This window comes from Dermacentor albipictus, unplaced genomic scaffold (genome assembly GCF_038994185.2).
Source record: "Dermacentor albipictus isolate Rhodes 1998 colony unplaced genomic scaffold, USDA_Dalb.pri_finalv2 scaffold_44, whole genome shotgun sequence".
In the NCBI taxonomy this organism is placed as follows: Eukaryota; Metazoa; Arthropoda; class Arachnida; order Ixodida; family Ixodidae; genus Dermacentor; species Dermacentor albipictus.
In genome coordinates, this window is record NW_027225598.1 from 44,372 (window position 1) to 311,154 (window position 266,783).

Consider the following 266,783-nt stretch of genomic DNA (forward strand, 5'->3'; position numbering starts at 1 on the left):
GGCCCTTAGATCCTCTGTCACCCCCCCTCCCCCCGGGTGTAGTCGAGGAAGGCGGGGATATCGACAATTTTCGGGCGTCTTCAGACGTATATGACACCCCCCCCCCCCCCCCGCCCCCTACTGGCCCCGTGCACCTGGGGCCCACGGCCCCCCGGCCCCCCCTGTTGCTACGCCAGTGCCGATACATAACTTATTTTCGACGACGGCAATACGTTGTGTCGCTATATTGATTCAATTGTAACGCATATTACCGTCGACGGTCATCTTAAGATGGGTCCTGCTACACCCGCCGTGGTTGCTCAGTGGCTATGGTGTTGGGCTGCTGAGCACGAGGTCGCGGGATCGAATCCCGGCCACGGCGGCCGCATTTCGATGGGGGCGAAATGCGAAAACACCCGTGTACTTAGATTTAGGTGCACGTTAAAGATCCCCAGGTGGTCGAAATTTCCGGAGTCCTCCACTACGGCGTGCCTCATAATCAGAAAGTGGTTTTGGCACGTAAAACCCCAAATATTATTATTATTATTATGGGTCCTGCTACAATTTTTTTTTTAATCTAATTGACTGACAAGCGAGGAGCGCGCACAACTCGAAAGGGCTTCGGTGGGTCCGACCTAGCGTAGTGAAAGTAGATAACCGTACGGGAACAGTGGTGCCCGCGTCCGCGATTGGTTCTCTTACCCTTGCTTAGCTTGCGGTGGCTGGTCGAAAATCCCGACGGCCTGCAATTGCAAGGCTAACAATTAGCGCGAAAACGCATCCGCAGCGAAGAAAAGTTGGCAGAACGATTTAGTATGCGTGTCGAAAGGGATCGACAACGTTATGGTGTCACCCATACATGTTTATTATACGTAGAAAAAATCATTCTCCCTGGCAGCTCCGAGTAGCCAGTGCCAGAGCGATCGGTGAGCAGTCCTCTCTCATTCCTTTCGGAACAGGGACGGTCTCCGGCTATACCGAAAGAAATTGTTTTATTTTTGCGTATTGAGGCATCTTTAGTGCTTACACGTCACATTGATGTGATCTTTCGTGGTTTGGTGACGTCGCGTGACAGGCAAAGCGGGCGGAGCCCAAAATGTTTTTTACCATTAGCGTAGCGCTCATGGCGAAAAGGCATAGAATCGTAAAGAATTGTTTTGTACAAGTCATATCAGATGTGTTTCCGCGGCTTTGGGGACGTTGCGTGACAGGCAGGTAACATGGGGAAGGCCTGGGAAATGTTTCACCAATCGTGGAGGGCTAGCGGTGAAAACGGAATACAAACATATTGGAATATTTTCACGTTATGGCGCCACAGAGCCAGTCACTCTTCTGTACACGGTATTTCACTTTAACTTGTAGCTGCTCGACAACGCCGGTATTCCTTTTCTGTCCCTCGTTCGTTTCTACTGGCGCAATAATACCCACGTTTAGTCTTTGCTGCATTTGCTGCATGTTACCATGGCGTTAAATCTGTACATCCTGTCAATGTTGATTTGTTTTCGCTCTCATAGGGGTGATTGTAAATCCAGCGGATGTAATGTCTTCTAGCAGTTGACTTATGAACACAGCGTTGTGTGTGCTGGTAACTCCCTCGGCGTTATGCGGGTTTTTGTTCGTTTAAGGAATACTATTTTGCACAAGTCGATATGCTGCTCATTTCACGGCTTTATCGTATAACACGAGCAAAGGCCGCGGTTGGCAAAGCTCGGCTGCATGTTTGAGAAGGTGCTGTGCAACGAGTTATAACGTTCAAAATAATCCCACTACGGAAACACTTCCAAAGCTGTACCTGTGCAAACTTATTTCCTCCTTGGATTGGAAGCCATGCAATACACAGTTTAATGCACGTCTACCCATCGTTCCGGCTCGCATCTGTGTGTGTACTTCCAAGTCCCGCCACTGGGTGCAGCTATTTATAGTCCTCTGCCAGTGGCGTAGCTAGGTGGTCTTGCACCCGGGGCCCATAGGTCTTCTGTCACCCCCCGGGTGTAGTCGAGGAAGGCGAGGATGTCGACAATTTCCGGGTTTCAGCACCACTACAGCCACCTTGGATACCGCGCACGTCCCCCGGGTCCCCCTCTCCTTCGCTTTCTTTCCCAGAGATCGCGAATGCAGCAGGTATACACGCTGTTTTTTCTGCGCCAAATAACACAGGGTGCTGCACTGATAACTTGCGATAAGCGCATGTGCACATCTTCTGTCAGACTGTAAGCCTTGGCAGTCAATACAAATGTGGCTCACGTCACAGGTAACAAAAATATATTCATAAAGTTTTAATTACCAATTTTAGCGGCAATATTGCATTTGCAAAATTGAAGCCCGACATTCATATCCTGCCCTACAACAACTTCACAAAAAACGTCGTAGTTACTATGGCGCGCAGTATTTTGGCTGTGGGCAGCCCTGAACGAAAACGAAAATTAAATTGTGTGTCAGTGACGCTAATCTCCCCACCCTATTAGAAACTGCCACCTGCCTCCCTGCGGCGCGGGCGCCAATGCTATGACAATTGCGAGTTCTCTTTATTCTGATCAATAAAGCCTTGTTTTTATTTGCTGCTATACGGACAAACGTCATTATCCGAGCTTCAGTACCACCACAAGATCGGGAACAGAATAGAGCACGCTTCGCGTCGATTTTTGGCCTCACAAAAAAAAAAAGCCGCGATGAAGTCCGTGCCAGCGAAACCTGTTGGTCTGCACTCGCAATGGAGATGATTGAGGGATCAACGTCACTGGTACACTATTTCATATTTCTGTCGCTGCTGCCTACTGGGCGCCGCCCGCAGTGCCAAAGTACTGTAGGCTGTAGCACCCAAAACAATTTTGTTTAAGAAGTTTTTCTTGAGTTAATAATATGAATTTTAGTTCTCGATTCTCGAATTGAAGTGCTTCCTCTATAAGTACTAATTAAAGGATTATTCGGGATATGGTTATAACTTATCTGCCATATTTTTCACGCTACCGAGTTCCTAGTAATCACAAAGACACATAACGTCATAGAATATCGGGAAATATTATTACAAAATTAATATTTTTGTACAAAATTCCGTGTAGCTGACACAGACACTGTACTTGTGACATGAAGTCACACAACAAAATGATAAAGAAACGGTTAGCTAGGACTAGGAGAAATATCTTTTATTGAACACTGCGAAACTGATAAAGAACGAATACAACGATTGAAAATTGATAAATAGAACATAGTATACATATTGCCGATGCACAAACCATGGTGGGACATCGAGCCTTTTGCACTAAAGTAATGACCGGTAAGGACACATTTCCTTCAGAAGTTCTTTTTCCGACACTTCGCTTCTGCAAACTCATTACAGTAGTAAAGATTATATATTTTTTACGTGTTCTTTTTCTATGGTCAGTATCGCCAAGTTTGACAGCATTTCATCACTCATGGTGGAGCGCAGAGACGTCTTGATCAGCTTTAACTTGGAAAAGTTCCTTTTGCATGATGCAACTGACACGCAGATTGTGAGGAACAAGCGAAAGATAACAGTACGTACTACTACTACTGGCACAGTTACGATTGTATATCGCTGGATACACTGCCACAAAAGCACACAAATTCACCAATTGTGGGAACTGCTTGAAAACCTTTGTATCCACTCATCTTTTTGTACCAGTAGCCACTCTTACTGAAATGGGTTCATTTGCACCAGTTACCTTCAAAATTTATCGAAAACTGCTTTCTAGTATGCCTTAGAACCGCTGAATGTGTTATTGAGAATAAGACAAGGGACAACAATGTGTCTGGAGACCTGCTTTTGGGCATCATTGAAGAACTATGATATAATTGTCTCATCCAGTTTGGCTGCAGTGATCCCTCTGATGCCTACTTCTACACAAAGTTCTTCCACTGGTACCCCAACTCTAATGTGGTAGTATGAAGGCAGCAAGAAGCCATATTAATTTAGTGTAGGGGTATGGTGCAGCAGCCAAGGTGTGCAAAAACTGCATCTTTTGTGCAACAAAATGAGGTGGCCCTTTTGCCAATTTTGTATGGTAAATTTTCAAAGATATGAGCTTTTCTATTAAACAAACTTTTCTATCAAACCTTACCCAAAAGAATTAATGAATTAGAAGCCTCAGTGCAGCTTATCTCAGATAAGTTTGACGAATTTCAAAACCGGCTGACTGATCAAGAAAAAAACACCAAAGAACTTTGCCAGCGTGTAGACAAACTTGAGAAGGCGGACTCGGCAAATGAAATTGCTCACCTAAAGCGTGAAGTCGAAAGCTTAGAGTGGCGAAGTCGCCGCTTAAATCTTGAAATACATGGCGTCTCTGAGTCCGTCGATGAGGACCTACTAGAAAAGATAAACGAAGTGGCTACCAAATTGAATGTACCGCATGTAACAAGGAAGGATATAGCTGCCGTGCATAGGCTGCCAGCGAAGGCCGACAAAACGCCAGCTATTATCACTCGCTTTTTGAGGCAAGAGGACCGTGACACTTGGCTGGCAAACAGACATTTGCTGCAAAAAGAGAAAAGCTTGTTTATCTGCGAAAATATCACGCGGCTCTCCCGCACATTGCTAACCTCGACAAAAGAATGGGCAAAAAAGAATGGCTACGCATACGTTTGGCATGCTAACGGAAAAGTTCTGCTGCGGAAGCAGACCGGCGACCCCGCTTTCGTCATTCGCAGTGAGCAAGATTTTATCAACTTGCAGTAACGTGCTCTTGTAGCACCCACGATGTGGGCGTTCTTTGTGTTCTTTAGTGCAAGATGATGCACTCATGTTTTGACCTTCCTTGTGAACCTGCTTTCTTAAAAAAAGACACACTTTCTTTGTTTCATCTTAACGCTAGGAGCTTAAAAACTAAACTTGATGAGGTAGACTTATTCCTAAATGACCTTAACTATTCTTTTGACATTCTTTGTTTCACTGAAACGTGGTTTTCCTCTGATGATGAGTGTGCTTTTCTTGATGGTTACGACTGCATATCCGTATGTCGCGCTTTCAAACGTGGTGGTGGTAGTGCGATGTATATTCGCTCACACTTCAAGTACAATGCACTCACAGAATATAATATTATAAATGAAAACATTGAATGTGTCGTTGTACAACTTTATGACATCCTGCTAGGAGTGTTTTATCGCCCGCCATCTGGATCCTTGAACCATTTCTTGAACTGTATGGAAGAACTGTTTGAACTAAGTCTTGAGCTAAAACTACAGTGTGCTTTTGTTGGCGATTTTAATCTCAATGTTTCATCAGATACCTCCGGCTATTCGCGCCTACAAGAGCTGTTTGTGTCATACGCGTGCTGTAACTTAATAGATATGCCAACTAGGATTACTCCTACCTCTCAAAGTATTTTAGACCTTTGCATTACAAGCTTTCCGCCTGACGTTGTCAAATCGGGTGTATTGAAGTGCGATTTAAGTGACCATTTGCTAATCTACTGCATTTTACCTCACAAAAGGCCTAATTCAAATAAGCAACCAGTTTTTATCCGCCATTACTCTGAAAAAAATATCAGCAAATTCAAATATCTTCTCTCAAATCAAAGGTGGGACTCCATTTTAATGGAAACAGATGCAAATAAAGCGTACGAGGCTTTTCTTTCCTGCTTTATGGCTGCATACGAGAAGTGTTTTCCCCTCGAGCCATGGGTAAAACGAAAAAAGATAAGGAAGCCTTGGATTACTCATGAACTGCATATGAGAATCAAACAAAAAAACAGGCTGTTTGAAAAATTCCTGAATACCAAGCATGAAAATGACTTTACACTGTTTAAAAAAGTTCGAAACAAATTAAATGCAGATATTAGAAAATCAAGATTTGAATACTACATAACAAAGTTTGCAGACATTACGGGTAACTCACGGCTAATGTGGCAAACCGTGAGGGAGGTACTCTCGAAAAATTTCCAGCACAAAAAGGTTCCGTATCAAAACGACGCTATGACTGACAACGAAGTCGCAAATTTATTTAATGACCATTTCATTGCAGTCGGATCATGCGATGGAAATTCAGTTGATTCACCGTGCGAGCAGTTCATTGCATCAAACGCCGCAAACACACTGTTTTTAGCACCCACTGACGAACGTGAAGTGCTAGATATTATTCTGACACTAAAAAATGGCTGTGCTCCAGGAGCAGATGAAATTAAACCGAAACCTCTAAAGGCTGTAGGTGAAATAATCAGTTGTCCGCTCTCTCACATTTGCAACATTATTTTATCTACAGGCGTTTTTCCGCAGAAAATGAAACTGGCCAAAGTGACTGTTGTGCACAAGGGTGGCCCAGCGAACGAACTAACAAATTATAGGCCTATATCAGTACTACCAGTATTTGCAAAGGTAGCCGAACAGGTTATAAACAAAAGATTCGTCCGTTTTCTCACCGCGCAAAATATTATAGCCAATGAGCAATTTGGCTTTAGGAAAGATAGATCAGCCGAAACCGCACTCCTCGGGATAAAGGAAAAAATTCTAAACAACATTGAAGAAAAGGCACACACCCTGGGAATTTTCCTCGACTTCAGAAAGGCATTCGACTGTGTTCAGCACGATGTTCTAATAAGAAAGCTTCCACTTTACGGATTCCGTGGCGTGTCGTTGACCTTAATTGAGAGCTATTTAACGTCAAGAGAGCAATTTACTGTCATAAATGCTGCAGCCTCACACGTAAAAACAATAAAATATGGTGTGCCTCAGGGATCTATTCTCGGACCTGTACTCTTTATTTTATACCTGAATGATATTGTGAATATACCAGGCAGCGAAAACCTAGTGTTGTACGCTGATGACACTAATGTCTTTTTCTCAGGTATTGACCCCTACGCGCTCGAAAGAAAGGCTAACTATTGGTTGACCGGCTTGAGTACATGGTTAAAACTAAACAAGATGCAATTAAATGCTAGTAAGACCAAATACATTCTCTTCAGAGCAAAAGGTGTAAAAGCTCCTGACAACCTAAACTTAAACTTTGAAAACACTCAGCTGAAACAGTGCTCGCAAATTCGTTTTCTAGGTGTTCTGTTTCAAGAAAATCTCTCTTGGAATTCGCATGTTGATCAGCTTCGAAGTGATCTTTGTCGGGCGGTTGGCATTTTAAACAAATTGAGATATCTCCCGGCGTCCATAAAGCGGCAAATATACTATTCATTAATACATTCCCGTTTAAGCTACTGTTCCCTTGTATGGTTAACGACGACACAAACAAATCGAGATTCCCTCCTTGCAATTCAAAAGCGGGCGTTACGAGCTATTGGGAAAATACAGTTATTGCGCAGCTGCTGGCCCTTGTTTAGGTCTTATGGAATACTAGAAATAAGTAAACTGCACACATACAAATTATGTCTGGAAATATTACGCCAGTACAAACTAGACAAAATAACCTTCGAAACCACCTATCACACTAAACTTAGCACATACGAACTTAGGAAACAATGTATGGAAACACCTCGTGTACGCACTAATTACGGTTTTCAGAGGTTAGGATGGCAAATTCCTGACTTAATTAATCAATACCCTATTATTTTGGATACTGTACGCAGCACTCCCTCTATACGTAAATACAAAATGTTAATTAAAGCAATGCTCATAAATGAACCTTAAAGGTGAAAACTGAACGTATACCTATCACTAGTGTGTTTTGTAAATACTGCTATGGTCGAATTGTGCTTTGAAGTATGCTGTTTTGTTTTTCCGCCGAAAGCCTGTGTTTTTGTAAGGATGTCTTATGCATTGTGTAAAAAATATTGAATGTGTGTTCTATTATGTAATGCTCTTTCTTGATTTTTGTAGCCTGTGGTGCCGCCTGTCACCCGGGTGGCGTGGCCTCGTCAGGCAAAGTATGCCTTTTGCCACGTCACCCTGGACAACCTTTTCGTTGTCTTAAATAAAATTCTGAATGAAAAAGATGGTTTGACTACCAGCCAACGTCTAAAGTGCTGTTCCATTTGCCACTCATTCGTATGCTACCCTAGCTGGCTTGGCACTTCTGAAATGTGAAACTATCAACTACTTGCAGAGAGTAAATGAAAACCAAGTGAGGGTTGAACCAGCCTTATGAACAAGCATTTAGAGAGTATGATTTCATAAGAAAAGCAGGTAATTCACAACCTCCCAGAATTACTAAAGTGCTGTGACATGCACAGAACTTTTGAGTCCAATCACTCCTGCTCAGAATGTTCTTATACATTACTCTGAGCAATTTCTCTTTCAAATTTTAAGATCCCATATTTATTGTGCACTAGGCAAGTATACGATACACTTGTGTGAATGATTAACACCTAGTACACAAACTTCTATTACTTATTAGCAATTTGCAATACTCAAAAGAAAAGTGCACTGTTTTGCAAGAGTGTGTGACTGTGCGCTATTTTCCACCGGGGTTTAAGTTTGAACTTCACTGGAGCTCAACGTGTGGCAAATGAGTGCTTGGTGAGAGTTTTGCTTATACATCTTCTATTTACAGATAGAAAGTATGTTCAGCCTATTGTAAATGCATTTGTGCCTCTGGAGATAAATGTCTAAATAATGCTGCCGCCTCCACAGACACAAACGCACAACTGCCCCGAGAAGGTGACACAAGGCAGTTGGGAGTTTGGTGTGATGTGCTTGCCACCCGATGACAAGGAAGAAAATTGAGCCACCTGCATTGCATGGGCAGAGTGGGGAGCTCGACAACTGAACCCAGTCTAGTAACACTGTAACAAACTTCACGAGACAACAGTCCAAATCGGATGTCAACACCAGCAGGCTCAGCCAGGACTACAAACAAAAGAAAATGGGAATGTCTGCTGTCCTAAGAGACAAACAAGTTGTTACGCTGCCCTGTCCCATTGCTCCTATGGAAAGCTCAAAATTAAATGGCTGCAGGAATTAGTGCAGCTGTATGTTGTACACAGCAGTGAACAAAAATATAACAATATATATTTTGCATTTTGGGTCCTTGGGACTAACACTGCTCAGAAATTTGGTGTTGCATAATGCCAGACCAACAGCAATATTTTCAACAGCTTCTTGAACACTCACTGCCTACTTGTAATATTTGCACCGCGTAGCCTATCCATCATGCAAACAACTTGCGTATTCCAGGAATGTGTCAAAAAAAAAATCATATACATAAACCAGTACGTAAAAATATGTATGTGCTGGTGAGGAATGTTTTAATGATAACTGGTGAGGTTAGCTCAGAGAAAAGCTCGTGATGTTATTGCTGGTTTAATGTATCACAAAAGATCAAAGCAAAGAGAAGAAAAAAATGTACACATAACTGCTTGCACACAAACTCAGAAATGTAGGCAACATCATGATAAGGAAAGTGGAGCATTATGGCACCATTAATAAACATGTTATCGTTCTCCAGCCCTTTGACTGCAGCAGTACCTGCTTCACATTACCCCCCCCCCCCCCCCCTAAAGAGAAAGGATACAGGAACGAATAGTGTAGAAACGTAGGTAATACATTTTTCATAGAAGACAACAACATCCTATCTTTTATTTCACTGCTGCTTTCCAACAAGAAGGCACCAAAATATTTTCGGAACTGTACGCCTCCTACTGGGCTTTATTAAAGCTCCTGTCAAATCGTCTGCTATTGCTTGCTTGGCAAATTCAATACGCCACTAACTTGGGAAAACAACCAACAAAGGCCTCCGGAGAACTTGAATGCTGCTTGCCACTATCAGGATTTCATAGGCACTTTGATGAAGACACTGACAACACTGTTCCTATCAATACAGCCAATCTTCACCTCACACCAAGCTGGTCCAAAGTAGAATTAAAATAGACACCCATTAAAATAGACCCAAAGAACCGTGAAAATCTGCTCAGTTTATGAAAATTTCTCTAAACAGACGTACTAATATACTTAATACAACTCAAAATTTATTTTATCCCCTAGTGAGCCCAATTATCTACGACACAAATCTATAAATTAAACAGCTTTAATACAAAAAGGTAGATGCCAAGAGAGACATATTTATTGAATTTGCCTGATGCAAACCACTGCTTTGTGCACTCTCAAGCTAGTGAGGGTTATTTCTTGCTGCACTATGCAAACCTGTTTGCCGTCACAAAGGCTGACATTTAACCTAGCTTGCTCAATATCTTCAGTGCCTTTGGTATAAAAAAAATGCACCAAATGATTCAAGGCATTATCAGCTGCACCATAGGTGAAAACTGCTGGGCAGGGTCCTCACAATAATTACCATGCTGCAGACACACCTCGAGGACCACATAAGTCACAGTTCTTGGTATCAACCCTGCTGTTTCACACATACGTTATCATCGATGCTGCTACAGTTGTTCACGACCACAGAAACATCATTTCCTTCTTATGTAGCTAGCAAATTCGCCTCCTTGAAGGTTCCCAATACAAGCTATTTGCTAAGGCTAATAGCAAGCAGATGTCATTAGCTGCATTTACATGAATGCAACAGAAACCTATTGCATCAGCTTTTAAGCAGATCGCATCTCATAAAAACGAATTAATACGCTAGGAAGCTGTATCAGATAACATGTGCCAAGCAGGGGTAGGTCGAGATGGTGAATGTGCATGTAAACAGAAGTGTGTCGGAGCAGGAATTATGGGAAAGCATTCACTGCGAGATGACAACTGGCCAACCAACCAGCGGTGGCCACTGCCGTACTGCACGACAACAAAGTGAAAATGGCGGCTTACAAAGCATGCCGCACGGGATTTGTTTTCACAGGCGAGTACATTACATGTACTAACATCAGTGAATTACATGCTAACATCAGTGAATTACTTAATTTGTGACGTTAAAGTAGCGATGTTTGCTCTGAGGAGATGGAAACCGAGACAGCCGCACTTTGCTTCCACTGAACATTGATATCCTGAAACAGTACGGCACATTTCTGCAACATATATGTCATGTAAATTTGTCCGTGCTGACAAATGGGGGAGAACTTGACAGAATGTAGCTGGCACCTTGCAAGTACTTTCGGTGCATTTCACAAAGTGACGGCAAAAGCCGGCTTATCAGAAGAGCCTAACTTTCAGATATGGCACTAGGTGGTGTTCGTTTGCTGGATAGAAACGTTGGCATTCATGCGGTCCTGCCCCCTCCTCCCCTTCTTGTTACAATAATGTTGCTGCCACCACCACCATCGTATTCATGCAAATGGTGGCATACGAGTATATGTGATATAAACTAATATGATATGTTTCTACTGCATCCATGTAAACATGACTAGTGGCAGCCACAGAAGTTCAGCTTAACCGAGATAGCGGTTTATGCTAAGCGATTTCTTTTGCAGTGGGCATATGGGAAAACATCCAAATAGTCACATAGTGTTTTTCATAAGTGAAAATTTTGTGTAACTATCAAAATCCCAAGTTATCTTGTGATGAACGTGTACAAAACTTTCCAACTTTTTTTCCCCTAGCCAATTCTTCTATATTATATCTGGATCAGAAAATATATGTGGTTTACTTCTTATATTCAGCCAAAATATTAATGAAAGATACCTGCTAAAGAAGTGAAGTTCCCTCAGCACTCATGTGAGACTTTACTAATTCTCTGAACAGATGATAGCGAAAAGAATTAAAAGCATCAAAAAGTGTGTTGGTGTAGCAAAAGTCAAATGCATGCAGAGAACAGAGTTGATGAGTGCAGTTCGTCTCCAGTAAGCAAAAGAGAAACAGCTGTGGTCTGAACGAGTACAGCTTGTATTTGGACATGGTGGTACGAACAGCGAGGATGAGTATTGCTAGGGGTTGGTAGTTATAGGATTAACTGCGTTCGTATTAACAGGAGTACACAGTATTTCCATAGGATCATCCCTCTATGCAGGTTGCACTTTCTGCGGTGTGGAGGTTATTTGAGAAAGAAGTGCCTGGACACACTGCAGCTTTCTGCAAAACACTTGCCCTTACATAATGGCAAGACATCCGAAATGGCCAATTAGCCATACAGTATGTTTGCTCACAAACACAAGCGTGTCACTACAAGTGCACACAAATTGGCCAATTATATAGCTAAGGACACGTAGGTGCTCACTGTCTTTCGTGGGTGTTTCTGTTGATCCACGGCCACACAGTTAGCAAAGCATCTTGCTATAACGGATTGGTAACAGAACTTTTGTGCAGTAACAATGACAGAACTTGAGCCATGAAGCTTTACCTAATATCAGAAGGGTAAGGTGGCTGCACCACGAGAGTGCCACTGCAGCCGAAAATATATTGAAAGAAATATACAGTGAATTCAACTCTTCTAAATTTGTCAAAGACAGTTAAAAGTTTAGTAAAGACATGCATAAATATGCAATGCACAAACAAGTACAGACAAATCAGGACGTACTGTTCAAAATAAATTTTGCCACAAGCAGCACGACCCAAGAAAGGTGACAGAACAAAGTGCTACTCTCAACCGACACCTTTATTACGTCACATCCCTACTTATACAAAAACACTACTTGTGGGCACAGAAGTAACCAATTTTCAGTTGAATACAAAGTCCAAGATATGAGCCTTAAAGGGACCAACAACCGATATTCAAGCATTCCCCTTTTCTTGGAGTGATGGAGAGCCCACTATCTGAAGTATTGTGACGTAGCAGTCGTCACTACGTTTATTCCGACTCGAAGATACGGCGAAGCGATCACGCCCACAGCACGGATCACACTCGAGAGCCAGCCCCACAAGCGATGATGAAGAAGAACCCCATATGAGCCCCACATGATGATGATCATGTACAGATGACAAAGAATAGCTTATATCTCGCTACACTAATGTCCCCTCGCGCGAGAGCGGCCATCCTGGCTGCAATTCAAAGGGGCGGCGAACGCCGCGTGAAAGGCTTCATACGGGACACGTGGACAACCTCAGCAGCGCGGCAGCGGCGGTCACTTGGAACAATAACTGGTACCACGCGATAGTTAACCGGGGAAGTCTGCTCCAAGACTTTGTAGGGGCCGATGAACCGAAGTTGAAACTTGTCACACAAGCCAGGAGTACGAACTGGTGTCCGGAGTAGCACTTCGTCGCCAGGGCGGAAGCACACGACGCGATGAGAGGCGTCGTAATGCTGCTTGCGGTCCTGTTGCTGTGCTTCGGTGTTGATGCGAGCTGGCGACAACGCAGAATGCGGGACACATATTCTTCACAGGAGGATGGGCATTGATTGACATTGATTGATTGATTGATTCCTGTAGACGAAGGATCCACCGACCAAGCCGTCCAGACAAGTTTTTCAGCGTCGAAAGCCAGCACAATGCATGATGGTCTGTAACGATGGTGAAATGGCGGCCGTGAAGATAAGGTCGAAACTTCTGTACAGACCAAACGATAGCTAGGCATTCCTGCTCTGTGATGGTGTAATTCCTTTCGGCGTTTGTCAGAACGCGACTTGCGTATGCGACGACCCTCTCCCCTAAAGCGTCGTCTCGCTGTAGGAGAATGCCACCAATGCCATGACCACTAGCATCCGTATGCAGGAGGGTAGGAGCAGCTTCATCAAAATGGCGTAGTACTGGTTCCGATGTGAGAGCGCGCTTCAGATGGGCGAACGCAGATTCACATTCGGGAGACCACACAAAGGGAACATTAGAACCCAGTAATTTGTGCAGAGGTGACGCTATTGAGGCGAAGCCTCGTATGAATCGGCGAAAATAGGAGGCGAGGCCTAGGAAACTGCGCAAATCTTTGGTCTTTTCGGGACGAGGGAAGTGCCGAACTGCCGAAACCTTGTCAGGATCAGGACGAATGCCATCTTTGCTCACAATGTGACCGAGTACCTTAATCGTCTTGCTCGCAAAATGGCATTTCTTGGTGTTTAGCTGAAGTCCAGCGTTGGCAAGGCATGTGAGAACTTCATCCAGACGTTGCAGGTGCTGAGAGAAAGTTGACGAGAAAACAACAATATCATCCAGATAGCACAGGCACGTCTTCCACTTCAGGCCACGAAGAACGGTGTCAATCATGCGCTCGAACGTTGCGGGTGCATTGCAGAGGCCGAATGGCATGACATTAAATTCGTAGAGCCCATCTGGTGTTGAAAACGCTGTTTTCTCTTTGTCGTCCTCATGCATAGGTATCTGCCAGTAGCCGGAACGTAGATCGATGCTGGAGAAGTACTCGGCACCTTGCAGGGAATCCAAGGCATCGTCTATTCGCGGCATAGGGTATACATCCTTGCGCGTGATCTTGTTAAGTGCTCGGTAGTCGACACAAAATCGAACAGAGCCGTCTTTCTTCCGAACCAAAACAACGGGGGAAGACCAAGGGCTAGCAGAAGGGCGTATTATATTCCGTTGGAGCATGTCCGCGACGTTCTCGTCAATGACTTTCCTCTCGGCTAGCGATACGCGATATGGTCTACGGCGCACGATGGATGTACCATCTGTCTGTATCCGATGCGTCGTAATCGAAGTCTTTCCCAACGAAGCTGAATGCACGTCAAACGAAGCTTCATGTTTCTGGAGCAAAGCAAGCAATTGTTGTGACTGTGAAGGTGTCAGGTCGGAACTGATGGCATCTGCAAGAGCTGAAGGAGATGCGGTCCGTCCGGTACAAGGAACTTCAGAGGAAGCTGGTTTAAATGAAACAACAGATATAGACTCCGATTCGGTGGCGGAAGCCAATGTAGTGCCTTTAGGGATGAGAATTTTTTCGGATGTCGGGTTTGTAGCGTAGAGAAGCGCAGAGCCATGATCAAACCTAACCAGCCCTGATGCAAAGGTAATCCCTCTTGCGAGACAGCGTGCAGATGGTAATACAAGCACGTCGCCGCAGTCAATCACATCAGACGTGATAGTCACAATGCTTTGATGGCGAGGAGGTAGCGCGGTATCTTCTGCAGCAAGAAAGTGAAGTCGTGCGTCATCTGCATGAAGTGAATATGTCGTGTCGGTCATGTGGAGAACGCCTTGCCCACAGCAGATGGAGGCGGAGGCCGTAGAAAGAAAATCCCATCCCAATATGAGCTGTTGCGCACACGAACTTAGCACTGCAAATTGTACGTAATGCAGAAGTCCATCGATAGAAATACGAGCTGTGCACATGGCGATAGGTCGAATGGCAGCCCCTTGAGCAGCGAGTAGCGTAGGTCCATCATAGGGGGTCGTAACTTTCCGAAGTCGCGAACACAATTCACAGTGAATGACTGAAACACTAGCACCAGTGTCTATTAAAGCTTCTACTTGGACACCTTCTATTACAACCAATATCACATTGCACGGACGCGATGGAGGAATTTCTGTCCTGTCGTTCGATGCAGCTTTTCCTCCAAAAGCTGCATACTTTAGTTTTCCGGACGACGATCGGCGAATTGAGAAGCAGGTCTTAGTGGGGACGTAGAGCGGCGAAGGGGGGACGGCGAGCGGCGTCTCGCAGGACGGTACGGCTGAGCCGTCTCGGATGCTACAGTAGGCGATGGAGAGCGTCCGCGCGGTGGACCATAAGGACGGCGTTGGTCGTGGAAGCTCCCTAAACGTTGAAAAGTAGCTCCGGGCGAAAAGTCATCCCGTTCGTATACATCATATCCGCGACGCTCGTCTTGCTGGCGCTTGCGGCAAAAACGTGCTATGTGGCCACGATAGCCGCAGTAGTAGCAGATGGGACGAGGAGGACGCCACTGCGGATAGCTGGTTTGGGTAGGTGCGCTGGTAGTCATGGACGCGATGGGGGCCGGTGTTGGTTTTGGAGGCATCGGTGGAACGATGACTGGAGTAGCTGCGGCTACTTGTGCGTACGTGGATGGGGCCCTAGGGGTTAGAGGGTCCGTGTACGCTGCACCAGCCATGGACGCCAATTCCTCCTTGATAACGTCTCGCAGATTGGTATCGGAGGCATGACAAGGCATAGGCCCTGCGGCTAAGCCAAGATACTGGAGCTCTTCTCGGATTATTGCGCGTATCATTGCTCGTAAAGTAGGGTCGTCGGCAGTAGTGTTCGGAGTGGTGTCTGGCTGCAACCGTACTGATTCGAGTTCGTCAAGGCGCTGGCAAGTAGCGACGATATCAGCAACGGTAGCGGGGTTCTGGATGGCTAAAGCATGGAAAGCAATAGCTCCGATGCCTTTGAGGGTGTGGCGAACTCTGTCCGATTCTGTCATAGCCGGGTTCACCCGTCGACAAAGAGCAAGCACATCCTCGATGTACGACGTATAAGATTCACCGGTTTGTTGCTTGCGAGTGTCGAGCGTCTTTTTGGCGAGGGCGGAACGAACAGCCGGTGTGCCGAAGATTTGGCGGAGCTGCTGTTTAAAAGCGCCCCAGTTCGTGAAATCAACCTCATGGTTGAAAAACCAAGTCTTGGCCACTCCGGTCAGATAAAAGGCGACGTGACGTAGCTTGGACGCATCGTCCCAACGGTTAGCCGAACTCACTCGGTCGTAGTCGTCCAGCCAATCTTCGACGTCTTCCCCACGAAGTCCAGCAAACAGATGGGGATCACGCTGGTGTCCACTGACAACCCAATACGGGGAGGCCGGGGTAGCCGAGGCCGAGATGGTGGAAGTAGAAGTGCCTGTTGGCTCGTCCTGCGACATGGTGGCGGACAGCTGGCACAATCGGCGACCCGATCGAAGCTCCAGGAGGTTGAGCGGGGAGTCAGAGGACGGAGGACCGAAAAGCACACTCCACCACTTGTGACGTAGCAGTCGTCACTACGTTTATTCCGACTCGAAGATACGGCGAAGCGATCACGCCCACAGCACGGATCACACTCGAGAGCCAGCCCCACAAGCGATGATGAAGAAGAACCCCATATGAGCCCCACATGATGATGATCATGTACAGATGACAAAGAATAGCTTATATCTCGCTACAGTATTTATACTTGCAACAGTTCATCCAGGAAATGTCTGGATAATTTTTTGATATGTGAAGATTGTTCTACTTACTGTGTACAGACACCAACAATGATAAATGGAAGTCACAGGCCTGCATGGTGCATGTAGCACAGTCGCAGCATAAGCCAGAGGAGCAGCTCCGTAGGATCTCCATTTTTGGCAGCACACACTGCGGTGAAGTCTCATCATGTAAGTTTCATGAGAACGATCTGAACTGTCCACCCAGTATTGACGGTAAGCTGTGTCTTGTGCTGCTCTCTGCAAAGCGGTTTGCTGAGCCAAACATTGCCTGATTGCAGATGCATGCGTAGCTCTATGGTTTGTACCTCGCCAGGAGGCACGATAGCATGTACCAAAGAGTAAACACAGCTACTCCGACCATGTGGCACACAAGTCACATGCCTTGACCCGTGGCATGGTATGTTGCTGCTGCTGTTGATGATGACGATAATAATGGTTTGCTCGCATCCCCTTCGAAACGGGGTGGTAACAAATAGTCACATAGCCTGCTTGAGTTTACGAGGTCCAGCTAAATGGAGCATGCGACTGCTATCTGCAACTGCTACATGTCGGGACACCTGGGGGGCTATTCTGTAAGAGTCCATCTAGTGGACTGTCCATTTCGGCCACTGAGCAGCGAAGAAGAGACGAGCGAGGAGGAGACGAGCGGCCCCAGCCAATCAGCAGTGGCCGAAATGGACAGTCCACTAGGTGGACTCCTACAGAATACCTCCCCTGAGGGAATATAACAGAACTGCAATGCAAGGTTTGTATGCATTGAAGCTAGGCGACACGCATGTCATACGGCATGATACGGCGGTAATGATGATGGTGATGATTTAATGACATTCCTTAAGATTTACATCTCTATAATCTTCCTTTTCTTCGTCAAACCTTCTTTAACTGATTTGTACCGCTACCTGTGCATGTGCTACATGGCGTTCTACATGGTGTAACAATACTATATGGTGGTAATGATGATGATGATTTAATGACATTCCATAAGATTTATACATCTCTGTAACTTCCTTTTCTTCCTCAAACCTTCTGTAACTGCTTTGTACTGCTACCTGTGCATGTGCTACATGGCATTCTAAGTGGTGTAATAATATGCAACTGCAATGTAAAACATGCACGTATCAATGCTAGGCGGCACTCACGTCGCATCGCGTGTCTCTTCGTATGCTAGGATGTGTTTATAGGACATTTTTCCACTGCATGCTAGCAAATGCAGCCGTGGCTCAGTGGTAGAGCAGCCGATTCCCACGCCGTGGGACTGAGTTTGGCCCCGGCGGGAATTGGGCATTTATTTTCCCATTCCCGGTGATAGCTGCTACGGACACCGGACACCAGCAGCTGCGGCGGACACTATCACCATCCTAAATGGCTGTTGGAATGAGCGTATAACAGCTTACACTATCATATTGTTGCAGGAAAGAGAATACTGAAGGTGTCTCGAGAGAAGAAGGATGGTGGCTGCTGCTTAGATGTCACTTTGTTTCTCTATCTCTCTCCTATAAATGCACACCTGCTCGCATCGGTGTGCCTGCCTCTTTCCTGTATCATTTTGATGGAGGGCATCAAGGGCGACAGAAACTTAGCAATTCGAAACATATGCAGATTAGGCAGTGGAATAGCTATTGTACCCAACGCTGAGATTGCGGACTACAAACAGCTGCAACGACTTTTTATTACTCTAGAGATGTCGTGGACGCTTTTCTACGTTGCAAAATTTTCTGCCAGCACCAAACTAAAACATGGCAGCCTTGACATCGGTTCCTGTTACTCAGAGGCATCTCAGAGGCAACCGTCACTACCTGTGTGTCTGACCAATTGACAAATGGAGACCCACGAAACTGTGACGTCAGTGCAGAGGCACAGACAGCCCCTCACCAGTCGGACTGCCAGTGGGCGTTACCACCTGTGAAAAGACGAACCACAGTTATAACGTAACTTGTTTCTTGTAAAAGATAATTGCAGCTGGAATAAGGTGAAGTCTAAAGTGGATATTTTGTGACAAGCGAAAACCACTCAACCAATTTAGCATCAACACAAGCTGCTAATACATGACATGTTCAATTCAAAGCCAGCGTCTAACCGCACATTGCAAGACGACCAAGAGAGCTTGCCACCTATAACGTGGCGGACATGAGCGCATGTTCCTTTACTAAGTAAAATTCTGAAGAGGAGAAAGTTGGGTGATCTCATAAGCATGTGTTTTGTGACCGTCAGTAGTTCTTTTTGATGTGCCACTTGCGAATGTTGGATAGGCGGGTGCCGTTGACACCAAGTTGATTGAGTCACCTGAGGTGAGTGGTGCTGCATGTTGCACAGCCAGTGAGGTCATTCCAAAGCCTCACTGTCGGTTGGTGTGCAGACACCTGCATGCTGTTGTGGTACAGTACAGTAGCTGGTTTTGTATTTGTGGGAAGCCTGTAAGATGATGGTGCTCTGTAAATTATTGGCTCTGTTTTCTTGCACATAGGAAGCGCAACTCCTTTATAAGACTATTTGCAGATTACAAATACATACATAGACAGAGACAATTTGCAATATTAGGAAATAAACATTTTTGTGACTTTATAGTATAGACATAGCATTTGAAACCAAACTGAGGCCTGTACATTTATGTGGAAATGAACGCAGTCTTCAAGGGCTTACCAACACGTTTCACCACGGAGTGTCGCTTACCCCCTTACTGTCATTCCTGTGCAAGTTTCAGTGCTGATTTAAAAACTTAATTCCTTATTTAATTTTTTCAGTGTCAGGTTTCTTCGGAGCCGGTGCGCCTCCAGCATGGGGTGTTTTTGTTGGATATTATAAAACGAACACAATGGTTCATTTTTGGTTAGGCGAAAGGGAGAAAATGACATGGATAATTGCCAATGCTCTTTTGGTATAGTCCTTACATTTCTATTTGGTGTCAGTGACATGGCGGGACAGAAATGCGAAAATGTTCGGCTACGTCATCGACACTGAGCGGTCTAAGGAATAAATTTATGCTTGCGCCTATCATTGTGAGTTGCAATCTTTTCATCCGCACTATAATCTCAAGACACATTCCCGACAGTTGTCCTTCCCTTCAATAAAGGAACTCTTACTTACAAGTCACAACAACTTGAAAGGGATGCTGACCACGGCAATAGTCTGCAAGACACCACACTATACAAGAATTCAAAGGTCATTCAACTGTGCCAAAAGGAGGTGCTGTAACCTGCATAAACAAGAGGGTAAAATATATAGATATGAATTCTTAGAAACATGTTTCCTAAGCTACAACAATCTGCATAAACTATGAACTTATATGAACATCTTGCCTGAGCTACGACAATCTCATGTTCTTTGGTTACAATGTTTTTTGTTTGCTACTGCAGGATATTGGCATTAACATGCATTAACGTTTTCACAGTGTGCACACACAGTACTGAATAGCTATTACACCTTGAGTCTGCACTCATGATGTAATAGCATCTGGTGATGAGCCTATTGTTATTGTGATGGGCCCATTGTTATAACATCTACACTGTGCAAAACGAGAAGAAAGGGGGTAAATTGAGGGCCTCGATTTTTATTAGTCATATCATATGAAGCCAACAAACACCGACACCAACAACAACATAAGGGAAATTACTTGTGCTTAATAAATGAAGTAAACAAGCGATGAATTAATGGCAATGAAAGTGGATGAAAAAACAACTTGCCGTATGTGGAGAACGAACCCACAACCTTCGCATTTCACGTGCGATGCTCTACCAATTGAGCGACCACGGCGCCATTCCCCATCTATTTCCTTGGGTATTTATGTGTCCTAGTAGAACCCTGGTAGTGTTCGCCAGCGCCACCACTAACGAAATGCGAAGATTGTGGGTTTGTTCCCGACCTAGGGCAAGTTGTTTTTTCATCCACTTTCATTTCCATTAATTCATGGCTTGTTTATTTCATTTATTAAGCACAAGTAATTTCCCCTATGTTGTCCTTGGTGTGAGTATTTGTTGGCTTCAGATGATATGACTAACAAAAATCGGGCCCCTCAGTTTACCACCTTTCTTCTCGTTTATTACATAACAAGGGTCTCGAATCCAGCAACATTGATGCCTTCAGGTAGCATGTGTGGGTTTATTGACCGGTTGCTTTCATCCTAAAAAGATCACGCTCTCATGACGCCTGCGGCAGAAAGGATGTTTCAAATCCGCCACCAAGGTCTGTGAGTGGTGGCGCTGGCTAAACTCCCAGGGTTCTACTAGGAAACATAAATACCCAATAAAGTGGATGGGCAAACGGCACCGCGTTAGCTCACTTAGCTCAATTGGTAGAGCATCGCATGCGAAATGCGGAGGTTGTGGATTCGTTTCCCACCTATGGCAAGTTGTTTTTTCATCCGCTTTCATTTCCATTAATTCATCGTTTGTTTGTTTCATTTATTAAGCACAAGTATTTTCCCTTATGTTGTCCTTGGCGTCAGTGTTTGTTGGCTTCATATGATACTACACAGTGCAGTAACACATTATTGGATTATCACGTGACCACCACTTGTTCGAAAACACACTATGACGTCCTGTAAATGTGTAAATAATATCTGATTAATAAAGCACATCTCCCTTTTGAATACCTAGTGCCTGACAATGACTAACTTATCTCAGCCAGTAACAGCTACATAATAAAATTTGCAATTTCAATGATACAATGTGCCAGTAATCAAATTATTGCAATGCACAAATAAATGCAGCAAAATCTAATTGGCAAACGCATCACTATTAGAAAAACACATAAACATTAAAAAAGTCATAGAGAAAAAAAAACAATGAAAAAGAGCATATTATTACACTGAATTTCAATTTATCATCATGCAGAAATAACTACAAATATTTTGGCTTCCTTGTTGGTCAGTGTGTGTAGCACTGTTATTTCTTTATGGACCCTTAGGTTTTATTTATTTGTTTAATTATTGGTTACTGTAGGCCTAAACTTCATGCAGAAGTGGAAATGTCAGGTTGCACGAGTGAGGGAGAATGCAGACAAAGCGCAGGGAGAAGTCGCATTAGAAGTGATGGAGGCATAATAAGGTAGTCTTCTGCCTCAATGAGAAGTGCCCGCTACAGTACATTGAAAAAGATGAAACAAACAACCACAAGCAAAGCAGTAAACAAACACTGATGTGAGCACAAATCTGAGAATACCCGAAACAATGCACACAAGAATGGCCATCAAAAACAGACATTTGCAGTGTACACGGTGGTCCTTTATAAAAGGGAATACGCGATCGCATGGCCTGTACTCTGCGGAGGTTGCTTAGAGCACCAGCAAGGAGAAGCACGTCCACTTCTGGTGCCATCTATTGGCAGCCAGAATAACCAGGCACGGCCAATAGGCAAGCTACTGGTTTTTTTCACGATAGGCAAGCTACCTTTTCCTGACTGTTGCGCAAAAAGCACGGCCTGCAGCGCAGCATCTGCTGTTAGCAAACTGCGCTGGGTACGCAAGTGCACTGGAAACGTGCAAGTGCCAACATACGCCCAGTAGTTAATAGGTACTCCCAGAGTATATTATTGCGTAAGCATCCTATGGCTACATCTGTCTCTCCATCTGTCTGTCTGTAATGTCTGACAAAATGCACTGCATGCATAGTTATACACGAGTTTTTATGGAGGTATATGTGACAATGTTTTGTGATCAGTGGCATAGCCGGGGTGGCTACCGGGCTTTAGATCCCCCCCCTAAATTTTTATGGCCGGCGGTCTGCTCGCTTTCATGCTTGGCACGTCGCCTATGAACGAAGGCGCATATCCTTTGAACACTCACCCTCGACATGTACAGGATGGTACACGCCTTTAGGCAGACCAAGGGTAATAGTTGCATTATGCACTAAGCATGGGAAACTTAAACAGGAAATAATGAAACCTTAGCCCACTCCTAGAAAGAAAAAAAAAATCATGGCTACGAGCCTGCTAATGATTATGTAAGACTACTGAGGTTTATGATGACTACATATATTGAGTACTGAAAAGGTAAGAGTAATTAAGGTTAATGACTAATAAAATTAATTAGGTAAGATCTGTTAAACATAATGAAGATTAATTGAGGGTAATAAAATAGTGATGTTGATTAAAATCATTAATACTACATTATTAGACTAAAGCAGAGTAACTAAGGTTAAATAAATGGAGCCTTAGTAAGAATAATTACGGGTACTTGAGATTGACCTAATTAGGTAATCTTAATGATTAATTAAATCTACAAATATCTCCTTCATACCTTTGATTATGCATATCTAATCAATTAAAGAAATGTCCTTATAAAAATAATCCTAGTAATTCACAAACTAATTAATTTGGTTTATTTACCTGGGCCAAAGTTTGACCTGGGTGCATTGCTCTCTCCTAAACAGCTTCGAATAAGGTGAGGTTTAGTTACGCTATGCGGGGAAGTGGAGAGTGGGGGGAAGTGGGGAACTGGAGTTGTCCAAGTCCAAATTTCACTTTGCCCATCCACAAATTTCAAGTTGGCCTACACTTACTATAGGCTCCCCCTTCCATTTCCTATGGAGCCCTATGTATTCCTATTGGTACTGGGGGCGAGGATTTACAGAGTTGCCATCTGTAGGAAATTCCTCGCTTGCATAGGATGAGGGATAATGTAGCACGCTGCTCATAGGTTTGGCTGGCGGTGCTCAATAAAAATACTGCGTGGGAGCCTGCCTGCACATTTCTGTAAGTACTCTAGAAACGAGGCAAGTTTTTACCGTCAAAAATGATGCAGATCCTACGCACTGTGGGAATCAATATAAGCGAAGCTTCCTGTGCTGTTTGCTTTGATTGACGATAATTGGCCGTAATGTTAACGGCAAACGTTCAACTTCTTCAATGCTTTATCGAACATAAGAGTGGTGAGTTGATGTTTAATATTACCTTGCGTGCACCACTGCTGTTTCTCTACATAGTACACAAAACACAAAGGGAGAGGTGTTTGCTTGAGGCCATGTTGTGCACGATATTTCATAACCTCTGAGAGGGTTGAGCGTTGTCATTGCCTCACATGGCACATCACATCGTGGCAGAAGCACTAAACTTGAATTGGATTATGGGGCTGTATGTGCCAAAACCACAATTGGATTACGAGGCAGGCCGTAGGGGTGCACTCCAGAATAATTTTGGTAACATGGTTTTCTTTAACGTGTCCTCAAATCAAAATGCACATGCATTTTTATTTTGCCACCGTCGAAATGCGGCTGCCTCGGTCAAATCTGTGACCTCAAGCAATGCCATAGCCGCAAAGCTATCGCAGCGGGCACAGAAGTGCTGATTTGACACGCGACCGCTTCCGTTGCGTCGCCTAGGCCCTGCGGTGCACTTCAATTAATGCGGCTCTGCTTCAGCACGCCTTGCGTAAGTTATTTGCATGGTTTTATTTTTCAGAAATAGCAGAAACACACCGTACTGTACCTTGAACTTAAGTTTATTTAGCGTTTCCTTGCCTTCTCATGTCACCTTTTCCCTATCCTCCCCACCCTTCGTATTTGTATGGAAACTGAGTGAAGAGTGGCAAGGCTGTTATTCACTCGTTTCGAGACTGCGTTGGTTCGACCAATTCTCTGCCTCCTCTCCCCCCTTCTCTCTTCCATTCTATCTAGCTTCCCTCTGGACTTGGACATTGATAGTAAGGTAAGCACTTGAGGGGGGCTCACGGATAATTACAGCTGTCAAGAGGCTAATATGGCGACGACCCAGAGCTCCAAGGGGCATTGTGCACATTTGACGCGGTGTGGTCCAAACGAGTTCGTAGTGTCTCTTTTTTTTCTCTGCCATGCTCCTTCCATGTATGTACATGCTCTGAACCACCCCCCTACGCAGTGCGTTGGACAGCAACAGCCACAGCAACCACAGCAGCAGCCGTAGGAAATTGAAAGCAAAAGGCAAAGAAAGCTTTGCTTTAAGATAATAATCTTGGGCAAACAAAAAGCACAGAATGATTTACAGACGCTATCTTTTTATCGAAAACACAGTGCATACCAACTGCGCATGGTCACCACGACGGAGTCGCCCGAACCGGCTTTTTGCGACAAAGGTAGGCAATCGCTGAGAGAAAGCTATGTGAAATATGTTCTTCTAGTGGGCTCTCTGGATACCCAAATGGAGTGTGACAGAATAATGCAGCAATCGCACGTGTTCGCAGCGACGCACCAACAGCATGTCTGCATGCATGTCCACGCACGATGTTTCCCTTTCGCTGTGAGCACATTTTCGCACCGTGCTGTAAGCTTTAGGCCGCAGCATATGAGCTTTGAAAGTACACAAGCAACTATTGTTGCATGGATGCTATAAAAGCTGTTCAAAAATAATTTCGTGATGAACCGTCATGACACTTTAATCTTTCTTTTTTCCTTTTCTTTTAAATTCTTGTATGTTTCACTCTCATTATTTCTCATGTTGTGCCACACTGTATGTTTGTCGGTGTTCTCAGCAAGCAATTTCCCGCTGCTTCTTTTTCTTATCAAGTACATTCATTCTTTGGTGCTAACACAAATATGAGCATATGCAATGCCTTTTTTAAATGTGCTTCTTACCGTTCCCTTTTCAGTCCAGTGAACTTGCAAATATATAGCATAAACAAGTTCATAGACCAAAGCTCCATGACATTAGGCGGGCAACTTGCGTAGGCGGGCGTCACAGTGTGCTTTCGGCTATTTACCGAACATCGCAGCCCTGATGCCACACCAGAAATCTTCCTCGCAAAAGTGCTTGCTGCACACATAAGTTGTATCCGATGGCTGTTTGCTGGTTCCAAGTTTCAGGATCCAAGCTTCACGCATCGTGTCCTTCGGGTACGTCTGAAGGCTGACACTGAGCTCTGTTGCGTACATCCGGCACTACGGCGCCGAGCAGTAGCCTACTGTGTTGGACACCTTAAAAGCCAGCTATTACCTATTAAAGTGCTTTCAAGTGTTGTTATTCCGACACCCGAAGCAGTACATCCACTCCACTCCACTCCACTCCACTCCACTAAATCAAAACTGCAGTGCAGGTGGGACTTAAACTTTCATTTTCAGTTCCCTTCGGTGCTTCCGAAGCAGCCGATACAGCCGCTGTGTCCACGTGATCCCTCATACCATGTCATGCTGACGGCGGCGCCAGCTTTTCCAGTGGTGGAGCTTGTCCCCAATTTTTCTGCAAATTTCTTTTTGTTTCACTTGTTCACTATTGCTTATAAGGCTACCAGTCATCTACATTTGCACTATTATAAGGATTATGTGTCACAACTTTGCAAATTATGCATTTTTGCGGCGGATGCTGGGCTGTAGGCCCACCCCTTGTGCATTCATATGGCATAGGAGGGAGTCCAGCAGGTGCTTGACTATTAGCTGTGTCTGGTGATTTTGGCTGCCAATAGATGACGCCACAAGTGGGTGTGCTTCCCCTTGCTGCCACTTGCTGGCGCTCTAAGCCGCCTCTGCAGAACACAGACCATGTGCTCATGTGTTCCCTTTCATAAAGGAATAGACATAGCTGAAAATAAGAAATGGAAGATTTGTGTGTAAATAGGGAATGCATTAGAAGGACTTTGTGAGATATATCAAGGGAAATACAGCAGGAGATCGCATCAGCAGAAATTTCAAATAGGACACCAGATTGGTTAAGGCCTTACCAAAATTAAGGGAGAAATGATGCCACCTCAGTTGCTGTGTCTGTCGAAGACTGTTGCAAGGTTATGAATGGCTACAATTAGCTTTGGCACTCACTCTGGAGCTAGAGTGCATCTCTTACCTTCTTTTGCCACAACCAGATATGTCTACTTATTTCATTGCGATCGTCTTTCTTTTCATCTTCCCTTCTCAAGTGCATAGAGAAGTTGGATGAAAATCAGTACAGCAGGCAGTGAGGCTGACTGCATTCCAGTTATGGATCTTTGAATGCTGACCTTTGAAGAGACCTTTCTTATCAATAAACTTTCCCTTTGTGTTCAGGTTTCATTCTGGCATTACAGTACATAACTACTTACAAGCTAGTCAAGTGATAACAGTAGCACTTATAAATTGAGGAAGAGCATTTATATTAAAAAAGAAAACTTTTTAATGGATGGAAGGTCGATGCACCAGTCTAGGCAGACTTATGACTTTACATATATGTCCCTTCAACATATTCAACACTGCCAAGCAGTGTGATAATGTTACCCACTTTGCCAGAACTCACCTTGACAGTATTACAAAGAGGGATCAGGTGCAGCTCTTGAAGGTAGGTAGTGAGCAAGAGAAGGGATCAACACCATATACTTGTAAATTGTGGTGATATCTGCTAGATGTCATCCAGTAGCCCCTTGATTCTGACAATCGCACCTCCCTTGCGAAGCTGTCATATGCGGCGAATGCTGGACCATTCAAAAGAAAACAAACATCACATTTAGCATGACTTCCAACAGTGATCACTGGTAGCAGAAGTAGGATGACTCACCAAATAGGACTTTGCATGGCTGGACCTCGATATAATGAGGTCATGGTTTCACCAAGTCTTTGATGAACCTAGAAAAAGGTAAAACAAACAAAAAAGGAAGCCCTGTCACATGCTAAAACACACCTGGTAGATTAAACCTTGCAGTAAAAGCTTTATGAGCAATATCTCATGGGATACTCGAGCAACAAATTGATGATCAACGCCAGTGGACATCATATTGTATGTAATGACCCATAACGCACTACAGCAAACAGAGCTGTCTGCAATAAAGCAAACTTGCAATGCAGGTCATGCCTAGTACTCGAAACTGTCACTGGATGGTGCCATGAGCACAATCAGCAGCAGCCGATGCAGGACTTCTAATGTTTAGTTTAGTACAGTAGACTCAAGTATAGCAACACACAGGGCCACAACACTTGTCACAGTTACCACCAGTGAAAAAACACCAAAGAAAATGCTTCTCCGCCCCAAGAAAACAATTAGTCCTCCTTGCCAATACCATACGCACTGCAAAAGAAAAGTACCCCTTTCCTCCCCCCCCCCCCCCGAACCAGGCCTCTTGAGAGTGCAGTGTGAAAACTGCTCTCCATATATGTTTCATGCTGAGATAAGTGGCACAGCACTGTGTCTTGCTCTAATTTCACATGGCAATCACTATAACGTAAACTTGCCAGCAGTGCTTGCACCCATAAAGATGTCTGCAAATAACAGCTTGCATCATCTTCTGTTTATTCCTCGCTTTTTATGAAACTTCCGAAGCAAGCATTTGTGTTACATGTGGACTTCATTAGGGAAGCATTATTAAGTGCAAAATTACTTCACTAGGTTACAGTTCAGGGGTATTGTGTCCAATGAAGTCGAGATCCAAAAGTAACAAAACATATATAAATAATGAATTTCATTAAATTGAGATTCATTGTATTAAACGTACCATCAATCAATACTAAAGACCTCCTTTTCCGTGACATGATACAAAGCCTGCCATCTGAACTATCAATACCCACAACAGTTAAAGAAACACCTGAAAACTTCTTGAACTAATTTTTTTTTTCTATCTGCGAATGCTCTCTAATTATTGCGCATGGAGGACGGTAACAGTGATTACTGATATCAATGGCAATAGCATGGAAAAAAAAAGTCAGCAACCTTAAACACACGCAGATTTGATAGAATCACTTCTTTATCAAACGCTTTGATTCTGGCCCCAGAAACAACCTTAAATGGTGTTGCTGCAACCTCTTTATACAGGGTGAACATTTTTCTTTCATGGAATTCTTAAAGATCGCCTGTGGCAGATAGCATAATTCTCGTCTTTGAGCTCAATTATTTCGATGAAGTAGACATTACTATCACGAGAAATCAAAACACATATAGCACAATTAATTAAGGAAAGTCTACTAATGAACTTCTTAATTACCTAAGCTAGGACAAATATTGCAATTTACAAATTGTTGCCGGTGAGCTTGCAAGATGTATCCAATTTAAATGAATTCCACTCGACGTAGCTACTTAAAATGGCTTGCTGATCTACGTGGGCAACGAGGCAGGCAGACTGTTATGCTGGTTTTCGGAACTAACTTCTTGTTGTAACCAGTCGTCACTTTCCAATCGCCCTAAAAATTTGTGCGTCTTTTCTCCTCCGGCCTCAGCGTCACTGACTACCAACACAGGCTGCTGGTTTCAAAAGTGGCTTTCAGCTTGCAGATGTGCTAGTCCAAACTCACGCATATGTAAACATGCGAGCACGAATTAAATTTGTTCGACGCAGACTCGCGAATCGCACACTGACGAGTCTTGCATGCTGCAGCCACAATGACTTTTCTGCGAAGTCCGGACTTGATGTGCGGTAGTTTTGTTAAATTCAAACTGTAATGTAAATTTCCGTTAAGTGTAAGTTGAGATTGTATTCGTTTTCGATGCTGTTTGCAAAAAGCCCTTGTCTACAGGACGACGAACCCAGCGGCATGGAAAGAGCAGTTTATGAATGTTTTGCTTTCTGGGTAAACGTATAAATTCCAAAAGTCCTAGCAACAAATTCCAGCAACTGTTTCTCACTGTGTTTGTCTGAATCAGAACGGCAAGTTGGGCCAGTTGGTTGGGATTCATGGTAAGGGTTGTAACAGCGCACCCAAGACAAGGACAACAGCAGTCGTTTTTTTCCTTCTGTTGTCCTTGTCTTGGGTGCGCTGTTACAACCCTCACCACCATGAGTTTGCCTGAAAGTTTTTATGCGAAGCATATTACGAGGGCTCAACCCAGCTCCTCAGGCGCGGCGGTGACCATGAAATCACGTGACACCGTGACGTCACGACAGAGGAGAAGTGGCTTTGGCTCAACTCTTGCAAGACGGGCTGGGTGGGAATCGAACCAGGGTCTCCGGAGTGTGGGACGGAGACGCTACCACTGAGCCACGAGTATGACGCTTCAAAGCGGTACAAAAGCGCCTCTAGTGAATGCGGTGTTGCCTTAGAAACGCGCTGTTTCTAAGGCGTGCGTCTCTTGCTCAGGCGCACATTTCGTTGCCGCGCCGAACGCTGCTTTGCTCGACGCTCACCGCGTCCAATGCGGGGCGCGTAGTCGCTGCCCTGTAGCCCATTGTCTTACACCCCTTGGCGGGTCGACGGGAACGCTGTCGCGTTCCACTCTTGAAGGCGAAGAAGTAATGCATGAGTTGTTTCTTCGTCTAGCCGAACCAAATATAGCCAAGCAACAGCAGTTCACCAGGCTAAACAGTGGTTCAACAACTAAAATAAAGGCTAGTATGCTTCGCATCCTGGGCTTAACCTTACCTAAGCCACAGCCATTTTTTTCTCCTTTGACTGCTTGACATAGTTAAAAAATAGAGAGAGATCAGAAGCCATTGCTCCTTTGGCTAAACTTTGTGGAAACTTTTTCATCACTTCCCTTTTTCATCTGTCTTGTGAAACGTTTTTAATAAACCTAATAACCACAGACCGCGATGCAGGAAAGTAGTCAGTACTTTCACCATAATATTAAGACCATGAGGTAACCAACTACACTACTTGTGACTATAAAGTAATTCCACTACTGAGACTTCATGAGTACAACATCTGGTGCAAGCACAGTGAGTGCTCACTGAATACTCACACAAATGGTTTCTTATGGCTGAGTGATATGTTTCAACCATTCAGCTTTCCCAGAATTACTGGTCCTGTAGGCAGTGCTGTTGAGCATTTGGGAAACATCTTTGAAGAGAGCACAACATCAAGATGTACATAATCAGTCTGGAAACCTGCAATGCTGAAAAATTGATGTAAAGCATACTTAAGGTCAAACTCATGCCAATGTGCTAAACTGACAATAAAGCAAGCACGTAAATGCTAAAGATGGGAGCCATAGCAGATATGTAGCATGGTATTAATACAGTAGATTCATTTCACTGAGGATCATGCCTTGCTATCGACAGTTCTAGTGCCTAGCAGACTAAATGGCAGCTCTGACAGGAGGCACTGGTCTTGCTAAAGGACTTAGTTTCTTGCATATTCTTTTATTTTTATTTTGAAGACGCTGAAGGCCTGTTCTGTAATTACATAGAGGGGATGAAAGTACACCAATGGCACAGTCTGTGTTATGATGGGAGTGCAAATTAACAAGTGCACACGAATACATACTGACTGGTGATAAGCAGCATTGCTATAAAGAACGGTCTCAGTCCAGATAAAGGAAAGTAAAGTAACAGACAAACCCATATTAGAGAATGCATATTAATTCACAAGTGAAAACCGTAACACAGCACTTTCGAGAATTACTATAAGTGAGCATAAGTAGGGTAAAAAATGAGACATAGTGCACAAGATCAAAATAATTTATCCCTTGCAGAGAGATAATGAGTTAAAAATTAATGGCATCAGTGAATGAGGTTGATAAATGAACAAATTAATCAACACATTTTGAAAACGAGTGGATTAATTCACATACTCACACATGCCAAGAACACCATGAAAATGGATGGCAAAAATGCATAATGTGGCCATTTTTGGATTTTTATTTCAGGAGGCTGTTTAGTACTCCTACATAAGAGCGAGGCTCCAGTGACTGCTGGCACCACGTAGCCAGTAAAAACAGCAGTGATCCACAGTGAACGGGTGGAGTCAGACCAACGTCACCTGCCAAGCTTCACATCTTCATACCGTAAAAAGCTGGTGGGTTCTAAAGCTAGTTACTTGGCAGTGCTAGATCTTTCCAGGCATTAGTGGTATCTCTGGAAAGCACCATCCCTCTGTATATCACACATGGCTTCATATGACAGTGGCCAACAAAAAGTGGGCCTCTCGGTTCCCCTTCTACTCGTTGATTACATAACGAGGGTATTGACTCTGGCAGTTTTGATGCCTTCAGGTAGCTTATGAGGGTTTATTCGCCTTCTCCCAAGTTCATGTACTATGTGACGCCTGAAGTACAAAAGATGTTCTTCATCCACAGTCATGGGTGTGCATTGTGGTGCTGGCTGGCACTCCCAGGCCTAGATCTATGATGATGATGATGTGTGGTGTTTTGTGGCGCAAGGGCCAGGTTTGGCCAAAGAGCGCCATGACTGGTGGTAGTGTTAAGGATGTATTATGGAAGATGTGACTTGGCTGTAAAGTGGCCTAAAAATAGTCGCTGTAGAGTGCGTAAAATCTACTTGCTATAAAATTATGACGATGACAGATGACGAATACTATGAGCTATAAAATCCATCGTAAAAGAATGTGTGCAAAATAGACAATATATGAGATGGTTAAAATGCCTGGAGCACTGTTGCCTCGCCAGAGCCCTTGAAATACAAGGGCCTAGAGGCACGTGCTACACGAAAGAACTATCACAGCGCCATCCTCTGAAGAGAGGAGACGCTACGGACATGTGGGGCTAACAACATGCAACACAACATCTTTCAGATAACTTAGGACTGCATTAGTGTCGAAGAGGGGTTCTGGGCCGAGTAACATTACAGGATGAAGGGGAATATGCTGCCGGTATGCTAACGGAAAATGTTTTTTTCTGTCAGATTCGGCTTTCCGACACTCCAGGAGGACATGGAGGACGGTCAGCCTCTCTCCGCATCTCCCACAGGTTGGGGGCTCATTTCCAGTGAGTAAAAAATTGTGGGTGCCAAATGTGTGTCCTATTCTTAGGCGACAGAATAGGACATCTGTTCGGCGTGATTTTGTAGCAGAGGGCCAGAGTCCTAACTGTGGCTTAATTAGGTGGAGCTTATTATCTGTTTCCGCGTCCCACATGCGTTGCCAGTGGCCGCGCATCCTCCTTCGCAAGAAAGGCCTGAGATCTGTCACAGGCACCTCAGCGGTAGGGTTAACGGCTTGCGATGCGATAGACGTGGCCATCTCGTCCGCCAGAACGTTGCCCTCGATGCTCCTATGGCCAGGCACCCAGCATATAATGATATGCTGGTTAGTTACGTACGCTTTACACAAGACGGTGTAGAGTTCATTAAATACGGGATTTTTATGTTTGCTGAGTGACATTAAGGCCTTCACGACGCTGAGAGAGTCTGTATAGATCGCTGCTTTCGGAAATTTCGATTTTCTTATGTGCTTTACAGCAGAGAGTAGTGCGTAGGCCTCAGCCGTAAAGATACTTGTTTCCGGATGCAGTACATCGGATTCCGAAAACGATGGGCCGACGGCTGCATAGGATACCCCGGCATTTGACTTCGAAGCGTCTGTGTAGAACTCTGCGCAGGAGTGCTTGTGCTGGAGTTCTAGGAAGTGCATTCGGATTTCGGCCTCAGGAGCGTGCTTTGTAACTTTTATAAAGGATATGTCACATTGTATCACCTGCCACTCCCAAGGAGGTAAGAGCTTGGTTAGGTGCATTAAGCGATGCTCGAGGAGCGGGACATGCATTTCATCGCTAAGCTGCTTCACACGCAGCGAGAAAGGCTGTCTTAAGGAGGGACGATTGCTGAAAAGTGTAGCGCACGTCATATCGGTAATGTTATGAAAGCATGGATGTTCAGGGTTGGAGCGTACTTTAAGGAAATATGTAAAGCTAACATATGATCTCTGTAGGTGGAGAGACCATTCATTCGATTCGGCATATAAACTTTCAATCGGGCTTGTTCTGAAAGCGCCCGTGGCTAAGCGGATACCTAGATGGTGAACAGGGTCAAGCATCTTTAGTGCGCTCGGGGCGGCAGAGTTATATACCACGGCACCATAATTTAATCGTGACCGGATGAGGCTCTTATAGAGATTCATTAGGCACTTCCTGTCACTACCCCACGTAGTCTGCGACAGGAGTTTCATTAGGTTCATTGTTTTCAGACACTTTTCTTTAAGATGTTTAATGTGTGGGACGAAAGTAAGTTTATTGTCGAGTATAACACCTAGAAATTTGTGCTCTTTGTTTACAGGTATCTGATGTCCACACATTTCCAAGCAAGGATCCGGAACCAGGCCTCTCTTCCTTGTAAACAGCACGCAAGAACTCTTTTGAGGATTGATTTTAAAACCATTTTTCTCTGCCCACCCTGACACCTTGTTCAATCCATGCTGTACCTGTCTCTCGCATACTGCGAGGTTACAGGATTTGAAGCCTATTTGAATGTCGTCCACATAGACGGAATACAAAATGGCCGGTGGTAAGGAAGCACGAAGCGTTGTCATCTTAACAATAAAAAGTGTGCAGCTGAGCACGCCTCCCTGGGGTACACCAGTTTCTTGTGTAAAAGGACGTGACAGCACATTGCCGACTTTCACCCGGAAGGTACGATCGGACAAGTAGCTTTTTATTACATTGAAGATATTACCATGAATGCCCCATTCCGATAAGTCTCGCAAGATGCCGTAGCGCCAGGTCGTATCGTACGCCTTCTCCATATCGAGGAATATCGATAAGAAGAACTGTTTGTGTACAAACGCGTCACGAATGTGTCCTTCAATACGTACAAGATGGTCGGTTGTGCAGCGCCCTTCTCGGAAGCCACACTGAAAGGGATCAAGCTTTTCGTTTTGTTCAAGGAAATGGATGAGTCGCCGATTTATCATTTTTTCAAATACCTTACACATGCAGCTTGTGAGGGCTATCGGGCGGTAACTTGCCACTGAAGAAGGGTCTTTCCCTTGTTTCAAAACAGGGATCACAATGGCTTCTTTCCATGCCATTGGAAGGTACCCTGCGTGCCAGATAGTGTTGTGTAAGTAGTGTTACTTGCGTGTCATTGTGTAAGTTTTTGAGCATTTCATACATGATTCTATCGGATCCCGGTGCAGAGGTCTTGCATGCGCTCAAGGCAGCTTTCAACTCGGCAGCACTAAAAGGGCAATTGTACGGTTCATTCTGTCGGCATTTATTGATGAGTGGCTTGCATTCTTCTATTTGTTTATATTTTAGGAAGGATTGTGAATAATGATTTGAGCTTGATACACTCTGAAAGTGTTCCCCCAGTGAGTCGGCCTGATCTTTCAGTGTATCGCCCTGTGTATTTACTAGAGGGAGTGAATATGTTTGCCGCCCTCTAATTCTATTTACGCGGTTCCAGACTTTCGCCTCATCTGTAAACGAGTTAATACTTGATAAAAAGTTCTGCCAACTTTCTCTTCTGGCCTGCCTGCGGGTTCTCCTGCCTTGAGATTTTACTTTCTTAAAGTTGATAAGATTCTCTGCAGTGGGGGAAGCGTGTAGCAACCCCCACGCTTTGTTCTGTTTCTTACGAGCAATCCTACATTCGTCGTTCCACCACGGGAAGCGCCGTCTGCATGCCAAACCACTTCCTTCAGATATGCATTTAGATGCGGCATCTATTATGAACGCTGTGAGATACACAACAGTGGCATCGATTTCTAGAGAAGGCATATCAGTCCATGAGATTCTAGATAGATTTCGAAATTTCTTCCAGTCGGCTGTATCTATCTTCCACCTGGGAACTTGTGGGGGAAATTCATTTTCTTTAGATGTTCTTAGCAGTACGGGGAAGTGATCGCTCCCGTAAGGATTGCTCGTAACTTCCCATTTGAGTTCAGGCAGTATAGATGCGGAAACAATACTAAGATCTATTGACGAAAAGGATCTGTTTGCAAGAGAGTAATATGTGGGTTCTTTCTTATTTAGAAGGCACGCTCCAGAAGAAAAAAGGAACTCTTCAACGAGACGACCTCGCGCATCGATGCGAGAGTCTCCCCACAAGGTGCTATGCGCATTGAAATCGCCAAGAACAACATAAGGTTCTGGCAATTGATCTACATAGGATTGAAATTCATGTTTCGTTAATTTGTAATGTGGGGGTATGTAAAGAGAGCTAATGGTGATGAGTTTGTTTAGGAGAACAGCTCGAACCGCCACTGCTTCGAGAGGTGTTTGTAGCTGTAAATGTTGACACGCAATGCTCTTATGGATAACAATGGCGACACCGCCCGATGATGCGACAGCATCATCGCGATCTTTGCGATAAGTTATGTACTGTCGGAGAAAGTTTGTATGATTGGATTTTAGGTGTGTTTCCTGTAAACACAGCACTTTTGGATTGTGTTTTTGGATGAGTTCCTGCATGTCATCTAGGTTTCTAAGAAGACCTCTGATGTTCCATTGAATTATTTGTGTATCCATATTGGATGTGAATAGGTGCTGTGTGTAAGGAAACAGATGTTATGCCTTAGATTACAGAGCTCTTTCGAGGCCCTGTAATCGGGGTTTTGCCCTTTCTGGAGCGTTCGAGGGAGCCTCGCCGCTCCTTAGGCGCTTGGCGCGCCGTGAGGACAGGTGTAGTGTCCATTGCCTCTTGGGAGGCACCGGGCACATGCTCTTGCGAGCGAGTTTTCTGTGAGGGTCCTGCCTCGGAAGGCAAGATCCCTGCGCCCACCAGCCCGGAGGTCGGTGGGGCTCCCTGAGGGATCTGGCTGCGCCGGCTGTTGCCAGCGCTGGATGGGGCCGGGGAGGTGGGGGTAGCCTCGGCTGCGCCCACCTTCGGGGTCGATGGCCCCGTCTGCTGTGTTGGCGTAGCAGCGCTAGCTGCAGCCGCCGGGGGGGCGGATGGCGTCACTGCCGCCTCACTGGGTGTGGGACGGTCAGCCGCCAGAGACCGTTGTGGCACTGCCCCCTGACGCGCCACTTCGGCAAAAGTGTTTTTAGGCAAGTATGCAACCCGCCTACGTGCCTCCTTGAATGATATATTTTCTTTCACTTTGATCGTGACAATTTCTTTTTCTTTTTTCCAAGACGGGCACGACCGCGAGTACGCGGCGTGCTCGCCTTCACAGTTTACACAATGGGGAGAGTTTTCACAAGATTCAGAGGTGTGCTCATGAGCACTGCATTTCGCGCAGGTTTGGCGGCCTCGGCATCTCTGTGAGCTGTGACCGAAACGCTGGCATTTAAAACAACGCAGGGGATTGGGAACATACGGGCGAACTCGGAGCTTGATATACCCGGCCTCGATGGACTCGGGCAGAACACTTGTGCCAAAAGTAAGTATCAGATGTTTGGTCTGTATTTCCTTATTATCACGCCTCATCTTAATTCGCTTAACATTTATGACATTCTGCTCACTGAAGCCCTCCAAGAGCTCAGCCTCAGTCAGCTCCAAGTGATCATCATCAGAGACTACGCCACGGGTGGTATTCATGGTACGATGAGGAGTTACGGTTACTTTGGCGTCACCAAATGAAACTAGATTGGGTAGCTTTTCATATTGTTTCTGGTTGCGGAGTTCCAAGAGGAGATCACCGCTTGCCATCCTGGATGCTTTATAACCTGTACCAAAAACTTGGGTAAGAGACTTGGACACTAGGAATGGTGACATTGCTCGCACGGGTTTGTCTGGTGTTTCGGAGTGCACTACATGGAAACGAGGAAAAGTTTCTTTTTGACGGGCGAAAAATTCGAAGACATCATCGGTGCGCCCCCTCTTGAGGGAGCGATCAGGTAAGGGGGGAAAAGAAGAAGCCATAAGAGATTGTAATTTCGGCAGTAACGCCAGCCACCCACCGTGGAGTCCTACAAGGGGACGTTGCAGGACCTGTGAAACACGGCCTGCAAACGCCAGCTGTACATTACCACTATAACCAAATATAACCAAATATATATAACTAAATATATAACCAAACTATAACCAAATATGATATAACCTAGGCTGGCTATTCACACAAGGTTAACCCTTGCTGCCTGGAAAAATCGGAAGTAAGCGGAAGCTAGGAGAAGACAGGAAAGATGAAAAGTGAGGGAAAGACGAAGACTAGAGGAAGAGAGAGACAGGAAAAGGCAACTACCGATTTCCCCCGGGTGGGTCAGTCCGGGGGTGCCGTCTACGTGAAGCAGAGGCCAAAGAGGTGTGTTGCCTCCGCCGGGGGGCCTTAAAGGTCCGAGCACCCGGCATCGGCTCAACCTCCAGGATCCCCCTTTCCCCGTACACGGCTAAGCCGCGCACGGCTATACGCGGGAGGGTCCAACCCTCATGTGCTCGGGTCCGTGGTGTCGCAACGCACCAAACGCCTGCTGACGCAGACGCCCCTGCGGGGAGGCCTAGATCTAGTACACACATATTACTCAACAAAGCAAATGGGAAAACAGCCCTGCGTTAGCTCGATTGGTAAGAGCATCACATGCACAATGCGAAAGCGTAGGCATGTATGCTACCTGATGCCATTTACCTTTTCATTCACTTTCATTTCCCTTGATACTAAATCATTCCTACGTTGTAATTTAAAAAATCTTTTACTTGTATGCTTTGTTTTGCGTCATTGTCTGTTGGCTTCATATGATTGTGCATAACAAAAATTCTGCTCCTAGGTTCCCCTTCTACTCATTCATGGCAGTTGCATGGTTTACAAATATTCTATATAGCAGTAAGGTGCTGGTTGTGTCGTTAATCATACAAGCCACAAAGCCGGCCATGTTGGAAGCATGAAATGGCAAGCATACAGCATGTCACTTGACCAGATACAGGAGAAAGAATCCGAAGTCCTGTATAGTGCACATAAACTTGGTCAGTAGTGACCATTGAAACCATCTTTGTACACACTGTGGAAAGTTTGCAACACATCATAAGGAACTAGGAAGGATGAAATGTTGGGATTCGAGGAACAATTTGCAAACTAGACAAATAACATCAGTGCAAAGCGTGGAGTGTGATCCATGGAACAGTAATGATAACCAGGACAATGATGATGACTATGAAGAAGATGACTACAACAACCTTAGTCAAGATGCTTAGACGCTGTAGTTTTGACAGCCAATACATGGAGCGCTGCTTCGAGAAACTGCCTGCTTAAGCTCTGGTTGCAAAGCTTGTTCTAGAAATATTTCCTGATACTATGTAGAGCCCATCATAACAGATATAGCTGTTAAACAAGTCAAGAAATGCAAATGATTGCCAACTGTTCCTGTCCTGTGTGAAGATGTCATAGGGGTGGCATGACTCAGCCACAGTGACTGTCATGCCATTCTCACATGTGGTCTGAACATGTAACAATGCAGTGAGATGAAATCAATAGCTATATAGCTCCTAGAAACCCAGGAATGTAAATGACTATTGGCAAATACTTGCTGTTTCTGTGCACTTGAAGACATAATAGAAACAGCGGGAACAAACCACACTGGGTGTCATGACTCTGTGAGAAAATACCTCAGAGAGGGAGAAAAAGTGGCGGCCTTTTAATGAATACTGAAGAGGATTACCTGGTGGCATACCTGGAGATGGGCTGCACACCCATCTCCAGATGGGAATAATGAGAAATGAAATTAGGTGCACAGTGCGTGCAACAAATGCACAACCTACACAAACAAACCACAACATGCAACATTCAAACTAATTAAATTATCTCACTGTAACAAGTGCTTCTAAGAAAGGTTAAAGGTACTCTCCTTGTTCAGGATGCACAGGAAACACTATTCCATGGACCAAATACATGCCATAGCTCAAGGCACGACAGTTTTTAATGTATACTTCGTGCAGACATTAGGGCAGTTCTTGTTATTGCGACTGAAAGGGGCACTGCAAAATTTTTTGAATATAAAAAGATATTCTTGATCTGCAGACAATGCTTCAACATGAGAGTTAAATATCATTCTGCTGCATGCAGCAGGAAGTTCACAATCTTGCGTAAAAGATTGCTCACTCAGTCCCACAACATTAAAGGACCGGTCTATTATGTCCAGCCTATGACGTGAACACAAGCACTACAAGCAATAGATGCCACTGGGCAATCAATCGTGACCATGAGTTACTACTGAGCGGACACTTGCACACACACATACAGCTAAACCTCGACATAAAAAAGTCGGTAAAATAGGCAATTTGATTTGTTATATAAAATTTCATTATATTGAATTTCTCTGTTAATGCAAGTAAGTACAGTCACCGATGGATTTTTCTCGCAAGGATTGAACCATAAAAATTTCCAACTATTGGGCAATTGAAAAAAAAGAAGTCTCAATGACAAAAAAATTTATTTAGTTGACTTTGAAAGTCAGCCACCAACAATGCTGGACAGACCATAACATGTTGATGATATCTTCACATCAGAGGTACGAAGCGAAGCCAGCCATGCTTTCACATGCACTCTGCCACCGTGGCTGATAGTGTCGGCTGCAGTAAGATGACGCTATCATGAAACACCGGCAATGGGGAGCAAATGCTTCACGTGCCTCTTGCTTTAATGTATGCATGAAACTTGAGATTATGCAACCACCAGCACTAAACATGGGGGAGGACAGAGCACATGATGCCGCGCCATGTCAGCACACCCACTGTTTGCACACGTTGCAGGTTGCCTCTAAAACTGAGCATGCAGAATGCATATGCACTCAGCCACGCTGGCAGCCATGTGCAGCCGTGCTAGAAAAGGAGCAACACACCAACTAGCTCCCCCCCCCCCCCCCTCCTCTGTCCCTACCATGAGCTCACTCTGCTGCCCCTCACCTCTTTCCCATTGCTTGTGCGGGAAGACAACGTTCATAAAGCCCCATGCATCTCGGCTCACCCAGCAGTGCTTTCACTCGCTTTCAAAGCCTATAGCGTGTAGAGCACGATAGAATTTGATTACACTTGGACTTTATAGGAGATGCTGGTCTGCCTAAGCGGTTACTCTTGCTCGTGTAGCACACTATTTGAGAAATGCCTTTGCAAGCAGCCGCTTGTAAGCAAACGATTTGACTATCTGCGTCCACGGAAATTTCCATTTATTGTCTCGGTATTCCTTTACAGTGGCACTGAAATTTCATTACACTGAAATTGAGTATAAACATACTTTGTTATATTAACCCTTTGAGGGTCGATTTTTTTCGCCACATGTGACCACTCAGGGTCGATTTTTTTTATTGCACATTTAAATTCTTCAGAGGGAGCTATTTCGAAAAAAAATTACTGTAATTTTTCTAGGGTGACCGTTAAGTGAGAAAAAAATGTTTGGCGTTGGCATATATGGACTGTTTATTCAAGAAAAACAATAAAAATAGCAAATAAAGTTATAAGATTTTCAAAAAATTGGCGCATTGTTATACACAATGTGCACACGAGAAAAATACACAAGAAGAATGCGCACACGAAAATTTTTTGCAAGTCTCAAATGTTCCTTTTGCACTAATACTTCTTCAGCGTGTGGTAGTTCTTGAAGCATGGCTCCACGCAGAGCGGTTTGTTGCACTCAGCGCGCATGTACCTTGTATGGTATGAAGGACTTTATTTAGGTCCTGAGGGATCAGTCTGTCCTTGCGATATTTTTGCTGCCGAGTGGTGTTGGCGCAGACATGGCACCTCCTCTGGGTACTGCTTCCCTGAGCAGACGTGGGAGGCAACTTCGGAATAAAGGGCCAAAAAAGGAAACGCATGCACGGCGGCATCTTTCGTATGCGGACCCCTGTGAGCAACAACCGAGCGGGTTACAGGCGGTCACCCTTTGAGTGACAAGAACGAAATAGCCATCAATTTTGCGAGCAAAAGAAGCCGAAACCGCGTGCGGAACGAAACCGAAACTAACCGCCGCGCGCCCGCGAGCGCACCAATGCGTGAGCGGTAGCAGACGTGCCGGAGCAAGAAAAAAGTATAGAACGAAAACTGAAAGAGAGAGACGCGAGAAAAAAATTTCATGTATTCCCACATAGTAGCACCACATGCCAGGCAAGAAAAAGTTAGGAAATTAGCGCGCGTTTTAAACGTACAGACGGCGCCGTAAATATACGGCTTCGACCATTTTCGGACCTGTTCGCGGCGCCGTATATTTACGGCATCGACCCTCAATGGGTTAAGGCTCTAAATACACGGTGTTCTATGCACAAAAAATTATAAACAATTCAATACTTTGTTATATCGAGAGTTTCATATTAATGAAGATCTTTATAACGAGGTTTAACTGTACACCTCCCCCCCCCCCCAATCTACTAGCAAATAGTTAAGCGGTGGTTGTTAATGCATCCCCACTATCCGGTCATCACCCTTCTTAATTGCTCTCTAGCACCTTTGCATGAAGCCAAACTTGGAAGGCCACCATGAGTACAATGTGGAAAGTAAGTATCTCACTCTTATAGCTCCGTTATTATAAGGTCCTTTTCAACTGAAAGACAATGCACTAACTCCAATAAGTTCAGAGATTTGGAGAACAAGTGGTGCTAAGGCGTTTCCTTTCACGTGATCAAATAACACAATGCATTGAGTGAATAAATTGCACAAGGCCTTTTGGCAGCTAGGCTGCTACTACCAACACTGCTTTATGGCTAAAAAAACACAGCTGAAAACAAAAATGAAGTTAACACTAACATGGAACTAGGCTACTTAAAGAATACTAGCCTTGGAACTTCGTTGCACCAATGGTATACGCAAAGAGAGGAATGGGGCTAGTACCTTGAAAGCCAGCAGGCCCAGAAGATAGGTATTCCATTTATGATTGGCCAGTTGTGTCAAGGTTGCCTTTTGGTGTACCCTGTAAACAGTGATAGGCTGTAACTTTAAACCTATCTGTGCCAGTTGCACTTGTCAGAGGTTTCTCACATTTCAGGCCCACACATTGATCCGACAAAAGGGGCACACGTTGCATGGCTGGAATACAGTCACCGACTCTGATTTGGTTATGCATTTTGTATCTCAAAGCTACTCTTATGCTGTGAGATATGGCCCAGTGAACAGCCTCGGCTTAATTTCATCATCCTGGAGTTCTCAACATTCACTGCAACTTCACATCTACACTGAACATTCCTTCCCAATTAGAAACACCACCAAAATTGCCTCAAAAAACAAACAAACAAACTGTGGCACTGCTCAGCGGGAAAGTGCCATCAGACCCAAACCTCCTTGCAGACAGCTGCATACTATAATCTAGACTAGCTGGTCATAAGTATGTGCTATTAGATGACCTCATAAGTAATGAAATGCAAGGTTCCCATAGCAACAACTTGAGCATTCAGAAACATGGGTTAGGCTTCCCTTGTAGATGCAAAGTCTGAGATACTTTCAGGACAACCCGTCTCATAATGCAGCTCCCTCTGCACTCTTCATTCTTGCACTCTCAAAACACAATTTTTTTTTTACTTCTTGCTAGCTAATATTTTTTAAACTAAGACTAATGTTACCACTGTTCTCTGCAACCACTGTAGCAATGTTTTAAATGCACACTTGTTGCTCAACAGACAGGAAATTTAATGACACTGTTCATGCTTCTTTGATAAGAAGTCAGCATTTTTTTACAGCTCTTCCACTTACAGAGCTGAATGTGGTTGTAAATTGCAGTCAACATTGAAAAAGTGCACATGCCACTATGTCAAGGTTCCTTATCTGTACATAATGCTTTGTGTAGCACATTAGAAGGTTGATTTCCATGGGAAACTCTAGCCAGGTAAATCTTGCGTAACTGAATATCAGAACCCGCCTACCCATTCCAAACCTTGCCAGGAAGTGAGTGCACTCTTTGCTGTGTCAGCTGCATTTGGACTAAGTCAATAGATTACGTCTTTGAAAGGAACAGTGTTCTTCACCTGAACCTTTGGTTCTTCTGTGCACATCATTACAACATTGTCAAACAGCACAGCCCCTTCACTGTAGTACCAAAGGCTGCTTTGTTAAGGAGTGAAAGTGTTTGATTTTTACTATGACCTCATCAGTTTCTATTCTCAGCAGGTGGCACTTCTGTAATACTATGTATATTTCTCAATACTTTTCAGTTCCTTGATTTCTCACTCTTCAATCTTTCCACTGCCTACTTAGCTAAAATCAAAGACAGATTTAGATGCAAGCTGCCTAGGTGCACAAGAAGAACTGTGCCCAAGCAGTGCCCAAGCTCTGCTTCGGTGCTTCCACCTATCCAGTGGCCAACCTCAAATAAACACCCCCCCTCTCAAGGAAACCTCTTTATTCTCACAATAGGTGAGAACTTTCAAGAACAGGACTAAGTGAAGACCAGTACAAACAAGTTAACACTACACTCAGGAGTCACCTTATTCTGAACTGTAGATACAAAAAATACATTTCTGCTTTGTGTAGGGAAAGACATTTAGCATATACTAAAATTATGATTCCTTAGACTTTCATAATTACTTTTGATAAAAATTGTATGTGCAATCGCCACTAAATGCCCGTGACACTTGGATCACATATGCCTAGTGTTTTGGGGTGCCAGCCTAAAATGCTCTAAAGGTTAGTAAAGAACAAAATGCCAGAACGATTCAAGGATTTCAAGGATGACAAAGGTCAAATTTCGATGATGGGCAAACAAAGCTTATATGGGCACATAGATTTGAAAGTAATGAAATCTTCTTAGCTGCAAGAAAGCTATTGCTGAATAGGACACACACTTCAAGCTCTTCAAGTGGCTTTTCAAAGTTGACTTTCCCACTGTAATGATGTCAATCATCTTCAAGCATGAGGGTTTGTAGTGTCTCGCTTCAACCAAAGAAGACATACAGTTGAAACCTATTTTCCACCAGGAATTTCTATAGCCTAGGGCCTGAATATGGAGCCATGAAGGCTGCGGTGCGAATCGACTGGAGAAACAACAAAAATATTGGTACGGCTTGGTCGCTTGATGTGGCTTTGTCTAGCCCTGCGATGCAATGATAATTTAAGACACGCCAATCATTCATGGCTGTGAATACACCACATTGCATTGCTTAGCAACACTGTAAAAAAAATATCTGGGATTATTTCCCTATAGACAGTGTCCATGGCATAGCATGCTAGTTTTCAAAGAATTCAAGGAGCAAATTTAGCATCTTCAAGGAGTTTTAAGGGCCTTGGAATCTCCCTTTCCAAATTCATGTGTTCTGAAGGATTTCAACGAGGTGCACAGAACCTGTGCTCAGAACTCTGCATGCACACACAACTGCCGATGTAATGAAGCAGTAGCCGTCCTCAGCACCCCCTTGCATACGTCAATTTAAATCTTCAATAGTTACACTGTCACTCTTCAGTGCCAGAAAGCTTCTTTTTTGCATCAAAAGGTGAAGGAGCAAACACAGACGAGGAGGGGACAAGTGGTGGAGCTTAACCTCTTGCGGTAGTGCTCGAGTCTGGCACTAGCCAATATTTTGCCAGTTTTTTGGATTTGCCAGTGATTTGTTCAACAACAACAGCAATGGTTTGCTAGTTATTTGAGTTCATAGTGTCAACGTTTGAGAACTTTAAAAATTAAAGTTAAATTATGGAGCTTTTATGCCAGAACCAAGATCTGATTATGAGGCACGCCATAGTGGGGGACTTTGGAATAATTTTGACCACCTGGGGTTCTTTAATGTGCACTTAAATCTAAGTGTACAGGTGTTTTGCACTTCGTTTGTGAACTTTTAAGTACCAAGTGCACTTCGAAATGTTTCCAGATGAGAGATTTTTATCTTACATCATACTTTAATAGGTTCTCACACAATTAGTGGCGTGAAGTGCCGACAAGATGGCAGTACTTTCTGCATGTGCATTTTATAGATGAAATTCACATCAGTTCAGTGAATCAGGAGATGATCATAGTGCTGTGGATTTACATATTTCCCCTTGAGGTGGTCAGAAAACATCTTTATATTACAGCACTTGAGACGACAGTGACTATGAGCACCCTACAGACCTGCAGCACAAAACCTGGCCTCCAGGCAAAAGAATGCTCCAAGTGCTACCACACAGCATTAAAGCACTGTTGAGAGCCTCAAGACATCTTCAGAAATAAATCACACAACATGTGCTCATTTAACCTGAGTGCTTGTTTTTGCGTGGCGTCTAACTGCGTAAAATGGTTCCTGGCTGGAATGACCCCAAATTGGGCAACTGACCGTGATTACAAAAGGTTAACCTCATCAGAGAAGAACTTACAAAATACCTTTAAGTCACACCAACGATAACTTGAACCCTTACACTTGTCAAGCATAATGGTGCCCAGGGACTAAGCCTGGAAACTCTAGCTTTGTTTCCCACTCCCACACAAGCTGTGCTTTTGCTGTGTAAGCTGTAGGTTGCATGTGGCGTATGATTTTACGGCCATAGAAAATTGCAAGCTGCATTCTCTAAGCCAACAGGTGGAAGTGGTAGCACAGGCTGCACTGCTAGAGTGGTTCTTGGGATTGAGTGGGGCTACCACTGACAAACATCTGTCTATTCAATATTGGGAAAACAAGCATATACTAAAAAACTGCGCACAATGCCAGGAATACATTCTTGTTTACCTAACAAACCAATCGTAATCACTGTGCTCAAGGAATTATGCCTAAATATTAATAATGATTAGGTTAGTTTCCCTGTGTGCATCTGTAAAAATGTGCAAAATATTTGTTCTCTTACTTTTGGACAAACAGCTGTTAGTGACTGCATTTCACTTTCAGGCGTCCTTTCATTTGTGGTTGTCTGTTTCAAGCTGAAATCTAGCACTTGTATCAGTAAGATACACTGGTAATCAGGGGTGTGAGAATATTCAAAACTTTTGATTAACGAACCAAATATTGTTCATTTTAGTTGAATAGTCACTATATGTAAATACAAATATTTTTCTAATACGATTAGAATATTTCATAATATCAACTGTGTCCAAATAAACATAAAATTGGAGCAAGAGTACAGTAAATTATCACCCCCGTGAGCATAGTATAGACATAAAACATGAGCCCTTGCGTAGTGGAGCAGGCTACATCACTCAGGTAGCCTTACTTCACAGCCTGTATGGCAATCACTCACACTCTCCGAAGAGCCCTGTGCATGCAAAGAAACTACTTGTTTGGTCCCAATGCTCCCAATTTGTACTTTTAATACAGAAAACTTCATTACGTATTTGTAATCACAGAAACTTGCTATCTTTTATATCATTTTATATTAAATGTGATAAGGGCTTTTCATGATTCAAAGCCTATTCAAAATGTATTCGATAATCGAGTTGATTCTGGCACTATTAGATTCATATTCGATTCAGTCTCAGAAATCACTATTCACACACCCCTTCTGATAATGGCAAATAGGTGACTAGAACAAAGCTTAGAGAGATACAGTAATTAAATAAATCTGATTGGTGAATTAAACCACTGATTAATAAATCTTTATCAAACTGGTATTTTATAAGTGGATTATGCTACATAAAGACAAAGACAAAGCTTGATTTGCATTTTTTTGTCTCCTCACTGATCAGAAGTTGTGTTACAGTTGGCCAATGAAAACAAGCACACAAAATTAAAAATACACTTCACAGAAACAGACAAGGTCAAAACAAAATGTACTCTAATCACTGATCTGATTCAGAACATTCAGAACATAGGAACAGAAATGGCAACGGAGCAATGGCCGCCTACCTGGAGTTCTTGTTTTCACTTCTGCTTGCACTCCAACATTTCTCGTCCTTTTACTCAGCATGGCCTGTGTTGATTTCACTGTTAGTGGCAACGAGCATTGAGTGACTGCACTGACTTTCCCCATTGGAAGAGTTGCAACAGCTACACTTGCCATTATAGTGTAATTGCGAGTTGGTCCCAGTGGTGGATCTAAGAGGGAAAACAAAGATGTAGTCATTGATTGACCAATATCATTTAAGTTTGGACCACTTATAATGTAACCACTTATAGTGCAGGACCGACCATAATGCAGTCTTTTCTCACTCTCCTTTACTCTGCCATCGAACTCCATGTATGTGCATACCACCTAACGTGAAGCTGTGTGTGATGGAATACCGCTTATAATGCGGGTTTCGCAGGAAAATCTCGCAGACAAGTGCAGTGAGAGAGAGCGATTGTGTGGAGGGAGAGGCACTACTTTTTGCAACCATTTAGGGTGCACACCACAGCACCTTGGGGAAGGGAAAGGGTACATAAACAGGCAAGAAGAGAGGAAAGGTTAAAATTAAAAATTAAATTATGGGGTTTTTTGTGCCAAAATCACTTTCTGATTATGAAGCCCGCTGTAGTGGGGGACTCCGGAAATTTAGACCACCTGGGGTTTTTTAACGTGCATGTAAATCTAAGTACACCGGTGTTTTTGCATGTCACCCCCATCGAAATGCGACCACCATGGCTGGTAGAGAAAAGGTTAAGGCAGTCAATGAGCCCACGGCTGTCAGCGGTAGCCAGGTGGCACATTTACACCTTAAATAAGAGCCCTATGCCTTCCAGGAATGTCTGGAGGTGCCTGAAGTCAGAGCTGTGGTGCCAGCTGGGAACAGCACTCGTGATGCTGAGACCGTGCGAAGGCCCAGGTGTTGAGACAAGCATGGTAGCGAGCACGCTCCTCGATGAGGTGCGCTCACCAACGGGGGGTGAGAGTGAAGAGGGCGATTTGAAGGTGGAAGGAGACATGGAGCACAGAAGGAGCAAGCAAAAAAAAGTAATAATGCTGCACCAGCCCGCTGCGGTTGCACAGAGTTGCCTAGGCAATGGAGAAATCTTTGCTCAGGTCACTTGTTGGCAGCATGCGCTCCGTACCAAATGCAAGCCCACTGTCGCTTTTTGGATCTTCAATTTGTGTGTGGAAAGTAAAAGCAGTTTTACAGCGGAGCTGTATGTATCTCAACTCCCATACATTTTTCAATGTCCATGCCTCAAAAATCCCGCTCCCTTTATAAAGAGGCAAAGCAAACCAATAAGGCATGTGCTGACGCCTGGCGTAGCAAGAGGAAAGCTAAGAAACAACCCAATACATAGTTTCATGCAATAATTACTAGAGGGAACTCTGGCGCTAGTATATATGAGGGGCTGCAATCACAGTGGTCCAGTCAGCATGGGAATAACGGGAAGTACATGGATTTGCCTGAACTTTGCTCTTTTGGCTTTAAACATCTCTTCGACTTTGTATATTCGTCATTCTTAACAAAGTAGTGTGCAATAAATAATTAAATATACATTATTAAAATCATCCACCAACAGGATTAGCGCACAGGATGTCTATAAAAGAAGCCCGACATTGAAACTATTATGCAATGCATGCATGCATCTCGACAAGCGACATAGAGTGTCCTTATGAATTTCTTGCAGGCAAGCCAGTGTCTCGAGATGCTTGGCGCATTTCAATTTGGACACCTCGACAGGTTGAGCTGCTATTAGTAGCGATTGTATGTGTTCGCAGAGTATTCTACAGGAGCAGAAGGGAAAAGCCCCAAATGAAGTAAACTTTTACACTCAGTGGTGTGCTTTGTCTTTTTTACAGCTCCGCTATTAGGCCACATTTACAGAGTGGAATGGCTGCGTTTTTTTAACAAATCCAACATTGCAGAAATATTGTTTCCAGAATTTTGGTCTATGCTGCACTTTACTGAAATAATACCATTTGAAATTTCATGATAATCAAGGCTATCCGTGGGTGCATTTCACATTCACCCGTCGCGCTGCCCATAGTTGTAAAGTGTAGATATTGTGCGTGCAACCTTGACTCCACCATCAGTTTATGGTACGCTCTGCAAATTTAGTTCAAAGTGTTTAGGTTTTAGGACTACAAGTGACCTTTCACTGTTCGCCAGTACACACACATATAAGCTTGGTAGGCATTCACAGTAGTTACCGCGGCTGACCGGCCGTGTATCTAAACTTCATTTCAATCGCACTGCCCTTGGTTCAGCCTGTGAGGGTGAGTAAACTCCAAAAGTACCCAATATGCTTGGCATAGAGTATGTTTAGAGGAGTCCCTACACGTCATGAAAATTGGGAGAGTGGTAGTCACAGGATGTCACTGATGCACAAGTTGATGTAGTGGCTGAAGCCACATTTTCATTGTCTTGCCAAAGATGACAGCATGGTAGGGGAGAGAGAAGGGAATTACGCATTTTAATGTGAGGCATTTTTTTTGAACTTCATGCAGGCACTTTGAGTGAGTGGGTGAGAGAGTGAGTGAGTGAGTGAGTGAGTGAGTGAGCGAGTGAGTGAGCGAGCGAGCGAGTGAGCGAGCGAGTGAGTGAGTGAGTGAGTGAGTGAGTGAGTGAGTGAGTGAGTGAGTGAGTGAGTGAGTGAGTGAGTGAGTTGGTCACTCAGACACAGTCAGTCAGTCAGTCAGTCACAGTCAATCAATCAGTCTGTCTGTTTATCCTTCTATGCCGGCAGAGCTGGTGGTGCCTACTAACTTGAGCTGCTGGATATATGCTCATGTTAGAGTTGCCAGTGCAGTCAAGGCATCATCGTGATTCGAGCTCCACCATCCAACTCTCGCCTCAATTCTCATGTACTACAGTACCTGCATTGAGCCAGCTGGCGTGCCTAAGACGCAGGTATGCCAACTGTGGATTACCGGATGGTGGCTTTCCCTGCACAAACAGCACTCAAAAGCAAATTTGCTGCCCTGTGGACGGCAAGTGGCTCCTGACGCTCACAAAAAAGCTCTTGGAAGACTGAAGCTTTGTTGAGAAATGTGTCAACTCGGACATTGCGCTAGTCAGAGGTTTACTTGAGCAGCTCAAGGATGACGTACTACTGGGGTATTACTTGTCATAGAGGAAGGTGAATGTCTTCGCAATGATCGAGCAGCTAGACATGCCCATGTTGTTTCTGAACCTCAGCACGCCCGAACTCCACAATGAGTGCCTGCTGAAAGTCAATGAGAGGGTCAAAGTTGCTGGCCGAGGAGAGTCATCCCAGAGACGATCCCATAGCCAGCTACCTGCAATATGCTTCACATAGCTCCGATTTTCACACCACGTGGGATCTGCATAATTTTTCTAGAAAAGCAAAGGCAGAGGACTAAAGGGATAGAGTTGGGGTCTGAAGGGAGGGTACCTGGTGGGTTTCTTGTGTGGAATTATGTGCAGAATGGAGTGCATTTTTGTCCCCTAGATCATTCATTCTCCATCAGCACACTTGCACTGTCATGTCCCTTGCCCCTTAATTCTTCCATGTGTATGCTCTCTTCCTCGTAATCTTTCTCGGGTGGAGAATGTCTCTCCTCGTAGTATAGGGGCTGGGGCAGCCCTTACGCATTCTGTCACCTGGGCCTGCGGTCCAACACCTGAAGGCCCACTGAACTGCCCAAAGTGTGCCCCTCCAGCATATACAGCAGACATTCGCCCTGTCACGGGTCTATCTATGAATGAGAGGTTATCAACAAAGCATAACCTCTGGCAAGCTACAAACAAATCAGAAAGACGGTTACAGGCGTAGTCGCCCTGTCACGGGTCTATCTATGAATGAGAGGTTATCAACAAAGCATAACCTCTGGCAAGCTACAAACAAATCAGAAAGACGGTTACAGGCGTAGGCTCATAGGCGATACATTTGCTAAGCTACTACTGCAATTTTTATGCCTGAAGGGCTTCCACACTTTAACTCAAATGAACATCAAAGCTACAAGCAAGCTTCACACACACACACACACAAAAATGCAGGAAACAATGCTTACCTTGTGTCAAATACCGAGAAGCTAAGAGGAAAGAGTGACTAGCGCAGTGCATATCCAGCTTTCAGCAATACAGTCACTGCATAGCTTGTGACCAGCGCACTAGGCTGACTGATGCATGTGTCAGCAGTTTGCGATACCACAAGACCACCACCCCCCAATTTCTTTCCTCTTGTTCCCTCAAGTGTTCACTGCGTGTTTCTTGTGCAGCTAGGGTCAAAAGCTTACAGAACGTGTGATTTCAGAAAAAAAGCTCAATATTTTTTACATAGCCTGCATTCTAAAAAATGATATGTAAACGAGTGCATGAGACCAGCACATTGTTGTACTGTTTTAATGGCTGCAAGGTGAAGCTGGGCTGACATTCGACTTGATCGCAGAACTTGCATACTGTGAACTTTTTACCTTGCCTGTATCTTGGTTGGCACTGTTTTACTTTATCAGACAACCCCTTGTCAGTTTTATGCTTACCATATGAGCTGCCAAACTTCACTCATTCTAAGTGAAAAGTGTTCCAGAATAAATAGCTTACCGCAAAGGTGGGAACGGCAGGAAGGTCTTTAAGATAAGTTTTACTAACCTCGCAATGACTTTGAAAGATCAATGAGCATATGTATTCAATACAAAATGTCCCAAAACCAGACTGATAATGACACAGTGAGACATCTATGCACCTAGTTACTACATTAAGAAATGGGCACTGACCTGTGCTTGGTGTACCACACATGTGAATGCAACTTCCACTGCTCCAGGAGTCAGTGCGTATGATCCCAACAGCAGTGCCAGTCTGCACGAAGTCATTTTGCACCAATGTATAGCTGCCTATAGCACAAATCTTTACTGCAATACATAGAGAAATATGAAAAAGCATCAACTGCAGTACTTAACAACGAAATGGCAAATGAATAGGCACATCTACGCATATACTTTGGAAAGTACAAACGATAGTGACAGCTGCAGAGATACCGCACCTCAGAATTATTAGAGTGAGTGTCGCAGGTGATGTGAATGCTTCGCATTTTCCTGAAGACTTGTAATGATCGCACAGCATTTCTCACAGAATTCACCAAGATTGCACAAAGCGTGTGGAAGCACTTCACTACAACCGAGCATCCATGGACTACTGCAGCCTTCTTTGACAAGTTGGCTGCAAACTCCTCACGCAACACATTTTTCAGAGGCACCATATTGAAGAAAGTGGCTGGAAGCAAAACACATCTTTTCAAATCCCCTTTGGTGTTACTTTGCTCCCCAAAGCAGCTTCAGCCTTTGGAGTGTCTGTTACAGGTTATCTGAAGGCGGTTATTGGTAATTTCAGCATGTAGCATGTCAACCAGTAATCAACTCCATGGTTGGTGGGCCTCCATTTTGCCAGAGAGCACCCCTCATTTTTGCGTAATGTGTGTTCTGTGTCTCTCTTTTGTCCTGTGTCGGGTGCGCTAGGCCTCAGGCCTTTAGTGTGATATGCCAGCAAGCCCAACACGCAACCTAATACCACCTTTTTTTTCACACATGAGAACACACTGGAATGGGTGTGATGCCCTTTAATGACTATCATCATCATCAACATCCTGGTTACGCCCACTGCAGGGCAAAGGCCTCTCCCATACTTCTCCACTATATATTGCCAAACAAATTCTTCTATATTGCCAAACAAATTTTTGGAAAGGACCTAGTAATAGAGATGCAATGTTACCTTTCCTCATTGCTCCTCAAGTCAATGTTTTCTCTCAGTGTTGGCGGCACCAATAGAAATGTCCTGCGTACTGCTCCTTTCTTTTTTCTTTCCTTTGTACCTTATGGAAACCCTTCAAGGTCTGACGAAGGTGTCCAAGAGCGACAAAGGAGTGATGACAGGACGAGCGGGATGTGTTTGTTAACTACTGCTACCCTGTTTGCCAGAAGGCCGGAGGAGCGTGCACAAGCTTTCCCTCGGGAGTAATGCATGGTTATGAACAAATAATCAATGGCTGTTGTACTGGCTTTGACATCGCTGATGGGGGCAAAAAAGAGGGTCCCTGAATACTGCAGAAGAGGGCAAGCAATCTATTATGCAAGATGGTCGGCAATCTTCCACATGCAGTGGAATATTCTTTGACCTACATGCTGATGGCAGTATTGTCAAATGATTGCAAATGTTTTCTTACCGCATTATAAAGAAGTGTTGCAGTGGCCCCTTAAGAAACACTTGTGATTATCTGTAAGCTACAGCTGCCTATTAGGTAAATAGGCAACTGTAAGAACTAGCTTCCCTTTCACATGAGTTCTCACACAATGTACAGTAACAGAAGGAAGTCTTGCCCTATTGTCCATTATGACTGACTACGACTAGCAGGGGTTTTGTGTTTGCTTTGTATGGCACAGGAATGCACGTTAGTGGCTTTACAGAACTGGGAGCAACATATCTTCCCGCGTTTAACTCTCTCTATGCTGATAGTTCAATTGGCAACTTAGAATGATAGTTTGCTACAAATTTTGAGCCACAAATTGAGATTTAAGCTTGGGCGTTACTTGCCTAAATTTTCTATACAATGCGACCGCTCCATGATGTCTATATCTTACAAAGGTTGCTACGCACGTGTTGCATACACCCTGACATACGACTGCACTATCAATAATTTTTTTTCTTCTGCTTTAGGACGATGACATATTTCGCTTCAGTTTCCTTCGAATTCTTCACTGCGCTCTTCGCAGTCTCTTTTCAACCGTTTGTGAGGACAAACGAATCAAAGGAAAGTGCTGCACATTGAGAAGCAAATATGAAATCACTTGTGCATGGTATAGTATGTGTATGAGTACCAAGAAGGACACAAAGCGACCCTACGAAGACGAGCGCATGAAACTTACCGCAATATTACGCACATTCGTTCCTGGACACGTGGACGGTGCAGTGATGAGTACTGCACCAGCAGGGTACAAAGTAGGCACTGAACCCTTTTTCAGGTAGTTTCGCCTCGTCGGTAGACCAAAGTCGGCGCAGTACTGCATGTTGTATAGGTAACAGTCCGACGAGAAGTGCAGGGAGCATACCTGACTGCGCCTTCCCGGCGTCCAATTGGTACCTCGGACGGCCTGCACGAACTCGGTCCAGGCTTTCCTTTGATCGTCGTCGGAAGGAAAGTAGTGAAACACAACGTTGTCGCCTTCTTTCTTGCCGCAGCTCTTCACAACACAATACCTTGGCGCCATGGAGAGTTGCTTAATGGCTGTACTCAGGCCATGCCAACTTTGTCGCAGGCAGGTCAGCCCGCTTTAGTTCTCAAAACGATGACCAGCGGTGACAACGCAAGATGCAGGTATGGACGCGGGGTATGGAATAATTCAAAGGTGGCAACGGCGGCAACCCGATGGCATCCGCAATGCAGTATTGCGCAATGTTTACCTCACAGAATAACCGCCCCCCTTGTTTACACGTTTCAACACAGGACTAGGTCAGTTTCGGTTCCGGTTGCGTCTGCGGGGATAACTGTAGCCACAACCAAAGTAACGTTGCACGTCACCTTCTGCAGCGTCCCTCCAGTTACGAGCAAAGTGTAAGGAAAGCGCCATTATATTAAGCGTAAGATAGAGAGCACAGTACGCATTGTATGCATTATATCTGCCTTGCCACCACAGAGCACTGCAATTCATATAATTGCAGCGACGCTTGAGAGAGAGAGAGAGAACAACTTTAGTGAAAATGCCTGCAGAGTCGGTTAGGCTCCCTCCACGCAGGGAGGACAAGCTTTCATCGCGACGCGGCCACTACGTCAGCCTCGTGCATTGTGCTCCTCGAGGTATGCGTGCCTCGCTACTTCCGGGGATCCGAGAGGGTCGCCGCCCCCTTCCTGGGGGTGCTGCTCCCGTCTCCTCGGTTTCGCGCGGTCGCTGCCTCTCTAGAGCTGCCGAGACCTGCTGGACGGCCTTGAGTTGTGTCTCTTGGTCATAGCTCCTCGTTGCAGCCTCTAGCTGCGGCGGGATCGTTGTCTTCTCGCTGGCTTCTCGCGGATTTATACTACAGTCCCAAAGGATGTGGGCCGCGGTGGCTCTCTCCTTAGCGCACAGTCTACACACGTCACTTGCGTACACGCTCGGACACACGTGCTTAGCTAGCACCGGGGTGAGCAGCGACCCCGTCTGTAATTGCCTGTATAGCACTGCCTCCTTCCGGGCAAGCCCCGGATGAGGTGGCGGCATAGTCTGTCTGTTAAGTCTGTACCACTTCACTATTTCGTTGAAGGTGGTCATCTTGTCCTTGGCACTGCACCGCGACCAACACTCCGAGTCGGCCGTGCTTGCAGCTGCGCGGTTGGTTAGTCCTCGCGCGGCTGAGTTGGCCGTCTCGTTGTGGTTCACGTTCCCGCGTTCCGACACGTCACTGCCCATGTGGGCCGGAAACCACTTGATCACCACAGCTCTTTTGTGTTCGATGTGTTCGGCCTTGCGCAGTATGCGCGCGGCCTCACTACATACCCTACCCTTGGCGTAGTTCTTCACTGCCGTTCGAGAGTCACACAACACTGTAGTGCATCCGGGGTCGGAGATGGCCAGGGCGATGGCCACCTCCTCCGCCCGGTGGGCCTCTCGAGTCCGGACGCTCGCCGCGGTCTTCGTTGCACCCGTCGATGCCCCGACAGCCACCACCGCGTATGCGTCGCTGCTCCCTCGATACTCCGCCGCGTCCACGTAGACGGCGCCTTCTTCTCTGGCGTGGAGGTCCACGAGAGCCCTGGCCCTCGCCAACCTCCGCTCCCTGTTGTGCTCGGGGTTCACGTTCCTCGGGATCGGGTAGACCCTGAGCTTTCTGTTGATGCTATCCGGTATAGGTACGTCTTCCTGCTGGTTGCCTTCCCTCGGCTCGAGGCCAAGGTCCCGCAGTATCTGTCTTCCGGTTCTCGTTTCAGAGAGACGCTCGAGTTGCGCCGTTCTCTGTGCTTCGGCTATTTCGTCCAGCGTGTTGTGGACTCCCAGCGCGATGAATTTTTCGGTACTCGTGCTCCCGAGGAGGCCGAGTGCCGCCTTATACGCCTTGCGTATGGTGGCGTCTATCTTGTTACGTTCGCTCGGCCTCCAGTTGTGGAAGGCGGCAACGTACGTTATGTGGCTAACTGCGAAGGGTTGAACGAGCCTAGTCAGGCTCTCCTCCTTCATCCCCGCTCTTCTGTTGGACACCCTCTTGATGAGTCTCATTGCCGCGGCCGCTTTGCCCACGAGCTTGTTGACCGTTTCACCGTTAACACGGTTTCGCTGGATGAGCAGCCCGAGCACTCGAATCTTCTCGACCTCCGGTATTACCTGTCCTCCCGCTGTCTTGACCGTAATCTTGGGACGCTCGTACTTGGCTTCCATATTCTTTCTTTTCCTGCCCGCTCCTGTTGGTGGAATCACCAGCAGTTCTGACTTGGCCGGAGAGCAAACGAGTCCAGACCCGCCCAGCTGCTCCGCGATGGCGTCGACCGCTTCTTGCAGCGTTGTCTCGATGTGTCCGTCGCTTCCTCCCGGTACCCATAGCGTAACGTCGTCGGCGTAGATGGTGTGCCGGACTCCCGCTACTCTTTTTAGCCGGTTGGCCACCCCGATCATCACGAGGTTGAAGAGTAGCGGGGAGATCACCGAGCCCTGCGGAGTTCCCACGCTGCCCAGCTTCTTCTCTTCGAGCTTCAGGTCTCCCGCGCAGATTTCGGTGGTCCGTTCCGTCAAGAAGTCTTTGATGTACTGGTAAGTCCTTCTGCCCATGTTTAGCCTGGATACTTGGGCCAAGATAGCCGAGTGCCTCACTTTATCGAAGGCGCTCTGCAAGTCCAGCCCGAGTATGGCTCTGTTGTCATTGGTGCCCGTCGTATCGTCGATGATCTCGTTCTTCAGTAAGATCATGGCGTCTTGCGTCCCGAGCTTCTTACGAAACCCGATGATGGAATTTGGGTAAAGCTCCGATTCTTCCAGGTAACGCTGCCACCTGTTCATGAGAACGTGCTCGAGGACCTTTCCCACGCACGAAGTCAGCGAGATCGGCCTGAGGTTCTCTATGTTGGGCGGCTTGCCAGGCTTGGGGATGAGGATCGTCTTGGCTGCTTTCCATTGCTTGGGCAGCCTTCCTTCTTGCCAGCACTTGTTGTAGAAGTTCGTGAGCGCTTCGATGGCCGCTTCGTTGAGGTTCTTGAGCGCTCTGTTGGTCACTCGATCGGGACCCGCGGCGGACCTGCCATTGAGACCCTGCAGGGCAACTCTGACTTCCCACGTCTGGATGTCTCGGTCTAGCGTCTCGTTCTCGTTGCCTTGGTAATCTGGGTGTCTTTCCGTGGGGGTGGTCGGTAGGTACTTGGCGTCCAAGCGCCTCTTGACCTCGTCCTCCCCGTGTTCGCAGATCGCCTTGTGTAGGATCCTGGCCAGGTTGTTTTGTTGGTGGCCCTTGGTCTTGGTTTCGTCGAGGAGGTGCCGCAGCATGTTCCACGTCTTGCCCTTGTGCATCTGTCCGTCGGCTTCGTTGCAGGCCTCGTTCCACTGTTGGGTGCATAGCACCCTGCAGTGGACCTAGATCTGCCTGTTGAGCTCGGCGATCTTCTTCCTTAGACTTCGGTTGGTTCGTCGCTTCTGCCACCTCGCCTTTATGGACTGCTTGGCTTCTATCAGGTGGGCCAGCCGACTGTCCATCTTGTCTATCCGTTCGTCCGTCTCCAGCTCTCTGGTGGCTCCTTCCGTCGTCTCAACGACGTTGGCCGCCCATTGCTCGATGTCTGTAATGTCCAGTTGCACCGCGGGTAGCGCCTTTCGAAAGGCGTCCCAGTCCGTAATGCGATGCTTCCTTATGCCGCTGTTGCCTTGGCCTTCGAGCGGTACGACGACCTCTACGATGTAGTGATCGCTGCCCAGCTCTTGGCCCGTGTTTCTCCATGTTGCTTCTCTCGATCCTCCGTCAGTTTTGACGAAGGTAAGGTCCGGAGTGGTGTCTCTCGTAACCGATGTGCCGATCCTGGTGGGAAAGGCCGGATCCGTGATTAGGTTCAGTCCCACATCGGTGGCGTCTTGCATCAGCTCTCTCCCCTTGACCGTCGTTCTGTGGTAGCCCCAGTCTTGGCTCGGAGCGTTAAAGTCTCCGCACACTACGAGCGTATTGCTCCCCGCGACTGAACTCGCTTTGTGGAAGAGTGCCTTGAATTTCTGTTGTCCGTGGGACGGATTGCTGTAGACGTTCACCAGGAAAGTGCTCTCCTTCCTCCTCTTTCCCGTGATTACTTCCACCTTGCAGTGTTCGATGGCGCTTCTGTCGATCGGTTCGTGTTCCATGAAGGTGATCCCTTTCCTAACGAAGGTGCAGACCCCTCTGCCCTTGCCCTTGGACGTGTCCCTTTTGCTCGGCGGGCTGTCGTGCGACCGGTAGCCCGGTAGTCTCGGCGTTCCTTCGCTGTGTGTTTCCTGAATCATAATGACGTCTGGTTTCCTCGTTAGTTGCTGCAAGTGTTGCTGCAGCACCGCTCTCTTGCCGGTAAAGCCATTGCAGTTCCAGTGCCAGACCAAGAGGTCTCTCACTGGTGGTGTGGATGCTGCTGTACGTGCGGTCCCGTCCATGATTGCTGCAGTTTGGCGATGATCTGTGCTTCCATACCTTGTATTTGTGTCTGTATCTGCGTCTGCAGCTGTGCTTGCATCTGCGCCATCATGTTCTGGATCGTGCTCTGTATGTTTGTTGTCATCTGCTGAACTGTTTGCGCTAGCCCAGTGAGGCGTTCGTTGGTTACCTTGCTGGTCGCCTCAAGACGGTCGAGTCTGTCGTCCTGTTTTTCGATTCTCTCCATTATCTTTCGTTCCTTGGCGCCCTCTATGGCTCTCCTCTTGGGAGCCGGTCCCGCCTCTTTCGTGGCTCTCGGGTCCACCTCGACCTCTGGTTCGTCCTCGGTTATCTCTTCTTGTTTCCTCTCTTGTGCGGGCTTCGGCAGCAGCTGTTGCTGTTGCTGCAACGCAATTAATGTCGTTAGCTTCTCGTTGATTTCCTTGATGGTGGCGTCCTGTTCGGCGATTCTCCGCTTTAGCATCTCGTTCTCGTCTCTCAGGGCTTTTACCATCCCGTTCTCTTCTTGGATCGTCTTCGCGGCGTTTTGCGCTGGTGGTTGTCTCTTCTCTGCCTTGTTTGCCTTGACTGCGTCGGCCCAGGCGACTCTCTCCCTCGACTGCGACTGCGACGGTCTGTGTTGCATCCTGTGTATAGACAAATTTCTCCGGAAGCCCAACATTGTAGGCGGGAGAACGTCTTTGTCCTCGAGATAGATGGTCAGTTTCGTTAGGATAACGTGCTCCACGAGTTTGGCCACACATGGCGTGAGTGAAATGGGTCTCAGGTTCTCCAACTGGAGCACCCTGTCCTTGAAGCAAAAGAATTGTCTATCGGAAAGGAACTCTTCTAACCAGGCCATATATAGCGTGGAACAGCGTAGTTTGCTAATATAGAAATTAAAATTCTGTGCTCAATCATTGTCATGTGCTTTTGCAATATTTAAAGTTACCAAAGCTGACATCTCCGGATAGTCCTGCGAATCGAATGCGGCTTTCTAAATCAACGAGAGCTGACCATATGGAACATTGAGGCCTAAGTTTTATATGTCTCGAGCACAGAATACCCTGGGAAGAAGTGCACTCATTAAGTCGGACATGGATTACTTTTTCTGTTATTTTGACTAGATTCGATATGTAACGGCAATTGGCCGAATGTTATTCAAGAGATATCCTAGCTTCTGATACTAAGCGAAGTCGACGCCAAAATGCGATTTTTCTGTAAAATTTGTGCAAGAACAGTGCAGCGGTGAGCGCAAAATGCTTTTTTTTTTTTAACACGCGCAGCCAAATAGTATCGAAGGTGATACCTGGCTTGTTACTAAGCGTCGCTGCAACGGAGGCAGGAGCGCCAGCTGCAGCGACGCTTAGTAACAAGCCAGGTAGCACCTTCGATACTATTTGGCTGCGCGTGTTAAAAAAAAAAAAGCATTTTGCGCTCACCGCTGCACTGTTCTTGCACAAATTTTACAGAAAAATCGCATTTTGGCGTCGACTTCGCTTAGTATCAGAAGCTAGGATATCTCTTGAATAACATTCGGCCAATTGCCGTTACATATCGAATCTAGTCAAAATAACAGAAAAAGTAATCCATGTCCGACTTAATGAGTGCACTTCTTCCCAGGGTATTCTGTGCTCGAGACATATAAAACTTAGGCCTCAATGTTCCATATGGTCAGCTCTCGTTGATTTAGAAAGCCGCATTCGATTCGCAGGACTATCCGGAGATGTCAGCTTTGGTAACTTTAAATATTGCAAAAGCACATGACAATGATTGAGCACAGAATTTTAATTTCTATATTAGCAAACTACGCTGTTCCACGCTATATATGGCCTGGTTAGAAGAGTTCCTTTCCGATAGACAATTCTTTTGCTTCAAGGACAGGGTGCTCCAGTTGGAGAACCTGAGACCCATTTCACTCACGCCATGTGTGGCCAAACTCGTGGAGCACGTTGTCCTAACGAAACTGACCATCTATCTCGAGGACAGAGACGTTCTCCCGCCTACAATGTTGGGCTTCCGGAGAAATTTGTCTATACACAGGATGCAATGCTCCAACTTAGGCATCAAATTGTAAATAACACAAGTCGGAACACCAAAGCTATCCTAGGATTGGGCCTAAAAAAAGCTTTTGACAGTGTTACCCAAGAAACAATATTAAAAAGAATAAATGAGCTAGGCCTAGGCAAGCGAGTATACAATTATATACGAGACGTCTTTACTAACCAAAAAGCAAACATTAAGTTAGGAGACTAACTCCGAAGAAGTACAGATCGGAAGCGCAGGTACGCCCCAAGGTTCAGTGATATCACCGATGCTGTTTAATCTGCCTTTGATCGGATTACCAGCAAACAAAGAGGAAATCAATGGCTTCAATTATACCATCTACGCTGACGTTATCACTCTCTCGGTGCACGATGCCAACGATGGCCAGGTTCAAAACACATTACAACGTGCAATAGAAGCAGTTGAACAATATGCCTTGCAGGAAGCGGACTGGCGTGTTCGGCAGACAAATCTGAGCTGCCCATTTATACACCATCGCGACGTGGCCGAAAATCACGCTTTTACGAAAAACGAAACAATCTGGAAATTCACCTAACTACGGCGGTTGGTAGGCCAATACCAAAGGGTGACAAGATCAGAGCATTGGGCCTCACCAGTGGAAGTGACGGCTACAGTGGAGAGACCACACGCAAATGAGACAATATAACACCTCAAATGATGCGACTACTTAAACGAGTAGCCAACAAACATAGTGGAATGAAAAAAGGCCATCTGCTTAGACTAGTCCAAGCGTTCGTAATAAGCAGAATAGTATACGTGGCATATCGCATCTACGATGACACTCGTCAGAAAGATACAAATTAGGATGCTTAATCAAAAAATCTACAAGCAAGCACTCGGACTCTCCATCACCACCAGTAACGATAGACTACTGCAGCTATAGGTATACACAATTCATTGGATGAGCTAATCGAGGAACAACGCAAAGCACCAATACGAACGCCTGTCCAAAACTAAAACAGGTAGGCAAATATTGGATCGCCTAGGTATAGGGTATAATACCCAACATGGACGTCAAAGTAGATATACCCAGACACATCAGAGACAAGATAACCGTCTCTCTAATATGCAAGAAAGTGCATCCCGCCCACCGTATCAGGGTAGGCGGGAAAGCAGAGCACGCTATATGCAGAAGAAATTCGGTACCAGCAAGAACACCACACTTGCAGACGCAGCTTGATACAGACACAAGCGCGCCTACACAGCAGTGGTGATAAATTACGAGGGAAAAATGCGCGACGAGCGCTACAGCCAATAGGCCACACGTAGAAACCACAGAGGAAATAGCTGTCGCGTTAGTGCATAGTACAAACAGAAGCGGACGCAATCATCAGCGATTACCAGACGGCGATACGGAACTTCGCCAACGGTCGAATCTCCCCAGAGCCACTAATACTCCTCAACTTAGCTAATAACCACGACAAAAGTGTCGATCTCATCTGAACACCCACTCACACACTACCAGACGGTAGCAATGAGGCGGTGCACCACATGGCTTGCGATCTTACGGACCGAGGCTCGGTTAGCTCAACACCTCATACTTGTATATAGGAGGTGTTGGTTAGCCCCGCCTCACCGACTACAGACGAGTGGGAGTGGGAACATCGAATTGCCAGATTTCACGAAATTACACAACACTATAGACTGCAGAGGCGCACATATATTCCCGCCGCCGCACCTAAAGTTAGGCAAAAATCAGCCTGTCAAATGGCGCCAGTTACAAACCAAATCCTATCCGAGTCCAGCTATCATACACCTAATACACCCAGATTTATACACCACTGACAAGTGCAGGCATTGCCATTCTAGAGCCACCCTAGAACATATCCTATGGGAATGTGCGGGTACAATACACAATAACGGCGATGCAACCTCAAACAGCGACAGCCTCCGCGCGCGCTGAGAGTCTGCGTTGCTAAGCCCGGACATGTAGCATCAACTCTGGGCCGTCCAGAGAACCGAGGAAGCAGCCAAGGGCCAACAACCATTGGTCAAATTTAGGCGAGGTCCGGGCCCACCTTGCCAAATCGCAAGGCACTCAATAAAGCTGTTTGAATGAATGAAGGAAGGGGTGACATCGTGTACATATAAACAGACGAGAGGGGTATCACAGGGACCAGTTCTTTCTCCGCTTTTGTTTCATATTTTGTTGTGTTCTGTCCCAGTTCATCAGGATGTGCAACTCTATCTCTATGCTGATGACATCGCATTTTTCTCCTCATGACGGGATGTCAATGCGTTACACTAAATTTTGCAATCATTTGTCTGCACTCGAGTCCTGGCTGGACGGACTGTCTTTTTCCCTTAACATCAAGAAATGCTTGTTACTTGTGTTTACATTGTCAAATTCCGGTTTCATTTCTCCTCATTATCGAAATGCGCCGGTACCGCGAGTCGCAGTTTTGAAGTGCTTAGGGATAAGATATGATGGTACGCTAAACTGGCAGACGCAAACTGAAACAAATGCTAGTAAAAGAGAACACGCAATGGAATTGCTGAGCCGTTTCAATAATAAAAAGACGGATATGCATAGGGCTACGTTGCTCATGATTTCTATACTTTAAATCAGTCCCATTCTCGAATTCAGCGGTGTTCCTTTTTCAGGATGCGCAGCATACAATCCGGGACTTCAAATACTACTAGAAAGGCAAGCGCAGCGTATTTCTCTTGGGCTGCCAAGTGTTGTGGTTAATGATGTGCTTCATCTGGAGGCTGGAACTTTTACGCTTAAGCCCAGGCTTAAGCAACTTACTCTCCTGGCTTTTGTGAAGCTTTACGATGCATCCCTCTCCTGTCTGCAATCCTCTTTTATCAATTCTTCCGATTCCGTTTTCAAAGCACGTTGGTGGCGTTATCGACAACCACAAGTTGTTTTTGTTCAGACGCTGTTATCAAAACTTCATGTTCGGCTACCGTGCCTGACTTCTCCAAAAACTAATTCGTTAAAGGTAAAACTGATTTTTGATGACGATTTTCCAAAACGCGTCAAACTTATTCCAGCGTGCATACTTGAAGGTTTCCTTCAAGATTATCTCAGTAAATTTCCGTCTCACCTGGTTATTCCTACGCATGCAGCACAAAATTTAGAGAAGGCCGGAGTTAGCATCTTCTCAAATCAGCTTAACTGGCCTTTTGCTCTCCTTCTCGCTGATTATACCCCAATAATTATTGCAGAATTTCTGGCGATTATTCAGGCCATCAGGAAATTGGGTCCACAGAAATCTAAAGTAATAACTGTTATCGATGCGTTTTCCGTTTGTACGCATTTAAATTCTAATAATCGGTCACCCCTGTTCAGTATATGTTGGGCTCTTGTCCCAGACAATTTGTATGAAATCCGCTTTGTCTGGGCCCCCGGACATAGTGGAATTTTTTGAATGAATAAGCTAACTCGCTCGCATATATCCATCGCTAAATGTTCCGGTCTTAAATGTTCTTCCTGATTTCTCTTTTACAGCAGAAGTAGATTTAAACACCTTTTATTGTTGAATTGTAATGAATCATCCATACTTTCCGCAGATGATTTTCGACACCTAAAATTTTGGTGGAACACGGGCACATGCCTTTTACGACTATGACAGGTGACCTTATCGAGCTTCCATTGTAGAGTTCCCCCCCTAAATTATTACCTTCATTGATCTGGTTTATCTATAACTAACCTCTGCTCTTTTCGTAATGAACCAGAAACTATATATGGACCATTTCTTTATTTCTTGCCGCCGCTTCTCCTCCATCCGCAGACTGTTCTTCATATTTCGAACTAGCAAGCTGGGGATAGCGCTTACCACACCAAACATTTTGTCCTTTGGTGTATCTCAATTAGGCACAAGCCATGGGTCGATGATTACTGTTATACGCAAATTCCCTGAAGCGTCAGGAAGTTTTCGCTGCTAGGAGCCGACTATGGGACACTTTATTTTCATTTTTTTTCTAAATTAATGTATAGGCCTTCTCCAAATATCTGTTAGTATTTAGTTGCCTAATGCTTTGTTTTGAATGTTTGCCTTTAGCCCCTTTTGGTATTTTGTTAGATGCACTTTTCAATCAACCCAGTGTGGCTAAACCCCCCTGTGGGTGCGAGCCATGTTTTTAGGCAACAACACTCGCACACAAATTTGGGAAAGCAAGCGGCAGTGAGTACCACGATATAATCAGAGTGCAAAGAGGAACTTCATGGCACAACAAATAAGCAAAATGGTACTCATGCCATCACCCTTTGGCCGCCCTACAAATATATGGATAGCATTATGCCAAATTGATCACAATTTGAGAATGTCCTTCCAATTTTTCTTTAAATTATTATTTTGAAGATTGTTTAATGAACCTGAGATTCTTCTAATCTAGCAACTATACACACCCTGCCTTATGTGTATTGTATGTCTTAATTTGGTAAACCTGTATTGTACACTACAAATACATTTATAATCGCTGCCATTTTGTTCAATCCCTGTCGAGAGTAAGCGCCGCTGCTTACGAACAAAAAAGAAGAAAGAGGATCGCAGGAAACTGATTGCGCAATATTATCATTTATTCATTCAATCATATTACCACCCGATTCGTGGCCTATCCCCCATAGTAGGTTTGTGCCATTTGTTGAGGTCTCATCATCATCATCATCATCATCGTCATCAATACGTTCACCGAAAGCACCAGAGCTGTATCATCCGTAGTTCCAGCTATTAACCTCACTGGCAAGAGCTACCAAGGGCGTCATCGACGCCTGCTCCGAAGAAAGTATCAAGTTCTAGACGCAGACCCTTGGACGCCTGCTACGGCACAATGCGCCGTAAAATGTATTTAGCCATCGCAGGCGGTTTCCAAGTGATCCGTTTGACCTGCCAGCGAGTGAGTCGCCTCCGACAGCATTGACCCACGAAAACGAGACTTTCAGCGACGCGCGCATCCTTACGTCGCAACTTAACCATGTCTTCTGCGCACGACATGCCACCTACACACAACGCCAGTGAGGCGAAGAACGACTCTACACGCTCCACTGAGCAATCAGCTCTGAACTTCACCTGCCTTCTTTCCGGTACGCTGGAATCCAGTGTCCGTGAACTCCCCGGGAGCAGCAGCAGCGTTCACTGTGACAACAGTTCTCGCACAGAATCAAGCTCTCAAGCTCGCGAATCGGAACACCAGCAGCCCTCGCGGCCGGCCGCGCAGCCAGTCAGCGTCGAGCCCTCAATATGGGAACCTTGCGCACTTCGCAGCGCCGATGACAGCACGACGCCCTCGAAGAAGCCGCCGAACCTGTCGTGGATCTTCTTCGTCCTGGTGGCAGTCTGCGCCTTTCTTATGCTCACGACGTACATCCGTTACCTGCTCAATAGCTCTATCGTCCTCCCGAGGAACGCCAGTCGCGTGCATAAGCTTCCCTTCAACGCGTCGATGGGATCGGATGTTGTGAACTGACGTCCGTATGTTGCTTCAAGCCAGCGTGACCTCCTCAGTGCATGTGTTGACTTCAGCATTCCTAGATTCTCGGAACGATCCCGTCGACAGTGATGCATGTTATCTATCGTAAGGCGTTCCTCTATGCTGTTCTAGAACGCGACTTCTCACTACTCTGGCGGCAAATTCGAGCCCGACAATCTGCACGTAAATATTTCTATTTGTTCGGCGTAAATATATGTATTGCGTTCTGAATCAAGAAAGGGACTTTATAAAGAATCATCCTGTGCGTCGCCTGCCAAGGACACAACACTACGTGCCTCGGTCACGCCCAGCACGCTACTATAGTGGACCAATTTATCACTCAGAGGTAACGCAGGATGCTGCATTGCTGCAACGTTTGAGCACGGCCCTGTGTAGACGCAATCAGAGTGTCAAACCTAAAATAAATTTATCGTTCGGCTTTTTGTTCTGGTTCAGCAAGAACTGTTCAGTTCCTGTTCAACTCCGGCGCAAAAATAATTAACAGTTCAACTCGTTTGAACTGATTTATGTGCGTTTTCATAACATATAATTGCAGGAAAACAGCATAGTAAATTTATTTAGCACAAAAAACTCGACGGTGCTGCTGAGCTGCACGGTGCTACATTAGGATCCTAAGTCCTAGAGGTAGTGTTGACCGCGCGGCTTGGAGGTTGATCGGAAGGACCAGCGGAAGGAGCCCGGGCAGTGAGGAAATGACGTTGGACGAAACGACGTTTAACTGTAGCATTTCAAAAGAGTCGCATGCTCAACAAGCCGCTCGTAGAACGAACGGCGAGCACACTAAGAAAGGTTTGCACCCTTTGGTACTTATTTAGTAAGTTAGTAATAAGAATTGTAATCTATTTTGCGTGCCTTTCCTTCCTTTAACATCTTTTACGCCTTTTAGGACCATCTTTTACGCCGAAATCGGTCACTGTATATGTGAGATCGGCTAGGTACCACTGTTAGAAGAACCCATTTGACGCAGACTCGGAGTAGTGGCTATGTGACACGCGGTCTGTGCTGGTCTCCAATGAACCTCTTTGATGGCAACTTGGGTCACCTCGTATATGCCTAGAGGTATTCGCCGCTCTTCAATGAACGTCTTTGACGCCAACTTGAGTAACTATAGGTATGTGCCACTGCGAATGTTCACCTCTGCAATGACGAAAAAGTCTCTTAAATTTCTTGGACACCGAGTGCAATCTAACCCACGCCACAATGGCTTCTAAGTTAGAGCAACCTGGCGCCTTAGCAGGCTCCGCCACAAATGCACTCTGTATGCGCCGCTCTTGAATGAACCTCTCGCCAATTTGCATCACCGGGTTTGGGGCAAGCGGGGTATCATTTTCAGCGTACGTATAGGCACCGACGCGCCCAGCTTCTGGTCTCGGATGCCATGCGCTAACTTCTCGGCAGTGCCACTAGATGGCACTGCCAGTTCCAGTAGCATGTCCAGAAAGAATGGCGAGAGAGGAGCACGGTTACCGCGTGCCGCTTTTCTAAGCGTTCGCACGGCGCACCACGCACTTCGGAGGCGGCGTCGCTAGATAGCAATACCACTGCAGCACATTCCTCATAAATAGTTTCGACGATGGCAACATGTTGTGTTGCTATATTGATTCAATTCTGAAACATTACCGTCGACAGCCATCGTGAGATGGGTTCTGCCATAGTTTTAACGCTTTAGCGTTCTTTGGGCATTTCACGCACTTTCCGGGATCTATCTATCTATGTTTGTTTGTACATTTCTATATAGCCGTTTTCCCGCGTACCTGATCCACTGGGTAGTTCGGGGTCGAAAGCTTAGTGCATCACGCTGCTGTGTTGGGCTAAGAGGGTTCAAAACCAACTATCGGACCAACTTAGGTCACTGAGTATGTACCAATGTGTGCATATAGTGCCGCTCTTCAACGATTCTCTCTCAAACCGACATGAGTCGTCATGGATGCGGGACTGGAGGCACCGCTGTTCGTAGAAACTCTTTGACGCCGACAGCACGGCCTTACTCGCCTTTGCACTACTATATCTGAACTAACCAATTGAAGCCAACCTTTGGCGCCGACTTGGAGCACTGGGCATGTGCTCCTTGCTCGTGCCGCTCTTCAATGAACGTATTTGGCGCCAACTCGGGTAAATGGGTATGTGCCGCCGGGAAATGGGCCGCTCGGCAATGACGGAAAAGATTCCTTAGATTTAACCCATCCTGAGTGGAATCGAACCCACGTGAGATGCGGTACCTCTGTTGCAAGAAACTCTTTGGCGCCGACTTGGAGCACTGGGTGAGTGTCACCCGGTCTGCGCTGGTCTTCGATGAACCTCTTTGGTGCTAATTTTGATCACTGGGTATGTATAAGTACGTGTGTGCCGCTCTACAATGAACGTTTATTACGCCAACTTGGGTAGCTAGGTGCCTCTTGAAAAGTTTGAAAGTGACAAAGATCCCTTAAATTTCCCCGATGCTGAGCGAAATTGAGCCCGTGCACGTCACAAGAGCTCCGCAAGCACAGCAACCCGACGCATTAGCATGCTGCGCCACAAATGCTTTCTTCTTTTTTTTTCTCTCATGACGGGGAACGATGCTCAATGAAAAGCAGCGCAAGTACACCAAGGAAATCGCGCGAACGACGCAGACGCCTGAGGAAGACGCCAGACTGCTCAAGCTGTGCGAAGCTAGACGCGGGCTTACCAAGAGGTGGAAGAAACAAAAATACAGCAGGAAGCTAAAGCTTAAGATCGCAGAAGTCAGATCGAAAGCAGAGGAGTACGCGTCGCAATTGGCAAGGCAAAATTGGCAGCAATTCACCGACACCCTCAACGGAACCTTGAACACAGCGAGGACGTGGCATATCCTCGAGGCTCTCATAGATACGACCAAGACCAAGGCAGAAAACAACAAAACCATCTACCGGTTCATCCACCAGTTCGAGGGACCAGACTCGGAATTCCTGGAGAAGGTACGTGTTAAGTGCTTCGGGGACACAAACCCAGCAGCTTACGCAGAGTGCTACCGGGGAAGAGAAAACGTTAACCTGGACAGACCCATCACGCGAGAAGAGGTCTACGCAGCGATTCGAAACACAACCAGAAACACGGCCGCGAGTGCAGACAAGATCAATAACGCACTCATCCGCAACCTCACTGAAGAGTTAGTCGCAGAATTAACCGACTTTCTCAACAAACACTGGGAAGCTCAGACCGTCCCCGAGGAGTGGAAGCATGCGGAGGTAGTCATGATTCCTAAACCGGGCAAGGAACTGCAAATTGAGAACCTCAGACCGATCTCGCTCACATCGTGCCTGGGAAAACTGCACGAATGAGTGGTGACTCTGAGACTGCAACAGTGCATAGAGGACAACGAACTGTATCCTCAAAACATGTTCGGCTTCAGAGCAAAATTATCGACCCAAGACGTACTAATTCAAATCAAAGAAGTACTCGGGAACGTGCCCAGTAGCGGGGAGAATATAATAATGGCATTGGATATCAAGGGGGCTTTTGACAATGTAAGCCACGAGGCTATCCTCATGGGCATGAATGACCTGAACTGCGGGAGGAGAGTCTACGGCTATGTCAAAGCCTTCCTTTCAAACAGAACGGCAACGATTGGCTGCATGGGAGAGCTCCGATCAGAGAAGTTCCTTACTCCAAACAAAGGGGCGCCTCAAGGGTCGGTCATCTCCCCCACGCTTTTCAACATAGCCATGATTGGCTTGGCAAAACAGTTAAAATAAATCGACGGCATACACCATGCCATGTATGCCGACGACATCACCATCTGGGTTAACACAGGCTCGCTCAGAGAGAAAGAAGAGAAGTTAGGGGCCACCTGCGTAGAGAACTACGTCAGAGCAAGATGGCTAGCGTGCTCCACTGAGAAGCCCGAGCTCCTGAGAGTTTGGAGAGGAAAGCGAAATCGCACAGTCACCACCAGCAACGAGTTAAAGCTCAACATCTACCTCGAGGGGAAGCCGATACCGGAAAAGACGCTCATCAGAATCCTGGGGATGTGGATACAGTCAAACCAACGCTGCACCCACACCCTCGCCCTACTCAAGGCATCCACCCTACAAGTGGCCCGCATGATCACGCGCATCTCACACAGACGCCACGGCATGCGACAGGAGGACACACTCAAGCTGGTCACAAGCTTGGTTGTCAGCCGAGTGGCATACAGCCTCCCATACTACAATCCCATCAAGAGTGAGGTACAACAGGCGGACGCGATTCTACGCAAAGCCTACGAAACCGCACTCCACCTTCCCCACAACACCTCAACCGAAAAGTTACTAGCCTTAGGACTACACAACACCTTCGAGAAATTGAAAAGAGGCGCAACTGGTTTCCCAACAGCGCAGACTACAGCAGACCCCAACTGACAGGGAGTTCCTGAAGAAACTTGGCTGCGCCGATCAACTTCAAGAGATACAGAATACCGAAACAATTCCGGACGAGTATCGCAACATACTAAAAGTAGCACCCATACACCGGAACATGGATTACAACCTACACAAAGCACCCATAGAGGCGAGGGCTGAATACTTACAAAAGACACTAGCACCCCAAAAACCTACGGTATATGTGGACGCAGCCACATACGCCAGAGCAGCGGGGCAGAGCAACGGCAATGCGGTAGCAACGGTGATTGATTCGAATCTACGCGAGATCACCAGCGCATCACTACAAGGCTGTACGATAGTCGAGGCTGAAGAAGCGGCCGTCGCTATAGCGGTAGCGGAGGGATATCGGTCTAAACGGTCTCTAGCAATCCTTACACACTCACAAACGGCGTGCCGCAACTACCTACGCGGCAGAATAGGGCACGGACCGCTCCGCATACTCCACTCCCGAGACCACGTAACACAACGACAACCAAAAGAAGAGCCGATTAGGCATACGATAGTATGGACGCCGGGACACACGGGAGTGGCAGGGAGTCAAGAGGCGGACAGGATAGCTCGAGGGTACACTTATTACCGAGCATCCAACGTAGGCGACTTTGAGGGGACTGAACCTGTACCCCAGGACTATAGTTCGGCAATACTAAATTACTACAAGGGCTGCAGAAAGCGGTATCCACCACTGTACAACTCCCTTAGCAGAGAGGACTCTGTCGCGTGGAGGCAGCTACAAATGGGCTCGTACCCGAACCTAAACGTACTCAGCAAAATGTATCTCACACAATACAATGACAAATGTCCCTGAGGCCACGAAACATCCACGCTGTATCACATAACGTGGGCATGCCAGAAGATAGACTTGGTACCCGTTATACCAAACCCGAGTGTGGAGCAATGGGAGGGAGTGCTCTCCAGCGATCGCCGGGTCGACCAAGGTGGTCTGATTCGGCGAGCACAACTGGCAGCAGCATCCAATGGAGCCCTGGACTAAGGGCAACCGACCATTGTGCTAGAAGGTGGACGAAGCCATCTGAAGACCGCAGAACACCAGCGAATCTGTTTTTCACTCACTCACTCACTCACTCACTCACTCACTCACTCACTCACTCACTCACTCACTCACTCACTCACTCACTCACTCACTCACTCACTCACTCACTCACTCACTCACTCACTCACTCACTCACTCACTCACTCACTCACTCACTCACTCACTCTGGGCCCCAAGAGACCGGTGCCGCGATAACAGTAAACCACTTGTTGCAGTGGCATGCCGTCATCTGCTGAATACGTGCACATGATCGCTTCAATGCTGTACTGCAACAATAACCTTATCGCGATGTCCTAATACACCTGTTGGAATCGATGATGCATCTGTTTGTACACGACGTTCGCCTTCGTATTTCAGAATAAGTAAGCTGTTATTATTTGGGCAACCATGCTTTTCAGTAACAAACATTATGTGTAGTTCTAGGTTTTGTGTGGAAGTTTTGTACGCCGCTGTTTGTTTAGTTTTTTCCATAACATTAACTGTGAAGTTTTTAATAACATGCTGCTACAACTGACAAAATATCTCGCTTATGACAGTGCATGAGAACTCCCCATAAATGTATAGTCGTAATGTCATATATTTTAGGATTATAACGTGATGAAAGGTAAGTTTGGAAGTGGAGTCAATACCATTCCGAACGCTCACTGTCGGTTGCTGCGTCGGTAGTCGTAGCCTGAGAAATTTAGAACATCCAGGCAAGTTTGCCTAGGGTTCGCCACAGAAAATGCGAAATTGCTTCACTTTCACGCTAACTTGACGGTGATGCCAACATGTATAAAAACAAGCAGAAAGTAATTTTATGTAATGCCAATAAAATATGTCTGCTTCACTCTCACGCTAACTTGACGGTAGTGCCAACATGTATGAAAACAAGCAGAAAGTAATTTTATAATGATCAGGCCCGATTCACACTACAGCCGCGGGATGATTCAGCATGATTCATGATAGCCGCACAGTGACGGTGTGCGCCACGTGATATCTGCAGCGTATACCATACATCACGGGAGGTTATAGGCTGCAGTGGGTTTGAGCCATTGTTTAAGGTATCATCATCATAATTATTACCGCTTCTGTTGTAAGAAGAGATCACTGGACCTTAGGTCGCGCGAGCCGAATCCGTCTCACGGACCCGCTGTCCTAGCATCAGGCATGGCCAATATCGCTGACGACGTTGTCAGCGAGCCCGAGCCTACCTTGGCCAACAAACGTGCTGGACAGGCAAAGCCATCCGCTTCGAACGTTCAGCGGGGCCCAGTACCGGGGTCGACCAAGCCCCGCGCTGCTTCGCCAATGGCTGCTGATTTGAACGCTGGTGGTACCGGTAAACTTCAGCGCGCCGCTCGTCGAGAAAGGTAACAGTAGCACAATAACTGCACTAACAAGAGAAAAGTACACGAGAACACTTCAGTCGATCAACAGTGGTGAAGCAAGGGTCTTTCTGGAGACAAAATTTTTACAGGGGCACTTGTTCTCCCTCTGACAAAGACAAGTACCCTTGTCGAAACCTTGTCTTTAAAAGCAACCCAATTCCGACTAATTTTGATAACTTCAAGTCTCCGTTTTTCTGTGAACGTCACTGAAGGCACTGCGGCATAATACTCCATCAATGCGGACTGAATTTCGTCAGCCTCGTCGAATACTTAGGAAGCTCACTGTAATCCGGGCCATGGTGATAGATCTACATTTCTTACTCCTCAACTGCTTGTTAGTGGCTGCGAAAGTCCCCGAAGGCTTCAGTTGTTTTCGGACCTTCATTCCCTTCAGCAGATGTGTTAGGAACGTTATTAAAAAAGAATCCATTTTACACGACTATTTAAGGGCCACTAAGCAAAATATTATAGCTCCTAACGCTTGTCACTTTGCTTGAGCCTGTCTCATAAAATGTTCTATCAACGATTTCGTACCGGTATTTATGATATCTCACACAACTCCACAAAACAAGCTATCACTTCTTGTGTCGCTGACCTATTCGAGAGGATGCTTGTGATCAGAAAAAAACCACAAGGATGGCAGGCCAACACAGTAATCTGCCCATACCTTGAATATGACGGTTGCTGTGTTATACAATTTCGCTGTGTTTGATGTATCTGTTGGCAGATTCACATACATCTATGAAGGATTCTTAAAGCGAAGCTTTCTCGCCTAGTTCGAGGCACTTTGTCGTGCGTATCTGGCCTCTAACGCTGCACGATATTAATGGGATGGTGGCGCCATCTAGGAATGGTCTAGGAACGGCGTAGCGAAGGAATAGTTTGCGAACGGGATGAGGCTTTCTGAACGTTCTTTTTTTCCATACTCAGCGCTGTGCCCCGCAACAACGCTCCAGTAGCACCGGCGCCTGGACCCCATCAGGCCGAGCTCGGACAGTGCCCAGCAACTAAGAAGGCGCAAGAGCCCGGAGTTCCTCCGGGCCAAGACGTTGTGGAACCGCGAAAGCGCCCCGGGCCTTCCGAATCATCGAGCAGACGCGTGGACAAGAAGAAACGTGGACGCCGGCGGACGGTGCCACCGGCGCTGAAACAGCAGGACCGCGTCTGGTGCCTCTGCGTGATCCTCGTGATGCTCCTGGCCGTCATGTTGATGCTGATCTTGGTCAACGTTACGCTCCACCAGACGCGCCAAGCGCGCTCCACCGCACCGGCGACACGCGCGGAAGACGGGGAAGATTACGACCTCCCCATGTTCTACCGCAAGGTGGCGTTCCCGTTCGTGACGTCGACCGATGCCGACGAGTCCACGACGCTGCCAGTGACCACCGAACTCGGTCCCACCGAACCGTTTTTCAATTCCTCGTTTTCAATGTGACCATATGTCAGCTACGTCGTACATAGTGAGAATATTGAAGAAAATTTGGCTATACCCAGTATACCTGCTATACCGACGTATACCGACGTCCCCCATAGTATACCTATGGGGGACGTCGGTAATTCTTTACAAGTTCATTAAAATAACGACACGAAGTTAGCACCATTGCGAGAGAAGTGTGCGCGTGTAAAGGCAAGGCTGCATGCTGGGTCATGCGGGTGCCAACGTTCTGTGAAGTGGATGCCCCGGCTATCGGAGTAGGAGCAATGCTACTCGCGAAATAGGCTCAAAGAATACGGCAAATATATTTCACAATTCCATCAACAGACTTGTGTGCTTTCCAGATATCTGTCATCTGGCAGTGTGCAAATGCAGACCACAACAGTCATTTTTACACTTTTACACGGAGGGCAGACATTTTTGATTAAATGAAAAAAATTCGATTCTAAGCTATTCTACTACTAAGCTATTCTAAGCTTCTACGGAAGGAGGGAGTGCTGCACTGCAATGAAGGCTGAGCTAGGATGGCAATCTCTTTCTGCCCGCCGCAATAAACTGAGGTTAAAACTTTTATATTCGATTTACTATAGTAAAACTGGAATTAATAGGGAAATTTACCTACGGAAACCTCATTACATTTCAAAACAAACTGATCATAGTTGCAAAACCCTCGAGTACACTGCCAAGACGAACTCGTATGTCAACTCGTTTTTGTTCGAACAATTAAACAGTGGAATAGGCTGACTGAAAAGCAAGTGCATTGTGTGAATGAAGATGTATTTTATTCCATGTCCTAACCCCCCTGCTTTAACGCCTTTGGGCGCTGCGGGTTAATTGATGAATAAAGAATGACGCATCCGATACCATGTATGGAAACAAAGAACTGCGTGAGCGGAGGTCTGTATTCGGTGGCTCGCCTGGGCGCGATTCACAGCATCACTTCTGTGCTTGTGTTCATGTGTTCGAATCCTGTCGTCAGACAATTTTAATTATGCTTACCATTCAAAAGCCGTTTATAAGCTATTTGAAGCCACGAGGACGAAGTCAGGCAAATCCACGTACTGCCCATCATTTACATGCTGCCTGACCTGAACTGCTTCCAGCCTCCCGTACACACTAGCGTCACATTACCCTCTAGTGACTGTATGAAACTGTACGGTATGTAACGCGTGACATGATGCGCTCCATAGATATACATGGAGTCCTATGGGGATATTATATGAAAATGCCTTACGACTACGTATGATTACTAAGGTTTATGATTATGACCATATGTAGTGTGTACTGAATGTGTATTAAGAGAACTTAAGGTGATTAAAACTGATAAAATTAAATTACGATTAATACAGTTAGGCAGGACCAAATAACCCAGAAGTTTAAAATTCAGGGCATGGAAGCCTAATGAAGAATATTTGATTAGTCTAGTCAGAATTAATTAGGGCTGATCAAGATTAATTACGGATACTTTTGATTGACTGACGTGGAATAACATAAGGCTAATCAGTAGTTATTATGTAATTATGATAGCCTAAGCCTAATTTCGATTCATTAAATTGATTATGACTATTCGTACTAAATTAAGGGTAACTAGGACAATGTAAGCCTAATAAACATTAATTACGGTTGTATTACTAAAGCCCAATAAAGATTATTAAGGCAATGCAAATAAATTATTATTACGTTACTTAACCCTAATTCAGGCCAATTGCGATTACATTAAATTCGCCCAAAAATATTATTCGGACTACTTAGGTTAACCAATTGGGTAATTTCAAAAGGTCATTGGGGGGGGGGGGGGCAATACTTGCAGCACATTGCGCCATCCTTCACACAGCGAACCGCGGTGTGCGGAACTCGGTCACTCATTTTCTGCCTGAGTGCAAGCGACGGGAAATAATGTTTACGCATTACCTGACAAGTCCTACTAAGGAGCTTCTCCAGTAGTTTTTTATAGTTGTCGACGTACAGCTCATCCATGGGACTAACCCTACGTGCGTACTACGTACTAACCCTACTAACCCTACGGCGGCATCCGTAGGAGTAGCCATCTTGTGGCCAATTTTCACGCGGCTCAACGCAACGAACATTATGCTGTGACGATGCACGTAAGCATGGAGAAGTTGGGTCCTATGAAGTTGAGAGCAACAAAGGGAGGCAGCAGACACAGCGACGGTACCGCACAACATGTTATGTACTTACGCACGTAGTTAGTAAAGGGAAAATCAGACATCCACCCGTTCGTCACAATTGCCACAAAGAAAACCCATACGGGTTCCTCGAAAGAAAGGCCTCGCAGTTGAAGAAAAATTGGTCCTGTTTCGGGACTCGAACCCGGGACCACCATTGTTCCGGAGCAGCCGCTCTGCCATCTGAGCTAACCAAGAGGCTAGCAGATGGCAGGACGAAGTCGAATTTGTCAACTCATTTACGTACGCTTTTGCTTTGTACATTCACATGACCATGACTAATAATAAAATTGAACAATGGTAACAATGGTATTTAATATTCCTAAGCTGCACAGCGGCTTATGGGGAACACTGCAAGGAAAGGCTGCGGATTCATTTTGACCTCCTGGTGTTTTTAACATGCTCCTAAAGCACGGTAACAAGTATTTCCGTGCTGCTCGATGATATCCATTTAGGCGCCTTCACTGGGTACGGTGCCACTGAACCACCGTGATGATTATGGTCGATAGTTGAAGACGAAGTACATTATGTATATCATTTAACACTGCAATGTAAATGGGGCACAACTTAGTGCGCTCACAACAGTGCAATGCTAAGTTTTGTCTGGAGACCAATCATTTGACCGAAGTGTCATTTCGGCACCGTAAAAATGTGCATCTTCTGTGAGGAAATGTTCGCTTTCGAAGAGTAATACATTTTTGTGGCTGTTTAAGGAAGAGGCTCATTCTTACGAAATCACTACTTAAAGGAATCATGCACTCGGCAACAATACGCTGTGTGCCGGTAAAACGGGGGCGATTATGCTTTATAAGCACAGTTCGCAGATGCTGTCACTTCAGAAAAAGGTAGGTGACCCTAACCTTTAACTTGGGTGTCTCTTTTCGACACTCGCACCTTGGCGTTGGTGTTCTTTAGATTAACGTTACACTGCGAACGCAACACACGAACCAAACTCGGAAGTAGCTGTTTTCCATTAATTAGCCGGTGAAATATCGCGCCACCTTCTTGAGTATGACGTCACTAGTGACGTCATTGCTTCCACTTTTCACTTCCGAGTTTCCAGAAATTTCGCCAAAGTAGTGCTCAGATGGCGGATCTCAATTTTGTCCTTTGGTGTGCGGTAATCAGTGATTTCTCATGCTAAATATTCCAGGCACTTCAGTAACATAACCTCTAACAACACCTATGATCTGATATCATAATGAAAGCCATTAATTTTGTACTGTACTAGAACAGAATAATATGCGGATAATGAATACTTTCTTCCGCAAGCGGGATAGCCGAAAGTGGACGCGGAGGAGCCCGAATGGCGAGACTAGAAATCAGGCACGTACCCAGGATTTTTTTTCTGGGGGGGCCCACCGCCTCCATCATCATCATCATCACCCCACCACCACCACCACCATCATCATCATCATCAGCCTGTTTTATGTCCACTGCAGGACGAAGGCCTCTCCCTGCGATCTCCAATTACCCCTGTCCTGCGCCAACCGATTCCAACTAGCACCCGGGAATTTCCTAATTTCATCGCTCCACCTAGTGTTTTGTCGTCCTCGATTGCGTTTCCCTTCTCTTGGTACCCATTCTGTAACCCTAATAGTCCAACGGTTATCTAACCGGCGCATTACATGACCTGCCCAGCTACATTTTTTCCTCTTCATGTCAATTAGAATGTCGTCTATACCCGTTCGCTCTCTGATCCAAACCACTCTCTTTCCCTCTTACGTTATGCCTAGCAATCTTCGTTCAGTCGCTCTCTGTGTGGTCCTTAACTTGCTCCCAAGTCTGTGCCCCATATGCACTGGCAAAATGCGCTGGGAAATGCACTGGCAAATGCATTGGCATTGGACATATTGCAGTGACAAAATGCACTGATTGCACACCTTACTTTTCAATAATAATGGTAAGCTTCCAGTCAGGAGCTGGCAATGTCTGCCGTATGCGATCCAACCTATCTTTATTCTTCTGTGAATTTCCTTCTCATGATCAGGGTTCCCTGTGATTAATTGACCTAGGTAAACGTACTCCTTCCCAGTCTCTAGTGGCCGACTGGCGATCCTGATCTCTTGTTCCTTTGCCCGGCTAGTTATCATTATCTTCATCTTCTGCATAATAATATTCAACCCCACTCTTACACTCTCTCTGTTAAGGTCCCCAATCATTTGTTGTAACTCGTCTGCATTGTTGTTGAATAGAACAATGTCATCGGTAAACCGATGGTTGCTGAGATATTTGCCGTCGATCTTTACTCCTAAGCCTTCCCAGTTTAATAGCTTGAATTATTCTAAGCATGCAGAAAATAGCTTTGAAGAAATTGTGTCTCCCTGTCTGACCCCTTTCTCTATAGGTATCTCCCTGCGTTTCTTGTGTAGAATTAAGGTAGCTGTAGAACCTTTGTAGATATTCTTACGCGAAGGATGAGTCAGTAAGACGAGAAACTATTTACAGATTACATTTGCAACAACGGTTGCAGCGCTGACCGGTTATATTCAGAGCGTGAGCCCAGTTCGTTCTTTCTCCTATTTTCTGGAGTGATGGCGCCTACGCGCCTCGTTCAAACAAACAAATACCTCACGCATGTAGCAATTTTTTCCAAGCTTTTTACGTAAGCGTTCTGTACTCCTTGATTACGTAGTGCCTCTACGATTGCTGGTATCTCTACTGAATCAAATGCCTTTTCGTAATCTATATAAGCCACATATAGAGGCTTATTGTACTCTGCAGATTTTGCGATAACCTGATTGATGGCATGGATGTGATCCACTGTAAAGTATATCTTCCTCAAACCAGCCTGTTCCATTGGTTGACAAAATCCAGTGTTAACCTTATTCTGTTGGAGATTAATTTGGTAGATATTTTATATAATACTGGGAGCAAGCTAATGGTCCCATAATTGTTCAATTCTTTAACTTCTCCTTTTTTTGTGGATTAGTATAATGTCTGCATTCTTCCAGTTTTCTGGGACCCTTGCAGTGGATAGACACTTCGTATAAAGAGCCGCCAGTTTTCCAAGCATTATGTCTCCTCCATCTTTGATTATATCGACTGTTATTCCACCTTATCCTCCCGCTCTTCATCGTTTCATGTCTTGCAGGGCCCTTCTGACCTCATCGCTAGTTATAGGAGAGTTTCTGTATTCTGTTCATTACTGTTTCTAAGTGAACTGTCGTGGCTCCTCGGGGTACTGTATACAGGTCAGCTTAGAATTTTTCCGCTGCTTTTACTATATCTTCGAGATTGCTGATGATATCCTTCTTATCTTTTAGTGCATACATCATGGTTTGTTCTATGCCAGGTTTCTTTTTTACTGATTTCAGGCTGCGTTCATTTTTTACGGCTTCTTCAGTCTTTCTCATGTTATAGTTTCGAATATCAGTTATTTTCGCCTGTTGATCAGTTTTGACAGTTCCGCGAAGTGCGGAACACTATGCGGCCGCCAATCCCATACAACCGCGTAGAGCGCAGGACTCTGCGATTCTAGACGTACTGCGCTCGCTGCGAAAGGTTAGAAAAACACCCACATAAGCACAGCAGAGAAGTAGCTACGTGAGGCGGTTCGACCGATAACTGTACAAGCGTCATCCAAAACAAGTAATTGTTCTCCACTTCCGGTGGCGTTTTCTCTACTTCCTTTTTAAATAAAAAGATGTTGATCCATAAATATTCTCATAAACAACGGTTAACTTTTTTATTATTCGCTTTTGCTTGCAGTTTGGTTGTTGCCTTGGCTCTCTCCCTTAGTAGATCGCTTAATTTCTCAACTCCTTGCTATTTTTGTTTCCAGTTGCCAATTTTGCACGAAAAGTGCTATACAGTTAGGGAAAAACAGACGAGGTAACGGCCGACAGTCATTTTGCTTATGGGTTTAAGGGTTATTGCAGGGCTTCATGATGGAAGCTCTTTTACATCATTTTATTTCCCACCTTATCTAACCCATATCACGTGTATATGGTTCCGGGCATCTGCCAGCGTCGCGGCGAGCCGTAACTCAAGGAAACAATGAAGCAAAGGGATAAGTTAAACGCAATTGGCGTTTTCTCCGGCCGCAACTCGTTCCATGAGAGTACAGACCAGCTGAGTAACAGCTGCATCCCTCTCCTGGTCCCAGGATCAGCCTAAACAAAGAAGGTTGAACTAACAAAAGCAACAGCTATGCGCGTAACGGTTGAATAGATGGTGACAACTGAACGCATCTCGAGTTAATCGCGCGGGAGCGGAATCTATGAGAAAACTGTCCTTCACGCTACAAGAGATGCCGATAACTACCGCCATCTAAAAGGAGTGAAAAAGGCAGCCTAATGCTGACCGATGAACAGCTGCGTAGTCTCAACATTGATCTGGCGGCGCTTTAGAAATGTGTGAGGAGTGGTGGCGTGGGTGGGGAGGGGGGGGGGGGGGTATGCCACTTGATTTCGGGGGGGGGCCCGGGCGCCCCGGCCCCCCCCCCCCCCCTGGGTACGTGCCTGCTAGAAATCAAATAGACTTCATACTCTGCGCTAACTCTGGCATCATAAAAGATCTGGACTTGCTCGGCAAGGTGCACTGCAGTGACCATAGGATGGTAAGAACTCGAATTAGCCTAAACTTGAGGAGGGAACGGAAGAAACTGGTACACAAGAAGCCAATCAATGAGTTAGCGGTAAGAGAGAAACTAGAGGAATTCCGGATCAAGCTACAGGACAAGTATTCGGCTTTAACTCAGTAAGAGGACCTGAGCATTCAAGCAATGAACGACAATCTTATGGGCATTATTAAAGGGCCCCTGAAACGGTTCGGACAAATTTTGTAGGCGCGTAGGGTACAGCTTAAGTAGAACATTCGCACCACAATTTAAGTGAAGCGTTACGTATTAATGGAGCTGCAAGCGATTAGAAGTTACCCTCCTCCCTAGCTATGCTTTTCCTCCTCAACTCGCTCGCCGAGCGAGCGGCGCTAAGCTCCGCCTTCACTGGTTCAGCGTCACGATGCGACGTCACATCGCTCACTTCCGGTTGTTTAGGAGCACGCCCCCTCCCGCGCGAGACCTCTCCGCTAGCCGCTTGGCCGTCGACCGAGAGCTATCGAAGCACCGTGCGTTGCGAGCATTCTGTCGTAGCGCCGAACGTGTCCGGTACTCCGCTAAAAACAGGCAAGCTGGTCATTTCGGCAAATGACTGGAGGCATAAACTCAAGCTGATGAAGGAACTTTAGCGTAGACGTACGTGAGCAGCCTGATCGGTCTGCACGGTCCAGACACTTGCTGGCGCAGCGCTTAACCAGTCAAACAAAGCGCTAATATTGCTCTAACCAAGTGTAAAGCATTTTAAACATTTATAAATCAACGTGTTGATGATTACACTCCTGCGAAAAATACACACCAGCAGCAAAGAATACACTTCGTTGCTGCTACTGTGTATGGTTGAGCTCTGTGCCACCAGGTGGCTGCACCGTGCAGACCGTTCACATTTGCCCTTCTGCTCATCTCGTGGCTCATCCCGGCACAGTCAAGCGGCCAGACCCTGTCCCCTTGCGCTTGCGTTTGCCCTAATACTGGACTCGCGGTTTGCAGGTCGCTAGGTTTGCAGTCCACAAGGCAACAAAGTCGAATCATAGTGCTCGCGAAAAGACTGAGACCGACTCTGACCGCGGAGCTCTCGTCAAAATGGAGTACGTTGTAACACAAGCAGACGACACTTGCTGTGTGCCGGAAGTGCTGAAGTGTACTAAAAAACTATTCTTGTGTATTCTCTTTAAGTTATTTTCTTTTTACAAAAACAAAGTAACTAACATTCCAACTATTACGAGCATCATTTGTTCACCATAAAGTTGGAAAAATTATCGACCACGCGCCCTGGTCAGCCAATCAGATAGCTCGCCCATGTGACGTAATATGGGTTATTTGCATCATATGGGTAGGGGCGGCTTAAAATTCCGCCGAGCAGTGCGCTGCGATCGGCAGCGATGTGTATTTTTAAAACCTTATAATAAATTACACGCTTTACGCAGAGCACTTAGATGCATCAATTAATGATCAGAAGAACCTACTCTAACGACTCAGTACGTTTGTAGAAAATCGCCAAAATCGTTTCAGGGTCCCTTTAAGGAGTGTGCAATAGAAGTCGGTGGTAACTCCGTTAGACAGGATACCAGTAAGCTATCGCAGGAGACGAAAGATCTGATCAAGAAACGCCAATGTATGAAAGCCTCTAACTCGACAGCTAGAATGTAACTGGCAGAACTTTCGAAGATAATCAACAAGCGTAAGACAGCTGACATAAGGAACTATAATGTGGATAGAATTGAACATGCTCTCAGGAACGGAGGAAGGCTAAAAGCAGTGACGAAGAAGCTAGGATTAGGCAAGAATCAGATGTATGCGTTAAGAGACAAAGCCGGCAATATCATTACTAATATGGATGAGATAGTTGAAGTGCCTGAGGAGTTCTATAAAGATTTATGCAGTACCAGTGGCACCCACGAAGATACTGTGAGAGAGAATAGTCTAGAGGAATTTAAACTCCCGCAAGTAACGCCGGAAGAAGTAAAGAACGCCTTGGGAGCTATGCAAAGGGGGAAGGCAGCTGGGGAGGATAAGGTAACAGCAGATTTGTTGAAGGATGGTGGGCACATTGTTCTAGAAAAACAGGCCACCCTGTATACGCAATGCCTAATGACCTCGAGCGTACCGGAATCTTGGAAAAACGCTAACATAATCCTAATCCATAAGAAAGGGGACGCCAAAGACCTGAAAAATTATAGATGGATCAGCTTACTGTCCGTTGCCTACAAAGTATTTACTAAGGTAATCGCAAATAGAATCAGGAACACCTTAGACTTCTGTCAACCAAAGGACCAGGCAGGATTCCGTAAAGGCTACTCAACAATAGACCATACTCACACTATCAATCAGGTGATAGAGAAATGTGCGGAATATAGCCAACCTTTATATTGTTACGTAAGAAGACGCAAATGAAAAGCTATATACAAGTATATTTACAACGTGATACGCCGCACTTGGCCAAGAGGCAACAGCCCGCGCTAGCCCCTAATCGTTGTCGTCGTCTTCTTACTGCTCGCCTCTTCGTCATCGGTAATACTATTCCGTAGCACTACCCCCGGCGGCAAAAGCGCCGTCCCGGAGCGACTAAAGGCCGGACTTGGAAACAGTGTAGTAGGCCTTGAGCCTACTGACGTGCACGACATCACTAGGTGCCACAGTAGATGACGAGGTTGAGCTCACAGGGGCGATTTCGTACGTCACAGGCGTCACCTGGCGCAGCACGCGGTAGGGCCCTGTGTATCGCGAAAGGAGCTTTTGTGAAAGTCCGACGTGACGAGAGGGTGACCACAAGAGCACGAGCGCACCAGGCGAAAACTGTACGTCACGGTGGCGGGCGTTGTACTGACGCTGCTGAGTGGTTTGCGAGTCCGTCAGTCGAGCACGGGCAAGCTGGCGTGCATGGTCGGCGAGAGCGATGGCGTCGCGCGCATACTCGCTTGTTGAGATCGAAGCAGGAGGAAGTGCCGTGTCAAGGGGCAAGGTTGGTTCGCGACCGTAGAGCAGATAAAAGGGAGAAAATCCGGCGGTGTCGTGCCGGGAAGAATTATAAGCGAATGTGACGTAAGGAAGGGCAATGTCCCAGTCGCGGTGGTCCTTGGAAACGTACTTTGACAGCATATCGGTAAGAGTACGGTTTAACCGCTCTGTCAGGCCATTGGTTTGAGGATGGTATGAGGTAGTCAGCTTGTGTTGAGTGGAGCAGGAACGTACAATGTCGGCGATAACTTTCGAGAGGAAGTTACGACCACGGTCAGTGAGCAGCTGTCGCGGGGCGCCATGAAGCAAGATAATGTCACGCAAGAGAAAGTCCGCGACATCAGTGGCGCAACTGGTAGGGAGAGCCCGCGTGATAGCGTATCGGGTGGCGTAATCAGTTGCGACGGCTACCCATTTGTTCCCAGAGGATGACGTGGGAAAGGGACCGAGGAGGTCTAATCCAACACGAAAGAACGGTTCCACAGGGACAGTGATCGGCTGGAGATGACCTGCCGGTCATCTCCAGCCGATCACTGTCCCTGTGGTGTTTTCCGCACCTGAGGTGTTTTCCGACGCTGGCAGGTATCACAGGCAGCAACATAGTGTCGGACGGAGCGAGCGAGACCAGGCCAATAGAAGCGGCGGCGGACGCGGTCGTACGTGCGGGTTACGCCAAGATGTCCTGCAGTAGGTGCGTCATGCATCTCAAAGAGCACAGTCTGTCGTAGATGTTTTGGCACGACAAGAAGAAGATCAGATCCGTCAGGGAGGAAGTTCCTTCGGTACAGAATGCCGCCCTGGAGGACATATCGGCGAACGGATGCGTCGGTAGGTGTAGAGCGCAGACGCTCGATGAGTACTCGCAGCGATAGGTCTCGGTACTGCTCATCGGCGATGTTAGCGAAGGCAGACACAGAGAAAATGCCGTCGGCGGTACTACTGTCGGCGTCGTCAGGCTCGTCTACCGGGTAGCGAGACAGGCAGTCAGCGTCCTTGTGTAGTCGGCCAGATTTGTAGGTGACAGAGAACGAATATTCTTGGAGGCGTAAGGCCCAGCGACCAAGTCTTCCTGAAGGGTCTTTCAATGAGCATAACCAACAAAGCGCGTGATGGTCTGTGATAACGGAAAAGGGTCGGCCATATAAGTATGGGCGGAACTTCGCAACCGCCCAAATTAGGGCCAGACACTCACGCTCAGTGATGGAATAGTTGCGCTCCGCGGGTGAGAGGAGCCTGCTGGCGTAAGCGATAACACGGTCGTTGCCGCGCTGGCGTTGTGCCAGTACTGCGCCAATTCCGTGACCGCTGGCATCAGTACGAACTTCGGTAGGCGCAGAAGGATCGAAATGGGCCAGAACGGGAGGCGTTGTGAGAACGTCGATTAGATGCGAGAATGCAGAGGCCTCGTTATCGCCCCACTGGAAAGGGGCGTCTTTTTTCAAAAGCTCGGTTAGAGGTCGTGCTATGGCCGCAAAATTTTTCACGAAACGGCGGAAGTAGGAACAAAGGCCGATGAAGCTGCGCACATCCTTGACACTCTTCGGAACAGGAAAGTGCGTAACAGCATGGATCTTGCCTGGGTCCGGTTGCACTCCGTTCGCGTCAACGAGATGCCCAAGGACGGTAATCTGGCGACGGCCGAATTGGCACTTCGATGCGTTCAGTTGCAGACCGGCGCGACGAAAAATGTCCAGGACTGCCGAGAGGCGCTCGAGGTGCGTAGCGAACGTTGGGGAGAATACTATGACGTCGTCCAAGTAGCACAGGCATGTGGACCATTTGAAACCGTGAAGAAGGGAGTCCATCATGCGTTCAAAAGTGGCAGGAGCGTTACATAGACCAAACGGCATCACTTTGAATTGATAAAGACCGTCCGGAGTTACAAAATCAGTCTCCTCGCGGTCGAGATCGTCCACAGCAATCTGCCAGTAGCCGGAGCGGAGGTCAATAGAAGAGAAGTAGCGAGCACTATGGAGGCAGTCAAGGGCGTCATCGATCCGAGGTAGGGGATACACGTCCTTGTTGGTAACCCTGTTAAGGTGCCGATAATCCACGCAAAAGCGCCATGAGCCATCCTTCTTTTTTACCAGTACAACCGGTGACGCCCATGGACTACATGACGGTTCTATGATGTTATTGGCAAGCATTTTGCGAACTTCAGCGTGAATAACTTGACGCTCAACCGGTGACACTCGATACGGGCGGCGATGAATAGGAGGGGCATCGCCGGTATTAATGCGATGTTTAACAGTTGTAGTTTGGGCCAAAGGACGATCGTTAAAGTCAAAAATATCGTTGTAGGAAAACAGAACGCGGTAGAGCTCACGAGCGTGCTCGGACGGCATGTCGGGCGCAATCATTTTCTGTAAGTCGGCGATGGTGCTAGTTGTCGACTGAGATGGTAGAGGAGGATCGGCTGAATTGCTGTCTACCTCAATAGATGCTATTGAGTGATCTTCGAATGAGCAAAGCTGGGCCAGAGACATCCCGCGTGGCAGCACTTGTGTCGTCAAGCCAAAATTGACCAGTGGCAGGCAGACGCAATTAGCCGTAATAGATAAAACGGTATGAGGTACCGTGATCCCGTGTGTAAGGAGGACGTCTTGTATAGGAGCCGCGATATAGTGACCGTCGGGCACTGGTGGGGATGACACTAGGTCAACGTAAGTCAGTGCCGTAGGTGGCAAGCGAACAAAGTCGACGGAACTGAGGCGACTGGGGTGTGGTTCAGCGGGATCCAGAACAGGCAGGTCAAGGCGGAGAGTACTGGCGGAACAATCAATGAGAGCAGAATGTGCGGAGAGGAAGTCTAAGCCGAGGATGATGTCGTGGGGACAGTGGGCGATGACTGTGAATAGCACGACTGTTGAGCGATCGGCGAAGGAGACGCGGGCGGCACACATACCAATTACGGGGGCTGTTCCGCCATCGGCGACACGGACAACAAGCGTCGTGGCGGGCGTGATTATTTTTTTCAGGCGGGTACGAAAGTCCGCGCTCATTACCGACAAATGCGCCCCAGTGTCTATAAGAGCAGATACAGGAACACCGTCGACTTGCACGTCAAGAAGGTTCAGATGAGTGGGCAACGTCAGTGGAGGATTTGGCGGCGTAGGGAGCAATGCAGCGTCACCTCGAAGCGCTGCATCATTCAGTTTTCCGGCTGGGAGCGGCGTCCGAAGGGAGTCGGCGAAAAGGAGCGACGGGGCTGGGGAGAGCGAGATTGTCGTCCTTGGGGCGAAGGTGAACGAGAATAGGGGCGGTTCGGCGCAGGAGAGTCAGTGGCGGCATTATCGGAGCGTGCGGCATAAGGACGAGAAGGGCCACCCGAGGAGCGAGAATAGGCAGTATAAGCAGACCGGGTCGGGGAAGTCCAGCGACTTCGACAGTGCCGAGAAATGTGCCCGATGCGACGGCAGTGAAAACAAATGGGCTTGTCGTCAGCAGTGCGCCATTCAGCTGGGTTGCGGAAACGTGGTGGGTAAGACGATGCGGGACGGGGCGGAATCGAAGAAGCCGGATGGGTATCAGGGTGATGGGCCGAGCAGATGGTGTGAAGGCCCATGTTTTCGAACTCCTGGCGGACAACTGCCTGGATCAGGGAAACCGTGACTGCCGGTGCGTTGGTGGGGCTGGAGTCGAAGGCAGCCGGATAGGCGGCCTCAATCTCACGCCGAACGATCTTGGTAATATCGCCGGTGTTGTGGGGACGAGGAGCGTCGGCACAGGAAGAAGTCGCTGGGGTGTTGGGCAAACGGGCAAACTGCTGATCGATACGTCTGCTTTTAGCGAGTTCCAGGCGGCGGCACTCTTTGATAACAGCATCCACCGTCGCGACGTTGTTGAATACGAGCAAGTTGAAGGCGTCATCGGCAATGCCTTTGAGGATGTGGGATACCTTGTCTGACTCAGGCATGTGTGCATCAACTTTGCGGCACAGAGCCAGGACGTCCTGAATGTACGTGACATAGGGCTCTGTTGACGTCTGCACACGGCCGGAAAGCGCCTTCTGTGCGGCAAGTTTGTGACCGTAGGGGTTGCCGAACAAGTCTCGGAGCTTTTGCTTGAACGAATCCCAACTGGTGAGCTCCTCTTCGTGCGTCCGAAACCAAACTCGAGGTGTGCCACCGAGGTAAAAGACTACGTTGGCGAGCATGATAGTAGGGTCCCACCGGTTATTGCGGCTGACGTGTTCGTACAGGCTGATCCAGTCGTCGACGTCGTCCCCATCTTTGCCCGAGAATACGCCAGGATCACGAGGAGCAGGGAGAGAGATGTAAGTCGTCGAAGTGGCAGGAGGGGTCGGAGGCGGCTGAGTCGAATTGTCATCGCCGGGAGCCATGAAGCTAGGCTCGACGTACCGTCCACTGCGAAGCTCCGTGACGAGGTACAGGGAACGTCCACCTCCACCAGATATGTTACGTAAGAAGACGCAAATGAAAAGCTATATACAAGTATATTTACAACGTAATACGCCGCACTTGGCCAAGAGGCAACAGCCCGCGCTAGCCTCTAATCGTTGTCGTCGTCTTCTTACTGCTCGCCTCTTCGTCATCGGTAATACTATTCCGTAGCAATATATAGCTTTCATTGATTACGAAAAAGCGTTTGATTCAGTCGAAACCTCAGCAGTCATGGAGGCATTACGGAATCAGGGGGTAGACGAGCCATATGTAAAAATACTGAAATATATGTATAGCGTCTCCACAGCCACCGTAGTCCTCCATAAAGAAAGCAACAAAACCCCAATAAAGAAAGGCGTCAGGCAGGGAGATACGATCTCTCCAATGCTACTCATAGCGTGTTTACAGGAGGTATTCAGAGACCTGGAGTGGGAAGAATTGGGGATAAGAGTTAATGGAGAATACCTTAGTAACTTGCGATTCGCTGATGATATTGCCTTGCTTAGTAACTCAGGGGACCAATTCCCTCACCCAATCTGCTCCTTTTTTATCCCTTAACGTTACACCTATCGTTCTTCTTTCCATAGCTCCTTGCGTCGTCCTCTATTTAAGTAGAACCCTTTTCGTAAGCCTCCAGGTTTCTGCCCCGTACGAGAGTGCCTGTAAGACACAGCTGTTATACACTTTTCTCTTGAGGCATAATGGCAACCCGCTGTTCATGATCTGAGAATGCCTGCCAAACGCACCCCAGCCCATTTTTATTCTTCTGAGTATATCAGCCTCATGATCCGGATCTGCGGTCACTACCTGTCCTTATTAGATGTGTTCCCTTGCCACTTCCAGTGCCTCGCTACCTATCGTAAACTGCTGTTCTCTTCTGACACTGTTAAACATTACTTTAATTTTTTGCCGATTAATTTTTAGACCCACCCTTCAGCTTTGCCTCTCCAGGTCAGTGGGCATGCATTGCAATTGGTCCCCTGAGTTACTAAGCAAGGCAATTTCATCAGCGAATCACAAGTTACTAAGGTATTCTCCATTAACTTTTATCCCCATTTCTTCCCAATCCAGGCCTCTGAATACCTCCTGTAAACATGCTGTAAATAACATTGGAGAGATCGTATCTCCCTGTCTGACGCCTTTCTTTATTGTGATTTTGTTGCTTTCTTTATGGAGCACTATGGTGGCTGTGGAGCCTCTATAGGTATATTTCAGTATTTTGACATACGGCTCGTCTACACCCTGATTCCGTAATGCATCCATGACTGCTGAGGTTTCGACTGAATCAAAAGCTTTCTCGCAATCAATGAAAGCTATATATAAGGGTTTGTTATATTCCGCACATTTCTCTATTACCTGATTGATAGTGTGGATACGGTCTATTGTTGAGTAGCCTTTACGGAATCCTGTCTGGTCCTTTGGTTGACAGAAGTCTACGGTGTTCCTGATTCTATTTGCGATTACCTTAGTAAATAGTTTGTAGGCAACTGACAGTAAGCTGATCGGTCTATAATTTTTCAAGTCTTTGGCGTCCCCTTTGTTATGGATTAGGATTATGTTAGCGTTTTTCCAAGATTCTGGTACGCTCGAAGTCATGAGGCATTGCGTATAGAGGGTGGACAGTCTTTCTAGATCAATGTGCCCACCATCTTTCAACAAATCTGCTGTTACCTGATCCTCTCCAGCTGCCTTCCCCCTTTGCATAGCTCCTAAGGCTTTCTTTAGCTCTTCCGGCGTTACTTGCGGGATTTCAAATTCCTCTAGACTATTCTCTCTCCCATTATCGTCGTGGGTGCTACTGGTACTGTAGAAATCTCTATAGAACTCTATAAATTTGTGCTGTGATATAACTATAATGAAACTCATGAATTTTACACTTTTTTGAAACTCATGAATTTTACACTTTCTTCTAAGTTTTTTCTAATTTATTTTGAATCTCCTCGCCGATCATATCAGGAGGTGAACCGTAAGTGCTGCGCAAGAAACAAGGGTGTCACTCGATGCTCGTGCCACCAAAAAATACGCCAAAATGCAAGAATTAAGCTCGTGGCAGTTGATATACAAGAAGCGATGTTAGGCAGAGAAAACAGGTGGTATGAGTGTCTTTTGCCAACCAGCGCCCACTTCGAAGATGCGGCAGATGGGAAGGGCACTCGCAGTAACGTCACGCGTTTCGAAAACAGGGAAAGGTCGACCGGCGCGTCGGCCGTTCTTCGCTTCGTATTCCTCCTTGTGCTGCACGGCCGCGCATGTCTCGTCGGCTGGTCGCTTCGCCTCGTTTCTCGCCGCTTCGGTACGCATCGCGTACCCCTGCAGTCTTGTCTTGTCTTGTGTCCCAGACAGTGGCGCATACCCACTATGGGGGATTGGCCAAGAAGCAGGCGGTTTTTCGTGTGCTTAGTAGTAAAGCCAAACTTGATTTAAATTGTGGAGCGTGAGACTAGAACTGTAATTTAGATGTATGATGAAAATATTGTGAAGAATTTTGATAAAATAAGTTAACGTAAATAAATCAAATATTAGAAAATATTGATAATTTTACAAAGTCAGCAAGGTACTCTTTTTGTATCTCTAATAAAATTGTAAATTGCGAGAAATGCATCCCTGTGGTTTGATCCCAGTGAGGTGCCACCAAAAGAAAGAATGGTTGGTGAGGTTAGCGATAGCCCAAGTTTGGTGAATGAGTGTATGAATAATTTTCTTTGTCTTATAAAGCGGCTGCAGAAGAGAAAATAATGTTCGATAGTGTCAGGTGCACTGCAAAAAGAACATAGAGGGGACATAGCGAGACCAGACAGTCTGCGGAGCCTTTGCACTTCTTTGCACTTCACTTTCGAGGGCGCATTGTTGCATCTGCATGTAGCGGCCTACGCTCAACATAGCGGAGCTGGCGCTACCGAGTCATGTGTATCTGTGGCGCGCATACCCGTACCGCCCAGTGTAACAAGGAGGAGGAGGCGCCAAGCGAGTAGCGGCGTGAGGGCTTGGGCGTGGGAGATCGCGCGCATGCGCGTGAAGCAAGAATGGGCCGAGCCAATAGCAGCCAGCGAGTGGGCGCATGTTGTCGCGCGCGTATCGGCGACAAACTCTGCGACCTTGGGCCTCGCGTTTGACTTTGGCTACAACTAGGCAAACAAATGTTCCGCACTTAATAATCGTATTTCCAATGCCGTAAGAAACAAGTATTGAGGCAATTGTCTCTTCATTCCTGGCGGGCAGAAACAGTTTAGTCATCCATTCATTTATTCAAGCAGAATGCACATTTGCAAATGCTCCAAATTATAACTTTCGTAGACAACAATGTAAAATACAAAGCAAGGGATTATCTACAAGGGAACACAAGGCAAAAGGCATCTCCGTCGCGACAGATCGTGCCTCGTAACCAAACAGAACTGATAGATTCAGCGCCATGTCTACATAGCTATAAAGCAAAAAAAAAAGAAGGATACGTGAGGTCGCAAACTGTCTCCAATGAATACGAGCAAACTTCATTCAAATTGAGTTTCATAGAAATAGTGGCGAAATTAATGCCAGGCTGGGGGCCATCGGTACATTGAGATTAGAAGTGCGGTATTACCTTTGGCGTTGGTGTGGTGCAGAAGAACGGCGCCTCAATGAGGCGTCTCCTAAATCAATCAATCAATCAATCAATCAATCAATCAATCAATCAATCAATCAATCAATCAATCAATCAATCAATCAATCAATCAATCAATCAATCAATCAATCAATCAATCAATCAATTTTCATTCTGTAAAAGATACAGAAAGATTTATTCGTAGTTTTTCTTACGGCGTCTCTGCTGCGCATACGTTGGCATCACAAAAATTATCTTGTCTTCCGCTATTGTTTCATGGAAATGGAGACTCGCGGAACCGACCACGCACCTCCGACATTATACTCAGCTTAACAGTTACGCTCAGCCACCCCCATGGCGTCTGCTTAAGGTATACTGGACTTCATTTATTAGACAGCTTTACCTTGGGGCCAACTCTGGGCCCGTATGCGCATCTTACGCTAAAATCGTTAAAATCGCTAAAAACAATGCAAGTCGAATTGAGAATATGCTCCTCCTGCTCCCTTCAGTATCGGTGAATATACGCAGTGGACGAAATCCTACGCCAGCGCGCCGGAGAAGTCCTTTCATTTAAGAACCTGTGGCTGATTCCACGAAGCCTTCGCTATTATACTGTGTTGGCTGCCACGCTTGGCCGCCCCCTGTTTCGAACAAACGTCTTTATCGTTCGAACTGTTTTGCTGTTTAACCCGGTGCCTCTCGTCTAAAAAAGTTGATATAATGGAGACGAGTCCTTCACTCCGACGTCCTCAGTCAGTGTGGTTGCAACGGACACTGCTTCTGGAAATTCACGGAGGCTGGTTCACTCGGGGCCATGTTGACTCAACCTCGCATGTAGTTTCGTAGATCTAAACAAATATATTTGTAACCGCATTTGATCCAGACCCATTTGAACGCACTGAGACTCGCACAATCTGGAGAGTGGGTGTGCAAGTCTACAAGACTTGCGGACCCACTCAACAGTCCAAGGCTCGCAGACTCACCGACACACACTCGCTCGGAGCCATCGCATTCATGAAGTCGACTCATTGTGACGAAAACGTCACAACGTCGCATTTAGACCAGGCATGTGGCTAAGCATGTGGTCGAGGCATGTGGTCGAAGCACCCGTGCATATAGATTTAGGTGCACGTTAAAGCACCCCTGGTGGTCCAAATTATTTCGGAGTCCCCCGCTACGGCGTGCCTCATAATCATACCGTGGTTTTGGCATGTAGAACCCCCTAATTTTATTTTTTTAACACTTCTTAGTGAACCTCCATGGAGACCCTCGTCGGCTTCTTAAAGAATCTGCCAATCTGCCCCCTAGTCGTACTCAGCAGCTCGTACTAGCTTTTAGTGAAAATGAATGCCATAACGATTGCAAATATCTTTCGAACTCATCCTTCATAATCGTCAATTCATATCTACCATCTCGAAGTGCTTGTCGCTTGCAAATTAAGATGTCTTTATGGGCAGCGGTAACTGTTTTCTTTTTTTTACTTCCTGTGCTTGACCTGTATCTTCTGGTGTGTTACATACTGCAGTCCGTACTTTCGGACACAAACCTCTCAACCCAATCACCCTTCTCGCAATTTTCTTTCCGCCACAAGACGATGTTACGATCTGCTTTACGAAAAGCACCGGGGGCAACTGGCCAGCTTCGAGGAATGGATTCGACCCTCATCGGAAGCGCGCACAGTCTCCTGCGAGCGCTGTGTGCCTTTGCTGCGGAATCGGGCATCTCCACATGGCGCAACCATGCGGAGAAGCATTCTTCGGTGGCACGCCCCATGGCCTCATCTCCCGATTTCCCCAACTCCATTACCCTTAACAGGCCGATGAGCCATCCCTTTTTGAGAAAACTGTACCATACCATACCATATTTCCAAATGATGATGATGGTGGTGAAGACGGTTATGATATCAGGAAAATACTTCACATGGGATGGTGCTACATGCCACCAAACTTGCCGAAATTTCTCGAGGAAATCGAAAGAGTTCAGTGAACTTTATACGGATGTTTGGTAGCTTAGGAAAATGCGAAACATTCACGGACTCTACAGATGTCGTGTGCTGCTTAATGTTTTAAGTGCTGCACTCTAAGTGCTGCTTAGAGCGCAGCTCTTAATGGCCTGCTCCTGCGGCGAACGTCGGCGGCGGCGGCGCGGGCGGCGGCGTAACCAAGCGAACAGGCACAACAGCGAAGGATGAAAGAGAAAAACGTAGGGCCGCCTGGTGCCGCACACCATGGTGCGGCGCACGACGTGTTCCACGAGATCGCGCCAGAGTATACCACGCGTTGTCTGTTCACTATCTTTCTTCTGTCATTGCTTTCTATCGGCTACCAAATGCTAAACGTTATCCCTCGACGCACGGCGCGCCTGCATGTAAGAGAAGTTTCCCGAGTGTTATCGATAGTTATATCCGTTGGCAGTTGTCACCTAAGGTTTTTGTAATCTGATTGTAAGCGCGACGCGAATTGTGTTGTACAGTGAAAGCTCGTTAATTCGAACTTCAATAATTCGAATTTATGGATAATTCGAACTGTACGATTTGGTCCGGCCAAGCTCCACAGAAGTCTATGTATAAAAAGGTCCGTTAATTCGAACGCGAGAAGGTTCCCTCACGGATAATTCGAACTACGCTCGCCTGGCACACGGCCAGAGAAACGCGCCTACTGCCTACACACAGCGCTGTATTGCCTCCGAAACGGAGAGAACGGCGAGAGAAGGCAAAATCGGAAAATAATCTAACCGACGAGGGGTCAGCCAGAAGGCAGCGGCCGCTGCCGCCTCTCCGTTCTACGTAACCTCCGAGACTTTTTATCATTGCGAATCTCGGAGGCTTTGCAAATCTTGTACACCTGCTAATGTTTTGCGGAGATGGCACAGCAAGCGCCAAAACACAGCGAATCAAGTACGTCACAGATGTGCTTGCAATCAAGAACCAACGAATTAGGACCTTCGCCACCTTCACATGTTCAGCGTCTTTGTCTCGGCAGTTTTGATCGGTTGTGCACCTTTGTTTTCAGCTTAGGAGGTATCGGCTGTCGCGATTCATTGTGATGGTGTTAAGCCTCGGCTAACGTTCATTTCGGTGGACATCGGTGGTGTGGCACAGTCGGACCCAGAGCTTCGACTTGAAGATGGCGTGTGCCCGCGGCACAGGCCATCACTTTCTGAAACGCCAAATTTCTGACATGCCCTACTGCTTCCAAATCGCAGTGTACTGTTGCTCTCCTTCACTTTCATTAGTTCGAACTTTCGTTAATTCGAACTGAAGCGGCTTCCCCTTGCGGTTCGAATTAACGAGCTTTTACTGTACTTTGTGGAAGCCACGCGGGCACCACCGATTACTCTGTAACCTCCGACGAGTCATGTATAAAAGATGACGCGCTTGACCCGCAGATCACATTTTCGCCGATCGCCGACTCTGTGTGCCGCTATCGTTGTGCTCGAGCCTTACTTGTATTGCAACGGTTCGCGCCGTTTGCAACGTGCCGCGCGTGACACATTGTCCGCGCCAGCGAATAAATCGCGGAACGAGAACTCGTATAGAGATGCGCTGAAATTCCGCATCAGGGAGTATCGTAACCGCCGGTGAATTTAAACAATGGAGCTGTTCTAAGTCGAGCCTTCGCCGTCCGTTGTCCGGTGTCACACAGGGGGGCAAGGGGCAAAGCGCGCCTGGGAAGGAGAAGGAAAGGGGTATAGGAGCAGGTGTTTCGCCAGCCCGCGCCCTTTCGCCGCATGGATTCCGCTCGGTGCAAACGGCAGCGGGATCTCGCACGAGAGCGGCATTGCCGACGTCGCGCCAATCTCGACCTTCGAGAGCGAGAAGCGCACGCAAAGCACCAGCGGAGGAAAGCCGCTACCGCCGAGCATTGAGAATGGGAAGCTTAAGCCAAGCGCCGTGGGAGGCAAGCAAGCCCTACCTTTAGGAGAAGGCAACCCAAGCCAAGCGCCAGCAGAGCCAAGCTAACCCCCAACTTCGAGAGTAGGAGGCCGAGCAGAGACGTCCACGCAGAGGGATTCCGCCCACGGAGGGTGCCAATGAACGGTTCAAGAAAGAATTCCTTGACCGTGAGTGCGGTCACAGCTGCAAGGTGTGTGATAGAATGCGGTTTGATCACAACCTCACGCAACTGAAGAGTGTGCGCAATCCGGAACCGAAGCTCGAGTCTAGCAAAACTACGACAACGATCGAGACAAAAGACTTTCAGAAAATCGCTCTGAACATGAGTTCGAACTTGAGAAAGTGACCACCACAGCTTGCAATGCATGGAACTGGCCTTACTTTCTTTTTCTTCTCATCATTCTACCACCACCTTCTTGGTAAATCTCCGGATGTGGGTTTGTGCCAATGCCTGTAATCATCACGGTCATCATCATCTTATTTTTAAGACGTGTATCCGCGATATCGGGAAGAAGAAGAAAAGACCTGCCACCTCAGGTAACCTGTTCTCTTTTCAAATAGAAGTCACTAGAAAAGCTTAGCGTTTCACACATCTCGGCCTAGTCAGCCGTTCAAGCCCGGTAAACTTTACGGAATGCAGAGACGAGGTTCCGTCGTTTAGGAGATGCACAGCAAACGTATACGTACATGCGTACTTCGGCTGTCGATCACGAAGCGCATCCAAGCCGTGCTAGGACCAGACGCTTCCTGCGATATAGGGTTCTAGTGTAGCGTTACAGTTAAAGTTAATGTTAATGTTAAACAATGTAACCTAATCACACACGATGTAGTGCGCACACGCATGCATAGTGACTTCATGCTCAGGCTGCATTGCGACGTGCTGCGTGATGTACGTGCAAGAAAGTTTCTGGTAGCCTATAGTTCGTATACGTACAGGGTGTTTCAGCGAGCACTTTCAATTTTTCTTTTAATTGCTTGTGCCAGATAGCACAATTCTATTCCCTGAGCTGGTCTACTTGGAGAGGCGGACATTACTTGCACAAACAACTGAAAGACAAAATCGACGAATTAAGAACAATTCATTAATTACATGTATGTTTTAACTAATTGCATTATGACACATATTGCAATTTACAAATTCTATCGTGTGGAGTTCGCAAGGTGGTTCCACTTGGAGTGAATTCTCAGGATGCTTGCTTGCTTGCCTTGCCTTGCCTTGCCTTGCCTTGCCTTGCCTGGGCTGGCCTGGCCTGGCCTGGCCTGGTCTGGTCTGGTCTGGTCTGGTCTGGTCTGGCCTGACTGACTGACGTCGGCTAACGCCAGTCGTTTTTCAGGAACTCTTCTCGCCGTTTCCTTTCAAAGAGTGTGAAAAGTCTACGTACGCTTGTCAAAACGTCATCTCACCCCTGAAGAAGGTGTCGGTCGGGCTCCGAAGCATTGGGTATTTAGAATAAATAAAATTTGCTTGAACATGTGCTTGCTCTTTAATTAAATTGTCCTCTATCTGGTAGATATCTGCCGAATGTTACCTTTGATTCTATACGCCGAGATTTTGGCCAAAGGACCGCGCACTTTGATAAGAGTGTTAGCAGGATCTTCGAAGGAATATCTTTGTTCAAGTGCCACTTGAAATTCAACCGAAAGGGCAAACAGAACGGTGTCATCCCCCACAACCTGCGTCTGAAACGTCCGGTTTTATCACCGGAAGGCCTGCAGATCATCTCCAAAAGCGATCAACGCTTGCTGAATGCTGGAGTACATGAGTAGAAGAAAGAAAGAAAGAACTGGACCTTTTCTTTACTTTGCGCAATCTAGAACGTCGTATTCCCGGAATCATGCCAGCATTGGAAGACACTGTAAAGAAACTGCCTCTGCAGACTCGAACGACCACAAGGCATCGCAAAGAAAAGAAACTCAGCAACCTGGTTTGCGACCGAAAGTCACCGGTAAATCCTCCAAGCACCTTTGTGACGAACCTATCATCCTGGCGTCTTTGGACTCCGGAGATATCCGTACTGGCCAAGGTACATAGGTTCAATGTTTTAGTCAGCTCGCCTCCCTCCTAATTATTGCAGTGGTCGAGGACAGTATGCAACATCCGGAAATTGTCGTCCATCAAGAAACAAGGCTAAAAGTAATAAGAATACTGTCTAAGATACCCACTCGCCAAAACAAAAACCCACCAGATGAGGAGGTGAAGGCTCTACAAAACTTGAAGGACAAAAACATCGTTGTCCTTCCAACCGACAATGGGAACAACACTGTCATCATGGAACGAGCTGACAGCGAGAAGAAAGTGGAGGACCTTCTTAACGGAGATGCATACACCAGGATCAAGAAAGATCCAATGTGGCAGGCCCAAATCCAGATGAACGAAATTCTCTTTTAAGCTTTCAAGCAACATCCAGAATTCAAAACCCTTTACTTGAAGTTGATACGCAGAAACGGATGAGCCCCAAGCTCCTGTGGTCTCCCAAAGATTGACAAAACAAGAATTCCTCTACGGCCCGTAGTAAATTTCACGTGTTACCCCCGACGAGCCCTGTCAACCTACCTTCACAAGAAACTTCCTCGTCTCAACGGAAAAACGGAAACCTACAATCGCCCCTGGGGAGACTTCGTGGAAATGGCGCCCAATGCGAGTCTAGCTGACGACAACGACAGCAGGGTGTCTTTGATGTAGTTTCGCTGTTCACTAGTGTGCCTGTGCCCCTCGCACTTCCTGTGACATTTTGTGCACTCGAACATGACAACACACTGATAGACTGCACTACTACATTTATTAATCACGTATGTCGGCTATTGGAATTCTGCCTTTCAAGCACTTATTTCTCATTCAAAAACCAGTTCTACTAACAGAGTAGTGGAACTCCTTTCGGTGTCGCAATCTCCGTCACAGTCGTCGCACTCGCCCTGGAGGACGTTGAAAAGAAGGCGCATTGCACTTTCACCCTCAAAACCGAAAGCGTTTGTGCGTTACGTGTACGATTGTTCTTGCGTAATGAAGGTATCCGAGGTGAACAATTTGCTCGCGCACTTGAACTCCATAGAGCCGGCTATACAGTATAGAGTGGAACGCTAAAATTCCGTTTCTCTCCAGGTGAACAGAGAGCGACCGAACTTGTCTGTTTCCGCATTCAGAAAACCGACACATACAGGGCGATATCATCACTCTAATTCCAATCACCCCACCTGCCGTAGTTCGAGACCTCTTCAAGAGAGCCGAAACAATGTGCTCGTCTCTGACCTTCAGAAGGAGGAAGAGAACACAGTAAGGCGTGATCTTGTGATGAACAGTTATACAAAGGCATTCATTCACCGCGACCTCCGCCAACCGAACAAGACTGAAGGAAAGACGGCGACTGCCAACCTTCCCCAGCAACTGCGCCGTGTCTCGATACCATGCGTGCGAGGCGTCAACGAGACATTGGCCGTGTGGTGCAAGGGGCAAGGATTGTCGACGCTTGCAGGCCTCTCTCCCTGGTCGGAATCATCCAACCCTCGTCCAAAAGGCCGCTGTTCAGTAGCAAATGCGCAAGTAATTGTGTGTGGCATGAACTGCACAGGATGGATGGATGGATGGATGGATGGATGCAACTTTCTTGTACGTCCGGCAAGGTTTAACGCGACCCGGGCTCAGGTCTCCCATGGAGGAACGTCAAGGCCCTGCCTCAACGCCGCCTCACGGGCTTGCTGGACTGCCCACGTCTGGATTCCGAGGTCTGAGCTGCGCAGAGCGGCGGCCCACCTCGACGACAGGGTCTCCGGAGTAACTGCCATCCCTCCTATAACTACATTGCACTCCCACAGCATGTGTTTGAGTGTTGCTGATCCTTCCTGGCACAATTTGCACGTGTCGTCCTGATGCTTATCTGGGAAGATGCGTTTGAGACGGAATGGATTAGGGAACGTGTTTGTCTGGAGTTGTCGCCAGGCGACGGCCTGCCTCCTGTTCAATTTGGGACTCGGCGGGGGGTATATCCTTCTGGCGTTCAAATATGCACTGGTGATGTCGTTGTATCTTGTGAGCCTGTCCCGTTCTGCTCGAGAAGCGTTCGCTATCGTGCGAGAGGCGTTTCCCTGTTCGGCGCTGCGGGTCATGTCTCGCGCCGTCCGGTGCGCCGTCTCGTTTAGGTTCGGGAGCGCGTCGCCTTCCGTGGTGACGTGCGCGGGGAACCATATGATCCTCGAGCTCGCGGTTTTGGATCTGCCCGCTTTGGCCAGAATGGACATGGCTTCCTTGTAAATTCGACCTTTGGCATAATTCTTTACTGCCGTTTGCGAGTCACTTAGTACGACTTCGCATTCCTGTTCTGTGAGGGCTAGCGCAATCGCTACTTCCTCCGCTATTTCTGAGTGTTTGGTGTATACACTACATGTGGTTCTGATTTTTGATTCTACGGCACAGGATGCCCCGCGTCGTTTTTGGCTAGACTAAAGACGACCCGGAAAAAGAAAAAAAAATGCAACAGAAGAACGACATTCGCCACATATACAGAGAAGTCAGTACGGTGGCACAAAATTGCGAGCTTCCTTGGTCCGGGACATTTCCAACACTGCAGTGTACTCTGAAAGAGTGGGAAAAGTGTCCGCGCCTGTTAAAGCGTTAAAAAGAACGCATATAAAGACTTCTATGCCTCACACCATCTCACCCCTGAAGTAGCCAGTGGGGCTCCGAAACGTTGGATTTTAAAATAGAAGCAAATTTTCGTTCGACTTTTCATTGCTAGTTCATTAAGTTGTCCCAAACCAGGCAGGTATCTACCGAATGTTTACATTTATAGAGCAGTTCCTTACATGCCGTTTTAGTAGGAAAGGAGCTATTGCGACAGATGGAATGGTGCTATAACCATGCGCGTCTTCGAGGTGTCCTGGTTCTCTTCGAATGATGCGGATCCGAAGCCACCATATCCCAGTATTTCCATGCTCAAGGCAGCTAGCTCAACAGCACCAGATTTCCCTCTAGATAATATAGTGAGAAACTCTTAGCGGAAAGACTGAAGCCCGAATTACGCTTTTTGAACTTGGCTACCAAACCATGCTACTCATGACCTCTATCTTACGTCACCATTTCGGCAATGTTTTCGTGTGTTTCGTGCAGACAAATTTGTCTGCGAATGTTACCAGGATCAGTCGTATCTCGCTTTCAAAAGCTTTGCTCTTCCGAAAAAAAAGTCGCACTTTCTCCCGAAAGGCGAAGTAGCGATTGCGATAGCAAATTAGTGGACAATTATACGATGTAAGGATAGTAGTATTATTACCCGTATAAACTTGTAAACATAAACATATACTAACTAAATTAACAAGCATGGTGTTACCCGTGCACAAGCCTACAGGAACACATCTCACTCGATGACCGCGGAAACTCGCTGTCAAAACGCTGCAGTGAGGAAACGCGGCAGCAGCAGCGAGCGAATTCATCTTCGTACGCCCGCTCGCATCAACGCAAAGTACGCCGCGACAACACATCGCTGCGCGCACTCTGTATCGGTCGCAGATAGCTTTCGAGATACAGCGGCCCGACCGGGCACGTGCTGTGTCGCCCGGGTCGCCTGGCGTAGAACGCGCCTCCCCTCCCTACCTTCTTCCCGGTTCCCTGCGCGCTACGGAAGACGGCACGCTTCCTCCCCGCTTTCCGCCGTTGCGTGCGCGATATTTAGCCGCAACGGCCGGCTCACCCTAGCACGCTTTCACTCGCGCATACGGCGCGCTAGTCGCTTTTATCATCGCCCTCGGACTTTATACGGAACCTCACGACGGCGACGACGGCAGAAACGCGCCTGGAGCGTCCATGTAATTGCCATCGCAATAAAAATTTTAACTAGCCCTGACTGAACGATGCCAAAATCTGGCAGCGCGGCACACATGGTGCCGGAACTGTAAGGCGGGGTCGCTACCTGTCTGCCATTCTCGCGTCCTATTCTCGCGAAATCAATCCTCCGACCAGGGTTAGCCTAATTTACAAGCTATCGGAGAAACCTAACATGTATTCATCAAAATATACATATGTAAATGAGTTATTTAGTACAAAGTGCTCTTTCAGGATTTCTCCCCGCTGTTGCTCACGTCCAAGGTGTCCGCTCGGATCAGTCCCGACTGAAGACATCCGCTGACAACTTCCGGTGGCGGCTTTTCGATGGATGTGGCGTTGGCACCGGCAGCTCCGGCCCCTGTGGCCCCCCCTGCGCAGGTGACGCAGTTCGACGTCGCCAACAACGTGGTGTCCTACGAGGCCGCGCTCCCACTCAGTGCCGGTGAGAACCTATAAGTGGTCCAGTGGGTGTACGTGTTACCAGCCACGTCGCTACGGCCCATTCGCGTTCACAGAAAAATGTTCTCGAAGGGGACTTCTGGAAGCAGGTAGGAACAAATAGAACTCAACGAAGGGGAGCAAGCGCAAAATTAAGCAAGCGAATGAAGGTACAGTTTGTATTGCTTCCTTCAATAATATATATATACAATAACCATTTAGTTTCATCAGAGCAAGACAGAACAGTCTTTCGACGAAGGGCTGCTAAAATGCCTGGCACGGAGTGCTCCCGGACGCGGCCAATCACAGCTCTCGAGCACCACTTGTGCTTCATTTGCCAGAAACCTGTTTTGCAACGATAGCGCGGTGGTTGCATAAAATATTTATTTTTCCGAACTGTCATGTTTCGAACTTTCCTTAAAATTAGCTAATGCTACTTGGCCCCGTGGCCCCGGAAGTCTATGAGGGTGTGGGGGGGGGGGGGGAGGTAGCACAGGCCAGGCGTAGGGAACCTGCTGCCCCCCCCCCCCCCCTTCAACATAGCGGATGCCCATGTTTCGGTCTACAAAGTTGGGACTAATTTACTTTTCGACGCCAGTGCAGCTATAGGCTTTACAGCGAATCGCTATTTATGCGATAGACATTACCCGTTCTTCTTTGTTTTTAACGCGGCAACGGCATCACGCGCACGATATCAGCCGGGGAGGAAATGGGCCTTCAAAAAAAAAAAAAAAAACAAGTATCAGTAGTTTTGACAAAGACGCTATGCTATCCTTGCAAATGCTGCTTTGTCAAATGGTTTATAAGCTTTGCAGGCACACATTTCGCCAGTAAGTACAGCCGTAAAATGTGTAATTGCCAAAAGATTGTTTATTAAAGCTCCTAAAATTTCGCTACTTTGTTTCAAGAATATAAAAGGAAACTAAAGATAATCTTGTTCGATGACAACTTCATTCAATCTCGTTTACCTAAAGCGCATGCGTTCCGGAATATTTCTCATCAAACCTCGTGCTCGATAGGCTATTTACGCTTTCAGAGGCGGGAATCTCGACACAAGCGAAAAGCCTCCCGTGTGGCGTAGCTTATTGCCTGGCAAAGCTGGGAGTCACTCTTGCGAGCCGAGAGCTGGAGTGTAACAATCATCAGCTCTGTTCAACTGGCGTGATATACCATCTGCGCCTGCTTACTTGCTACAAATGTGCTTGCTACAAACAGCAGCACATATCCTTCCCTTTTAATTAAGCGCAAAATGTTTCATTGAAATCGTTCCACACGCCTGTCTAGTGGAAGCCTTTCATAGCTTCACTAGTATTTAATTACATATATAGCGATAGAAATTGGCCCCGAGTTAGACGAGATCGACTGCAACAAAATTTCACTTTGGCTAACTTATTTATAAATGGGCAGCGTATACTATTCATGGAATCTTGGGCGAGTTGCAGGGCTGGCAATTATGTGATTGTCTTATTGTCGCAGCCTTCAAATAACCCCTAAGCAAACGAAGCGTGCACCGGCAAAGTTTAGCGGATGTGACGTAAGTCCCAGCACGTCGCCTCCAAGATTTTTCAGCGTTGCATGCTGCAGCGGGCGCCTTCAAATCTCTGAGGCCATGCCGAGGATCCCCGGTGCTTCTCAACGTTCTGGGGCACGCGCCACTTCCGAAGAGCACGCAGTGGTTGCTGCATTTCTTTCCTTCTTCTTTTTTGTTTTAGTTTAGGTATCAAGGATGTCTTTATTTTGCGAGCTTTTTGGCATGCACCCACCCCTATTTCTAACGTAAAATTTTGTCCGGGGGCAGTTCTAAATATGCCCTATGTGAAACTTCAGGCTTTGTACGCGGGGGAAAATTTAATTGAAATTGCTCTTAAATAACGGCTTGAAGTTGCCGCAGGCTTTGCAAAATTATTGTAGTACGTTAGCAATGCGCTGTCACTTTCGCCGCTTGCCGCATAGTAAACCAAAATACCACACTTTGAGGCAAAGTTTTTTTTTCTTGAACAGCTTTATTCTCAAGAATGTTCGTAGCACCATGGTGCCTCTCTTTCACCATCTCCACTAATGCGTACTTTCTCCAAATTCTTCTTTTATTCTGGCAGGTGTGCGGAAGGCGACCACTACGTAAGCAAATAAACTAGTCATTCTAATTTATTTTATTTATTACTGTCAGCCAGACTACCGGACCTTTGGGAGGACTGCATGTTACAGAAGGAACGTAGTGTGTCATCAATAGAATAAAAAATAGTGCCGGAACGACCTGTGCTATGCATAAATTGCATGTAGGCGTAGAAGAACAATGGCAAACAACCAGTCACATAAAAATCTGAATATAAGGTGAACACAATAGCCCGCAATAACAGAACGATATATCACAAAGAACACAAACGTCGCCAGAACGCTGCTTAAAAATAGCGGGGCGCAGGAAAATGGTGTGAAAAGGTTTCAAAGGTGGGCACGTGGCTATCATGAAAGGGGAAGGATGCAAATGTGCCGCTGCTAATCTACGTATAACTGAACATAATATTGTAACGGCGCGCACGCGAAGAGGAGGAGAAGGAGCTGTAGGAGGGCGAGGACGAGAACTTTAGTTTCAGTCTGGCGACCGATAGCCCCATACAGTCCTCTAACGCCGAGCCTTCTAAATAAACGCTTCCCACCTTTCATTTCTGGTTACATGTAATACCGCTTGGGCTTCGGCTGTGCAACTTCCTTGCAACCCTTGAGTGGTCTATGGACAGAATTCTCCGTAAGCCTAAGGTGGATACTAACCTCGATGACGTTGTAATCTTGTGTCCCCCACTTAGCAAACACAATCAACGTTGCCTCACCACACGCTGCCTCAGCGCACGGTACCATTACAGCTTCTGCCTTGTTGCTGTGTGACCAGCTGTCTGATATGCAACCGAGTGTTCGCTAACACACTGGGCTCTATTCGTGCTTGGAAACGTGGAGCGGTAAAGGGAAGACGTGTGCCGAAGTTGGCTGCGAAAAGCATAGAGTGTCATACTGTAGCGTCTACTTCTTTTTCTGTGCGGTGACTCGATCTCCGTCAGCAGACCCCATGTAGACTTCACACGCTTGGCCGCAGCACGGCGCGATGACGACGATCTCAGCAACCTCCGCGCCACTGGTACTTCACTCATGCTTGAAGAAGTATTCATGTCTTGCAGTGGCGTTCCCATTATATGCGATACTTGAAACAACCGCTGTCGCCCATATGTGCCATCTTTTCGCCGAACCGTCTTTGAAGCTCTACGCTCACTGTCTCATCCGGGAGCGAGAGCGACTCAACGCCTAGTAACCACTAAAAATGCGTGGCCCCGTACAAAGGCTGGTGTTCGAAGCTGGACGCGCGGTTGCTTGAAATGCCAGCAGGCTAAGATTTATAGACATACAGTCGGGCCAATAGAGAGTTTTCCACCTCCTGAGGCCCACTTCAGTCCTATCCACGCAGATATTCGTTGGCCATTTGCCTCCCGTGCAATAGCACCGACATGTATTAACGTGCGTCGACCGTTCTACACGTTGGCCCGAAGCTGTTCTGCTTACGAACATTACCGCTGAAACGGTCGCACTGGCTGTAGTCGAGGTCTGAATAAGGCTATACGCTGTACCCTCTACCGTCACAGCTGACCGCGGTCGTCAGTTTGAGTCCACACTTGTCTGTAACATCTCGGAAACTCTTGGGCTCACACACATTATGAAGACAACTGCCTACCATCCGGCGTCTAGCGGAATGGTCGAACGTTTTCATCGACAGTTAAGGGCCGCCTATAATGTGTTCCGACAACACCATGCAATGGACGGAACGGCTTCCTCTTGACATCCTCGGCCTGGGACTGCACTGAAGAGCGACATGGAGTACGGCAGAACTTGTTTTTTGGCACAACACGCCGTGTGCCCGGAGAGCTTTTTGTTACAGAGTCATCACCTGTGCCCTTTGAGGTCGTCAACTACGCCAGCCGACTCCGAACGATGATGGATGCCATTGTTCCGCCACCTGTTTGCCCCACTTGTCAGAACACATTTGTCAGCCCGCACCTCAGCGATGGCACACACGTGTTCATACGCCGAGACGCAGTTCCTGCAGCCGCCATGCGACGGCCCCTTGTAAGGGTAATCAACCGTATGCCCAAACACTTTCCAGAGATGATCAACGAACGCGAAGACACCGTATCCATTGACCGTCTTTTACTGGCTCTTTTTGACAATGAATCGATAAGGACACACACCGCCGCAAACTCCTTCGAGCCTGCATATCGCCGTCCTAGAGTGCGTTTTGCTGCAGATACGGTCTTAATTTATTCACCGTTATTATGCGCCGTTCAGCAGGCCCGCGGCTTCCTCACTAGGGGGAAGGCCCTGTGGCGTCTACTTGTTTTCATTGCGACGGCTCGAAGGGAAAAGAGAACGATGAAGTCACGTGCGCTTGGTGTGCCGCTTCGCCTTCGATCGCCATACGTTCGCCAGTGTGAGTGTTAAAATATATGTTGTTATGTAGCGTGACTGAATGCGTCACAGCATTACCTACAATACAATAATTACTAAAGGGAACTCTGGCGCTAGTGTCTACGGGACCTGCAATCGGGGCGGTTAGGTCAGCTTGGAAGTTACGGGAAGGGCATGGATTTGCCTAAACTTCGTCCTTCTGGCTTCAAATGGTTTCGTGCCTTTGTAAACTGGTAATTCTTGAACAAAGTACGTGTAACAAATAATAAGAGCAAAATCGTTAAAATTGCCCGACGGCAGGACTCGAACAAAGGACTTCAACCACGGAAGCCCGATACTGAAACCATTACGCCAAGGACGCGTGCACCGACAAAAGCCATAGTAAAACGCTGCAGTGTAGCGCATTTTAGTCCAGCATGCCAGAGTAATTTTTAGCTGAAGGAAGTTTTCAAAGCGCATGAGCGGCTAAAACGACAATCTCGGCTAATTTTTGCTAACAGTGCAGATAAATTAAGCGTAATAAACTAAATCGCAAGAACGTCTGAAGCCACAAGCGCGAACATCAGACAAATCCATGATCTTCCCATCATTCCCATGGTGTGTGAACGATCGCTATGCCAGGGCTCCCCCTAGTAATTATTGTAGGAAACTCTATGGCAAAATAATAATAATAATAATAATAATAATAATAATAATAATAATAATAATAATAATAATAATAATGCCTGGCACATTGAGCAATGAAACGAATCTGTGAGGCGTAGTTCTTGGACCACTGCTACATAAGGACCAGACTGCCTGTGTTGTCGGCCCTTCTCGATGCATGACCTTCTTCCAGGATAAACAAATCCATTCATGCGCCAGCGTTGTATCGTTAACCTCTGAAGAGAGGACTTCAACTCCGGAATGTCTTGGAACAGTGTGTACCGCTCGTTACACAGTGACAAATGGAGTATTTTCGTTTCTTGCACGTTATCTACACACGTTTATCCCAACTCACGCGCAAACTAACGCCTACTATAGCGCCAACGCATAAAGAATAAGTGAATAGGCGTACTCTTGAATCGAAGTTCTGGAGCGTGGGTGACGGCGACTGTGTATACCAAATGCTCATGAACATGTGAAGCTGAACGTTTCGTGAGTGTCCGCAGAGTAAGCGAGCGATAGCGATAATACTCTTACAAGCATCGACGTTCCAAACCCTTGTGCGCAGCAAGAACTAATCTATCACCACAAAGCACATCTGCGAGCGATCAACAAGAAAAAAAGAAGATTCGTGGGGCCGCAACATTCATATGGGGACGAACTACCAGCGAGGCTGTTTAGGCTGCATACACGGGCCACATACATTATGAGATCATACATCTTATTTTTCCCACGGCACCACTACGCCGACACATGCGCCGTCGTGATCATCGCAACTACCATGCATCACGAGACGTTTATTTGAGGGATCACCAGCCATTTGTGCGCAGGTGCGAGTAAGAGCGGGAGCGAGAGAGAAAATCGGGGTGCTTTGAGGAGGTTTCTCAGCGCGTGTTGTATTCGTTTGTCCCCAGACATGACAGCATTGCGGAGTGCGGTCGAGTTTGTTTACGCTCAGCTGCTGGCTGACCGCGCGGTGAGGCAGTGGGCACGGACGCCCCATTTGGTTATCGCTGTGTGTTAAGGGGCAATGTTCTTAGTGGTCTTGTATAAGTAGCGGGTCGCTTTCCTTTTTTTTTTGTCGCGACGATAGATTGGATTTTTTACAAGCACTGCTCCAGGAGGGCGCTTGTAACCGGCAAACGGATACCTCAGGAGAGCACATGAGGTTATACTAAAGCAGGCGGCGCAGGGTCTCCAGGGCACCCAAGCGCTAGCGGGGGGATCAAAGCTGGAAACAGGGCGGCCCGTGGGTTGGGGCCGCGGAGGCAGAAGCGTGCCAGGGTGTGTTCGCATAAAAAAGAATGGCTGTCCGCGATAACGGACAGCCTATCTTATACACCCCTGGCACGCGCAGGCCTCGGCGAGTTCCAACCCACGGACCAGTTCGGGTTCTAACTTCGGAGTCCCCGTTGCCGCTTTGGTGTAATGGAGACGCCGCCAATGATGCGAAATAATGACACGTTGTTACAATTAGTAAAAAAAAACACGACTGAATAAATATAATTATGTCCAGCCACCAAATTGTGACACTAAGGTCAGCGCTACCGCGCCCCGCGACTTTTTTCAATATATGCGGCCCGGGCTGTACTACGGTCGCTACTGCTCCCACAGAAACATCTGTCATGTTATTCACAAGGTACATCACGAGGTACAAGGCACGAGGCACAAGGTACAAGGCACGAGAAAGCTATATCCGCCACGACTGACTTAGCACGAGCGCCGCAGGAGCGAGACAGTCTGACACAGCGGTCGCCAAATCGGGCGTCAGTGCCCGCAGCTTCACCTTTTTTACCGCGCCGGTAGCTAGCTTCCGAGCGTAAAGAAACTCGACCCCACTGCGCAATGCCGGCACGCTTAGGGACAAACGCCTACAACACGCCCTAAGGAACCTCCTCCGTAGTGCCTAGGCAGAGTCTCTCTGCAAAGGGTCCTTCAGAGTATCAAAAGGGGTTTACTGGAAAGGACTTTAGTTTTGCCCGTGTGTCAGGGGTATCATATATTCAAGAAGCAAAAGCCCCTAGACTTTCTCTCTCGCACCCGCTCTTACTCGCGCCTGCGCACAAACGGCTGGCGATCCCTCAACCGAACGGCTCGTCCATGCATCTGCCGCAACCGCTGCCGTTGCGCGCCGGCACCTCCGACGCGCCACTGCACAGTTGCCGTCGCCACACCCTTTTCCTTCTCACCCCACTGGTCGGCTCCTCGTGCAATCCTGTCTATGGTGGCTAGCCACCACAATCGTGTTTACGACGCGGACGCAAGCCGTCCAGAGTATCCCCTCTGGGAACGCATGCCGACTACGGGGGCTAGAGGTAAACGGCTTCGCTGTAAAAACGATCAGACAGTGACAGCACCGAGGAACGTTACTGAGTCAGAAACGTGGTAAGCTGCTTCTTCAGAGTGTTCAGCAAATAAAAAACCAATAGAAAACACACCTATCTTTATTTAATTCAAAAACGGATGTATGGACAGCTTGAAATACATCTTTAGCACCGCTTCAAGCACAAGCAGCGTATATGCTGCTTTCACCGTTGGGAGAAGGCGTAATGAGGTCCGAAAGTGTTTACGTGTCCTCTGAAGCTGTGGCCAAAGCTTCGTGTTGTTCACCCAGTCATCGTCCACAAAATTCACCGAAACAAAGGTTTCCTGAGCCTCACAGGCATCATGCACGTCCATTGTAAACACGGAGTCAGCTCACCCAAGCGATGGACGCGTCACCATGAGATCAGGCAAGGTGGCTATCCCATTATTGCTAGTCGCTCGCTTACTCTGTGTATACCATCACAAAACGTTCAGCCTCGAGCATTCGTGTGCTGCCATTGTAGTCGCCGTTACCCATGCTTCGGAGCATTGGTTCAAGTTTCGACCCTTTCACTTATTCTTGATACGTTGGTAATAGAGTGGACGTAAGGTAGTGTGTAAGTTTAGGTAGACGCGTATATAGATAACGTGCGAGCAACTTACTATGCCCGGAGGCGGCGCTACACGATTTGTCACTGTGTAACGAGCAGTACTCAGTCTTGCCTTCGTTCCTGAGTTGAAGTCATTTCCTTGGAGGCTAGCGATACAACGTCGGCGGATGGGTGAATTCTTTTATTCTCGAAGAAAGCCGTACATCGCAAAGGGCCGGCAGCACAGGCTGCTTCCAGAGCAACGGTTGTAGCAGTGGTCCATGAATCCCACATATTCCTTCTATTTCTTAATATGCCAGTCACTGTTTCCGTAGCCTGCAATTGCAGACGTCTTCCCTCTACCGTCGCACATTTTGCAGCATGAATGAAGCACAGTGCGTTAGCGATCACCCAATTAGATTTCCGACAGCTGAGCGCACAGTATTGGCCTCGACCTCCACCACTGAAAAAGCTGGCGCCACCGTCGGCGTGACGTGCTAGGAGGGATCATGTGGACATAGCGGCCGCGTCGGCTGCTTCGGGAGCGCCAAGTTCCCTCGTACGCTGTGGTCCTCATTTAGTGGCGAGATTTTCCGCTTCGAGTGTCTCCTTTACAACGCTTGAAAGCACTACAATAGGTAGTGGCTGCCTTTGAAGGCGCGCAACATGGTAGGCTACTGCTCGGTGCCGCAGGGCCGGACGCACGCAACGGAGGCCGGTGTCAGCCTTATTCACACGTAGCCGCAGGACAAAAAGCTGCGTGAAGCTTGGCTCGCGAAACATAAAACCGGCAAACAGTCATCGGCAACAACTCGGGTATGCAGCAAGCACAGACGCGAGGAAGATTTCTGCTACGGCACCCGGTCCGCGATGTTCTGAAAACGCGCACTGAGACGCTCGCCCAGGAGCGCTGCCCGACTAATGTCATGACGGTTTGGCCTATGAACTTGCCGATGCTATAGATACTGGCAAGTTCAGTGGAGTGGAAAGGCAGCGGTAAGAAGCACATTTAAAAAAAGCATGGCATATGGTCATGTTTGTGTTATGAATTAATGCACTGGATTACAAAAAAGGAGCAGCGGGAAATTGCACGCTGAAAACACCGATAAACATACAGTGCGACGCAACTCGAGAAATAATATTGAAAGATCAAAGAATTTAGAAGAAAAAAAAGAGATTGAATCGTCGCGACGGCACATCACAGTCCCCGTAGGCGTCGAAGTCTCTACAATGAAATTATTTTTGAACAGCTCTGATAGCGCCCACGCAACAATGGTTGTTTGTATACTGTCAAATGCTCATATTCTGCAGCCTAAAGCTCATGACACGGCGCGAAAACGCGCACGCGGAGAAAGCGAAACAATGCGCGGACAAGCATGCAGACGCACAGTCGGTTGCTGCGAATCTGCGCGATCGCTGCATTGAGGCTTCGTTCTATCACGCTCCATTTGTTTATACAACACTATAAGAACATATTTCACATAGTTTGCTCTCGGCGTTTACCTACCCTTCACGCAAGAAGCCGGTTCGGGAGACTCCATCACGGCGACCGCGCGCAATGGCGTTCACTGTACGTACGATTGTGTGATTTCAGTTTGCCCAAGATTATTATTTAGACAGTAAGAAACTTCTCTCGTTTCGAAAGTACTTACAAAAATGTCCGGGAGAGCTCGCGCGTGGTGTTTTCAGTGAGCTCTGACAGCAAAACCTATGAGGAGCGCGCCGCGTGATCCCTCATACTACGCCAGCGAAGCGCTTCCGATAGATGGCGACTCCGTAACTCCTCGCCGCCAATATCAGGGCAGATGCGGTAACGCGGTTTCGCATTCATGCGCTTTCGCTGAGGCAACGTGTGACGCGCCGCCGAAAGCGCCATCTAGTTCTCGTAGAACAAACTGCTCCACGAAAAGCGTCTATACCTCACCACTTTCAATGTAATTGTAGCCCGCTTGTTTCCGAAACACACGTGTCCTACATCAGCGTAAGTCAGAACGGAACATATTGGCGTTGGAAGCATCTTGAGTAATTAGTAAAAGAAAAGTAACAGAATAACTTCATTAGCATTGCTCCTGTTGTGTGAACCAAAGAAATCCAGTATATTAGAGCATCACGTATGAGCAGAAAGGTAAAATTCTGCTTGGCATGGTATTTTTTCTTTCGCCAGCTGTCGCTCTGAATCGAACTATGTCTGTTGTAGTACAGCGCTTGTGTCTGTGTACACTCATTGTATCCCCTTCACTTGCTGGTTACGTAGTAAGCTAACACGAGAACGCATGCAGTATGCAGCGCCGCATTCTCGATCGGTCAATCCCGGGGATACTATTTCAACATCATTAATTGTTTAAGCCAGCGGAAACGAATCTGACGAAAGGAATGACATATTTATACATATATCATAACAGTTATTCTAACGGCGTCGCATAGCTTTCATGTCCCTGTCCAGGGTGCCTGTCGAGTTAGTGCGATGAATGGTGTCACGCCTGGGCACTACACCACTGAAAATTCTTGAATTCTGATATTGATCCGAAATAGTGCCTCTATAATGCTGCCATCCATGGTACCTTGGTATGGATTGCTAGCAAGAGGGAGGTGCGTCTTGCAAATTCACTGAAACTTGGTTCCATTTACTTTAGCTTCTCGTGCCCTCCCAGCCCGCAATCTTCGGCTTCGAGAGTGCTACCAGCCTGAGGTCGGCCATATTGGAAGGTGCACTTTCGACAGACGCTGTACATCATTGTAATGCAATCTTAAAAGTGGAGTGTCAACCTAGCGTTCACTGTAAATACAATGGTGAAATACAAGTACAATGATGACCGTCGGCTCTCATTGGCCGTCCCGCAACGTAGGAGACGCTGGTTGTATGCTTCAGGAGTATCGGCAACCACGCGTCTGCCTTGAGCGACTCCCTCCCGCTAGGGCGCCACAATGCTGTAGCGGCGGGCGAGGAGGACATCGAGGCACCCTATAGTGCTAAAGCTTTACCTATTACGACGCGCTCCTGGCGGGCAGGACACGAATCTCGCATTAGGCCTAGACGCCGAATCGGATGAGTCGGAGGCGGGCGAGTAGGATACGTCGCGCTGGCGACGCCAGAATCACGCAACATTTTAACGCGACAGCGTTAAGGAGCTCGTGTCGCAGAAACTGTCGAATCCGCACACCTACCTTTGCTAAGTGAGGATGATTTACGTTCAATTATTTTCGGTCTTAAGCGAAATAGATCTATGGGAATAGATGGCATTTCAGTTGATGATCTGCGAACCTTGTTCGACATACTTAAAGGAGTGTTGCTGTCGCTGTTCAACAGCATTATCTCAAGTGGCATGATCCCGCCGAACATGAAAGCGGCAATTATTACCCCAATTCACAAAGGTGGTGCACATAATAGATATGAAAATTATCGTCCTATTTCAGTCTTGCCCTGTTTGACTCAAATATTAGAAAAACATCTGCTGTTTACAATGACAGGTTTCTTAGATAAGCAGAAAACCCTGTCACCGCGTCAGTATGGCTTTGTACAAGGTAAAGGGACGGAAGTGCTCTTGGAGGACTTTTCTGACATGTTAAATCGTTCTTTTGAATGTAACCAAGTGGTGTGTGCACTGTTTCTGGATGTCAGCAAGGCTTTTGACAGCGTTTGTCACACTCTGTTATTGTGTAAACTATCCAGGTTAGGCTTCCGTGGAGTGTTTCTTTCGCTTTTGAAAAATTTTTTGCAGCAGAGAACGCAGTACGTCTCGATTGGGCGGGCAAAGAGTGCTTCTTTGCTAATAAAAGCTGGCGTTCCTCAAGGTTCCATAATTAGTCCGCTGTTGTTTAACGTCTACGTGAACGACCTTTCAAACGCCGTGCCTGCAAGCCTGTATCAGTACGCTGACGATACTATCCTCGTATCCCAGTCGCCGAACTACTCTGACTCCCTTTCTTCTCTTCAAGCTGCACCAACTATTGCTATGGACTGGTTCTCACGCAACCTAATCAAAGTAAACAGCTCTAAGACCCAACTTATATGTTTTCACAGCCCGATGAAGAAAGTAGATTTGAACTAACAGCTGCTCTTGCACGGATCTAATTGTTCTCAATGTCAATGTCTACCCCTGAGCTATAAAACTACTGTGAAATACCTAGGATTATACTTTGACAGTGCTCTTTCTTGGAATGACCACTTATCCCACATTTGTAAAAAGCTCCGAACCGTCTCCTGTGTGCTGTATAACATTAGATACTATATGCCACTTTCAATACGCAAAGCTATTGTAAACGCTCTCGGTTATAGCGTACTGCGTTATGGCATAACGATCTATGGTCACTGTGCAGTTCGTTGGAAGAACAGGATCAATTCTCTCCTAAGATCTCTGTTAAAAAATATTGGCTATGATTTAGGCCTGCCCCCCAATTCTGATGTTTTTAAGGTATTTTCGCTACCTGATTTTGATCGCCTTTTGATGGAAACTATTGTCCTGAAACATTTTTGGTTTAGTGACTATAAAATTCCGTATGTTCCCACACGGTCTCTTCGACCGAAGGAAGCTTTTTGTATTCCCCGACGGTTTACAAGATATGGAAAGCGCGTAAGAGATTTTTACGTTCCCTTTTACTTCAATAGGTTGCCTCCAAGTGTTCGCCGTGCAAAAACTAAATATAAAATAAAAAAGATGCTGCGATACGCTACTTAGTGGGTGTACGACGTTGTACACGCATGCTCCACCACTTATCAAATGAATCCTGTGAATTCGCTAGTTACTGCAGTATTTGTTGCACTTATCTGAGTATTTTCATGCTATTTTATTTTCCTTCCTTGCTCTTTACTCTGTTGTGTTTTTTTTTATATGTAACTTGGGTTCCGTGTCTATTTTTATTATTATTTTTTTTCTGCCACTATACTAATTTGATGTTTTGTAACTTTTCATGTGCGTTCATGCCTGTGTGTTTATCTGCGTGGTTCCGCTGCCTGTCGGGCTCTGCCACTCAAGCCCAATGAGGCTTTGGCAGGCCGGATGTTTGTACATTCTTTCAATACTTGGCGCAATCAAGTATTATTATTATTATTATTTTAAAAAAAAGCCGGTGTCGTCGGCGTCGGTGTCGGCGTCCGCGGCGTTGGCCGTGAGCAATAAATCCCAGCAGGCACTTTATGAATAAAAAACAACTTCCAAGATGGGCTGGGAGGGAATCGAACCAGGGTCTTCGGAGTGTGAGACGGAGACTCTACCACTCAGCCACGAGTTTTTTTTTCTTTATTTCCTCGTCACAGAAATGCCATGCGAATACATTGTTAAAAGAGAATCAGCTTAGCTTATGCTGACTCTCTGAAATTAATATCGCTTGAATTTCGCCAACTCATCGAACAGTGGCAACCAATCGGGCGGTTCTTCCTGGTCGTCTACACTTCACGCATGTAGACGACACTTTCAATAAAGTTTTCTCGCACAGAATGGGCATTGACATCAGCATGACATACCGACATTCTTGTGGACCATATACTATGGAGGCTCAGCAGCATAATAAGGTCATATGGAATATCGTTATTGCCTGTGTTTAAGTATCTGATACCACGTGGGGTTATTGGTAATGCTTTCTTTAATGTTCGTTGTAAGATGTCCCAATGAAAAAAGGGATCCCAACAATCAATGAAGACGTGATCGACAGTCTCTGGTTTTTTACACTTTATACAATCGGTGGTGCACGGCACATATATTCCCTTGTCGGCCAGCCAAGTCTTTACAGGCAAGGTATTTGTGCGGAGTTTGAAGAAGAATGATTTTACCGATGGTTTCACAGGCATTCTTTTGACCCTTTTGAGGACATCATCGCCTGAACCTCCATAGTATGCTAACCTATACATTGAAACTGGCATTAATGAGTCTATCATATCATGGTACAGTTTCTTTCTTTTGACGGAACTTAAATATTCTAGCGAGAATCGAACACTAAGCATACGGAAAGATAGCACTACTTCCTGAAGGAAACCTTTCACTGGAGGGGAGTGAACAGTCGAACACGAAACAAGGAAGTCGGGTAACAGATTACCTAATCGCACTTGTGTCATGGTGCGCAAAAATGGATCACTGTGGTTCCGCAAGAACATAAACCGCGATACAATCTGGCGTACAAATAGATGTGATAGTCCAAGACCACCGCTGCGAACTGATCTGAACAGATTAGAGCGGCTGCAGCGTTCCCAGGTTGAGTTCCAAATGAACACAGCAAACACTCGATGCAGTTTTTGTACATTCACTCGCGACATGAATAGCGCTTGTAGTATGTACCATATTTTTGCAACCAGAAAAATGTTGCACACAGTGGAGCGCGCGAACATTGAGAGATTGCGCCCTTGCCATGCCAGCGCTTGTTCCTTCGCCGTCTGTGTTTCCTGTTCCCAGAACTGCTTACTGTCTTTGTAATGCTCAAGCGGCACGCCAAGATATTTCACAGGCGTGGTCACCCACTGTATGTTTGCGAAACTGCGTGGTTTGCTTTGCCACGCGCCATGCCAAAACCCGATGCACTTATCCCAGTTTATGGCACTACCTGTTTTTTCACAATAAGTTTTCGCCAGAGTTACCACTTCGCTGACACTGTCATAGTCATCGCAAAACACTGCTAGATCGTCTGCATAGGAAAGCACTTTCACCTCACTTTGCTGTAATTTGAAACCTCTTATTTTCTCGTTCTCTTTAATGGCTAAGCAAAATGGCTCCAGGTATATTGCGAAAAGCAATGACGAAATTGGGCACCCCTGTTTCAGAGATGAGCAGACATTGACGCTTCTCGTGAGACTCTTGTTAATAATTAGCCGTGTGCTGCAATCTGTGTACACCATCTTTAAGCCATCAATAATCACTGATCCTATGTTCGTGTATTCTAAAATCTTGAAGAGAATATCATGAGCCACACGGTCAAATGCCTTCTCCAGGTCTAGCTGCAACATTGCAACTTTACCCTCGAAAGCATCGACGCATTCTAGAATGCTCCTGGCGACGTGTACATTGGTAGTTATTGTGCGCCCTTTAATCCCACACGTTTGGTGGGTTCCAACTAAAATTTTTATTACGCTCTGTAACCTTTTCGCCAGTATTTTCATAAAAATTTTATAGTCAGTGTTCGCAAGGCTAATGGGGCGGTACGATGCAACAGACAAGCGCTTTACAGGATCGTCAGATTTTGGTATCAGGACCATCTGAGCTGTTCGGAATGACGCGGGTATTCGGTTGTTTTTGTAGGACTGCACTAAAAATTCCTTCATAATTGGTGCTATTTCTGCTTTAAATGTTTTGTAGAAAGCTGCGCTTAATCCATCCGGCCCAGGTGCCTTTCCTGAGCCTAGTTCTTCTATAGCAGCTTCAACTTCACGCACAGTTATAGACGCTTCGAGGCCTTGTTTAACGTTTTCTTCCAATCGTGGCATAAAGTGCAGGAAGTGGCTTATGAAGCCACCCAGATCAGTTTTTCTTTCGCCAAGAAAGTCTCCATAGTGTTCAACAAAGGCGCGTTCAATGGTCCTGCGGTCACTCGTTACTTCGTCATTGTAGCTTATCTGTTTTATATCACTGCGGCGAGCGTAAGCTTTCTCGTCACTTAGCGCACGTTTATTCGGTGTTTCCCCTTGCCACAATCTTTCTGCACGGGATCTTATCATGGCACCACGGTACTTCTCTGTATCGGTGATTTCTAACTGGCTTTTAACTTTCTTGATTTCCTTCATGACTTGGCCAGGCTCTGTGCTTTCTACATTAAGTAGAAAGTCGAGTTTACTCCTCAGGGCTTTTTCTTTCCGTTTTTCTTCTTGTTTCAGTTTAGTTGCCCTTTCTATAGCACTCATCTTCACTTCATTTTTAAAATCTTCCCACATGGTTACTACATATTTCTCTTCAGCTACAATCAATCGTCCAAGTTTTTCTTTAATGTCATTTACGAAACAGTCATCGTTGAGTAACTTATCGTTAAATTTCCACAAATCCCACGAGAAGTTTGTTTTTCGTTCTTTTGTTCCTATTGTGAAGGCAACCAAACTGTGGTCACTAAAAGAGACTTGCTTGTTCTCGTACGTTTTACATAACGGCACCAGTTCCAGTGACACATAAGCTCTATCTAGCCGAGCATGGCTAAGTCCTTGAAAATGAGTAAAACGCGGAACACTGTGGTCGTACAACACATAGCCGACGTCTTCCAGGTTGTATTCACTGACAAGATTGTTCAATAGCAGTGCACTACGGTCATTCAGCGGCAGTTTTTTCACGCGATCCTCCGGAAAACAAACACAGTTGAAATCGCCAAGTAAAACCAAAAGCTTATCGGTCTTTAAATAATCCTCAACTCGTTCAAAAAAAGACTGTCTCTCGCTCTCTCTATTAGGGGCGTAAATACAGATAACTCGCCAGAAAACTTCATTCAAGGTAAAATCGACAACAACCAGGCGTCCCGTTTCACACACTATGACTGTTTCTACACTTACATTTAGGCTATTGCGCAAAAAAATAGCGCAGCCCCCCGACGTGCCGGCCGCATGACAGACGCATACATTATAACGGGGAACGAATTGTTGCACCATGCGATCCGTTTGCTCCTGACTCGCTATCTTGGTTTCCTGAACTGCGATTATGTCGAGATTGTTTTCCAGAAAGATACGACTCAATTGATATTGCCGCCGCCTCGTGCTTAGTCCTCGGACATTTAGCGTGGCAATACGAATCGCGGTGTTAATTGCGGCCTCCATTATGAGCAAGAACAATCGGGTCGCATAGCGCTTACCTTGAGCGACCCATGCACTATGCACAAAGTGGTGTCCTCTATTCTGTTGTACATGGCTCCGCCAGTCAAGCTGGCGGTATCACACGTAGTGGCCATATCTAGGTTTCACTACCCGAAACGAAGCCGCTATGGGGGCGGCCCCGTCTCGGGTCTCCGCTCGACTTGGACGTTGGGCCTCAGCTTGAAAGGCGTACGTCGCAGCTGAGTCGCCTTTGTAGGTGGTTCGCTGCATGTCGTTGCTCCAGAGGTCTCGGTTACGCCAATCGTTTCCTCGTGTGCCCGCTTCGCAGGCATGCTAGTGGCTGCTGACATGTCGACGTCAGTCGTAGCAGACGCCTCCGCACACGTAGTGGCAGGCGACGACTTCGAGGGGACATCACTCTGTTCTGTCGCGGAACTCTGGTTTTCAGGCGCCTCGTTTTCAGTCTTTTTCCGAGTATCAGCCTCGTCGTTGGTTTTCTTGTCTGGGCACAAGTTTTTGGGGTGGAGAGGCTGCTTCTGTGTGACCGTGTTGCCAACCTTGTCGCTCTTAACCGGAGAAATATCTTCAACTTCAGCCTCATCCATGAGGTGTTCAGATACTTCTTCTTCTCTTCTCGTTGGTCCTGCGACGACGGCGTATGTCTTGACGCACTGAGATCGTTCATGGCCCAAGCGGCGGCAGACCTCGCAGCGTGGAACTCGACAGTGCCGGCGAATATGACCGGTTGTATGGCACCGCAGGCAAAGAGGGGCGCGGCCCGGAATGACGGCAAGGACGAGCTCCCCTGCTATGCGTAGCTGGTGCGGAATATCGTCCACTGTAGTACCTGCCTTAAGCTGCAGGGTCACCGACCGCGTGGTTGAGCCCTTGTCCAAAATCCCTTGAACACGCCACCGTTCTTTCGCCGCGTCCGTAACCGTTCCATATGGGGCAAGAGCTTGTCTGATGTCTTCATCTGACACGTTTGGCAGCATCCAGTGTAACTTCAAGCGCACGCCTTGATTGGTGGGGTCAACGACAATACAGCGCCGTTCTTTGACAATGATGCTTCGGATAGCAAGCAGTTTCTTTGAGGCTTCAGTCGTCTTCATCATGACCGCCCACACGTGATTCATCTGATACGCCCCCAAAGCAACTACTTCGGGGAGTAACTAGTTCCAGACGAACCAGAGCGTCACGGAAATCCTCAACCTTGTACGGTCTTCCACGGACGTCCGCGTGTAAAAAAACAGTATTAAGGACGATTCGACCGGTAGGCAAGTGCGGCAAAATCACCTGATAATCCTCGTCTTCAAAAACAGCATTCCTGTTACCGCGGCCGTTCGCGGCCGCCAACACCGCTCCTTCGGAGCACACTCAGCCACGAGTTCGATGCTTCAAAGCGGTACAAAACGCCTCTAGTGAATGCGGTGTTGCCTTAAAAAAATGGCTGTGGCTTAGGTAAGGTTAAGCCCAGGATGCGAAGCATACTAGCCTTTATTTTAGTTGTTGAACCACTGTTTAGCTTGGTGAACTGCTGTTGCTTGGCTGTATTTGGTTCGGCTAGACGAAGAAACAACTCATGCGTTACTCTGCTTAGCCTTGGACGCTCCGCATTGGACGCGGTGAGCGTCGAGCAACGCATGCAGCGTTCGGCGCGGCAACGAAATGTGCGCCTGAGCAAGCGACGCACGCCTGAGCCTTAGAAACAGCTCGTTTCTAAGGCAACACCGCATTCACTAGAGGCGCTTTTGTACCGCTTTGAAGCATCGTACTCGTGGCTCAGTGGTAGCGTCTCCGTCTCACACTCCGGAGACCCTGGTTCGATTCCCACCCAGCCCATCTTGCAAGAGTTGAGCCAAAGCCACTTCTCCTCTGTCGTGACGTCACGGTGTCACGTGGTTTCAAGGCGACACCGCCGCGCCTGAGGAGCTGGGTTGAGCCCTCGTAATATGCTTCGCATAAAACAAGCTGTTTCTAAGGCTCAGGCGTGCGTCGCTTGCTCAGGCGCACATTTCGCTGCCGCGCCGAACGCGGCGTTGCTCGACGCTCACCGCGTCCGATGCGGGGCGCGTAGTCGCTGCGGCGCAGCCCATTGTCTTACACCCCTTGGCGGGTCGACGGGAACGCTGTCGCGTTCCACTCTTGAAGGCGAAGCTTAAGCGTCCTCCAATTTTTCCACCCGAAGCGTTGCACGTGGCCCTTAGCAGCGCTGTTAATTGCCGCAACGCAAGCACACAATTGTGCGGCGAGCGAGCGCTTTTTTTCGTTTAACGAAGGCGCGACCGGACGAGGAAAATGGTGGTGGCGCCTGCGGCTGCGGCTGTCCTGCTTCCCCTTGCTTAGCTTGCGGCGGCTGGTCTAAAATGGCGGCGGCGTGCAACAGCCGGCTAAAAACATCGCTAAAACGGATCCTGAGCGAAGAAGCGCTCACACAATGCCTCCAACGAGGCTTGTAAGGTGTGCTTAAGTAAATAAATAAATATGGCAGTTGGCGGCAGCACGGCAGAGGGCGACAGCGGCTTAGAGAATCACATTCCATCCCATTTGAAGCTGCTTACACTTGTTTCATTTAATATACACTCTGTTGCTGACTATTGGTACGTATTCTCGGCATGACGAGGTATCAATTAATACCATTGTCATGTTCATACGACATCTACAAGTCACGTAACCGGCGGTTTCTTTTTGGAAGTGGTTACAAGATACCCATACTGCCGATACACCAAGTCGTTTGAAGTCGATTAAAGGGTCCATGGCTTCAAAAACGAAAATTTGTCATCCATCCGACAGTTGCACGATGCTATAAAGGAATTCAATACGGGTTCCTCAAAAGTAATTCTTAGCAGCTGAAGAAAAACTTGTACTACTCCGGGGATCTGACTTGAGACTAACGCTATTGTGAGGCGGTCGCTCTATCATTTGAGCTAATTATAGGAGGCTGGCAGTTCGCAGGGTGGCCGAATTAATAGGTGCACTAGATATGGCAATATTCATTGTCAAATTATTCCACGAGTTCAGCAAACATTTTTAAACATTTCGTTATTGGCGTCCTTTGTGTCCTAATAGTTATTACGATAGTCGGACTGAGACACAGGGAGACAAAGCAAAGACAGCGCTTGCTCTTTTGAAAGACTACACATGTATCTCCCTATATTGTTTGATGATGTATAGAAGAACAGGTGCTGTCTGTTGCGACGTGGTTAAAAGTAACACCTTAATAAATCTATTTCTGGTCACTTTTCCAGTTTATTTGCGTATCGAGTGACATCTTGTGCGATAAGTGATTTCTTGTATAAAAGTGTTTCAGCTGAGAGCAAGCTATATGCCAGTATCTTTAATTGACCGGTGGTTCTTGTCTCCGAATTCGCGCTGTTGCAATCACCATGCGACTCGTTGCTCAATCGGCTTCCAACAAAACGTGTCGCTTTGTTTTCTCAGTCGCGAAACTTGTTTTCTCGTTTACGCTCTCCCTTCTCCGTGTAGCGGCATCGGCGAGAAAGGTTTCGTGAAGCGAGCCGTCACCATCATCATCCTGCTGCTGATCGTGTCAGCGCTCATGGCCATGATGGTGGTCAGCGTCGTCGTCTCCGGCTTCGGTGAGATGCAGCAACGCTTTTCCCCTTCTCGCCCTCGGCATAGAGAGAAGCGCCTCGCGACTTTGGCAGCATTGATGCCAATAGGTAGCACACAAATGTTTATGTGACATTCTGCAACGCATTACCAGTGATTTTCTTGAGAGGCTGTAATTACAGGACAAAGATTGAACATCTAGTGTATGTGATCCGCAACATGCTTTGTGCTTCAGCGAAATATAAGCACCCTGCCTCGAATAGCTCACCGCGGAGACCGGCAAGACCAACTACATGTCTCGCACATAAGGCGTGCAAATATGGAGAAGACGGGTACTCGGTTATTAAAGTTTAAGAGAACATAGTTAATTAACCTGGGGCCGTATAACGTAAAACTATTGCGATGTGTTTCTATTACAAGGTCCTGACGTCAAATTTGCGTAACCGCTGACGCAAGCATCGGGCGGTGACACGCAGGGTTGTCTGAAAAAACCAATCAAATGCTCCTCTCGTTCATACGAGGTCACTTTTGTTTGCTTGAAAAATGTATAACATTGACTGCACTGAGCGGCTTGTAATATCTAATTGGCACACAAGAGGCGAGGAGCATGCTCAAGTAGAGAGTGTTTCGATGGGGCCGAGCCACAGCACTGAATATTGATAACCGGATGAAGAAGGTGGTGCCGGCGTCTTCGATTGGTCCGCTTTCTCTTACTTAGCTTGCGGTGGCTCGTCGACAATCGCGGCGGCATGCACCGGAAGCTTAAAAATGACGCTAAAACGGATACTCGGCAAAGAAGAATTGGCAGAACGAGTTTGTAAACCTGCCGAAAGTTCTCGAAAACGTTACATGGCCACGCAAGAAGTTTTATTGCACGCAAATAAACCCAAGCCCTCCGGCAGGTGAGAGTAGCCAGTGCCTGAGCGATCGGTGGCAGCCATCTTTTATTCCTTTATGAACGGGGCAGCCTGCGGCTATTCAGAAGAAAATTCAGTTTTGTTCGGCATATTAATGCATCTTTAACGCGTACGTGTCACTTTGACGCGGTAAGTTTTTGCGGTTTTGTGACATCGCGTGAGAGGCAGGTGAAGTGGGTGCAGCCCGAAAACTTTTGATCAATAGCCGAGGGCTAATGGCAAAAAGGCGTCGAATCAGAAATTACTTTTTTTTGTTCGGTCAAATTATGCATAATCAGTGTGTACACGTCATATCAGATGGAGAGCCATCGCGGTTTTCGTGACGTCGCGTGACAGACAGGTGAAATGGGGGGTGGTCCAAAAACGTTTTTGACCAATCGCGGTGGGCTGATTGCAGAATTGGAATAGAAAAGTTTAGAATAGTTGTATGCTATTAGCCCCGAGAATTAGGAGTGGCGCCCTCTCGCGAGTGACGTCACGGCCAGGACGCCGCTCGCTCCGGCTCGCTCGGCTGCCGCGCGCGCTCGTTCCCTTCGTGTATGCTTGGGGCATGGGCGGCTCGAGCCGTACGTATTGAAGAATACGTCGGCTTCTTTCAGCTGCCATACCTTAACCACAGTTTCTTCTTCAAAAGCGTGTGAGTCGAGAAACTTTGCGGCTTGGATATCGCAAGCTAAGTAGCGTTAAAGGGTCTACTAGGTTTTGCAATGCATATATGCGCCGTGTCTATCGGTAAATTTTGACTAAAAAAAGAATATCTGCAAATTCAAGGCGCGAAGTTGTGTATGATGCTTCGCTAAACATTTAACATTCCTTTAGTATTTAGCTATGAGAGGCATTGCATTTTACGTGGAAGAAAAATTTGGTAATTGGCGTCAACATGTTATCTGATTTTAGAAAGACACTGCCCAGCGAAGCTCTCATCATGATTCCTATTACTCTGGTGTGTTGTTCTATTCAAATATGGCCATTCATTAATGCGCAAAAAAATAGTTAGGCGCGAATTTCTTATGAAAAAGTTTGCTGCTACTTTCATCCCCCTCTGAAACAGGCCTCCAAAAAAACGAATTGCTCATGGCTGCTAACACGACGGCGCGTCATGTAGAGTATTTACATAGTTAATTGCAGTTATACAATATATGAAAGGACAGTGAAATATTTCCACAATAACAATGCAAAACACACTGCGGCATTGAAATAAATAAATGATATACACTTGGTAACATAGACAAAAAAGAGGAACATAGCATACATTATTAATCATTAACAAACGCGCTCTAAAGAGGTGAGTTGAACGTGTAGCACGGAAAAGGGAATATATATTGGTGCATTTCTATTTGTACTCTGTAAATAGCCGTAAGCCTTCATTAACTTTACTTCAAATTTCCGCCGCTTAAAAAAATAAACACGTGAAGAACCGCCTAATGTTGACAAGCAGTTAAAGAAGCAAGTGAGGCGTGTAGAATCTAAGCTCCAGTATTAGTTAAGTCCCCGTGCTACTGCCGAGCGTTTCTGTGAGGAAATGCAAAAATTCGATATTGTACCATGAACTATTCGTCGTGAGCAAACCTGTTTTAGCGGCATAAAATCAACGTAACTGCTGTAGAACTCATATATAGCCAGCTTTCTGAAATACTTGTTGCACCGCGGGAGGTATGGTATCATAACTGGATTCCTATAGGATATGCTTTTGCGATTGTCTATCCGCGTATGAAAAACCCACGATGGGGTGGTCTGCGTCGCTTCGGCTGGCACTGTAGCGTTGCCTTCGAGAGCTGCATTGTTGTCTAAGAAATTAGCTCTTTGAATAAATGTTCGCAAAGGAAGACGTCGTAAAAATATATTTGAGACGACCACCATAAGTATACAAGCAGAGAGAACGAGGGCGAACAAACGAAAACACCGCAGAAAGCGCCCGGACAACGCCCGAACTGTAGCAGACGACAGGCGCGAGTCCTTGCCCTGACGTCACGCGAGCGGCGCTCGCAGCGCCGCTCGTGTTCGTTCTCGGGGCTAATAGCGCCCCTGCACACTTCAAACTTTCGTCGCAGGTCACACATAGCGTATGGCCCCTATTTTCCCCCAATGTGAAATTGCTGCCGTCTTTCGTCCTCACAGGAAAGCGGAGAAACTTTGTAAGCGTTTGGTATAACACGCCTAAATTGGCAGAAGACGAGGGTGCGGCAATTTTCGGTTATCCCCTTGGGAACCCATGTACTTAAAGATATGCCTGCATAATTCCCCTAAAATGTCACACATTTTCTCGAACTAGAAACTTTGTGAGTGCTATCTTACAAATTCGTGAGTAAATATTTTAAAATTATATTCTGGCGGGTTATGTGCCAAAACCCCGATTTGATTGTGAGGTTGTGATTGTGAGGCATGCCGCATTGAAGGACTCCGGGTCAATTTAGAACACATCGGTATCTTTAACGTGCATCCAATGCACGGTACACGCGCATCTTTGCATTTCACCCCCATCGAAATGCAGCCGCCGCGGCCGGGATTCGATCACGCGCCCTCGGGCTTAGCTCAAGGCCATACTACGCCACCACGGCGGATAGTAAATATGTTCTAATGTATGTGTTCTGTTCAAGCTATTCGCGTTTAATCTAATATGCTACTAACTGCATAACAGTGCATTTCTCTCTCTCTCTCTCGACATATATATATATATATATATATATATATATATATATATATATATATATATATATATATATATATATATATATATATATATATATATATATATATTGTTACGAAGAGTTGAGAAGAAATGGTTTTATTTACAGGAGATGGACGATGATCGCAGCGTGATCGTAGCGTGTCGTAGCGCAGTCCGGCCTCTCAAACTCCTCGTTCTCTTCTTCTTCTCTTCTTCCTTCTTGTACCTGCCTTTCGTATCCGGTACATTTCCCCGCATGCAGACGTAACCCGTGGGGCGGGTCAGGATGGACGAGCAGGGTAGAAAGGCTTCAGGCGAGCAATATGGGTCAACTCAATTCTGCTTGATCGCCGACCATTACGCAGGAGGTGAGCTATGACGTAAATGAATTCGTTCATGTGGTCCACAACAACAAATGGGCGTGAATATTCTGACAATAATTTTCGGCACAATCCACGCTTGCGTTGCGGTGTCGAAGGAAGGACCAAGTCACCTTTTTCCAACGATACTTGTGCGTGAAGGTCGTCGTATTGCTCTTTCGAACGACTTTGCGAGGCCAGAGTACGAAGACGAGCTATTCGATGGGCTTCTTCGGCGAGACACAAAGTCTTCGATACAGAATCGTCACTGTGCAGAACAAAGGGTAAGAAAGTGTCCAGAGGGCTTCGCGGTAACCTTTCATACAGTAGATGAAATGGGCTATAGCTCGTAGTTTCGTGTTTCGGCGTGTTGTATGCGTAAGTGATGAAGGGCAGCACGTCGTCCCAGTTCTTATGATTGGAGGAGACGTACATGGCAAGCATGTTGGTCAGCGTTCTGTTTGTCCTTTCAACGAGGCCATTGGTATGCGGATGATACGGTGTGGAATGACGGAACTGTGAAGTGCACAAACGAAGTAACTCTTCAATGGCATCAGCAGTGAACTGGCGGCCACGGTCGCTGATGATGACACGTGGTGGGCCATGACGAAAGACCATGGAACGCAGCAGGAAGACCGCCACGCAAGCAGCGCTGCAAGACGGTATGGCTGCAGTTTCTGCATGCCGTGTGAGATGCTCTACGCAGACAGTTATCCAACGGTTCTTGTTGTTAGATAACGGGAATGGACCCAAAAGGTCAATGCCTACTTGCTCGAGCGGCGTAGTGGGCGGTGTCAATGGCCGAAGGGGACCCGGAGCTGCGGTAGTTAGTCGCTTGTGACGTTGGCACGTTTCACAATTAGCGACATAGCGCTTGGTTGTTTCGTACATCTTGGGCCAGTAAAAGCGCTCCTGCGTGCGGTGTAGCGTTCGTACGAAGCCGAAATGGCCGGATGTCACATCGTCATGCATGGCGCGTAGAACGTCGGAGCGGAGACTCTCAGGGACAACAAACAGAAAAAGCCTTTCTGCCCGGAGTAATTAGTTTTGTAGGGCAACTTATCACGGACAATAAAGCGACCGCTGCTTTGAGAAGTACGGGTGGCGACAAAAAGCGAATCGAGGGCAAGATCACTCCGTTGTTCTCGCTGAAAGTCTGCCGCGTCAGGGAACGTATAAAGTAACAGCAGCAAGACAGTCGTCAAAATTCTCAGCATCGCAGTGGGTAGTTGCAAGAGGAATCCGAGAGAGGCAGTCTGCGTCAGCGTGACGACGGCCACTCTTGTACGATACCGCAAAGTCGTATTCCTGGAGGCGCAGCGCCGAACGTGCGAGGCGACCAGCATAAAGAATGATGGTCGGTGATAATCTTGAATGGTCTACCGTAAAGATAACACCGAAACTTCTGTATGGCGAAAACAGCTGCCAGGCATTCCTGTTCCGTAACCGTATAGTTGCGTTCAGATTAGCTCAAGCAACGGCTGGCACGAAACATGTTCTGCGCCATTGTGACGCTGTACAAGCACCGCTCCTATCCCGATTCCACTAGCATCAATGTGAACTTCAGTCGGGCAAGATGGATCGAAGTGACGCAAGAGGGGTGCTGACGTTAGTATAAACTTCAGTTGAGAGAATGATGCGTCACACTCTGGTGTCCAATTGAAGGATGCATTTTGTCGCAAAATACTTGCCAACGGGTAAACGATGTCGGCAAACCGGAGAACAAAACGACGTAAATACGAACATAGGCCAATGAATGAGCGAAGTTCTCGTGCTGACTGCGGTGGCTTGAAGGAGCTCACCGCTTCAATCTTACGAGGATCGGGTCTGACGCCATCCTTCAACTAAGTGTCCCATGACCAGTGTTTGACGTTAGCCAAACCAACATTTTTTTTTTTAGTTTAGAACCAGTCCAGATTTCTCGATGCAGTCGAGAACAAGGCTGAGGCGTTATGTTTTTCAAACGTGCCGCCAAAGATTACAACATCATCGAGGTAACACATGCATATCTCCCACCTTAGACCACGTAGTACTGCGTCCATGAATGTTTCAAAGGTGGCAGGAGCATTGCAAAGGCGAAAAGGCATAACATTAAATTCGCATAGGCCATATGGAGTCACGGCAGGGTCCATAGGTATTTGCCAATACCCCGATCGCAAATCAAGTGTTGAGAAGTAAGAAGCAGCGTGTAAGCAATCAATGACGTCATCGATTCGCGGTAGTGCATAGACATCCTTCTTCGTCACTGCGTTTAGATGACTGTAATGCACGCAGAATCTCCAGGAGCCATGTTTTTTTCGGACCAGGATTACTGGGGCTGCCCATGGACTAGACGATTCTTGAACGACACCTTTGTCCATCATCTCCTTGACTTGCTCTGCAATAACCTTGCGCTCGGAGGATGACACTCGGTGATGCTTCTGGCGGATGGGGTCTGCTGAGCTGGTGTCTCTTCCGTGACGAGCGCGGGACGACGGTAAATGAAGGGGTGCATCTCCATGCGTGGAGTCGAATGCAGCCTCATGCCTGGCAAGGACTTGTACCAGTGCTTGCCATTCCGATGTACCGAGAGCCTTGCTGATCATGACAAGCATTAGCTCTTCAGAATGGCGATTATCGCAAGGAGAGCAAGCTGTAGAGACGTCCGCAGTTAGTGCCGCTATCGAGCCACATGCGGCTTCATTGAAGGGATCGATTTTCATACCGCGAGGAAGGACAACCGGCGCGGCGGAACAGTTCAGCGCTACCGAACATCTTAGGTCCAATGCCCGGCCCTTCAAAACAGCGACGGGTTTTGGATTTATTGTTCAAATACCTGACAGAAATTGGTCAAATAGGAAAGCTTTAAGAATTGCATCCTTCCTATACAAAAGCCTAAATTTACCCGCCATGTCACCTGTAAAAATTAGTATCAGATCCACTCGGACATTTCATATTTATTTCTATCCTGTTTTTTCTCCAACTCTTTTCTGGAATCTTTTAATCCCATTCCCCATCCCTATACAGAGTAGCATGCCAGCGGTTATATACGCGCCGGCAAAATTCTCTGTTTTTCTAATAAAGAGCCCTCTCTCTCTCTCTCTCTCTCTTCAGCGCCCACAATGTGGCGACTCATTTCGTTATGCACACGACAGAGCAGGGCACAAGTATATATTTTTAGCACAGTTTATGCGGAGAGGCCTAACTACAAGGTCAACATAATCAGCGTTCATGAATATATTGCGCTTACTGTTACACAGACGAATGATAGGGACCGCACGCGGACGTATTGCGCTACGTACGTCCGCGTGCTGCCCCTATCGTTCGTCTGTGTAAGACTAAGCGCAAAATAATTATGAACGTCCACCAACTAGCCCCGTTGATATCTTTACAATCAGGGTCAACAGTAGTTGCAAGAACACGAACGGGCGTCAGGCACCACGATGGTGCAATCACTTCATCAAGAACACTGAGTGTGTCTGTGTCGCTGTCTTTGCCACGCGAGCTTTGTTCGGAATGCGCTGATATAAATAACTTGTTCAATGATATTTCGCCCCAACCACAGTCCACGGAAGCGCCGCACTGTTAAAGAAAATCGACACCAAGAATAACATCGTGCGAACAACGAGAAAGAACAAGGAATTCCGACACAAACGCTTTCCCAGCCAACAAAACACTCACAGCACAAACACCAAGGGGATGAAGCCACTCGCCGCCTAGTCCACGAAAAGTAATACCGTCGTTCCAAGAAAACATAAATTTGTGGCCTATAGACGGTTTTTGAAAGCGTGGCTCATCACAGACACAGTCACCCTATCAACTAACGCCATGGTCGGTATTCCGTCAATCGACACATTCACTTTGTTTTTGAGCATCACGACAGGCAGAGATATTTCTTGCAAAGACCGTCCGGCGACCTCATCTCCATTGGCCGCGGATGCTAGTTTCCCGGCGGCGGTGAGGAAGAAAGGCAACGAGGGGACGGAGAGCGACGGGGACGGTTACTTGGTGGCGTCAAACTCCGCTCAGATGCTGGCGAATCGCTGCGTCTGGTCTCGTGTGAGAAGTGGTTCATTGGAAGCAAATCGGTCGCCCGCAAGTCATATGAAGTACGGGTTCTAGGTGGCGAGAACATCGGTGGTGTCCTTCGTGATTGACGGCCTTGGCGACAATTAATACCGAGCTATATGGCCTGTGGAACCACAGTTGTAGCCCATGGGAGGGTCGCGGTTCACAGCATCTTCCTCGAAGCGAATGCTAAGGCTGCTGCGAGCGGCGAGAAAGTTTGTTGTCATGTGGATAACGTGTCTCTGCTGCTCGCTGAAATCCGTTATATCGTTCATAAGTCACGTAGTGGTAGTAGGGTCGGTGCTGTTCTTGTCGCGGCCTGACAGAAGTCACAGGGCCTCGGGGGTGAAAACGCGGCTGCTCTCGTTGTGGCCGAGCGTCATAAGTAGGCCTCTGTCGTAGAGACGTGGCTGCTGTCGGGGCACGAGTTCATAATCCTCAGTGGCCCTCGCTGCAGGATACGGGGAGAAGGATGCCACGTTTGGCTCGAAATGTGGTGGTAGGCGCGGAAGCTATGTATGACTGCCTGGGTGTGTCACTTGCGCGTGCAGGCTGAGCTCTTCCCGAACTGTTTGTCGGATTGTTGATGCAAGATCGAGGGGCTGGTTGTCGTCTACGCTTGCAACTGTCGTCACATTGGCTAGCCTGCCAAGCTTCGGCGTGATGCGCCTCGTCTTCAGTTGCTCGAACATGCGACAGTACCGAATGATGTCGGCGACGGAAGCCAGGTTGTCTTTCTTGATGAGGAAATTGTAAACATCTTCGGCAATTCCGTTAAGGATGTGCCCGACTTTGTCTTTCTCAAACATTCCAGAGTCCACCATCCTACACAGTTTTATTACTGCCTCATTGTAGGTCGTGCAGGTTTCGCCTGGCACTTGCGCGCGTTGCAGAAGCGTCTGTTCTGCCCTTTTCTTTTTCGTCGCGGAGTCGCCGAATCGCTCTGTGATTTCGGAAACAAATCTGCCCCATGTTGTGAACGTTTCCTCGTGATTGTCGAACCACACCGACGCAGCATCCGTTAGAAAGAACATGACTTTCCAAAACTGAGAAGCGCTGTTGCACTTGTTGGCGGCACTCACCCGGTGATAATGGATGAGCCATTCCTTGACGTCTTCGTCCGATCTTCCGGCGAAGGGACGCGCATCTCTCAGTTGTAGAACGGAACTGGACGGCGCAGCAGTTGGAATGGGCCGTTGTTCGTCTGCATCGTGGGACATATTCAACTCCGGTGGATTCGGTGGGAGTCCCGCAAGGCGACGGCTCCGTCGAAGAAATTGTCGTTCAGCCTCCGCCTTCGGGTGTCGATTACCCCGCAACTTCCACCACAACTGTTACGAAGAGTTGCGAAGAAATGGTTTTATTTACAGGAGGTGGCCGATGATCGGAGCGTGATCGTAGCGCAGTCCGGCCTCTCAAACTCCTCGTTCTCTTCATCTTCTCTTCTTCCTTCTTGTACCTGCCTTTCGTACCGTTACAATATTGGCCTCGAGCTCCACCACTGGAAAAGCTGGCGCCACCGTCATCGTGACGTGCTATTAGGGATCACGTGGACATAGCGGCCGCGTCGGCTGCTTCGGGAGCCCCGAAGCGAGCTGAAAACGAGAGTTTAAATTCCCTCGTACGCGGCGGTCCTCATTTAGTGGCGAGATTTTCCCGCTTCGAGTATCTCCTTTACAACGTTTGAAAGCACTAGAATAGATAGTGGCTGCATTTGAAGGCGCGCAACATGGTAGGCTACTGCTCGGTACCGCAGTGCTGGACGTACGCAACGGAGCCCGGTGTCAGCCTTATTCACACGTAGCCGCAGGACAAGAAGCTGCGTGAAGCTTGGCTCGCGAAACATAAAACCGGCAAGAAGTCACCGGCTACAACTCGGGTATGCAGCAAGCACAGACGCGAGGAAGATTTCTGCTACTGCGCAGAAATCTGGTCTTGTTAGGAATGGCCGCACGGGGTGACAACGTGCCAGCTATTTCAGCCCGCTGCACGTGTTCCAATCCAACCGGGACGGGGCGCACTTCAGAGAACTGCGGATAACCGGCAGCCACGTGGCGCGAGGTCAGCTTTGACTTTGACTTTAATGAAATTTAGACAATATACAGTTGTCCGGGTGAAGAGGGCTAAAGGTGACACACGTGGTCACCTGACTAGGCCTCAGGGGAGTTCTTGAGGCGAGGTAATTGGCGGAACCTCCCTATGAGTTTTTCGAGACACCAGACAATGTGCTACCCGGCCGCGCCACCCGGGACGGCGCAGAGTTCTACGAAGCCCCTCTGACGTCGGCTCCGGACATTTACACCAGTGTGTGCGTGCGGCACGTGTATGTAAGCCCTCATCCTCCCCTAAGTCGACAGCCCTCATCCTCCTCCAAAAGGGCGGGTCATCTTGAATGACGTCGAACTATGACATCGAGCAGAGAGCTTATAAGCAGCGATTGTCGGCTGCTGGAGGGTGCTCGTTGTCATGCTAGAAATGTGCTAGTGAGATGTGTGCTCGTAAGCTGTTTGCTGTATGTTAATCTTGCGGGCTCCATATGGGAGTCACGCTAGACTGTCGATATATGTCTTGTCTAAGGTGTAAATAATGTAAATAAATCCTGTTCACCGAGTTCCTCTCTACGACCTTCAACTCCTTCAAATGGTGGCAGTGGTGAGATCGTCCGACAACTCCTACATCTGGTTGACAGCGGTGGGATCGTCCGACAACTCTGACAGTCTGCGATGTTCGGAAAACGCGCGCTGAGATGCTCGCCCGAGTCCGCTGCCCGACTAATGTCATGACTGTTTGGTCTATGAACTTGTCGATGCTATAGATACTGGCAAATTCACTGCAATGGAAATGGAGCGGTAAGACGCACATTAAAAAAAGGCATGGTATACGGTCATGTTTGTACGTGTTATTAATTAATGCACTGGATTAGAAAAGAGAAGCGGCGGGAATCGCACGCTGAGAACACCGATAAACATGCAGTGCGACGCAACTCGAGAAATAATATGGAAACGCCCAAGAATTTAGAAGGAAAAAGAAGATTGAATCGTCGCGACGGCACATCACAGTCACCGTAGGCGTCGAAGTCTCTACAATGAAATTATTTTTGAACAGTTCTGATAGCGCTCACGCAACAATGGTTGCTTGTATACTGTCAAATGCTCATATTCTGTGGCCTAAAGCTCATGGCACGGTGCGAAAACGCGCACGCGGCGAGAGCGAAACTGTGTGGACAAGCATGCAGACGTGCAGTCGGTCGCTGCGAATCTGTGCGATCGCTGCATAGAGGCTTCATTTAGTTATACAAACACTATAAGAACACATTTCACATAGTTTGCTCTCAGCGTTTACCTACCTTTCACGCAAAATGCCGGTTCGGGAGACTCTATCGCGGCGACCGCGCGCAGTGGCGTTCACTGTACGTATTCGGTAAAGAGATAGCGTCTGTAAACGATTGTGTGCTTTCAGTTTGCCCAAGATTATAATTTAGACAGTAAAAAACTTCTCTCGCTTCAAAATTACTTACAGAAATGTGCGGGAGAGCTCGCGCGTGGTGTTTTCAGTGAGCGCTGACAGCAAAACCTATGAGGAGCGCGCCGCGTGATCCCTCATACTACGCCAGCGAGGCGCTTCCGATAGATGGCGACTCCGTAACTCCTCGCCGCCAATATATAATCCTTCGGTGGCATTTTCAGAGGCAGGCACCCCGGCCGCACCTATGGAGGAAATGCCGCGCCATTCGAAGAAGCCGCAAGATCCTGCCAAAGAGGGCGACGCGGTTCCCCCTGGCGGGACGCCCGGCAAACCTACGACAACAGGTGCCACCATTTTAGCCATTTTCAGGTCTTTCCTCGACTATTTATTTATTTATTGTTATTTTTTGTTTTATTATTATCTCTTTCTTTTTGCAAATAGCCGTTGCTATGTTTCCTTGTTTTTCTTATCGCTAACTGGTACGCTGAGATGAAAAAAAGAACACGAAGAACAAGAAGGAAAAAAGGAGCCCACTTTACTTTTGACAGACTTCGAAACGAATGCCTGTGTCACACGAGGAGGATACCATGTTATGTTTTTCTGAATCGATTAATAGATCTTTCACCAAACTATCGATTGTATTTAAAATTATTTTACCACAGCCAGGTTTGCTGGGTAAGAAAAAGAAAATATGTCTCTCTAAAGTTTGTCTATTTCCAGATCAATTGCGGAATTTTCCCTTTGCCCTGCCTTACTTTACTTTTTAAGCGTTTCTCCGCCCTCCCGTTATGCGCCGGCTTCTTGGTCGGCTTCTTGGTCAGTCCCCCGTAGCAATGGCGTAGCCAGAATTTTTTTTTTTTTCGGGTACGTTGAGCGCGGGTCTATAGGAGAACTGGACGGGCCACAGACTAATTTCGGAAAGCGAATCGGGCTGAGCCGTGGGTTAACTTCCCTGCCTTTCATTTACCAATTTCCTCTTTTCCTCCCCTCGGGAAGGGGAGGGGGGCCGCGTGCCCGGTTATGATGTTTATTGTCTTCGAAACGGGGCGGGAAGAAATAGTCCCCTAGTCTGTTTGATGCACTCAGGTTTTACTGCATCTACCACTATCTACCATTTTGCCTATTCGATCTCGGTCTTAAGTTTCGTATTTAAAACCTCTATTAATACAGTGTAATATTACCTATACGCCTGCAGTGACTCCGGTTCTCTCAATCTCTTTTCTGCTTTCTTTTCTTTTTTTTTTCTACCAATGCTTTAACTGTCTCCTACTTATCTGGCCTGCTGACCTGGGAACGTCAGCCCCTGGCTACGCCACTGCTTCGTAGTGGGTAGGCGCCACGGAACAAGGAGCAAGCAAGCAATCAAGCAATCTCAGTCAGTCGCGCATAGACTAGGCATTTACCGAAAAGCTCACACCGCGCTTCTCGTAAGGCGATGCGTATACATTTAACTAAGGCCGTGCCATCACTCCCTGGACCTCCAGGGTGACACGTTCCTTCACAGCGGATAACGACGTATAAAATCAGGCTGCGCAATACATGTAGCTCTATATAACTCAGGCATGTGTGTCTGTGCGCGCGCGCACACGTTACTGTTTAACTTGTTTAACACTGTACGGTGACCTTAAACGTTATCACCCGGTGCATGAGGCGCCTGCGCGTATCAGAACATTCTCGAGTGTTGTATACCCGATTCTATCTGTCGTCTGGGTCATCGCCGAGCCTTGCATATATATATGTGGTGCGATCTTGTACGCGTTCCAAAATCGAACGGAGGTGGTCCGTTCTTTACGTCACGAAACCGGCGGTCCGTTCCGTTGCGTTCGTCTGATAGCAGACGACACGGAGTGATTGACAGCAGATATCACGCCACAATTGACGTCATGGCGTTCGTCACGGTTCAAATGGACCAATCGTGTGCGTCTCGGTGGAACGGACCGCCTCCGTTCTATTTTGGAACGCGTACAAGATCGCACCCATGATCAGCTGATTGCTTGCGTGAGCGACGGGAATATAGCACTGCACATTCTGGAGCTTGCGCCGGCACCAGTGCTGGGACGTTCGATGAATCGCGTATAAATAGCCGACGCGTCCGACGCGCAGATTGGATGTGGACGATCGATCCGCGTGCACGTCGGTATCGTTCTGCCAAGATGTAACTTGCTTTAAGTTTTTTTGTGTGTGTGGGCACAAGTTACCCTATAAAGAGCTAGTGCCTCACCGTCACGACAACGCGACAATATAGACCAGTCATAGACCAGAACATTGACGCAAATTTAACTTCAAACGAAATTGAATTGAAACGGTCCACGATAACTGCCCGTCCACTCCCATCGGAAATAACATTTAGAATGGCAGAAACGCAGTGCGTGAAATAGGCTTTGGACGGGAGTGACGTGAAACCTGTAGAGGATCTGACGTTTTCTTTTTTTTTTTGAAGTACACCGAGAACAGCATTTGCAAAGATTTTCACTTTTTGCTTGATTCGAAACGACGTTTTTCTTACTACATGCACAGCGGCTTGTGTGTGTCGCGAAATGGTCGCTAATGTTCTAGTTGCTCGGTTGTCTTAGGCATCTACTCACGAAAAGACAAGGTCTATTTGCCTTTTTCTTCTAGCAACTACCATGGCATCACTTCACTGCAACGCAATCATGTGTTTCGATGCCTATGCAGATTCCATCGAAAACCCGTGGTGCGCAGAAGAGCATGTCAATGTATGTGTATTAAAGACGTTCGCACATTTGCGTTCTCTTGCGTCAACTTTACTGATTACAAGCAGACGAGGGCACTTCTACACTGACTGCCTGTATTGGGCGCCAGCATTTAGTGCACACACAGAATTACCAACTATACTATGCATGACAAGTGTTTGTGTAATCTTACGTTGCCCGTGTTACTTCCATTAGCCGTAATATATTTGTGTGTATGCAAATGACCTTAATTATTGGCACAATGCTCTGAAGCGACACGAGCCACCTTTCAACTTGTAGCCGTACCGCTTCAGAACGTTGTCTCTGAACAAGCGCGGTGTAAGCATAGCCTTTTGATGAGAACAGTTCGTCATCAATGCCCGTCCATTACGGCAATATGTGATACAATCATTCTCTACAAACATTGGATGATGAGCGCAAATAACTGTGCACTGTCAAGGTTTCTCTGTCACAGAGGAAACGGTAAGCTGAATAAGGCGAGCGGCCCCATAGTTCGAGCAAGCTGGTAAGTGAGAGTGAGAGGAAATGGTAAGCTGAATAAGGCCAGCGGCTCCATAGTTCGAGCAAGCTGGTAAGTGAGAGTAAGAGGAAAAGGTAAGCTGAATGAGGCGAGCGGTTCCACAGTTCGAGTAAGCTGGTAAGTGAGAGTACGAAGAGACGGTAAGCTGAATAAGGCTAGCGGCTCCATAGTTCGAGCAAGCTGGTAAGTGAGAGTAAGAGGAAACGGTAAGCTGAATAAGGCCAGCGGCTCCATAGTTTGAGCAAGCTGGTAAGTGAGGGTAAGAGGAAACGGTAAGCTAAATAAGGCCAGCGGCTCCATAGTTCGAGCGAGCTGGTAAGTGAGAGTAGGAGGAAACAGTAACCTGAATAAGGCTAGCGGCTCCATAGTTCGAGCAAGCTGGTAAGTGTACTGATCGCTATTGTCATGGCGCGACAGAGGCTGAATGTTCTTAGTTCGGCTGCGTCATGGTTCGTTGGCATGTAAGATGATAACTGTTTGGGACCCCTTTCGTTGCAGCACTTTCGTAAGTCTATTTTGTTGCAGTCGCTTCCTATGAGAGCTTATCGGAAATCGCATTGTTGAGCACGTTGTTTTAATTTTGCCGCCCACAGCTGCCAAATTTGTCGGCGTAAACATTCTTTAAAAAGAAAGAAAACGCTTATTTGCGTAGATCTGATATGCCAGGACTGAAGGACAATTGCAGAAGTTTGCCGTGATTATGTAGATTCCAATACTGAGAGTTTTGCCAGCATGCTCCATGCAGAAACAAGCAGACTTTTTGCTACGGTACCGACTTTGTAATATATGAAATCATGGTTCATTTTTTGCGCAACTTCTACTTTATGACTTTTATAGGTTCGCACAGATGACTACAGGATCCAGAGGTCTAAAAAGTCTCGCCGCCTATTTTTGTTTTCTTTTTTTTCCTGCCGAAGGTGACGAAAAAGGAAGTGCTGCCCGTATATACCTGTTGGCAGTTACAAGGTCAGTCCAAGTATGACAATTACTATAATGACCAGACACAGTGGTTTTGGGGACATACTTACTAGCATACTAAACTACATAACCAAAACGATGGTACTTAGCGATGTTTTATATGTCCACTGCCTCTTCTACTTCGTGCTTCCCGCCAATTGGTATCTCGTCGTTTTGCTGCATGTATATTCCGTAGAGCATATCACACATAAAATTACAATTGACAGACATGTATGCACGCGTTGAAAGCAAATAATGTGCTTCACAAACGTGTGATATAGGCACTTTGAATTTTTAAGGCGTTCAAGATGTTCGACGTATTCACGCAGAGCGGCGCATTCGTCGCTCCGAAAGGAAACATGGCGCCGCCCTTGTTTTAGCATGGGCTGCCCTGTGCCATAGTCTGCGATTACCGGTTTATTTTAGCTATTTAGTAATTGTAAACTCGCACAGAACGCGTACGTGTGTGACACTCGCGTTTCAGACTGTAGTGCAAGCCTCGTTCACTTCGCTATGAGTATGTTCAAGGCGAAGATGTTGTCAGGTAAGATCAGTGCGCCGTTCAGACGGGGGACGCTGTTTGCGTGTCAGGAGCCGATGCGGCCTTGTATTGATAAGCGGATGGCGCTGTCGGGAGTTGGCTATGCGAGGCGCCGATCGAAGTCGGAGCTACGTTATCAGCTCACTGTGCGTGCGTTGAGGTTGCTTTTGCCGATGTAACAGCGGCGTCATAATCAATCATGCCATTCGCGATGCTTTAATAATTTTGCCGCTTTAGTTTTTAGCGTCCAAAGCCAGCGTCGAACTGAAAGTGCCGTCTTTCGTAATAGGAAACTTCACTCTCATGGCTTATATCAGCGGGCTGATTGAGCGCGAATGAAGTCGCTATCAGCAAAACAGATGGGAGATTTGTTTACTACTACTACGAATAGTAAAAACATGTTAAAGCAGATTCTACTAAAATGTATTACTCTGACCGTATTAATCTTCTTTTATCTTTCCATTTTGTATGCGAATGCAAATTGTAGCGTAAGTATTTGTTATGCGTAACTTTTTAAATATATGAGTATACCAGCCATTGGATAAAATGCTGGCAGCTCTATCGGCATCTTTTCTAAGCTGCTTAAAAAAAATATGATAAGAAATTGGGAATGACGTTATTTTGTTATGTGTTGTACTTGCCTAGTAAAGTTGTATAAAATCAATTTCCTGTTTGTGTTGTCGATGCTGTCTGTAAACAACAAAATATTGATGACGTATCAGCAGCCTAGTTCTCTTATAAGAAGGCTCTGTAACACCGCTTAAGAAACTTGTGAAGTGTATTTACTAATTAAGGACATCGCCTGACGTGTCTCTTCCTGCAAAAGAAGTTTTAAACTGTCTTGTAGTTGTAAACGAGTTGTAGAAGTTATGTACAAATTATGAAGCTTCATACTTTGTACAAGTTCAACTTGTGTATATATATATATATATATATCATGTTGATCTGGGGGCATGAAACAAAATATGTTTTGTCTAGCTGTCCTGCTGCCACGTGACCACCTTCTGCATGGTGACGTCATGACACATGCATGAGGAGTTTTGTTTCGAGATGGGTCAAATCCACCTAAACAGAACTTGAGAAAAACAAGAAAGTTAGTTATCGGACCGAAATGCAATACTGTAAAAGCAGTTATGTGATAGGTTCTACACATCAGCCAGAACAATATCGCAGCAACAAGTTGAAAAATTATGCAGCACATTTGACCAATATCGGCACGTAAAGTTGGGATTTGACTAATTTTGATTTGAAATACTCGATGCGGTTCTGGTTAGAAAATATTGTTGAAAACAACTTTAAGGACAGTCTGATGCTATTTGCTTGAACATTGGCAATTAGGGCCACTGCTGTGCTTCATGAGCACTGAGAATAATATTTGGAGAGAGCAAGTTTGTCTGCTTGAAAGCATAGGGAGCATCGTTTGTAATATCTCACAGGATCTTTTTTTTTTTTTAGCAGCATTAAAGGCTGTAACAAAATCAGGAATATAACTTGCTCGATCACATTGTGTGGCTCTCCTATAGGGCTAGTTGATCGGACTCATTTTGATTTGTATACCAGTAGGATCTGGCTTAGTTTCAATTTGAGACAGGATCTATGTGCCTGTCTGTGTTGCTGGCGTCATTTGATCCAGTTAGTTCTGATAAGATTTTTATATGAAAGCTGATTATATGTGCTACCCGCCGTGGTTGCTCAGTGGCTATGGTGTTGGGCTGCTGAGCACGAGGTCGCGGGATCGAATCCCGGCCACAGCGGCCGCATTTCGATGGGGGCGAAATGCGAAAACACCCGTGTACTTAGATTTAGGTGCACGTTAAAGAACCCCAGGTGGTCCAAATTTCCGGAGTACCCCACTACGGCGTGCCTCATAATCAGAAAGTGGTTTTGGCACGTAAAACCCCATAATTTAATTTTTTTTTATTATATGTGCTTGCCATTAGAATATAATTTGACCTAGTTTTGGTTTCTGAATTTGGCTCATTTTGAAAAAAGGATTCTTCACATCTCCTGGGATAAGATACTGAAATCGCTTCACAGAAAAGCTATTACAGTAGATTATTTAGGGCATTCTGAGGCTTGCCAGTATTTCTCCTAGAGTTTCTTGGTCAAGGATCTTTATACACCGATAAAATGCAAGGTCGACAATGCCATGCCAGTGCTTATTTAATCATTTCATTTGGTCATTTGGTTGCGAACAATTATATGGGTTTTACTAAAAAAAATACTCTTTATCATGAATGCTGCCTACTTTGCTGACATGTCGGTCTCTCTCTTTTGGCAGACACAAGTGAGGACGATACAGACAATGACCATGACTCGCCCAAAAAGGCGCAGAGTTTTCGTCCTGCACCAGGTACGACGTGACTGCTTCGCTGCGTCGAACACTGTGTATTGCAAGCTGTCGGAAGCCAAATTTCTCAGTTTTGCTGACTTCAAATAAGAAAAAGCACGAAAATTGATGGATTCGTTTGGACATTATTAACCACTCGTAACCACTCACAAGTTTGGGAAGGGATTACCAATTTGCATTGCATATTAACATGTGCATATTACCATGTATTATCATGTGCTGCTCTCCTCAATGGACCTAATGAACTCATCAAAACATATATCAACACTGTGCGGTCCCACTTTTCTATCAGTAGCGCTATGTGTTGAATGGGAAAAAGTGATGCAGTCGACAAAGTATTTTTCTGGGACTAGTCAGTGACACAATGGTAATGTGTGTTAACGTCTACTTGTATTTTCACGGTATGTAGTTCTGGCTCCAAACAAGGAGCCATTGGGACGGGGCAGTTGCATTGCAATAGCAGAAAAATAGTTGGCGTTCACAGTTTGTGGTTTTACAATAAGTGTATCGGCTGAGCAACTAAAGTATACTAAGACAAGGAAGGCAGTAAGAGAGACCAGACATGCAAGGAAAAGAAGCAACAAAAGTGTCATGTGAAAGGTTCATGGCGTAATGTGCACCTTAGCTCCTCTGGCTTTCGACGTGTTCTAAACACAGTCACAAAAGATGCCATGAAGTCCCACATCAACACACCACACATGAAACAGGTATTCTGAGAGCATTTCTTTACTCTTTTGAGCAGTGTGTTGGATAACAAGCAGTAGCACATAGCGCTTTATGTACAGCGATACAAATGACTTTTCTTTGTGCTAGCTGCACCGTGATGTAAGCAAATTTGTGACACCTGCATCAGGTGAGGCACAGTAGTAGACGACACACTGTAAGCTGCCATGGGGCCCCGTGCGTGTGTGCGGGGCCCCATGGCCCCGCACACACGTTATATATGTGTGCGTGTGTAAGCAGTTTGTCCAGCGGGTGCATTTGGGCGCTCCGCGGAGTGCTGCTGCAAGCTTGTGTGTTTCCCCTGAGACTGGACGAGTAGTTAACATTGTAAATGTACTAGGATTTGAAAATCATTACTTATTTAACTCAGAACTGCTGCCCAATATTTGAAAAGTATTTGATGTTCGATTAGATTAGATTAGATTAGCTTGTCACTGTTCAATTCATATTCAGTTCGGTCCAAAACGTTACTCCCATTTGCACACCCCTACCCTTGTATTATAATAATAACAGCTGTTCAATCAGTAATGAGTTTGCGATGGCATTATCAAAGTGTCTTGCATGTTGGAATGTCAGTTCCTTTGACTCACTCTTGCATGTTGTGCACAAAATGGAAGTACTTTGTAAATCTTGTAATCACATTTAAATAACTTGCATTTCCTTTGTGCAACTGTGGTACTTTATTGTGTGTATTCTTTTTTATCATGAAGTTGCCTTCACTAAGAAAAATGAATGCTTAATGTTTTGAATATTGGAGATACTGCAGTATGATTGTGTAGCAGATCTCGTGTAGTCTTCTTTTTAATCATAAAAAAAAAGTTTTCTGCATATTGAATAGATGGCAAGTTCAGAGAAAGTGCCAGCCACTGCTTGTGCTTTTTTACTGCCTCTTTCTTATTTTTTTAGAAAACATGAGCAGTAGCTCTGCTTTGCTTTTTAGGAGTTTTGTGAGATGTACTGATGCCATCAGACTTAACTCTGATGCTTGCAAGTGCAAAGCAGGTATCAAATAAATAAAATATATACCTCAGACGTATGAATGTGTGGTCCACCTAACATCCAGCTCTGTGGAGTGTTGATCACTGGATCCAAGACACGTTGACCTTCGGCACCTGTTTACAGCAAATATAGCCATTGTGGCTTTTCAATGCAGCAGACGGTCAAATGAGTAATTTCATTTGCTGTCAGCAAGCACTGCATGCCAGATCATGCTCGGTACTCGGACCCAGCAGCCAACACTCCGTGGCACTGACACTTTCGCATGCCACACGTTCACCCATGCATTCAGGCTAAAGTGTACTGACACACACTTTTGAGGTTGGACAAGCTCTATCACACACTTTTCACATGTTCAAGAATGACAGTTAGCAATATGATGTTTAAACAACATATTTTAGTTTGATACCAAAGTTGGGTTAATAACGATTGCCTGATATCGACATTATCATAATGTCAATGAGATGCAGCAACATTTGCTGACCTTGTGTAGCAGTAAGTGTAGGTGTTATGATGTTGCACATCAAAAAAAAAAAAAAATTAACTACAGCAATTGGTGAATGTTTTTGGGTGGCGCTTATGTGTGGCAGGCAGAGTGAGCTGGCATACGAAATCAGTGTAGTGTCTTGTATGTCATGGCACAAATGCCTTCAGTGTAGAGAAACAGAAACTGGTTCGTAGCAACCGCTATTCATGTAAATTACTTAGGTTGCTCTGCCGCTCGCCATTGCGATTGTCTAGGGTTTAGCGAACTTAAACCTTCATCCAACACGCGCAACAAAATGATAAGTCAGAAAGGTCGTGTCAGGACTTTATTATATAATAAAGTTTGACGGCGGCACTACTGTAATGCACCAGTGGTGTGCAGATCTTGGATTTTAATGCTGACTTGTTTCTCGGGTGCATTATTTCATAGCTCCAAAGAAGCAAGCATGCTCCATGCCAAAGCTGTGCGGTGACGATGAGGACGAGGAAGACGAGGAGGAGGAGGACGGCAGCAACACCGATGACTGGGACGGCAGAAGCGGGAATGATGAAACGAGTGAGCTGAACTTCCCACTTTGGCAAATGACGGGAGCTATAGCATCACGCTACAATGGGCTGCAGGCTGTGTCAATATAGTTTTGTTATTCTTTTCGATGCTACATGGGGGTGAGGACAGAAGGAGGTTATTGGTGCGCTGTTGCAGAGCGGGAGACAATGCTGGTGAAGCGATATGGCCACAGCAGCAACGAGTGGATAATACGACCGGGCGATGTGCGTGTACGAAACTGTCCCACCTTTATTTATCTTTTTGCTTAATACCCAGCCGCTCCGTACAGTTGAAACTCAATGTAACGGGCACAGATATTGTAAGTAAAACAATTTTCTTGCCGATATTAGAGTGGTGAATACATCCTTATAACAAATATCAGATATAATTAAGTAAGTAAGGAAAATATTCCTGACATTAGAATGTAACAAATAATGTGCTTATAACAAATATCAGAGATAGTAAAGCATTTTCTGGATTCGACGTCGTTATAACAAGATTCGACTGGGAGTGTACATGACACAGGCACGTGACACCAGCAAGCAGGTCTACCTGCCTACCTGGGCTACCTGCCTAAGAAGACATGCACTTGGGACACGGCAACTGGCTTCCCAACACTGTCTTGGTGCAATCTTTCATTTCATACAAAGCCGCAGTTCGTGCGTGCAGAGCAAGAACATAGTAAAACACATCCACATTGATAAACATGATTAATCCACGGAGTTATAGAAAAGGAAGTGCCATTAAATGAAGCTGTTAACTAACTCCAAACTATAAGAGTGCAGGAATGATATTTGGACCAAATGTTGTTGACATTGTTACGTAGTGTCTGAGCACGGTTTCTTTACCTGTATTGAAAAAAATGTAGTTGGGCCCCTTTAAGTTTAAACGTAGTGATCTTTAAAGGGCCTCTTACCAGGTTTGGACACTGAATATAGACAAGCGCGGTGCGTAGATCGTGTGCTGACGATCCTGTCTGCAAAGTAAAAAACCAGTGCGCGTAGTGAAAGCAGCTGAAATTTCAAAGAAAGGTGTACGCGCCCTTCCTGGGAGCCTCGCTTCCGGCCAGATAGCCAAGGTCATATGTATAGATGCCTCTACACAAGAAGTACTCCCTGCAGCATCGCCAACCACGGCACGTAACTGCAGTAAATGAGCCAATGTGGAACGTGCAATGCCGCCACTGGAAGTTCACCACTCAGCAAAAAAAGGAAGAGAAGGGCTGGTCTCCTGAAAGGGATGCAGTCCCTCTGCTGTTGTACGGCAGACAGCAGGAGAGGAGGCCGCTTGCAGACGCTACTCTAGACAGTGGGAGAGAGAGTCTCTGTTGGCAGTGAAGCTCGCATCCTGGCAGCATGGCCAACGCGATCAATTCAATTTCTGCTTTATTCTCTAATAACGAGCCAATTTGAAAAAAATATTTCAGTAGGACGATTCCTAGATGACACCTTGCAACTTCCAGTGTCCACCAAGAATTTGCAGTGGGTCCTGTTGAGGGGCCCTTTAACATATATAGTATTGATATTTTGGGGAGCTTTTGAACATGGTTTAATGAAATGGTGGGCAAATGAATTGACATTGAAATAATATAACTCTTTTTACATGTGGGTTTTATGTGACTGTGTGCTGAGGCTTGGAATCAGTCACTTTGCATTTTCTGACCACTGTGTGTTGTGGTCAGTGGTGTGTAGGACATTGGGTGTGTCATTTAACACTGAAAAACTGCCGTACTACTAGCCATATTTTAAAGAATGTGTGCTCTTATTGTAGCATTTTTAGAGCAGATACAGAACATCCTTAAAGGTTGGGAAAAAGGTAGTCTTCAATGCTTGGAGCTTGCTTTTTCTATTCTTAAAGCTTACTATGTAATAATCTTCCTTAGATGCAAATCGAACTGCACTTCTTGCCTTGCGAGAAAGTTGGTTGCCCAAATAGCAAATAGTCACACACTTGTGACTGTGTCTGGAGAGTGTCAAGCTGTTGCACAACGCAACACCTGAAATGTGAAACGATAGCCTGTGCGCCTTTTCTCTTGAGTGAGCCCTGCTTCCTGACAGAGAATGAAGGTCTCATGCATAAACACCCCTACTTTTGACGCACTGTCTGGTATGCCGGAATATGGCATGCGATTTTAGGTAAATCGTCCAATGCAGAATGTGCAAAAGTGTCAATGGAAGTGCGCTGAAGAGGTAAAAAGGAACAGAAGCAGGAAAGACGCAGATGGGGCTCATGACATGAGCGGGATGAACTCCTTCGGCTGCAGTATGGAAGGAGACCAGGAAGGAATGTGGTTTGCAGACGCTAGTTGAATCACTGGGAAAGAGCGTCTTTGTTGGCACTGAAGCTTGCCTCCTGACAGGGTGTGGACGTGGCATTTCAGTTTCTTCTATCTCCTCTACTAATGAACCAATATGAAAAATTCTTGCAATAAAATGCTCCCTAGACAGGATTTGACTACCAAAATTTTCAGTGGGGCCTGTTGGAAGGCCCTTTAAAGGGGCAAGCTTCAGACGCAGACTGTATTACTTTTTTACTAGCTGCAATCCAGGATTTTGTATATGCTAGGAGCACGGTTTAATGTGCTACGTGCTACACTTTGGTTACTCAGCTGATATTACTGCACCCATTTTTGTAATAGGCTGGACATTTGCTGGCTTCTTACATGATTAATGCACTACCCCATTGATATAGTATCTAAAGGTAAGCAGCATTGTTCGCAGTCTGTGCTGAGTTTGTTTGTATTCCCCACTTTCCTTTATTTTTCATGCCTTGAGCACCACGCGACGACTGCATCAAATACCGGCATTTCTGAGGTCGCATAGTAGTCTCTTGTGTGTGTGTATGTGTGTGTGGCCACAGGTAAATCAAAAAAGGCTCCCCGCAGCAGTGACGACAGTGACAGCGGTGACACTGATGACAGCGATGACGGCAACATCAGAAACACTTGGAGCCAGAGGGGTAAGGACGGTGTTTGCTGTGGCCAGACTTGAGTGAGTGGGGCTGACTTTGTGTGTGTGTGTTCTGGGGGCTTCTGAAATGGCCTGGGTGGTGCTCTGTTTGTTCTGCTGCTGCTGCTGCTGGTGTTGGTGTTCCACCACGTTTGTGCATTCTTTGCCTTCTGCCCACCCTCTTACCCCCCCATGTGTGCGACAATCTCTACTCATTGTGTGAAGTGCTGTTGATAATGTTCGTTTTCTTGCGCTGAATTGATTAACCCGGTGGTGGTTGGAAGCCCTGACAATGTTGTGCCCATTACTGTGGTGTGTCTTTCTCCCGGCACTGTGTCTTTCACATTTATTCCTCTGTGCTCTGTGTGACATGCTACGTGAAAGATATGTGACTGAGTGTTGGCAGTCAGTCATTTGTTTGTCTTTGCCAGGCAAGCAGCAGTGTTTTAGTGGGGCCAGTGTTAGCATCCTTACTTTCCCCTGCCGAATTATTTGCTGTTATTTCAGTCCTAGTGACATAGTTATGTCTTTGCTCCGTAGACGATGTCAAGGTAAAGAGCACCATTGACTACTCATTTTGAAACTGTCACTTGGGTAGTTAGGCTAAGATGCAGCATCGAAAGCGTGTACTGAAATCACAACATGAAGCTAGGTCTTCTGCTTGTGCAAAGGGCATTCTTGATCTGTGCCTGATGTGCTGATATAAACTGTCTGTGTTTCTGGGAACAGTTAAACATTTGCTGCGTGCTGGCACTGAGATATTTGAATACAGCTCACTTATAAGGGCTTTGGTCTTGCAATTCGTATTTGGATATTATGTGCGAAAATTGCAACAAAAGTGATAATCTAGAAGTAGGCCATGTGCACTGTCCAAAATAGAAAATGCATATGTGGACTCAAAATTCTGATTAATCCAGTCTAATAACAGTAATAACAGTCTTTAGGAGGTTGTAAATTAGCCCTCAAAAATATAAATTTGACTGATCTAAGAATAGATGTGTAGATTACCTTGCACAATTTAGGAAGTAATCTTTTGGCTGTTATTTGTGATAGGAATCTGACTGCACCAAAAAAAGTCAATTACTATTATGACCTTCAGAAAACAAATTTGGCATTAATTATATATTTGGCTTTAGTGAACACCCTATAGCATATGATTCTGTGCAATAAATGTAATTTGTCTACATTCTTCTGAAAAATTTGTTTCAGTAGTACTGAACACTGGTAGTGTTCCTGTCATCCATGCATATCCATGGCATTGCTACAGATACATTAAAAGAACTCAACATAAATTGGTGCAGCTAAACATGGTTAGCTATTTCACATTCCACCTCAGTCTTGGGCTTATGCAAGTGTTCAGTATTTGCAAATATTCGATTGAATATAACATTCAGTATTTGCTTCGGTTGAAATTTCACTCATCGAAATTTTAGAAGTATTTAGAACGAACGAGTGTTAGGTTGAACCATGTACCAGTGACAATTTCGGTTTCAGTGAGCAAGTCGCGTTGCCATTGGCACAGCTCATAGTCGAGAAAAGCCAAATCAGAAGAATTTGTTTAGTTGTTGGCCCATTTTTTGGACCCGCTCAATTATTCTGACATTTCCACAACACCGCCACCTTCTCTAGCGAACCATTGTATAGTGGTGACCGTAGTATTGAACGCTGTAGGGTGCCTCACTCGATATTTGGAAGGCATGCAAGATATCAAGAAAATGGCGGTTGTGAAAAAAATAGGTGCCAATCAGGCTGTGCCCCATACACCCATTTTCATTGGCTGAGTTGTTTCTCGGCTTTCCTAGAGCCATACAGCTCCTGCAAGTACATTTCTGTTGACTCAGCACCAAGCCGTACTTTTAGTCGCTGACAGCTGGCAAAGCAGAGCTGGCTAGGCCTAACAGCTGGCTGAGGTGGTGGGAGCAAATTGCTCATCGGTAATAGGTCCTGAGATCACGTGCACGGGCTCTACTGAGGGCTCTGTGCTTACCGAGTTTGTCTGTGCACTTTCTGGATGAAACAAGTTCAGCTCATGTGTAGGCAGAATTCACTGAGCTGAATTGTGCAGTACGGCCTAAGTTGGTGGCGTTGAGTAGTTGAGGTCGCATGCAGCATCTGCACTTCACAGCATTGCACAACATGCCAACACAGATTCAGCGCAAAGATGCTTGTGCCCCAAAATTTTAATGCACATTGGAGAATCCTGGGCATTCAACTTATTCCAGAGCTCTCCGCTACGATACCTGTCATAGCCAGAGTGTTGCTGTGAGACACTCTGGCTAGTGTGGAATCAGCATTTAATATATGTTGTAAGTCTGCATGTTGTGTTACGGTATGCTGGTGATAGGCATGTCGGTCTTTGGTGCCCTTTACGTCTGGATTGGGCTTTGTTTGCTCACAGATTTCTTGAGGTGGAACATGCTGAATACCATGCAGTCTCTACGTGAGAGAGATAACTAATCCAACATGTTCTTTCTAAAGTGATAACCATGTGCAGTGTAATGATGTATATTCTTACTGTGGCTTCACCTGGTGTGTGAACGTCAGCTTGACAGTGTGTAATAATGAAATTGTTGATGTGCTGCCATGTGACTTCTGGCTTATCCTGTAAGTATCTGATGTGTGTTTCGACCAGAACTTCAGCGCAGTCATGTAGAATAGAATGAATGCTCTCCAACACTAGGTGATGCTATGCCAGGAAAAGGTAGCAAATATGTTCGACTTGGTTTTATTAAGAAGGCTTGAGAGGCAAATACTTATTCACTAGGGAGTTTTAGATTGCTTTTTCAGAAATCTTGTACCATCTTTCTGTATAAGTCACGACCTGAGGGACTGCACAATTATTCCGCAATTTGAGAAAGATGGCAATTCAGACTGGTTGGTTGAGCTTGTGTTGAAGTCTCTAGATGCTGGGAGTAAAACATCTAAATACTAAAATGGGATAAGTGCAAATAGCACAAACAAACAGGACAGGGTGCCACTGTTACTTCCTGCATTTTAAGAGCCCAGACGGGCGCTGCAGTTGCATGAAAAACGCTAAGTAGCAGAAGTGATCTCTTTTTTTTTTTGTATAAAAATCCAATCAAATTGTCAAAACTTCATTTTCTTTTATGGTGAAATGCAGTGTAGTAGCTTTCTCGCGATGTATGTTTCGACTAAAATTTGCAGATTGTGAAAGCAGACTGGATGCTTCACAGCAGTGGCATGCCTTATTCCACTTGTCATTTTCCCGCTTATGAAGGCTTTGTAAAGGTAACGTTTTGGACATAAGGTCTTGGCCATTTTCGCTTAGCAGAAAAATTGACATCAAGAAGAAGGGGGAGGGAGAAGAAGGGAGAGTTGTGACAAGTCCTGTATGGAAAAAAAAAGGAAAACAAAATAAAGTGGCGATACCTAAAGTACAAACTTCGCGTGATTGAAATGTATTAAAATGCTGTATTCATATAGAATATGGTATGCATTTGAATTTAAAAAATGACCAGCGGGTAAGCCAATAGTCAGCTGAGCATCGTTTCCGTAGCCCAGGATTGTGTCGGGGCAGAACAACGAACAATGTGAGTTGATTTTGTTTTCGGGGCCTGAACTTATTGTGGCAGCTGATCAGATAAGTGCCATCAGAGGGTGGCCACCGAGAAGATGCATCGAAGAGAAGCAGAAGTTGCATTTGGACATGCAAGAGAAAGGTCAGAAGCAAGAATAGGCATGAAAGGATGAACCCCTTAGTCTCATAACTTCAGATAACATGACAGTTTCAAGACAGTGAATGGTATAAGAAGATAGGAATGAATTCCTTGGGACAATTCAGTTGTTTGCTATGTGTAGAGGCCTGGCAGAATTCTTGCGGTGCCTGTAATGTGGTGATTTGGGTAGAATCAGAAAACCGGCAAATGTTGTGCCGGTACGGTGGTTGAAATGCCAGCTGACACCGTAAGGGAAAATCTGGCTAAATCACCCAGGTGGCAACCCTATTTGGGCATTATGAAATTCTGATCTGGCAGTTTAGCTTCATTGAATTAATACTTGCCTTTAGTGTCTGTAATACTCACTGGTTTCTGGTGCAACTCTTGACATGTTCAGGAGCCATTGTGGCTTTGACTGGTTTCATCCAAACCAGCAGTTTCTTGGCAAGTATTGGGGCATACACATTTTCATCTGGCATGGAGGTGATGGGCATCCTACTGCTTTGTTTTGTAGCAGAAGCCTTTATTCTTTGTTTCAGGAAACTACAAGGCCCCTGAGGCGCCAAGCAAGAAGCGTAAATCTTCTGAAAAGGGAGGCTCTAAAGGTGAGCAATGTTTTGTGGGACATTTAGACTTTGGTCATGTGCTTTGTGTCCAAAAGACCTTGTTACTCGTGTAGGGTGATGAAGGGACAGTCTAATGAAACATTAAATCATTGACTAAATATCCCTTCAAAACTCAATTTTTTTTTGTTTTCTGGTAAGAGGTTGTTTAGTGGAAAAGAAAACGAGGACTCAGTTTCCATTTTCTTAGTTTTATGCTAGAACTCTAGCCCCAGTATGGCAGCGTGGCATTGTACATTTGTAGATTGTCTAATGCGTATTCAAAACATTTTCTCCTATTTAAGCCATTGTCGCACAGTACAAATTCTTTGAAACTTGCCAAATCCAGTCCTTAGCTCTTTTAGAAATTGGTGAGTACATCTTTTAATTCAAAAAGTTAGCTGGGCACAAGCAGGTGGTGTCCAATTCCACCAACTTTATAATATGGAGATGGGTTAGCAGAAGGCTCACCCTTCAAGTGACGGTCAAAAAGGGCACGACACTCCTTCACTCCGCAAAGCACAGAAGTGCTGTGACGGGGTTCATGTGCCCTCCGACACGGCGCAGAGGTGGCTGCATAATCAGATCGCGAACAAACACGGGTTTATCAGCCCAAGATACAACACAGTGCAACAGTCTCAGCACTTAGGGATAAAGGCTCATCGCAAGACCAATTGAGTAGACAAGCCCGCTGTGCTAGGGCTAACCGGCTAGCAGTCCACCTAGCATGAGAACGAGAAGTCACGGGAGCAAAGGTCCCACATAACAAACTCATTGTAGGCCTGTGAGCATCTGCCGCGGCGATCAAGTGCTCGGCAGAAGAGAGCTTGGGTGGAGCTCGGGTGTAGCCCAGGGGCTGCCACTCAAGCGGCTAATCAGGGCGCGTCCTGGTGACATATGCACATGAGGTGACTCGATGCCGGGAGTGAGAAGCATAGTTTGCACGGGAAATCAGCTCCAGTGGGCTAGCCGTGTCCACTATGTTTCCACTGGGATGGAAGTTCCCGGTGGTTGAGCTAAGCACAACGTGCGAGCTTGGGGACGAGGCACGGGAAGGCACCTCTACGCCACAATGAGGTGGTGGGAGAACTTCAAAGCAGCGTTGCCACCCGCGTTTTGTTTTTGTATTTCCCCTGGATTTCCAAGCCTTCTGTCACGTTAAGAGTAGCGTTTTTGGTAATGCAGGAGGCTAATTTACTAATACAGTTACACTTGCTTTTCCCTTTATTGTCAACTGCCGAGGTAGCTTACTGGCTATGGAATTGTGGTGCTGAGCTTGTGAGTTTGATCCCAGCTATGGTGGCCGCATTTCGGTGGGGGTGGAATGCAAAAACACTGCTGCATGGCAGAAAACCTCAGGTACGTCGCAGTTTAATCCAGAGTCCGTTACTATGATGTGCCTCAAGATCACATCGTGGTTTTTGCATGTAAAACTCCAGGATATAATTTCAAATTTTCTTTAGTGTTCCTCTGGTGTGTGTTGAAGAGTTTTGCCTGGCACTGCGTGCATAAAGTTTAGAAGGATTAGTATTTGTGCTAGTTGATCATGGTTTATTTTTTATTGAAGCAGTGCAAGCCAGATGGTAGAAGGAAGGCAGCATGCTGCTGTACTTGCAGCTAAGTTTTATTTGGAACTAAAGATTTATGTATTACTTACAGGACCAACCGTGGTTGCTTAGTGGTGGCTATGGTGTTGGTCTGCTAAGCACGAGGTCGCGTGATCGAATCCAGACCATGGCAGGTGCATTTCGATGGGGTCAAAATACGAAAAAACTCGTGTACTTAGATTTAGGTGCATGTTAAAGAACCCCAGATGCTCAAAATTTCTGGAGTCCTCCACTATGACGTGCCTCATAATCATATCGTGGTTTTGGCACATAAAACCCCATAATTTAATTTTAAATTTACCTACAGGGAAACACTCAGATGACAGAACAATTGTAGTTATCATGGTGAAAGCAAGCAGTCAAAGTACTTGAGAATCTAATGAAATCCATGTCCGACTACTCTTCTTGGCCAACAAAAAAAGACAGGTCTTGTTGTTCCAGCATAGATTATGTCTCGCCTATGTGCCTGTCACTACTCCTTGTTCTGTAAAATGTTTTGATTACTGCTTTAGTGAGAGGGTCATGGAGCGCATGGTTGATTATGATTTCACAAGGTGATGTGGGTTTTTGAGCTAACATTCCCGTTACTGGCTACCTAAGGCCTACAGTGGGACACATAGCAGGTCACCACCATGTTTCACATGCAAAGGCGAACCACATTGGCTTCGTTGACCCACTGGCAAGGTTTGGCGATGACTCAAGCACTTGAATCAACAAAGGTGGTTGTTTCCCCACATGTACAAGAGGCACGTGCAGCCAAGGGCTATGACATTGAGGTGGCGAACACGGTCCACAAGTGAAAGCTCGTGGGAAGTCCACTTACTCCAGAGGGCTGTAGTAAGCTAGGTTTGTTTCAAAAGGAGGCCGTGTCGCTCGGTGTGTGTCCCAGGTGCGTCTCAACGTCTGACAACCAAGAACAGTGAAGATAAATCTGCCAGGCAAAAGTGCCGACTCACCTCCAATGCTGCAGGAGAGGCGCCAAGCTGAGAGCGAGAAAGGGGCTGCTCCTGGGGCCTGGGTTTGTGTGCATGGCTCACAACGTAACACGAGCCATACCTGCGGACAGCAGGCGGCTCCACATTGCACCAGGGCCAGTGGCTGTAGGGCATATACACTAGCCCGAATAAGGCCTAGATGGTACCTCCCCAGTGATCATTCAGAGCACCTGGCCAAAATTGTAATTGAACGGTAGACGAGAGTTGAAAGGGTTCCAAAAGTTAATGAGTGCTTTTGTAGGTTGTTTTTGCCATGATAACTAATATCGCTGTATCATCTTGGCGTTTGCTTGTCGGTGTATATGTTATTGTTTGCTCCTTTACATTAACCTTATGAGGGTCGATTTTTTTCGCCATGTGCGACCGCCCAGAGTCGCTTTTTTTTATTGCAGATTCCAATTCTTCTGAGGGACCTATTTCGAAAAAAATTTTCCGTAAATTTTCTAAGGTGATCGTAAAGTGACAAATTTTTTTTGTTAATATGTACGTACTCTTTATTCATGAATAACAAAAAAAGGAAATAAGCTTATGTGTGTGTATATATATATATATATATATATATATATATATATATATATATATATATATATATATATATATATATATATATATATATATATATATATAGTTCAAGGCTTAGAACATGCGCACACGAGAATGTTTCGCAAGTCTGAAATGTTCCTGCTCTTACACTAATATTTACGTCCATAGTGTAATCGAACTCCGTAGGTGAGCGCACTCAAGAAAACTGTGTGGTTGTGTGCCCGTCAAAAGAAGCAAAACATGTGACAAACTTCCGCTAATCTTCATCTTATCGCCAACCAGAGGCAATTAGATATTGCGAGTCTCCCACCCCAAAAATAAGAGAAAAGAAAAGGAATTGCATGCATGGCGGCATCCTTCCTTCGCTCACTACTGTGAGCACTAAATGAGCGAGAAATAGGCGGCTGCCCTTTGAGCGATTAGTAACAAGATAGCCATCAGTTTTGCGAGTGCAAGAAGTCGAGACTGCACGTGGAGCAAAACCCAAACCGCTGCCCGCTCAACTGTGCGCCAATGCGCAAGTAGTAGTATGTAGACGCGCCAGAGCAAACTAGCTCTAAAACAAACCATGCACTGAAAACCAAGAGAGGGAGGCGTGAGAAAAAAAATTCCCTGTATTCCCACATAGTGGCAGCACATGCCAGGAAAGAAAAACTTAGGAAATTGCTGCGTTTTTTAAACATACAGGCGGCGCGGTAAATATGCGGCATCGACTATTTTGGACTTGTTCGCGACGCCGTACATTTACGGACATTAGGGACATTTACATATCTTGATCCTGAAAGGGTCAAGATAATGTTTAGCTGCCAGTGTGTTGCGCATTGTCTTTTTTTGGATGTTTCGTTTGTTCTCGCGTGTACTTCTCATGCGGCATAAGTACATTTCATACTATGTTACTCAAAATGCATTTGCCATAAAGACTTGCGTGTTGTACAGATTTGAGAACTGTTAACAGTGACACTAGAATGAACTATTATATGTCAGTGTGAGTTCTACTACCTGTATGAGTGGGCAATGCCTGCTGTAGATTATGACTGCATGGTATGAAATAAAAGAAAACTATGAACAGTGCTCTTAACAGCAAGTGCCAATCAAAGGTTTGCAGCAGAAATGTATGTCGCATGAGTGAGTTCGTATCGTGCTACACTGGAACATTGTGTTGAATGTTACGTCATGCAAAATTAAAATTATCACCTGATGCAAGCACCTGAGAATGTGGCCCCTCCTTGCATCTGTAAGGTGCAATTCAGCCGAGTCACTGATCCTGTTGCTGTGTGCTCTCGCAGGTAAATACGTGAAGTACTCGAACAGTCTCTCGAATGATGACGAGGAGGTGGCTGAAAGTGGCTCGGGCATTTCGATGGGTGAGTTCGTTGTCGCGTATCGATTTTCTTTTTTTTGGCCTTAGCTGGGCATGGAATTCTGTCAACTAGCAATCAGTGCAGAATATGCGTCTTAGTCTATTGCGCATTGTAACTATGGAATGTGTCAAGAACAAAACAAATTAGACATTGAAACACATTAAAGAGGCACTAAAGACAAATGTTAGGTCAAGCTAACATGATAGCTTAGTCCTCGAGAATCTCTAAGGCGTCAGTACTATCATGAACAGAGCCTTAATTATAGATAAATTTAGGTAAATGCAGGACCTGATTGGAGTCTCTCCTGAGGCATTCAAGTGTTTGCCCGATCACGAAAGCACTTCTCAGATAAATTCTGTCACTAGTACTCAACCACTTGTTGCACATAACATCCTTCTATTGTATTATAAGACGAAATAAAATGCTACTTGTCCAGTTCTATTTCACTTTTAGAAAAAAGAACTTATTGAATGATTTGGGCAGTCGAAAGGTTTAGCTTTCATTCGACTCCGTGTCGCCCACACTTTCGCGTTTCAATAGTGCCGTGCTGGTTTTGCTGGCTCGTGAAACTCGTACAAACTGCAAGTAGGATAAAATTCAACTTCCATGTGATGTCGTGGAATGTCCAAATGGTCTATGCCACTTGACTAAAGAGCAGCTGCAGTGGTGAATCCGCCACTCTGTCTTGGCTCGGTACCGCCATTTGTCGGGCGCCAGTTTACTCAATGACGGCAGCAAAGGATGGTGATGGCATATGCGATGTCACCACTCCCCTGGTTGGATGGCGGGAGATTTGATTTGCGATAAAGGTATTCGGACCCTTCTGGTGCAATTTTCTCACATACTAAGTATTTTCGTGGCACGAAAAAAGCGTTGCGAGGTTTCTGGAATGATATTTTAACAGCCCACATTGACTTAGTAGTTGCCTTTAGTGTCCCTTTAACATTGCAGGCATGGTTTAGGGGCTGTTTATTTTCACAAAGGCTTTTTGTAACCTCACTGGCTGCAACTTTGTGCTGCGCAAAGTCCTGGTTTCGATCCCGGCCATGGTGGCCCCATTTTTTGTGTTGCCGTGGCAATCACGCATTCTGGCGAGTTTGCCAAGAATGGGCACCTACCCAGTGACCCAAGTTGTCGTCTGCTCAGCAAGATAGCAGCTGGCATCCACATATTTGGGGAAGAAGTGAACAAAGCGTTGCATTAAGAGATAGCAGGACAGTTGCTTGGATTGTAGAGCAAGCACAGGTAGCCTGTGTTCTAGTTAAGAGTGCGCGAGTGGCGTTGCACAGGCCATGTTGGTGGGTGGCGTAGAGGACATAACCAGTAGTCAATTAGATTAACAGAATGGATGCCAAGGAAATGGATATGCAGGTTACAGAGTACAGAGGTGCAGGACTGGGCGTTGTGATGCAATTATGAAATTTGCAATGCATAGGGTGGGAGTTGATTGTTGCAAGGCAGGAGTAACTGGACATCGTTGGAAGAGGCTATCAACCTGCACTAGATTATAAGTAGGCTGATGATGATAAAATCAATGACGATTATTATGAATTTTAGCTGAGAATGATATCGGGGGGCCCCTTGATAGTGATCGCACTTTCTCCTGGCCAGACTGTGTACTCTTTATTATTGTTGATTCATTTTGTGATAATTAACTTTTTTTCTATGCAGGCAATTACAGCAATGTCTCACAGAAGCTGATGGTAAGCAAGACATGGTGGTGTTCAGTTGAATAGTTTTCTTTGTGGCCTGGTGCACAGGAGCAACGATTTGAAAAGCTTTCTTGGGTGAAGACATGTCTAGAACTGCACGCTAGTAATATTCTTTCTCATAATTACAGTATTTATGCTTTCTATATCGCCATGTATGAAGCAACTTGCCCAGTAGAGGGCATAAATAAGACTAGTTTATTTTGCCTTCAATAATTGCATGTTTTTGCGCACCCATTAGAATGGATCCTTGGCAGTACATTTGCTGTATGCCACCATTTAGAGGGGGCACCCCTCTAAATGGTGGCGTACAGAGTATATCCCCTTTCACAGGATGTGATAGGAAATTAATAAGTCAAGCCTAAGTGTTTGACCAGAGTTCCAAGGTACGAAAACAGCACACCCAACAATGTTCATACGAAAATAAGGTTTCAGGAGTTGCCAACCTGTGATGGAACTGAGTTATACAGATGACACCCAGGGAGTGTTAGCTAGCACCACCCCTGGCCTTGGCACAGAATGTAGCACTGTTGCCATTAGCTAGTTGGGAGAGCATCACATGTGTAATGCGGAACTGAGAGTTATACATGTTGGCTTATGGAGGATAGCTCCTGTGAACCGCTACTACAGTTTTACTGGACAAGGGCTTGGACCCTTTAACGTAAATACCTTCATATGCTTTGTGGTAATCAATTCAAGTAAGCAAACAAACGAGAATAATTGAGAAAATGAAGTAAGTGTTAGACAGGATTGACACTGTGGCTGTAAGATTATGGTACCAGCTTTTATAATCTAGCATGTCCCATTTGCAACTGATAATTTGTTGTTAACCACTAACAATAAAGAATTGTTACATTTTAACACAGAACAAAATTCACTGATTCTTTATTATATTTGTTGATAAAAACTGATCAGGTGCTTCCTTTGCTTATCACTCTGTCGACATGTATTTTGAACCTGGTGGTTTCTATGTGCGAGCTCTTGACAAAGTGCAGGCATAGCAGTAGCACTTCGCAGAGCATGAATTCCTTAAAGTCGTTGGCACACAGGCCTATATATAGCGGAGCATGTTCATAGTGAACAATTTTAATTGCAGATGAGTCATGTAGCCTTCTTCAGCTGTGATTTTTTTTCTGCAACGAAATCACCTCTTGCCGCAACAGCAGCCAGATTGCTAAGAGGGTTGTCCAGCAACATGGACTGTTGATAAGATAGGCTAAGGGCAAGTGCAGAATAGTGTTGTGTTGTGCAGATTATCAAATAAATGTTTGGCTTGTCAGAGAATACAGCACCCCTTACCACAGTTGCAGTCTTTGGTAAGACAAGCATTTTTGGATTGTTCACGTAAACCTCCATTAATGCAATTTGCTTTTGCTACGCTCAACTTCTGATGAGACAAACAGATACCCAGGGTTTCTTCGTGTTGATGTTTAAGGGACTCTATTGCATTACTGCGGTTATATAGCCCTATAAAAATTTATTATAATAGCCGTAATGAGATGCTATTCAACTTTTCCTCTGTGGTTTGCAGGCGAGCATGGGCTACAGGGCTGGCACTGGTCTCGGCAAGGACAACCAAGGAATTCGGGACATCATTCCTACATCGAAGCAGCGTGGGCGACGGGGTCTGGGTCTCTCTATGGAGGGCCTCGAACCCAGCCCAGATGTCAGCTGGGACTTTGAGAAGGAAGAGGTGAGAAAGGGCAGCGCATTCTTCTGCTTACATTTTTCACATTTCAGGCTGTGTTGTCGCTCTGCAGTAACATCTTGCAGGCTGTTATCTCTTCACATTCATCATTGGAAAACTGGGCACGTTACCTCTGGTTGAAATAGATTTACAACAGTGACCTATTTAACTTAGTGTCCATGGTGTTTTGCTGAACGCAAGTTTAGGGTTTTGATTCCCAGCCACAGTAGCTGCATTCAGGTATAGAGACGAAATGCAACAATGTTTGTGTATCGTGCTTTGGGTAAACGCTAGCGAACCTCAGGCGGTCAAGAATAATGTGGAGCTATGGCATCCCTTATGACCTACTCAGCAGCTTCAGGACGTTAAACTCCAGATTGAAATCATTCTTAAAACAGTGGACGCTCCGAGTTGGCTGCCCTGCAAATCCTTGTATTGACCAGTGAAAATTCTTGCTTGCAAAAAAAAAAAAGTCATGCATTAATTTTTAAAAAAAGGAGCTTTTCTGCAGGCATTTTTCTCTAAGTTGGATTCTATTGCAGATCTAACTCTGCCACATCTGTCTTTAGCAACAATCTGGCTCCTCAGTTACCCTTTGAAGCACTCTCCCCCCTTTTCTCTTCTCTATGGGAAACCAGTGCTGAAACTCCCAACAACAATGCCATAACACTTAGCCTATGGGGTGGTGGAAATCGTTTTCTGTAGCACATGCTGCGATGTCACATAAACAAATCCACTGTTCATATTGAAGCGCGACATCCAGTTTCTTGCCTGGCTTGGCAAAGGTGTGCTAGCATTCTAAGTGCTTATGCGGTCCTCAGGATGCGTATGACGGCGTATAGAGCAGGGTTATATGCATCGGGTACCACTAAATGCTATTCGGCACGTCTATTGTTGCTCACTATGTCCTGCATACCTGCCAACTCTTATACCACTTTATCGTAAGATGTCCAGTTCTTTAGCGCTGGTTTACGATTGTTCTACTTACATAAATATTTAGATTTTTTAATTTGCGTATAGGTAAAGCAGAACCAGTCGCGGAGCAATTTTTCTGAGACGATTTTTTGGACCCATTGATTATAGGCATGTACCAGTGTGGCAACGATATCAACTGATACCACCTATGTACAACGGCGATCGAATTTTCGACAGCCGTTACTTGAATATTGCGCTAATAAACTTTGTGAACATTTTTGCCTTTCTGCACAGCAGATCATTGTTGCTGCCACTATGTAGAGCAGAGTGGCTTTTCACGGCATTCCTGCACAATGAATCTGCAAATGTTTAATAAACGCTCAACATATTGAATAATAAAAAAATTTGTAGCATATTTCACCAAATTTTAGTATTTCCTGGCTGCCACTGTCATGCCTTTAGAATTCTGAGGTTGGTTGGCCTGGTCCTGTTGTTTTTGTGGCTTTCTTACTGGACAGCGTCAGCATATTTTAGTTGCACGCTTCAGGGTCAACGATAAGCACAATCCACTTATGGAGGCCAGATGGTATTGCTCTATCTTCTTAAAAGGAGTCCAGAAATTGGTTTGTGGGCGAGGGTTTTCCTGTTGGAACAGAGCATTGCAGCGCTGCCAACTTGCAGAGTTGTTTTTTGCAAATTAGTCGGTCACTACTGGTGCCAGAGCTTTGGTCATTTTGGAGCATTAGTAAGCAACTCATGTTAGCCAAATTATTACTGCGTCTGGGTTTCAAGATTCTCTAGTTGTGGGTTCTTGCTGCTCACAACCAGAGGAAATGCTCGTTTTTGCCTCGTTTGTTTTCAGCACCTCTTTACTTATCCAGCAAAGGAACTCTTGCTTCGTCTTACGTATACTTTTGTGCTTCTGATGCAGATTGATGTGAAGGAGCGGCTGGATTGGATTCCCGAATGTGAAGAAGAGCCGCCAGACATCAAAGTTCTGAGGGAGTGGGTCTCGGAAGGAAAGGTGAGTGAAACTTACTGACTTGTAAAGTCCTGCTTGAAATGAAACGAGCGTGCCAATGAAAACGGGGCTAGACAAGTGATGAGATGGACAAACGTTTGGCATTTCAAGTTGAAACAGGTGCTGCATCTCGGATGATCATTTTTGTGAAATTTATGCGTGACTGGCGCCGGATCCATCGGCGTCTATGAGTCGGAGCGTTCTTGCCACAGTGCCGTTGATGCTGTCTGAGCACAGTGGCAAGAAAACTGTTCTCTGTGGACAACAGGTGTCTACGATACCTTACGAGGTGTCTACGATACCTTATGCATCGCCGGCCTCAGGTGCCCCTCTCCCACCTCTCTTCCACCCCTCCGATGCACAAGTCGACTGTGCCGATGTTGAAGGGGTCGAAGGCTGTGGGGAGAGAGGTGCACGGGGCTGGTGATGCAACGGGACGTGTCATGTAGGATGTGCGGTACAAAGGCGGGTGTGGCGAAGGTGTGCAGTACACAGGCGAGTTTGGTGGCTCACGTTTCCTTTTATTTTTTTTCGTCGAAGATATGCATTCTTTTTTCTTTTGGCACATGCACCCAGTAGCCAGATTCAATTGTTATGACCAATAACACATCACGGGAGCATTGTAGTGAGCAGCTTATTTTGCCATAAAAAATGTACAAAGGTTGACGGTGCATCGGCTGCCCATTGTTATATCCAATATTTTGTTAAAACCTGTACCGATATAGGTGAGTTTGACTGTATGTAAGCTTTGACTCAAGTGATAGATAAAAATCACAAGCCTCATTTAGTGGGATTCACAGCTGCAACTGCTCCAAGAAAGTGTTCAATATTGGGTAACCTAATTGTCAGGTAGCAATAACAAGCTTTATTTAGGAAGTTTTCAATATTTTGTTGGCGCCTGTTCAATTTCAAATTAGTCTTGTGTGAGAGTATTTTCCCGAGTCATCTTTAGCACTGCTTCAAGTTATCAGATGTTGCCTTGGCCTTGATAAAGCATTCTTTTCCTCAGTTACATGAAAAACACGGCAGGTTTTACTGTATATCATATGGCCTCAGTAAATGAAACTCTTGATAATTGGAGCATATTTTCACATTCTCAGGATGTTTCAGTCATCCAGATACCACTGTATTGTGCACTGTCTCTGTGTCATGGTTAAGGGAGACGTGTTCCACTTTGCAGGTCGCAGGCCATTGAATGGCCAAGGTTTAAATGTTGTACGCAACTGCCCAAGTGATGACCTTGTCTTTTTCTTGCCTTTCTCTTCTTTTGATAGAAAAAGCTCACAATTGACGATGAGACCTGCTTCTGTGACGAGGAGGTGCTCAAAGAAGTCCTCGACTGCAAGGTAATGCTGTGCTTGAGTTGACTCCACCTGTGTCTCTCCTTAGTACCTGATACATGTCACCAGTGCAAAATCGAATGTGACTCGCAGATACCACAAGAACTGGTTTTGTTCTCGGTAAGACGTCCTAAATAAGGGCATTCTGTTTGCGCTCTGTCTCTTGTTTAATCTTGCACTGGTAATATTGTGCTGGTCTTTAATACATGCCCATTAAAAATGTGCAGGCGTTTAAAGTGGTGGATCCCCTACAGTGTTCTTATAGAGCCTAATGTGTTAGCTGGCTGCCTAATTGGGGATGCGGCTTTCACATCGCGAAAAATGTCCAAAAAAATCAGTTTTTTGAAAATCGCATTTTCAGCTTCTATAACTCTCAATCTGACTCCCAAATATCGTCCCTGTAAACCACGTAGAAGTGCTCTAAAAAATTTGTTTTTTCAGCCAAAGGGGTGAAAAACTAGCGGAAATTAAAAAAGAACAGCGTTTTTCAAGCCACAATATCTCCGGAATGGCGTGACTGAGCGCCGCCATCTTTGTCTCTTTGAAAAGCAAATTTCTTCTTCTTCAAATTTGCCGCTTCATCTATCTCCTCATACAGAAACAAGCAAACTAAAAGCAAATGATTGAAGGTCATGCTGGAGTCTGCAATTGGCCATGCCCGCCACATGACTCCAGTGGGGTTCGCCATTGGTCTGGCGCTCGTGTCATCTGCTCAACTCTTTGCACCTTGCGAGTCTGGACGTCTCCACTTACCGTAATCTCGACGTGCCAGAATGGGCGCTACGCGGACATTGCAGTAGCATGGCCGATCCCTATGCTTGTGGACGTCTCAGACTTGTGGCTAAGCATTCAGAGCATCGGCGACGCGGACTTGGCAACCAAGATTCACGCGCGGAATCCTTGGACATGCAGCAAAGCCTTTCAGCACTTGCTGTTTCGGAATTTGTGGCCAAACACATTGCACACGCAATCCTCGGACATGCGGCTAAGCATCTTGCACATAGGGAGTCTCCAACTCAGTGATCATGCACATCGCGTGCGGACTTCTCAGACCCTCATCTAAGCATTTTGTGCATCGGCGCCTCCGACTGCGTGACGAAGTACATTGAGCATCGACTCCTCGAGCCCGCGTATAGGCATTTCGTGTGTCGGCACCTCAGACTGCGTGAATAAGCGCATCGAGTGTAGATTCCTCGAGCCCGCGGCTAGGAATTTCACACGTCGACACCTCGGACTGCACGGCTAGGTACTTCGTGCGTGGGCACCTCGAACTGCGTGACTAAGCACATCGAGCGTCGGCTCTTTGTCTCTGCGGGTAGGCATTTTGCACATCGGCACCTTGGACTCGCAACCAAGCATATTGCACATTCACTCTATTATTGTATTGTTGCGATAGCTCGTAACAACATCTATCATGCCACCTCTTCATAAAGAGAACGTCATCATGAGCTCTGTTCACTAGGCCCCTCGGGCTGGCAGAGACACCTGGCTGCAGAAGTGATCGAGGCATCATACAAAATTACAATTCTGGAAAGCACCTAGCAGCTGCATATCTATCACTGGCTCTCTGATCTTAAGTTCTACAGCCATTGTCAAGTAAAGATGATTTGTCGAGAGGCTGCTTACACTCGGAGCCCTCATTCAGTAACACGGTCAGTTCTACCAGAAGAAAAAAAATGCCTCACTGATTGTACTGGAGACTGCTATCAATCACGCAGTCTGCAGGTACAACACTGGAACTATATTCATGCCCACACAAAGTTCTGCACATCACTTGGTTTGAAACCCAGGCACCATGCTCTTTGTAGATTAGCAGCAGCAAAGAATGCCGTATGAAAAGAAAAGGGGAGGGGGAGCTCACCAGACCAGAGGCCACATGTACAAGAAGCCCCACATCACAAAACACCTCAACGACTACAAATTTGGTGCCTTTTAGAGAACTGAAGAGAAGGTGAAACTTTGAGAGCGGTTTTCTCTAAACATTTTTTGCCTTCCTGCTCAGTTTGTGGAGCTGATTTTTTTGTTACCGTTTATCATACTTTTACTCCATCTTTTTTTTGTCACGTTCCTTGGGCTACAGTGCAGGTCGTGACATTCTCGCTTTCTTATCTTTGTAAGTTTACGATATGGCTATCGTCTACCCCAAAGGTGTGCTTGACGCGAAGGTTACATAGAAAGTGGCACTCCAAAAGAAATTCTGTTGTGGAAAGAAAAAAAGCAAGAATGTCACGACCTTCAGCACGCATTTAGCTATGCAGTCAATACTTAACAAGCCTTCTATCACACTTTTGAAGTTCCCCAGGTTCTCCAGAAAGGTTGAGGGAGAAAAATTCTACTCAATAGAATTCAATAAAATGTTCTCGAGATATCACTCTGGAACTTTTGTGGAAGCATCAGGGAGACATTATAAACATTTGTGCCAATTTTCATCAAAATTTATGAAGAAATAAAGAAGTTGATTTTCAAAGCCACGTCCTCCCCTTAAGCGGTAGGGGCTCGTATGACTGCTAGCCATATGAGCTACTGCCGTGATGATCTGAGACCACATACCACAATCACCTTTTGTCCCATGAAGGTTAACTGCGCCGCCTCAGTGGCGATGTCGGGAGTGCCACGCTGTGCCACGAAAGCTCTTCCGCTTTTTCGGAAAGTACAGAGACTGGTTGATCAATCATTCCCGCTTCAGCACAAGTGTGGTGATGCCTATACGGTTAAGCATTGGAAATGCACGGAGGTGTGGTGGCGGCCTTGTCAAAGAACCACCAACAGGTGTACCTGTATGACTTATCACCGCTAATCTTATCGTGATAAACATCTTCGGCTATCTGCTTGGCAGCACCTGTGGTACACTGCATAATGCAATCATAGACCTACTACCTGCCGTCAATTTGCGAAAAACTCAAACGCACCGCCGTTTGCTGCCTCTTTAAGTGGGACTGATGGGGATGCTTCAAATGCACATCACTTGCAAAAGTGAAAGCAGCCTGCTTCACTTGTATTGAGCCACATTGGCTCAACAAGATTTCACGCTCAAGAAATTCAGCACTGGGTGCATCCAAGCATACTGCTGGGCTGCCCCAGCAAGTTCCCAACAAAGTGGCGGCGTTCCCTTAGGAGGTGATGCACTCCACACAAATCTCATGGGACAATGAGCAAGACTTGACATCGTGGTGCCAGTTTTGCTGAGAGCAGAGTGTACAAACGTTCACTTAGCATGAAAGAAAGCCAGACTGCACACAAATCTCACGGGGCAATGAGCAAGACTTGGTGTCATGTTGCCAGTTTTGCTGAGAGCAGATGAGTGTAGAAACGCATCCTCATGCATCAAAGAAAGCTAAACGAACTGTACGCACAGCTGCCATATTTGCGACTGTGTTTCCTGTCAAATTTTTGATATCCTTCATTGGTATTGCCTTTGTGCTGTCCCAGTTATGCGAGTGAGCTGGAATTTTTTCAGCACTTTAGAAAAAAAGAAACCTCATAGTGCATATTATGGCCAACATTTAATGTAGCATCGCATTTATTTCTCTGTTGGTAGAGACTATGCATGTCAGGAGACACAATTTTGTATTTGGCAGATAGAACATGCAGTAGACTTCCGTTAATTGGATTCCGTTATTTCGATCTCAAAATTGACCTTTGCCAGATAATTTGAACATGACTGGTCACGTTCGCCGCAATGCAGCTGTGTTATGTGGTGAAGCTTATGCTGTTTATTGCCATGGAGCACACCAAGAATGGAAAAAGGGGCCACTGTCACGAAACATAGTACTTGTTCCTTTATACAGGGGACACACGATCTCCAGTCACAGTGCAAGGGCCTAGATGCCTTATAAGCATACTGGCAGCCATTCAGAGCTGTTTCTTGATTTGGCCTTTAACCTTTGCCGGATAATTCAAACATGACTGGTCACTTTTGCCGCAGTGCAGTCGTGTTAGGGGGTGAAGTGTACGCACTTTATTGCGGTGGAGCACACCAAGAAGGGAAAAGGGGGCCACTGTCACGGGACTTAGTACTTGTTGCTTTATACAAGTGCACATACGCTGTCTCCAGTCACAGTACAAGAACCTAGTTGCCTAATAAACATACTGGCAGCCATTCAGAGCTGTTTCTAATGTCGCTGTAGCGATTTACGCTCTCATTTTGCCTGCCATACAAGTTTCGTATGTGAAACTGTTAATGGGACTTCGTACGCATTCCATAATTATAAGCGCGCACGTGCGTCATGCACCGAGAAGCTGATGAAAGCCATCAGTTTTTTGGAAAAATAGTGAAAAGGCAGGTGGGGAGATGCAAAACTCTGAAAGTCGAGGGGACGTTTAAATATGTCATAAGAGGGGGGTCTATCTAAAACTCTAAAAACCTGCCAGTAAAATTATTTGGCATATAGACATAGGTGCTCGTACTGTGAACAAAGAAGACGTGTGCATGTACAGATTAAGGAACATGTGGCCAGCAGCAGTGATACCTTTCCCCGCTTGTTATGTAATGTTGTAGCAAATGCTTCTCGCTCGATGGCCTGTTGATCCTGTTGATAGTGTGAGGAGAATGTCGCTCTGACTGTTGACGAAGCACAAATAGTGGGAAAAAGAATAACACAAAAGGCATTGCTAGAATATGACGGCCAAGGAAGCTCTAGGCCAAAGACAAGAGCATGTGCCCGCAGCGAAGTGTTGAAGAACTTGGGCCATATTATTGGATGTTCGCCTTTGAAGGCACTTTCATTTTTCACAATATTTCGCATGACTGGCACTGAAGGCATCGATGAGTGGCAGCATTTCCGCACTGTGATAAGATAGTGTGTTGGGCCGTGTGCCAAGAATGGCATCAGTTGTAGACGCCGATCATCTTGTGCTGGTCACGCGAAGGATAGCATGCTTGGCACTGTGCAAAGAATGTTGTTGCTTGCAGATGCATCTTGCACAAGTCACATGAAATTGAAGGTATCCCCGAAAGTGATCATCTGAGAATACAGCACACCCTTTTAGGCCACTTATGGAATAAAATCACTTGCTGTATTTACTCGCATTGTGAACGCACTTTCTTTTCCGAAGAATATGTGCAAATTTGGGGGGTGCATTCATTATACGGGGTAAAATTTCTAGCAATTCCTTTTTTCTATGGCCGCCTCTAAAAAAGTCAGTTTCAGCCAAAATGTGAACAGTCAATTGCAAAAGCAAATGTCAGCTACACAAAGCAATAATGACAGCTACGCAAAGCAAGGATAGCAGTTTTATCGTCCGTATAAACTTGCAAACATTCGCTTCAACGCAAACTGAGCAGCCAGATTGCAGCACACACAACAGTATGAGCCGCCCTCGACTTAGCCCCCGATGCAGATTGCCACGGTCACGCAATGCGCAGTTACTGCTGGAGTAAAACTCCACGCCCCCGTCCCTCCCCTCTCTCTGGTGCCATGAGTGCGACGGAAGACAAGTGTTTCCTTCCCGCTTTCCTCCCTTGTTCGCGGGAAATCGAGCCACGATCATCGGTGCCCCTCGGCTGTAGATATACGCAGTTGCTGCCAGAGTAAAATGCTGCTGTCCCTCCCCCCCCCCCCCCCCGCCCCGGGCCTTTTGCGCAATGAAAGATGGCGCGCAAGATCGAGCCGCGATCATCAGCTTCCCTCGCGTCCTTTCACTTGCACCTACACCATGTGGCGACGACGACGATAACGACGAAAATGTGCCTAGAGCATCCATATAATTGCTATCATGATAAAAATAGGAGACACAGTAAGATTCTGCATGTGACGTTGTGCCGGACACAGTAGCATCCATCGAATGCCACAACAGATGCCGAATCATACTGTGTGTCTCCTACTTCATGGCAGCAAGTTCAGGGTGCAATCATTATGTGAGAGAAAGAAAAACACAATTCTTGATTGGAAAATTGGGGGCTGCGTTCATTACCCGAGTGCGTTCATTATGTGAGTGCATACGGCATTTTCTGGTGAGTTCAGTATTTTGGACTTCCAATTTTAACTTTTTGGTTATTCCCGTAGAGACCAAATCACAGTAATCCCTTGTTATAACAAAGTCAGTGGGATGGCGTAAACATTTTGTTAGGAGTCGTGATTTGATATAAGCGACCACCTGAGAAAAGCTAAAGCAGTCGAGCTTTAATTGCACCACAACTGCGAGGAAGTCAAAATACATTGTATTCAGTGAAGCAAAACTTTATTCAGGTGCTGAAAACGCAGTGAGCTTTGGCTGTTTCAAGTTCTTACCGGGCGCGAGCAACCGCTGCTCTAATTTGACCAAGCATTGCACAAGGCCGTGGTCGCTCCCCATGCATTCAACCATATTTCGCAGCAGGCATAGGTACTCCCGTGTATGCACCATAGTTGGCACTTCATGTGGCGCTTCATCCACCGGCTCTTCTTCCTCATAGGGGCCACCAACAGTGTCAGTTATCTCTGCATCCGTCGCTGAGGCAACCACGGGAGCGGCAGCATCAGCCAACACGAATATCTTGAAGTCGCCTTCTACCTCTCTGCCAGCTTCAATGTCAGTGCGCGCTGGGGATGGCGACGGTTGCAATGGCGGGCTTGGCATTGGTTTCACGTGTAGCAGAAGAAAGGCAATCGGTGTTGTGGAGACCAAGAAGCAGGAACCATAGAAAGGCACCCATTGGTGGAAGGTTGTGCTTGGGAGGGAAGTCCAGAAGAGGGCAGCTCTGGAGGAGCAGTGACGTCAAAACTGGCAGTGAGGAGGCGAGAAGTTGACATGAAGGGGAGTGAGAGGAGTGGCTGGCATCCAAACGGCTTGCATACTGGAGAGTGAATGAGGAGGGGAAGGCAGTGGCCACTATTATGGGGGGCTGCAGAGGTCACGGAAGACTGCGAGAGTATTGCGCTGGAAAGTGCTGCAAATGCCATGGTTCGAGTCTGGAGTTGTGTTTGCTGTGCTCAAAAAACGATTAGCCACTCATTGTGGGTACGCAGCGCGATCGTAAAAACGGAACGGTTTTGCAGTAGGGGCTTTGCATGATCACTGGGCAATTTTTTCCAGAGGTGTGCAGCCGTGAAGTTTGCAAAACGAGTTTTTTGGCACACCATTATTGACAACACTGTGCTAATTATACGGTTTGGGTGTCTGTGTTCGCGCACCGTCGCATCCGCGCCAGTGACAAATATCTAGGAACAAAATTCAATGGCCCTGCCACACATTTAGACAGTTTGTCTAAGCTCGAATGGCGCAAATCAAGCATGACCGACTCGACCGAATTGCCGGGGAAACACCAGCTTGCGTTGACCCCCCATGTTGACCGCCTGACTCATTGCTGGTGGCACTTAGATTTTTCGTGTTTTCGACAAGTTATCGGTCGATTTGCACCGTCAGAAGTGCAACGAAGCTAGGGGCTGTGTTTCATTGTGATGCAGACTGATTATGGTGAGCGGCGAGCAAATTTCTAGAGTGGCTTCCCCAAAGTTGTCTTCCTGATTTGTTAGGAAGAGGACTTTGTGTCTTTGTGTCGAACATTGCACTTAATAATCGGAGGGACACTTCTTTTGTGCTTTTCGGCAAGTTTCAGCACCAGAAGTGCTCTTTAGAGTGGTAAAACTTTGCTCATCGAGCACGTCCTATGGAATGCTACGGCACAAGTCTGCCCGCAGTCTCTTGGCCACTTTTTGGCATTCAAGAGACCACGGTTTTCTAACATCGCAAAGTGTAGGAAAACTTCATTTTTGTGTGGATTCTATCACGAGGGACACTAGGGATGTGATTGTGACTGAGATTAATGGGTCGGGCGTGCTGCCTCATGGAATTTGACAGCTTCCATTCACTCCGCAGTAAACAGCAGGGAGCACTCGGCACTCGCTTGGTACCCCTTACAAGGCGGTCATCAGTTATGGGTTTTGCACTTTTGTGGCCTTTCTGTGCCTGCAGATAACTAATTCGTCGGCTTATTAATTTGACATTGCGCGCGCAAAATGGTTGCCGCCGGTCAGTGGCGCCAATGCCTTTGCCCGCCACTTCGCTCTATGCAGGTCAAGGTCTTCATTCGCTTCAAGTAATGCAGCTTAAAATGCGTGTGTTTGGGTCAGGACCTGAAGAAGTTTTGAATAAAGCGATATTTCAAGTAGTGATTTCGTTATAATGAGGGATTGCTGTATTGGTCTGTGACTGTATTTGTGTCATAGTGCACATGGCGTTGTGCCATTGGAAGGGTACTGAATGCTTTTAATAGGCAATAGTCCAAACACACCGCCATGTCCTGCTGCAGGTGGCACGAAGTGAGCATGCTTCTCACTCTGGCAGCATTGAATTCTGGCATTGCCCACCAGCTCAGTTTTGTTTCAGCTTCTCATCGCCATCATTAAGCACTACGCAATAGGCAAATGAAAACACGTATCTGGCTCCCACCTCACCAGCTTGATGTGCGTCAGCGCTTTGCACTGCAACATTTCACGCCCAGTCTGCACATCAAAACTTGCCAAAGCCGCAAAAACGACAACGTCCGTCTCGGGGCCCCATCAGCTCAGCGTGAGTCGGTGATTCATGTTGCAACAGTTCATGCAGTGCTTCACTTTACATAGATGTAAACTACTGTTGAGTCTGCCAGGTGTGTTAGTGACTTCGGATCATTCGTTCTTGCTGTTAGTATGTTTTTTCTCATATTTTTTTCTAAAACGTATGGGCGTGATTTTGCACTACCATCAGTGCAGTTCAGGTGCATCATCCATTAAATAAAGCAAATAGCTTCGTAGAAGCGTTAGACTGTTTATTTACGTTGACAATCATCATCGATGGTTTCCTCACAGTTTCTAATTCGGCGCATTTTTTTCTTCTTACCAGGCACTTTGGGGTATGTTGTAGATTGCTGGCTCACCTCATTTGAGGCTTTTCCATAAATAGAATATGTCCGATGGTGGTACTTAACATTGTTGCTGTCATCACCATCATTGTCACGCTATTGTTGTTGTTATGCTTGTAATGTCGTCCTGCTACCGTCAGCGTGCTTTCGTCTTATCATTGTCGTTGCACACACATTTACATCACACATGCAATTTCTTGCCTTACACGAACCCATTGAGCAATCTGGCAACACTTTGCATTACCCGAAACAAGGCTAGGGAGCCAGCTTTCGCAAAATGCTTCACGTAACATTGATTCCCTTAGTGCATTTGGTCTGCGACATGTTTTTGTACAACTGTAGAACCTTTTTGATACGTTCCCATTACATACATTTTCCCCGAGCCAACCATCGCAATCGAGAACATAAAAATGACCCAATAGAGTTACACTCATTTTTTACCAGTTTTTACATTCCCGGAAAACACGATTTTTCGGCACCAACATTCAGTACGTCACCAAACTGCGATTGTATGATACGCTTTCCGATTGCTAGATCCCGCGTAACAATGAAACTGTGCAAGGTGTGCGCTACCGAAAGCAGTACAGTCGAAAACGGATATATCAAACCCACATATATCGAATTATTGTCTGTATCGAACTCGTAAATTATCCCCTTGAAAATTCTGTGTAAAAGTATAGAAATTCGTACGTTTATATCGAACAATATTTTTACCCGCCATTGGATATATAGAACGCCGTGCGATCTCGGCACTCGCTGCACCAGCGTGCTCTGCGCCTCCCCCGAAAGGCTCGGAAAATGTGAGAGCGAGAGGGAGGGAGGCTCAGACGGTACTCCCGCTGCGCACACTCTCCGACTTGCGGCAACACCCTGCTTGCGGAACTGCTTTTATTTTTCTCTCTCCCAATGTCTCTCATCCTTCCCCCGCGTAACCATAGTGATCGGCTCGGAAAAGGTAGCCAGGAACGAAGGTGGCGCTGGCCTCCTCCTTTTGCCTTTTTTTTTTCTTGTTGCTTTTTCACGAGTTTTGCTCAGCCAACCACAGCTCGCGCCTTTCGTACGTCGCTGTCGCCCTCGGAGGTGGCCATCACGAGCGCTTTGTTGGCGGTGGCTGCGCACGTGAATTCTTGTGTTTTGTGCGCGTTCTTGTGTTTCGTGTTCATTATTGTTGTGCGTGCGTCTCACGACACGTGTGACTGGATCGGGGTGAGCTGACTCGGAAGCAATGGCCGCAGCAAGCACAAGCAGCGTCAAGAAGCGCAAGAACCTGGACTAGAGCTGAAAGCCATTCAGCGTGTTGAGGCGGGCGAGAAAAGTGCGATGGTGGCAGACGACTTCGGGATTCCTCGGAGCACTCTAAGCACCTTGTTAAAAAACAAGGCGGACATAAAGTCGAAAGCGGCGGAGCAACGAACGTCGAGAGCTTGTCGTGTGCGCGCTCCTGCCCACGAGAAAGTTGAAAAGGCCCTCTATGCGTGGTTTTTAGAGGTGCAGGCTAAGAACATTCCGGTGGATGGCCCAATGCTAATGGCTAAAGCCAAATGGTTTGCTGCTGCACTCGGTGATGACAACTTCGCCGACAACACAGGGTGGCTGCAGAGGTTTAAGAACCGCCATAAGATAGTTGGCAAAACCATTTCTGGGGAAAGCGGAGCCGTCATCAGCCAGGATATCCAGCAGTGGATTTCGAAGGAATGGCCAGAAATTTGCGCGAAGTTTTCATCCGCGGAAATCTTCAACGCCGACGAGACCGGGTTGTTTTGGCAGATGCTGCTCAGCAAGACACTCGATGTCCGGGGCAGCACGTGTCACGGGGGCAAGATGAGCAAAGTCCGCGTGAGCGTTCTGCTCGCTGCTCCAGCCCTTTGTGATTGGCAAAGCAAGGGCACCGCGCTGCTTCAAAAACTATAAGCAGCTCCCCGTTCGCTACGCCTTCAATAAGAAGGCGTGGATGACGCATCAGCTGTTCACAGAATGGCTGCAAGCGTGGGACGCCGAACTGGGCAAATCGGGGCGTCACGCTTGCCTCCTCGTCGATAACTGCTCGGCCTATCACACCACCTGCAAGCTCGAAAACATTGCGCTCAAGTTTCTGCCGGCGAACACGACAGCAAAGTTGCAGCCGCTCGACCAGGGCATCATTAAGTCCTTCAAAGTCAGCTACAGGGGGCGACTCATTGATAGGCTTTTGGTGAACCTCCGCATGGGCACCGAGCTTAAGGTTGACCTGCTGGGGGCCATTCAAATGATGACGGGCACCTGGAGAGATGTGAAGCAGGATACTGTGGCCAACTGCTTCCGGAAGGCAGGCCTCGTGACAGCCAAACTTCCTGAAACCTGCGAAGACGGTGACGGCGACAACGAGTGCATGGACGACGCATTTCGCGAGTTGTCGTCCCTTTTCCCGGCTGCCGTTCCAGCTGAAGTGTCTGCTGACGATTATGTGAACGTTGACAGCAATGTTCAGGCTGTTGCGAGCCTCGCCGACGAGGATATTGTAGCTGCAGTCGGAGGGACCCAGACTGACAGCTCGAGTGGCGACGAAGATCGTCCGGACGAGGGCGCGGCTACACGCTCGTACTCCGCCGCTGAAGTGGCGGCAGCGTTCAGCTTGATTCGCCGTTGTTGCGGCGACATGGAAGGAACCGGGCTTTCGCACCTGAACAGCCTCGATAAGATTGAGGTTGGCGTCTTTAATTTCATTTGCAAGGCGAAGAAGCAGACCAACATAAGCGATTTTTTTTCACGCAAATAAAGCATTACGTTGCGTCGTGTGTGCTGAAATAGTTGTCATTCTTGAGTGCGCCGATCGGTAGGTCATCGTCCGCCACAGGTAAAGTCTCTGGGCCTGTATTTTTTACATCGAATTTTTGATATATCGAATTAATTCGCGATCTCCTTCGAGTTCGATATATCCGTGTTCGACTGTATACAGCTGCCCGCCGTGGCTGCTTCACCGCATTATTCGCCCGCCCGTCTCACGTGAAAACGCCGATGCGCACTCAGTTTCGCATTTCGGTACCAGCAAATATTCTCCGGGGTCGTCGCAAGTGGCATTCACAGCTATCACCGCCAATAATATTGTGATAAGCATATTTGCCCGCCTGTTTCATAGCGCGTGGTGCCGTCGGAAGCGTATCACACGCCTTTAACTCTTTCGTTACCGCGAGAAAATGGCCGTTTTTCATAGGTCTCGGAAGAAATTTTTTTGCCAGTACAAATAATATTCCAGAACACGTTGCAGCATGCCAAATTGCACATAATGAAATGCTCTTTCCAAAAACATAAGTTACAAAGCAAACAATTTATTAGGGAACATACAAAAAATTCGGAAAAGTGCCATTTTTGTGGCGAGTTGATAAAAACAAGAAAGAAAAGGCACAATATCTACATACACATTATTAAGAAAGAAAATTTAGAATATACATTTTGAAGATCAATAACTCAGGAATACTGTCTAAAAAAATTAATTCTCTGTACCGCGCCGTTCTTCAGCTACATAAAAAAAACTAAAGACCGGGAACAGCTTCAGCGCTCGTGCCATGCGGTGAAGCAGTTGCGCGTTTTCGTGAGGCACAGGTGCACTTCGCAGTTTTCGCAGAAAACGTTTGTCTTTTGTTCGATTTTGCGTTCCTGATAGCACATCCTGCAGTTTCGCCTTTTCGGCATCTTTTGCGGATGGTGCGGCACTTCTTTTGGGACAGGATGTACTCTGGGAACCTCTTCATCATCAAGCTCGAGCAGCTGTTGGGTGAGCTCCATCCGAAAAGAAAGTTGGTCGAAGTGGGCGCTCCTCTGCAATTCCGGTGTTGAGAGGTGTTGCTGGCGGTGCTCTTGAAAAAGAATGAAGCTATTCACAACAGCCATGTCAATACAATGAAAGAAGAGCGTCTTCCACCACCTCACGCACTTCATCAAAACGTTATAGGATGCAATCAGCTGATCGGACTTATCAATCAAATCAAATGCATCCAAGCATATTTATTCGTGTTCTTGCAGATAGTATTTATTACTTCTGCGGTGAAGAACAGGAGGAAAAAATCGCGCGCCGTTGTAAAGCGTCTTGCGCTGCTCCGAAGTGCTGGGCCGAGATGTGCTCCGGGCGGCCTTGTTGGCGTGAACTGAAGTTTCTTCACAGCCGGTGGCAGCACATCCTGGCCTAGCGACGCACGGACCCTGCAGATAGCAAGAATAGCTCTAAGCTTGTGCACAAAGGTCGGCAGATAAGCGCGCGCGACGCCGGTGACTGCTCAAGGCCGTAAAGGTAACTCACCGGTGAGCAGCTGCGGATGTCCCGGGCTGACTCGAAACATCGTCGCCGTCAGAGCTTGAAGCAGAAGTACTGTCATCTTCGGACTCGAAGCTCGAATCCTCGTCACTAAAATCAGGTGCGGGTGAAGAATACTTTCGAGCAGAACGCTTTCCGCGCGGCGCAGTTGCGTCCGACGACGACGCCATGGCAGAGACCGGAGCGACTGGCGTTGTTGCAATAGTAACACCGGATGCGGCCCTCTGGCGGATTTAACAAGAGAAGCGAAACCAAAACTGCTGCAAACTGGCTGTAAAGGCTAGGTATACATGTTGGACATGCGGCGGACCTTCAGGAATGCGTTTTCGTGGAATAAAACCACCCGGACTCCAAGTCAAAGCTCACTAGTGAATAGCTGGCGTCATTTTCGGGTAATTATCCCCACTCAACGCCGCCAGATAACAAAGCCGACAATATGATTCAATATTTGACTTGCTGGGAGCCTTTTGATCACAAAAATTTGACGCTAATGCTGAATTACCCCGAGTGGCAGTATTTTTTCTCAAGCGCGGCCGCCATGCCCCCTTTTGCAACAACACGCGCACATTAGTTCTCAAAAAGGCGCATCAAAAATCAGAACGTCGCCAGAGCGGGAAAATTTAAACTGGTTCTACAAGTGCACTGCCTAGACTAACCACTGGATGGCGCTAGCTGCACGAGAAACGATTCCAACATGTCGAAATCGGCCGTTTAAAGCATCGATCACCGGTGATCGATTTGAATAGGCGTGGTAACGAAAGAGTTAATAGGTGATAACTAAAACATGCCGCTGCTCCCTGCTGCAGACTTCGATTGTATACGTATTGCGGTGGCTAGGTCCCATGTGGTTGAGAGTTTTCAAGCTGTCTCTTTATTACTTTTTTTCTCACCCTCCTCCATGTTCTGTGGGAAATAAAGCTACATTCATTCATTGATAAAAAGGGGCGATGCGTGTGCAATTGGAAAAAGTATATCAGGGCTTTTCACACTTGTCTCACGTGAAAACGACGATGTGCACAGTTTCCTTCTTCAGTCCCAGCAAATCTCCGCTTGGGTTGTCGCATGCCGCATTCACAGTTATCACCGCCAAACCTATTGCAATAAGCAACTTCACCTATCCGTTTTACAGCATGTGGTGCACACTGTGTTGTGGTATTAGTAGCACACTGCATGTTTTTAGTAGGAGATAATTCAAATGCGCCACTGTTCACTGCTGCAGGCGGCGCAATGTGGGCATCACATTTTGCTTCTGCAGCATCCGGCATTGCCCACCAGCTCGATTTCACTTCGGTATCCTGTCACCCTCTTGAAACACCGTGCAATAGGAAAACAGCGAAAGGTGTCTCGGGCTGCCGGAGCACCACCAGCTCGACGCGCATCGGTGTCTTGTCCCACAGTGATCAGCGCAATGTTTGGCATTACGTAAATGTGAACAATAGTTCAGTTTCCCAGTTAGTACGTTTTTCTTGTGTTTTTTCTAAAATGTATGAACGAGGTTCTACGGTACTTGTAGTTAAAGTGTATTTTGTCTTCTACCTTCTATTTTCATTTCAGAGTGTGTTTGATAGGCTAGAACCAGAGGAATTGCGGCGAGCAAGAACACGGTCGAATCCTTTTGAAACTATTCGTGGCGGAATCTTTCTGAACAGGTATGTTTCCCCGCATTGTCAGTGTGAGTAAGTATAGAAGGGCGCTATACGAGTGTAGAGAAAGAGCTGAATATGTTCATGATAGCAATGCAGCATGCTTTATAACTTTTTAAAATTGTTTTGTCATTCCTTTCATGATTTCTTCTATTTGTTTTAATTTTCTTATCATACAGTCTGTTCTTCATATATCAAACCCAGACATACTGAGGTATTGTCTGTGTTGAACTATCGTAACATTCCCTTCAAAATATCATGCAGAGGTGTAGTGCTGTACCATGTATGCATTTAATTCCCATTCAACGCCACATCTAATATATCGCTGTGCCATGCCCCCTGTAAGTGTGCTTCTCCTAATGGGACCATGAGCATTTGTCATGCTGTCGGAAGTATTCATTGTTGACAGCGGCATTGTTATGGATGATGCTGTCAAACAAGGCATTAAATTTAAAGGACAGCACACCATGGAGGAAAAATCATCGAGGTCCATGTCTAGGCAAGTGCTCTCATGCAGTGCTCTCATGCAATAGCCAAACGCCAAAAGAATCGGGTAAAAATAACCTTCGTTGCAAGTGTAGTTCTCGCAAACCTATGACCTCGAGATATGTCATTTGCAACGGCAAAGTAATCACATTCTCAGGAAATTTCGTTGAGCAACTAGGGCTGTTGCGGAGTTTGAAAATACGGAATGGGTGAGCATGCAAAGGTGGAACTCGGCTTCATTGTGCTAAGCCTGCCGGTGCGTGCTGTCACGCAAGAGCTTTCGAGTGCCTGAAGGTTTAGGTGCTGTGGGGACCTTCCCCTGTTGGCGGTTGTAGGAGTGCGCTTGGGCACCACTAGAGATGTGCTGGTTAACGGCTGCTTTCTCTACCAAATTACATAATGACACAACAAGCGCTACGTAATTGCCCTTGCTGCATCAAATGTACACCTTCAAGAACATCTTTCCTTTAATGAAGCTTTCAAGTATTCACTTGCGCTGACAATCATTGGCGATTGTTTCTGTACAAATAATTTTTTGTGCTTTCTTGTTTTTTATTCAATTTCTTGCTTTTTGCACTCTCTGTGTCCCTCTGTAAAAATGAGTACCTCAAACCACTCTACAGTGATTAAAACTCTCATACAGTCGACTTCCGTTAATACGAAGTTCACGGGGACCGCAAAAAACTTTGAATTAAACGAACTTCCAATTAAGCACAAAACACAAAAAACAGCACTTTATTTGTGGCGAAATTGAGTATTTTCTCTAAGAAAAATAGTCGGTCATCTTGCTTTGCTTCTTCTTGCCGAATCGCGCTGCTGAAAGCAAGTTCTGCAGGCTGTAGATGTGGCGGAACGCTTCTTCCGCGTTACCTTCAGCGGCAAAAAAGCGCTGCGCGAGAGCAAGGCCCGCAGCTACATCGGCAGCCTTAGGTTGCGGCTCGCCTTCAACGTCATTGTCGCTTTCCTGGGTCGCATCCTGGGGCCAAATCTCTACAATTTCGCTATCCGTCAGCGCACCGCACGTTTCGACCACCTTGTCTAAGGCGAGAGCATCACAAAAATCAGTGCCGTCAAGCTCGCTTGTTGACGCTTCCTCCGCTGAAATTTCAGAGGCATCCTCCGAAGAAGCTGCCACAAAACCGCAAGCCCTGAAGCAGTTTGCGATTGTTTCTTGCTTCACACGATCCCATGCTTGCGCCAACATGTGGATGGCACTAAGCAGGCTCACCTCGTACTTTGTGGAGCTATCCATACATAAAATCATGCGCTCGAGGAGGTGCCGCCTGTACAGGACTTTAACATTCTTTATGATGCCTTGGTCCATTGGCTGCAAAACAGACGTTGTGATTGCAGGCAAAAATGCGAGGCGTATTGCACTCAAGGCTGGCACATTCACGTGAGCACTGCAGTGATCAACAAGGAACAGCACCTTGCGGTTCGAAGCAGCAAACTTGCGGTCCAATTTGCTTATCCAGCTCTTGAAGATTTCGGCCGTCATCCACGCTTTTTTGTTCGCCTCATAGTCCACAGGCAGCGTCTTCACACCTTTAAAACATCTCGGCTTCGCGGCTTTCCTGATCACAAGTAACCGACATCGTTCCGTGCCAGTCATGTTTGCCGTGATCAGCACCGACACTCTCTCCTTGCTGCGTTTGCTCCCAGCACAGTCGTCGTCCTTGAATGTCAGGGTCTTCTCTGGTAGAAGCCGATAGAAGAGTGCAGTCTCATCTGCATTGAAGATGTCTTCCGGTCTGTATTCGGCGAGATATTCACGCAGCTTTCCGTCCTTCCACGTGGCGCATGTTTCCTGGTTAACGGACGCCTTTTCACCACACACGCTCTTGAAAACCAGGTCATGGCGATCTTTAAAGCGCGTCAGCCATCCATCTGACGAAACGAAGCCATCAATCCCCAACATTGCTGCAAGCGTTCAGGCTTTCATTGCAACGATGTCTCCGCTGATAGGAAGTTTGTTGCTCCTGGCCTCCCTAATCCAAACCAGCAGAGCCTTCTCCAACTCTGGGTAAGCGCCGGTGCGCGTTCGCTTCCGAGAAGTCTTGAACTTGTCGTTCTCAAATGCATCCATTATTGTGCGCTTGTTCTTGATGTAGTTTGAGAGCGTGTTCGGCTTGATCCCATACTTCCGCGCTATGTCTTGTTTGGCGGCACCTCCCTTCTCAACTTCCTTCAAAACCTTGACTTTTGTTGCCAGGTCGAGCGTGCGATAAGAGCCACGGCTTGCCATGGCTATAAACTGCGCGACTAGGTACAGTCAATTCCGAATCACCAGTGGAACAACCCAGCCTACGAGCTACCCGCCCAAAGGCGCTCGACCAACACATGCCTCGACATACGCTGCGCACGCTGCAAGACTAATCTCGCACAATCTTGCCAATGCCAGTATGCAGCGCTGCGTGCACCTATGGCACCCGCGTGGCCTCCGCGATCAGCTCCGGCCACGTGCGGCAGCCGCGCGTGGCCTCTGGCGGGAGCCGCTTCGCCTCCCGCCGGAGTTGATCGCGGAGGCCACGGCAGCCGTAGCAATAAATAATCGCGCCGCTCCAAGAAGGATGGCGTTGCGGGCGGCTGCAGTGGCGATGACACCAACGCGGAGCACGGAACTGTTGCAACACTTGAAAAATGTGCAGCACATTCTACCAAAGAATGACGGTCACCTCGAGGATCCCGGCTGAAAATTGACTTCCAATTAAACAATATTACTGGATGAGGACTTCGAACTGACGAGACCAGCACTTCACTTATAATGAACCGAAAGTTCTAATTAAGCGGCTTTGAATTATTGGGAGTCGACTGTACTTTCATTGAGCATAAATAAATACTTTAGATTTTGGTTATTTCGACTACAGTTAATTCGATCCCGACTGACGGTCCTGGCTAGCGTCCATGCATTTCTATGGGCCCAAATTTTCGTTATTTGGATACTAAGATTGGTTTTCGCAGGATAATTCAAACATGACCAGTCAGCACTCACGTGCTGGACCCCATTGGTGACCTCAATAGCAACCCCTTTACTGGCAGCATCTGTCTAGGCAAAGCTTAGGGGACAGTGAATGTGTTTAACACACACCTTCTCCCTTCAAAAAACAGCTATTTCCCGCCTGCCCTAGGTAAGGTTTTCAAGCGATAACGGTAGCTCGCTATTGTCTCACTACGATACTCACCCTATTCCAGAGCGTACTTTTTCTTTTCTAGGGCAACTAAGCCGCAAACAGTGTTCGCGGTAGTCGTATGATTTGTCGCATAACAAGTTTGTATTTGGGCGAAGCTGAGATTAATTGGTGCAGCGAAGCTGATTTTAGGAAACCGCCTGCCACTGTGCAACACATATTAGACATTTGTCCATTTTTTTTTTGCTAAAGAACTGGGTGTGCATTAGGTTTCTACTTTGTTTAGAAGCTTTAATGTTATTTTTATGGTAGTTTTCTACTTTAGACGCACAGAAAGTGGGTGCATTCGATTTAGCAATGTGTTAGAATCAGGCAAATACTGCCAGATGAATCAACTGTGTCCTGTAGCCTTTTCTTCATCTTGTTTAATTTGACCCGCCAGATAATTCAATCAATTTCGTTGTTCCTGTCAATGTCGAATTAATAGACGGCAACTGTAAAAATAGAAAGGAATAAGAAAAGAGGGGAGTAGATATGACCATGTATGGTTTCTGCAGTTTTCCAATGCGTCTTAGTCTGGCTACTTCAACATCCTCACCGGCTTGCTTATTGCTCCGCAGGGCAGCCATGAAGATGGCCAACATTGACTCTGCCTTTGACTTCATGTTCACTTCTCCTGTGGATGAAGATGGGGTGAGTGGGCGCATCTGTTTGTCCATCCATGCTACAGCTGACAGGAGCAATCAAAGGGATCGAGTTTTTTAACGACTTATCTGGAACAAGTGTAGTGGTAATGCTTACGCGAGCTTTTGTATGGGCACTTCAGCGTATGCTTGGATCAGCTTATGCCATGCATGCCGCCGTAGTAGGTGCCACGCCAGAGACGGAAGTTGAAGCTGCCACGTGACCGAAAGTTTGCCCAATCTTGGTTGCACTTCTAGGTCTAAAGCGAGAGTGCCTCCAAGCACTCTGAGCTGGGGCATGACATTGTGAAAGAAGCAGCCGAATGTGCTCTGAGCGCTCTATTTCAAGCAGCTGAATTTAATGTGTGCTTCTAGAGCACACTGGAGTGCTTGAAAAGGGCAAGCCAAATGTACCATAAATCTTGAGCACCTCAGTTGGCCTCACTCTTCTCATATATTTATCGTGTTTATTCAACTCTTAATGTGCGCTTCTTCTTTCTTGAAAACCTAACTAAATATACGCATTAAAAAGTCAAGTATGATACCTAAACTGCAGTTGGTGGCATTAAAATAACACGCTCCAATTTCGAATCCCACCTTCCAATCTCCAAGGCCTTTTTTTGGCATACTGCCGGTGTTGGAAGCTTTCATAAATGCCGAAAGTTTGTCATCATTGGACACCAATGGACACTATCGGACACTGCTGATGTATGACGGTTGATGGCTGGCTGGTCCACTGTGGCTTGGATGTAATCAATTTTCTTTTTACAAGTGAGAGCAAGTCGCTATTTTTCTCTCTTACCCTGAAAATCTGTTAAGGGAAGTCAAGATGATTGCATTCTGCATAATCTGAAGTATGAAAATTGGGGTGCGCATTACAATTGAGGGCATGGCATCTTCCATTTCTGGCCATGAAAAATTGGGTGTGCCGTTACAGTCCACGGTGCTTCGTATCTCTTTCAATCTCAAATTAAGATACACTGTCAATAAATGTGTCAGTCACATAATCTTCTTGCAAGGTGCTCTGCACTCTCTTGAAAGAAAGCAATGTGGAATAGATCATAGGAAAATTCTTTCTCCATTTTACATTGAGTTCTTGTAGTTAGAAAGTAATTCAGTGAATAATTAGAGTAATTAGTGTGCTGTCAGTAATGTCACTTTTAAAAAAAAATATTTGAATCACTGACTCAGACCACATATACGAGGTAATTGTTGCTAGCTTGTGTCAAGAGGAACAGATTACTGCTTCATTGCTTATGGAATATGGCTTGACGAACATCCCATCCAACATGGTAGTGCTTTCAGTAAAGTAATTGTGTGCAGCAGTCCTCTGCAGTCTGAAGTGAACTGGAGTAGCATAGGGTAGGTCGAGGAATTGACTGACTGACAGCTTAGTTTCCATGTTTTTTCCTTGTCGCTACTGGAAAAAATCACCGAAAGGATTTGTGTCTGCAAATGCGGATGCCATAGCCGAACAGGATAATTGAATAAATACGGCAATTCTCACTCCAGGAGCCTGTGGTGGGTCCCGACGACCTCCTGTACTTTGCCGACATCTGCGCGGGCCCCGGTGGTTTCTCGGAGTACGTCCTTTGGCGCAAGGGCTGGCAGGCCAAGGGCTTTGGCTTCACCCTTAAGGGCCCAAACGACTTCAAGCTGGAGGACTTCTTTGCCGGGTCTCCAGATACCTTTGAACCACACTACGGTGAGGGCGTCATGGGTGCTTCGTTCACTCCCGACTTCATCAAAATTGATACAGTTGACTTCTGTTAATGTGACTGTGGCAGGACCAATGGAATTGCTTGAATTATCTGGGGGAGGGGGGTTGTCGAATACAGAAGATGCAGAAAAAAATGCTGAAACTCACTGCTGATTCATTAGGCAGTATTTGCCCAATTCTAACACGAACGAATCAAATGTGCATCTGATTTCCATGTCTTTAAAGTAGAAAACCATGAAAGCTAATGTACAAACGACATTAAAGCTCCTAAACAAGGTAGAAATTTTTTAACGTAAATGGTGTGTTGCACGATGGTAGCCGGTTTTCTAAAGTCAGCTTAGCTCCACCATGTTTTTAAAGTAATTTTCGCCGTGATGCTGCCGTGTTATGCGGCAAATCATACGAATGTGGTTTCGATCTTGCATTCGATTGCACCGCACTGGCAATTTTCGGCCCAATCTTCTTGGTATAAAAAAAAAGACCATGTTAGAATTGGTTAAATGCTACAATCAGATATTGTGAGCTACTGTGATTACTTGAAAAATCTTCCTAAGGCAGGTCACAAATAGGTGTTTTTGACATGAATTCGGGACCTGTCTTTAACACATTCACTGTCCGCCAAGCTCCGCCGAGACAGATTCTTACACCGAAGGCGTCGCTATTGGGGTCATCATAGTGGTCATGTGCACGCATGCTTAGTCAAGTTCAAATTTCCCGGCAGAGGCCAATTTTAGTAGTATCTAAATAATGAAAGTGTGGGCCTATAGAAATGCATGGGCACTGGCTGGGATCTTTGGTCAGGATCGAATTAACTGAAATTGAATTGATCGAAGTCTACTAAGGAGGGAAATGGCTTACAAAATCATCTTCCTGATTTCTTCATGGATTTTGATGAAAATTAGCTCAAATACTTGAAATGTCTCCCTGATGCTTCAGTAAAATTTTCAGATTGATACCTTGAGAACATTATATTAAGCAGAATTTTTCTCCTTTGCATTTTATGGAGGGCTTGGAGAGCTTAAAAAATGCAATGTAAGGCTCGTTGAGTATTGACTGCATAGCTAAATGCCGTGCTAAGACTAATTTAATTCAGATTGCCTTAGTTCTATGTGAGAGGGAATATAGAGGGGGAGCAAATGTGTTAGCATGCAGAAAACTGTGTTCTCTATATCATGCACTTTTAAAATTTACGTTTTCCAATTCAATAACGAGATTTTTGCAACTCTTCTCAGTTAAGGTTTCTTGTGTGTGGGGAAAAAGTGTGTTGTAAGAGTAGTTGCAGTTCTGAGCTCTGGAACTACTTTTGTGCCTAATAAAAACAATTTAAGTGAAAATGGAAACTATTTGGGACCCGTTTTGCAACTTTCGTCATCAGAACATACCCAGTTGGCTCATCCACTGCAGTGGATTCATTGCACGTTCCCATTACGCTGTCCATCGTTCGTGCACATGAGTGTTTCAGATAGCATATGTAATTAGAGACCAATTTCAGAAATAGGTTCCCCCGACTACTCTTAAAAAACTTGCTGTAAGCACCTCACATGCTTGCTACCTCAGCATACCATAGTAGGAATACGGATGCAGGAGCCCTGAAAACTCAAGCTCAACTCATCTCACGGCTAACACGAGGCAAGAAGGACACAATCTGAGTCACTCTTCTTTACTGCGACACAAAGAATGAGTTTAGAATTAAATGTGAGTGTGATCTCTATTCTGTTATTAGAACGAGACACAGCGTTGGGATGATCATACACGAGTCTTAAGAAGGCAGGCTTTGGGCAATGGGAACAGGTCTGACTACATGGTGCAAATACAGTTGTTTTTCTCTTTCTTTTGTTGCCCCATGCCTTGACCTGACGCCACTGCTGCAATAGTGGCCGGTGTGTTCATATAGTTGCTCTCACAGTAAATGAAAGTGCTCTCACAGTAAATGAAAGTGAGGTGCACGTAAGGAACCCCAGTTAGTCCAAATTTCTGAAGTCCTCCACTACGGAATGCCTCATAATCAGATTGTGTTTTTGGTGCGTAAAACCCCATAATTTAATTTTTAATTTTTGATGAAGACTAGAAATAGGTTGCACATAAAGCACGTGCATAAACTTCTGTCTTGTCATAGAGCAGGTTGGCTCGTGCTAGAGGACAATCATCTCGATTAGAGAGTTAGAGAGCAGCACTGATACATCCTCTCCCACTTTTTTGCTGACTCACTGCATGAAATTCTCGGACAGACTTTGCACGTTCATTGTTTGCCATAAAACACGAATCCAGGGAAAACTTGAAATGTGCGTTACACCAGAGCACTCTTTCATGCCATTCATTGCATCTTGTGTCTCATGTGCAGGTGTCAAAGGGGACGGTGACATCTTCTTTCCTGAGAACGTGCGGGCATTCTCCAAATTTGTCAAGGAGAGCACGGACAACCAGGGGGTGCACTTTGTCATGGCAGATGGTGTAAGGAAGCACACCTTGATGATTTTATGACGTGATGCACGAGCCTGTTCTTAACATGTTTGCTGCGTCATGGGTCCCCGGTGGTTCATGGCAGTTATTCCCCCTGTGCAAGGCTTTCTCGCAGTGCGCAAGCGACGTCTTTCCTAGAAATCAACAGAGTGAAAAAATTCCTGTTTCTGATCAGATGCGACATGGTGTCGTCTCTTTGAACCTTAAAAAAAGTTTCAAAGGAGAAAAACTCCCTGGTGACTTACCAGTGGGCCACGATGCGCAGGAATTGAGAATGCAAAAAAGAAAAAGAAAGAAACCTGTTGCAGTGAGTGAGTTAACCTTTACCTGTCACGATAACCCAGTGGCTGAGACGGTGCACAGCTGAGCTTGAGGTTGCAGGTTCTGTCCCATCTGCTCAGGCTGTTGCATTTTGATGGGGCTAAGATGCACAAACACTTATGTACCTTGATTTAGGTGCACGTTGAAGCGGCCCAGATGGTCAAAGTTAAGTCAGGAATCCCCCACTATGATGTGCCTCCTAATCCATCACAGTTTTAGTTTGTGGAACTTCAGAGCCTAATTTAATTTTTGGCTAGCATGTTTCTGTCTATCACAGTGATTGATTTGCTACTGAAAACAACACCTGAAAGGAGCTGTTCCTTTAATTTAGCAAGGCGGCTACCTGGGCTAGTTGGCGATTCATACTGACAGTAAACAGCGTGAAGAAACACAAGCATGAGAAGCAACCAGACGGGACAAGTGCTGACGGGACAAGTTCCTTTGCCGTCACACGAAGACAGTTTTTTATTGAATCATGAGGAGTTGTGCTTCGATGCACAATTAGGCGAAACGTAAGAACTACCAGCGTGCCACAAAAGTTGGAGGACAGAAGACAAGGTCTGCACCAATCTGTGTGTCACTTTGTTGCCTTCTTTTTTTCTCGCTTGCTTATGCAATGTGGGTGAGTAAACTTTATTGAAATATGTAGTAAAGGTGAATGAACGCCTTCTACAAAGACTTAAAAAAAAAGCTTTTTCTGTGCAGTCATGGTCATGCTTTAGGCCAAGCCACATTTGAGAGAAAGCCTTGCATTCCCAGATTAGGGAATTCCCTAGGTGGCACAATGCCCACTAGGGAGTTCACATAGAATGTGGTGACAGATTTCCCTCTTGGTAGTATTGCAGTAAACTCTATAATCTGAATTGATCCTTAGGTACTCACTACTATGGTTTGTGTGTTGCTTTGCAATGTTAAACCACAATAATTTTCTTTGATTTGTTCTTAGGTTCTTAAATGTAATGTATTGACACGTGTACTTATTTGTCTTTCTCTGGTAACTGCTGTTTGACCGACTGAGGAATGTTAAATGTTATCGCTCGGCGCAAGATGCACCTACACGTACCGGAAGTTTCTCGAATGTTATCGATGGTTCTATCTGTTTTTTGTTGTCACCGAACCTTGTGTAACCTGATTCCATGCACGACACAAATTGTGTGATACTTTCTGGAAGGCACATCAGCACCAGCGATTATGCTGGAACCTTCGACAAGTCATGTATAAAAGCCAACACACTTGACCTGTTGATCACGTTTCAATGATCGCTGACTGTGCTCTGAACGCTGTCGTTGTGCTCTGAGTGCCACTTTTCTCGCTGGGCATAGGTTTGCCCAATAAAGAGTTAGTTTCCTGATTTACAGTTTTTGCTACTGTGTTCTTCACCATCACTGCAACGTGACATCTGGTGGAGGTGCTGTTCCGTCCATGTACCGAATGCCCCCGTCCAGCCGACAGCCAATCGAAAGTGTGAATAGGATGGCAATGCTTCGCTGGACCATCGAGCTAGCTGCAGGCAACACAGTTGGCCCCTGGAGCACGGACTTCTATCGAAGACGACCAGGAAGAGCTAGCCATGTCAACTACCACCATGACAGACCGAGCATTGCGTGCAGCCATCGTACTGCAAAAACCCAGGGAACCACCTATCTTCTGTGGAGCTTCGTCCTACGATGCGGAAAGCTGGCCTGAGACATTCTAATTGGTTTCAAACTTCAACACCCAGAAGTCCGAAGACAAAGTGTGCCATGTCTACTTCTCCCTGGAGGATGCTGTGAAGGCTCAGTTTGAGAACTAAGAGATCACTCTAACAGTGTGGGACCTGTTTAGAAGCAACTTCCTGAAGCCCTTTACAAGCGTGGTTCCAAGAAAGGGGGCCGAACTACTACTGGAAGCCCTGATGCAACTGCCTAATGAGACCGTCGCCATCTTCACGGAAAAGTTGACCCACCCTTTCCAGCATGCCAACCTGGAAATGTCCGAGGAGAAAAAAGTCCGCTTCCTGATGCAGGGCGTAAAGGAAGAACTGTTTGCTGGGCTGATCCGAAATCTGCCAATGACCTTAGCAGAATTTTTGGCAGAGGCGACGATGATTCAGAAGACGCTGGAAATGGGCACTAGGCAAGATAACTGCGAAGTGTTTAGGCCATAGCGTGAAATTCGAGCACTGGGCTCCAACAACCTTTGAGAGACCATTAGGGCCATCGTGTGCAAAGAACTGCACAAGATGTCCCCTTCATCACATCTTCAGATGGCCTTGATCACCGACAGGGTCAAGGATGAACTTCAACGGTGACTGGGAGTTTCTGAAGTGCAGCCCAAATTGCTGTGTACCGTACTGGAAACGATGACGTGCACTGCAGTTGTCCCTAGTCAAAATCACCCTCCGCATCCGCGCCACGACCCCATAACAATGCGATTCCATTGTCTGCCAGCTCGCCCACCCATTGCCTAGTGCAACTGCTCAAAGAAGACAGATGTCAGGCGTGCTCTTGGCGACCACCCATTCTGCTATCATTGCGGAGAAGCGGGCCATGTCTGCCGTTGATGCCCATACTGGGAGATGGGACTAGTGCCTTCACGTTCGACGTGCTGTGACATCGCCGACAACCACATGACATAACCAACTACATCACCACAGCACAATGGAGTCTCCGACGATCCCATCAGCCATCACCAGAACACTGCCTGTTGCCGCAGCACTCACTATACACAGGACCAGCCCATGGCCGGTTCGTAAGCCCATATCTGGAAAACTAAAAGCAGCAACTGATTGAGGTGAGGTTGCTGTTTGCTGAAAGGTCGAAGATGCCAAAACACCTTGACTATGTAGCCACGACACTATGCCACCCGAATCAAGCCTCGAAGACAGGAAAACGGCACCTAAGGACCTGATGACCCGGCGTAACGTCACTAGGACAACGTGACACAGGTGTGAGCCAACCCCACGCCTTAACTGCAATCCAAGATGAAGAACCCCCGAGCTCCCCATGCTTTTTGGCGGCCACACAGTGACTGCTTTAGTGGACACAGGAGCCAACTTCTCCATCATCAGTGGGCCCTTCACTGCCCGGTTTAAGACTGCATGGGAAGGCCCTCAAATCCGGACACCTGGAGGACACCTGATAACATGGACTGGAATCTGCATGGCGAGAATTACCGTTCATGACAAGACTTGCGCCTTCCTTATCCTCCAACAATGCTTGTGAGACGTAATTCTTGACATGGACTTCCTGAATCAATACGGTGCGATCATCGACCTGAAGTCCAAGTCGATAACGCTATCCGAAGACCAAGTGATACCACTGGAGAGTTCTCCGAGTACAAGGATTGCTTCTTGTCGTCATCAAGAATTCGTCAAACACCAATTGCTAAGTATCGCATCATAATACATGTATCGGAAGTTTCTAGAATGTTATCGATGGTTCTATCCAATGTCTAACCCCGCAGGGGCGTCTGCGCAAGCAGGCGTTTGGTGTGTTGCGACACCACGGACCCGAGCACACGAGGGTCGGACCCTCCCGCGTGTAGCCGTGCGCGGCTTAGCCATGTCCGGGGAAAGGGGGATCCTGGGGGGTTGAGCCGATGCCGGGTGTTCGGACCTTTAAGGCCCCCCGGCGGAGGCAACACACCCCTTTGGCCTCTGCTTCACGTAGACTGCACCCCCGGACTGACCCACCCGGGGGAAATCGGCAGTCGCCTTTTCCTGTCTCTCTCTTCCTACAACCTTCGTCTTTCCCTTACTTTCCACCATTCCTGTCTCCTTCTCTCTTCTATTTACTTCCTTATTCTTGGCGGCAAGGGTTAACCCTGTGTGGCTATCCAACCTTGGGTACACCATATTTGGTTATAGTGGCGGCGTACGACTGGCGTCGTGCAGACTTGCATGCAAGCTCTGCCGCGTCCCCTCGTTGGGCTCCGTGGTGGGCGGTCGGCGCTGTTGCCGAATTTTTATATATTTTCATGGAAACTTCCTTCCCCAAACTTCCCGATCGCCCTCAGAAACGAGGGCGCACCGAAGAAGTATTTCAGTTTTTTGGACACCAAATGCAGAATTTCCCCCGGTTCCATGTTATTCACTCCGAAAAGCCAAACAAAGCAGTGCGAAACATTTCACCATTCCTTGTGTCAAAGTCCTTGACTGATGTTTTTGGTCCAGGTTACAAGGTGTCCAGGATGGCAAGCGGTGACCTCCTCTTGGAGCTCCGCGATTTGAAACAATATCAAAAACTATCGAAACTAGTGTCATTTGGGGAGACCCACATAACAGTAACCCCGCACCGTACATTGAACACCACCCGCGGTGTTGTGTCGGATGACGATCTGCTTGAACTGACTGAAGCGGAACTCCTGGAGGGCTTCAGTGAGCAAAATGTTATCAATGTCAGAAGAATTAAGATAAGGCGAGATGGCAAAGAGATCCAGACCAAGCACCTAATAATCACATTTGGTTCAAGTGCTCTGCCCGAGTCAATCGAGGCCGGGTACATCAAGCTCCGTGTTAGGCCGTACGTGCCCAACCCACTCCGTTGTTTCAAATGCCAGCGCTTTGGCCACAGCTCGCAGAGCTGCCGAGGCCGCCAAACTTGTGCCAAATGTAGTAATCAAGAACACACCTCTGAAGCTTGTGAGAATGCTCTCCACTGTGTAAATTGTGACGGGGATCACGCCGCGTACTCGCGGTCGTGCCCCTCTTGGAAAAAAGAAAAGGAAATTTTAACAATTAAAGTTAAGGAAAATATAACGTTCAAAGAGGCACGCAGGCGGGTAGCATACCTGCCAAAGAAAAGCTTTGCCGAAGTGGCGCGTCAGGGGGCAGCGTCACAACGGCCTCCGGCGACTGTCCGACCCACACGCAGTGAGTCGGCAGTTACGCCATCTGCCCCCACGGTGGTTGCAGCTAGCGCTGCTCCGCCAACCGAGGAAAAGGGGCCATCGACCCCGAAGGTGGGCGCAGCCGAGGCTGCCTCAACCTCCCAGGTCCCTTCCAGTGCTGGCAATGGCCGGCACAGCCAAACCCCCCAGGGAACCCCATCGACCTCCGGGCTGGTGGGCGCAGGGGTCTTGCCCTCCAAGGCGGGACCCCCTCGGGAAACTTCTCGCTCGCAAGAGCAGGTGTCCGGCGCCTCACAAGAGGCAATGGACACTACACCTACCCCCAAGGCGCCCCAGGCGCCTAAGGAGCGGCGAGGTTCCCTCGAACGCTTCAAAAAGAGCAAAACCCCGGTTACAGGGCCTCGAAAGGGCTCTGTAATCTAAGACATCCCTTCCGTTTCCGTAAACACAGCACCAATTAAATTTAAAATATGGATACACAAATCATTCAATGGAATGTCAGAGGTCTACTTAGGAATCTTGATGATGTTCAAGAACTTATCCATAAACACAATCCAAAAGTGCTGTGTTTACAGGAAACACACTTAAAATCCAAACACACAAACTTTCTTCGACAGTATGTAACATTTCGCAAAGATCGCGATGATGCCGTCGCATCATCGGGTGGTGTTGCAATTATAATTCAAAAAAGCATAGCCTGTCAACGTGTACAGCTACGAACGGCCCTTGAGGCAGTGGCGGTTCGGGCTATTCTGCTAAAGAAACTTATCACTATTTCCTCGCTTTATATTCCCCCACATTATAAACTAAGCAAACATGAATTTCAGTCCTTTATTGATGAATTGCCGGAACCCTATGTTGTTCTTGGCGATTTCAATGCTCATAACTACCTGTGGGGCGACCCTCATATAGATGCGCGAGGACGTCTTGTCGAACAATTCCTTTTTTCTTCTGGTGCGTGTCTGTTGAATAAGAAGCAACACACATATTACTCGCTAGCAAACAGAACCTACTCTTCCATAGATCTTAGCATAGTCTCCCCGTCTGTACTGCCTGAACTTGAATGGGAAGTTGCCGACAACCCTTACGGCAGCGACCACTTCCCTATACTGCTAAGATCACCTAAAGAAAATGAATATCCACTACACGCTCCTAGGTGGAAGATTGACACAGCAGACTGGGAGAGGTTCCGAAACTTAACTAGTATATCATGGGATGACATGTCTTCTTTAGAAATCGATGCTGCTGTGGAGTACTTCACAGCCTTCGTAATAGATGCCGCATCTAAATGCATACGTGAATTAAGCGGCTCGGCATGCAAACGGCATGTCCCGTGGTGGAACAATGAATGCAGAATCGCACGTAGGAATCAGAACAAAGCGTGGGAGTTGCTACGCGCTTCGCCCACTGCAGAAAATCTTGTCAACTTTAAAAAAGTAAAATCCCAAGGTAGGAGAACCCGCCGGCAGGCCAGAAGAGAAAGCTGGCAAAAGTATCTATCGAGTATTAACTCGTTTAGGGATGAGGCCAAAGCCTGGAACAGAGTTAATAGGATTAGAGGGAGGCAAACATACTCAGTCCCCCTGGTAAACACACAGGGCGATACACTTCAAGACCAGGCAGATTCACTTGGGGAATATTTTGAGAGCGTGTCAAGTCCAACAAATTATACACAATCCTTTCTCAAATACAAACAAACAGAAGAACGTAAGCCACTTATAAGAAAAGGTCGAAAGAATGAACCTTACAACCGTCCATTTTGTATTGCCGAATTGAGAGCTGCCTTAAGCGCATGCAACAGCTCCGCACCAGGATCTGATAGAATCATGTATGAAATGCTCAAAAACTTACACAATGACACGCAGGTTACACTACTCACACTTTTCAACACCATTTGGGATGCAGGGTACCTTCCAACCGCATGGAAGGAAGCCATTGTGGTCCCTGTTTTGAAACAAGGCAAGGACCCTTCCTCAGTATCAAGTTACCGCCCGATAGCCCTCACAAGTTGCATTTGTAAGGTGTTTGAAAAAATTATTAACCGGTGACTCATTCATTTCCTTGAACAGAGCAAAATCCTTGATCCCTATCAGTGCGGCTTCCGAGAAGGGTGCTCCACAACTGACCATCTTATACGTGTAGAAGCAAATATCCGGGACGCATTTGTGCACAAACAATTCTTCTTATCCATATTCCTCGATGTGGAGAAGGCGTACGATACGACGTGGCGTTACGGAATCCTAAGAGACTTGTTAGAAATGGGTATCCATGGAAATATGCTTAACCTAATAGAAAGCTATCTGTCCAGTCGTACCTTCCGGGTAAAAGTCGGCAATGTACTATCACGACCTTTTATACAAGAAACGGGTGTACCCCAAGGAGGCGTGCTCAGTTGCACACTTTTCATCGTGAAGATGAACACGCTTCGCGCTTCATTACCACCGGCAATCTTTTATTCTGTCTACGTGGACGATATACAAATAGCTTTCAAATCTTGTAACCTCGCAGTCTGCGAGAGGCAGGTACAGCATGGCCTGAACAAAGTCTCAATGTGGGCAGACAATAATGGATTTAAGATCAATCCTAACAAAAGCTCTTGCGTTCTTTTTACAAGAAAGAGAGGAATGATCCCAGATCCTTGCTTAGAACTTTGTGGACAACAAATACCCGTAAACAAAGAGCACAAGTTTCTAGGTGTTATACTAGACTACAGACTCACTTTCGTCCCCCACATTAAACATATTAAAGAAAAATGTCTGAAAACAATGAACCTAATGAAACTTCTATCCCATACATCGTGGGGTAGTGACAGGAAGCGCTTAATTAATCTCTATAAGAGCCTGATCCGTTCACGATTAGATTATGGTGCCGTGATCTACCATTCTGCAGCCCCGAGCGCGCTAAAGATGCTAGATCCGGTCCACCATCTAGGTATCCGTTTAGCCACAGGAGCTTTCAGAACGAGTCCCGTACAAAGTTTATATGCAGAATCGAATGAGTGGTCGCTTCATATCCAGAGAACGTACATCAGCCAAACATATTTACTGAAAGTCCACTCAAATCCTGAACATCCCTGTTTTAATACCGTTAATGACGTGACATATGCTACACTCTTTCGCAATCGTCCCTCCGTAAGACAGCCTTTCTCGCTGCGTGTGAGGGAGCTTAGTGAAGAAATGCATGTTCCACTCCTCGAGCTTCCCCTAATGCATCCAACCAAGCTGCTACCTCCTTGGGAGTGGCAGCTCATACAATGTGATATATCTTTCATGGAAGTCACAAAGCATGCTCCAGAGATTGAAATCCAAATGCATTTCCGCGAACTCCAGTACAAATTCTCCTGCACTGAGTTCTACACAGACGCATCGAAGTCACGCGAGGGGGTGTCATATGTAGCCGTCGGTCCATCCTTCTCGGAATCCGATTTACTGCATCCGGAAACTAGTATCTTCACAGCTGAGGCCTACGCAATATTGTCGACCGTGAAGCATATAAGGAAATCAAAACTCGAAAAATCAGTTATATATACGGACTCCCTTAGTGTTGTGAAGTCTTTGATGTCGTTCTGTAAGCACAAAAATCCTATAATAATTGAACTCTATTCCATCTTATGTAAAGCATATGTATCAAACCAGCATGTGATTATATGCTGGGTGCCTGGCCATAGGGGCATCCAGGGTAATGTTCTAGCGGACCAGATGGCCACATCAATTGCATCACACACTGTTAATTCTACCGCTGCGGTCCCTGTCACAGACCTGAAACCCTTCTTAAGAAGGAAACTGCGAAACTACTGGCAACGATTGTGGGACCTGGAAACAAATAATAAGTTGCATGTAATAAAGCCAAAATTAGGTTTCTGGCCTCCTGTAACAAAGTCACGCCGGACAGATGTCCTATTCTGTCGCCTAAGAATAGGACACACATTTGGCACGCACAACTTTTTACTCACTGGAAACGAGCCTCCAACCTGCGGTAGATGCGGGGAGAGGCTGACCGTCCTCCACGTCCTGCTGGAGTGTCGGGAAGCCGAATATGAAAGAAAGAAGCATTTTCCCCTAGCATACCGGCAGCACATCTCCCTTCATCCTGTTATGTTACTCGGTGCAGAACCGCTCTTTGACACCAGCACTGTCCTAGGTTTTCTGAAAGATGTTGTATTACATGTAACTAGCCCATACGTTCGTAGCGCCTCCTCTCTATAGAGGATAGCGCTGTGATAGTTGTTTCAAATAGCACATGCCTCTCGTCCCTTGGGTTCAAGGGTTTTGACGAGGCAGTGGTGCCCTTGGAAAATTTTAGCATCTCACATATTTTGTACATTGCATCATTTTTCCCAATACATTCTAGTGTTCGTAGTATTCGTCATTAGTCATCGCCATAATTTTATAGCACGTAGATTTTACGCACTTTACAGCGACAATTTTTAGGCCACTTTACAGCCAAGTCACATCTCCATAATACATCGTCAACATCACCACTTGTCATGGCGCTTTTTGGCCAAACCTGGCCCTTGCGCCATTAAACACCACATATCATCATCTATCCAATGTCTATTGTTGCTGAACCTTGTGTAACCTGATTCTGTGCGCAATGCGAATTGTATAGTACTTTTTGGAAGGAACATGGGCACCAGTGATGGCATTATACTTGCAGACAACTTTTCTTGGCTGTGAAGCGAAAGCTACGGGGGCGGAGCTTCTGCACATGACTTTATTCGTATGCAATGCAGTCCGGGCACACATGGCATCAGTTTCGGTTTTGCCAACCTTGCACAACCTCTTTACTTTAGTCAAGGCAGATACAATTAACTCGGCGTGAATCAATGTTTATTCACATCTGATATACAGTGAAACCTCATTAAACCATACTTGGCCGGAGCTTGGAAAAAGTATGTACTAAACGGTAGTACTGCTTAACCGAAATAGCCTGAGATCACCCACTTACCTGTCAAAAACGAAGCTCGGAGAGAATGCGATGAAACTGGAAAAAGACATGCAGTATTTTTTCACTCAGCACACCAAAAGTTACGACAGCGGCCTCAAACTTACTGAAGCTGCAGGCCAGCTTTTCAGTTAGCCCCCTCTTTCATGGCAGATTCCCGATTGGTGTTGCATGTTCTCCGTGCACGTCGACAGTAGCGCTGCAGAAGTCGCGGGGCGCCTTTTTCATTGCGGGGTGCTGTTCTTGTAGCAACGATTGCATTTGTGAGACTTACTTAACGCGCAGCTTCTTCCACTGTCGGGCCTGTATTGCCCGTGCTGTTGCTTTCCGTTTCGCCTCATTACTGGCGCTAGTCGACGCTTTGGCAACAACAGAGGCAACGATGGCAAGAAGTCGAACCTCGTAGCGGACATCTCTTCGCAGTCGCAGCAGCGCTGCCGAGCAACTTCTTCGCATTCCAAATGCCACACACCGTAGTCAACGGTAGATCCCTTTCGCATGCCAGCGCCGATTTCTTCGTGTCACATTCGATAGCACAAACGATGTCTAATTTTTATTCCATGCTGAGCGCCCGGCCTCTTTTTTAGCCGAGCTTCGGCATGACGCAGTCCTTGTTTGCGCGACGCCACAACACTCTCTGGCAGGGTTGCCGTTGGGAATTTTTCAAAAAGAGCCAGAACTGAGGCTAAAAGTAGCCAAAAGTAGCCACGCCACCTGGTCTTGGCGCCAAATTTGTAGCCAAGTAGAAAAGTACCATTATTATAAGCAACCTTTATTAATGAACAATAAATAATATCATTTTGAATCAACACAAGAACACAGAGTAAATAAAGAGTAAGGAAATTTGGTTCTCTTGCTTGGCCTTCAAGCATCAGGTACGTTGCAAATAAATAAAAGTTCAGTCCGCGTAGTTTATCTAGAGTAGATAGTGTTCATGCCGGAGTAATTTTGGCACATTCTATTCAACAACTCAGCAGGAACGTCAAACGATGATGCTGTTTTTTCTTGAAGTCGTAGCCCAAATTTGATTCGCAGAATCGCCATGAGCAAGTCCAGCTTCATTTTGTTACGGATCTCTGTTTTCGTCAAGTTCACGCAAGAGAACACGCGCTCTGCTTCAGCGTTAGAAATTGGAAGGGTCAAAATTTTCAGTGCTCCTTGCGCCAGGTGTTGAAAAGGGCATTCGCCGCAAGGGTCCTTGTACGATGCCGCTGCGTGCCAGAAAGTCAAACATGATGCGCGATCATGTGCACCGCTAACACTCTGCAGCTGGCGTATTTCAGACTCCAGTTCGATTGAGGAACATCCAAAAAAATGCAGCGGTAGCTTCATTATGCATTCACGGCTCTTAGCACTTTCTATGCCATCGGGATTTATGGCACACAGTCTTCGAAGTGCAGAGGAGGCATTTGGAAGTCGCTGCTGCAGTCCCATCGCCATTTGCCTCAAGAATTGGAAACAGCGCTCCCTCACGGCCCGTTGGTCTTCAATAGGGACTAGTGAAATCTTCTCTCTGAAGACGTCACCTAGGTCCACTACCTCTGGTTGCAGGAAAATCGACTTCATTTTTGCCAGGTCTAGCGACAGCAGACTTGCCGTTGTGTTGTGCCTCAAAACTGATGCATTCAAAATCCGCCTAAGAATTTCCAAATACAAATTTTCTAGCTCTTGGAAGACAACCAGTGGGTCAGTTGTGTTTGTTTGGAACATTTTGTTCACTCGCCTAACGTTACGGAGAACTGAGGCAAGAAACACGAGGTAAACATAATTTTTTCTGTCTCGATACATCTCTCGTAAAATGCGCACGTTGTAGGTGCGATCTTCTGCTTTCTCAAAAAACTCTTCGAGAGACTGGTACTGCGCCAAAATTCTTTCAATAGAGTCTGCAATAGCAAGCCATCTCGTCTGCGAAAGCGACAGAATCTTGGGCGGTGGATTTGCACTTTCATCTTCCACTGTCATATTGGCATACAGTCTCTTATAAGCATCTTGCCGGCAGCTGCTGTGTGCAAAGTAGTTGTAGGTTTCTCGCACTAAGTGCTCAACCGCAGAAGGAATCGCCTCCATCGACTTGGATGCCACAAGGTCCAGGCCATTTGATCCATTTGATCAGAATCAAGTCTTTGTTGTCCTCACTAAGACGACTGAACAGAGAATTGTGTTTGCCGCACATGGCATTTGCACCATCGGTGCAGAGTCCGAGACAGTTCTTGATCGATAGGCAGTGCTTGTCCAACGTCTTCAATACCGTGTCGTGAAGCGTTTCTGCCGTTCCATCAGACAGCTCTACGAGATCAAGAAGGGTGGTTGCAATCCTGTTTTCTTCTAAACTCAGAAACCGCACAACCATGCAAAGTTGCTTTGTCGTGGATACATCGGTTGATTCATCCACCATTACAGAATAGCTGGAGCCGTTCAGTTGTTTGTCCATGTTTTCCGTGAAGTACGGGAAGAGAACATTCGTAATTATAGCCGTGCACTTCGTTTTGTGCAGATCAAAATCATTGAATTCGGAATGCAGAATCTCACCAAGTTCGTCGACAGCATTTATGGAAGTGTGCACTGCAGCGTACAAGGCGATCCTTAACTCTCGGAGAGCCTTTTCATAGTACGTTCGACTCGAAGACGCTAGAAGCTGCGGCAGTTTTTGTTGCGAACTTGGGATTACTGCGCACTCGCGGTGCTTTTTGGTTTCTGCGTGCTTCAACAGATCACTGTAGTGGGGTCGAATGTTGCAATTGCAGTACTTGCAGTGAACAGTCGTTCCGCCGTCACGTGACGAAATCCATCCTGTAACGCATGGTAATATGCATATTAGATACTAAGCGGCATGCGACTAAACGCCTAAAGAATAGTTTCCGTTTTGCTTACCGCTCAGTTTCTTGTCCTTTCTCCATTCTTCTTGAAACGTGCGCTTTGCTCTTGCGTCTTTTCCCATGGTAGGCGCCGGTGTCGGCAAGCCGAAGGCACAAAAACAGAAGCTTTGTCGCCTTGGGGTACACAAGTGTTATTTCACCTGTACTGCTCGTTCCTCTCTGGTGTCATGCCGTGCACACGGCTGCACCTAAACGCATGGTTTCGGATGCATGACCCTAACGGTGAAAGTACTCTAGATTAGTGTTATTTTCTCCAGATGGAGCGCAGCGTCCTTGCGGCCTTTGCTTCGCCGTGCGCTAGATTTAGCGTTATTTTCTCCAGATGGCGCGCAACATCCTCACGGGCTTTGCTTCGACGTGCGCCCATCACCCAGAGTCCGTGCGTCTGCGCACCCGCGTCTGCTAGTTGGTCTCTATGTGCGCACCGCCGGCGGAGAGAATATATGCGTACAGGACGCGCGCTCTATGGCGCGCGCGCGTCAAGGCGACCGGAACAGCCATGAGGAGAGCAAAGCTTTAAAAATAATTGTTCTTCTTTGTTCTTGCTTGCTATTGTATATGCAATTGCAAAAAAAATGGCTAGTGAATGCGCCAAAATAGAAGTTCAAAGTAGCCAGAAAGTAGCCAAGGAGCCAACGTGAAATTTTCATCGCCAGACGGGGTCGAAAAGTAGCCAATTTGGCGCAAAGTAGCCACCAACGGCAACCCTGCTCTCTGGCATGGTGTGGAAATGATGTTGATGTTGATGTGGCTTCACACGCAAATGCACAGGGTGCTTTGAGCCCATTGTTCCGATCTTTGAGGCTTCTTCCTCTAGTATGTTGTGTTTGCGCGATGAACAGGGGAAACACATGTTAACCGATACGTATGCATTAAGCTGGTACGGTTTATGTGGATACAAAACAAATTATCTTCAATGGCCGCTGAGTCGGGGATTTAACTTTACTAGTACTCTTAAAACGAAACTACTGTTTAAGTGGGTACGGTTTAACGAGGTTTTACTGTATACCAAGTTCTGAACAGCGAGCATTGCAGCCTGTGTCAGTCGAAGCTCTGAAGCAGCCGTATGGCATCTGTTAGGACTTGGACATGCAATGGACGCTGGTGTCGGTAGAGCCAGCGCAGCAGTCAGCTCACTCACTTATTTGTACATGCCAGTGGTTGCGATTTCCAGATGAATTCGTGTGGTTTCCGCACAGATGCCGGGAAAACTTTTTTTGTGTGCTTCAACAGTCTTTTGTTGCCAAAGTTGGTCAACAGCCTCTCGGGGGAGTTGATTGACGGGACAGCAAGCGGCAAACACTCACCAGAAGACACAGGTGTCATTTTGCATTTGATTAATGTGCAAAATGTGTGACAGTCTTGGGTGTGTGAAAACTTGGAAGAGCAAACTAAAGATACAAGAAAATACCGATAGCTAGCTGGTGAATGTTACGTATTGTTTCAAATTAGGTGCTGTAAAAAGCAAAAAAGTATTGTTTTCTATTTACCACCTAAGAAAACGTGAGCAAAACTGCGGGACTACTTCCAGCAGTGGTGAACAAGACACGCTTAGTTTCCGTAGCCTTCACTTCTGCGGTAACCCATGAACTTGACAAGCAAGCTATTTCCTCTAGTGCACATGTGCGCAGTATTTCTATCACACCTTCCCTCTTCCTTGCCTTTTCTTTATATTTCCGAGCGCGAATAAGACGGCGTTCTTCGGCTGGTACGACTGTCTCGTTCGCTTCGGAAGGGTCGTTGCCTCCGCCCGTCAAACATTGTAACAGTGGTGACGAGAACTCCCACGGATACGCAACAGCGGCCAAGCACCAGCCACGACACGAAGACACCCATCAGCCCAGCCGCGGCCATGGCCTTCAAGCTTCCGGGTTTTATAGAGAACACAGATAAGTGGCACGCGTATCTCGTAAAACTTGGCACTTACATTGAAGCATATGAAGTTACAGACGATGCCAAGAAGCGGGCCTTGTTGGTTGCGGCATTAGGATCTAGGACCGTGGAGATTCGTTGCGGTAGAGTGCCACCCAGAAAACCGAGCTCGCTAAGTATGAAGAAGTCATTTCAACCTTGAATGAGCACTATGGTACATCACCCAACGAGATATCAGAAAGTTTCAAGTTCTTTTATCGAAGCCAACAAGAAGGAGAGTCTATGCAGGCATTTATCATCGAGATTCAAAGGATAGCCCATAATTGAAACTTCTCTTCGATGCTGCAGTGAATGCTGAGGGATCACATCATTTGTGAAGTGCGGTTGAATAATTTGCAGAAACAGCTACTAGCAAGGAAGGACTTGACTCTTTCGGAAGCCGATGCGCTTTCTCTAGCAGCAGAAAGTGCAGAGCTAGGTTCGCAACAGACTAACAGGCAAGGTGACGCCGTCGGTGGGCTCAACTTTCAGTGGAAAGGGGAACCCACAATATTAAGGAAGGAACCGAGCATGTCATTGCAACAATGTAGCTGCTATGGCAGACAGGGGCATCAAGTCATTGTGTGCTCGCTGTGAAGGCGCCGGTGTTGTAAATGCGGGCGACATGGTCACTTGGCGCAAGTATGCTCTCGAACAGTTCCTGCCCATCGAACCTTGGCGATAACTGATTGTTCAGCGGAAATTGAATACAGTTGCAGCAATGCATTGCAAATATGGTCAGTAAAATGTAATGAATGTCTGGTTCCACCCATACAGAAACTTGTCACGTGGAATGGAATTCCACTGAAAATGATAAACGACACCCGTTCGCCTGTCTGCGTGGTGCCCAAAGCAGTATACGAAGCCCATCGTCATAAGTGGCCACCGTTTTGTGAGGTTGTGTTAAACCTTTCATGTTACCTTGGAAAGCTCCCAATGCTTAGTGTTCTGCAAATGCAAGCTTCCTATAAGTCTGTGACAGTTGACTGCAATCTCGTAGTTTTGAACTGCGAAGGCCTTAGCCTTTGCGGCCGTGACTTATTGCAGAAACTTGAGATACAAGGGACGCTGCTTCTTCACGTCATGTCGCAGTCAGCCGAAGTGAAGCTAGAGAAGCAAGGAGCTGCACCCGTGATAGCCCAGTACGCTGACCTTTTCACGGAGGGTTTGGGACTCATCAAGGGGCCACCCGCACGACTGCATATAAAGGACGGAGCAACACCGAGGTTCTGCAAGTCATGAAAAGTTCCGCTCGCTCTGTTGGACAAGGTCTCTGCAAAGTTTGACCGACTTGTGGCCATGGGCAATATTTTGCCTGTTTCCTATGCAGAATGGGCCACCCGAATGGTTCCCGTATTGAAAAGCAATGGGACAGCTTGCATCTGTGGAGATATTAAAGTAACACTGAACCCAGTCTGTGAAATGGATAGGTATCCTCTACCCGTAGTGGACGACATTCTGGCAACGCTTCGCAGTGGACAGCAGTTCAGCATCTTGGATTTACCTGATGCCTACAACCGAATTCTTCTAGACGGAGATTCCCGTAAATTAGCTGTTATAAACACTTGCAAGGGCCTCTTCTGCTGTAATCGGCTGCCATTTGGAATCGCATCTGCACCTGCAATTTTTCAAAGAATGATTGAGTATGTTCTGCAAGGTCTTCCAGGAGTTCAAGCGTACTTAAATGATGTCCTAATAGCAGATGCGAAGGCTAAGCCGAATACGAATCTGCAAGCAGTTCAGCAGCGTTTCAGAAAATACGGCATCAAGCTCTGGGTGGACATGTGCCGACTAGGCAAGGTGTCCGTCGTATCTAGGACACAGAACTGACGCGGCTGTGCTGCACTCGTCAGAGAAAAACATCGAGGCAATTAAGCTGGCTCCGACTCCTCGAAATGTTACCGAGCTGCGGTCCTTTTTGGGCTGTCGGGTTCGTCGGACGATCCTACGGCTGTCAAGCTGATGTAGGACTCGTCGGACTACCTCGCCGCTGCCACCATTTGAAGGAGTCGGAGGTCGTAGATGAGGAACTCGGTTAACAGGATTTATTTACAGGATTAACATATTTTAAGACAAGATACATTGGCAGTCTAGCGCGACTCCCATATGGAGCCCGCAAGATTAACATTCAGCAAAACAGCATTCGAGCACACAGCTCACTACTACATTTTGGCATAACATCGAGCACTCAGCTCCTTACGACGAGCACGACACGAGCACGAGCACGCTCTAGCAGTCGGCAAACGCTGCTTATAAGCCTCCGCTTGACGTCATAGTTCGACGTCATCGTTCGGCGTGGACGGAGCACGAATGGTCGGGAATGTGCGTCCAATCATGGTAAACTTGCCGCCGCCCCGCAGTACAGCCCACACACACAAAGGCTAACACGTTCGAGCCTACACACACAAAGGCTAACGCGTTCGAGGGCTTTGTAGAACTCTCGGTACAGCATAGCCCGCGGTGTCGTCGACCGAGGCCCTCGCAGAACTTTGCGCCGTCCCGGGTGGCGCGGCGGCGCACCACATTCCAGAGCTGACCGCGCGCCACGTGGCCGCCTGTCATCCGTAGTTCTCAGAAGGCGCCTCGTCTGGGGGGGTTGGAACACGCGCAGCGGGCTGAAAGCTGGCACGTCGCCACCCCCGTACGGCCATTCCTAACAGGGCATGCTTAGTTTTTATAACAAATTCATGCCTAATCTGTCTACGCTCCTCAGCCCCTTATACCGACTTCTGGAAAAAAAATGGAAATGGTCTTATGAAGGGCCTGAGGATGATGTATTGCGGAAGGCTAAAGCCGTATTGTGTCCTGCTTCGGTGCTGACTCACTTTGACTCTGCAAGAGAGCTATTTTTGGAGGCTGATGCATCACCCTGCGGCGTGGGAGCGGTCTTATTCTATCGAATTGCAGGACAGTATCAGCCCTTAGAATTCCATCTTGGACGCTCACTGCTGCAGAACAGTATTATTTGCAGCTCGAGCATGAGGCATTAGCTCTTGTCTATGGTGTCACGAGATTCCGAGATTATCTGCTGGGCGGGCAATTCACACTAATAACTGACCACCAGCCATTGTTGGGTCTCCTAAAAGCAGACAGACAAACGCCGGTTATGGCCGCTGCCTGCATTCAGCGATGGGCTATCCTACTCGGGGCTTACTGATATGGGTTGCAACATAAGCCTGGAAAATTCATGTGTAATGATGATGCTCTGAGCCGCTTACCTGAACCATTACCAGGGGGAAGCGGACCAGGAGGATAAGGCCCAAATCGTACTGACCCTGGACCAGTAGGATCAGTCTGCCAAGTGCTCGAAGCACTTGCCATCACTGATGAGGTACTCTCACAGGTACGCAAGTACACACGGAAAGGTTGGCCATGCAGTTTTGACACGGAAACGAAAGAAATGCCAGAGTTCCACAAAAAGTGGCATGAGCTGTCTGTTACTGAAGTGCTCTACTGGTGTCATCGCCTTGTAGTGCCGACAGATGCATGAGGGAAGCTGCTAAAGCTACTACATGCAGCCCGTGAAGGCATGTCCGCTATGAAGGCAAAAGCCAGGTCTTTATTTTGGTGGCCAGGCTTAGATCATGACATCGAGCGCATTGCTGTGACATGCGACAACTGCGTACAAACGTTACTGATGCCTCAGGTGAAAGAACCAGTAAAGTGGCCCGATACGCGCGAAAGGTGGTCGTGCTTGCATATAGACTATGCAGGACCAATAAAAGGGAGAATGATAGTGGTAGTCGCTGATTCACACACAAAGTGGATTGAGGCGGTTCCTGTGTCACAGCACCATTGATGCCCTCAGGATGATATTTAACCGTCTTGGCATACCGCACACTATCGTGTCGGGCAATGGGACGCTATTCATAGCATGGGAGTTTGAGCAGTCTACGAAGCTAAATGGAATTGTGCATATTCAGACACCTCCCTATCACACCCAGAGTAATGGCCTAGCCGAGCCGTGCACACCATCAAAGAAGGCTTGAAGAAGAGGAGGCGGTTGCCTCATAACGTCGTTTGCCCGGGTGTTGTGCCATTATCGAAATGCACCACACCAAACAGGCCCTTCTCCTTCAGAGATGCTATTAAGTTAACGGTTGCACACAAGACTGGACATGTCTTTTCCTTCCAGAGCCTGCCCTACCAAAGCAGCGAATAACTCGAGCTGGAATTTTGCACCGTGAGACTGTGTATGTGCGAAATTATGGAGCCGGCGATAAGTGGTCCCCGGGCCTTGTGGAAGCTACTTCCAGTGCTCGCCTCCTCGATGTTAAGACTGCGGATGTGCTTGTCCGCCGCCACTTGGATTAAGTTTGTGAGCTTAGCATAGATGAGACCCCAGCAGCCGTCAACCTGTCAAGGCTTCCTACAACAGGTTCCCCGGTATTAAAGGAACCAAGGGCAGCTGAACGATCCGAGAGAATACCAGAAGCGCAACCACAGGAGCTATGTCACTCCGCACGATCAAAGAAACATGTTGTGCGTTTTGGTTACTAAGGGTGCAGAAATGCGGTAACCCATGAACTTGACAAGCAAGCTATTTCCTCTAGTGCACATGTACGCAGTCTTTCTAACACACCTTCCCTCTCCCCTTACCTTTTCTTTTATATTTCCGAGCGTGAATAAACCCGACATTCTTCGGCTGGTACGTCTGTCTCGTCCACTACGAGAGGGGTGTTGCCTCCGCTCGTCAACCATCGTGACAGCTTCATAACCAAGAAATGTTGTCCGTGAATATAGAACCTTCGACGAGTTATGTATAAAAGCCAATGTGCTTGACCCGCTGCTCAAATTTCGAAGATCACCAACTGCGCTCTCCGCAATCATTGTGCTTTCAGTGCTATTTGTTTTGCTGGGCACAGGTTCACCCAATAAAGAGTATCGTGATTCGTAGTTCTTGCAGCTATGTTTTTCACCATCACCACAATGTGACAGTATTTTTGGCTTTGATTTTAACGCTTTAGCGTAGGTGTTCTCAGTTGGAGCTCTATGGCCCTTTTGGAGGTACAGATATACTTGGCTGCAGAGCAGCAGCTAATGGGCTAATTATCCTAAATCTCGTAACTTCATAGTGGTTGTGCTTGACCATTGCCAATCTACCTGAAAAGTGTTATGCAATTTCTCTCTCATATGAATAGCGTTTCTTACTTACGCTAAAGAAATATTCATTTCTTTGATGTCTGTTTGAATTTGGCACCCTCTGGGTGAATTCGCTCTCTTACAAAAGTTAGCACAAAATCTCCATTCTTGTCCATTGGCGTAAAATTTCTTTCTGCCCTAAAAGCGTAGTGAATAATAACAGCAATGCATTTGCCTTATTTATTAAATCCCTATAAAGAACACTAACTTCTCCAGTGTCTCCCTTTTGTCTTAAAGAATGTTTATTGGTACATTTTCTTTTTCTTTTTTTTGCACATGCAAAACAAAAAAGCTTCCAAATTGGGAGACAGAGTTGGGAAAAACTGCTCTGGTTTGTATTTAAACATAAATGTTACACTGAACTAACCAAGTAAAAATACTCAAGCCAAGTCATTTACTAAAGCTCCTTATTGATGCACAATTCAAGATGGCTTAGTGAATCCTCTTTTTCAATTTAATTAAGTTGAGAAAGATTTCAAACACCCCTGTAACAGCGTCACCTTTTAATTTTGTTTTGTTGCAGGGCTTCTCAGTTGAGGGCCAGGAAAACATCCAAGAGATATTGTCTAAACAACTTTACCTGTGCCAATTCTACATGGCACTCTCTATCTTGAGAACAGGTGAGCTCTGTTTGTTCATTCAGCTTTTTGTTTTTTACCTTTCATTTGTGTTTACTTGTCCTGCTGCATTTTTTTTATTTTGCATCATTTGGTTGTGAACTTTTATGACACATGGCGGTGGAGGACTTTACTCACATGTTTGTAACAACTGCATGACAAAGCCAAAGACGATAAAGCTAAGAGAAATCATAAAAAAATGAAATGTTCTTTTGAAATTGAAATGTAAACATAATCAGGAAAAGGGAAATGAAAGTGGACGAGTAGACAGTTTACTGGTAGGAGCCCCAACCCACAACCTCCGTGTCTCATGCATTGTGTGGAGGTCGTGGGTTTTGGAAAGTTGTCGTTTCATTGAATTTCATTTCCCTTTTTATTATTATTTCTACATTTCATGCGGATGACGCAAACATGTCACCCGACTTGGTGCAGTGCGCTAGATACTGTGGGTCATGTCAGCCACCAGTAAAGAGAACTAAAATAGTAATATCTCCGATTTCGGTCTCCCATTGCCCTCCATGTGGCACCAACTGAAAGGGAGCTTCACAGAGGATTGGACACAGTGGGAAAGCCCTCCTCCTTTCTCTGAAAAAGAATGCCAGTTCTCAATATTGATTGGCTGACACAAGCTCTAGCCTTTGTTGCACAGTACAGTGTTGGTGATACAGTACTTCGGTATACAGTCGAATGTAAGTAATTCGAACTCGAAGCCCTAAAATGTGTTCAAATCAAATGTTGTTCGAATTAAAGGCAGCTCATTCGACGGAGGAATTATCTGTAGCGTGGCGTTAGGCGGCACATACGCACTGAACACGAATGACAAATTCGGGAAGTGTGGCTTCACCGCGGTGTACTACGGTGAAGCCACACCTCTAGGCGGAATTTTAGCTGCTGTGAAGCCGCATATCAAGGCAAAATTCGCATGTAACCTTCACCCCGACTTTATTGTCAAATTTACAAAAATTTTGTTGCTGGTTACACGCACCAAAATACGGCTCTTGCAACAGGGATGGAAGCAGCAGCCAATGCATGGCCACACTGCCGGGTCGAAAGCGCCACTGTGTGAGCCGCACTAGCAGAGCTAGTGCTCTGCTAGGAGCATGGTCGGCGGCACTGCATGTTACGCATTCGAATCATGAGGCGTTATGATTCATTGAAGTAGACATTTCAGGTAGGACCACAGCGTCAGTTCAAATTAACCAGAAGTTCGAATTTAACAGGTTCGCATTAATGGGATTACACTGTACTATATAGTCCACTGATTACTACGAAATAAAAGATTGAAGACTAGTGTTTGGAGGTATTCTGCTTAACATTAAGAGGAAGAAGCAGAATTGGGCAGATCATGTGGAGCGTGTTTTCATCAGTTTGCTTTTTCAAATCACCCTCTGTTGGCCTATTTCGTTTAGGGGGTCACTTTGTCTGCAAGCTGTTCGACATCTTCACCGTGTACAGTATTGGTCTAATTTACCTGATGTACCGGGCATTCAGGCACGTCTGCATCTTCAAGCCAAACACGAGTCGACCTGCAAATTCTGAAAGGCAAGTTTAAAACATAGAAAATTGTGCAGCTATTTGCATGGTGAACTTGGCTATGGGTGAAGATATGTCAAAAGGAAAAGTGGGATGTGCTCGATACATGTGCAGAGCTACAAATTGTTTGATTAGTTCAAAAATGGTATTTAACATTTCTAAGCGATGCTGGGGCTACGAGAGACGCCATTGTGGAGGGCTGCTGATTAAGGGGTGACACGGCTTTCGTGTCGCGAAAAATGACCAAAAAATGTATTTTTTTGAAAAGCACATATTCTGTTTCTATAATTCTTTTTTTATCTGATTCCAAAATATGAACACTGAAAACCGCATAGAAGTGCTCAAAAAAGTTTTTGTAGCAGCCAACGTGGCGAAATAGTTCCACGGAAATCGCGAAAAAACTTCGTTTTTCAAGGCACGATATCTCCCCAACGGAGTAGCTGAGCGCCGCCATTTTGCACGTGTTGGAAAGCACATTTCTCAGTCTTCAAATTTGCCATTCCCGCCACCTCCTCCGTTCAGAAGTAAGCGCACAAAAAGCAAATGATTCAAGGCCGTTCCGAGGCCTCTGATTGGCCATGCCCATCATGTGGCCAATTGGAGCTTCGCCATTGGTCTCAATGGTGCTCGTCTTCTGCTACCACACCACCACGCGCAGGCCGTGCCTCTTGGCGTGCGATGTTTGTCTGTATGTGCAGTGCATAGGTTCAGAAGCTTACATCTCATATCGCCCATGACTCGCGCATCTGATAATCGCCCCGCATTGTTCGTGGCCAGTACTTACCAAACGTAGCTGACTTGTGTTGTGATATGTGCCTGTGTACATGTCGGCTCGCTGTCATTGCATGAAGAGCATAGTTTCGGAAGCTGGTTTGCGTTCTGATACGCTGTTCTGGGCATATCGGCTCGACGCATCCATCAGTACTTGCGGAATGCAGCTGACTTGTGTTGCGATATGCGCCCCTGGACATATCGGCTCGCTGTCAGTGCGTGAGGAGCGTAGTTTCGGAAGCTGGTTTGTGTTGTGATACGCGACTCTGGGCATATCAGCTCGACGCATTCATTAGTACTTGCGGAATGCAGCTGACTTGTGTTGCGATATGCGCCTCTGGACGTATCGACTCGCTGTCAGTGCATGGGGAGCATAGTTTCGGAAGCTGGTTTGTGTTGTGATACGCTACTTTGGACATATCAGCTCGACGCATTCATCAGTGCTTGCGGGGTGTAGTTTCGGAAATTTACTGGTGACCATGGTTGGCTGGTACTGGTGACCATGGGTGACCATGGCATGGCCACAATATGGCTCATGCTTATGGCACTTGTAAGCGAAAATTGCCGACGGTGAAAAAGACTGCTTCGAAATCGCGTGGCAATACTGTGCGGCATAGCGCACAAGTCACAGACACACAGCCGAGGGCTCCACATGCGGGCAGAATGTGTACGCGTGCCGATGATGCCGTTCAGGAGCCGCTGCCGAGCACTTCACATGTGGATGGAATACCTACTTGTGTCGACGATGTTGAGTCGCTCTCTGGCACTTCTTACGCCAGTGAAACATCTCGTGCGAGCAGCAGTGGCACCGTTGAGCTTGTCATGCCACGTTCCACATCGTCGGATGCATCCAGCGATCGCGCCTCGGATGTGTCCGAGTATTGTCTCGGCACTTCACACGATGTTGCAACGCCGTCTACAAGTATGGGCAGCACCATTCAGGCGTGCCTGAAGCTGTGTTTTGTATCGGCCGAAGCATCCTGGGAGGTTGCCATGAAAGTGCAAGCAAAACTAAGTTCGGTGTCAGTGACCGCGCAGAAAATGGAACTGACAGGTGAAGGCGAGGTCCTTCCCGGTACGGAATAAGCAGTGGAGTTTCTCATCGTTCAAATGACTGCCGTGAATGCCCTTCTCGGGAAATCTAAGTGCCAGCAGTGCTCCCAACCAGGACTTTCAGTTCAGCTGGGAACAAGACATGGATTAGCAGCGTAAATGATACTGACATGCATGTTTTGCGGTGCTGTCACGAAGCGGTGGTCATCGTCGTGAAAGGAAGGTGCGAAACACACCTGCGGGGACATCCGACTTCTCACCGCATTCAACCCGACTTATGATCTCGAGCTTCACGACAAAAGGTGAATACTGCCGCTTCATCCCTGCAACACTGCGGGAGAAGGCCCGCAAGGCACACACACAATGAACCAGAAACCAGCGAGACAACTCGCACTTTCGCCATGTTGCACGACGAGGGCACAAGAGCCTCTGATTGGCTGTCTGAGCAAGAGCTGCGGGCGGGCCGGGATCATTTTTTGCAGAGGGGTGTCGACAGCTTGCCCGAGGCAGCGCGGTCATGGTAGGGAGATCGGTTGGATGGAGCTGCGCCGCCAGGTTTACTTGGCACCGCGAGGAAAAGCCAACTTCTGGGGGCACTTTTCTGCCCCTTGACATTTGATATACTATCGGGAGTCTCTGCTATTTTTGTTCGATGTAAGCGTAATTTGCTATATATACTCATTGTAACTATACCATGTCCAGAAATTGTTCGATATATAGAATAACTCGATGTAAATGGGTTCGATATAGACGGGTTCGACTGTATTGAAGTTTGTTATATCAAGGTTTAACTGTACTACAAACGTGAATAACTGTAACACAAACGTGAATATAACATTGAGGGGACAATTTTTGGGCTGTTGGCATCAGACTTGAGATGCCAAACTTTAGTTCTTCCCCATAATAGGGAGTTATGGGACAAGGGCACATAAGCTCGGGGAGCCCCAACAAGTGATCGCTCTGTGTTCAAGGGTTACTTAAAGCGGACGCCCTTTTGTGTACGGTTCCAGATTCGCAATAGCATAAAGCATTCGCAGTGCTGTTATGGCTGCAGAAAGAAGTTCTAAAAGCAGTGTTAATAAAATAAAATAACAAATTATTGCAGTATGTGCATTTGTTATGGGCTCAAAGCCTTATGTGAAAGGTCAAAACTTCATATCAAGCTGGTCAGTTCATGCCTAAAGCAATAACCATAGTGTTAAGCTGACAGCTGCAAGAAAGATGATGGGACAAATGTCACCTTTATGGTGACGATCGTGCTAATGCTGCGATTATTGCTTGAAGTAATAATTGCCAGAGAGGCAGTGCTTAGATAAATAATCTGTCTTTGAGGTGTTTACCACAAAGGCAGTCTTGGTTTTCTTGTCGGTTTTCTTGTCGCAATCAGCCGAGGCAATTCCAAACTAGGCTACACTAGCCGAAAGTATCTTGCTTCAAGGATGTGAGCTCTTGATCGACAAACAATCTCAAAACAGTGGTGATTTGTTGTTTAATCTTCTTTATTTAAGTGATAATGTTTATCAGGATTGTTTTGTCACAAACGTTACCAGTTACTCAGAAATCAAGTCAGATTTGGTGCTAGGTAGGAGGTGTCATCAGGATGGATACCACCATGTTTGTTTATAGAAAGCTTAGGGGGACCCTAAGCTTGGGCGTCCCTCTCCTAAAGCTCCCTAATTACTGCCAAAATATTGCTAATCCTCCTGTTGCTTTCTATCTCCTAACAGTGCACATCTTAATTGTGAATGTTTAAAGCTTCTCATACAAAGCTGGAGTTATCCTTGGAGTTGTCCTCTGACTGCTCTCCGACTTGGGACAAGTAAAGAACTGCTAATTTTGGGAATGTGCAGGTACATCATCTGCAAGTGGCGCCGGCCGGACACCAAGGACATTGAGGACTACATGTACGAGCTGTCCTGTCGCTTCAAGGAGATTTCAAGCGTCATGAGCGAGCTTGACATAGTTGAGGTTGTGCCCCTGGAAGTCATCAATGACGACGCTGTCTTCGCAAAGTACATCCGCGAGTCAAATGACAGGTGGGTGTGTGTGCTAGGCTTCTGGCAGCAATTGGTCAGGGGCATGACTTGGTCACAAACGCAACTTGTCATTGAACCACAGTTGTGGTGCACGTCTCGGAATACAATTGAAGCTCGTTACAATGAAGTTGCAGCAAATATGGAAACACAGCCGAATCTTAATAATTGGAGCTGGAAGGGGCCCAAAAATTTGTTCAAACTGAACGAACTTCGAATTACCAGACGAACTTGTTTTTTAATTACTCGTTCACCATAGCGCGATGCGCGAACAGTGCAAGTCGTGAAATATTGCAGCACGCAAGTACACAGCGAGCAAGGACCACGAAACTGCTCAAGCCGGCCAACACTTGCTTCAAGATAATGTCAGGAAATGAAACTTCAAGGAGCGGGCTAAGCACATGCCAGGCTGGTGGGGCTGGCGGCACTGGCGCAGAAGTGCATGTGTGACAACTGTCGAAGATGAGGGAGTTATGAGGAAGTTGAGAGGGAAGGTGAGAGGAACGCATTTGTGAGGATGGGCGGAAGGGAAGTGGATTTGCTTTCCCGCCAGCTTGCTGGATGGCGCTAATTACCGTATTTGCTCTAATATAATGCACATTTTTTTCTCGACAAAATGGGTAAAAGCATGTACGTTAGAATCGAGTACAACCCTAAATCTGCGTCACCATATCGCCATCGGCATATCAAAATGGCCGCCTCGTACGCGCTTCGAGCCTAGCTGCGGTAGCTTCCTTCGTGTGCTGCAGTACACGTACTTACGCAATGCTTCCTTTGGCTTTGGTTAATGCAACATCTGTCTTCCCATTTTCTGTGTTTGCTCTATCAGCATGGAAGTGCCGACTGCAAAGACATGTTAAGTTGATCTCGATGCCGCAATTGAAAGGAAAACGATCACGTGTTCAGAGACGAATGGAAATCAGGCCGTATCACGTCGTTCGGAGTTCCCAAAAGTTGCGTGTGGGACTGGTGCAAACAGGAGAGGTGTTCTACACTGGCGGCTGCTACATACGGCACGGCCGCGCGGCCCCTATCTTGAAAGCGATCTGCGACCGAGACAAGTGTCTATGCATCTAGGCGCACTGCACTGTGGTCTCGTCGCTTAGTTCGCGTTGCAGTGAGAGGACGCACAAAGGTCAATTCCCTGGCTCGTGCTACCGCACTACCTCGCTCCAGCATTTTGATAAAGACTATGCGCAGTCATTGAGTGAGACGTGTTCATGTTTGCTTGTGCTCGCATGACACCATGCTTGTTATTCAGCTTGAATGTTTGTTATTCAAATGCTTGTTACCATGCTTACCATGTTAGCATGTTACCATGCTTGTTATTCAGCAAGTGAATGTTTAAAAGTTTATACGGCTGATAAAACTTGTGGGGATGCGCGACCCTCGCGCCTCCCCTGATGTTTTTCCCGCATAGCGCGTCTCCTGTAGTGCGGCTTCGCCGCACACGCGGCGGTTGGAATGGTACAGGTGCAGTGCGAGAGATGGCGCGAGCGTCGCGCCGCTGCGTGGTTACTTGGGTTCGGAAAAGACAAGGCGCTCTCTCTTGGGTTCGAGACAGCAGGCCGCACGGACCTGCCGCGCGTGCAGCGCCTCTCTTTCCCGGCGGGTCGGCGCGCGGCGGGGGACGTCTCCCGCGAGCGCGCGGCGACCGATGCATCTGCGAGACCGCCTCGCGTGGCCGCCTTCGAACGCGCCACTATTCGCATGACTATACAGTTGAACCTCGCTACAACGAAACTGACGGGGCGCGCGAAAAATTTCGTTAAAGCGAAATTTCGTTGAGGCGAAAACAGGCCAAAAACACTGTCAGGTTGGACCACATAGTCCCAAAACATCATTTATTTCCAAAGAAGTCGGTCAGCTTCTTCTGCTTCTTTTTTTTTGCCACGAGTGCAGTGGCGCGGCTTTCGCACTCGGTGAACAGTTGCATCGCGACGTCGTCATCGTGAGCACCGAAAAATCTGCGGATCACATCAAAAGCATCCATCACTTTTATTGCAGGTGGTGGCGCTAAGTCCTCCGCGTCGCTGTCATCATCCGATGATGCGTCGTTGTGGCGAACGCCCTCAATTATAGCTTCGTCACTCAGCTCCTCGTGAGCTAGCACTTCACTGTCAACAGCGATGTAGTCGCCGATGTGAACATCGGCCGGCACATCTCCGGAGTCCTGAAGGGCTGCCCATGCCGCATTGGCCTCTGTGGAGGGTGGAGCAATTGTACTGCAGCCTTCCTCGTCCGACGTGGAGTTCGCTGCCAGTTGAGCATCGGAGTGAAAGCCGGCGTGCACAAAACAGTTGTAGATGATACTGCGACTGGTTGCCGTCCACGCTGCTGAGACCATCTGTACAGCCATGTACAAATCCACTTCGATTGCCCGACCGGTGTCGATGTTTAACACCAGCCGCTGAATCAGTCGCTGTCGATAAGCGCTTTTAACGCTATTGATGATACCTTGATCCAGCGGCTGGATTAAAGCCGTGCAATTCGGCGGGAAGAATCTTACTTCCACGCTTTGAAGCTGAACGTCTTCAACGTTATGCGCTGAGCAATTGTCGATGAGCAAACAAACCTTACGTTTCTTTGCCGTCATGTCACGGTCGAAAGCGGTTAGCCACTCTTTGAAAACGGCCCGTGTCATCCAAGACTTCTTATTGGCAACATATTTGACGGGCAGGCTCTTGCCACCTTTGAAGCACCGCGGCTTCGCACTTTTGCCTATCACCAGTGGGCAGCACTTGTCAGACCCGTCCATGTTGCAGCACAGGAGCACAGTCACACGCTTTTTGCTATGCTTCCCTCCGCTGCATGGCTGGCCCTTCATGTGAAGCGTCTTGGAGGGGAGGAGCTCGAAGAAAAGTCCCGTTTCATCGGCATTGTATATGTCTGATGTGGCATATTTCTCCATTAATTCCGGCACAGTAGCTGATGCCCAAGCAGATGCAGCGTCGGCGTCTGACGAGGCCGACTCCCCACACAGCACTTTAGCGACGATTTCATGCCTGGCCTTAAAACGGGTCAGCCACCCTGAGCTGGCTTTGAAATCATTGATGCCCAGCATACAGGCATAGCCAAGTGCCTTTTGCTGCAACATGTTTCCGCTGACCGGCATCTTCTTTGCGCGCACGTCGAGGAACCACGTGTACAGAGCCTTCTCAAGGTCCTCATGAGCCGCTTGCGTCAGCTTTTTCCGCTTCGCGGATGTCCCCGAAGAAAGAGCTTGCGCTATCGCGTCTTTCGACTTCAAGATCGTTGACAGCGTGCTCTGTGAGATGCCGAAGTCCGCTGCAACATCTCCCTTTTTCCTGCCACTGGATGCCGCGCTGATAATCCGTGCCTTCTCTTCAAGCGAGAGGAACTTCCGCTTTCTAGATGAAGTCGCCATGCTCGCATTCATTACAGCGCACTAGCAGCACAAGCACGAGTGAAAAAAACTAGGGCAAACGCGCTGCTGTTGCCAGGCTGCTGCGTCCTTTGGCAACGGATTGGTTGCGGCTCTGAATTGGATTGGAAGAAAACGGGAGCTTGCCCCCGCGCCTTGTCGCAAGGCAGCCAGCCCGATAGTCATCAACACCAAGCTATGGCGGTGATCATGTGCGTTTCAGTGAGTGGATTAGTTTGGTCCAGCGAATGTTTAGCGAAACAAAGCAGCGTGGGCCTATGGAAGTACATAGATGGGCGGCGATATGCTTGTTTTATTGTAAGATATATTTTTAAATCGAGCTTCGCATAGCAACAATTTCGTTGAAGCGGAAACGCGCCCCAAAAATGGTTCGTTGTGATGAGAAATTTGTTCCATTACTTTGTATAGCGAGCTGACGGGGAATTGGAAATATTTCGTTGAAGCGAAAATTTCGTTGAAGCGACGTTCGTTGTAGCGGGGTTCGACTGTACATGCGAACGACCAGGCGTTGGGATCCAGCATGGAGCGAACATATTCGCTCACGAGGACGCGGTGAGTCGGACTTCTAGATTTGTCGCGCGCCCATCGGCATGTTTTGTGGATAGCAACTCGGCTAGCAGGCATTGTTGTATGAAAGGTGCAATAAATGCCCTTGTGATTGTTTGCACTACTGTGTTGTCGTTCCTTTGTCCCAAGAGTACGGTGGGAGAATTCCCATATCAGACCCCACAAACTACTGTCCTTACTTTTTGTATAGCTGTCTACTAAATCGCTATCGTAATCGATGCTTCGCCTTTCGGGCGAAACTGATGTTTCTTTTTCTTTATCGCAACTTTCATCGCAATTTTCGCTTTAAAGAAAGAAAGTAAATGTGCACCTGAACGTAACGTGCCCCCGACTTATAAAAGAAAGATATACAGCATAGACCGCTTATAGCGGAAGTTGCCGGAATCGTGAATATTTGCTCTAAAGTGGTACCGCACTGTAACCAAAACAAGTGTTCAAAGTCTTCACGGGCGAAAAACATGTAGACCAAGCAGCGGCTGTATCTAAGAATCGAAGCATGTGACCAGGAGTTTTGCATCGGCTTAAATTTACAAATGTTGAAAAGTTATTGTCTAAGTACCTGCTGTCTTCCAATGAAACAGAGAAAGTAATAAAAATTTTTCAAAAAACGACGCTGGCCGAAATTTCAGACGCAGTACAGTGCCTCGTCCGATTTCTTGAACTCATCGGCATACGCACGGTGTCGAAAACATAGCGACTGCAGACCAGGTTGCCACCATTCGAGTGTTGCCCGTGCCCTCGCTTTCGTTATCAAGGTGGTTTCTTCATTTTCCATGTGCCATACAGCTACTGCAGCACGTTTTATTGACTTGGCACTAAACCACAACTTTGGTTGCCGATGAGGCATGCCGGTTAGATCTAGCCTGTGGGGATGTCGGGTGGCATGCCGTTGCGGGATTCTTGCCCTTGATACGTTTGTACCCGTAGACAGTTGCATAGAGATTGCACATGTGATCACGCGCACGGTCTGAATTGACAGCAGCGCGTGCAAAGCAGAGTTTGGTTTCTCGGGCAATCAGTCGCGGCAACTACTGTGCATGCCTGTCAAGCCTATATGTGTGCACACTGGTAGGAATGGCCGAAGCTCAAAAGTGTACATAAAGCCTAATAGCTCCAATCTAAATTTGCAGAACACTGCTTAAACTGACAGCAGTCAAGGTTGCACGCGTGAGATATGCACATCACAACAATGCACATTGCAACAGGTGCATAGAAACTGAAGCTGCGTTCAGTGCAGAGCATTTCGCTGGTAAGCAGCAGCTGAGCACAAAGCCTCTCCATTGCCTAGGCAACCACCGAGTGCCCGCATAGTGCTGCCGCTGTTTTTTTTTTTCCGTTCATTCGTTCACTCGCTCCTCATCTCATGCTCCTCCTTCTCTGCATCGCCTTCGTTGCTCTCCTCTTCCATTGGCCGGCACACCTCATTGAGAAGCATGCTCGCTACCGTGCTTGTCTGCAGAATTTTCCTGTGGAAGCCACATTATAATTGCTATTTCAGCTTGCGCAGCTGCAATGTAAGCAGTATGCATATACATGGAGTTCTCTGGGAGGGTAAACAGGAGTCAGAAAAGGCCGTCTCGTAGCCAGTTGTGCACTATAAACGGTTACGTTTTAAGTGGTCTAAGTTGTAGCATGCCCCCCCATATTTGCGATCAGAAAAAAAACGAGGCATGCAGAATTTGTCTTTGCAGAAGGGAATTTATTTTAAAAATCAGCTTTCATTATGAAAGCAGCATGCCGTCATCGCCATTACCGCTTCATTGCCCACAGATAAGAAGCATGCAGGGGCAATCAATATTCTCGAGCGATCACTACAGACACTGCTATCACTTTCGTGAGATTTGTCGAAGTATATGACCAACTGCCTTTCTGGCACTCTGCAGATAACGAGCTTGGCACGGCACCAGAATCGCTGTCGGCCTTATATGCTGACCATCTAGTGCTGAGTCGCGCAAAATTTTGTGAAAGGGGTGGTACCTCCGAAAGTGATTGTGAGTTCTGCTCCAGAATGTAGTCGAACACAAAGTGGGCCCACAGCAAGCTTCATGAAAACCAGTGCGAAAACATTCTCTGTCACCATCTGATGATGGTGATGATACTACTTCTGACAGCTTTGATGATAGGCTGTTGCCAACACTGAGAGCACAGTTTTGGTTTCATGCCTGGTTGTAACGTGCAGGAAATTTTTGGACCCATTTTCTTTGAAAAAAGGTTGTGTGTTAGATTCAGGTAAATGCATTAACTCTCTGTCCTTCTGTGTTCTTGCTTTATTCTTTTGTGCTTCCCTTCTTGCTCATCTAGGCTAGGTCGTGCCCAAGTCACACATCTCATGAAGATCAGGGCCTTTGCACAGAACAGGTGAGTTCTCTTCTTGTGGTGTAACAAGTAGTTCTAGTATACGTAATTGCATTACCTGCTCATCCTTCCAAAAAGTAGACAGTTGTTAGGAAAGATGAGAAGAATGCACTTTGCGTGACATGTGTAACATAACTGGTAGCACTGCTGTGTCAAATGTTTACTTGTTGAAGAAAAGAAAAGAAAAAAAAAAGGAAGCTTGTTGCAGCTTCATTGGGCCATATGAAAAGATTATTCCTCGGTAATAAGGAAGGACAGGGGTCTGCAGTAACGAAGAAAACAAAAACACTTGACACGGTGCACCAGCTCAGCAGTGCCTCTTTTTTGTTGCAGTTAACAAAAATATATGATGTAAGTAAATGACGTAAATATATATGGCACCACGAACAACTCCAAAATGGTCGATGCCGTGTATTCACGGTGCAGTCTGTACATTTCAAAAACATGCTTCCTGGTAAAAAGCTTCCTGACATGTGCTGCTGCTATGTGGGAACACAGGGAATTCTTTTCTTGCACCTCCCTTTCTCGATTTTCGTTGCACGTTTTTTTTTAGATCTAGTTTGTTTGCTCCGGTGCATCTACGTACTACCGCTCGCGCATTGTCGCTCGGGCGGCCGGATGGCGGTTAGTTTAGGTTTTGTTCTGCGGGCAGTTTCGGTTTCTTGCACTCGCAAAACTGATGGCTCTCTCTTTACTAAAGGGCAACCGCCTGTTACTCGCTTTTTTATTGCTCACGAGGGCACGCATATGAAGGATGCCACCATGCATGCATTTCCTTTCTTTCTTTCTTTCTTTCTTTACAATTTCTTTTTGAGACTTGCAAAAACTAATCGCTTCTGATTGGCAATAAGGTGAAGGTTAGCGGAAGTTTGTCACATGTTTTGCTTTTTTCACGGGCACACAACATGGTTTTCTTGAGTGCACTCACCTATGCAGTTCGATTATGCTATGGACGTAAATATCAGTGTAAGAGCAGGAACATTTGAGGCTTGCGAAATATTCTCGTGTGCACATTTTCTAAGCCTTGAACTGTGTGTATAACAATGCATCAAATTTTTTAATTCTTATAAGTTTATTTCCTTTTTTTTATTGTTGTTATCCATGAATAAACAGTGCATATACACCCATGCAAAAGATTTTTTTCTCACTGTACAGTCACCCTAAAAAAGTTACGGTAAATTTTTTTTCGAAATAGGTCCCTCTGAACAATTTGAATCTGCAATAAAAAAAATCGACCCTGGGCAGTCGCATATGGCGAAAAAAATCGACCCTGACAGGGTTAATAAATGCCAAACAAAAGGATAAAAAGCACTGGCTCCCGAGAGTTGTACTAGCTTTTGCTCTTGGTGCTGTGAACTTTTCGTCAAACTGCTTGTAATGCGTTCTCTCTTTTGTGGTTTTGTTCTTCCTCTGGCTGTGCGGCATAGAATTTGTAAGGCATTTGTTGTCACTGTCGCATTGCTGCAATTATCACTGACACATTTTGACGTGCTTTGCAGTGTTCATGTCACAGCTTGTGGAATGCACAAACTTAGTGGCATCTTCGGTGCTGTAACCCACATCATGTCTAACGATTGTGCTTTTCTTTTTGCCTTGTGCAGTGAGTTGTATGATGGGAGGCAGAGCAACCTTCGGAAAGAATGTTTGAAACTCTGGAAGGTGCGTGTTTTCTTGTGCTTGTTCATCTGTTTCGTCTTATAGGTTAAATGGCTTGTGTGCTAGGTTTGGGAAGTAAATGGGTGCTGAAACACTTTTTAAGGGCTATAAGAAAATGTTCCCAATCTGTAGACAATCTGTAGCTTTTGTTTAACATGCGCGCCGCACATTGACCAACTGCAAGCAATAGGGAATTTTGGTGTCTCACGTAACAGGTCACTAGCTCTCCCCCGTGGCACTTGAAACCCCTGCTCTTTTTGGCCTTAGGCACCATCAATGATGACATTTCACGAAGCACAGTGGCTCACAGGTGCCAGCCATTGTGCACGGACATACCCCACTTTTTGAGATATGGCAAATGGGGAAGCAGCAGTTGGTAATGCATCCCTCAAGTCTTTCACAGCTCCTTTGTCCATCTCAACCACATTTTTTTAATGGTTGAGATGGACAGAAGGGTTGAAATCTGGGCCAGTTGGTACATACTTGAAGGAAAAACCACTCCTCTTGTCCTTTCCTCTTCTCCTCTTGAACCTCTCCTCTTGTCCTTTGTGTTTTTTGACTGGTCTTTCCTTCAAAATTGAGATGGACAATTTGTTGCACATCAATGTACAACAAAGTCATTTTGCTTCGTGAGCCCTCTTCGGGAATTATTAAAATATTGTAATCGTTTAAATAAATAAATTCAGCATGCTAAAGAAACAAAGTAATATGTTTTCAGAGGGCTAAAGAAACACGATTGTAGCTTGGGGAAAGCTCAACTTAGTGCTCGGTAGGAGGAATATAGTACTATGCATGAAATTATTGTTAATGGCCAAGTAGTTCAATGTGCTGAACTAGCCGATATATTGAGCAAGTACCTTGTAAACCTGTCTTTTTCTCTGACTCCAGGAAACACTTTAGGGTATTTGAAAGGCAACTATGCTGATACGGTGTACTTGAATCGTGTTTCGTAGGCCGAGATTTGCCTGCTAATTGTGCAGCTTAAGAGGTAGTTGTTGTTGTGATGTTTTTGGAATTCAGGTATGCCCCGTTAAATTTGTTGCAGATGTAATATCCAAGATGTAATTGTTGATGTAATCAACCTTTGCACTTCCGATTCCATATTCCCTGTTAACCTTGAGAAGGCAAAAGTTTTTGTTTTGTATAAACAGGAAGACAGAAATGATTTAGCGAATTGTAGACCGGTTTTAATCCTGTCTATGTTTTCCAAAATTTTCGAAAAGGCTCTTTATTCTTGATTAATCTGTTTTTCTGATAAGCACAACATAATGGCAGAATTCCAATTTGGCTTTTGTAAGAACTATTCCACACAATACTGGCACTCCTTAAAAAGAATGTATACTGTAGAAAATTGAAGAGAGGAAGTGTATATTAGGTATATTTATAGACCTTACAAAGGCATTTAATTCCCCTAATAGAAATCTGCTTGTACAAAATTTAGAATTCTACGGCATTCATATGCAGCTTGTCAAATCCTCTAATATCACCTCAGTCACAGCCAGCAACATATTTCTACTGATAACACCACATCTTCAGTTAAAAGGCACTTCGTCTGGAGTGCTGCAATGTAGTATCTTAGGTCCATACTTTTTCATTACAGTTAAACCTTGATATAATGAACTTCAGTATAACGAAATTTTTGATATAACGAAGTATTTAACTTTTCATAACCTCTTGTCCATAGAACACCATGCATTTAGAACCTCTATATAACGAAGTGTGTTTGTATGCCATTTCAATATATTGAAATTTCACTGCCACCGTAAAGGAATGCCAAGACAATAAATGGAAACTTTCACAGACACTGATGGTCAGATGATTTAATTACAAGCGGCTGTTTGCAAATGCACCTCTCAAGTCGCGCGCGGCGTGGCAAGAGTGACCGCCGAAGGGGAGCCGTATCATGTTCTGTATAAAGTCCGAGTGCGATAAGATCCTATCGCGCCCCGCGCACTGTGTGCTGTAGGTGTGAGTGAAAGTGTGCGAGGGTGAGAGAAGAAAGATCGTGGCTTGACGAGTGCCGCCTTCCCACGCAAGCAAAGGGAAAGAGGGGAAGGGGAGCTCGCTCGCGGTAACGCAATCAAGCATGCGGGACAGGGCAGGGGTGGTGGGGGTTAACTGGCGTGCATCTAGGCCGTAGCTGCACGTGGCTGTAAGCGCAGCTGACCATATACGCAGCTGCACACCCTGTGTTAAAGGTAATCTGCTGCGTGTGCAAAGAGTGGGCGTGCCAAGATGGCGTGGCACCATGTAAACTGTCTTACCGCATGGTTAGTATTAGAGGTTGCGTAATCTCGAGTTTCAGTGACCTGTTGGAGCAAGAGGCAGACGAAGGCGGAAGCTGGCGGCACTTTTCATGGTAGTGTCATCTCAATGTGGGCGACACTGTCAGTTGCGAGGGCGAAAAGCATGCGAAAGCGGGGCTGTCTTCGCTTAATTCGTACCGCCTATGTGAAGATATCATCCACTTACATGGCATGAAACCGTATGATTCATTGCCGACATATATTAAGGCGAACGCCTGAAGTGGCTCATAGGTCAAAAAATCCATTGTCCAGCATTATCGAAAAATTTACCATCCGGCGTTATGGCACCAAAATTTAGTGGCACCAAAATTGCTGGTGCCACCCATGGCCACTGGTGGAACTCAAACACACAACCTTTGGTGTTAATTAAGGCAAAGTTAATTAAGGCACTCGAACACTGAAGCTTTGGTGGGAGTCAAATCCTCGACCTAAGGTGGAAGAAAATTCAGTGGCACCAAATTTGATGGTGCCAGCATTGATGGTTGAACCCACGGCCTTTGGTGTTAATTAAGGTGAAGTTAAATAAGGCACAGCTAATTAAGATAGAAATAATTAAAGCACTTGAAGCCCTGACATCTGGTGTTAATTAAAGTGGTGTTAAGTAAGTCACAGTTAATTAAAATAGTTAAGGCACTCGAACCCACGACCTATGGTGTTAATTAAGCTCAAGTTAATAAGACACATTTAATTAAGATAGTGTTAATTAAGGTGATAAAATCTGTTGGCCTTAATTAAGGCAAAGTAAATAAGGCACTTGAACCCACAACCCGTGGTGGGACCAAAATTCAATGGCACCAAAATTCATGGTGCCACCATTGATGGTCAAACCTACGGCCTTTGGTGGGAGAAAACAAGCGATAGGATGTAACCATGCATTCAAGTGAGAGTGTCAAGTAATTAAATTAATGCCTCATGAGCGTTGAGGCTTTGAACATATTTTAATGCGCCGTTCAGTTGAAACAACTTTAAAATTTTGGTTGACCCATGGTGTTTTCAGTGCATTTTGAGGCTGCTTGATTTAAGCAACGCTATCAGTAAATTTAAGCTTTCTGGCTTCTCAATCAAGAGCAGTACATTGAAAAGCAGCCGATGTAGGGATACTAATTAGGTGTGCAAGCTGCACAGGGATGCAGGGTTAGTGATGTTTGCATGATCTGTGAGCTTCTGTTACTAATAACACAATAATTTGATGGTATATTGGCTGAAGAGGGAAGATAACTGATAAGGGTTATGGACTGGATTCCAAGGGAAGGGAAGCGTAGCAGGAGGCGGCAGAAAGTTGCATGGGCGGATGAGGTTAAGAAGTTGCAAGGACAACATGGCCACAATTAGTTTATGACTGGGGTAGTTGGAGAAGTATGAGAGAGGCCTTTGCCCTGCAGTGGGCGCAACCAGGCTGATGATGATGATAATGGCTGATTGTGAAGTCATGAATTATGTGACAGCATAAAAACGCGGTTTTCAGAAAATGCTCCTGGAATGCTTCTTGTGAAAACATGGGTGCATGTTCACATCTCTCCTTTTGAATATACAGGGTGTTTCACTTAATTTTGGCCAAAAATTAAAAATATGCAACTGCTATGTAGCTCGACAGAACCTAGGTAATGTTGTTTGCCGTCGCTTGGAGATAGATAACTTTTTTGCATTACGCCTAATTAGATAATTAGTCTTACTTAAGTGTGAACACACACAAAATGCCTCGAGCGGCCAGTCGCGCAGCACTTTTGCATGTATTCATGGTCTTCTTTCACGCTCGGAAAAACACTTTTATCTAACATGTATTGAGCAACAGAAAGCTGTATCTGGAGTTTATCACGTTGCGCTACAATGTTCTTGTTTACACTTTTAATCTAATTATAATAATTGAGAAGTTGATTAATTAAGACTCATTATGTAATTAGGCATAATGCAAAATATAATCGGAGTATCTCCAAGCGACGGCAAGCAACGTTACCTTGGTTCAGTACAGCTATGTGGCATTTGCATATTTTTAAGGTTTGGCCCAAGTTAAGTGAAATAACCTGTACGTTACTTGTATGTATGCAGCAAGACGTGCATCGCTTTCTGAAAATTTAAATTGGATGCCAACCGGGAATTCCTTGTGATGATTTCATTTATTAACCATGCAGGTTCCAGACCTAGCGCGGCTAGACCCAAAGCGGCCACCCCCTGAAGCAAAGCTTAAAGAACTGACCAAGGTTGGATTTTTTTTGCCTGCATAACAATAGAGATGAGTTGCAAAGTGTAACGTAATGAAGATATGACGATGCTGTAGCAGTAGAACCCAGATATGTCAAACTCTGATATGTAAAATTATTTTCTATATCGAGCTATTGTAAAATCCTCTTGAAAATCTCTTGCAAAAGTGTAGTGATGTGCTGTGCATACGTCGAACTCTGCAAACTATGTACAGAGTTCCAAGTTAGCCAGACAGTGATGTGCAAATTGTTTTCATGTGCTTGCGAATGTGTACTGCAACTTATACTGCATGAAATAATGTGAACCGTAATGCAAGTAGCTTATATTATGCTAGCAATTATTGTTGCTGCTTTGCACTTCAGTCAGAACTGCTAATTTTTCATCCTTCAAGAGATCAGTAGAAAAACAGTACAAGAAGTAATCTTAATCTCCACTGCCAAATGAACTGGTATAGTCGCTGACCAATAATTCAGACATGCTCTAGTTTCCGGACAGTTTTGCAGCACGACCACTGGTGTCAGAGACCTAATGTATAAGGATGACCGAAATTTCAGGCACCTTACCATGCACCTTTCGATAAATGCACAATCGCCAGCTAATTTATCCACTGAGTCGGGACACAAAGAGCTATATTTTTGTTTGATGTGTCATCAGCATCAACACCAGCGTATCCTCAAAGCTGAAACAAGTGGAGCCTAGTAAATTCAGTAGTTGCTGACCATGCTCTAACCACAGGACAAGCCAAGCCAAGCTGTCGAGTTGTAAAGGCTGCATTGTTCGTCATGTGGTCTAGGGTTTGTTCTTGTATGTGTTAAATTGTGACACAGACCCAGGTGACTTCTTTGATTTTTAGTCGCTAAGGATCATAAAACAGCTTGAAGTGGTGCCAATTCCACTTCCAGTGTCTGCGCCAACAAAGGCGGTGATGAAGTGAGGGGAGTGCCAGACAATCACTGTTGTGAAGAAACCTAAAGTTATTCAGCTATCAGAGCACAGTCGACCTCTGTTTCACGTTGCCAAGGGATATAGATTTGGCGTACACGTTGCCTTAACTTTCATCACTTTGTAGGCATGGTAAGACTATGGTCGAAAAACAGGTTGACCAGGTCACAGGCAAGCGTACACATAGTCGCACAGCAATTCGTTGACAAGTGTGTTTTTGGCCACTTGGGGAATGAAGCCACCTATCTTCTGGTGACTCCAATGTTCGCTACTTTTGATTACTTGGACATTTAGTCTGTCCTCATCATGTCCACTTTACCATGCAGCAACTGTATCTGAGTAATTCTAAATGTTGCAATTAAAAACACTCCATGGCAAAAGCAAACAACATTAGGGGTATAAGAGGACTGAACACATCAACCAGATGCAAAAACACGTTCGCCACCTGTGAAACTTTGTGTCATTAAGGGGATTACTTGGTGCTTTATATCCAATTAATGATCTACTTTGACAGTAGCTAGCATTAATAAATTGTGTTAGCATTGCATAAATTGTCTTAGATAAATTTGTGCTGATTTTGTGGGAATATAGTAGGCCATACACATTGTTTCGTGACATTCTTTCATCGATCTACCTTCTTTGCTTTCTGTGTTTTAGAACGAACTGTCATACTTTGACAAACGTCCTGACGAGCTCAAACCAAAGTTTCTTGAGGGCATCAAGAGCATCCACGACTACCGGTGTGTCGTATGTGGCGAGTGGAAGCCCAATATTCCGGACAACAAATATTTCTATCTCAGCGCAGGGGTGAGTGAATTTTTCTGTGCTTCCTTCAGTATTTTGGGCTAACTATTTTTTTTGGCTTTTCCTTTTAGCAGTGAGAACAGTTCAAAACAGTTGTTCTAAAGGGTGATTGTTAGCTGTAGCAGTCAACACTGGATAATTTTTTATGGCCTTCACTGAACCCATATCCTTCTATAACTATTGGTGCCATCAATGGCATTAGTATTGACAGGCAGCGGCATTGAATAAAGCATGCCCACAAGCAACCACAAGGAGGCTCATTGTGGCACCCTCATAGGTTGTAGCCAGCAGAATATGCAGCAAATCAAAGTTTTGGTGTTTGGCTGTGCACAAGATGCACTATGCATAACATACTATTTATGTTCCTGCTGTCTGGAACAGCTTAGTTTGGTTCGACTTATCACATACTGCTCTCATAGACCACCGATTTCTTGATCGCCGACTGAAGTGGTGCCATCACTTTTTTTTCATTGCTGTGAGATTAGCTGCTGCATACCTCCTAAGGTTGTTGCCATATCTTATCGGCAGAATTTGCAGCGTTTGTCTTGGTTGCATTTTCAGCACTTCACCTCGGAAAGCACGTGTCTTGTTTCGTTGTTTTTAAGTAGCTCCTGGCAAATGAAAGCTGTACAGGAGCTTTCTTGAAGCATGCTTGCAGGCACTACAGATTACTTCAGTTAAGTTGACTCTGACAGGACCGACCGAATTGGTTGAATTATTCAATGGGTTGTATTAAGCAAGAGGCAGAAAAGATGCTGAAACTCACTGCCGATTCATCAGCAGTATTTTCCCCATTTCTGAAGCGCCCCTGAATCGAATGCGCACCCACTTATTAAGGGTTCAAAATAGAAAACTAATGCAGAAATGACATTAGAACTCCTAAACGAAATATAAATCAAAATGCACGCTCTATGTTTTAGCAAGAAAAACATACAGCGCGTCTGTTCCTGGCAATAAGGAAAATAAATCACTAATTGAACGACATCCCGTCTGATCAGGAAGTAGATGCATATTAGACAGAAAAGAAACGACGAAACCAGTGAGCTTTACCTTCACAAAATGTAAATTTACATATCTACGTGGTGTCCATCACCAGCTCTCTCGTACCGCACTTTATTGCTGTCAATTAAGAACCACCGCATTTCCTCCTTCGTTCGGTCCATAGCACACTTTATAATCTGCATTTATCAAACAACTCCGCCACAATCGCTAACAGGATTATAACCACTTCGCTGGTTTATCCTGCAATGCGTACAATTCTCTGGAAAGCCAAGAACACGTGACACGACTTCTTGCCGCTAGCTTAGCATGTAAAGTAGCCTATCGTTTGAATGTGCTTTTGTAATCGAGCTGAAACCGGCGCATGACGTCGTCATGCTATGCAAGAAAACTTGTTTTGTCACCTTCCGTGCTCGTCATATCGTAATGGAAATGGTGGTGAAGCTGGCTAGGCCGGCTATAACAATTGAACACTGCAAACACTGTTTTGGTTTCAGTTTCGTATAGAGATTGCCCAGGCCAAGCAATTTTCGTATGAATTTTCTTGGGAAAGAAAGGCACATATTAGAACAGGGTAAATACCATAATAATTCACTGTGCACCACTGCTTTCACTTCAAAATATTCCTGGAGCATGCCAAAAAACAGGGGTTTTCAACGAAAGATGACATGAGCTCAACACGTTCACTTTGCCCTAAACACTGCCAAAATAGATGTTGCACCTAGTGGAGTCTGTGGTCACCATAGGGGTTGGGTGTGTGCACAATGTCCAGCCAAGTTAAAATTACCCAGCGAAGGCTAGTTTCAGGATCGGAATAACGAAGTTTGGTCCAGTAGAAATGTATAGGGGCCAGCCAGAACCTTCGGGGATCAAATTGACTGAAAAATCTAAATAATCGAATCAATAACTAAAGATTGAATCAAGTTGAATTAACGAAAGTGTACAATTTAAGGTCGGTCAGTAAATCAAGTCATTCTACATTGGTAGCACACCCTTAAAGGATAACAGACATGCCATTATTGTCGGTGACAGAGCCTTACACATAAAACCCAGAATTATCATCTTTTTTTGGTGACAGGTCTGTCATTGGCAGGATAAGTCTCATTTTCTTATCCAGTGAGCACCTTTCCAAGACAGTTTCTTAGGAAACAGTTTGCCAATATGTCTTAACCTTTATATGAGGTCGAGTCTTTTGAAGCCACAATAATGGCTTTTTGATAACATCAGTCGGTGCATGGGGAACTTAAAATATGCACCATTCCAGCTCATTAGCAGTCAACAAAGCCTTGTTGTGCTCAGAGCTAGAATGTTGCTTTCATTTTTAACTGCACAGAATAACTATTAGAGTGTAGGGGTAAAGACCATTCTCTTTAAAGCCTTGTCAGAGTCTGTAACCTTCCTCATACTACTATGTTCACTGTTTACAAGAAAACAAATTTCCCTATATGCTTCCAGAGATTCATAGAAAAATTGCTTAATATGGCTTGCTTGCTACATCTTAACTAGACTGCTTGTGGCATGATAAATTATCTATTTTATGTCAACCTATGTCACTTGTCGCACTGATACAGAATGCCTCGTGCTAGTGGTGAGGTCTATTGACTTTAAGAAAGGACAAGGCATCATTGCATGACAGAAGCATTCCACTTACTTTTCGCATGTCCCCTCATAGGCTGCACATAGTAGCTTGGCATGACACTATCTGAAAGAGTTGGCACCTCACACACCCTAGCCAACACTTCACCAACATTCAGCACATTAATTTTTTTGCAAATTATTGCCAAGTTAGCAAAGCCTAAGGGAAAAAAATGGGCAGGTGTTGCAGTATAATGCAGTTGCACTTGACTTGCCAAAACTGTGTCTGACATTTGTGAAGATATCTCACTTCTGGAAGAGCTTACAGCCCCTGCTTATGCTTCCATATCACCTCCCAGCTTTTTGATATTATTGTACAAGGCACAGTTCTCAGAACTTGTTTACAGATCTCATGGCAGTAGTAATATTTAATTTGTGTTTAGTTTAAGGCAGTACTGATTTCACAAGAATATAGGTAAATACAGTTGCTTATCAATTTTTTTAAAGCATGACATTTCAGACTCTTTATTCGGACCTACCTGCAGAAGCGACAATGACATACAGAACCAATTTGTAATAGCAACCAAAATATCTGTTGCCTTAACACAAATATTTCGTGAATAAATTTCATGAACATTTGGCTAGTGGCGCAGATTATTCTTGCTGCAACTATTATATAGAGCTGCCTATTTATAGCATCCTTGCATTACAGAGTCAGTGAATGTTTAACAACCAACCTACATGTTGAGTAATCAGACAACTTGTGGTATATTTCATGAAATCTTGGTTGTTACTTCCTTTTTTTTTTGCACTTTGACCAAAGGGTTTTCGTGTTCTAAAGTCAACAGGTGGCTGGCACGGGAGGTCTGTTTTCTTTTTTTTTTCGCCTATAGTATGATAGATAACTGCTTACATTCACTTGCAGCGGAAGCAGGTCTACCAGTGGACAGGCAACTCCACGGACCAGTGGAAGAAGGTCACCGAAGGCCTGGAACTCCCACCAGACACGCTTTTCTATGGCGAGATGGTGCAGGAGTTTTCAGGAGAGGTCAGTGCTTGCAGATGGCGTGCACGACACGTCAGGTTTCTATGACCTTAGCTGGAGGAGAGTCGTGAGAGCTCTAAAAGCCTAAAGATACACCTACTTTGCAATAGTGCTTCACGAACAAGACATAGGCAAAGAAACGGGTACTACAAACACACCTTCAAAATCTTTTGCAGTTAGAAATTTTTTAATTAATTACATCATTATTTACTGTAAAAAGACAATTGCATGCAGGAGATTATAGAGGCAGCAGAAATTTGTTTTGACAGAGAAGACTGCATCAGCACTCTGTCTTCGTCCTCATCAAACAAAGAACGCTGGTATCTTGCACACATGGCTTGATCACATTGATGACAGCGTCATCTTCTATGTCTGCACATTATCTTTCTTCTATTATATGTTCTGTTGAACTGAATAAACACCACTTGGAAGTAGTGCCATATTTTTTGTACCTGTTGCTTTGCCTATGTCTAATTCATAAAGCAATTTTTCAAGTTTACTATGACTTACCAACTCGCCCAAGTTTGCACCCTGTTTATTTGTTTTTGGTGTTTATTTGGCTGGATCACGGAGAACGTTTTATACTGAAGCACCACTTGCTTCATTTTGTTTTGGGCCGTGGAAGTATTATAGCAAGCACGGTTATAACAACTTAAATCATATAAAATTAATACCTTTATATAGCAAGCACAAGTATACAAACTGTTCGATACAGTAAAGTAAATCTTCATGCCATGTTTTGTTCACTGAGTACTCTACTGCTAGAATGAAACCAGATGTCCAAGATCCAAGACAATTTTGGTTACAGCGAAGTGAACATCTGTTTGCTCAGCAGCTGTATGTTCCCTGGTAGAGAAATGTCGAATTCTGATCAGATATGGCTCGGTACAGCACACACTGAACATGCAAGTGGATTTTAGCCTAAATTTGGCTGGCCTCCAGCGTTCTGGCCATTCTTACAATCCCGTGGGGATCACACCAATTGCCTGCCTACGTATGGAAGACAGCGCAAAGAGTGCTTTCATTTTTAGCATTGCTTGTGTGCCATACATTGAAATGGTGAGCCACTGGTGGGCCGTTAGAATCAGAAGGAAAGCTATTGCTGACTCATCAGAGGCATCATTCTTGCATTTTTTCTGCATGGACTTGATCTCAACTTTTTTTTCCCAGTGATATCAGCATGTACGCTTATACAGCCATTACAGTGGAACCTGGTTACTATGAATGCCGCATTAACAGACTTTTCAGATCAATGAACATTTCAGAAATCGCCTGCTGACTTATAGTTTCAATGTGAAAATATTTCAGTACTATGAACTTTAGAGTACCGAACTTCTCAGAATAATGATTGTTGTTCAGTTACCCTGTGACATTAACAATGCCTCAGTACTATGAACTAATATTCTGAAATCTGGGGATTCTTAGATTTCCGTGTATCCTTCGTGGCAGTTGAAACAGTAGGTTAGCAGACGACAAGGCAAAGAGAGCGGACATTGTGGCGCATGGTTTCGTAAAACCTGAGACGGTGCCCAAGAATAAAAGAATGCGAGCGAGCAGAGGCAACAATCCATCAGGTTTTCCGAGCGTATGCTCCACCCAGTAAAATGCTGCCTTGCAGTGGTGCATCTCTTGCTTCTTTCACCCTTCTTTCTGGGCATGCCTCTTTCTTTTGCGCTTCTTTCTGCAGCCATGCTAGCTACATGCATGGTGAAATGTAACCTCCGTACTCGCAGGGATGCCACACAGTCGCACTGCGCACGTTCCAGACGGTGTAGTTTAGGCGCCCTTGTGCTTTGATATAATTCGGGTGTCTTCCTCGAGCGAGACAGTTGTGGCGTGCACGGCAAGAAATGTGGTAAACAAACAAAAAGCAAGAAACAGCGCTTTGGAGGCAACATGGAGCTACCGTTTTGTCGGTAGTTTTCTCGGCATCAGCATCTGTATTGCATGCATCACTCTTATTATACGATGCTTCAGTTGTGCGTGGCAGCGGAATCTGTGGATAATAGCAACAGCACATGCTGACAGCTAACAGTGACATTTTCGGAGATAGCTTATATGGTGAGAACTTATGAACTGATGGGTTGATGGGCGGAATGGTTAATTTTGAGGCTTTCACTACAGTAAAAGCTCATTAATTCAAATTCTGCGAGGATGCTACGAAAATTTGAATCATACGAAAGTCGAAATAACGAAAGTCAGAAAAAAAATTGGAGGATGCTTAAGCTTCGCCTTCAAGAGTGGAACGTGATAGCGTTCCCGTCGAGCCGCCAAGGGGTGTAAGACAATGGGCTACGGCGCAGCGATCACTTACGAGGCGCCCCGCATCGGACGTGAGCGTTGAGCAACACAGCGTTCGGCGTGGCAACAAAACGTGCGCCTGAGCAAGCGGAACGAACCAAAGAACTCGATGTCTCGGAGGGGGAAATGATGCACGCGAGCCAAACGTCATGATCGGCACGGGCAGAGAGATAGACAGATAGTGATCTAAAGAAAGGAAGGACGCTTGATTCTGCAACCCGTGAGAGAGCAAGGCGAAGCGTCGTCAGGGGAGAGGAAGTCCGGGCTGCAACGCGCCTCGCACCGGTTCCCGCACGGCCCCAATGCGCGCGTGGTGCGCCATCTGTTGGGCAGCGCCGTACATTGAGAGGAGGGGGTCTTCTGTGTTTGTCGCAAGATGGCTCTGCGTGTGCGGAAAGCGCAGAAGAAATGTAGCAGAAGCGCACTTCGCTACTCGTGTAACTGCGACTTCTGTAAGTTGCATGTTCATAATTACCGATATACACCGCAGTATAACTTTCTACGGCTCGTTTCTAAGGCAACACCGCATTCACTAGAGGCGCTTTTGTACCGCTTTGAAGCATCGAACTCGTGGCTGAGTGGTAGCGTCTCCGTCTCACACTCCGGAGACCCTGGTTCGATTCCCACCCAGCCCATCTTGCAAGTTGTTTTTTATTCATGAAGTGCCTGCTGGGATTTATCCCTCACGGCCAACGCCGCCAACATCAACGCCGACGACACCGGCTTTTCTGCGACACGAGCTCCTTAACGCTGTTGCGTTAAAAATCGTTCAGTTAAGGCACACATATAGTCCGACGTAGCGGGAGCGTGTGCGCGCACGTGCTGCGTAATGTCGGTGAGAACAACAACGTCTATAATTCGAAGCACTGGCACAGCCAATGTGACTGGACGCGGCCAATGCAGTCTGATGTGCCCGACGTCGAGATGGCTCTTGCTCCATCCGCACGTTTTTTGCGCCAACCCACAATGTATGGCGCGGAGAAAAAAGTGCCCACACCACCTCATGAAAGTCTCAGACAGCCGTTCAAAGTGGCACGTGGGTTGGGGATCGTTCTGCGCATGCTTCGAAGAGAGCAGCGCTCACGCATATGGCGCATGCGACTAGAGGGGACGGCATCTCGGCTGGCACAGCGCAAGTGACGTAGTGTGACTGGCCGCAAATGACCCACGCCGGAAGTGTCGGACAATAAACACGCCTTTGCGCCACCGACGCTCACCGCAGGAACAAGAGCTGCGCTCTAAAATGCACTTGCAAAACACACCACAACCTGCTGCGATGTTGGTCTCCATTGTACTTTCGTACCTGCACTGGCTGCATGCCAATATAGGTGGCGTCGAAACACATATCAAAACGACGCTTTCCATTGATTAATGGCCACCAATCTCAAAGGCTATGCTTTTTCGGTACTGCGAATGCCAATAGACGTCACGGCTGCCATTTTTTAGACATTACCTGGTGCCGCTTCTCGGCAGAAAAACCTCGTAAGAAAGAGCATAGCCTCCAAGATGTAAAATGGAAAAAAGAAGGAAAAAGAAAAAAACACGCCACGCCACACATGCATGTTTATTTTGAAGGTTGTGAGAGAGGGAGAGAACTGACCTGCAACAGAAGCGTTGGCCATGCCTGGCCTGGTGCAAACGCGTCTCTCTCCAGTGAGTCCTAAGCAAAGGGCAGCAGATGGAAAGAGCAAAGCTGCATGGCCTGCATGGCAACGCCAGTGTCGCCAACATCTCCTGCGCCATAATTTGAACTCTGGCGCAGAGTTCGAATTATTGGCGATAGTGCGGATTTCAGTGTTAATTGGCGAGACGCATTACATGTTGCTTTCAATACATTCTTGGTCAGACCGCAGTGCTACTTCGAATGATCTTTCAGAATAACGAAGACTTTATCACAGTCACCAGAAGTTCGTTATATCAAGATTTCACTGTATATATAGTAAAGGTATTTTTGTTTAAGGAATGACTCATTAAAATGACGTTGAATAGTGAAATTGTCTGTTATCAGTACTCTTTGCAGAAGTAACGTAGGCAGTGGTGCCAAGGTGATACAGAAGTCACGCTGCAGTGCAGTCAACTGCATGAGCAAAAGCATTGTTTTGTAGTCATGCCAGCTTGTAGATGAGGATGGTGGAGTTTTGTGTCCCTTAGCGAGATGTTTCAGTGATGCATTTGTCAGCCCAGGTTTAGGCATAGCCCTTGTATGTTTACTTTGCGGCCTAGAATTGATGCATTAGGCATTATCTTTCAATTCTTTTTTTTGTGCCCACATGTCGTGAGCACTAATTTCTCGGCACTAATGTCTCACTAATGACTCGGCACGCATGAGTGATGAGTCTCCAGTTCAACGTGCCATGATTGTGTCACACATTTGCAAGCTTCAACGAAAGTGGCCGTTCTTATAGTTCACTGCATACAACTTAAGGCTCTCTTGACTTAACATACGCCAAAGAAGCAGTTATCGGTGTGAATTGACCTAGAGAAAGTATAGTAAAATAGATGTTGAGGTGTTTCCAGCCAGTACTGGCACTTGATCATGTAGTGGGTTCTCTATCGTTTTCTATAGTAATGATTTATGCCAGGCAAGTTTCTTGTAATGCTGGAGCGTCTTCTTGTTACACTGCATTTGAAGGAAAGGATTTCAGTGTCACAACAGAAAAATAGTTCTTTCTTGGAGCACGGAGCTCACATGTGGTAGTAGAGTCATAGCAATGAAACAATATTCTAGCTCTGGCTTTTTTAACAAGCCTTAACATCAGCATTCATTGCAGTTGATAAATCATACGGAGTTGCGAAAATAGGCCTGGTTGATGTGTGGCCAAGATGTGATGCAGCGAAAGCATGGTGCTTAATAAAGATGTAACAGATTCCATTTCAGAGCAATTTATGATGATCCTCGTAGTGCTGGTTTTTCTGCTTAATTAACTACTAGTATGCGGGTTGCTAAACGGAACCATCCTGAAATTCAAGTCTTTCACTTTCGTTCCAGTATATATCCTCTTTTGAGATTCATGCAAGTTGAAGCACTATGTGAGCCTCACACACAGGAAATTCTGTTGCATTAAAGAAGCATAAAGGAAAATATAGTTACCTTATGAAGCTTCTACACACGGTGAAGGTGTTAAGTTTTTTGTAGGCCTGTTTTTCTATTATGTTGTATAGTTGTGTCTTCTATTCGAACAGTTTATCAAAATTGCATGTTGCCACACAAAAATGAAGAGAGGGGAAGGGGGGGGGGGGCATGGAGAAGAGATGTTTAGAAAAGTTAAAGCCATCAGCAGCACATTTTGCTTGTCCTTTTTTTCCTCTTTATTTCAGGGCCGACAACAGAAACGTTTCAACACAATCCACATTATTGACGCTCTTGTTTTGGGCAAAGTATCTGTCAGAGATAAGCACTATGAGGAGAGGTGAGTGGCATCTGAATTTCTTGTCAAATTTTCTTTGCATTCATCCAGCTCTGAGAGGCAGCCAAACCATTCCATTTCACAGCTTTGATTCCATGTAGTCAAGCTACTAGATGCTTTTCAAAAAATTATCCGAGGACACGTAAGCACTTCTTATGGGTTGTGAATGCGAATGCATTAATGTCCAATAGAACGCTGCTGAGAGATCCTTCATGTTATGGACTCCTTCTGGGCAAGCGAGCATCTACTGGCATAATGATAACACTTGTCAAAAACATTGCTGCAAATTAAGGGGTGCGATCATTGCGCAGGTTAAATTTCCTGCAAAACGAAAAAAAAGAAATTTTCATCCTGCATTTGCTGCTGGATGACAAGTCAACAAACAGCCGGCTGCCGCTGTAACAGTGCGGGACACCAAAACAACAATAGCAGCCGGCGGAGCAAGCCGAACGCGCCGAATGCGATGGAACAGTTTCTTCTGTATTAGTTATGAATAATACTGTATTGTTAATATCAGCAAGTCTGTGGCAATAACATAGCCATGTCCACTTTGAGGGGACAGAAACAGATGGGCGTGCTTAGCTGCCAGTGACATAGAAACACATGGTGGGTATGCTGCAGAAACTGCGGCATTTGTCTTCTCTACTATTCTAACACAGCACGTTTCCGTTAAGGGTGGGCATCTTAGCTGTGTTACGGGTGTCGGTGAATGAATAGGGTACACTTCTAACATATCATCGTAAATGTGGCTACTATTGTTGCCGCTCGCAATTTGTTGCGTGCCCATGAGTGCAGATGCAAAGAATCAAAAGGCGCCTTTTTTGTTGTTGTTGACCACAACCATTATAAAGCCTACAAATAATAAAGCCAAGGCAAACTTGGTAGTAGCTTTTTTTTTTTTCATGGAAGTGTGGAAAGTGATGAAAGGAATAAAATGGGGAATCTGCTTACGAATGTTTGGTATGTGCAAACCGCTCGGTATGTCTTGAGGAGTTGTTCGCATAGCATTCGACAGCATTCAGCAGATGGTAAGCATGATCATCATTTGCTTGATTTGGCACACGACACATTGCCTCGGCAAGTTCGGAGTGCGATCATTACACGGGAAAGAAAAAAAAAATGAATTTTGACGACAAAATTCATGGGTGCGATCATTATGCGAGTGGGATCATTATGCAGGTAAATACATTTCTGGCACTTGCCAGAAGCCTTATCAGGTCCAAACGAGAAAAGATCTCACAATCTCGGCTTTGTAGCCCAATGGGCCATTTGATGTTTTCGCATTAAAGGAAAGAAGAAAGAGTTGTGGATAAAAAACGACAGCTGAAGGATGTGTCGTAAGTATGTGTAAATGAGAAACATCACTGATTGTAGCATAAATAGAGCTACTAGACTTCTAAAAACACGAAATGACAGACTGTAAGCAGAAATCACCAGTTGGCTGGTAGGCTTCTATCATGAAACCAAGCTTGCATTACCCATATCGTTTTTGCATTTTTTCGAAAACTTTGGTCCTTGTCTCAATTCGAGTAATTTTATGATACTTTGTTTAGCAGATGGACAATAGTAACAAGAATTGAACAGTTGTTGTGAAATATGAAGTTAGTTTCAAATAATAAAACATACCGAACAATTCATTTTCGAATATGAATATGAATGGTGAGCGTGTAATATTCGAGTTGTATTTGAAACTGAGTATTCCACCCTAGATACTACACTAACATTTCCGGTTGTATTTGAAATCTCTCTTTCTCTGTGTTTGGGGGACCAGCTCCCGTCTGTTCAAATTGGAACTCAAGTATGCCGTAAGTATGTAAATATAGGTTGTAAGTATCTGCAGTTGTTAAATTACCAGTACCTGTTAATGAATCGTGTATTATTGGAAATGATGATTGGTGACTGCACACTTATTCTTAAAAAAAAATTTTCAATTGAACTTGGGACATCTTAGTGATGCTTTACTGCATAAATGCAAGTCTTTCTCATTGATTCTGTTTTTATTAAGATGAGGGCGTAAGATAGTTCTTATGTTTATTGAGTTTAGGTAGACTAACGTGTTCATTTTTAAAAAATATCTTTTCATGCTTATTCACCCAAACGAGATGACTTACCACTGTGTTCTTAAACATTCCTCTGGCTTGAATTTCAGTGTTCGACGTTTTCAAGGTATTCGAAGCAAACGTGTATACATACCTTCCGCGCATAATCCACACCCACAATCACAACCCCGAAAGAAAAAAAAAAAATCTGTGCATATAACCTGCAGAAATAACTTCATACAATGCCCAAATTTTTGTGATAGCGTTTTTCATTTGCAGATGCATAAATCGTCCATGTCATATTTTTGGCCAGCTGCTCTGTTCCCCACTTCTTCAGCGATGCTAATGACGGAGAACTGTGCCCTAAATGTCATTTCACAGCAGGGCAGCCCGCGCTGTTGTGAAACCACATTGCAAGCCGAAATTCACATTTAACCCGCATCCCAATTTTATTGTTAATGTTTTGCATTTTTTTTTGTCTGTGCGCTTGCGAAACGGAACGCGTTAAGCTTGCCTGTAGACAGAAAGCATCAAGCTGAATTTGCGCAGTACACCATAAACTACCACCATCACGCAGTCAAGGTTGCCTTTCACAGCATTGCAACGATGCAGGACAGGCGAAACCAAAATATTCCCGTGCCTCAACCACCACAAAATCTTAAATAGAAAGACATGACAGGGGGCAAGAACCTGTGAACAAATTTTCTGTAAAGCTGGAGTAGTAGTAAATGTTGAACTTTTGCATGAAAATATCTGCATGGTACGGCACTTTTATAATAAAATGACTTTAGAGATAAACCCTTTTCCTCGGTGCAAGCAAAGAGCCAACTTTTCCTAGATTTGCCAACGTCTGGCTCTTATGTTAAGGTTTGATGCAAACCATACGACTATTCAAACCATTCGCTTCTAAATTATTCCGCACTAAATACTTTTTTGCTTTGACCTTGCTTCGAACCAAAAAATTTATATTTGTACAAGCCTTCTTAGGAGCATTCCGTTTGAATTTGTGAGCATTCCATTTCGTCATTTTTGTGGCTGATGTTACCAAGCCTACTGCTTTTATCTTTGTTCTGCATTAATTATGGGTCAGCAGTGCAGCCCACCGGCTGTGAACTGGCCACTACACGTTGACGCTCCTAATCTATTCACCAGTTAAATTCCTTAACCAGGTGCTCAAGCTCACTGTCTGCCTGATTGAGTTGAGATGTGTTTCTCAAGCAGCACCTCATTGAAGAAGCTGCCAAGCAGTGATGATGAAATGTAGTACCGACTTTACTTGGAAAGGTGCTACAGTCCAGTTGAACCTTGATATAACCAAGTCTGTAAAATTTGCAATTTGCTCCAATATATTTAAATTTTGTTATATTGAAATTCGACGTTTCGGGCAAAAAAATTTTGGTCGCCAGTGCATCTTTTTTTACACGGAACGGGCCACAAAATTTTCTGAATGATTGGACAGTCCGAAAAGGCAAATTTGAATCAGAAAAAAAAAATTCATTAATCGGCGACGGAAGGTGCTGTTTTGTGCCTTGTCGACGGTATCTTCACATCGATGATACAAAGCAAAGCCAGCCATGCTTTCGCGTCTCTTCAAACCATGCTGCTGATAGTGTGGCACAATTAGGTTAGGAAGTTTTCGTAAATGTGTGCAAGCCATTTGCTCTTCCACTGATGATTTTCACTGCTTAACTTTCCCAGGATGAAATGGGTTCAAAAGTTTGCCAAAGCCGTGTCAAAGCCCAGTCGATCTGACTTGACGCCTCTTCGAGCCAAGGAGGTTTTCAAGCTTCGAGATGTAGAGTCGCTCTTTGAACGGTAGTACCATCTTTGTTCATTACTTTTGTTAAAGGAAGGGTTATGTGCCTATTTGTCATGTAGAATGTTTGCGAATGTGCAAGCAAGTTAGCATGCATTAGCTTTGCACACTTGTCTTGTTGGTAGATACTTTTTGCTTAGAGAGTAGTTTTCTTGCAAAGTAAGAAAAGGATTTACATGCAAGGCCGTATTCTGGTATTCGCGGGTATCAAGGCCACCTTCGGCACATGTGAACGCATATTGTAGAGTGGTTTCACGTAGCATTTAATTCCACATTTGTTAATAATTCTAGGGATAGGCTCCCTTTTAGGCAGGCGCTGTTGAGTTTACCTGTTGAGCCATGGCAATGTTGTTTCTCCGTCTAATCTGCCACCGCCGTACTAATACTTTTCTCTCATGTTGGCACCAGGATCACCTTGAAGCTGGAGAAAGGCGCTGCCCGAAACATGCGGCTGAGTTGCACGGTGCCCAAGGAAGCGAGGGATCGGGAGGAGAAGCACTTCTCGGCCACGGGCGTCCTCTTCTACCGTACCACCAAGGGTAAGGGAGAGTTGCTTTCACTCTTGTAGCAGCTGTAAGGGTCTATTCCCCACCTGGCTCAGTGACCATGACCTTTTGCTGCTGAACATGAGATCACGGGTTGGACTCCCAGCTTGATTCCCTGCTGTACTGGCAGTATTTCGTTAGAGGCAAAATGTTAATTCTAAGGATGGTTGAGTAGTCGGAAGTTTTGTAGGCTTATGTCTCAGGCACGAAGGAAAGAGACAGCTGATCCGAATCGACGCCTGAATGGAACTGCGAGCTATGGCTTCGCGTGCCACGACCAGGCGCCGTCTTTATTTTCTTCTCATGCGGGCACGCACTATCTGGGTTCCGCCCAGGCCAGGGCACTACAGTTTCCTATATAAGTAGAATGTTACCAACTACAGTAGAAACTCATTCATATGTGTAGAAAAAGAAACGTGAGAAAAGACATACTAACCAAGAAAACATACAATCAGAAGTCACTAAAAAAATCTAGACTCAACTCTAGTTGACATCTGTGTAATGTAAAGCATTATGCGAATCGTTGCAGCACGAGACTAAAACACGAGCCATGCTGGTGGGGTTCGAAAGGCCCCGAAACTTGCATTGCCATTTTTACGGCTTCAGCAAGCTTAAGTTTGTGCTTCTCAACTTCAGCTTGGGTGAGCAGCTTCTTCAAGCAGGGCATTGTGCTGGGACGTTTGGACGTGCCCACTCGGCGCAAGTCATTCTGGCACAAGATGCGGACGCATGTCGAGCTTGTAGAGCCTGAGCAACCCGAGATGCACGTGGTCATTTTTCTGTTGCACACTGTTTTTAGAGACTGCGATTGGAAATGTAAGTGAAATTTAGCTGGTGGGCAACACTGGAATACAATGCCTGTGGTGCCACCAGAGCGGTACATGACGCCCATGCACATGGAGCATGGAGCACATGGAGCATGACCGCACATGCAGCAGGGAGGTGCAGCACGTTTGGATTATCGCCTATTAAAAGCGTGCAGTACGCTTCCAACAGCAGTATGGCCCGCACGCTGTGAAACAGATAAGTGAATGTGCTTGTTGCAATAGGATTGGTGGTGATAGCTATGAATGCGATGTGCGACAACCCAGGAGGAGATTTGCTGATACCTCAATAAGAAACTTAGTGCCTAAACTAACATTGCGATTTGTTACTGTTGCCGTGCGGGCACAGGAAGTGCTCTTATTGGCTGATGCAGATTTAAATCGCCAAGAGATTTTTCATGTGCATTTTGACAGCAGCAAGCTGCGAATTTTTTGTCCCAGTGAAGTTTGGCAATTGTAGTAGGATGCATCACTGGCTCGTGCTAGTTTTGTAAATGCATCTAAAATGCAAAATTGGTGAAGTTACAACTAAAAATTGTTGGTCGCAAAATTTCTGCGGAGAACCCTGCTGTGAACCCATAAACGCTGGGTGTGTTTGGGTAATTTTTCTGCCTTGTTCTTGTTTCTCTCACCGCATAACTTTGTTGGTCCTGTCAAGGTTAAAATAATGAAAGTTTACTGTATTTGAAAGCAGTGGCTCACTTGCACAGCCCTACAATGTGTCAATCAATCCGATACAGTATTATTCCTAATCGATTGTTCATGTTCCCATGCTCGGTCATTGATGCATCTGCCATTCTGGCCAATAGAATCTTTTCTGTACATGATTGGAACATTGCTTTTTGATGACAAGTTCTTAGCTGACTTCAGATGGATTTGGCGTATCTGGGATCTGGGTATCTTGCAACCATTTCAAAGAAACAAAAATGGTCGATCAGGTGACTTGTATATGTATGAACATGAAAATCGTATCAAATGAAACCTCTCCGCGTCAAGAACACGAAGCAGTACAGTAAAATTCCAAGCAAGTGCCCCTCCCCCCCTCTGGGGTGAAAGACTATCCCAGAAAGTTTGCAGGTGAGAGGTGGGCCTTGCTCAGTTGTAGAGCGAAATTCAAGGCCTGTCATCCTGTGGCCAGAGAGCTAGGCCTGCCAGCTCCTAGTCATAGGCGGCTGTCAACAAAGCCGACACGGCGGACGTGGCCTTGCGGAAACACATCTACTGCTCACATACAGTAGTTGTGTTTATATTCGCATCTTTTGTTTAAAACAAAAGAGCTTTGCAAACACGTTTGTTTTCACTTTATTCGCGAAGTCATTCTGAGTGACCATGCAAGGGCGCCAGTTCGCCGCTCACTCATTTATGCCACATGTCCTGAATTATCAGTTGTGGCAAGTCGGACTCCAACGCGTGATGGATCGCATGCAAAATTGCACCATTTGTCTTGCACTACGTGACGCTTGGCATGTTTGACCAAAATAGTGACTGACAAAGGCAATGGCTATGCAGATACCTGGCTATGGTGAACTATCAGGCCTTGGCAGAAATGCGGCTAAGCAATAAATTTATTTCACACTGAATCGCGTCATTTTATGTAATTTAATATGACATCTCGTAAAATGATAAAAAAAAAAAGCAGTCAGGTGAAAATGCATGATGCGGTGGACAGGGTGAAAAAAGGGAGGGGGCGTTTGCTTGGTGGTTGGCACCAATTTCAGGTCACTCAAAAGTGGAGGGACGTGCTTGAACAGGTAGGGGGGCTTGCTCGGAATTTCGCAGTAGTCAGAAACTAAGGATACAATTAAAGACAAGTATAATTAGCCGTAAATGGGGTGAGATGTCAATGCCTGTGTCGCCGGTGTCCGCTGTCATGCCATCAGCAAAGCGCCCTCTAACTTGATTGCCCAGCCCTCTGCTAGATGGTGCGAAGTGCCTGAATTTGGGACGGAGGAGAGCTGGGTTAGAGAAGCAGTGAGAGTGGTGAGCCGCCGGCCCTGTGAGTGCGTCGCCTGTGCCTTGAGTGTGTGTTTTGAAGAAGCTGTAAGCACTAGGGGCTAATAGACCCTACTCCACGTGGTAGCGTGAAAGAGCACTAAGAAAAGCAAGGCGAGGGGTGCATTGCAGAGCATGAAATGCCGAAGAAAGAAAGCTTGAACCAAGTTTTGATGCTAAACAAGACAAGGTCGATGTAACTGCACATGAAATATAATACGAATAGGATACAAGATGATTTAATAATGAACACGAGAAATAGAGAGAATAGAGAGAAATAATCAACATTTAATCAGGGAATCATTTGAACCACCATGTATGTCGACCTTGTCTTCTTTAGCGTGAATACTTGGTTGAACCTTTCTTTTCTTTAAAGCAAAAAGCCTTAAGTGCCTCATGGGTTGAAAAATCAATTGTTTTACATTATGAAAAAATTTGCCATCTGGCATTATGGCACCAAAATTGTTGGTGTCACCCACGACCATTGGTGGGACCAAAATTCAATGGCACCGAAATTGGGGCTAAGTTAATTAGGGCTAAGTTAATTACAGCACTTGAACACAAGACTTTTGGTGAAGTCGAACCCTCGATTTTGGTTGGACCAAAATTCAATGGCACCAAAAATTTATGGTGCCACTATATACATAGTTAAACTCACGACAATTAGCAGAAGTTGAACCCAAGACCTTTGGTGTTAAGGCAAAGTTAATTAAGGCACAGTTAATTATGATATAGTTAAGGTGCTCGAAGCCACGACCTTTGGTGAGAAAACAAGTGATACGAAGTAACAACTCATTCGAATGAGAATATCAAGTAATTTCAGGGATGTCTCGTGATTGCGCAGGCTTTTGCCTTCATCCTGTTTAGTGTGCGCTCAAGTGACTGTCAACATTTTGTATGTTCATGCCTGTTCAAAAATGAATCGAAACTAACTTTCCGGATGGCCCTTGTATTAGAACACCATCATTCAAACAGTAGGAACTTTGGTACTTCTGCAGTAGCAGCTTAAAACCACTCCTTTTTTGTAACCTACGTTTATGCAGAGCCGTGGCACGAAGAGTTCAGCACGAGTTCACAACGCACCTACTACTTCAACACCATGACGAGAAAGAGTGACTACGAGATGCCCAAGTATGGGTGCGCAGCCACATTTAAGGATTGCTTCCAGTCGGCCGTGCTTTGGCCGTGGGTTCCAGGCCTCCGAATCCTGCCCCCCCAATCACCATCCGAGACATGCCCGAACGATGGCCGTGTCCATCGCATGACCCTCATCAACTTTGTCAAGAAGAGACTGGAAAAGTGAACTACTATTGGAATGGACTGCCATGAGAATGTACATTAACTGCGTGTGCTGAAAGCAGAGTGATGACGAATGAAAGAGTCTGGCATGTGATGCGATCCTCTCCTCTGTTTTGCTTTATTTATTTTACTCACTTTGTGTCCACGAAAGGGCAGTACATATCAGTAATAGTGGTAGTATATATTACTGTTGAGAAAATGGAAAAGTGTGATCACAGGCATCATAGTTGTGTCGGATTCATGCAGACACCGGAATGGTCCTGAAGAAGGGCAGGGTGGGGGAGGAAGGCCTGAGGGGAAGGGTATTAAAAAAAAAAGCCAAGTAAGATGCATAAACAAATGAATGCATATGCGCTTGAGATATGTCCAGTTGACCAACCCTGTCAATGTCCTTGCTAGAGCTGTGTCCATTGTGAAGTTTAGCCAGGCTCACAAATGCTCTAGCACACGTGAGACATGTGTCCAAACTCATGTGTGGACCACTAATGTCAAGCATTCCTTGCAATCCCAGGTTGATATGCTAACCCCCCAGTAATATACTGCAGATATGGAATTATCAGATTTGGTCATTTTCAAGCTTTACGGAATTTTTAAAAGTAACTTGTGGCTAATTGTACAATTCTCATCCCTGAGCAGGATGATTTCAAGAGGCAGACATTAATTGCATGAGAAATCGAAACGCATATTCAACTAGTTAACTTCCTAGTTATTTACTTCGTGGTGACTATTGCAATTGTAACCGGAGAGTTTACAAAACATATCCACTTGAAATGAATTACCAGGATTACACCACTTCCAAGATATTATTTCCCTAAGTGTGGGATGAAATACTCGGGTGTTCCAGTTGCTTTTGTGCTTCAATGCATAAACAAGCCTTTTGTTAAAGAGGGCATGACACGGTCACCCAACAATTTTCGGTTTTCCACAAGAAATTGTAGTAGGGGGTCTAGTATGGCTATACATGTGTAAAAACTGGGCTGTACATATGCCTGTCCAAAATACGAGATAGAAGTCGCTGGCTCTAAGCCCCGCCCTCCGGCGCCGACTACCATATTGCCATTCCATGTGTAAAGTCATGTGCTGCATGGAACTGAGCCATTGTCTGCTACAAAATCGGCCACCGCACCATGCGACGTCAGAGTATGGCTGCCGTTTGTTGCCATATTTGCTCGATATCGCATGCGTTGTCTTTGACACCGACAACTTCGTGTGAAGCAAGCAACGAACCTTCAAGCAGCAGAAGCAGCGATGGCATCGTGTACGCTTCACATTTTGACTTTGACCCCATCGTCACCAGCTCAAGAGACAGCGTAGAAGACGTGGTTGACAGAGACGACGACATTGGTGTTGCGCAAAATGCTGGTGATTCCCTTCGCACTGGTGAGTACTATAGCTTCATTTCATCATATTTCATGTGTGCAGCACTGCTTAGCCAGCTGTTCACGTTAGATGAAGTGTGGTGCTACTTCGCACAATGCAAATTGTGCGAAGTAGATTGCTTGCTGGCATGAATTCTATGCATGCATGTATCTGAGGTCCGTACTCAACAAAAGTACGATTTCATTAAGCTGCCATGCATTCCTACCAGTCTTCATTTTTTTTTCCTCCCCTGTACTTCCGTGCACAACATGTGCCCACGGTGCAAGGATTTCGCACAATGTATGCTTTGGCTGAACCTCTACTTGCACTTGCTTTATTGCACCCAATATCGGTAAAAGAATAGCAAGTCTAACATTTAGCCGGGGCACTACCTGCCTGCAGCCTCAAGAAACATCAATAAAGTGCTTCCAAGAGCATACTCGCTTAGAGCTCACTAGGCTGCTTACAAAAGATCGCCAGCGGCGATACCATTTTATCTTTTCAGTGGGATTAGTTCAACAAACAGTGGACATCACAAGTTCAAAAAATTATAGTGAGAAAGCCACTGATGAATGTTTTTAATTACCATTTTAACTAATGACCACAGGGCACATGTTGCAATGGCACAGTCGATAATATATTTGGCTGCAATTATGTAATAGCATGAGTTCTGATATTTGAATGCCTGAAGTGTGCTTGCCTCCTGTAGCAAAAAAGATGTGCAGAGCAAGAGTTAAGCAACTGAGACAATAACGCCTTTGGCACTCGATTATACCATGTATATCTTGAAACAGGTGTCACTTCAGAATACAGGCTACAATTCTGCGATGTCAGCATGTTGCATACACGCCTTGTCTTTCCGCTGTTTTGTCAAACATGTGGTCTCTGCCTTTTTAAATGACCACACAGGAGAAGCAAAATAGTTGTATCTCAGACAATAAAAAAAAAATTATCTTGATTTTACAGAAGGCCAGTGAGAATCAGGATTCGACTGTCTTTGTCGACGCGGCTCAGTACGGCAACTCTAGCACGTTCGCTTTGGCAATCATTGACGGCAAAGGGGAATTACGCTCCTCGGCGTCGGTTAGGTTTGCTTCAAGTGGAGTCGCGGAACAGGTCGCCATAGCCCTGGCCATGACCGACCCCTCGCGCACCAACGTTTTCACCGACTCACGAGCGGCCATCAAAGCTTTCGAATCGGGTAACCTAGCCCACGAGGCTGCCTCCATTCTGGAAAAGAGAACAAACCCTGGCACTCACTTCATCTCTTGGTTTCCCGCCCATATGGGTGCGGACGTTCATCAGAACATACCTAACCTCAACGAGCTTGCCCATGACCGTGCACGAGATCTAACACGCCGCGGCGGCATGGAGGCCTTATGGGGACAGGATGAAATCCAGCAGAACGATCCGCTCCTTACTTTTCACGAGATAACATCTCACTATCGGCTTAGCAGAAGGGCCTATCCTCTTCCTCACCCGAAGTTGGACAGGTCTCAGACAGTTTTACTTAGAATGCTCCAGACGGGCTCATTCCCTTCGCTGGGCTTTCTCAGCCGTATCTACAGAGACGTCGATTCAAGCTGTCCGGACTGCAATGAGATCTATTGTTCCTTAGCGCACATGCTCTGGCAATGCCCCGCGTTACCTAACGGCCCTCTCTCCAGCGAAGCCGACTGGGAAGAGGCACTCCGGAGCCCATCGCTCCAGACACAACTAGAGGCAATCCAGAGGGCCCGAGAAAGGGCGGAACATCACGGCGTTCCTGCCCCGACTTGGACGCGGCCAGCGGCTTCCGCGGGTCCCCGATAGGGGCCTCCGCTGAAGCTCCTCAGGATCAAATAAAGTTCGTTGTCTGTCTGTCTGTCTGTCTTGCACGTTAAAACAGAAGTGCAATGCCTCATTTACCTTCGTCCCTGAGTTAATAGAAGTTTATGTCTTTTTGAAAGCAAGCTCACAGCATTGAGTAATGCTTGATAAAAGACATGGCAGGAGGATTTGCGTGCTACCTGATAAAAAAAGTGTCACTGTGGCCTGTGCAAGCAGATGGAGACAGCCACAGGAAACATCTGCTGCTATAGCGTCGCCAAAGTCCAGGTCAAGAGGAAAAGCAGAGCCTGCATCACAATGCACCCAACCTTCATGGCTGAAATTTTAGGTGTGCGTGCCATAGAGATTGCCTACCTGAACATGATGGCCCTGAACCAAGCAGAGGTCAATGCTGTCAACATACACATGTACAGTCACCGACGACTAAAACGTTGAACTCTTCATGTTTCGGAAACTAACAGCACGACACAGACAAGGGCGAAGGAAAAGAATGTGACACTGGCGCTATGTTCGTTTCCTTTGTCCTTGTCTGTTTTGGGCTGTTAATTTCCGAAACATGAATGACCACCAACTCGCCCAAGTTTCTCTTCTGGTACAGTTGAACTCTTCAAATTTGACTATGCAGTAGCTGTCATATCAGCTGTGTTACAACAATTTCTCCAATAGAAAGCACTATTTACCTTGGCTTGATAAAAACAGTAGCAAGCATTTGAAATGGGAAATATTCCTTTTTTTTTGCAGGTGGTACAGAAATGCAGCGTATTGCCACTTTGCAAGGTTGATATGGCACAGGTGTGGCAGACACAACAGAGAGCCTCTTCCAAGCTGCATAGTGTTGAAAATCAAGAAAACATTTCTGTCGGAGCAGTGCGCAGACTTTCGATGTATAGACTGTTAAGGTGAGAGCCCCCCCCCCAAAAAAAAAATTTTTAAAACAGAAGTGAAGATTGAAATAACTCTTTTCCCTGAATGAGCACGTTTTATTTAACATGTCCCACTGTTTAAACTGCAAAAATAGCTCGTTTAGTTTTTTGCAGGTAATTTTTGTGGTAAAATGTATTACAAGTGCTAGTTGCACCAGCATTGATAAGTAACTAATGAATTGCTGAATTGAGTAAAGCTGTTGGCATTTATGTAGCTAAGTGTATGACTTATGCAATGAACTAGAATAAATGTAATGTGATAGACATCAAAGAAGTTATGTTTGAAAGACTAAGCAAGTTGGAAAAAAGAATTGCCCATTTTGATTAAAGTTGTTTGCAAAATATGATGCAAATTCAAAAATCTTGCACCTGTTTCTTTTCTTCTAGTTTGTTGCACACATATCTATGTCAAGAATGGGTATGAAAAATTTTATTTGAATGTATTCATTCAGAAAAAAAGTTCAAAGTTTGGGTAACATGAGGTGGAGCATAATCTTGTTTTGAGAAAAATGTAAATGAATGTTTCAAACCATGTAAAAGATGTCAAAAACACACTAGAGACCTAAAATGCACCAAGTTCATAGCCGAGACCCCCATGAGATGCGCAGGAGTCTCTCTTTGATCGTGTGGCTGCCCATCAACAACGTAAGAGGGAAAAAGTATTTTGAATAATATTTATCTATATATAAAAAATTTTCGGAATCAATGCAATGTGGTTTCCGTTTCGCAATATGAGGGTATGAGTTACAACACTCGCTAACTCCCAATCATTTAGGAGGATAATTTCTTTTGCAACATATTTGCGAATGTTGAGGTGTTCTTAAAATGTAAAAAACGAAAATCAATATTCTGCAAGAAAATTGATTTTTGAATGTGGCTTTCACCTCAACTTATTCTGCATTTTTCAAATAAACTTTGTACAGCACTCAAGATGCATTCTTAAATTTGGCACTTCAGCTGCCTTGCTACAGTGCCATGACAAGCTATGATTGCTAGGTACATGACAACAGATAAAATAAAATTCTGCTTCAATTCATACACAGCACAGGCCTTGCAGCACACACATAATACACACCAAACGTTATGCCTTAGGGCAGGTGTTCATTTTGTACCTTATCTGATGATCAGGGTTCCTGCTACAGTGCCATTTAATATAAAAGCTGCAGTTAGTAGTTCTGTTCAATCGAAGTGCACTGAAATACTCAAGACAGACAACACAAAAGCAAATGGCTATGGGTAACTGACAAAATGTTATTGTTATTGCTTGTACAGCGTCTATGATGAAAGGCATCAGCCACTTCCTACTGCAAGTCTCCCAGCTTTCGCGATCGCAGAAGCTAAGCAGCATTGAAGTTCAGTCATCTCGCAAAAGAGGGACTACTTGTTGGTACGCTCCACACTTTTGGCTCCTCCTGTTGAGGAATGGTTTAAGTGCCTCGCATGAACAAGACAGCTATGAGCCGGCAGCCGACTTTCTTAACGACATCACTGATCGTTCTGCAAATCCGGCCATCTGTTCTCACCGCAGTCACCAAGTCTGTCCCACCACATAACAATACCAACTACAAAGACACCAAAACAACAGTTCTTGCACATTTCATGTGTGAATATATGCCACCCCATGAAGAGTTTCCTGCACAAAAGACGCAATGTTTAGAGGCACACGAGGACCCACAGAGTGAGGACCCTCTCACTCAATGCGATTAGCCTATCGCAATGCTGTGTTTCTACAATATGTTGGTGCCACAGGCTTCCAGCTCAACATCCACTCCATAACTTTTGAAGCTGCATGCTTGAAGAAAAAAGGAAGCAACTCAAAGCACACGATCTTAGCAAGCTCTACCAAGCTTCATGCTGTTGCAGAGAATCGTTCGAACGCAAAGGTAATCGAGAAACTTGTGACTAGCTGTCCACTGTTTTTCAAGGTAGACTCCGGTGCTTAACTTTCTGTCGTCCCTGGCTCATTTCTTGTCATCCTGCTGCAGCTTCATGTCCCAGAAGGCAAGCTAAGGGTCCCAATAAGCATACATTGCCTGTCCTAGGTATATATGAAGCCACGATCACGTGGAAAGTCTCTGGAACAGAAATTATGTTGGCTGCCAGAACAGTTCCTCTGCAATGTTTTCCTGTAATGCAGGCCCTGAGTGTATGCAAGTTCCTTGACCATGTTTCAAGCTCACAGAAGCCATCCAGGGAACTGCTCTTAGACCCTGGCCTGTTCAAAGGACTGGGATCGCTTCCTGAAGCATACAAGATCCGCTGCGGCTTGAAACCCAGAGCAATGCCATTCTTGCTAAGTGCACCTCGACACCTTAAAGAAGAAACTGGACAAAATCGAAGCAAAGGAGGTGATCCGTCGTGTCGACATTCTTGAGTGACATGCTGCTGGTCTGATAGCTGTGCCAAAAGGCCTGAGTGGATACAGGATCTGCATTGATCTCTGTCAGCTTGACAAGCTGCCACATGCTGCTAACTGTGGAACAATGCCTGGACTTGCTTGGAGATGCCAAGTTTTTATCAAAGCTCCTCTATCTAACAAAGTATCATATCAAGCACCAGCAATATCAAGTTTCTAGGAGCCATTGTGAGTGCTCGGGGAATTTCACCAGACCCCAACTAATGTAGCAGCTGTCAAGCATATCATGTCACCCTCCAGAGGACATCTCTAGTGTCAATCGTCTACTTGGACTGGTGAATCATGTGGGAACATTGTCTCCAGCTGCACCAAGTGTGCCGAGACGTGTCCAACGCTCACAGCCCATGATGGCCTCAGTCACCTCTAAGTCTTCCCGACCTCTTCCATCTGAACAGCAAAGATTACATTCTTCTGCTCAACTACAGGTCCAGATTCCCTGAGGTTCTCAGCTTCGGCTCGATATCAGCAGCGACAGTTATCGCTGTCATCAAGAGTGTTCTTGCATGCTGTGCATCCCCAGGTTACTGTGCACAGACAGTGGAGCTTACTTTGCAGCCAAGAAATTCAGGGACTTCTCACAATTCTATAGCTTCTGTCATGCCACCAGTAGTCCTTGAGTCCCGCAATCAAATTACGAGGTGGAACGGCAGGTTGGAACTATGAAAGACCTCCTTGTCAGGTCAGAAGACTCATACTTGGCCCTGTTGGCCTATCGAGACACATTTGGTATCAATGGAGCTAGCCCTGCTCAACTGTTTATGGAGAGATGCCTACAAACACGCCTCCCCAAGACAAGTAACCTGTTGAAACCAGGTTGGCCGTCTTCAGATCAAGTCGACAGCAGAAACCGCGCTAACAAGCAAGGACATATGACGAGCTTTACCAGAAGGCATGCTGCCCTTGAGCTCTGTCCGCTTCTGCCTGGTAGACAGGTTTGAGTCACTGAAATCAGTTGTCCAGCAGTCATCTTGAGCCCTGCATAATGTCCACACCCATATGTCATAAGGACCTCCATGGTGCGGCGCAATGCAAGTGCATTTACCTTGTCCCGACATCCCCCAGGTCAGCAGCTAGCATCTCCAGCCCAGTAGCTGACACGGCACTGCCGGAGGCCACTGGAAGGGACCCAGCAAGCCATTCGGCATCCAAACCGGAGGAGCCAAGCCTCTTTACATGGGGTTGCCCCATCCTATGGTGCTACACCAACAATTGTGCAGGAGCCCTCGGGGCACATTTCTCATTACAGCTGAACTATTCGTGTTTCAAGGAGGCTGAACTTGTAAGGGGATGTAGAAAGGATGATGTAGTGTGCTTAACATAGATAGTTCCAGGGTGCCAATCATGATTTGTTGTAATAAAGCGAGTTCCTGGACACGGGCAGGCAGTATCCCGCTGGATACAATTCGTGTCTGTTCGTTTTCTGGGGCAGTGTTGTCGGCATGCCAGTCTTTCAGTGTACCCACACGAGTGCCCTCGACAGTAACTGCAATAAGTAGCGGCAAGCCAAAGGTGCAGCTATCATTGCAAGATTATTACTCGTTCTACAGCATTACGGTTGATGTTCTTGTAGTGTCGTTAGACAAAAGGCATCACCACCTACCCATGCTGCGTAAGAGACCTGGCACTACGATGGGCTGGTGAGTATGGGCCACAGAGAGTTTGGCCACTGGCTTGTTGCAACTTAATGTTTGTTCGATTCATTTCATTCCCTTGCCTCCAAAACAGATGCAGTTATCACCCCAGAAGTGCACATTATATTTCTTTCATGTCAGCACAGGCTATAGCAATGCCTTCGCTTGTCTACCAAGTCCTGGATTGGAAATTGAGGATAGCTTTTGCTAAGGGGTGGTGTGAATCTGTTGAGAACTGGCGTTGCAGCTTGAGCAGACTCCGCAACACACTGCAGTAAATTGGTCACATAAACAGCAGTTTTGAAGATAAATGGAATATGTTACATCTGAGGGAGACGGCCATAACAGCCCTAACTGTTTTCCACAGGGTTGGCTTATAGCTGGGCATAATGCAGAAATTGCTTTTATCTGTACTTCAATGCAAACACAAAAAGAAGCACAAAAAATTTAAAGCAAGTGCCTATGACGCATGAAAGTTGTGTCTGCATTTTTTTTTGTAGAGCTAATGGGAATTCTAGCTGATATCACTATGCTTCTTTTTTTTAGTTATCAGTACTATAAAGGCCTCACAGGTAGGAGGTTACACAGAGCATGAACATAAAATTGCAAAAACAAAAGTAGTACGGGGTTGTTTGAACGGCAAGACGCTCTGATGAATTTTCTGAAAAGCAATGTCTATAGTGTGCTCTGACAGCACAACAACAACGTCTTGCAATTTTGTCAAGTGCCATCTGGAACTATATAGAACTGTTGCTGATGTGCTGTTTGCTTCCCTCAAAACGCTTATTAGCAGCGCCGTTGACGACACTTTAACTCTCCGTACCGCGTCCATTGGGCATCGTTAGCCCGCTATTATTTGAAACGCCGGTTTGAAGACTTTCCGCGCCGCTCACGGGCACACTGCACTTTTGGACGTGAAGGAGGATAGCTAGTCTTGTTTCCTAAGCAGTTAGCCTTTTCCCCCCAGGCGGTGATTTTTGAACGCGCTCTGAAGCTTTCGCACTCGTCAAAGCAAAAAGCAAAAATGACTACCTGCTATCGATGATTTGAAACGCAGCTTTCGCGACTTTCCGCTCTGTTCCCGGCCACTCTGCACCGTAGGATGTGAAGGAGGAGAACTATATTTTTGTTTTCTAAGCAGTATTGAAGCACCGCAGTACTCCGATCCCCTACACCTGCGTGACATGGGTTCCTGGGCACGAGGGACTGGAGGGGAACGAAGCGGCACACGCCGCGGCCCGAGGCCACACCTGCCGGGCCAACCCTTCCTACTCTCGAGACGCCCGGTCTGCGCCAGCGGAGGCAGAGACCGTACCCATCACGTACTCAGGGATGCTTCAACATCACAGGCTGGAACGCAGGGTGTACCCACCACCTCACCCAAAGCTCAACAAAGAAGAAAGCACTACACTCAGAAGACTGCAAAGTAATACTTATATCCACGGAATCATCATGCATAGACTGTACCCAACGCTACAAGGATACCACTGCCCAATGTGCGGCGTACCGGACACCTTAGCGCACCTGATCATCGAATGTCCATGGCATATAGACAAAGACGCATTGCCTTCACCGAGAGACTGTTGCAACGCCAGACAAAGCGAAGACCTCATGGAAACGTGGGAGGCCAAGCTAGTCTCCGAGGACCTGGAACAACAACGAGGTCTCGTTGCCAGGGCCAAGGGAGCAGCGAAGGCCAGAGGGTTCCTGGAATGAGGAGACCTCCCACCGAGAGTTGAACCAGGGCTTACCCCGGAAAACTGTTTCCAAAATAAAAGTTTATTCCTCCTCCTCTAAGCAGCTCGCTTTTTCCCCACCAGGCGTTAATTTTCGAACGCACTCCGAAGTTTGGCGATTGTCAAAGCAGAAATAAAAAATGGCCGCCTGCGCGCTTCGAAAGGTCGATTTTGCAATTCCGCTGCGTTTGTGGCTGACTGTATCCATGCGTTATATTTTTTTCTTAGTAGACACAAGCGTGTCACTACAAATTTTGTTAAATTTTATCCCACAATTTTTATTTTGGCAATTTATATTTTTTTTATGGCATACATCTCGTTAATAAAAATTTTATGAGTGACAGGTGCATCGTTCAGCCTTTTGTTTAAGTATTACATAAAATATAGAGTGCATTAGTTTACTCAGAAACAAAATCTGCCGCAGCCTACAAAAAAGCCTATTTTCTCCATGGTCGGGAAAGAGTTAAACGCATCGAGAAGGTTAGCATGGAGAGGCCGTTGTCTGTGAACTCGTAGCAAGAGCAGGCTTCCATATTTCATTAGTACGTCTGCTAAGCCTCTGCAACACATTGCCAGTTTCTTTGGCCAAAAAAAAAAAAAATTCGTTTCAGGTTGTCGATATCTGGCAAGCCTTAGAGAATCAGCTTTGCATAAGGACTGTTCACCATTTTGCACTGTTATCCTGCATTGCACGTGCCTTTGCAACCAATCTAAGCCAACTGTGCAGAGCATCAAGTAAACGCGACCACCACACGAAGCCAAGGCTTCTAATATGTTTACAATATAGAAAAACCGGTCATACCATAAGAAGCTTTCTCTTTCAAAGGCAAGGCACAGCTTCACCACCTTGTGCTTTTGGGTGCTTCTGCTTCCACTGAAGCTTTCCATCGCTTGTTTTCCCTTGTTGCCTTTCACTATTCTCATCATTGTGCAAGGCGGCAATGTATGACCTTAAACAGGAAAAAAAATCACATTACTCATAAATCACGCTGATAATTACGCAATTAAAGTGATATAACAAACAGTTCCAATTGTAATGCTCATAGCTGATCGCCATGCCATCAAAGGAGTGAGCTGTGGATTTTGGGGGGCAAAGTAGACAAGGCAAGCGCGAAACGTCTCATCACTGTAGGTCTGTCCCTTTCCTGAGAACTGTCGCGCGTCTGCGTCCGGTTGACTTGGTGGCTTTTGCGGCCAAATGCACGCGCGTTTCTGTAGGCATTCTAACCCTCCACGCGTGGGCCACGCTTGACAACGCCAACGGCGGCGCAACACCCGGCGCGCTGGCGTGGCAGCAGGTGTTCCGATTCGCCCGCGCTGGTCCGTTGAGGTGCGCTAGGGACGTGGCGTCGCGGCCAACGGGAATTTAGGTGCCGTTTCGCTGTTACAGACGCCGTCTCTTTCGCTCAATGGGCCTTTTGATTAGCATCAAAATATATTTCTCCCAAGTGTAAAATTACTGCTCTTCTTTCACACCCCGAGCCACCGGCTTCTCTGCTGATTCCATGTAGAGGGTGCTATTGTGGGCACATCTGAACAAGCGGGAAGGAAGACGAAATCGCATGGTCTTGGCGGCACGATTGCTGTAGGTTACCAACACCGCGCATCGTTCAGCATGCATAAGCTGCTCTTTCTTTCGGAATTCGAGCGAGACGTACCGGGGACGCTGGAAGCCGCTCGTGTAAACGTGCAAAAGGCCGCGTCCAGCGCTACTCCCGTCCTGGAACCGATGCACGAACTTCTAGTGTCTCTGGTGCCCAAGCCACTAGTAGGTGCCTTCGAGGACGTGAGCGAGCCCGCAGTCAAGGTAGAAAAAATACCGGACGTCACAGGTGGCCCCCCCTATTGGGAAGCGAGAACAGCACCGCGTGCGGCTAGGGTCCTCAAGGACGCGAAGATCACGGAAAGCGATTGGCTCGACAGAGGAGCGAACCGCCGGCCTTCGCATAAGGAGCCCGTCAGTGGCCGTGTTCTCAAGGAGGAAAATCGTGCCGGAAAGCGTTCCGCCTTCGTACCATCTCTTCGGGCTGTTCGCGAGGCCATCACGCCGTCCTCCGAAAGCTTCGGACCTGTCCAGGTGTCGAGTTCCTCGCCAGATCGGTCTGAACCGCCGTGCCTGGCCAGCGTCTTCGGCGAGGGCATTGATGCTGACAACGTTCTCACGTTCCTGGCTTCCGGCTACGTGCCGCCGCAGAAACCGGAGACACCGACCATTAAACCGAGCCTTATTTTGGGGGGTGAAGGCCCTTCCGACCGTCCTCTCAAGACGCCGGAAATCAAGCGTCGGCTGACATCATCGCCACGAATAACCGATTCGTTTCCGATCAGCATGGGTTGGACGATATGGGACAGGCCGCCTTCCATACAGGACACTATGACGCCACCGGAGAAACCGAAGAACATGACCTGGATGTTCTTCGTCATGGTTGTGGTGGGCGTCGTTTTGATGGTTACGATGTACGTCAGCTACGTGGTCAATATGACTCGCTTAGAAAAAGCGAGAGCCACGGCTATCTCGAAACCTACGTTCCCAACGGAAGAGATGTGGTGAAATTGCGGAGAAAGTTTGTTCCTTTCGTTCTTCTAAAAATTTCATCAAATAAAGGACGCGCGCGCAATATGCAGAAAACAGACATGATGGGTCTCGGCGTACTTGCTATAAATGCTTTCTCTGCTTTAGTCCATTTGTTAGCTTTGTACATTATAGCCAACCTTGGGATTAGGTAATTCTGTTCTTGCTTCCATCTTTCGGAACAACGTATGCACAATTTGTGCATCCGAAATATTCACGCGACGTGGTGTACGGCTTGGAGCGCATTCAAAGCAGCGTGGCCACCACTTGCTTTAATATGCATAGGACAGCGGATGTAAGCACACGCTGGATAAGAAAATTTCGCGGAAGCCATCAGAGATGAAGCCGTCATGTTTGTTGTCGTCAGTTGGCATACAAGGGTTTATTGGTCAGCAGCCTGCTCATAAACTTGGCGTACTTAGTTATTACGTTGATAAAGCTGCAGCCGAAAATTCTGCGGCACTACACATCTGGTACACCGGGTACACGAGCTCGGGCTGCTGGTTACCGGAGCACTCTTTATCATTTACGCCCAGTCAAGCCAGCGGAAACGGGGTCTTCAGACATATCTGACACGCCCCCCCCCCCCCAACTGGCACACGGCCAACCCCCCCCCCCCCCCGTTACTACGCCACTGCTTCGTCCACTTTCATTTCTCTTTAATTTATCGTTTCTACACTTCAACTAAAATTGCAAATAACTCCCCGATGCTTTCCTTGGCTGCATTTTCTGTTGGCTTCATAGAACACTTGCTGCAAACAATGCTAATAAATAAACAAAGCATACATAATACATGCTGTTGAAGTCTACAGGACAAATTTGAGAGCAGTTAAGGCAATTACGTTGTCGAGGTTATACCAATGAGGTAGAATCAACATTAAAACACTTGCAAGATGCACAAGGAAAAAAAATTACCGACGATTACGTTACTTCCTAATGCGAAATTTGAGCGCAGCAAATAAGCTGTTTCACCTTTTCGATAGATTGAGGCAAAGAAATCGAGCAACACATGTATGCGCTATCACAGAATTTTTTTTTATTTTTCACACGTATTCCTTTAACAAAGACTCCACTAACAGTTCTTGACAGTCATGAAGGAAGCTTTGTGGTCGGAGAAATAGACTGATATATGTACCGATCTGGCTCTCTGATTGCCACCGCACAGGGCGAACGGCAGCGGCAATTTCAGCTCGGGCGGTGCACATATACAGATCCGCCGCCACCGATCTGGCTCTCTGATTGCCACCGCACAGGGGTTGCATTGGAGGAGGAGCGAAGAAAGGAATTAAGTTCGAGCCGGCGCTTTGACAACCGGAGACTCGCAGGAAGAGAGGGGAGGGGGGCGGCGTGTACACCTAGCGGCAAACGATGGGGGCAGAAGCGCGCGCAGCAATCGGACAACACGATAAAGGGAGGAGGGAAGAGATAGCAGCGACTGACTGATGCCGCTGACGCCGATAGTGAGTCAACCCCAGCTGCGGAGTTGGTTTCAGGGACAACGCCGCCGATGCCGACACAAACAATATGATACCCTCGCTTCCGCAGCGCTAAGAACCAGGTCTAGCCGTGGGAAGGTGGTCACGTATTCGTCGACGTGCCGGGGCCTACGTGAAATAACCGGCGCGTCGGCAACTGAAGAGCACCCTATCCGCCACACAAGAAAAGGGGGGGGGGGACCGTTTCCTCCTCTTTCTGCATGGCGGCGACGGTGTTCTATGCAGTCACGTTATCTTGACTCTCTTGCGGCGTCAGCGGCATCCAGCGGTATCAGTCGGTCGCTGCTAGCGCTGGGGGGATGAAAGGGGGGCGGAGCTGGTTACGAGGCCGACGACAACGCCGACGACGACGCGAAACCCAGGAACGGACGCCAAAGAGCTGCGCTCTAAAATGGATTTGCTATTGTAACTCTTATGTAGAAAGAACCTAAAAATGAAAGGGAACGTCAGAAGAAACATATGTCAATACGAAAAAAAAAATTAAGTCGATGCTGTAAGGGTACGCGTGTTTAGGAATACAATGTGATATCCTAATCTATTTTTTTTCTTTTTTCTTCTTTTTGTGGGATGACAAGGTGTTATTTGGATACTTGAGATCGATTTGGGGTCCCTGGGATCTAGATATCTGGTCACTTTCGTCTCGTCTCGCCATCTTAGCGATTTTAGCCCTTCTAGTGCTTGTATGGCAACGAAAAATACGTCAAATTGAAGCCTGAAGCGAAAGACTTGCACCAAGGTAGTCGAGCTGTGCACGGAGTAGTAATAGGGCGAAATTAGCTTATAAAGGCCGAAATAAAACCCAGTTGCACTCGTTCAGACTGCAGCGCGCCTCAAGCCGGAAGAGGAAGTATGGCGTTACTCAGAGGAAAATATACGACAATCTCGGAGGTAGCGCACTAGAGACGTTGGCCGTTCCCGAAGGTAGTGTGGTGTAAAGAACAAACCACATGGTACACTAACGCGTCCGAGACGACCTTGTATCATTTCAATGTCAGCCGCTGTTGACTTGCCTTTTGGTTTTTCTGCATCTACGATAAGGTAGTTTTTCACCAACATTATCTACGATAAGTTGTGATTGCACACTGGTGAGCTGCGAGAGTTTCCTTCTTTTGTTTTTTGAAGGTGAGAAGAGGCAGACTGCATGCTGTATGGACTGTACGTGGACAGAGGATCGGTATTTCATAGTTCCGGTATTTGGTAACCCTTCGATTGCGGGCCGTAAGGTACGCAAATTGTAGGGTGCGGCTGATTATGCCATTTTATCCGGATCCGACCACTGACGCTTAGGTTAAATATAGCAACGCTGATTTTGGGTTTTCAGATATGGTTAGACGGCCACAAAAACTCGGCATGTTGTATTAAGCAACTCAAACTGAAACTTATTTATGGATGGAACTGGCCAACATCGGTCTTCTCCGCAATGCGCGTCCGCATAGTGCATTGCGGGGAGGCGCGAAAGAGAATCCTTGCTGCCCAAGCATAGAATACGTAAGAAAGAAAAGCTTTGTTCACGCTGGCACTACTTTCAGAAAGAAAATTTGTCAACAGGCATCGTTGGGTTGGGTTTGCCGCAGCCAGCAGTGCGGGCTTTCAAAAGTGTGTGTGTGGGGGGGAGCATACCATTATAGGTGGTTACTCCTATCTATCTATCTATCTATCTATCTATCTATCTATCTATCTATCTATCTATCTATCTATCTATCTATCTATCTATCTATCTATCTATCTATCTATCTATCTATCTATCTATCTATCTATCTATCTATCTATCTATCTATCTATCTATCTATCTATCTATCTATCTATCTATCTATCTATCTATCTATCTATCTATCTATCTATCTATCTATCTATCTATCTATCTATCTATCTATCTATCTATCTATCTATCTATCTATCTATCTATCTATCTATCTATCTATCTATCTATCTATCTATCTATCTATCTATCTATCTATCTGGGTGAGTTTTGGTCGCACGTACAAACCTTCGGACGGCTGTGCCGGTCGAGTGTGATGTAGGCCTTCCGCCTCTCGAATCTCGAGCAGTGATGACGATTACGCTAATTGCATGTACAATGACGCAAGACTCGCTGCGGGTTATAGATAGGCCACGAACCGAGTTATGTGACAAACGAACAAAAAATAAATAAAAGCGCAAACGAAGCTATGAAAGAAACTCATTATGAATAAAATAAAATGGTGCGTAACGAGGTCGTCAAGCCTTGCACAAGCAGAAATAAATCCATTGTGGTAAAATTGGTAATATTATTACGGCAATTTATTTCTGTCGCAGAGGCTATTATGTATGGCTCGGCAAACGCTCCTGTGGCTGTATCCTAACACCGATGCTCCAAGTGAAAGTGCAACAGTACTGCCTAAAGTCAGCCCGACATAACGAAGGGGAATTCCGAAAAGCCACCGGCACGATAAAAACAAAGTAATCGATTGATTACGGCTCATTGCGGAGGTAGCATAAAGGAGATGCCGCCATACCAGATCTGCAAGTAAAAATGAAATGGCGGGATACGGCAACGGGGCAGCGTCTTAAATGAACTTTCAGATTGTCGGCTAGGATACGATTACCGGTTCCAAGAACAGTGTATACACATATGTTGCGTATATTTTGGTAGTGAGAGGCGTTTTCTGTGGTGGTCCCTTTTTGGCCTGCACTATCTCTTCTATTTTAAATAGAGGGAAAACACGGAGAAGGTGGGAGATGGAAATTCAAGACGATGAGCAAAACGAGAGCAAGGTGAAAGCAGGAGCCAACGTTTCGACAAGCGGAATTATTAGGGATTGTACTAGCATTGCGAAAACTTTCCCAAAATGCCTCATTAGCTGTTATTGTGACCGACTCGCTGTCTGTATGCACGGCACTTACTGCATCCGCAAATTCAAGAATTCTGCGAACATTTTGTTAAATGGTACCGGCGTAATTATGGCAAGTTCAATTGCTTTGGGTACCGGGACACCGCGGGGTTGTGCTTGAATGAAATGACCCATTTACTCGCACGAGCATCCCTCAATATCCCTGTCATCTGTTCTGCCGAAATCTGTTTATGTAACCGCGGGTAAGTACAGAAATTTCTCCACATGAAAAATTCCGCAATATGAACTAACATCATCTCCTAAATTCCATCAACTCTGTTTCCCGTAGAACGAAAGATTCGGTAGAACGCATCTCACGATGAATCTCGACGGTAATGCGTTTAGCATTAAATTTTTATATCGACACAACGTATTGCCACCATCGAAACGATTTACGTATGAGCCGTGTACTGCAGCAGGACTTCTTTTCCGCATTTCCCTAAAGACGCTTGGCGTCATCTAGTGCTTTACGTGCTTTTCACTTTAGCGTTTTTTTTTAAATTCGGAAGCATGCCCTTAGGCATAATAGCGTTTCTATACATATTTTTTATTCTTTCATCTCAAAACATCTCTATCTTGTACCTCTACCTATGCCCGTATCAGTATCCTCCCTGCATTTTTTCCCTACCAATAGACGTTTCTTGCTTATCCCGACTTGAAGCCGGTTGATGCTTCCGTACAACCTAAAGGAGTACTGACACAAAAGAAAAATCCATGTGGTTTTTTCTGCTTTAATAAGTAGTTAATGACCCAGTAATCACGGCACGAGACCTCATTTACTTCAAAGCGCGACAGGTAATTATCTGCAGTTTTTTTTTGTAGCGACCAGTCCCAGTTTCGGTTTCAGAGAGCAACGAAACGGTCCACCGGGAGTGTAAACAAAGTGGTCACGTGTTCGAAAAAAAGCCATGACGTATGCTCTGCCGCGCAGCCAGCGTGCGGCGCGCCGGCACGTGAGCTTCGTGTTGCTAGTCGTCTGCTACGCCTGCACGTGGTTTGCCATGTCCTCGCCATCATCGTCATCGTCGTCCAGCGGCGACGATTTTCTGCATGTGGGAGTCGCCGCCGTATTAGACGTGGTCAATCACTTTCAATTTGACCCACTGGAGAGCAGCGACTCGGATATTGCGGCCGGCGACGGCAAAACCGCATGGCAGCCAACGAAAATTCGTGACGTAGCCACATGACGTAGCGTTTTCTTGGCTATTTACAGACCCGAGTGATGTCAATGTCGCGAGGTGCTCTGTTTTACGGTTGGCTGCGCGCACGTACTTTAAAATTGATTTTAAATATGTTCTAAGCGATATTCGCCGCTGATATTTTACACACGATGTGTGTGTGACCCACTAAATCGATCTCACAAGTTATCTCGACTTCAAATTTTTGTGTCAGTACTCCTTTAAGAGCTTCTGGAAGGTGTACGTTACTTTGTTTCTGGACACGCTGTGCCTTCTAGTGACGCTACCGAGAAGACCGCGCGTTGGCTCCGAGACGAGAAGCGTGGCACACCGGTGCCTGCGAACGCTGAGAATTGTTCCCTCCCTAACCGTAAACTCAGTGGCGCATACTCAGTGACCCAAGTTGGGGGGAGGTTCATGATCTGCACGTACCCAACGCACTCAAGGCGCCGCTCGCTGAAGCGTTGATGGAAAGGCGTTTATTGAAAGCGGCACATACCGAGTACGTCGGGATACCGTCCTTGAGGGACCCTGGTGACGTGGGTTTGATTCCGCTCACCATCGAATATATTGAAGGGATCTTCGTCGTCACTGTAGGTGCGGCACATTCCCTGTTGCACATACCTACTCACTCATGTTGGCGTCAAAGACATTCATTGAAGAGCAGCACACATCTACTAGCACATACCCAGCGACCCGACTTGGCATCAAAATGGTTCATCGCTGATCATCACAGATCGAGTGCACATACCAAGTGTTACAAGTCGGCATCAAAGAGTTTCATTGAACAGTGGTACCTACCCAGTCCCGCATCTACATTGACCTATGTCTGCATGAGAGGTTCTTTGAATAGCGGCACAGATGCACACAATGCCACATACCCAGTGAGCCAAGTTGGTCCGACGGTTGGTTTCGAACCCAGTTCCCTCAGCACAGCAGCCGGATGTGCTACCCATTTGACCGAAAAACTTTAATGAGAAAAGGACCTGCGAGGTTGCCAGCCCGAGCTCCGGCCACCTGGGCATTATGTGCGGTGAGGCATAGCCTTTCCACCGCTGCCCGGGCCCGCTGGATAGCACATGGTTGTGCATTTCCGAGCTAGTTGGAGCGCTTAGCCTTCGCTCCTCGATAAGGTCAGGTTCTATGTTGTCGTCTACATATATTGATCTGATCTTTGTGCACTTCCATAAGATGTGTGCCATGTCTGCGTCTGCATAAACGGTGTGATTAATGCCTCCTATTCGCTCCAGCTTTTCCGATAGTCCGATGATGAAGAGGTTGAAGAGCATCGGTAACACGACGGACCCTTGCGGTGTGCCAGCGCTGCCTATGTCCACCTGTATGCTCTCCTCTTCCAGTCTGATTTTGGCTGTTATATATATATATATATATATATATATATATATATATGCCAAGAGCCAGCGGAGCCCTGGAGACTACCTATATATATATATATATATATATATATATATACACATATATATATATATATATATATATATATATATAGGTAGTCTCCAGGGCTCCGCTGGCTCTTGGCATCTTCTCAGCTCTCTGTATCAGCTTGAGCTGGTCGTCGAGGGCTGAGCTGGACAGTAGTGCCTCCCATCGCTCCCTCGTGGTGTTCGTGTCAGGGTATTCTATGTTGTGTAGTGTGCACTCCCACGTAATGTGGTATAGGGTTTGTGTGGCCCCACACCACGGGCATTCGTCCCTGTAGGCTGTGGGTTGTATGCGATGCAATATGTGTAGGCTCGTGTAAGTGCCCGTCTGGAGCCTACGCCAGGCAGCGGCATCCTCTGTCTTCAGATTTCGATGAGGTAGTGGATGTGGCTAGCGACGCCCTCTGTGGTAGTTAACGATGGCTGAATACTCGAGGTCGAGAGGGTCCGGGCTTCTGCAGCCGGCGTGATGAGTGATCGGTTATGTACGGATCCTGGAGCTGCTCTGTCGGCCTGCAGGTCGCCCGTGATGCCAGTGTGGCCCGGTATCCAGATGATGGTTTGGGTGTTGAAGTCCTCAGGGTCCTCCTTGAGTATTTGGGCTAGGACTTGTGCAGCAGGTCTTCCAATTCTTCCCTGTAGGAAGTTGCAACAGGCCTGTTGGGAATCCGTGAGGATCGTCAGTGGTTGGTTTGCGTGTAGACCTTCGCGGATGGCTAACGCGATGGCCAGCTCTTCGGCTTCCGTAATCGTGCAGGGGCGGGTCGATGCAGCGGAGGTAACGTGGCCTCGGTGATTGCATACCACTGCCACTGCACCCTTATTGTTCGTCCCATACATGGCGGCGTCCGTAAAACGGGCCGTGTTATTGAACCTGAATGCTTTCTCCAAGTACTGGGCCCTTGCTCTCCTCCTGCCGGAGTGTAGGTTAGGGTCCATGTTGCGTATTATCGGGGCAACGTGAAACCTGTCCTGGACATGACGAGGTATCAAGCAGGTTTCTTCGGTTCGTGTTGTTATAGCTGGGAACCTCAAGGCTTGTAGGACCTACGGTCCGTGCGAGTCCGCGCAAGTCTCTGTTGTTGCGAGACGTAAAGGGCTTCTGTCAGTTCGCTAAGGGTGTTATGCAACTCTAGCGCCAATAATTTTTCACTCGATCTACTCATCGGCAGGCGGAGAGCGGTCTTGAAAGCCATCCTCAACAGTGTGTCGGCCTGCTTCGTCTCGGACTGTGTGAAGCGGTAGTAGGGCAGGCTGTATGTTATTCTACTCACCACCAGGATTCTGACGAGTCGGAGGGTGTCCTTTTCCTTCGTGCCTCTGTTCTTGGATGTTACGCGAGAGATCATGCGTGATATCGCCTTGACACTGGTTTTGAGGAGTGTAAGGGTGTGTGTGGCCCGCTGGTTGGACTGCAGCCATATGCCCAGCACCCTGAGCAATGGCTTCTCTGGTATGAGGCCCCCGTTGAGGCGTACCTCGAGTTTTCTTGTTGAGTCTGTGGGTATTGTGTGGTTACCCCGGCCTCGTCAGACTCTTAGGAGCTCAGATTTCTCGGGGGAGCATTGTGGTCCCCGTCGGCTGACGTATTCTTGGATCAGATTTGCTGCAGTTTGCAGCCGTTCTTCTTTTTCAACGAGGGACCCTGTTGTGGTCCAGAGTGTTGTGTCGTCTGCACAGATTGCATGCCGAAGACCTGCTAGGTCCTGTAGTTTGCTTGCGAGGCCGATCATGGCGACGTTGAACAGCGTGGGTGAGATGACAGCACCTTGTGGTGTGCCCTTGTTGGAAGGGTGGTACACTGGGGTCTTGATTTCTCCCATCTTCAACTCCGCCGTGCGGTGGCTCATCAAGTTCTGAACATACTTGTACGTTCGCTCGCCGCAGTTGGTGTTGGTCAGCCCTTCTAGGATTCCTTGGTGGCTGACGTTGTCGAAAGCCCCTTTGGTGTCGATTGCTAGGAGGACTTGTTTGCCGCTGCGGGAAACGTTGCTGAGGACTTCTTTGATTTGGAGTAGCACATCTTATGTGGACAGACCTGCGCGGAAACCGGACATGGTGTCCGGCAGGTGTTTGTTATCTTGTAAGTGTCTCTGTAGTCTCATGTTAATAATTATCTCGTACACCTTGCCGAGGCAGGACGTGAGCGAGATAGGTCTGAGGTTTTAAATTGCCAATTTCTTGCCCGGTTTAGGGATCATGATTATTTGTGCGTGTTTACACATCGCCGGCACCGTACCTTGTTCCCAGTGTTGGTTGAGAAAGGCTGTGAGCGTGGAGGTAGACATGTCGCTCAGGTTTCTGATCATGGAGCTCGTGATCTGGTCTGTCTTTAACGAGGCGGAGGGTGTTCCCAAAGAGTGTTCCTATGTTTGCCCGCCTTTGGCTGGGGGGGAGGCAGTAAATGTTGAGGACGAAGGCGCTCTGTTTCTGGTTACCTTTGTATATTATTTCGAGAATTACATATAGTAGGTCCACGTCGTCTATGGGTTTGTACCCGCCGTGGTTGCTCAGTGGCTATGGTGTTGGGCTGCTGAGCACGAGGTCGCGGGATCGAATCCCGGCCACGGCGGCCGCATTTCGATGGGGGCGAAATGCGAAAACACCCGTGTGCTTAGATTTAGGCGCACGTTAAAGAACCCCAGGTGGTCAAAATTTCCGGAGTCCTCCACTACGGCGTGCCTCATAATTAGAAAGTGGTTTTGGCACGTAAAACACCAAATATAATTATCTATGGGTTTGTGTTGTATGGTTGTGATGTTTCTATCTACTAATGTGGCTACCTTCCATTTGTCGTCTTGACTTGTGTGGCATTCTTCGTAGCCATGTAGTGTTGGTCAGATACAGGGCTCTTGTAGGGCTATGACCCCCGGTGGCTTTGAGGAATGTGCGATCAATTGCGTCAGCAGCCCTTTCTTCCTTCGGTACCCACGGCAGTTCCATTGCCAAATTTCTAAGTTTTCTTTGACTTGCCTGTATGGTCTAGGCATTTTTGGATGTTGTGGTAGGTGATGTTACGAATTGGTTCAGTCCTGCTACAGATGTGGCCTTGTAAAGATTCTGTCGTGTCTTTCGTAGTTTTGTGGAGTGAAGCTGGTTCTTAAGCTTGCTGTCTACAGTGGCTTCCATGTGATTTATTGCTGCCGCTGTGCGTTGTATTGCAGTCTGTGTTATTTGTTCCAACTGGGCGCGTGTAGCGTCCATGAAGGCTTGCATCTGGGTGTGGATGGCATCGACATGGGTTTGTAGGTCAATGATGACCTTGTTTGGAGGCATCTCTTGTGGTATTTGTGTGAGCTGTATCACTTGTTTGAGTTGTCTGTTTTCTTGTGTGAGTGTTTGCATGTGTGCACGCATGGTCGCGAGTTTCTGTTCAAGTTTCATAGGTGGTGGCGTCTGTGGCTTTTTATACGAGGGGGAGGTTACTGCTGACCAGCTTACCTCGTGTTCTTTGGTGATAGTCCTCTTGAGTGAGGCTTCCTTGGTCTTTTGTTGGTGCTGCTGGGCCCGTTATCTTTGGGTGCCGCTGTGGTTGGTGCTCCTGCTGTTTTTGCTTGGGCGTCAACCGAGATCGCCGTCTGGGCGACCGAAAGTCGGAGGCGAGAGCAGGAGCGGGACCTGGACCTCGGCTTGGAACCGGACAGGGATCCGTAGATGCTCGAAGACTCCGAGTAGTCGAAGTCGGAGTCTTCCCGCTCGGAGCTGAACCATCGCGGGCGAAGGTCAGCCGCCTTGGTAGACTGAGTGACCGGGCGGAGCTGTCGTTGGGCTTTGGGTGTGGTGGTGGAGGCAGGCTTCCATCTGGGGGGAATGTGCTTGAGCTTGTTGTTGCACTGTGTTGCGGCCGTGAGAGGGGCCCTTCTGAACACAAGTGTGTGCGGCCTCTGGGTTACGGTGGTTGCAAACGTTCTACGCACGAACCGTTGGGTTGGGGCAGACGTCTGGTCGGTATCCGGTGGTTATACAGATAGAGCAGAACTGCCTTGTTGGCTGGTAGTCTCGGCA

General features: G+C 46.3%; 4 protein-coding genes and 2 pseudogenes across 16 annotated transcripts; 3 read left to right on the forward strand and 3 right to left on the reverse strand.

The window, feature by feature from the left end:
- Nucleotides 1-12,364: 12,364 nt before the first annotated feature.
- LOC139052947 (THAP domain-containing protein 2-like) lies at nucleotides 12,365-54,534 on the reverse strand. Of its 10 annotated transcripts, none has more exons than XR_011510136.1 (10): nucleotides 53,992-54,534; nucleotides 53,777-53,911; nucleotides 51,635-51,716; nucleotides 46,915-47,103; nucleotides 42,011-42,089; nucleotides 30,325-30,477; nucleotides 27,217-27,284; nucleotides 26,959-27,133; nucleotides 19,880-19,988; nucleotides 18,177-18,695 (listed from the first exon to the last, which is right to left on the reverse strand). XR_011510136.1 is itself a non-coding variant. In XM_070530094.1 (10 exons), exons 1-4 carry the CDS (start codon nucleotides 54,116-54,118, stop codon nucleotides 46,990-46,992), a joined length of 465 nt encoding a protein of 154 aa, XP_070386195.1. In that variant the 5' UTR covers nucleotides 54,119-54,534; the 3' UTR covers nucleotides 18,177-18,695; nucleotides 19,880-19,988; nucleotides 26,959-27,133; nucleotides 27,217-27,284; nucleotides 30,325-30,477; nucleotides 42,011-42,089; nucleotides 46,915-46,989. The 10 variants fall into 10 exon arrangements, 2 of the variants coding, with proteins under 2 accessions (XP_070386194.1, XP_070386195.1); XR_011510131.1 differs by adding an exon at nucleotides 19,079-19,207 and having other exon boundaries at nucleotides 53,777-54,534; XR_011510133.1 differs by adding an exon at nucleotides 40,833-41,030 and having other exon boundaries at nucleotides 53,777-54,534.
- Nucleotides 54,535-54,719: 185 nt separating this feature from the next.
- LOC139052928 (uncharacterized) lies at nucleotides 54,720-57,848 on the reverse strand (annotated as a pseudogene).
- Nucleotides 57,849-72,469: 14,621 nt separating this feature from the next.
- Nucleotides 72,470-74,940, forward strand: LOC139052925 (uncharacterized). Its single transcript, XM_070530071.1, has 2 exons — nucleotides 72,470-72,742; nucleotides 73,691-74,940. Exons 1-2 carry the CDS (start codon nucleotides 72,540-72,542, stop codon nucleotides 74,193-74,195), a joined length of 708 nt encoding a protein of 235 aa, XP_070386172.1. The 5' UTR covers nucleotides 72,470-72,539; the 3' UTR covers nucleotides 74,196-74,940.
- A 21,303-nt stretch (nucleotides 74,941-96,243) lies between these two features.
- LOC139052915 (uncharacterized) lies at nucleotides 96,244-138,049 on the forward strand. 2 transcript variants are annotated; one of them, XM_070530062.1, is made up of 6 exons: nucleotides 96,244-96,309; nucleotides 101,816-102,026; nucleotides 104,119-104,140; nucleotides 122,207-122,319; nucleotides 133,971-134,093; nucleotides 136,426-138,049. In XM_070530062.1, the coding sequence occupies exons 2-6, from the start codon at nucleotides 101,909-101,911 to the stop codon at nucleotides 136,656-136,658; spliced, it is 609 nt and encodes a 202-aa protein (XP_070386163.1). In that variant the 5' UTR covers nucleotides 96,244-96,309; nucleotides 101,816-101,908; the 3' UTR covers nucleotides 136,659-138,049. The 2 variants fall into 2 exon arrangements, with proteins under 2 accessions (XP_070386163.1, XP_070386164.1); XM_070530063.1 differs by having other exon boundaries at nucleotides 137,901-137,980.
- LOC139052942 (uncharacterized) lies at nucleotides 118,885-121,433 on the reverse strand (annotated as a pseudogene).
- A 229-nt stretch (nucleotides 138,050-138,278) lies between the features above and the next one.
- On the forward strand, nucleotides 138,279-243,419 carry LOC139052943 (cap-specific mRNA (nucleoside-2'-O-)-methyltransferase 1-like). Of its 3 annotated transcripts, none has more exons than XR_011510127.1 (26): nucleotides 138,279-138,484; nucleotides 140,763-140,834; nucleotides 143,467-143,592; nucleotides 146,443-146,541; nucleotides 150,748-150,813; nucleotides 155,242-155,319; nucleotides 156,988-157,019; nucleotides 158,557-158,718; nucleotides 160,559-160,651; nucleotides 161,923-161,994; nucleotides 176,652-176,746; nucleotides 180,975-181,047; nucleotides 182,550-182,742; nucleotides 185,099-185,208; nucleotides 205,765-205,861; nucleotides 207,268-207,400; nucleotides 211,066-211,251; nucleotides 217,523-217,579; nucleotides 219,178-219,235; nucleotides 223,668-223,736; nucleotides 225,337-225,486; nucleotides 228,983-229,105; nucleotides 234,722-234,813; nucleotides 236,582-236,615; nucleotides 238,548-238,664; nucleotides 239,074-239,204. XR_011510127.1 is itself a non-coding variant. In XM_070530091.1 (26 exons), the coding sequence occupies exons 1-26, from the start codon at nucleotides 138,454-138,456 to the stop codon at nucleotides 243,327-243,329; spliced, it is 2,775 nt and encodes a 924-aa protein (XP_070386192.1). In that variant the 5' UTR covers nucleotides 138,279-138,453; the 3' UTR covers nucleotides 243,330-243,419. The 3 variants fall into 3 exon arrangements, 2 of the variants coding, with proteins under 2 accessions (XP_070386192.1, XP_070386193.1); XM_070530091.1 differs by lacking the exon at nucleotides 236,582-236,615 and adding an exon at nucleotides 243,070-243,419; XM_070530092.1 differs by lacking the exons at nucleotides 146,443-146,541; nucleotides 236,582-236,615 and adding an exon at nucleotides 243,070-243,419.
- Nucleotides 243,420-266,783: the final 23,364 nt, after the last annotated feature.

Coding starts and splice junctions, on each gene's coding strand:
- LOC139052947 (XM_070530093.1), bottom strand. CDS start 16,471: ATGTCGCAGGACGAGCCAACAGGCACTTCTACTTCCACCATCTCGGCC.
- LOC139052925 (XM_070530071.1), top strand. CDS start 72,540: ATGGCCAATATCGCTGACGACGTTGTCAGCGAGCCCGAGCCTACCTTG. Junction 72,743..73,690: donor CGCGCCGCTCGTCGAGAAAG/GTAACAGTAGCA, acceptor TTCCATACTCAG/CGCTGTGCCCCGCAACAACG.
- LOC139052915 (XM_070530062.1), top strand. CDS start 101,909: ATGGATGTGGCGTTGGCACCGGCAGCTCCGGCCCCTGTGGCCCCCCCT. Junction 122,320..133,970: donor CGTCGTCGTCTCCGGCTTCG/GTGAGATGCAGC, acceptor TGGCATTTTCAG/AGGCAGGCACCCCGGCCGCA. Junction 134,094..136,425: donor CGGCAAACCTACGACAACAG/GTGCCACCATTT, acceptor ATGCCTATGCAG/ATTCCATCGAAAACCCGTGG.
- LOC139052943 (XM_070530091.1), top strand. CDS start 138,454: ATGAGTATGTTCAAGGCGAAGATGTTGTCAG. Junction 155,320..156,987: donor TGGCTCGGGCATTTCGATGG/GTGAGTTCGTTG, acceptor TTTTCTATGCAG/GCAATTACAGCAATGTCTCA. Junction 225,487..228,982: donor ATTTCTATCTCAGCGCAGGG/GTGAGTGAATTT, acceptor ATTCACTTGCAG/CGGAAGCAGGTCTACCAGTG.